Source organism: Fusarium tjaetaba (genome assembly GCF_013396195.1).
Source record: "Fusarium tjaetaba strain NRRL 66243 chromosome Unknown NRRL66243_c0000226, whole genome shotgun sequence".
Taxonomy (NCBI): Eukaryota; Fungi; Ascomycota; class Sordariomycetes; order Hypocreales; family Nectriaceae; genus Fusarium; species Fusarium tjaetaba.
In genome coordinates, this window is record NW_023501422.1 from 1 (window position 1) to 210,222 (window position 210,222).

The 210,222-nt window shown below is 48.8% G+C and overlaps 68 protein-coding genes across 68 annotated transcripts; 40 read left to right on the forward strand and 28 right to left on the reverse strand.

Moving 5' to 3' along the window:
• Window positions 1-246: 246 nt before the first annotated feature.
• On the forward strand, window positions 247-1,382 carry FTJAE_9791 (triacylglycerol lipase precursor; the record flags this gene model as incomplete). Its single annotated transcript, XM_037356747.1, has 3 exons — window positions 247-337; window positions 384-549; window positions 599-1,382. 3 exons carry the CDS (start codon window positions 247-249, stop codon window positions 1,380-1,382), a joined length of 1,041 nt encoding a protein of 346 aa, XP_037203035.1.
• Window positions 1,383-1,581: 199 nt separating this feature from the next.
• FTJAE_9792 (nucleotide exsicion repair RAD7) lies at window positions 1,582-3,574 on the reverse strand (the record flags this gene model as incomplete). Its single annotated transcript, XM_037356748.1, has 3 exons — window positions 1,582-3,315; window positions 3,372-3,399; window positions 3,450-3,574. 3 exons carry the CDS (start codon window positions 3,572-3,574, stop codon window positions 1,582-1,584), a joined length of 1,887 nt encoding a protein of 628 aa, XP_037203036.1.
• A 1,122-nt stretch (window positions 3,575-4,696) lies between these two features.
• FTJAE_9793 (nucleotide exsicion repair RAD16) lies at window positions 4,697-8,023 on the forward strand (the record flags this gene model as incomplete). The annotated part of the gene is made up of 3 exons (XM_037356749.1): window positions 4,697-4,748; window positions 4,798-7,741; window positions 7,795-8,023. 3 exons carry the CDS (start codon window positions 4,697-4,699, stop codon window positions 8,021-8,023), a joined length of 3,225 nt encoding a protein of 1,074 aa, XP_037203037.1.
• A 541-nt stretch (window positions 8,024-8,564) lies between these two features.
• On the reverse strand, window positions 8,565-9,961 carry FTJAE_9794 (ornithine decarboxylase; the record flags this gene model as incomplete). The annotated part of the gene is made up of 2 exons (XM_037356750.1): window positions 8,565-9,631; window positions 9,682-9,961. 2 exons carry the CDS (start codon window positions 9,959-9,961, stop codon window positions 8,565-8,567), a joined length of 1,347 nt encoding a protein of 448 aa, XP_037203038.1.
• A 2,341-nt stretch (window positions 9,962-12,302) lies between these two features.
• Window positions 12,303-15,370, reverse strand: FTJAE_9795 (mitochondrial presequence protease; the record flags this gene model as incomplete). The annotated part of the gene is made up of 2 exons (XM_037356751.1): window positions 12,303-15,030; window positions 15,084-15,370. 2 exons carry the CDS (start codon window positions 15,368-15,370, stop codon window positions 12,303-12,305), a joined length of 3,015 nt encoding a protein of 1,004 aa, XP_037203039.1.
• A 911-nt stretch (window positions 15,371-16,281) lies between these two features.
• On the forward strand, window positions 16,282-17,842 carry FTJAE_9796 (uncharacterized protein; the record flags this gene model as incomplete). The annotated part of the gene is made up of 5 exons (XM_037356752.1): window positions 16,282-16,465; window positions 16,542-16,813; window positions 16,865-17,013; window positions 17,065-17,308; window positions 17,360-17,842. The coding sequence occupies 5 exons, from the start codon at window positions 16,282-16,284 to the stop codon at window positions 17,840-17,842; spliced, it is 1,332 nt and encodes a 443-aa protein (XP_037203040.1).
• Window positions 17,843-18,480: 638 nt separating this feature from the next.
• On the forward strand, window positions 18,481-19,996 carry FTJAE_9797 (STE24 endopeptidase; the record flags this gene model as incomplete). Its single annotated transcript, XM_037356753.1, has 3 exons — window positions 18,481-18,495; window positions 18,569-19,498; window positions 19,550-19,996. The coding sequence occupies 3 exons, from the start codon at window positions 18,481-18,483 to the stop codon at window positions 19,994-19,996; spliced, it is 1,392 nt and encodes a 463-aa protein (XP_037203041.1).
• Window positions 19,997-20,267: 271 nt separating this feature from the next.
• Window positions 20,268-23,515, reverse strand: FTJAE_9798 (metalloprotease 1; the record flags this gene model as incomplete). Its single annotated transcript, XM_037356754.1, has 3 exons — window positions 20,268-20,447; window positions 20,495-22,709; window positions 22,758-23,515. The coding sequence occupies 3 exons, from the start codon at window positions 23,513-23,515 to the stop codon at window positions 20,268-20,270; spliced, it is 3,153 nt and encodes a 1,050-aa protein (XP_037203042.1).
• A 1,648-nt stretch (window positions 23,516-25,163) lies between these two features.
• On the forward strand, window positions 25,164-27,929 carry FTJAE_9799 (Centromere kinetochore zw10 like; the record flags this gene model as incomplete). The annotated part of the gene is made up of 5 exons (XM_037356755.1): window positions 25,164-25,328; window positions 25,387-25,705; window positions 25,754-25,933; window positions 25,979-27,149; window positions 27,197-27,929. The coding sequence occupies 5 exons, from the start codon at window positions 25,164-25,166 to the stop codon at window positions 27,927-27,929; spliced, it is 2,568 nt and encodes an 855-aa protein (XP_037203043.1).
• Window positions 27,930-44,227: 16,298 nt separating this feature from the next.
• Window positions 44,228-47,509, forward strand: FTJAE_9800 (phosphatidylinositol phospholipase C gamma-1; the record flags this gene model as incomplete). Its single annotated transcript, XM_037356758.1, has 1 exon — window positions 44,228-47,509. The coding sequence occupies one exon, from the start codon at window positions 44,228-44,230 to the stop codon at window positions 47,507-47,509; it is 3,282 nt and encodes a 1,093-aa protein (XP_037203044.1).
• A 1,581-nt stretch (window positions 47,510-49,090) lies between these two features.
• On the forward strand, window positions 49,091-49,762 carry FTJAE_9801 (metal dependent phosphohydrolase; the record flags this gene model as incomplete). Its single annotated transcript, XM_037356759.1, has 1 exon — window positions 49,091-49,762. One exon carries the CDS (start codon window positions 49,091-49,093, stop codon window positions 49,760-49,762), a length of 672 nt encoding a protein of 223 aa, XP_037203045.1.
• A 471-nt stretch (window positions 49,763-50,233) lies between these two features.
• On the reverse strand, window positions 50,234-51,682 carry FTJAE_9802 (Palmitoyltransferase PFA3; the record flags this gene model as incomplete). The annotated part of the gene is made up of 1 exon (XM_037356760.1): window positions 50,234-51,682. One exon carries the CDS (start codon window positions 51,680-51,682, stop codon window positions 50,234-50,236), a length of 1,449 nt encoding a protein of 482 aa, XP_037203046.1.
• A 913-nt stretch (window positions 51,683-52,595) lies between these two features.
• Window positions 52,596-53,668, reverse strand: FTJAE_9803 (Palmitoyltransferase PFA3; the record flags this gene model as incomplete). Its single annotated transcript, XM_037356761.1, has 2 exons — window positions 52,596-53,525; window positions 53,576-53,668. The coding sequence occupies 2 exons, from the start codon at window positions 53,666-53,668 to the stop codon at window positions 52,596-52,598; spliced, it is 1,023 nt and encodes a 340-aa protein (XP_037203047.1).
• An 898-nt stretch (window positions 53,669-54,566) lies between these two features.
• Window positions 54,567-56,474, reverse strand: FTJAE_9804 (transcription factor tau subunit sfc1; the record flags this gene model as incomplete). The annotated part of the gene is made up of 3 exons (XM_037356762.1): window positions 54,567-55,747; window positions 55,795-56,209; window positions 56,259-56,474. The coding sequence occupies 3 exons, from the start codon at window positions 56,472-56,474 to the stop codon at window positions 54,567-54,569; spliced, it is 1,812 nt and encodes a 603-aa protein (XP_037203048.1).
• A 2,211-nt stretch (window positions 56,475-58,685) lies between these two features.
• Window positions 58,686-60,876, forward strand: FTJAE_9805 (B56-delta regulatory subunit of phosphatase 2A; the record flags this gene model as incomplete). Its single annotated transcript, XM_037356763.1, has 5 exons — window positions 58,686-58,709; window positions 58,765-59,103; window positions 59,169-60,125; window positions 60,171-60,469; window positions 60,519-60,876. 5 exons carry the CDS (start codon window positions 58,686-58,688, stop codon window positions 60,874-60,876), a joined length of 1,977 nt encoding a protein of 658 aa, XP_037203049.1.
• Window positions 60,877-61,748: 872 nt separating this feature from the next.
• On the reverse strand, window positions 61,749-63,391 carry FTJAE_9806 (uncharacterized protein; the record flags this gene model as incomplete). The annotated part of the gene is made up of 2 exons (XM_037356764.1): window positions 61,749-63,158; window positions 63,242-63,391. The coding sequence occupies 2 exons, from the start codon at window positions 63,389-63,391 to the stop codon at window positions 61,749-61,751; spliced, it is 1,560 nt and encodes a 519-aa protein (XP_037203050.1).
• Window positions 63,392-63,999: 608 nt separating this feature from the next.
• Window positions 64,000-64,518, reverse strand: FTJAE_9807 (uncharacterized protein; the record flags this gene model as incomplete). Its single annotated transcript, XM_037356765.1, has 4 exons — window positions 64,000-64,286; window positions 64,341-64,366; window positions 64,440-64,453; window positions 64,510-64,518. The coding sequence occupies 4 exons, from the start codon at window positions 64,516-64,518 to the stop codon at window positions 64,000-64,002; spliced, it is 336 nt and encodes a 111-aa protein (XP_037203051.1).
• A 1,582-nt stretch (window positions 64,519-66,100) lies between these two features.
• FTJAE_9808 (inositol polyphosphate 5-phosphatase) lies at window positions 66,101-69,874 on the forward strand (the record flags this gene model as incomplete). Its single annotated transcript, XM_037356766.1, has 3 exons — window positions 66,101-66,142; window positions 66,192-69,718; window positions 69,769-69,874. The coding sequence occupies 3 exons, from the start codon at window positions 66,101-66,103 to the stop codon at window positions 69,872-69,874; spliced, it is 3,675 nt and encodes a 1,224-aa protein (XP_037203052.1).
• Window positions 69,875-71,151: 1,277 nt separating this feature from the next.
• FTJAE_9809 (CRAL-TRIO domain protein) lies at window positions 71,152-72,250 on the forward strand (the record flags this gene model as incomplete). The annotated part of the gene is made up of 2 exons (XM_037356767.1): window positions 71,152-71,815; window positions 71,865-72,250. 2 exons carry the CDS (start codon window positions 71,152-71,154, stop codon window positions 72,248-72,250), a joined length of 1,050 nt encoding a protein of 349 aa, XP_037203053.1.
• Window positions 72,251-74,139: 1,889 nt separating this feature from the next.
• On the forward strand, window positions 74,140-76,146 carry FTJAE_9810 (mitochondrial chaperone BCS1; the record flags this gene model as incomplete). Its single annotated transcript, XM_037356769.1, has 3 exons — window positions 74,140-74,667; window positions 74,714-74,873; window positions 74,924-76,146. 3 exons carry the CDS (start codon window positions 74,140-74,142, stop codon window positions 76,144-76,146), a joined length of 1,911 nt encoding a protein of 636 aa, XP_037203054.1.
• Window positions 76,147-76,590: 444 nt separating this feature from the next.
• On the forward strand, window positions 76,591-77,306 carry FTJAE_9811 (SPP30; the record flags this gene model as incomplete). Its single annotated transcript, XM_037356770.1, has 2 exons — window positions 76,591-76,814; window positions 76,865-77,306. The coding sequence occupies 2 exons, from the start codon at window positions 76,591-76,593 to the stop codon at window positions 77,304-77,306; spliced, it is 666 nt and encodes a 221-aa protein (XP_037203055.1).
• A 182-nt stretch (window positions 77,307-77,488) lies between these two features.
• FTJAE_9812 (Apc13 domain protein) lies at window positions 77,489-77,767 on the reverse strand (the record flags this gene model as incomplete). The annotated part of the gene is made up of 1 exon (XM_037356771.1): window positions 77,489-77,767. One exon carries the CDS (start codon window positions 77,765-77,767, stop codon window positions 77,489-77,491), a length of 279 nt encoding a protein of 92 aa, XP_037203056.1.
• A 609-nt stretch (window positions 77,768-78,376) lies between these two features.
• On the forward strand, window positions 78,377-79,939 carry FTJAE_9813 (uncharacterized protein; the record flags this gene model as incomplete). The annotated part of the gene is made up of 1 exon (XM_037356772.1): window positions 78,377-79,939. One exon carries the CDS (start codon window positions 78,377-78,379, stop codon window positions 79,937-79,939), a length of 1,563 nt encoding a protein of 520 aa, XP_037203057.1.
• Window positions 79,940-80,416: 477 nt separating this feature from the next.
• FTJAE_9814 (uncharacterized protein) lies at window positions 80,417-82,251 on the reverse strand (the record flags this gene model as incomplete). The annotated part of the gene is made up of 2 exons (XM_037356773.1): window positions 80,417-81,372; window positions 81,420-82,251. 2 exons carry the CDS (start codon window positions 82,249-82,251, stop codon window positions 80,417-80,419), a joined length of 1,788 nt encoding a protein of 595 aa, XP_037203058.1.
• Window positions 82,252-85,495: 3,244 nt separating this feature from the next.
• On the forward strand, window positions 85,496-89,705 carry FTJAE_9815 (Cullin-associated NEDD8-dissociated 1; the record flags this gene model as incomplete). The annotated part of the gene is made up of 4 exons (XM_037356774.1): window positions 85,496-85,731; window positions 85,779-88,806; window positions 88,855-89,193; window positions 89,241-89,705. 4 exons carry the CDS (start codon window positions 85,496-85,498, stop codon window positions 89,703-89,705), a joined length of 4,068 nt encoding a protein of 1,355 aa, XP_037203059.1.
• A 788-nt stretch (window positions 89,706-90,493) lies between these two features.
• Window positions 90,494-92,359, forward strand: FTJAE_9816 (beta-lactamase 2; the record flags this gene model as incomplete). The annotated part of the gene is made up of 4 exons (XM_037356775.1): window positions 90,494-91,016; window positions 91,062-91,172; window positions 91,216-91,471; window positions 91,525-92,359. The coding sequence occupies 4 exons, from the start codon at window positions 90,494-90,496 to the stop codon at window positions 92,357-92,359; spliced, it is 1,725 nt and encodes a 574-aa protein (XP_037203060.1).
• A 1,658-nt stretch (window positions 92,360-94,017) lies between these two features.
• On the forward strand, window positions 94,018-98,000 carry FTJAE_9817 (ankyrin protein; the record flags this gene model as incomplete). Its single annotated transcript, XM_037356776.1, has 4 exons — window positions 94,018-94,168; window positions 94,223-94,408; window positions 94,462-94,578; window positions 94,630-98,000. 4 exons carry the CDS (start codon window positions 94,018-94,020, stop codon window positions 97,998-98,000), a joined length of 3,825 nt encoding a protein of 1,274 aa, XP_037203061.1.
• Window positions 98,001-98,122: 122 nt separating this feature from the next.
• On the reverse strand, window positions 98,123-99,815 carry FTJAE_9818 (major facilitator superfamily transporter; the record flags this gene model as incomplete). The annotated part of the gene is made up of 3 exons (XM_037356777.1): window positions 98,123-98,976; window positions 99,029-99,159; window positions 99,250-99,815. The coding sequence occupies 3 exons, from the start codon at window positions 99,813-99,815 to the stop codon at window positions 98,123-98,125; spliced, it is 1,551 nt and encodes a 516-aa protein (XP_037203062.1).
• Window positions 99,816-104,615: 4,800 nt separating this feature from the next.
• FTJAE_9819 (uncharacterized protein) lies at window positions 104,616-105,989 on the forward strand (the record flags this gene model as incomplete). The annotated part of the gene is made up of 3 exons (XM_037356778.1): window positions 104,616-104,894; window positions 104,946-105,756; window positions 105,805-105,989. The coding sequence occupies 3 exons, from the start codon at window positions 104,616-104,618 to the stop codon at window positions 105,987-105,989; spliced, it is 1,275 nt and encodes a 424-aa protein (XP_037203063.1).
• Window positions 105,990-107,508: 1,519 nt separating this feature from the next.
• Window positions 107,509-108,839, forward strand: FTJAE_9820 (CYB2-lactate dehydrogenase cytochrome b2; the record flags this gene model as incomplete). The annotated part of the gene is made up of 4 exons (XM_037356780.1): window positions 107,509-108,185; window positions 108,232-108,558; window positions 108,610-108,736; window positions 108,789-108,839. The coding sequence occupies 4 exons, from the start codon at window positions 107,509-107,511 to the stop codon at window positions 108,837-108,839; spliced, it is 1,182 nt and encodes a 393-aa protein (XP_037203064.1).
• Window positions 108,840-109,308: 469 nt separating this feature from the next.
• On the forward strand, window positions 109,309-113,487 carry FTJAE_9821 (triacylglycerol lipase V precursor; the record flags this gene model as incomplete). The annotated part of the gene is made up of 5 exons (XM_037356781.1): window positions 109,309-109,500; window positions 109,552-110,947; window positions 111,481-111,619; window positions 111,801-112,403; window positions 112,455-113,487. The coding sequence occupies 5 exons, from the start codon at window positions 109,309-109,311 to the stop codon at window positions 113,485-113,487; spliced, it is 3,363 nt and encodes a 1,120-aa protein (XP_037203065.1).
• Window positions 113,488-113,710: 223 nt separating this feature from the next.
• FTJAE_9822 (n-terminal fungal transcription regulatory domain protein) lies at window positions 113,711-115,997 on the reverse strand (the record flags this gene model as incomplete). The annotated part of the gene is made up of 5 exons (XM_037356782.1): window positions 113,711-114,293; window positions 114,345-114,692; window positions 114,747-115,060; window positions 115,132-115,797; window positions 115,851-115,997. The coding sequence occupies 5 exons, from the start codon at window positions 115,995-115,997 to the stop codon at window positions 113,711-113,713; spliced, it is 2,058 nt and encodes a 685-aa protein (XP_037203066.1).
• Window positions 115,998-116,879: 882 nt separating this feature from the next.
• On the forward strand, window positions 116,880-117,417 carry FTJAE_9823 (uncharacterized protein; the record flags this gene model as incomplete). The annotated part of the gene is made up of 2 exons (XM_037356783.1): window positions 116,880-117,065; window positions 117,124-117,417. The coding sequence occupies 2 exons, from the start codon at window positions 116,880-116,882 to the stop codon at window positions 117,415-117,417; spliced, it is 480 nt and encodes a 159-aa protein (XP_037203067.1).
• Window positions 117,418-117,577: 160 nt separating this feature from the next.
• Window positions 117,578-119,294, reverse strand: FTJAE_9824 (phospholipase A2; the record flags this gene model as incomplete). The annotated part of the gene is made up of 2 exons (XM_037356784.1): window positions 117,578-118,955; window positions 119,008-119,294. 2 exons carry the CDS (start codon window positions 119,292-119,294, stop codon window positions 117,578-117,580), a joined length of 1,665 nt encoding a protein of 554 aa, XP_037203068.1.
• A 1,554-nt stretch (window positions 119,295-120,848) lies between these two features.
• Window positions 120,849-121,742, reverse strand: FTJAE_9825 (acetyltransferase; the record flags this gene model as incomplete). Its single annotated transcript, XM_037356785.1, has 2 exons — window positions 120,849-121,547; window positions 121,680-121,742. 2 exons carry the CDS (start codon window positions 121,740-121,742, stop codon window positions 120,849-120,851), a joined length of 762 nt encoding a protein of 253 aa, XP_037203069.1.
• A 288-nt stretch (window positions 121,743-122,030) lies between these two features.
• On the forward strand, window positions 122,031-122,840 carry FTJAE_9826 (carboxyphosphonoenolpyruvate phosphonomutase; the record flags this gene model as incomplete). Its single annotated transcript, XM_037356786.1, has 1 exon — window positions 122,031-122,840. One exon carries the CDS (start codon window positions 122,031-122,033, stop codon window positions 122,838-122,840), a length of 810 nt encoding a protein of 269 aa, XP_037203070.1.
• A 713-nt stretch (window positions 122,841-123,553) lies between these two features.
• Window positions 123,554-125,674, forward strand: FTJAE_9827 (TOB3 (member of AAA-ATPase family); the record flags this gene model as incomplete). The annotated part of the gene is made up of 1 exon (XM_037356787.1): window positions 123,554-125,674. The coding sequence occupies one exon, from the start codon at window positions 123,554-123,556 to the stop codon at window positions 125,672-125,674; it is 2,121 nt and encodes a 706-aa protein (XP_037203071.1).
• Window positions 125,675-125,891: 217 nt separating this feature from the next.
• On the reverse strand, window positions 125,892-126,527 carry FTJAE_9828 (uncharacterized protein; the record flags this gene model as incomplete). The annotated part of the gene is made up of 1 exon (XM_037356788.1): window positions 125,892-126,527. The coding sequence occupies one exon, from the start codon at window positions 126,525-126,527 to the stop codon at window positions 125,892-125,894; it is 636 nt and encodes a 211-aa protein (XP_037203072.1).
• A 1,174-nt stretch (window positions 126,528-127,701) lies between these two features.
• On the forward strand, window positions 127,702-128,711 carry FTJAE_9829 (phenylcoumaran benzylic ether reductase; the record flags this gene model as incomplete). The annotated part of the gene is made up of 2 exons (XM_037356789.1): window positions 127,702-128,300; window positions 128,360-128,711. The coding sequence occupies 2 exons, from the start codon at window positions 127,702-127,704 to the stop codon at window positions 128,709-128,711; spliced, it is 951 nt and encodes a 316-aa protein (XP_037203073.1).
• Window positions 128,712-128,983: 272 nt separating this feature from the next.
• FTJAE_9830 (uncharacterized protein) lies at window positions 128,984-131,219 on the reverse strand (the record flags this gene model as incomplete). The annotated part of the gene is made up of 6 exons (XM_037356791.1): window positions 128,984-129,258; window positions 129,308-129,358; window positions 129,711-129,777; window positions 130,599-130,898; window positions 130,948-131,027; window positions 131,195-131,219. 6 exons carry the CDS (start codon window positions 131,217-131,219, stop codon window positions 128,984-128,986), a joined length of 798 nt encoding a protein of 265 aa, XP_037203074.1.
• A 1,134-nt stretch (window positions 131,220-132,353) lies between these two features.
• On the forward strand, window positions 132,354-133,200 carry FTJAE_9831 (Lactam utilization lamB; the record flags this gene model as incomplete). The annotated part of the gene is made up of 2 exons (XM_037356792.1): window positions 132,354-132,422; window positions 132,478-133,200. 2 exons carry the CDS (start codon window positions 132,354-132,356, stop codon window positions 133,198-133,200), a joined length of 792 nt encoding a protein of 263 aa, XP_037203075.1.
• Window positions 133,201-133,817: 617 nt separating this feature from the next.
• Window positions 133,818-135,529, forward strand: FTJAE_9832 (HOL1 substrate-H+ antiporter; the record flags this gene model as incomplete). The annotated part of the gene is made up of 2 exons (XM_037356793.1): window positions 133,818-135,279; window positions 135,333-135,529. 2 exons carry the CDS (start codon window positions 133,818-133,820, stop codon window positions 135,527-135,529), a joined length of 1,659 nt encoding a protein of 552 aa, XP_037203076.1.
• Window positions 135,530-136,253: 724 nt separating this feature from the next.
• Window positions 136,254-143,070, forward strand: FTJAE_9833 (urea carboxylase; the record flags this gene model as incomplete). Its single annotated transcript, XM_037356794.1, has 4 exons — window positions 136,254-136,468; window positions 136,526-139,976; window positions 140,624-140,675; window positions 140,786-143,070. The coding sequence occupies 4 exons, from the start codon at window positions 136,254-136,256 to the stop codon at window positions 143,068-143,070; spliced, it is 6,003 nt and encodes a 2,000-aa protein (XP_037203077.1).
• A 2,035-nt stretch (window positions 143,071-145,105) lies between these two features.
• FTJAE_9834 (ankyrin repeat-containing protein) lies at window positions 145,106-145,761 on the reverse strand (the record flags this gene model as incomplete). The annotated part of the gene is made up of 2 exons (XM_037356795.1): window positions 145,106-145,470; window positions 145,563-145,761. The coding sequence occupies 2 exons, from the start codon at window positions 145,759-145,761 to the stop codon at window positions 145,106-145,108; spliced, it is 564 nt and encodes a 187-aa protein (XP_037203078.1).
• A 277-nt stretch (window positions 145,762-146,038) lies between these two features.
• On the reverse strand, window positions 146,039-147,560 carry FTJAE_9835 (meiotic recombination SPO11; the record flags this gene model as incomplete). The annotated part of the gene is made up of 7 exons (XM_037356796.1): window positions 146,039-146,491; window positions 146,597-146,668; window positions 146,716-146,796; window positions 146,842-146,928; window positions 146,974-147,082; window positions 147,135-147,201; window positions 147,251-147,560. The coding sequence occupies 7 exons, from the start codon at window positions 147,558-147,560 to the stop codon at window positions 146,039-146,041; spliced, it is 1,179 nt and encodes a 392-aa protein (XP_037203079.1).
• Window positions 147,561-147,942: 382 nt separating this feature from the next.
• FTJAE_9836 (lanosterol synthase) lies at window positions 147,943-150,423 on the forward strand (the record flags this gene model as incomplete). The annotated part of the gene is made up of 3 exons (XM_037356797.1): window positions 147,943-148,200; window positions 148,254-149,966; window positions 150,013-150,423. 3 exons carry the CDS (start codon window positions 147,943-147,945, stop codon window positions 150,421-150,423), a joined length of 2,382 nt encoding a protein of 793 aa, XP_037203080.1.
• A 1,827-nt stretch (window positions 150,424-152,250) lies between these two features.
• On the forward strand, window positions 152,251-153,709 carry FTJAE_9837 (SGT1; the record flags this gene model as incomplete). Its single annotated transcript, XM_037356798.1, has 2 exons — window positions 152,251-153,269; window positions 153,319-153,709. The coding sequence occupies 2 exons, from the start codon at window positions 152,251-152,253 to the stop codon at window positions 153,707-153,709; spliced, it is 1,410 nt and encodes a 469-aa protein (XP_037203081.1).
• A 182-nt stretch (window positions 153,710-153,891) lies between these two features.
• Window positions 153,892-155,418, reverse strand: FTJAE_9838 (gamma-butyrobetaine 2-oxoglutarate dioxygenase; the record flags this gene model as incomplete). Its single annotated transcript, XM_037356799.1, has 1 exon — window positions 153,892-155,418. The coding sequence occupies one exon, from the start codon at window positions 155,416-155,418 to the stop codon at window positions 153,892-153,894; it is 1,527 nt and encodes a 508-aa protein (XP_037203082.1).
• A 501-nt stretch (window positions 155,419-155,919) lies between these two features.
• FTJAE_9839 (tRNA-splicing endonuclease beta chain) lies at window positions 155,920-157,734 on the reverse strand (the record flags this gene model as incomplete). The annotated part of the gene is made up of 1 exon (XM_037356800.1): window positions 155,920-157,734. One exon carries the CDS (start codon window positions 157,732-157,734, stop codon window positions 155,920-155,922), a length of 1,815 nt encoding a protein of 604 aa, XP_037203083.1.
• Window positions 157,735-159,291: 1,557 nt separating this feature from the next.
• Window positions 159,292-159,887, forward strand: FTJAE_9840 (uncharacterized protein; the record flags this gene model as incomplete). Its single annotated transcript, XM_037356802.1, has 2 exons — window positions 159,292-159,405; window positions 159,471-159,887. 2 exons carry the CDS (start codon window positions 159,292-159,294, stop codon window positions 159,885-159,887), a joined length of 531 nt encoding a protein of 176 aa, XP_037203084.1.
• A 978-nt stretch (window positions 159,888-160,865) lies between these two features.
• Window positions 160,866-162,496, forward strand: FTJAE_9841 (ceramide glucosyltransferase; the record flags this gene model as incomplete). Its single annotated transcript, XM_037356803.1, has 2 exons — window positions 160,866-160,954; window positions 161,008-162,496. The coding sequence occupies 2 exons, from the start codon at window positions 160,866-160,868 to the stop codon at window positions 162,494-162,496; spliced, it is 1,578 nt and encodes a 525-aa protein (XP_037203085.1).
• Window positions 162,497-163,049: 553 nt separating this feature from the next.
• On the forward strand, window positions 163,050-163,684 carry FTJAE_9842 (guanylate kinase; the record flags this gene model as incomplete). The annotated part of the gene is made up of 2 exons (XM_037356804.1): window positions 163,050-163,276; window positions 163,330-163,684. 2 exons carry the CDS (start codon window positions 163,050-163,052, stop codon window positions 163,682-163,684), a joined length of 582 nt encoding a protein of 193 aa, XP_037203086.1.
• Window positions 163,685-165,059: 1,375 nt separating this feature from the next.
• FTJAE_9843 (ubiquinol-cytochrome-c reductase cytochrome c1) lies at window positions 165,060-165,968 on the forward strand (the record flags this gene model as incomplete). The annotated part of the gene is made up of 1 exon (XM_037356805.1): window positions 165,060-165,968. One exon carries the CDS (start codon window positions 165,060-165,062, stop codon window positions 165,966-165,968), a length of 909 nt encoding a protein of 302 aa, XP_037203087.1.
• A 250-nt stretch (window positions 165,969-166,218) lies between these two features.
• On the reverse strand, window positions 166,219-167,914 carry FTJAE_9844 (cytochrome P450 monooxygenase 7B1; the record flags this gene model as incomplete). Its single annotated transcript, XM_037356806.1, has 2 exons — window positions 166,219-167,644; window positions 167,694-167,914. 2 exons carry the CDS (start codon window positions 167,912-167,914, stop codon window positions 166,219-166,221), a joined length of 1,647 nt encoding a protein of 548 aa, XP_037203088.1.
• Window positions 167,915-168,579: 665 nt separating this feature from the next.
• FTJAE_9845 (uncharacterized protein) lies at window positions 168,580-169,053 on the forward strand (the record flags this gene model as incomplete). The annotated part of the gene is made up of 1 exon (XM_037356807.1): window positions 168,580-169,053. The coding sequence occupies one exon, from the start codon at window positions 168,580-168,582 to the stop codon at window positions 169,051-169,053; it is 474 nt and encodes a 157-aa protein (XP_037203089.1).
• A 323-nt stretch (window positions 169,054-169,376) lies between these two features.
• FTJAE_9846 (uncharacterized protein) lies at window positions 169,377-172,580 on the reverse strand (the record flags this gene model as incomplete). The annotated part of the gene is made up of 6 exons (XM_037356808.1): window positions 169,377-170,158; window positions 170,204-170,505; window positions 170,552-170,742; window positions 170,800-171,680; window positions 171,957-172,419; window positions 172,470-172,580. 6 exons carry the CDS (start codon window positions 172,578-172,580, stop codon window positions 169,377-169,379), a joined length of 2,730 nt encoding a protein of 909 aa, XP_037203090.1.
• A 2,669-nt stretch (window positions 172,581-175,249) lies between these two features.
• Window positions 175,250-176,476, forward strand: FTJAE_9847 (uncharacterized protein; the record flags this gene model as incomplete). Its single annotated transcript, XM_037356809.1, has 1 exon — window positions 175,250-176,476. The coding sequence occupies one exon, from the start codon at window positions 175,250-175,252 to the stop codon at window positions 176,474-176,476; it is 1,227 nt and encodes a 408-aa protein (XP_037203091.1).
• A 140-nt stretch (window positions 176,477-176,616) lies between these two features.
• On the reverse strand, window positions 176,617-178,605 carry FTJAE_9848 (nicotinamide mononucleotide permease; the record flags this gene model as incomplete). The annotated part of the gene is made up of 12 exons (XM_037356810.1): window positions 176,617-176,888; window positions 176,941-177,028; window positions 177,076-177,139; window positions 177,274-177,377; window positions 177,427-177,627; window positions 177,676-177,727; window positions 177,780-177,923; window positions 177,973-178,044; window positions 178,094-178,161; window positions 178,211-178,313; window positions 178,363-178,431; window positions 178,493-178,605. 12 exons carry the CDS (start codon window positions 178,603-178,605, stop codon window positions 176,617-176,619), a joined length of 1,350 nt encoding a protein of 449 aa, XP_037203092.1.
• Window positions 178,606-179,406: 801 nt separating this feature from the next.
• FTJAE_9849 (cysteinyl-tRNA synthetase) lies at window positions 179,407-181,960 on the reverse strand (the record flags this gene model as incomplete). Its single annotated transcript, XM_037356811.1, has 4 exons — window positions 179,407-180,432; window positions 180,479-180,836; window positions 180,891-181,678; window positions 181,730-181,960. 4 exons carry the CDS (start codon window positions 181,958-181,960, stop codon window positions 179,407-179,409), a joined length of 2,403 nt encoding a protein of 800 aa, XP_037203093.1.
• Window positions 181,961-182,543: 583 nt separating this feature from the next.
• Window positions 182,544-184,052, forward strand: FTJAE_9850 (tRNA (adenine57-N1 adenine58-N1)-methyltransferase; the record flags this gene model as incomplete). Its single annotated transcript, XM_037356813.1, has 1 exon — window positions 182,544-184,052. One exon carries the CDS (start codon window positions 182,544-182,546, stop codon window positions 184,050-184,052), a length of 1,509 nt encoding a protein of 502 aa, XP_037203094.1.
• A 691-nt stretch (window positions 184,053-184,743) lies between these two features.
• Window positions 184,744-185,346, forward strand: FTJAE_9851 (small nuclear ribonucleoprotein D3; the record flags this gene model as incomplete). Its single annotated transcript, XM_037356814.1, has 1 exon — window positions 184,744-185,346. The coding sequence occupies one exon, from the start codon at window positions 184,744-184,746 to the stop codon at window positions 185,344-185,346; it is 603 nt and encodes a 200-aa protein (XP_037203095.1).
• Window positions 185,347-185,683: 337 nt separating this feature from the next.
• Window positions 185,684-186,163, forward strand: FTJAE_9852 (Small nuclear ribonucleoprotein Sm D3; the record flags this gene model as incomplete). Its single annotated transcript, XM_037356815.1, has 3 exons — window positions 185,684-185,731; window positions 185,792-185,852; window positions 185,925-186,163. The coding sequence occupies 3 exons, from the start codon at window positions 185,684-185,686 to the stop codon at window positions 186,161-186,163; spliced, it is 348 nt and encodes a 115-aa protein (XP_037203096.1).
• Window positions 186,164-186,433: 270 nt separating this feature from the next.
• Window positions 186,434-188,344, reverse strand: FTJAE_9853 (uncharacterized protein; the record flags this gene model as incomplete). The annotated part of the gene is made up of 1 exon (XM_037356816.1): window positions 186,434-188,344. One exon carries the CDS (start codon window positions 188,342-188,344, stop codon window positions 186,434-186,436), a length of 1,911 nt encoding a protein of 636 aa, XP_037203097.1.
• Window positions 188,345-188,956: 612 nt separating this feature from the next.
• On the forward strand, window positions 188,957-189,985 carry FTJAE_9854 (DIM1-rRNA (adenine-N6 N6-)-dimethyltransferase; the record flags this gene model as incomplete). Its single annotated transcript, XM_037356817.1, has 1 exon — window positions 188,957-189,985. One exon carries the CDS (start codon window positions 188,957-188,959, stop codon window positions 189,983-189,985), a length of 1,029 nt encoding a protein of 342 aa, XP_037203098.1.
• Window positions 189,986-191,076: 1,091 nt separating this feature from the next.
• Window positions 191,077-192,153, forward strand: FTJAE_9855 (uncharacterized protein; the record flags this gene model as incomplete). The annotated part of the gene is made up of 1 exon (XM_037356818.1): window positions 191,077-192,153. The coding sequence occupies one exon, from the start codon at window positions 191,077-191,079 to the stop codon at window positions 192,151-192,153; it is 1,077 nt and encodes a 358-aa protein (XP_037203099.1).
• Window positions 192,154-193,029: 876 nt separating this feature from the next.
• FTJAE_9856 (chitinase) lies at window positions 193,030-195,265 on the forward strand (the record flags this gene model as incomplete). Its single annotated transcript, XM_037356819.1, has 3 exons — window positions 193,030-193,042; window positions 193,096-193,928; window positions 194,108-195,265. The coding sequence occupies 3 exons, from the start codon at window positions 193,030-193,032 to the stop codon at window positions 195,263-195,265; spliced, it is 2,004 nt and encodes a 667-aa protein (XP_037203100.1).
• Window positions 195,266-199,821: 4,556 nt separating this feature from the next.
• On the reverse strand, window positions 199,822-204,708 carry FTJAE_9857 (general RNA polymerase II transcription factor TAF12; the record flags this gene model as incomplete). Its single annotated transcript, XM_037356820.1, has 1 exon — window positions 199,822-204,708. The coding sequence occupies one exon, from the start codon at window positions 204,706-204,708 to the stop codon at window positions 199,822-199,824; it is 4,887 nt and encodes a 1,628-aa protein (XP_037203101.1).
• Window positions 204,709-205,781: 1,073 nt separating this feature from the next.
• On the reverse strand, window positions 205,782-208,364 carry FTJAE_9858 (Mechanosensitive ion channel family; the record flags this gene model as incomplete). Its single annotated transcript, XM_037356821.1, has 1 exon — window positions 205,782-208,364. The coding sequence occupies one exon, from the start codon at window positions 208,362-208,364 to the stop codon at window positions 205,782-205,784; it is 2,583 nt and encodes an 860-aa protein (XP_037203102.1).
• Window positions 208,365-210,222: the final 1,858 nt, after the last annotated feature.

The following is a 210,222-nucleotide window of genomic DNA, read 5'->3' on the forward strand; positions in this document are numbered from 1 at the left end:
TGTGAATGTGATGGGAACGGGAAAGAGATGGGATCAGCGACAGAGGATGGGCGGGTATTGTAATGGGAGCTAGCTGAAGGGGAGAAAAAAAAAAGATATATAAACGTCTGGTTCTTCTCACGATGTCGATCTCTCAGTAGATCTCAAGGACAGCTTCAGCTTCAGCTTCAAGAGCATCTCCAGGAGTTGCACCTCGCCAGTCTACCCTCACTTACACCCATACATTGGACTCTATCCCTTGTCACGATGCTTCTTCTACCTCTCCTCTCGGCCATCACCCTCGCGGTAGCCAGCCCTGTAGCTCTCGACGACTACGTCAACTCTCTCGAGGAGCGAGGTAAACACAATCCCACTCCAATTCCTTCATAAGCTCACATTCCCAGCTGTTGGTGTCACCACAACCAACTTTAACAACTTCAAGTTCTACATCCAACACGGCGCCGCAGCTTACTGCAACTCTGAGGCCGCAGCTGGTTCAAAGATCACCTGCTCCAACAATGGCTGTCCAACCGTCCAGGGCAACGGAGCTACCATCGTGACATCTTTCGTGTAAGTCCAATCCTGCACAAACACATCACACCCTTGCTTACACACCCAGTGGCTCCAAGACAGGTATCGGTGGCTACGTCGCGACAGACTCTGCCCGAAAGGAAATCGTCGTCTCGTTCCGCGGAAGCATCAACATTCGAAACTGGCTTACCAACCTCGACTTTGGCCAGGAAGACTGCAGTCTCGTCTCTGGATGTGGTGTACACTCTGGTTTCCAGCGAGCATGGAATGAGATCTCATCTCAGGCAACTGCTGCTGTTGCCTCCGCTCGCAAGGCGAACCCTTCTTTCAAGGTCATCTCTACAGGCCACTCCCTCGGAGGTGCTGTAGCCGTTCTTGCTGCCGCAAACTTGAGAGTCGGTGGAACACCCGTCGATATCTACACCTACGGTTCTCCCCGTGTCGGAAACGCCCAGCTCTCATCCTTCGTCTCGAACCAGGCTGGTGGAGAGTACCGTGTTACACACGCCGATGACCCAGTCCCTCGTCTCCCTCCTCTGATCTTCGGATACAGACACACAACTCCTGAGTTTTGGCTGTCCGGCGGCGGAGGCGACAAGGTTGACTACACTATCAACGATGTCAAGGTCTGTGAGGGTGCTGCCAACCTTGGATGCAACGGTGGAACTCTTGGTTTGGACATTGCTGCTCATCTGCACTACTTCCAGGCTACTGACGCCTGTAACGCTGGCGGATTCTCTTGGCGACGATACAGAAGCGCCGACAGTGTCGACAAGAGGGCCACCATGACTGATGCTGAGCTTGAGAAGAAGCTGAACTCTTATGTCCAGATGGATAAGGAGTATGTGAAGAATAACCAGGCCCGCTCTTAACCAGGGTATGAGGTTTAAAGGGAAATGACACGATTCATGAACGAAACCATAGTACATATGATGCAAATAGGATATAAAAACAGTTTTCATTCACTAGCTTTACACAATTCCGTGCGCCATGCAATGCCTTGCTACTGACTCAAAGGCCATGCTGAGATTCATAACTCCATACACCAGGCACCACGCGCTGTCTCAGGGTTTAATCATCAGATCCCTCAACCATCATGCCCTGAGCATTAGGAACACCAACAAGGATGACACCACGAGGTACGCGAACCTCTTTGACCTTCATGCATCCAAAAACATTGACCTCTCGGATCTTGGGACAAGATCGGAAGATTGACCCCAAAATGAAATCGGTCACCTCTTCACAGAAGCTGATTTCCAGCTCTTTCAGCTCTGGATACTGAGCATCCTTGTGGAAGACCTCTTCGAAAGCCTCGCGTGAGATATGCCGACAAGCATGAATGTTGAGATACTGGAGCTTCTCACCCGAGTGGGCCATCAACGCTTTGAAACCCTCACTGCAGAGTCCGACGCTATCTGGGTTCTCCCGAGGCTTACTTGCATCAATCTGTCGACATTTCTGGAGATCCACAAAGCGCAAGGGAGGATTGGCCCATTTGGTGAAAAGACCAACAAAACCCTGGTCGGTCATAAACTCGCTGTCCGTGATTCGGAACTTGGAAAGGGAGCGACAATGCTCGTGAATAGCCTGCAACAGTGTGTCGTCAACCTCAGGAACAATCTTCAGAGAAAAGGTCTTGAGGTTGGCACCGATCTTCGAGACGACTTCGATGTAAGCGTCAGATTCAGTCTTGTGCTGCAGCTGAAGCCCAAGATGCTCTAGAGCCGACAAACTTGCAATCGTTTTGACACCGTCGTTGGTCAGCTTTTGGTTGTTCTCGACCTTGAGTCGCTTGAGGTTGGGGCAATGATCCTTCAGCGTGGCTATAGTTTCGTCTCCAAAGTGATTGTCTGTATAGTAGACTTGGATGCCTTTCAGCTTCTCGCCCTTTTCCTGGATGAACTTATGCCACTTCTCATCGCTCAAAAGATTGGCTCCGTGAAGGTAGAAAGTTTCGAGATTGATGTCACGCGACAAGAGGTAATCCATGACTTCGTCCTTGAACTGGATGCCACATCGGATCTTGAGATTTTTGAGTTTCGAAGCCGTCTGAAAGATTGAAACGTAATCTTGCACACCCAGCTTTGCGCCATCATAGATATGAAGGTCTTCGGTGCCGGGCTGGACGAAAAGTGGCAAAGTCTCTGGCTTGAGGAGTCGACGCTTAGAGAACATGCGTGCAATTTTGTCGACCAAGTGATCAGGAAGGTCCCCAAGACTGTCAGCCAGATCGACATTCTTGGCCAGAGTTTGTACACACAGAGTGGCCAAGCTCTTGGTACCAACGTCACCGTCAAGTATCCGACTTTGAATTGCGCGACGTCTCCCAACAGGACCCGTATTGGCCGGCTTCTTCGGCTTCTTCTTTTGGCCGCTTTCTCGTTCTTTTGCTATCTCTCGACCGCAAGGGGGACAAAGAAGCCCCCCGTTGGGGCCAGCAAGCGAATAAGGCGATACGGTGAAGCGTTTCTCGCAAATTTCGCAGTGCTCTATCTGCCCCGGCATAGGGCCGGAGTTCGATTCCATCAACGCACGAGCAAGTTCGTCATCAGATAAGTCTGATCGTTGCTTGCGCTTCTTGAAAGCTTTGCTCTCCTTGATCTTTGCAAGCTTCTTCTCTTCTTCTCGCTTACGCTTTAGCGAAGCTTCGTCATTGTCGTTGCGACTAGAACGTCGCCCAGATCTGGCACCTGCTGCAGAAGACTCGCCATTGCCGTTCTCATCTTCAGCTGCATCATCACGTGCGGCTTGTCGGCGACGTGCGTCAGCATCTGAGCGAATCTGAGCAGCAGAGATGTTGTGGGACTGATCATGGTTAGTATGCCATAGCGACGTGCACTTCGTGACAGCCATAAACTTACAGCAAGGAAATCGGTCAGCGCTGATTGACTATTGACATGTTAGTACGAGTATGGGGCTGGAAGTAGTATTTTACTTACGGTCCATAGACAGCACGAGCTTGTCTATTAGGTTGATTTTGCTGACCATTCTGGCCATTCTGAGCATTTTGACCGTTTTGGCCTTGAGCATTCTGGTTGTTACTGCGTGCCCGCGCCCTGTACATGATAAGCTTATCGCCACTCTATGGGTATGAGAAAAACGTACATGATGGATGAATACTGAGTGGCCTAGAAAAGTGAGAAAATTTACACAAGAAAAGATTCCTCAATCTTCGGCGACCACTTCACCCACCAAGACAATAAAAGGGAGGGGAGATTCACGCTTGAAAAGGAGTTGGCGCAAAAAAAGTAAAGTCTGAAGCAGCTCGGGCAATTGCAGCGCCGTGCAGTGGCGTTCCCGCTTGCGCAGTCTTTCACGAGATTGACACCGTGTCACGTGATGCAATCGCCCCTTGGAGTGGCAAATCGAGGATCTAAGCGTCAGGGTCCAGAATTCATCGGCGGCCTGGGAAGGAAAGAAAACTCGGGGGCTTGATCCTGAATGACAAAAAGCCTTGGGTAACTCATATAACTTGTTATAGATTTAGCATAAGTTTGGGCTTCTAGCAATATAAGTCTTGTTATAGATGACTTATAAATGAACAATTATTGCAGCATGCAACTTATTGCCAACTGTTCTTGTAAGTGGGATTGACCAATGTTTTCTGTCCCCGATCCTGCCAGGAACGATGCACCCCAATCAGATCGACAATCAAACCCCCCTTGTCCCTGACACGTGCATGCGCGTAGCGGGGTGCTCTTTCTGACACTGTGAATCGTGAATTGGGGTATCAGACGGCGGGAAGCAACGCCCCGAAAAAAGGAGCTGGTGGCGATTTGCCTTTGACTTTATCTGACTTTTCCCCTTCATCCTCACGCTTTCATTGTTCATCCATTCGTGGTCTTTCTCGTCTCATTGAAAAGATTCTGTTAACATCGCTCGTTTCTTTGTGTGATTGTTCTTTTGCTGCTGCCCGCAGTCAATCAATTTGTATCTATTCACGGTCACTGCCCAACACTGCATTCACGGCTGCCAACAGACAGGGGTGCAACCACCACCCTTTGCCTTCCACCAGGCTCCCATCTTTTGATTTTAATTTCCTGAAAGAAAACACACCCGAAGTCTTTCAATCTTTGTCCTTCATCGTGCAGCTTCGCGCTCGAGAGTCCCATTTAGAGGGCGATACGCCGTCTCATCTCGTATCGATTCCAAATCAGCAGAACATTCCTTTGGACCAACTGACATCATGCCTCGAGGTCGCCCTTCCACTCGGGGTACGCCCATCACTCCAGCAGATGGTAAGTCTGATGCCATAGCTGGTCATTTTTTCTCACTGACAAATTCTAGCTTCTAGAGATACATCTACTGCTTCTAACCGAGTGACCCGCTCAGCCAGGACTAGAAGTCAGGCTGCTTCGTCTATACCAACTCCCACCTCAGCTGTAGATCTTCCCCAGGATGCTCCCTCTGGATCACGCCCACGAGGAAGGCCTAGGAAGAGCATCCCTGAAGTCGAGGCATCACCTCTGTCTCAATTTCCTACTTCTGACATCGCACTTCCCACTAAACGACGTGGCCGCCCAAGCAAAGCACCCGTCATTGAGAGCGAGTCCGTGTCATCAGTTCCCACACCACTAGACCCAGATACAGGGAGCGAGTATTCAACTCCTGCATCTAGCAAGGTGCCAACCCCAGCAGCAGTCGAGCATGACAAATCAGCTATCTTCGAAGTCCAACTTCCTGCTCCTTCTACCTCTCGCCCCATTGACCGTGAGAGAGGCCTGCGAAAGAGCGCATATGCCATGAACTCGAGAGCCAATAACGGCCGGATGGTCATTCAGGACTCGGACGACGAGGGTTTTGATAATTCTCGAGACGCTCAAGTAGCTCGTCGCCTGCAGGATGAAGAATTCAAGCAAGCGCCTAGTGTCGCATCATCATCATTTCCCCTACGAAGAAGTGCTAGACCTTCGCTTTCCATTGGTTTCAGCACTCCCGGTCAGACTTCTGTCAAACGTGAACGAGCATCGACTCTGACTGACTCTACCGTCAAGCGTGGTCGCCCAGCAAAAAAGCCTAAAGTTATCCCCTGCTCAGATGATGAGGACATCGACATGGATGCGGAGATAGCCCAAGGCCTTGGCCTGGACAGCGGCTCATCATTGAGCTCATTTGAGGATGAATCCTTTGCCGATGATGACGCCAGTGACGAGGGAGCAGCTCAAGAAATCTCTAGTGATGATGAAGACGTTCCAATGGCCATGTCGAGGAAAGCGGCAGGAAAGCGACCTGCACGTCCCATGGCACGCACTATACCCCGTGCCAAGGCACCTAGTGCGACTGGTTCCCGTTCCGCAGGGAAGGCTACGCAAGCTGATGGCCCATCTGGCGATGAACTCGATGCATTGGAAAACGCTTTGGGTGACGCCGAGTCTACAGACTTTGCAACTGATAACAATGGCGACTATATCGACTTGAGTAGTAGCGATGATGAGGCTGATGGCGCCGATAACACGGACCAAATCGCGAGTATCTCCAACAGTCGAAGGGCTTTCAGGAACACGGGTGAGAGCAGACGTACGCGTAGAGAGCGAGACCGTTTGGAGAAACACCATCCTGAGATCATAGACATGTGGGACAAGGTTGCAAAGCAGCCAGTGATTAAGCCTGAGAAGGCTGCACAACCGGAAAGAATTTCACGCCAACTCAAGCCATTCCAGCTTGAAGGCCTTGCTTGGATGATGGAGATGGAGAAGGGAAAGTACAAAGGTGGCTTACTCGGTGATGAGATGGGATTAGGCAAGACGATCCAGGCTGTGTCTCTGATCATGTCTGATTATCGTGTGGGAAAGCCGTCCCTGGTTCTCGTGCCCCCTGTTGCGCTCATGCAATGGCAGCAGGAGATCAAGTCTTACACAGATGGCGCCTTGAACACATTTGTTTTCCATGGAACAAACCAAAAGACCAAGGGGATCACCGTGAGGGAGCTCAAGAAATTCGACGTTATCATGATGTCGTACAACAGTCTCGAGTCAGTCTATCGCAAGCAGGAAAAGGGGTTCAAGCGAAAGGATGGCATATACAAGGAAAAGAGTGCCATTCATGCAATCGATTTCCATCGAGTTATTCTGGACGAAGCACACTGTATCAAGACACGCACCACCATGACAGCCAAAGCATGCTTTGCTCTGAAAACCACCTACCGATGGTGTCTGACGGGCACACCTTTGCAGAACCGCATCGGAGAGTTCTTCTCTCTAATTCGTTTCTTAGAAGTCGAAGATTTTGCATCGTATCTTTGCAAGCAGTGCCCATGCTCCACGCTTGAATGGTCAATGGACGAGAACAGTCGTTGTAAGGGCTGCAATCATCCGGGAGTGCAACATGTTTCTCTGTTCAATCAAGAGCTACTGAATCCTATTCAGAAATATGGGAATCTAGGCGCAGGCAAAACGGCTTTCGATAGACTGCGTTTGATGACAGATCGTATCATGCTGCGTCGTTTAAAGAAAGACCATACTAACTCTATGGAACTTCCCGTCAAGGAGGTTTATGTTGACCGACAGTTTTTCGGAGAAGAGGAAAACGACTTCGCGAACAGTATCATGACGAACGGCCAGCGTAAGTTTGATACGTATGTCGCCCAGGGTGTTCTCTTGAACAATTATGCCAACATTTTTGGCCTCATTATGCAGATGAGACAAGTTGCTGATCACCCTGATCTTATCACAAAGAAGAACGCTGAAGGAGGACAAAACGTGCTCGTTTGTTGCATCTGCGATGAGCCTGCCGAAGACGCAATTCGTAGTCAGTGCAAGCATGACTTTTGCAGAGCCTGTGTTGGTAGCTACGTTCGCTCTACTGATCAACCTGATTGCCCCCGTTGTCACATCCGCCTCCAGATCGACCTAGAACAGCCAGAGATGGAGCAAGATGAGACTCTCGTCAAGAAAAGCTCCATCATCAATCGAATCAAGATGGAGAACTGGACCTCCTCTTCCAAGATTGAACTTCTTGTTCATGAGCTCCACAAACTTCGCTCCGACAACGCCTCACACAAGTCGATCATTTTCTCTCAGTTTACTACCATGCTGCAGCTCATCGAGTGGCGTCTCCGCCGGGCTGGTATCACTACAGTCATGCTCGATGGTAGCATGACACCTGCCCAACGACAGGCGTCGATCGAACATTTCATGAACAACGTGGACGTTGAATGCTTCCTGGTTTCTCTCAAGGCTGGCGGCGTGGCACTGAACCTTACCGAAGCCTCTCGAGTGTTCATTGTTGATCCGTAAGTGTCTGAAACGAGCATTGTCATCTGAGTAACTGCTAACAATTACATAGATGGTGGAATCCGGCCGCCGAGTGGCAGTCCGCTGACCGATGCCATCGCATTGGCCAAAGTCGACCCTGCACTATCACGCGCTTGTGTATCGAGGATTCTGTGGAAAGCCGAATGGTGTTGATTCAGGAGAAGAAGACTAACATGATTCACTCCACTGTCAACTCCGACACCAAGGCTATGGAATCACTCACCCCCCAGGACATGCAATTCCTCTTCCGTGGTACATAGACGAACTGGGACAACGGCACAGAGCAAGGGGCGAAAACCCCGACAAAGACTTGATTATTTTCATGAAAACACGAAACATGGAGATATGATCATGTACAGTATTTGGCATTGGTCATCAGGCATGCTAGAAGTCCGCATGGAGTTTGGAGTTGGCATTAGTAACGATGCTCCGCCTAAAGATATCAAGGACAATATCTTTTTAGTCTCAGGGGTTAAACATGTGTAAATTTAGTCAAACAATAAAGACCCTAAGAAGATCTGTATCATCCAGTGAGTTGTATCAAATGCTGGTGCTGTCGTACGACATGTCTCGGAAGAGGGGCTGCAGAGGTGTCCGAGGTTGACAGTTCAGGAATTAATTAAAATCTAAAATCCGTCTATCTAGCTCTTTTCTCGTTTTCAAACATTGACTGTCAACTTTTGTGTTGCTATTGTCATCGGCCCATTATGAGATTCAAAACATACGAACAAAAAGGATTCTCCAAAGAGAACACGAAAGAAATGGTTTCGCTAGCCATTGAGGTGCAAGAAGTGATTGAGATCACAGGCCGAGAAGGGCCTTAGCACCGGGCTCGCTGCAGACGTAGATAACGTCGTGGGCGTTGGAGAAGCCGTTGAACTGAGTGGCAGAGCACTTTGTGTAGGCACCCATGTCCTCAAAGTACAGCCAGTCACCGACATCGAGAATGGAGTCGAAGCGAGTGCTCTCAGTGATGCGATCGATGCCATCGCAGGTAGGACCCCAGACGGAGTACTCGAAACCCTCGCCCTCGGGAGTGGGGTGGGCAGCGGTGGTCTCGAAGAGGGTCTTGCCGGAGGCGCGGAGAACCTTGGCGATCGGCTGCTGGTGGTCAAACATGATGTTTGAGAAGTTGCCGTAAACACCATCGTTGACGTAGAGCATGTAGCCCTTGCCATCGAGAGTGGGGTCCTCAACAGTTCGGCGAGCGATGATGTTGCAGGCGATGGTGAAGGCGGTGGCAACGTAGTATCGGCCAGGCTCAGCAATGATCTCGATGTTGCTGTGAGGCGGGAAGAACTCGTCGAGGGCGCCACCGAGGACGGCAGCCATGGTCTCGAAGGTATCGCCGCTGAAGCCACCACCAACGTCAAGGGTGCGCATGTTGAAGCCGAACTCGTGGGCCAGCTGGAAGACGGTGTGGGCGTCGCGAACGGCCTTGTAGAAGGCGAGGGGATCGGAAGCACCAGATCCAACGTGGAAGCTGACGCCAACAACGTTGAGACCAAGATCCTTGGCCAGAGCGAGAAGTCCCTCAGTGGTGTCCATTGCGGCACCAAACTTCATGCTGAAGCGGCACAGAGACTCGCTGTCATCGGTCATGATGCGAAGGAAGAGCTCAGCTCCTGGGTAGAGCTTTGCGATCTTGTAGAGCTCATCGGCATTGTCAAAAGTCATCTGTTTGACGCCCACAGACTTGACGTATCGGACATACGAGTTGGTCTTGCAGGGTTGGGCGTAGATGATGCGGTCGGGGCTAAGTCCTGCGGACAGGACCTGCTCAATCTCGGTCTTGGAGGCACAATCGAAGCCGGTTCCGAGCTCAGACAGAAGTTTGATGATCTGAGGATCGGGGTTGCACTTGACGGCTGGTGCTTGTTAGTATGTATCACAGCATATTGGCGAGATTCGTACTCACCATAGAAGGGCCGGACCCGAGGGAGATTCTTCTTCCAGCGAAGATGCTGGCGGTAGACCTCTCCGAGGTCAGCAACGAAGAAAGTATCTTCGTCGCCAGGCTCACACATCTCATGGTCAATGGCCTCCACGCGCTGGTGGAGAGCCTGGCCGATGAGTTGCTTTGGAGTAATCACGCCATATTGCTCAAGAGGTTCCTGAAGCAGGGGTTTCTTTAATGCGATATGAGGGTGATTGACATTATGATTGTAGGTGTCGAGGACAGCCGTTGCCATAACCATATCCCAAACAGTTGCGGGGGTTCGTTGGGAAGTTGAGAGAGGGATTTAAGTCCGTGGACTAGAGAAAGACGATACTTTGTAGAAAAGTATATATAGTAGAGTGAAGCTTGAACGTACGGGGGGTGTTTAGCTGGTGTTAGGGCGGTCGTGAGCGGTAGCAGACTGATCCCTCAGTGGACTGGCGAGGCCTCCTCGACTCTTCCTCGGCTAGAGGAAGAACCTCTGTAAACCTCCTATGCGGCAGCTGACGGGTGTCGAAGAACGACGGGGGAGTGTAGTCGGATCGAGGGTCGTGCAAGACGGAGAGATCGAGGAGCTTATCGTCGAGCAGCAATAGTAGCGGGAGGGGGGATCGCGTTGATGGTGTGAGAGGGCTTGCAGAGGCTGAAATCTTTGTCACTGACGAAGCTCACGGCCGGAGGAGCCGTGGTGAAGGCGGTGCCTTTAAGAGACCAAAGGCGGGTCGAGTCTGGTGAGGAGTTTGAGCAGATGTAAAGTGCTCAAAGTTGTAACGGGTTTCGTGTCAACGGGGAGGCGTTGGAGCAAGATTTAAAGAATATAGGAATTGTCGTGATGAAACGTGACAAGTTGTCGAAGAGGAGAGAAAGATGGGGGGGCCGCCTTTTTATCTGGTCGGCTCTAGTCTTGGCCCAAGATAGAAAAAAAGAGGTCGACGAGTTTAGTTTGGGCTCTGCTGATTCGAAGAAATTAGTGGAGTGTTTGCGTTTCCGTTGCAGGTTTGAATTGCATTTGCAGGTCCAGATCCAGGTCCAGGTCCAAGAAAAGAATGGAGAGAGAAATTTTTACGCTCCCTCCACTGTGACGTTGACGAGTGGAGGGGCAGTAAACTCTGTACGTACCGTGTACTTTACAGGGGGACATTCACAATTCGGTGGCGCAGTTGGAAGAGCTGGCGCCTAATTATAATTGTATTGAATACTTGTACTCTCTATATATTTCTATCTACAACCAAAGTTGACAATTCATCACAATTTCAGTCACAATTCCGTGGCCTGACCTCGTACATAATCTCCAACTGCAACTGGCGGTGGATGAACTGAAGCATCTCGATGCTGCAGAACTAAGGTAAAGAAACCCCGCGCTAAACCCAAAAAGCCCCAGCAGCGGTAGAATATCCCATTGGTCTCAGACACTTCCAGAGTCTCGGGAACAAGACACCACGCCTTGGAAAAAATGCAGAATCATGTACCGATACATGGATGCAATGCAGCCCGTGCATGTGCATTTCCCAGTATAGAAGCCCGTTCGTTCGTTCGTTACATTCCGGGTCTTTTCGAAAGCTTTTCTTGACCGACAGAGTCAGAGCCGGAGTCAAGAGTCACAGGCACGGGAAGAAGATATCAGGCCTCAATATATGGTGTTGAAATAAACTCAGTAAATAGTTTCCTAAACTTAGAGTAAATTACCTAAATGTTTTTATCACCTAGGATTGAGGCCTAGAGTCTTCTTGCTCTATGATGTCTGGCTTGTAAGCGTCATGTCCTTGGTATTTAGCATAATAAAGACCCAATAATTCCCTCAGTAAATAAACAACAGCACAAGACCACGGACCGCGTAAGGCTGGAGCTTATTCCGCGGTCAGGCACCATTGGCCAACCCCTGGCTATCACTGTCCATCGTCATATTCTCCATCAAAAGGACACCGTCAACAATGCCTTTTTAATGCCTCTCTATAGGTATCTCATCGTATACGAATAGACGAATCGGCATCTTCTTCCGTCCGAGAACCTGCAACAGTCACACAGCATGTCAACGTTGGTCACTCTGTAACACATCACATGCATGTACTCTGCTCTTTAGTCCAGTAAATCCATCGCTCAAGGACTCCGGCTCTGATAGAACGAGCTACCAGCTCTCCTTCATCCATCACACCGACTCCCTTCGTCCACAATCTCCCCAGTCTCCAATCATAGAATTCCTCGTACTTGGTGCTTTCGCTCCGCAGCCTCGAGGTTCCCGCAACAGATGCCAAGGTGAAAGTAGCTTCCAGAAATCAAGATAGACAGAAATGAAAAAGAGGGGCTGTATCTGCTCTTGCGTTGCTCTGTGGTCTCTGTACCATTGCAAAGGTAAAGAGATGTATCGTATCTGAACGCGTAACGAGGCACGAAATTCCTCGTGTTCACATAGGGTGGAAAGTTCCGCTGCGACGCAACGTGAGGAGGGTCATTTATGCTTTGTTCATCTGTGTAATTTACACTTCATCGTACACGCCATCATACAGCTGTAACTCCAGCTGCTCATTGCTCATCCAAGCCTCTAGCATGCTGATACTTCCAACTATAGGTCGTCATTAGCTTCATAATCATTTCTTTTAGCCTTACTCGGCGCCCTTGACATCCATCTCGCGGATCTTCCATTCGCCGTCGACCCAGGACTGCTTCTCTCCAAGGAAAGCGACTCTGCCTTCGCCCTTGGCCAGTCCGTCAACGAGGTAGCGCTGCGCCACCTCGCGCACTTGGTCCTTGGTTACGTCAAGAAGCTGCTCGCGCTTCTTCTGCTTCATCTCCTCAGTGATGCCTGAGAGGAACCGTCCCATGCCTTCCTGGTTCACAGACTTGGGGGCATCAACTCCCTGGAACACAGAGATCTTGGCCTCCTCAAGGTCACGGTCTGACCACTTCTTATCAACAGCCCATTGCCCAGCACCGCGCATAATGCTCAGTGTGTTTTGAGGGTTGGGGTCACGGTAAGAGTAGAAGCCAAAGAGACCATCGAGGGCGCGGGAGTAAGCGCCTCCGCCATATGCGCCACCCTTCTCACGGATCTCGTGATGCAGGTGATTATGTGTAAGGAGCTGTGACAGGATCTGGAGAGGTGCACCCTCCGCTGCAGTGTATGATGTGGTTGGTAATGACAATCCACCATAGTAAACTTGGTAAGGCAGAGGATAGAAGGTCTTGCTATCCTTGGGAAGTTGGCGAGGAGACGGGTTCTTCAGGTCGAGAGGGTCACGGGAGAGGTTGCCCACGAACTCTTGCAGAGAGGCACCGTTCTCTGCAACACTCTCTGGACCGCAGGTAATTGCTGTGCGTAGATTTCCTCCAGCTAGTGCAATGCTCTGAATCTGCTTCAACTTGGAGATAACATCCTCAAGCTTGTCTGTCTCGGGTCGGCTAGCCAAAGAAGTCACCAGCTGCACCTGAGAAAGGCCGGAAACTTGTTGTCGAAGCCACGAGGAGCGGGTGAGACCAGACTCAGCACTACCCATCGCGAACCGATGGCCAGTGGATGCGATATCGTTCACAACACCGTCAGCAGATGCCTGCAGCAGCTGTCGAATCCTGAGAGCTGCCTCTGGGCTGTCAAAATCAGTTCCCAAAACGAGCTTTTGGATGATATCGAACATGACGGGAACGTTGCGATCCAGGGCCATACCGGTGAAGATGAGACCTTCACTAGCAGCGTGGAAATCGGTGGGGGATGGAGTGCAGTGGTAACCAACTGAAACACCACCAGTCTTCAGCTTGATCAAGTCTTCAAGTTGCTCCATGTTCAAGTCCTTGGTACCAAGGCGCATGATGCTGTCGGTAAACAGAGGGACCAGCTCGCGAAGCTCATCAGGCAAGTTCTCCAACGTGTTTATGGCACGGAAGTATGTCAAGCCGTTTGTAGGAGCCTCGTGCCACTGGATCTTGGTGCCGTTGGCATTCTCGTCTCGCACAACCACAGGCTCCTTGCTTCGGGGGATATCCTTGACGTGGACAGTGGGCAGACAGCCGAGGTCCTCAGTGTTGGTCTTGTTTTGTTCAACCAGCAACTCCTGCTCTTGCTTCTCGAAATGCTTCCGGGCGTTCTCTTCGCTGCCAGCCTCCTTAATAGCTGCCTGGATTCTGGTAGAAAGTCGCTCCTGTTCCTCCTTGACAAGATCCTCCCCGTAGGTGGTTGAGGGGGCCATTGTGAATGTCAAAGTGTTATCGTTGAGTAGATACTTGTCAATAAGACCTTCTAGATAGTTGCCCTCAGCCATCTTAGCTTGGAAACCATTGATGGTATCGTTCCAAGCCAGGGAGTCAAAGGGGTCCACACCGTTGAACCACTTGGGCTTGAGACGGTTCAGCATGGAGAATCCAAAGTTGGCAGTCTTATGCTTGAGCGATAACTCGAGCTGATGGAGAGATCCATCAATTTTGGTCTTGTCGAAACCCTTTTCTCGGACTTCCCTCAAGATCTGTTGAACCTTCTCCTTGAGCTTAGGAACATCAGCCTCCTGAACACCAGTGAGACCGATAGAGAAAATTCCCTTCTTAGCAGAGCTATCATATCCAGCGTTGGGGCTCCAATCAGCACCCATGCCAGCCTCAACAAGACCTCGGTATAGAGGAGAACCATACCCGTCCATCAAGAGGGTTGATAAAAGTGCCAGAGAGAAAGACTCCAACACATCTGTGGTGTCACCCATGATCCATGACACAGAGGTCTTGTACTGGCGGTCAGGGTCGACAAGAGGATCAAGTGGTCCGTACAGAGTAACTTCCTTGGGGCCGCTCAGTGTTACGGGTTCGTGAATTTGCCTGTCACCCTGGATCTTCTCAAAAGCCTGGAGCTGAGCATCGACCTGCTGCAAGTGGTCAACCAAGGGCATATCACCATAAGTGAAGACCTTGGCATTGCTGGGGTGGTAGTGCTCGGCGTGGAACTTTCGCAGTTGCTCGTATGTCAAGTCTGTGATCTTCTGGGGGTCGCCACCCGAGTTATTGATATCGGGGAAGATATGGTCGTGGAAGCGAATGTAGTACAAATACCCAGCATCTGACATCTGGCCCTTCATCTCGTTGTAAACCACACCCTTGAATACCAACTTCTTGCTCGCCTCGTCCTCAGCAAGTGGGTTCTCAGGACCAATTCGCCAACCCTCCTGAGTAAAGTCGGACTTCTTGAGCAGCGGGTGCAATGTTGAGTCGAGGTACACAGACATGAGGTTCTTGAAGTCCTGCGCGTTGGTTGTCGCAAAGGGGTAGAAAGTATGGTCTGATGCCGTGAACGCGTTCATAAAGTTCGATAGTGTTCGCGGAAGCATCTTGAAGAAAGGGTCACGAATGGGATATCTATAGACAGTCAGCATTCTCTGCTGCCATGTCTATATCAAGAGGAGTCGTACTTTTCACTACCGCATAGTGTCGTATGCTCTAGAATGTGAGGAATACCAGTATCATCCGGAGGGTTCGTCTTGAAACCGATGGAAAAGACATTGTTGCTGTCGTCGCGGGCAATGTGCAGATAATCGGCTCCTGTCTTGTCATGCTGAAGGTGAAGAGCCGTCAATTCAAGCTCAGGAACATGCTTGGATCGAACAAGGGTGAAGCCGTGAAGCTTCTCGCCAGGCTTAGGAAATTGTGAAAGCTCCGTGACGGCCTTTCGAGCGCCGGCAGCGGCGTTACGAAGCATTGTGGCTGAGATTTATAAGGCACGATCCGAAAAATAATAATACAGAAAAATCAAGAAAATAATGTACAGTTGGATACGCGAAACTTATGAAAGAGTCGAGATTGTCGTTAAACAGTCACCGGAGATTTTGATGCTGTATGTAATGACGCCGGAACGATTCGCCCCGAAAAAGTGAAAGGGTCTGCTTTGTAACCCCAGCAGTTTCCTCATGGAATGGCCGGGTTCCAGCCCACGTCAGTGCCAAGGACATGCCGTAATTGTGGGTGGCCAGTGGACACTACTCAGTGAGAGGCCACTATGGGATAGCGCTAAATGCCTCTAAAACCGCATTAGTGTCCATTCAAGCACTAACTGAATGACCCGTGGTGCCAAGCGGATTCTGTTAGCGAAGTAGCAATTATCAACAGAGTCACCACAAAGGCCCATGGCAAAACCTATCCATCTCAAACCTCCATGAGCCCTCCATCTTGTCACACGTTAACGACTGTATTATTCGATGTCCAACGAGCCGTGACTCCAACGCTGTATCCTTCCAGAATTCATATAGGTCGTACTGTTGCCGTTACTCACCGTTGGTGTCGATTGCCATCATCATACCGACAAAACCAATCTTGGTGCGAAGATATTCCCTCCTCAACCACTCAACGTGCCTCTTCGCTGCGAGTGCTTGGCTTGACAATTCATGCGTGAAGACGACTAACAGCATCTTCTCGCATCTTAGCCGATACCGAATAGTGTTTTGAGCATCATTTTCTCGTTACCACAACTTCAACCCCTCATCTGGCGACCAACATCCCACTCACGATTAACGACGATTCATCCCGCTTCGATGCCCCCGGCGTTTCCTGACCTCGTGACCCCCGCCTGAACGATTGCCGTCGCTACCTTGGCCCATCGTAGCTTCGACGGCGATGCCAGCCAGCCAGGTGGATGCTCCTGTAGCCAACGGGCATGACGGACACGCCCATTCACCTACTAAGAAAGGCAAAGGAAAGAAAGGAATGGATAACAACGAGGCATCGCGTCTGCTCCATGCGCGGATATCCCAGCTGGAGCAGGATGCCGCGGGAGATAAGGAACAAGAGTTGGAGATTGGTGCGTCACGGTCTCGTCGTCTGCAAGCGGCAGCCTCCCATGGATTCGGAACGATACTGATACGTGGATGGTACAGAACGTGAAGTGAAAAGAGCGAATAGGGATCTTCTTCAGCAGGTATCCAAGATGGACAACATGCAGAAAATCGACCACCTCACCAAGCGGTCTAGTGAACTGTTGGCTGATATGCGACGATTGGAGCGTGAAAATCAGAAGAATAAGCGGCGCGGGGACACCCTGCAAAAGGAGAGAGATGCAAGCCGCACGGAGCTTAATAAGACTGTCGGTCTTAAGGAGAAATTGGAAAAGCTATGTCGCGAGCTCCAGCGGGATAATAACAAGATGAAGGTTTGTGCGAGAGGGCTTTGACGGAGAGGCGTTCGCTAACTTTATTTGCAGAATGAGAATAAGGAGCTTCAGACGACACAGAAACGGAACAACGCTCACTGGGACGAAAAGTATGCCACGCTCTTGACCAAACTCGACGGATATCAGGAAGAAAAAGATACTCCGAAGAAACAAGTCGTCGATATGGAGGTCGACGAGCTGTCAGTCTCAACCATTCTTTTACGTAGATATCTGCTTACCTTTGTTCACAGTTTCCGAATTCGCTTCAAATCGTTCATCGAACAATACGAGTTACGAGAATTACATTTCCACTCGTTGATGCGCACCAAGGAACTCGAAGTACAGTACCATATGGCGCGATACGAACGAGAGAAGAAAAACGCAGAAGGCGAATCGACAAAGGCCCGACATCTACAGGCGCAAGTCCAAGCGTTTACCAAAACAGAAACTGAGCTGAGGAATCAGCTCAATGTTTACGTTGATAAGTTCAAGCAGGTGGGTGGTTTCGGATAAGATAGTTCGGCATGTTGACTAATGGCACAGCAGGTGGAGGACACATTGAACAATAGCAATGACTTGTTCCTATCATTCCGCAAAGAGATGGAGGATATGTCGAAGAAGGGCAAGCGGTTAGAGAAGGAGAACGAAGCCCTGAAGCGACAGAAGGAAGCGACAGCTGCCAACATCATCCGCATGGCCGAAGAGCGCCAGGAATGGAAGAAGAAGACAGAAACCGCCGAGAAGAAGACAGAGAAGCTCATGAGCATTATCCAGCAAATGCAGCAACAAGGGCGCAGGGTGCCACCCGGAATGTCTAACACCGTCGAGAGCGGTTACTCCGACAGCCACGGCGGAAACGAAGGAGACGAAAGCGACTACTCCGACGAGGAGGGCGAGGAGGAAGAACTCAGCGAGTTCGACGACGATACAGAGGAGGAACCGCAAGTCAACGAGCAAGGAACGCCAGTGGCCTATGGCCCTGAACGTCCCCCTCAGCCGGTTCCTTCAGCGGCGACAAACGGGCACTAGGAGGCCGCTTAGAAGGAGGCTCTAGCTGTCAAGAAAATATTCCCCAAGTTTGACCCGATATTCTTTTTCCCGCTGTGAACTTGATGGTCCAGGCTATCTTGTGTCAGGCGGGGAACTGGGGAGTTGCAGCTTTTGGGAGCGTGATGATGGCTTCGCGCGTACCGAAAGATTAAGGATCTTGTGTAGTTGGCTACTGGTTGGGCTACTGGCTAGAGATGCTTTTTGTTGCTGATTGTTGTTGCGTGTAAGATGGATTGTCGTAGCTTGTGGATTATTCGAGCGTTCATTCATGCCTCGCTCTACTTGAAGTTTCTACCTTTCGGTGATACATGTGTGAGGTATGCAACAATTACCTAGAAATGATTCGCGCCACGACAATTGAATCACCTAATTCGTGACGTCCAAAAGTATCACATCCGCTGCTGTAATACTATAGTGCTCTGCTCTTGTGTCGTATTCTGCCGTATTACCACATCGGGATATCGGGGAATATCACCGCCGACGTGCGTTAGGCCAGATCTCTATCATCCATCCCACTTTGATAAGCCGCGCAACAGGGGCGCATGAAGCAGCCTAAGGTAGCTTCGCTCTTACAACTTACAACCCCAGGTTCTCGGTCCATCAACAGCACCGCAACCATGGATTTCCTTCAGGTACGTTGATATCTTCCATGCCCTGAACCTGCTCAGATTGTCCAAATGCTTCAATGGATGCTAACTCCAACAGCGCCTCGCGCGCTTCCTCGACCGCCCGCTCTTCCCATGGAAGAAGCTCATCATGGGCTTCTCCGTAGGCCAATACCTCTTCGAATCGTTCCTCACTCTCCGTCAATACCGTGTCCTCCAGAAAACCAGCCCCCCCGCTGTCCTCTCCAAGGAAGTCTCCCAGGAAGTCTTCGACAAGTCTCAAGCCTACGGTCGCGCCAAGGCAAAGTTTGAAATCATCAACGGTCTCTACTCTCAGGTTCAAAATATCGCTTTTATGCACTTCGATGTCCTTCCTAAACTGTGGTCCTGGACTGGCGATCTCCTTCTCAAGTGGGCTCCTGCACGCTTCACTGGAGAGATCAGCCATACCATCGTCTTCGTCTTGACTTTCGCCGTTATTAGCCAGCTTCTTCGTCTTCCGTCTTCGATCTATCAGACTTTCGTCCTTGAGGAGAAGTTTGGTTTCAACAAGCAGACGCCCAAGCTCTTTGTCACCGATCTCATCAAGACTCAGGCTCTCACCTTCGTTCTCGCGCCTCCTTTCCTCGCCGGTTTCCTCAAGATCATCCAAAAGACTGGTAACCAGTTCTTCTACTACCTGTGGCTCTTTGTCATTGCTCTCCAGGTCTTCATGATCACCATCTACCCCGTTGCTATTCTGCCTCTGTTCAACAAGCTGTCTCCTCTCGAGGATGGTGAGCTCAAGACCAAGGTTGAAGCTCTCGCCGCCAGCCTCAAGTTCCCTCTCCACGAGCTCTATGTCATTGATGGAAGCAAGCGAAGCGCCCACTCCAACGCCTATTTCTTCGGTCTCCCCTGGAAGAAGCACATTGTCATCTACGATACTCTCATTGAGAAGAGCGAGCCTGATGAGGTTGTTGCTGTTCTTGCTCACGAATTGGGTCACTGGAAGCTTGGTCACACGACCAGCCTCTTCGGTATCTCTCAGGTAAGTTTATGAATATACATCAAAAGGTTACTGAAGCTAACACAAATCCAGGCTCACACTTTCTACATCTTCCTCCTCTTCTCGGTCTTCATCAACAACCGCTCTCTGTACTCCTCATTTGGCTTCTTCAACCAGCACCCCATCATCATTGGTTTCATCCTCTTCTCTGATGCTCTTGCTCCTATGGATCTCGTCATCAATCTGCTTATGCACATCGTCAGCCGCAAGTTCGAGTTCCAGGCCGATGCTTTCGCTAAGAAGCTTGGTTACCCCGAGGAGCTTGCCCGCTCTCTCCTCAAGCTCCAGATCCAAAACCTTAGCACCATGGACGCCGATTGGATATACGCCAGCTACCACTTCTCTCACCCCCATCTGTCTGAGCGCCTCAAGGCCCTCGGCTGGAAGGGCTCTGAGGGTGTTACCGAGGGTGTCACTGACAAGTCCATTGACAACGAGAGGGAGGGTGTTGTCAAGGCCAGCGGACGTGATGAGCTGTAAATGCAGCAAAAGATTATCTAACTAGATTACATCTAAAAAAGGGATCCTGAGTCTCTTTGGGAATGTGTTTTAGACATAGGAAAATGGCCGGTATGAGCTGGTCTTCTAGAAAGGACTTGGCCACCCTTAGACACGTGTAGAACCAGGCTCAACTGTACAATACAAGTGCTTTTTTTTTAAATCTTATCTATTCATGGCATTGCTACCGATATGCTCTTGATGATCCCAGAGTCTACCTGTGCGCCATCTACATTTTACTCATTTTGTTCATCTAATCATCATAGGAGTCATCGGAATCGTAGGATCCCTCAGAACCTTCCAAACCTTCATCTTCTTCAGATGACTCTTCCTCTTCACCCTCCTCAGGCTTCAGACCGTAATCATCATGGAAGTAGCTAAGCTCATGAGTCTGGACCTTGTAGCCCATGCCCTTGAACGCTGTCTCCATACCCTGGAATTTGTTAGTAATGACCAGAAAAGACGGGGAGTGAAACAAACCTCTTGCATGATCTTGGCGGCGGTGACAACAATATTGCTCTTGCCAGGCTCAAAGCACGGTAGGACAGTCTCAAGAAGAGCAGTCTTGATCTCGTCCTCGGTAACGGCTCGCACGCGTCGCAGAACCTCCTTGCCCCAATCCTTAGGCAGACCACGAACAACACCCTGGACAAAGTTCTGCTGGGCGGCGCTAGGCATGGTAGATTGTTCATCGGCGAACATAACGACGATCTGGCTGATGGTGCCCTCGAGCAAGTGACGATCAATCTCAACTTCACCTTTGGCAATCTTGGTGATGGCCTCCTTGGAGGCCTTGATAGCCTTATAAGCATCTGGTGAGCGGTAGACATGGTATGAGATGATACCAGAGTTGATATCCCGAGAGAAGTAGACGCCGTAAGCGTATCCAGCACCACGAACAGCGTTCCAGAGAGGACCCTCAGCAGCTTCGAGATATCCAATGGCAACCATTATGGAGGCGAGACGGGGATCGTCGAAGGAGGCCAGGCCTTGGGCTGTTGAGACTGAGTAGGAGCTCTCCAGAGTAGTCATAGGCACAATGATAGCGCCGACTGATCCAGGATTGCGACCTTCATCGTTGAGCAGGCTCACGGGCTTAGGGATCTCAACCATGTTCTCAGCAACAGTCAGAGACTTAGAGAGCGTGTCCCAAGTAGTCAAGGGGTCCGGAAGAGTTTCGAGGTTGGCTGTGACAAGGAAACGGAGGTTCTGGAAAGTGAAGAGCGAGTCTCGAACAGTGCTAAACCAACCAACGACCTTCTCAGGTTCCTTCTCGAGAAGCTTCTTAAGTCTCTTCAGATACACTGCGCGAACAAGCACACGCTTAGCAACAGCCAGTGAGGACTTTTCCATATGAATAGCAGCGTTGACCTCGCTGGCCATAGATTTGCCATCACGCTTTGACTCCGGGATGTCAGCCAAGGCCTTGGTGACGCTGGCTTTGAGTCGCTGGGGATCAAAGATTGAGTCAAACATCATGGTGCGAATCCACTCAACAGCTGCAGCATACTTTTCAGGCTCAACCTGGAACTGGATCATTATACCGTCAGGATCGCTGATGTAGCGAGCAGAGTGGAGGGAGTAGCTGATAGTGTCTCGCTCAAGTTCCATGACAACCTGCTCAAAGCCAACCTGCTTTCCATCACGCATGATGTGTGTGTTGAAAAAGTTGTCGCTGAAAATTGGCATCAGGGGCTTGAGCTCATTGGGAACTTGGGAAGTGCCGATGTGGATAGTGATGTGAACAAAGTTGGTGGGAACATCCTCGAATTGGATGAAAAGAGGAAGTTTGCCTTGAGTTGTACCATCAATGAGTTTCTGTGCCGATCCACTACCCAGACCAACTGCACGGGCATGTCCTGAGCGAGCGGTATCAGACTCAATGAAATGGATAGAATCAGTGCTAGGGACACTCCAGCGATCGACAACAGAGGCGGGAATGGGCTCATCATTCTTTTTCTTGGCATCTTCGAGACGCTTGGCAAGCTTCTCCAGACCTTCAGCACCCAAATCTTCCTTACGCTTGGCAATCCGAGCTTCTTCATCCTTCTTCATCTTGGTGGCCAATTCATGGGAAGGCTTGCCAAGAATTGAGATGTGAGGAGCATCAGCCATCCATTTGCTGAGGAAGTCTCGCCACTGCTGGTCCTCCCACTTCTCCAAAACATCGTACTCTTCCAAATCCTTCAGATCCTTGAGGGTCGAGCCATCTCGCTTGCCAAAGAGGTAGTCGGTGATGATATTTGTAGCGTAGAAAGACTCGGACGTCTCAGCATGGTACTTGACTTGACGCTTCTCACGACGAATGCACTCTCTCATGTAATCCATGTCGATAGGCTTCGAAGCAACTTCTTTGAGAAGCTCAAACAGTCGCTTCTCGACAAACTCAAGCTTCTCAGTGGCAACACCTGTGGGCTGTAGCCAAATGACCATGTCAGGTCGAGGGTCGGTCCAGTAAGAGACTGAACTGGCGAGCTCCTCCTTTTCCACCATGACATTCTCAAGAATGGAGACAGAAGAACCACAGAGGTATGTCAGAAGCACATTGAGGGCAGATGATTGGATAAGATCGTTGCAATTGGGTCCAAAGAAACCAACAAGGACCTCTCCAACTGATTCATCTTCTTCTGGGAACTCAACGGTCACAATCTGTGTCTCGTTGATCTTTGGGGGTTGGGCGGAGTCAATCCAAGGCCTGTAACTAGTCAGCAAAGCACATTTCTCTGGTGATTATACAACGTACCTCTTGAAAGGGGTGTCAAGAGAAGGAATGTCATCCTTGATAGACTCTTCAAATTCTTCAAGAATCTGGATAAGCTCATCTTGGTTGACCTCGCCTACAAGAACCAAGCAAAGGTTTCGGGGTTGGTACATGTCCCGATGGAACTGGCGGATACGTTCAGGGGCAAGAACTCGAAGCGCATCAGTCATGCCACCAGTCTCATAGCGGAATCCAACATTTTCGGGATAGAGGAGACGACGGGCCTTGATATCCATGAGCTCAGAGCTGCGGAATTGCACAGCTTGCATTTCAGAATAGACAACACCAGCATCGTTGCCTTCGCCGTCAATGTGCCAGACCTCGGTGACAATACTCTCATCCGTAATGGTAGGTAAGATGACATGCTCGAGGTAGACGGGGAGAACTTGGGCGAACCCATCCCAACCGGCGGTTTCAAGTGTGTAAGCCGTATGGTCGGTGGCAGTCCAGGCGTTTGTGTGGGAGTATGCTCGGGAAGAGAGCTTGTCTAGAAGACCCTTGTACTGGTAGCTCTTGGAACCCATAAAGACGAGATGCTCAAGAGTGTGAGGTGCTCCAGAGTCGTCAAAGATCTCAGTGGCTAAAGTGAAGTAGCCATTGAGCTTAGGACCCTTGCGGTCAGCGACAACAACCTGCATTCCACTCCGGTCTGACACATATTGAGTGATTGTGCAAGGTGCATAGTCCGTTTTGAAGCTCTGTATCTTGCGGAAATGCGACTTTGAAGGTTCTGGTGACATCTTGAAGTGTTTGAGGCCTACGAGGCTCCAAATATAACTTGTTAAGTTAGCAAAGTACTTATATATAGGAATTTGAGAGAAGTCAAAAAGATAGGGGATGAGATTCGGGCTTATATAGTAAGAGCACGTGATAGTTTAGTGACGGGCAGGATATTATAAGACTGTGAGCGGTTGAGGAAACAAGAATCGGAAGTGGCGCTCATTCAGGCGGACGATGATTGGGTTCAACCAAGAGAAGCAACTGTGTCAATGAGAGAAGACATGACTAACTCAATGCTGGTAGCCGCAAGAGAAACGTTTGACATGATGGTATAGACGAAAACGCTGAGCAGGGCCACTGCCACTGCAACAACATATCGTGAACTGGAGTTTTTGGGTGACATCACGACAGTAAAACTGCTTTGTCGATGACAGTTATTCCCAATATGAGAAAAAGAAGCAGCTGACAGCTATTGAGAATTCAACTCGGACTGCAGCCAACTGAAAAGAAGAGGCGAGGGTTCCAACCAACTTCATACAGAGGGACAGGCAGAGTTATGCTGATATACGAATTCTCATGAATAGCTGTTACACAGCAGCACAGAAACACAAGACCCCGCCATCAAGAGAAGAACATTGACAAGAAAGAAAAAGGGTTGAAGGACAAGGCAGACAAGGCAGAAACGCACCAAAATATGTGACACGCAATGCAGACAGTACCTGATCACAAGGAAAATACTTTACTCGCCTTCAAAGATTTGTTGCCTAAGTACCGTAAGATAAGGCTGTAGGTTGCTGCGAGTAAGAATGACGAGGAGAGGAGGGGTCCAATCAGTTACTGGGAATGGGCCTGACGAAGAAAATTACCCCGCTATCGAGGTAGCACTTGGTATAAATTGGTAACAGGAATACGACAGAAGACGGGCTGAGGATGCGGAAGAAAGAGTCAAATAGGTATATGCTTTATATAGAGGGGATTAGATTGAAACAAGACATTTAGATGTGAGCAAACATTTTACTGAATGGTAGCAACCAACATTGTTTTAGCATCTTTTCCTCCCGCATCAACCACAAGCACGAATTAAACCTAGGCATCTATCCGGGTATAGCCTCCGCCATCCTCACAACTTTAGGTACAAGCACAAGCTAAATGGCTATCGGCATTCTCAATTCTGGTTGGCACGGTCCCTTGCCTTTCCATTCATGGCCTCAAGAACAATGCAAGCCAAAGATGGGCTTTCATGAACAATCCATCAAAGTGGCTTGTGCTCGTCATTGATTGGCTGTACTACCGCCAAGCGCACTGGCCAACGTTCAGCCACTTAGTGCTTGGCTTCAGTGGGAAAGTGGCAGGTGCGCCAGGGGGAGAAGCTGCAGTGCTGTCATGACGGCACTGGAAAGTTGCCAGCTTGTGGCTCATCCTCGACTGTATGTAACTTGCGACAGACACCAACAGCTCATGACAAGAGCCCACAGCAAGCCATGAGAATATTGATTTTCCACTTTAAACTTTGAGCTGTCCAATTACTCTTCGAGTCCCACAAGTGCCACATATCACTATTACGCTCCACGAACAACTTAGCAGCCGTTGTGCTAAACCGACGATACACAACTAGCTTCACCTAACATTGCCCGACCTTCTTGCGATAATACACTTCCCTCCATCACGATGGCTGCGACAACGGAGCAAGCTCCGCAGCAGCTGAGCGACGCTCTCGTCGCCTTCTCCCTCGAAGGTCGATTCCCCGACGATATCTCCGTTCTACCTCCTGTATCCGAAACCGACCTGCAACCTGCGATCCAAGCTCTGGCGAAAGCCAAGCGAGATCTGGAGGTAATATGACTCTAAACAAACGAACTCCAACCAGCTATGTTGCTCACGACGCCCACAGGCCGAGCTACACACCATCAATCAAGAAACAAAGCAAGATGTTGATTCCTGGGTACGGAATTCAAAGACTCTGCAAGAAGACATATTCCGCTCCAAGGCAATGGCCAATGAGATTGAACGGCAATCTGAAGCTCCTGATGTCTCTGGCGAGGCGATTCAAGATGCAGAGGAAAAGGCCGAGTTTTTAAATCGGGAGGTCCAGTACAGTCAACAGCTGCACGGCGCATTGCAAGGCATCAAACGTGTCAACCAGCTCCTAATTGAAGTCGAAGCTGCCAAGAATGAACGTCGCATATTAGACTCGTTGCGGCTACTCGAGAGTATGTCATAGAATTCCCCTTGCTGGCGTCATACTCACCACTTGACAGAGTCATGGGAAGCAATTGACCAAATTGGTGTAAGCAAAACTTGTCGAGTCATGAAACTTTTGAATCTTCGAAGTTTCGAACTCAAGTCTTCTATTCATGAGGTTTTCGACCATATATGGAAGACATTGATTCATGCGGATATTGAGACACGCCAATTCGCCGTCTACAACGCTGTTGAGGGTAAGGAACTGCCTCGCAAACACTACTACCGCTAACAAGTTGCAGATGAGCAAATGAACCTCTCCGATGCTGTAGTTGGCCTTCAAGCTTACAAGGAGGTCGATGAACGCATGGAGCAGTTATGGCGAAACGTAGATGCCGCAATCATATCTCCCCGTATGGATGTTAAAAGCGACACTCTGCCTACTATACAGGCAGATGGAGAGATCCTCAAGTTATCAGGGGAAGCTCCAAGATCAGTCGATGCTTTGCTCGACGACCTAGAAACGGCCTTCGCTTTTCTCGCCCAAAAACTCCCTTCTGATCTCTTGCCATCACTCGGTAACTTTATGATGGGAGACGTGATACCCAAGCTTATTGAGGAGTGGCTGGAGGTTGCGGTGCCTTCGTCGCTAAAAGAGATGGACAACTTCCAGGCCATGATCAAGAGAGCTCGCGAGTTCTGCCAGTCTCTGACTCAACATGGATATACGGGCTTCACAGATTTACAAAACTGGGTTGACAATGCGCCTTCAATATGGCTTGGAAAGTGTCGAGAAACAACGCTCGACTCTGTCCGATCCAAGTTACTTGACGGAATTGGCGAGTCAAAACAGGTTGAGAAGGTTGAGAAGCAAATGGTATCCCTGGCAGAAGGCAAAGAGATCACACAGACGCCAGGAGGAGCTGCAGCAAACACCGAAGCTGCTGACTGGGGGGCTGATTGGGGTGATGCATGGGAGGAAGATAATGAGCAACCCGAAGGCCAGAACAAATCTGCCGCCAAGGAACCGGGCTCTACGAAGGCTGACGAAGACGACGGAGCAGATGCATGGGGATGGGATGAGGAGGATACCACGACTGAGGCCAAAGACACCAAAGAAGCCCCAGAAAAGGATGATGAAGATGATAGTGCTGCTGCTTGGGGCTGGGGAGACGAGGACACGACTCAGGAGCCAGTACAGGCATCGAAACCAAAGGGCAAACCACCTCATTCCCAAGAGGAGACTCGGGAGCTCGTACTAAAGGAGACATATAGCGTGTCGTCCATGCCTGAGCCTGTCCTTGAACTAATTTATGCCATCTTGGAGGATGGTGCTGCACTCACGAGGGATGATGTGGAATATGCCCCTGTTGCAGCTACAGCACCCGGTCTATTTGGTCTACCAACATTTGCATTGGCCTTGTTCAGGGCCATCTCACCTCATTACTACTCTAGAAGTGAGGGTGGCAACATGTAAGGACATTCCAAGAACCGGCGGAGTATGCGCTAACCCGGAACAGGTTTCTATACAATGATGCTATGTATCTAGCAGAAAAGCTCTCCGAATTCGCTGATGGCTGGAAGAAGCGAGAAGACCTAACACCTAGGGCGCGAAACATGCTACGGCTTGACAACGACATCAAGAGCTTGCAAGCCTTCGCCAATCGCAGCTATGCCAACGAGATGAACATCCAAAAAACCATTCTTCGAGATTTTCTTGGTGGAGCGCAAAGTCTCATGCAGCAAGATGAGATGGAGGCTTGTGTCGAGCTGGCTACAGGCCGTATCCGTGCCATGGCTTCTGTTTGGAAACCTATCCTCGCTCGCTCAGTCTGGACACAAGCTTTGGGTTCGTTGGCTGATGCTCTCGCGACCAAGCTCATCACAGACGTCCTCGAGATGTCGTCCATCGGTCAAGAAGAGGCATACAATATTGCAAAAACAATCGCTACCGCTACTGAGCTCGATGACCTCTTCCTGCCCAGCACGCTCACAGGAACCGCCAAGTCGGAGGATGAGGTCCCTCAGACTGCTCAGTACGCCCCTAGCTGGCTACGTCTCAAGTATCTGAGCGAGGTTCTGCAGAGCAATCTTAACGAGGTGCGTTATTTATGGTGCGAAAGCGAATTGAGTCTGTACTTTTCGGTCTCTGAGGTTATAGACCTTATTGAGGCTAGCTTCGAGGCGAACTCGAGGACGAGGGATACCATTCGTGAGATTCAGTCGAAACCTACACCTTTGGATGGGCGATGAGGTATGCCTATGTAGAGATGAGGGCTGTTTTTGAGATATTTTGGAAATGCAGCATTTGTGGCGCTTTAGAAATAAAATATGTGATTATCTGGCCGTATAAAGCCTTGCTCTGTTTCTGTTTTGTCTTGTTCCTATTTTATCTAAGTCTATTGCTCATATTCCAAGTTCACGTCTCATCATCAACAACCACGCAGGTTCTCAACAATATTTGGCTTCACAAATAATAAAGCATCCATATATCAGAAGTATCTCGTCCTTGTAAAACTAGCACCATATAAAGCCTCTATCTCTGGAGTAGCTTCCATGTTCATCGACCTCACCTCAAACGCTAACTACCTACCCTATACTTGAACCACATTGAAAAGTGAGATCAAGAATTGCTTGTCCGACTACAAAGGACAATAAGACACATGATATTGATTCATTTCAGAGATCGATCAGATTTATTCTACCGTTACGACCCTTGGTCACTTCTTCATGGTGTTTGTGGTGTTTGAAATGACTTTGAGGAGAAACCATTATCACAACCACAGGTAACAACCTCACGCACGAGCAACGAAGTTCCGTCACTTCACAGCTTTCTGAAACTGACTAGAACTCACAGGCACCGAGAAGTAGACTCATCTGACAGTCCAGCTCACCTTGTCCTTGACAGATGACCTCGCGTAATGACCTCTCAACACGGCATATCACAATCCACAAACTCAGTCCGCCTTTCTCACCTTCGTAGCACAAACAATAGACATCGGTCGAGTTTCCCATCGTACCATAACCAAGTGAGCTGACTGAACGGAAGCACGCAGCAAGGCAACAAGCGGAGGAGGACAAAAGCAGAGAGCACAGCATGAGGCAGCTGCCGAGATATCGCAACGTCATGTCGGCCGGATGAGTTTCTGTAAGAGGGCGTTTTCCTGGCTTGTATGACGACCAAGCATGCCAAGACGGACGTGGATATCTCCAAGACAAGAGGACAGCCAGTGAAAGGGGCCTCGAGTGTGGCACAGCAGCTGTAGGATGCTTCATCGGAGAGAAGCGGACATGATGGCTCTGACCGTGGGTTACAGACGGGTAGTCGCAAGAAAGATTGCGCATTTCAACCCAGGTCCTCCCTGTGTAATGTCTTGTGCCAGCGCATTCACCGACGAGGCAAACTTTGTCCAACATTCGGGTGGAATCTCGGTGATGAGTCAATTCATGCCAAATCCTGATGTTGGTTGATGTTTGTTGGTCTCAACAACGAAGGCATGTGCGTAAATTTGATGACCGACGAGCAAGCATGCATGAAATGAAACATGCAGCATATGCGGAAGCCATATCCATGAATAGCATATTCGCTGAAGCCGCGAGCGATCCGCTGCCGAGTCCCGTAGACCGAAGCAGAGGTCAGAAGAAGGTCCACGTAGCATGGCATTGTTGAGCATAGCATAGCGGCAGTGACAGTTGGTTGAAACGGCGTCAGAGGATTGGACCACAAGCATCAAACAATGCTGCACAGATCCAAAAGGATTCAAGGCAGGATCTCAAGAGGCTGAACTTCATGCCTCTCGGTGCTGGTGTTGTGCCTGTGCTTGGCTGGGCAGACTCTCAGTTGAGTGTCAGAGTTAGACCCCCGGTGAGATGAGGCCCCTTCCATCTCCCTCAGAATCCTCTTAGGACATTTGGCCTTGTCTCAGCATATGAAGAGATGAGTTGGGGCCTGAGCTCTTACTCGTGGGTCTCTGCGGATGTTTTCCAGAAGCTCCGGGGAAACCATCCGGGCCATAGCTCTCAGAACAAGTTTTCTGAACTGCTCCGAGGCCCCCGTGGGAGTAGGGAATATCCATGAGATTCCCATCTTTGGCAACTTCTTGTTCGAGTAATTCGTTTGCGTCGTGGATACGTTTAGACATGGCACAACCGTCGCTGTCATCCAACGGACTTAGACTTATGTACCTACAAGGTCCACCCCCGCACTAGGACCAGCTACTCGGGACCAAATTCGCCGTTTCACATCTCGCGGTAGTAAGGGGGACCCTACCACTCTCTCTGTCTTTACTTCTTGCGCAGAACTTGCCATGTCCATGTCTTCAAAAACTCAGACAATGACTGGTCTTCGCCCCGTGAAACGTGACCAGATGGATATGCGAGTGATGGCGTGAGGCCCCGGTATTGTAAGCCTGTGGGAGATTAATCAATGCATCGACCCTGTTGTCTGACAAAGTAAATGCCGAATCCTCATGAATAGTAAACTCTACTGTACAACAAATAGATAGGGGCTGATCCTGCACTATACGACTCGTAGGATCAACTCCTACAGTACGGAGTACGCTGCTATGTCTATCATTGCGAAACAGAGCCCATTCTGCGTTAGTTCAGTTAGTGTCGGACCGTCGAATAATTGCCAAACTAGTCTCGAATAGACGGCGGCCTTCAACCGTTGCCTGTTGAGTGAGTTGACGTGGCATGCCAGCACAGTCAGAATGACTATCTGTGGTGGTGAGGCTGATTAACCATTCCAACGACATGTGCTCTATTGCATCACCAAGCATGACGCCTGACTGATGACTTGTGAATATTGCCGAGCCATGTCGGCGATAACTCACCTGCATCTCGTCAAAGGGAGACAAACAAAGGTAGACTCAGCTGACAGAGTGTTAAATGGATATCAGTTCTCCTCGCACGAGGTGTTCTCAATGCCACCATGAATTGTGATATCCAGTCAGCATCGTTGAGCTCGACGCCATGGTTCTGTGAATTGGTGCTTTATGCATCGTTGGTCTCATGATGAAAAGGCGGCCTATGCAGCACCGTACATTTATCCCTCAAAAAGCACATGCATAGAGGGTTGTTGCATCTATACGTGATGCTAGATATGAACCACACCATGGCCTCTCACGCGATGTTGATATCGAGTGCACCATATCATGGCCACGATGCCACGCCACGCCCTTCCGATCTTGTCTATGTTTGTCGTGCCGCAGCGTCTGCAACTCACCAGGAACGGCATGCGAGGTGCTGGCTTCGCAAACTCTCACACAGTCCAGGCCGAACTGATATTTCGAAGTAGGGTGACCACCTTTGCCAACAAAAATGACTGGTCACCTATGTAAGACGACCCATGGGGCCGGCCCGAGCCAGGGCTAGCGATTCCAGACACAACCTCTAACTAACAAAAGACCATACGAATGGCCGATCAGGGCTCACATATGGCAGCACCCATCAGTGGTGTTGCCAGCACAACCACCAACACAAACTTTACAGCAAATGAGATGATGCAGGAGAGCGGCTCGATGGGTACCCTAGGATTACTGTTCATCGTCTTAAGGGTTCCAAGGTTGCACTCGTCAGCCTACATACAGCACACAGCCAGCTGACCCGACAATTGGGCACGTACTGTACATCTCATATGCTGTGCCGTAGGTGCCTAGACGTTGGTGTGGTGAGATCGGCAAGGCTGAAGTGGAAAATATCCCCAATATGTTCGAGATGTGGAGTTGATAGTCTATTTGCCAGCACACGAGGGTTGTGCGATGGTCTTGACTATCAATAGAAAACACGACAATCTCGATGCTGGTGTCTTGAACTAGGCGAATTGCCATGGCATTGAATTCTGCCGCTCCGGTCACCAAGCATGCATGAACCAGCCAGTGATTTGTGCGCGGCACGATACTCCTCATTTTCAGATAACAGCCAAGCTGTCAGACAGTATGATTTGTGATAACTGTCAAAAATGGCAACCAGCCCGCTTGTCAATGACACCATGCAGTGTCGCGACCGACCCTCTGCCATTGGTTCCATGCTGAGGTATTCGGTGACCTTCATGCGATGCAACATGTTGACTGGTCATAGTTGATAAAGCTCTGTGGCTACACAACATATAGCCTGTGCTACAACAACCTCTGACGCATCTTAGTTGCTGTTCCGTATAGAGAATTCCACCGAGCTGCTGGGGCCTGTGTAATGAAGTCAATCAAACTATGCTGACCAAGAGATCACGCTCAGTATATTCCCAGTCACTGGTGTCAATAGTCTGTAGCACACGCCTCAAGACTAACAGTCAACACCGACGCCAAAAGACGTCAAAGCTATAGGTGTCAGGGATCTCGAGTCAGGGACCCATCAGAAGGATTCTAGAAGGCTGAGTATCTAAACGAACAGGCTAACAACGCGACAACCCTCTGGATGTGAGGTAGGGGTTCTTGGTCCCTGGATGTTCCAAGCAAGGTATGCCCACCAAGTGACCAAGAGTGGCATCCCAATCATCCGTGGTGATTTGCAACTGAGAATTGATGTGTGTTTCAATAACTTTCAAACTCGCCAAAGGATCGGGCGTCTGGAGCATGGTCTGTGGTGCTTCAATTATGCCCAACAACCAGCTTCAATATAAACGATGCAGTCGGCAGTTTGTACCGTTGTGTTGAAAATAATTAGTGGAAGAGTGTCGTTTCGAAACCAAATCGCCAAGATTCGCGATGCCTGGCTCGATTCTCCACTGATTGCCAGGCACAGATGATCCCCTGAGGCTATGGCGTTTGTTGGTCCAAGGGCGACAGATTAAACTTTGCACATCATGTACGTATTTCGCAATCAATCGCATTATCAGTACATCTTTTCGGTATGCAATACTGGCGACTACCACAGCATAAAATTGCGTAATGGTGCTTGTGTATCCTTCTATGAGTCAATGAGTCTTGGACTGCGAGATACCCATGGCCATAGAAGAAATACGCATGTAATCAAGTGCTGAATTTAGGCTCTGGGCCATCAATAATAAAGCCCGCCTGTGAACGCCGCGGACGCTAGCAAACAATGGCGCCTTGATACCTAGTGTAACGCTTTGATGGAACGGTGACAACTCCCGCGAAATTGTGTTGGCCATTGATATTGGTGGTCAGGCATGGGCAGTGAGTGTTGTCTTCTTGAAACCGCCGTTGATATTTTTCATCCATTCGACACAAATACGCCGTTGGTACAGAGTATCAAGCGGGATTAATGTAATGCTACCCCCCAACCTCAACTTCCCCAGAACCCCTTCTTGCGCGTCAATGATGTGCAGCAGCCACAGGCCCAAGCTTTGTGGTGTCAACGAATCTGCAGATGATGATCCTGTATGAAATTGTTTGCCATATGGCGCTCTGTAATTTGCTTCTCTGTCCACCACGTTTCCGGATGAGTTCGCCAGCGATTGATCCATGGAAAATGGTGGTGCCATGCCCTCCAGGTGGTCTGTTGCTCGTGAATACGATCCAAAATTGAACAGTTTTGCAAAGCCTCCTCGGGTGATGGTTCTTACCATCAGCTCGGGTCAATTGAAGGCGCAGGCTCAAGACTCCACTGTAAGAGGGAATTCGCCGAGGCCTCATCAAGATCAAAATGGCTGAGCATCGACTCCATTTTCCAGTGCATGGGTATGGTAGCTCAATTCGTCACGGAAAGTCAATGCTACCTATGCCCTGAGTGTTAACATGCCCGTTGTTTGTTGAGACCAACACTGAGAGGTTGTGACACAGCTGCAGATCGAGGAATCGAATGTTCGTTCCGAGGTTGGTGTGTTGTATAGATTAGTACAAAAAACTGTTTTAGATACCATCGATTGATCATCACAGACGTATCAAGTATGGATTGTCTGATGCATGTAACAACGGTCTGTACTGCAACCTTGAAGTTATCAATTTCAACAGTCGATGGTTCTTATCCGAATATCTACACCTCAATAGGAAGGCCGAGCTGATAGATCAAACGTAAATTGGCGGTTCGGATGCACGTTGTCACCCATTTGCCTAATCCATGCGGCATTGAATGCAGCGGCAGGCGCGCAATGAGCGGGCACTCCCGTGGTATCAATCCCACCGCGTGGTCTGTATCAGTCCAATCACCAAGGCAGGATGATCTGGCGCCCCCATCACGAGCTTCTCTGCGTACCCGATTGCGCGGGATGAGGTCGTCTTAGAGGTGCCAGCTGTGTCGAACTAAGGAAAGACTAATGCCGCTTCTACACTCTGCCACGAATGATTGACGAATTCAAAATATCCTCGTATGCGGTGCCGCAAACCTCGAGTTCAGGTTATCAATCTTGTGGTGATTGGATTGCTACTCAACCTGGCCCTGGTCATAGCTTTCGTATACGACTCTGTCCTCCTCGAATAGGCTGCTGTTTGCATAGGGTATGCTTAAACAACAGACACCACCCAACGGCTAGTTAGCATCTTGCAGCATGCTCTTCAATGGTGTCCATCCCAATGAAAACACCTGTAGCTCGCCTCACGCGAATAATTGGACCCCAAGATGCAATTTCGCATACTGTATCATTCACAGTGGTGGGCTTCATAATACAGCAGGTTGATGCGAGCCAATGCAGCAGGTCTGACGCTGTGCCACTTCTTGCTGGCATGGCATTGCATAGGTCGCCTGCAGACCATCAGGTGCCCAGAAGCAATGACGCGATAGAATGCATGGTGAGACTGAGCATTGCGTTGTGCCTTGCGCCGACAGGGCAAGGTGATTGTGACGCAGTCACTGTAATTACTGTAAACAGTCGAGTGTTCAAAGTCTCGAGACAGAGCTTGATGGCATACCGCAGATGCCTGGCCCGTGGTTGGCTGTCCTCCACAAAGGGTTTAAGACCTCTGACATACTGCTTGAGGAAGCGCACGTGGATGCAACCCGTAGAACAGTGGAAATTGAGGGCGTGCCCCAGAAGTCTTGGAACGGAATAATCGGCAACCTTTGCTATGCTCTGTAAGAATACGGCGCATCTTGGACTGGCCGTGCCAACGCCCAGAAGGGATTAATACGATGGACAACACGGCCGCTTAGCAGGCCACGGGCTTGGCATTTACCATGTTATGGCTAGGTAGGTAACTGTGGCCCTGTGGATAAGATAGCTCAAATGGAACGACGATAGAAAATCAACTTGGATACGAGATTCATATCGGGTGCAGCATGCCTGAGAGGCAGAGGTACATAGAAATACCTCAGACAAATCGAGTGCCTGAATATGGCGCGTGATAGTTTTGACGGAACATCGCATCCCTTGAGTATGCAAGGGCCCTGGCTGGGCCATTATCTCAATAATACCTTCCAGTCATGACCGACATGGCCGAGACGCTGCCCCTCATTCGAGTTGGAGAGAAACTGCAAGTCAAGGCGGCAGCTGTGTCGGTGGATTGAGTGATGAGCCTTTTTCACCCCTCTCAAAGGGCCAATGGATCATTTCTGAGAATGGGACTGTGGAACAAACCAATTCACAGTCAGACACTCGCTGAACGGGTGAGAACTGGGTCAAGCTTGAGAAGTTGAGCATCCCATCACCAAATGTGATAGCGAATGAGCTTGCTCCGGGATTCCTAACGTAGCTTTCAGGGTGCCAAACGTCTGTGGTTCGTTTATGAACCGGCTGTACCCCCGCGCTTGTCTTTCATTGTTGTATCCGTAATGAGATTCCCTACGTTACCCAGCAATCGCGTCATATCACCATTCTGGTCGCCCTTATTTTCCCGTGAACAAACTGGTTTGCCGGGTTCGCCCATTCCATAGCCTGATGGCGGGATTTGGAAGACTTGTATTGCTCTTGAATCTGCCATTTTAGCGATTCCTTACTCTGTTTGAGCCATGCTAAGTGAAGAAAAGGGCCCAAAACTTGACTGAACGATTTGCTTCTAAGGTCCAGTGTTGACACATACGCAAGGCTGACCGATACCGCAGGTCTTCTCCCGAGACACTTGAGATCAGTCCTTTCAGGGGCTCAAGGCAGACGGCGGCCCCATGTCTCACAACCATGCCCCTTAAGATCCCTTAGGGGCCGAGAGCCCACAATAGATCCTCCAACCGATTGGATGATGGATCAAGCAAGCGACGTCATTGTTCTTCCCCACGCAATTGAGCAAGCCCTTAACGAATCAAGGGCGAATCAGAATTCCGCTGGCGGTTATGGCTGGCCCAGCACACCGGTGCCGTTTGAACACCCAATTTGCTTCTCGAGAAACTCGAGATGCTGGAACCGCTCAAGAATATCCTATCACCGGCTCAGATTGGGAAAAGTACCGGCACACCGCATGTGATACGACACTGTTGACATGGCTTCCGTTGCTGGCTCTTTGTCGTTCGGGATCCAGAATGGATACCTCGTGACCATAAGAAATCTTGCCGGTCTGTCTAAAAATGTCGGTGTATGCAGCCTAAGATGAAATGCGGTCCATGGTTTGTCGTTTCCACGACCCCGCTATTGGATTCTACAGACTTCAAACAGGGCTTCTGATGATAGCAGGCCTCGATGTTTTGACGAACAAGCGTGGATGGAATTCTGGCATAGACCACTAAAATCTTGAGGACAAGGAGCCTCGCACGGAGTACTCCGTAACATCAATTCTATCCGACATTGTCGCCAAGTCAAATGCATGAATGAAGAAATTTTGAAAGTCCATGTCCGTTGGAGTCGAGATGGATATACGCCTGGCAAGGCTGCAGACTGTTTGTATTACCAAGTATTTGTGATAAGAAAGCGGGGGATGGCGTCCGTCAAAGATGATGGATGAGCGGACAGCCGTACGGGCAGTATGCAATCTCCGTAGCCCACGGCCGAGATATCTGGAAGATCCCCACAGCGACATGCTGCCCGCAGCAAACGATCTTTTTTACATGCACACCCCGATGCAGGTTCCAAGCCGGACCGGGGCCCTCGTCTTCCCCTGTCTGAAGCTTGGGGGCCCTGACCTAAAATTGGCGGGAGTCGGCGCCAAAGGATCGACGAGATGATGATCTCATTCCGTTGTTGGCTGTTCAGAGGTTTGTTTCAAGATGTCTCTTGCGCAGATGAGGATATTGTCAAATCAAATGGCGTGTTACTCAGATGTCCCACAGAAATTGGCGGAATGTGGGATAGACATTCGAGGTCCAGGAACTGGTATCTTGTAGCATTCAGCCTCCGAAGTCTCAGGCTCTTCTGCCACCACTTCCCATGACGCTCTTCAACCCATCCCTTGGGTCCAAGACGCGATTGGCTTCCCCAAGGAATTTCCTTGACCGGCGTATGATCCGTCTGACTTTCTCGCGTCTAGGCACGCTTACCTTGATATTTGTTTGTATTGTTTCGGACGGGAGGGGAAACTGCAAAGCCAATACGGGGAATCGATAGGTGAGCCGATAGGCAAGTTGGACGACAGAGAGATAGCAATACAGTGCTCCACTTGCGCTGGTGGTCAACAATGCGATGCTATTGTCAGCGAGCGACACTTGGCCGTGTTTCGCTATTAGCAAAGCGGCAAAAGGCGATAATGCCACGTCACCACAACCATAAGTCTGTGGACGACTGAATGATAGACATATCGCTGGGTTTATGTGACCTCAGGTTCCTTGGTCCGACCTTGTAAACGAGAGCAATGCGAAATCGTGTCTGGATTACCATCCTGCATGCCCTATCGAGTAAACCCTGCCCCCCCTTAACCGAGTATTTGGGTACAGTCAACCGTGGGTGCGTGGCAATCTGCACTGGCCGACTGGGACCAGCAAGGCATTGAAACCCAACATGCCATGCACTGACAGTGCAGCCTTGTGCACAGCTCAGCCGCACATAGGCGAGACCGCAAGCAATCTGTAATCCGGCGGTCACTTTCAAGATCAGGATGTGCCATCCTCTAGTGAGGGTAGGGCAGGGTTAACAGCGACGATTTACCGGGGAAGGTTGTGAAGAGCCTTCCGGCGCTCGTGACAGTGGATACGAGAAGGCCCTAGACTGGTAGCACGAGGAGCCACGCGGGCGTTGGCGTTGAAGTTGACATTTTGATAGTTGCTGTGGATGAGGCTAACGGTTTTCTCAAACAAGCTGCTTGGATTCCCTGTTGATACTGAGATTAGACGATACGGTGGCAGCTGAGGTAAGCGAATGCACCATTCTGCACTGTATAGAGAAAGCTCAGTCATCGCTTTCTCCAGTATAGTGGATACAGTCCCTTGGATAGCTGAGATTGCCTCGAGATGCTAAAGAGACACGATGTGATGCTGACAGAGAACACGAATGTGGAGGATTGGGATGCTGGAAGAGATTGATAGCGTCCTGGGGAAGGCAAGAAACCCTGGTGGTCAATCTTAAGAGACAAAAAGATTTGTGCAAGTTATCGGGAGCGGAGCCGGCTGTCTGATGTGTTTATTTTGGCAGCCTTGTTAAGGTTTGAAGTTTTTTTCTGGTTCGTTGCAGACGCTATTCGGCTGTGCCTGCGAGATCCAATTTTGGAAGCTGAGGCTGATAGTTTTAGTGGAAGGTACTCAGTAGAAACAGGAAATGACCGAAGGACTCTCCTTCTGCCAAGCAATATAGCAATATCAAACACTGTCCGCACCTCAGTTAAGGCAGGTGCATCTTCGATTTGGGATCCTGACTTTCAAGGCATGAGATTCAACACCAGACCATGCATCATCACGATATCAATATCGGCTGTTAGTCGATCTAAATCATCGTTGTTCCTCGTTTCAAATCTTTCGGCTCTGCGGCCCCGTTCAAGGGCCAATTTCCCTCCGGTCGGGTCGGGTTGTTTGGCTGGAGTCAAAAGCAACATTGGCGATCCACACATCGTGTCAGACTGAGGTCATTGCTGGAGGAGGCTCAAAAGCCCGGCCAGTCCAGTCCAGCTCAACGCAACCTAAAGCAGAGCAACGCTACGCTGCTGAGGCGCATCGCGGAGAAGGGCATTCAATCCGACGCTTAGAGGCTCACCAGCCCCCTTGCAACAGCATGAATCCTTGGGGCACAGGCACTTTTGCTTACTGCTGAGCACGCTCTCTGTGGCTCACTTATTAGCAGTCCTGCGCATGTGGCTCCGTGTGGCCTATAAAGTCAAATCTCTGGCATACAGATCGAGTCATCGCCTACGTATGCTGCATGAAAGAGGTACCACGTTTCGATACCAGAGTCCAAGTCAAGGTCCGTGGCGATTGATTGGCAGCCCTGCTCCTTGACCAACGCCGGACACATGGTAAGCCATGTGCCGAAGCGAGAGATTGAAGTACTGTTACACGCGAGTACACCCAATTCTAGGCGCGGAGACGGGTACTGTACGCGTATTGGCGGGCGTTGAACGGTTGAAGCTTCTACCATCCCCTGTCATGGAATTGTTCTTTTTCTCTGGCTATCGAAACTTGAATACGGTAGTGACGGGCAGCGGCTCCGACTGCTGTCAATGACTCCTCAGGCTCGAGTGACTTGCTCGTTAATCATCCCAAGATTGTTTAGTCTTGGCCGGATCGCTAGCCGAAGCTGTCCTCTTTTTTTCTGTCCGCTTACTGGTTCAAAGTAAGCCTGGGAACCACCAGTTTGTGTCAAAGCTCTTTGACATTTCTTTTTCTCCCTTTTTGATCCCCTCGTGATCATGATTTGAGAGGGTCTTACAACCGAGGACAAACGAGAATGCAAACATCTGCCAAGAGGACAGAAAGGAGTCGACAAAGACAAAACGATAAACAGCAGAATCGAGACAATCTTTGGTGGTTGCTCGGTTGAGCGTGGAAACCAAGCTTGTTTATTAGGCCAAAGTCAAAGTTTTTTCTTGGAAAAGTTGAAGCAGAAAAGGCCCAACCCCAACCCAGACTATAGACTTTTTCACCACTTTGCCCCTCTTCTCTTTTTTATTCAGGCAGTCTGACCGGATACGGTCTTGGTTTCCAAGTTCGTATCGTGATCATTGATTGCTCGATCGCCCTCGTCTTAGAGAGAACTTGGTCGAATTTGACAAAACTTTGCTTTTACCACAGTGCCATGGCATGGCTGGCTACCAAGGAGGGGTATGGCGTCTTATTGCATCGTCATTCTGAGATGGCTGCTCATCATCAAGCAATTGTGTTACGACCAACCAGACTGATAGCACATGTCTATCGGACCATTTCGTCCACGTAGATTCACATCGTTTTTATCTCGCTGCCAGACAGCTTTGTTAGTCAGGAACGGAGGGTTGCCTATCGTCCCTTTGGATTGCTCTGGCATGGCCGAGAAATTGGATTCGCGCCGGCGCGTCTCATTCTGATTGACCAGCTTGATAGTAAAGGTGTGTAGCTCAGACCTCTCGGATCCAGCGGCGCGCACCTCTATCTCTCTTGTTTTGCGCCGGCTCTCCCTTGAACAAAACCCTTGATCGCCATGAGTATTTCATGTATTGAAGCATCTAAGATCAGCTTGTGTTGCAAGCCCACTAGTTATTGAGTTACACAAGGATCGAGTGCCGAAGTCATCAATCATCATCAACGATAATGTCAAATGCGATCGCAAGCATGATGATTTATGATGATGATATTTATGGCGTCTTTCTCCACTCTCAATGGCTAGCCGGTTCGATTCGAGAGTGTTGTTGGCCACTGTTGTTGGCCCGTTGCGGCGCACTATCGCACTCCCGAATAGACGAGGAGGAGTCCCACAGAGCACTTTGAGGCAAGCGGTGTCGCGTTTATTCTGTCGACCTTGATGGACTGGGCGCTAGAAAAGCCAGAAAAGGGGTGCCAAAGAGGAAGTGAAAGAAAACGGTGTGAGCCACAATATCCATGATCCATGGCATCCATATGATGGCCGAGCCCCGAATCCCGCCTACAAGCACAAAGCCTCAATCCGACCCTTCAAAGGAACAGTCCAAGCCCACTACCGAGCGCTAAGTGTAAGCTGGGACGCTAAAGTTACAACACAACGGTTCCCGAATTCCACGTATTCAAGGCTTCAGAGTGTATCTTTTATAAGATTAAGCTTCTGATTTGAGGAAACTATGATGAGATAATGAAGCTTATCGCGTAATTGCCAACCCCATGTTGCTCTAGACGATACTTGGATTCCAGGGAGGTGCTCTACAAGTAATTCGCAAGGGAAAGAGGATGGAAGAGAGGAGAGCTTGGAGGAGGATCGAGCCAGGATCCACCGTCATCTTCCAACGTTCCGGTTCCCCATGTGGGAGATGGAATAACCTTCTCTCAAAGGCATGGATACTCTGACAATTTCCAAGAGTTTCGGTCGAGTCAAGCTCACACCGCTCTGAGCACGTCTTTCCAATGCAATGCAGTTCCCTTTGCATCTCGCCCTTTCTTTTTCTTTGCTGGCTAGTCCATAGGTGATGGAAGACAGGGTAAGCTAACCAAAGATAAGCCAGCATCCAGTCCAGCCTATCCGATATGCAACTCGACTTATCCCTGGCACGTTGACGATGACCCTATGGTAGGACTTGCTTGGCCTATGCTATGTTTCTGAGTCTAGCTTTTTGTCGCTGGGTTTCCCGTGTAACCGTCTTGTCCTTTAACTGGCATGACTATGACTCTACCCCCCCTTTCTTCTTGTGCTGTCATGTCTACCAATTGCTTGGGTGACTTGGCCCGTCCGCCCTGTTCTTAGCACCGAGGCATAGTGTGTACACGGAAAGTGAGCAATCAAGCAAGCAGGTGAGCAGACAAGTGAGGAGGGAGGTTCACCGTATTTGTCTGTGTGTACGGAGTGCTGTATGTATAATGATTATATTGGTCTGGAAGGCACAACGTGGTATGTCGGTCAATCTCAGTTCGAGACATTGTCCTTTAACGACATTAATTTTTGGTCATGTGCACAGGTGGTGTATCAGAACAAGTTAGACCTCGGAACATTTCATCAGAGTTGAGGTTGAGTTGAATGTGTTGCATTAGGCTGGTGTCTCCCTGCAAACTCAACTTTGTCTCCCTTGTATCGATCAAGTCTTGGGCCTTGGGTAACACCTCTCAACCACCTAAACTTGGACTCTGTGTCTGGCTGCATAAGGAGGACATGCTCACTCACTCACACTCTCTCACACACACACTCACACACCATCAGGGCCTAACCATTCGCCTCCCCCTTGACCATTGACCATGGAAAACCCCACTCTATCGAGTTGCAGTGGATGAAAATCATACACCCCCCCTGGTCCCCTCCCCAGTCTCTCCAGTATCCACCCCGGTCTGTCTGTCGTCCACAGTAAAAATTGAGAGGGAAAGGGAAAAAAATAATTAAAAAAAAGAGGGCTGTAGGGAGATGGAAGGGTACGTACCCCACAGTCCAAGGTTCCCAGCGCTGGGAAATCCCTGGTCTCTCTCTGTATGTACATACAATACCGGCCCCAGTATCGTTGGATGCTGGTCCCATCAAATCAATGGTTCAATCAATCACTTACTCACTCTGGTCATCCTCATCACCCTGCCTGTCTCTGCCCAGACTCCTCTCCTGAGTTACACATTAGAGATTGACAGCGGATCAATATGAGGAGAGGTGTAGATAGAGTGAGTACATAACGTACTGTATGTAATATCTGTCTGTTACAGGGACAAGCACGGGGCACACAGGCACAGGTATAGGTCGTGACTGAGACCTTAGTGGGCTGTTAGGACTAGGCTTAGTGAAGCTCACACAGACGCTTTCGACTCGGTCAACACAACACAGTGGAGGCCAGCAGGCAGCGCCGTACAGCGCAGCAGAAGAGGCCCTAACTTAGGTCAGTAGGTACCTACAGGCATTAACCTCAGCACAGGCTACAACGCAGCACAGACTTTAGTACTGACACTGACACTGCCAGAAGATCAGCTCGTGTCAAGTGTCAAGTAGAGACGCTCCAAATAAAGAAAAAACCAAAGGTACAGTCTTGGCTGGTCACCCCTCCGCCATAATTTCCCGGCCCCAGGGCAGCCCAAGAAGACACCCCCAAGTCGCAGACAGAGAGAGCCCAACGGAACCGTAACAGCAACCGCCCAGGCTCTGGTCTGGCTCTGGCTCAGCGCACCGCTGCCGCATACAACTTAAGACTCTTCCGCTGCCCGCGTCCAAGCACCAGCAGCTTCCATTCAGTCTCTTCTATTCTGCGATCTAGCTTTCTTGACGTTAGCTCTCTTTTTTCTACAAAGTCTCAAGTCTCGCCCGCTCCAACGCGCGCCAAAAGAGGACGCCATCATACTTTGAAGCTTCTGCCCTCCCTTGCCCAGTTCGCTCTACCAACTGGACTGCACCAGGAGGAGATTGCCCTATTTTTTTTTCTCTATCTTTTTTAACCTTCTGGTTCCCGGGCTATCATACAGCCACCGCCCCAAGCTGCCACCTACTACCTACTACCTCCCAGTACTCAGTTACCTTTTTCCACCACAGGCTACTTATTACTACTTGGACTCCCCCCCTTTTCCATCTCAACTATCTTTTCTACCCCTCCCGCTCCACCACCAACTTTCCCATTGACAACCTAACTCACCTCTTTGCCTTTCTCACTTCTTGTCTGTCATAACAATCTACTTTCTTCAAAGAAACCCTTTGACACTCTACTCGAGAGAGACGAATCTTCCACTCCGCCAGCGTTACCCAGACTGCTCCCATCACACATTCGACAACCAAGCGCTGCTCAATTGCAATTCGCCGATCAATTTGCGACAGAGCTGAAATTCCGAACTTTGTCGCGTTCCCTTGACGTTGGGTGACTCAGCCAGTTCGACCTCGATCTTCGAACTCCCTTCTTGGAACCTGTTACTAAAAGAGCCTGCGGCTTGCCGGAATTGTTATCGTTTTCCATTCGAAATTGCGCCTGATCGAGATCTCCTCTGGAAAAGACCCATTGAACTTTCGGCAGTTTCGGGTTTTATCACATCGACGCAAGGAAACCCACCAAGCGCAGGACGTTGTTGGTGTTGACACGCTATCGAAGGAGGTGTTTGTAGCTTAAGCTACCCCAACCTGACCGACCTGTGGTTCTCGACGGACTGCTTCATTCTCTTCAATCACCTGGACCAGTGGTTCCGCGCTGTGCTGCAGCTCTGTGCCTGTCAAAGACGAACGCCCTGTTTTGCTTGATCCAGCGACCCCAAGGCGGCCCCAAAGGAGCCACCTGCATATCCCGCCCTCTGCCAGCTCACCACGCTGCTGCGAACTTGGCACATCATCACGCCTCGGATCGGCCTTGTCAGGACCTACCCCGTCACCCGCGTGCTGCTCAGCATCACTACCCTCGTGTGGTCCACTCAGCAACACCACAGGCTTCTTGCGTCCCTGCATCTGCATTCATTACGTGCGGTCGACACTGCCCTGGCTCTTCTGGCATCCTACCTGACACTGGCTGCACCCCAGAGTGACAGCTGCTCCACGAGGGATCGGCTTCCGCAGCCTCTTCCCCGCAATTCGCGTCTCTTATCGTTACCCCCAGGCCAGACGTCCCACCATGGCTCCCCATTCTGACTGAGCTTTTATATACGTCGAAGCAACCTTCGAATGCGACCTTTCTCGCCCTTATAGTGTAATCGCAACTCTCAGCACGACCATGTCTTTCAGCTTTGATTCAGACTCAAACTCCACATTAACAGCTCACAACCTATCCGAAATGTCCTCATTAACACGCACTCAACTAGGTCAGGTCCAGACAGCCTTTCCTTCACAAACACAACCAGTCCCCATTCCCATGTCAGCTATCAGTGCTTCATCAGGAGCTTCAAACTCACAAGAGGGCTCACCACTCATGTCTCCCGACGCTGCTGTTCTAACTACATACTCCTCCGTCCAGCCCTCGCCTGAGCCCATGCGAGGTAGGGAGGAGGAGGCATTCCCTTCAAGCTTTCAGTTGCCCGAATCCGTGCTCTCCCGGAAGACGAGTACAAACTCTCTTGGATACAATGCCATGTCTGAAGTCGCCAACAACAGCAAAGGAGGTCTCATTCGCCGATTCTCAAACCGAGCCCACCGATTTACTGGTAGAAGACGACCGTCCTCTGGTGCCCCTACCAGCCGTGACGGAAGTGTTGGCCCCAGCATTCTCAGACGCCGTAGTGACAGCAACGCCACAGCCCCCCAGGAGAACAGCGCCCTGACGGATACTGATGAGGAGCCTGAGGTCATCCCCGACGATTGCATCTCTATGGTTGGACTCGATGGTGCTACCAACACCTCATCCGCCAACAGCACTCATGGATCCATCAGCGCAAGCGCTGGTGCTATGGCTGGCCCAGTGCTTCCGGCCGAGCTTCGCAATGGATGCCCAGTGAGAAAGGTTTCGAAGAAGAGTCGACCCAAGAGAATCAACCTTGTATACGAGACCGAATCCAACAAGCTTTCCTGGGATGCCACTCGACCTCAAAAGTCTCTCCATGTCGATGAGATTAGAGAAATCCGAACAGGTTCAGATATCCAACAGTACATCATCGACTACGGCCTGGGCGAGGAGGCAGCCAAGTACAGCGACAAGTGGTTTACTATCATTTACACAGTTCCCGAGAACTCGAAAACAAGATTTCTGCACATTGTCACAGACAACACTAAGAGCTTGTCACTTTGGACAGAATTCTTGGACGCCATGTTGAGATACCGTCAAGAACTCATGACATCGTTGATGGCATTCAACGACCGTGCTGTTGCCCAGTACTGGCAAACAGAGATGGCCAAGGAGTTTGGTGACCAGGTTCGCAGCCCCGAGCAAGAGGAGATGAACATTGCCGGAGTGAAGCGTGTGTGCCAAAACCTTCACATTTACAGTTCACAAGCGACCCTGGAAGTCAACTTCCACTTGTCTGATTCGCGACGACGACAAAAACTAAACTTTAGGGAGTTCAAGGACTTTGTTCGGCGCATGAAGCAAAGGACCGATGTTCAACGAATTATCCGTGGCTTTGCCGCCAACCCCGAGTTCGGTCTTACCTCGACAGAGTTCCTCACCTTTCTCCGTGACATCCAAGGCGAGGATGTTGATTCCAATCGCGTTGCCTGGGAGAAGCTGTTCTCTCGGTTCTGCCGTAAGTACCGCAATGATGAGGTCGACCTTCAAGAAAACGCCGAGATTATGTCCGAAGCCGCCTTTGTTGGTTTCTTGACGTCAGAGCATAACGATGTGATCCAACCCGAGCCTCAAAACATTGTCCTGGACCGCCCGATGAACGAGTATTTCATTTCAAGCTCCCACAACACCTACCTCCTCGGTCGCCAAGTTGCTGGTCAGTCTAGCGTTGAGGGCTACATCTCAGCTCTTGTCCGGGGATGCCGATGTGTTGAGGTCGACTGCTGGGACGGCTACAACGGCCAGCCCGAAGTTAATCATGGCCGCACCATGACGACTTCAATCAGCTTCAAGGAGGTTATGACCACCATCAACAAGTACGCTTTCGTCAAGTCCAAGTACCCCCTTTGGATTTCACTCGAGGTCCATTGCAGTCCGGCCCAACAGGCGACAATGACGGAGATCATCAAGGAATGCTTCGGTGCACGATTGGTCACGGAGACTTTGGAGGCGTTCCCCGATAAGCTCCCTACCCCTTCCGAGCTGATGGAACGTGTCCTCATCAAGGTCAAGAAGCCTCAGATTAAGGAAGAGCCTGTTTCCGTCGGCAATGACTTCCGTGGTCGACGAAGGGGTAACAGCCTCAACTCACCTATGATGCGACCCTCGGCTCCCGATGGCACTCCTTTGATGCCCTCTCAGTCCCTTCCCCAGAGCCCTATGTTGACACCCAGCCACTCCTCGCGAAGATTGGTCAGCAAGACCCGTGTCAACACTATCACCGAGGGCCGTGTTCAGGATATGATGAGCAGCAGCACTAGCGACAACGAGAGCGCAGGTGAACAGCCAGCCAAGAAGGCCCCCAACAAGACTGTCAAGGTCCTTGGTGAACTGGGTGTCTACTGCGCTGGTGTCAAGTTCTCTGGCTTTGACACAGTGGACGCGAAGCAGTACAACCACATCTTCTCCTTCATGGAGTCTAGCTTTGCCAAGCACTCCCGTGCTAAGGACCAAAAGATGGCACTTGATATCCACAACATGCGTTACATGATGCGCGTCTACCCCGACCGAACCCGCATCACCTCCAACAACTTCGACCCCCTTATCTACTGGCGACGCGGTGTCCAGATGGCCGCTCTCAACTGGCAGACATTCGACCTCGGAATGCAGCTCAACCGTGCCATGTTCGATGGCAAGGATGCTTCTGGCTACGTCTTGAAGCCCGCTGAGCTCCGAGACATTCAAGTTCTCCCCTACAACTCCGACATTGCCGAGGGCAAGAAGGAGCGCAGCGTTGTCTCGTTCAGCATTGATGTCATCTCTGCCCAACAGCTTATGCGACCTGCCAACCTTCCCGCCAACAAGTCCATGGACCCCTACGTGGAGATCGAGATCTTCCACGCCAACGACAAGCGCGATAAGAAGGAGGCTGATTCTAACTTGGTCATGGAGCACGACTCGCCCCTCAAAGTCCAGACTGAGGTGATCCGCGAGAACGGCTTCAACCCCATGTTCGACAAGCAGTTCAAGTTCAAAGTTACCACCAAGCACCCTGACCTGATCTTCGTTCGCTGGTCGGTCAAGCTCTCCAACGATGGCGAGAGCTACAATGAGCGCCCTGCCGTCGCTACATACACCGCCAAACTCACAAACCTCAAGCAGGGCTACCGCACCCTGCCTCTCCTCAACCATGCTGGGGACCAGTACCTTTTCTCTAAGCTCTTCTGCAAGATTAAGGTCGACTCGGTCCAGAAGATGTTGATCGATGCTCCTCGCCGCACCCAAGACGGAAACAAGCTCAACCGTCTTGGTGGCAAGGTCTTCAGCCGAATCAACACCAGCCCTAAAAGTACCATTGAAAAGTCTAGCTCCGAGAAGACGAGCTTTGACAGCTATTGATTACCAACTGAGTCACATCTATCTCATCTGTACGAACACTATTTTCAACCTTCTTGGATATAATTCTTTTTTACCATTCACTTCTCGATCGATCGATACTGAGCCTGACGAAGCTGGATCTGGACGCTGCTTAAGTCTGATATCGACAAGGATCTTGGGCAAAGGGTATCCGAAGCCATCCTATGATGTTAGTCACAAACATCTTTCTTCCATGATCCCAGGAGGATCCTGGCGCGACACGCGATGGGACTGAAGGGATCTGTGACTTGATGGATGGAGCCTGCGCCATTACTGTTTACTTTGTTTCTTTTCCATTTTCTTCTTTTCATTTATTCAAGGCAGGGTTGAAGCGTTTGAATAACCCTTTTTAACAGTACCCTCTGGTACACGACGATTTCCTTAAAAATACGGCGCATGAAAAAAACAGTTAAAGATGGACAAATACCCCCTTTAGCGTGGACGGTGTTGGTCATTATTGGGATTCTATGTTTATATTATTTTATTATCGGGGCATTGAAGCTGCCTCGATGGATCAAAGGAACAGGACGGGAATGAAAAGGAGTCTGCATACACCACGCTTGGCCGTGATTTGGGAGCGTCAGGGAAACTTGCATTGCACAGGGGAATACCGGAATTCACGTATTATAGATCGGCACAAGGCAGGGGAGCCAAACACTTGGGAAATATCTCTTTTCTGCTGAAAGCACTCTCACTTTACTTGGCCCACAATATCTCTCTCTCATCTCTTGACTCTCTTGTTGATTCTGCTACAATCTGATGTCATCAATGTCACCTGGCACGGAAGACGAGATGATAGGAAGAAAGGTTATTGCACGGGCATAAGGGAGGTTGGAATGGCAGGTGGAGAAGACGGAGATATCCCTCACTTTTTTGAGGCCTCTGAGATGGGACAATGGATCGACATAGGGAAATCATGATATACACATACCGGTGGCTCACGCTACAACAAACAAAACAAACAAACTACTGGGCCACCCCCTCAATCTGGGGATAGGCCATAGTTCCCTTCACCCTTTAGTGGAAGAGTTCTTCTTGGCCTTGACTCAAGGGCGAAGAGGGGAATAATGAGAAATGAACTATTTTACAAACACATGAATCTCTGATAAAGCCTATGACTCGTATTTTCGTATTATTACCCCTGCTCCTTAACAGAATAGTTATAAACTAATCTCCACAAGTTCAACCTCCTAATCCCAGCGACGAAACCGCCTCATTCTTATTTTACGGTTCTCACTAAAAGGCGCTCGTTCCATATTCGTCTCGTCTTCCCCGCAGGGTCCCCCCCTCTCCAATGCTGATCTTGTAAGATCGTCGCTGGGGGGTGTGCGCCCGTTGAGAAGAGCATGTCGTGTGGAATGAGAATGAGGCTATTCTGAGTTTCTGGATGAGGGGGGTTGGGTAGTGGAGTTGAAGATGTCATTTCAGCTCGAACGTTGCAAGCTTTGTAAGCGTTCACGTCAACCCCGCTTGGATATGGACAGGAAGAGACCTGGGATGTTAGCTTCATCTCAAAGCGTAGCATTTGTAACGTTCCTTTATGAATATCGTCTGAGAGTCATGATGAGCGGCATAAACCCCCTTGTACTGGAAAAGATACCTCAGACTGATACTTGTCTGTCAGCTCTTCAACTCGCCAGGGATGCTTTGCCTATCCCCATCCTGAATCATTCTCTTCGAGTCTATCTTCTAGCTCGGTATATTGCCGAGAAAGAAGACTCTCCCTTCAATTCTGAAGATCAGATTCCACTTCTCTTCGTAGCAGCTATTCATCATGATATTGGAGCAAGCCATCTCTACAATGGAGAGCAACGCTTTGAGATCTGCTCTGCCGACTGCGCAAAGGCCCATCTCGTCAAAAGCGGCTATTCTGAGGCTGCGTCACATCAAGTCTGGACTGCCATCGCAGTACATACGTCACCAGGCATAGCAGAGCGAATAGATCCCTTGTCCCGTCTCATACGCCTCGGCGTGCTGTCTGACTTTGGATCGAAAGATTACAGGACAAGTCTAGGCGTTGACGAATACTACACCGAGATCGAAAAGCTTCTGCTGAGATTAGATGCAGAGAAGTGCCTTGGTGACGCAGTTGTCAGCCAAGCGAAGGAGATACCACATGTGGATAGTCTCACTTGGCCAGATGACGCCAAGTTCCCTGCTGCGAGCTGGCCTGGGATACTCCTGCGGGCACATGCCGAGAACCCAGGGCATGACGGCGTCAATCCAGCGTTCTGAAACACGCCAAAGTTCTCGGTTGACAGGCAATATCATTGTCGTAGGGAGTGAGATTGGGCGGTGTAACCCTTTTCTCCCCCTCGAAAGTGACATGGCGATGATCAAGGGGTGTTGGTGTTGTAGATCTCATAAACGTGGACGATCTCAACTCGGCAGTTTTAGACTAATCACACGAGTCACGCTTGGCAAAAGAGCAGATCTATAGTAGATATACACCCGTGGATCCGTAGGAAAGGGTACTGTAGAAGTCGAAATAATATTGGATATCAGATCATACACCATAGACTAAAACTCCGCCAAAAACGTTGTGGATAAAAGTAATCTGTACCGAGAATGATAATAATAATATGATGATCGAACATGAAAATAAAAGAATAGAACACAAAACTCCTCATCTCGTGACAAGAAACGTTAAACGTCGAGGAACCTCATTCATTTCATTCGCTTTCGAAAACACAACCCTCCAATGTTCTAATCCACTCCTTCGTCTTGGAACTTTGGTGTCCCTGAACGGCTGATATTGCTCGGTGTTCTGCTGAGGGGGCTGCTCTGTGAGCTTCCCTTTCGAAGCATGCCGCTCGCTCCGCCGCGCCCCCAGTTACCATTAGTAATGACTTCAAGGGCGCGAGCCTCAGCGTCGTCACGACGTTGAGCTTCTGATGTGAAGCTTGGACTTAGCTTGCCGTTTTCTGGCTCTGGATTATTTGTGTCGATGAAGCCATCGTCGTTATCACTGTCCAAGTCTGCAAGCTCGTCGTCTACTGTTCGACCCCGAGGGCTGAGTCGACTCATGGGTACGTTTTGTGTTGCGTCGGCGTAAAGGTTAGGATCACGGCCCAGAACTCGATCAGCCTTACTCATCGTCTTAGGTCCTGCGAGCTTTGGCCCTGGAGTGAAATGCCGTCCTGCACCTGTAGGTCGTTCGGGAACATCAGGAATATCATCTGGGGATCCCCAGCCGGCGTTAACCTCGCGAGCTCGTTGTTGTTCTCGCTCAGCTTTAAGTCGGTCCCGCGCCTCAAGCCATTTGCTGCTAGCTTCCCATGTCCAGCCATCTCCTGTTGTGTTGGACACGGGGAAGAACCAAAGCACAGGTGTAGGTCCAAATAGATGTAACAAGTTGCGTTTCCAGCCAAGATCGAAGACATTGGGGAGCTTCTCAGAATCCTGTTCGTCGAGATACTCCTCGTATCGTCTTTGTCGTTGTTCTCGTTCTCGCTGAGCGTACGAAAGCTGAACAGGGTGAGAACCATCAGGGGGATACGACCGCCGCTCCTCGCCCTCTTCAGGTCGAGTGATACCGGGCAGAGCATTTGTGTGAAAGTCGACGAAATGGCGGGCAGCTTCGGGTACATTGTTGGCGGGGTTGTGAGCAGAGTTATAGGTTTTGCGCAACGGCGAAAGGTATCGTGTCTTTTCGAGACACTCAATCGTAGTCTGTCCACAGCGAGCCAGATGAATATGCCATCCTGTAAAAGCACCCACAACGAGACCAATAATTCCGCTGATGACACTCAGCATGATAAAGTTGACGGGCAGGAAAGTATCGATGTATTCCTGATCATCCAGCGCCTCGTACCAAACCCACGATCCACTGACCGCGAATGACCAGAAACAGAAAACAGTCGTATAAATGAGGAACAGGAGGAATGCCTTGTGGTTGCGCAGGCCGATACACGTTGCTAACCAGGGGCAGTGGTGATCCATCTTTAGAACACATCGTCGACATGTCGAGCAGTGGTGCGCACGATCAGGCTTGCGAGCCTGACACTTCTTGCAGAATCGAAACTCGCCGTTACTCTTGACTGTAAAGGAGGTGCCCTGCGGAGCATTTTGTGTAGGAAGGAGTCCGTAACCCATATCGTTCGTCGTCGAGCCGGGAGGTGTAAAGACAGCGGTAGTGTAGCACCAGTTGAGCATGATGTAAAGTAGAACGCCTATTATCGAAGAACCAGTGCCTGCAAAGTTGTTAGATGGAAACATCAGCAACACCGCAGCCCAGACTTACCTATCCAACTGCTCTTCCTGCTGGCATTACCGATACACACAACCACCCAAACCGCCCATGATGTTAGACCGTACACGAAAGCCAGTGGAAAGTATGTCGCAAAAGTACAACAGCAACGCTCGACCTTGCGCGCCCATCTCCGAGCTGTCGCCATTGCGCCCGCTTATGTCTCGTCCCTGTAACCTGAAGCCAGTCCAAACACTATCTCGCAGATCGCTCGTACAATGAATATTCAGGATTCTATTCGAACCGTCTCGTCATAGCGTTGTTCCAGCGTAGCGAACACAGGGGTATCGTTTAGTCGATCTTGAAGAAGCCGTTATTCGATCGCGGAATCCGGGGAAAGGTCAGAGGAGAAGACAGCAGCAGGCTTTACTGCAAACGCTCAATATTGCAGGTGTCTTTTGACGCAAAATACACAAAATAACTAGATGATGAAAGCAAAGTTGAACAGGTGAAATACCCTGAAATTAATTACGGGAGTGTTGTCTACTACTCTCACTGTATTGTATTGTGAAGCTTAGGTCATCAGGGGTCAATGGGTTCCACATTTAGCTCCGCTCCGGTTCTAAATTTACAACTCCGCCTCTTGAACGCGTAAACGCAACGTGCATCCGCTACTCGGCTGCTGTAAGTTGAATCAATGCAATGCTACATAATCTCACAGTGGACGAAGTATTCAAGACTTCACAGCAAAGAATGTGTACGTGGGCATCGTCAATCGTTCAGCTATCTAAGCTCAGGTACATTGCCCAGTAGTCTCCCAAGCTAACATCTCAAACTTGCCAATCTCAAATTCGTTCTCCGCATGAGTCCCTCCGCAATCTACCAGTGAATCTTCTGTCCGGCGTAAGGGTCTCCTCCGTTGACCTTGGGATTCTCCTTCTGCTGAACGAGCTCTGAGCCAGGGCTAGGGCCTTTGCCAAAGGTCTTTGACGTCTCATAGCGAACGGTGCCATCTGGGTGTCTCTCCTTGACATCAACCATGCTGGCGAGAAGCTGGTCCATGTAGGCATTGAACTGCTCCGACTCTCGGATCTGGCACTTGTTGCTGTTGGACTCGACATGCTGGGTGATCGAAGCAAGAGACCCAAACGTGTCGAGACAGTAGGGGCAGCGGTACTTGCTCGTAGAGTGAGCCTCAGAGTTGAGGTGGGCAATGAGCGCATTCGCTGTCTTAAACGCCTTGCCACATCTCCCTAAGCGACAGTTGAACTTTTTGGTGTACTCGCAGTAGAAGCGGCCCACGTTGAAGTTGGGATGTTTGGGGTCGAACTCGCTCATATGCTCAAAGACAGTTCTTGCGCTGGGGGCAGTGACTTGCTTGAGCTGCTCCTGAGTAGGGCGCTGAGCTGTAGGAGCATCTGGGAACAGATTCTTGCCCTTGTTCCAGCTGCTTTCATCCTTGTCCTTGACGGGCTGGAGTGCGGTAGAACTAGATTCGCCAAGGCTGGGGAACTGACTCTGCTCAATAGTAAAGGGAGGAGGAATGCTTCCGGTTGACTCCCAGGTAGCATCAGGAAGACCCTTGTCCGCACCCTCGGGCATGTAACGTCCGTAGTTGTTCTTGAGAGGCTCTTGGGTCAGAGCAGTGAGAGCCTTGGAGAATCCCATCTTCTCCTCACGCATGGTCTCAATAGTTTTGATACTGAGCATTTGACACTCTTTCTCGACGTGAGATACGAGTCCGCCAACTCGAACGAAAGGGCCTTTTCCACATCCTGTACAATAGAGGTTTTGTTCCTGGGGGTGATCCTGCAGAAGAGTTAGCAGGGCAATACAGGAGAAGAAGAGACGAAACCAACCTGCTGGATGTGGGTGATTTTGGCGGCTTCGGTGTGAAAGTCACGACTGCAGAACTGGCAGTGAATATGCTTAGGCTTGCCTTGGGCGCTCATCTTTTCTTTGTGCTCGTGGAGTTCCCGCCAAGTTATGAAGATTTTCTTGCACGGCTCACACCAGAACCTGTTGCAGGTGAGGGTGCCAGACCCCGTTTTATATTCGGAGACTTCGATGGCTAACGCGCCATGGGACTTGTGTTTGACGGCTGCCATCTTCTGTTTGGTGAAGAGAGAAGCGGAAAGATTGGTGTTTGTCTGCGTTAATGCGGATGGATGCAGATGTGGAAACGGAGAGATGCAGGAAGGAGGGTGAAAACGGGAATTTATATGCAGATGAAAACGAAGGCAACAGGTAAACAAGAGCGCAGTGATTCACTGTCATTGCGAAGCCCTGTAAATGTGCGGAATAAGGATGTTAATGTGCTTGCAAAGACGTGTGAGGGGACAATGAGTTTGAGGGACAACAGGGGATTAACAGAAGGTAAATAAGAATGGATCAAACCAACGAAAAGATGGAAGGCGCAATAGCCTCAGAATCAAATGGCAGGGACTCTTTTACCTAGGTAGGTAGGTATCCCGATTGGCAACTCACTTCACTTTCAGCATGATTCCGGTACTGACTTTACTTGTATAATGATGTAGCTGATGGTTACTAATGCAACTTTTGACTTCATATCGTTTCTCACAAAGAGTTTGAAAGCCAAGCACTGCTCAAACAGGGAGTTTGTTGGCAACATTTGCCCATGGGAGCCGGAGAGAAGACAATAGAATGGAATACCATGGGGGCAAAAGAGCAACAAGCTGTAATGAAGGTTTGGAAACATGCCCAATGCAAGCACAATCGTGACCGGGAATTGTTTGATGAGTACGTTTCCCCTTTGCTTCTTTACAGATGACTGCATACTGCAACATTACTTGCTCGATACTACCTATGTCTGGTTACCGTATTGGCCCCTCATCCATACATCATCTCTCTGTCTATGTCCTCGTCCCGTACAGCTGTCATGTCACCATCTTCGTCATCCCCTGAATCCTCATCATCCGAATCATCATTTCCGGATCCCATCTCCTCCAATATCCTAGCCTCTTCTTCTCCCCGCTCAGCCGCACGGGTTTCCTCAGCTGGAGCACGCTTTGGTCCTGCGTTGGGATCTCTAACACGCACGCTGTAGCCTTTATGCTTGTTCTTCTTTGTTGGTTGCCGCCCGCGAAGTTGCGTAAGCTCTTCGTCTGTGAGACGTAGATTAGGCAGAGGGAGATGAAATGTTGCTTGATTGGATCGCATGGGAGTTTCGTCTCCTGCTTGTAGCGTCATTGCGAAATCTTCTCGCGTGAGGTGTCGATCGAATTGAATGGCAACAAGTTTTGTCTTCATGATGGCTTTGACCTTTGCCCACAGACCTCCGTGATACCATCCGCTGCTTGGGTCCCATTCGGGACGGACAGCAGCATTTTCAAGAAGATCTTTGAGTAGTGGGTCGGTAATATCGCATACTTGCCACACTTTACCGTCAGTGTGAAAGGTGTCGCCGTCAAAAACGTGGCTTTCCGAGAGCTCCTCCAAAAATTCTTTCAATGGGCCCATTTGGACCTTGCGTAGCGATTTCCACGTTTGACCGCGCTGGGCACGCTTCTGCTTAGGAAGCTTAAACATGAGAGTTTGATATGTTCGATACTTGGGATCGGTTCGTGGATCGACACCATAAGGAACCACACCATCTCTCCATGGCCCTCCCTTGAACTGATAAGCTGCGTAGTTGAGATACTTTTTGAGTTCGTTCCAGTTCTTGAGTTTGCCTCCAAGGTGATTGAGTAGAGACCGCCGTGTCCACACTGGCCGCTCGTCGAAGGCCGCTTCGAGTTCAGCCATAATTTCCACCATTCTGGGATCGGTCATATCGGGTTCAAGTTGAGGCCCAGCTGGTGCAGGGTCTTCTGCGCCAATGAAGTAACCGACTTGCTTCACGGCTGTAGTGTTGACTGTACCGCCATCTTCAGTGGCACGAACGTAAGGGTTCTGTGAGTATTGGTAGTTGAAAGGGAGGCTCATGTGTGTAAACATGGGTGGTGGTAGAATATCGACATTTGGTCCTTTGTCAGTTCCGGGCTGGAACTTGAACTCTTTTATCTTTTCTACTGCAAGCTGTTAGTATCTTGGACAGATTTTGGATCGAAAAGCATACCATCTCCAGGTAGAACCTTGTCCACATATTGTTGCGCAAATGACGATTTAGACATATCCCAGTAAAAGTCTGCAAGTCCACGAAATCGATGTGTGTTCCGGATAACACCAACTGCTTCGACCTGATAGTTGTCGACATTGTCTGCCATTGTTCGGCGCAATACTTTGGGGTCATCTAATCTGGCGTAAGACGAGACTCCGTCATTTTCTTGCGGCTGATCCTCAGCGTCGTTGATTTCAACATCTCCTTCCCATGGTCCATCAGTACCACGCTTACGCTTGCGCCCAGTTCGTTTTGGAACAGTGATCTTCAACACGACATTATGACTGCGGGCATTATGTGACATGATGGGCTTGCAGAACGGTATCTCTGGTGTCAAATAGAGAGGAATCGAGTTTCTCCCTGCATCAATGACCTGAATTCCCTTTAGTGGAAGTAGAAGACTGAACTGTTTGAGTTCTTACATGTTGGAGGTTCGGTACTCGACCGAACGCCTTGATAGTACGGTCGATGTTTTCAACCACAGCAGGTATTTCTACAGCACCAATGGCACGAGAAGGAACTGTATATCTGGGAGCTGAATCTGGATGAACTGAATCATTGGCTCTTTCACCATTGTAATTCTCTAGTTGAGTATCATCCAGGCTTTCATAGCCGTTTTCATCTGACGAAATCTCCATCTTTGCTTAGCAACTGTTATTGTGGTCGTAACATCAAAAGAAAAGGCCCGATTTATGATAAAAAAGAAGATCGTTGTATCTTCATGTAAGTTCTGTTGTCGCCCTGTAAACTCTAGGTTGAAAAAACAACACTGAAAAGCTCCAGTTTCACACCGGAGCTAACTTTTATGGGAGGACGATGGTGACACAACAGCCCCAAGAATAGTGACCAATTGGAACTCGCTGATGAGTCGAACTCTGTGCTGATGCTGCCCAAATTAACGGAGGGGAAGAGTCGATGCCGCTGTTGCATTGGATACGCGATGATGATGATTTGACGTGATTCTCACTGGGTGCCCTTGACATTGATTTCGCTGTGGCTGGGCATGCGACTTCAGGCACTGTGCTCTTGCCCGGAAGCACTTGTACAGGACAGTGTGATTTTCAACAAATTCTGTGGCTGTTTCTGGTCTGTGCTTACGGCCCAGCTTATCGACTCCTACGAAATATTGAGTTTGAAAGGGTATTGGTATCACGAAGAGAAACAACGAGACGAGAGAAGACCTCAGATCGAAGAATCGGCTTAACTCACGGCTGAGATGGCATGAAACCACACTTTGGCATTCCCATCCAAGCTACGGAATGTTCTAAGCTGTACCTTTCCTCTCACCTGAATTTGCACTTGCATGCCTCCAACATCATAACAAAATAAGCTTACAATCAGTCAATTACTAGAAATAGAGTATCAATCACTGATATGCTCGAGTCCAAAGCACATGCTAACCTTCGTCTGATATCCTTCCTTCTAGAACGGACTTTCGAGATTCTGTTTATCTGCGGCTGAACATTCCCATGTTAAATGCCCGGCCTCTTACACAGCCTACCTGTAATTTCGGCCGCGTGACTGGTTCAACTCACACCTAGTGGCACTCCAACTGACTCCCTTGACGCCCACTTCTTGGCAGATCGGTATTCGATGTTCTTTCAGTTGAACTTGGAAATAACTATAAACAACATTAAGTGATACAAATAATGGCTAATAAATGGCCAACACCAAGCGCATCAAAGTCGATGTAACTTAAAATTATAGCAAGCATTAATCCAACACTCTCCCTAATTACCAGCTCCTACCAAGCATTGGGGTCCATTCAGGAGGGGCACATCCCCCTAATGTGCCTCTGCAGCGCCTCTAGTGGTTTCACCGCCCGTTCCTAGTCATCCCAACCAGGGTCGATCCAATTGAGCTCACCAGTGCATGCCTAGGGGATCTGTTAGCGACACCACAGCATCTACACACTACCACTAACAGCTGGTGATTTACTCGAACACCATGACCCGAACCTGACCTCCCTCTCCAATAATCAAGGCGCGTTCCCTCCAACTGGAGCTTCCACCCCCCCGCAAAGCACAATACCTACTCTTCGCCGGCGCCCAACGACAATCACGTCCCGTCCGCTACCTACGACAAGTTTCCGATTTCCTCATCGACGACAACGAGGCTCGAGTCTGAAGCCGCCGTGAGCATCTCGACCACGCCGCGTCCTTGACATTTCTTCTTCTTCGTTCCACTTCCAGTTCTACATTGCTCCTCTCGACCTTTGATCTTCTTACGTTTTCTCCTCCCTAAGACAAGACAGGAGCAGCACCAGGAAGCATCAGCAGAGTCCATCCCGGCCGAGCCCCGTTACAGTTTCCCACCCTCCTGTGCAAGTACCAGCCAGCGCCTCAGTCAGTACCAGCGCCCAGCACACGCACTGCACAGCACCGCACTTGATTGCACCTCATCTCGACGCACTGTCGCCCAACACCTACCTACCAAAGATCTTCAGCTCTGGCTGGTTCAGTGCTTCATCGTTCTTCTCCTGCATGGGATCAATCGTCGCTTTTCGCTTCCCGAGTAGTCTTTTTACACCAGCTGTCCCAGCCTCATCAGCTTAGAAGCTCTCGCTCTCGCGGTCTTTCGTCCGGCTCTCGACAGGACCTCAACGCTCTCGCCAGGCTGGCCCCTCTCCTCTTGCCTTGAAATCGACCCCTAACAACGATTATCGACATCGCTCATCGCTCATCGCTACGACGCCTCGAATCATCGATATTGTTGCTTGCGCAGCTGTTATCACACCCTCGACGTCCCTTTGCCCCTGACGTCGTTGCCCCGGTGCCCCACTGCCTCATACAGTTGAGCAGCGGGCGTCTTAAACCGCCCCTCCACACGACACGCTGTTGTCCGACAAGATGAAGCGCTTCAGTCAGAGAGTTGTATGTCGCTGTTACTTTGTTATCTACCAGTTCTGCTCGTGCTAATGTCATCCAGCTTTCGCGTGGGAAAGATCCAAATAAGTCTTCTAAGAAGAACAAGGATTCCAAGGATGGTACCGCGTCTCCCTCATCACGGGACTCCAATCAGTCACCCGTACTTACGCCGTCATCCTCCACGTCGACTTTGAATGATCCTAGAAACAAACCACTGCCACAGAACAATGCTGGACACGGAGGCGAACACGGTAGTGGCTCACAGCCCTCCAATCTGTCCAATGTAACTCAGGCCGGTAGCACCCCTGATCGCTTTGCAACTGGAGGTGCTTCGAGCCCCAACGGCGGAAGTGCCAACTCGAGACTTCCGCCAACTGTTGTCATCAGCCCAACACCAGGTGTAAGTTATACTTCTTACTATCTATCATTCAATCTCAAAGTTTCGACTAATCACTGCTACCACAGCATGTCCCTCCCCCGGGAGCCGCCGAGACGATGCCACACGATTTGGCCCCTCCTAAGGCAGGACAAAAGTCGCTCTTGATCCATCGGGGAATAGATAACCGCGATGCGATTCCCGAGGGACTCAGAACCCCAAAGAGACAGCATTCCTCACGATTCGATATCTCCGCTCACCGCGAGCTAGAGAAGTTGCCTGGATTCCACGAGGTCCCCCCTAACCGACGACAAGAACTCTTCATGCAAAAAATTGATCAGTGCAACGTCATTTTCGACTTTAACGATGCGAGTGGTGACATGAAGTCCAAGGAGATCAAGAGGCTAGCTTTGCACGAGCTACTGGATTATGTCGCCAACAACCGACAAGTCATCACAGAACCCATGTACCCCAAGGTTGTTGACATGTTTTCCAAGAACTTGTTCCGTCCGATCCCTCCTCCAATGAACCCTCAAGGCGAGGCTTTCGATCCCGAAGAGGATGAGCCCGTTCTCGAGGTTGCTTGGCCGCATATCCAGGTCGTTTATGAGTTCTTCCTGCGCTTCATTGAGAGTCAGGATTTCAACACCAACATCGCCAAGGCCTACATTGACCATAGCTTTGTCCTCCAGCTTCTCGAGCTCTTTGATTCAGAGGACCCCCGTGAGCGAGACTTCTTGAAGACAACCCTCCATCGCATTTACGGAAAATTCCTTAATCTACGATCCTTTATTCGACGATCCATCAACAACGTCTTCTTCCAGTTCACCTACGAAACCGAGCGATTCAACGGCATTGCCGAGTTGCTCGAGATTCTTGGCTCTATTATCAACGGATTTGCTCTCCCTCTGAAGGAGGAGCACAAGATCTTCTTGACCCGAGTGCTATTGCCGCTGCACAAGCCCAAGAGTCTGAGCATGTACCACCCTCAGCTTGCCTACTGTATTGTGCAATTCTTGGAGAAGGATGCTTCTCTTACAGAAGATGTAAGTTAAACTTGTGGTTTCTTGATGTCATACTAATCATCTCAGGTGGTTCTGGGATTACTCCGTTACTGGCCGAAGGTCAACAGCACAAAGGAGGTCATGTTCCTCAACGAAGTCGAAGACATCTTTGAGGTCATGGACCCTGCAGAGTTTGCAAAGGTTCAAGAACCTCTGTTCCACCAGCTTGCCAAGTCTGTTGCCAGCCCTCACTTCCAGGTTGCTGAGCGAGCCCTGTACTTCTGGAACAACGAGTACTTTTGCAATCTTGTCAGCGACAACGTCGAGATCATTCTACCCATTATGTTTGCTCCTCTCTACGAGAATTCAAAGGGCCACTGGAACAGGTATGTTACGTTGAACACTCTCAGCCAAGACCAAGCCTAACTGTTACAGAACGATCCACGGTATGGTTTACAATGCTATGAAGCTGTTTATGGAGATTAACCCACAGCTATTTGATGACTGCTCGCACGACTACACAGAACAGCAGAACGGCGCAGCAGCACGTGAAGCTCTTCGAGAGCGTAAATGGGCTGCTCTGAGCGAAAAGGCCAACCAACAGAGGGAAAGTAACGGCAATGGAACCGCTGATGCCCCAGCACAAAACCATGTCAACCCCATGCCTCGCGTAGACGAAGTCGACCCACAAACCGAGGATAATTCGAAGCGCCTCGATTCGCTTAAGTTGCAAGACGGCCGACCCAATCTTCACGAGCGACAGGAATCTGTAGGATCTACTCGAAGCCGGTAATCCAAGTTAGCAGCTATCCAACAATCGTCAAAGCATCGAACTTGGATAAGAAAGGGACGAGTCCCCTTTCCAACGTCGAATACAGAGGGACACTGGTGGATTCGGATAACGATCATTGCTGCATAGTCGTGTTTGGCGGTGGTATTATGATTATGAGAAGGGATTAGTTTTTCGCGGTTCAATAATGGACTGAAGAACACGCGTACTCGACATACAGTCGCTTTTACTGTGATTGGGACTGGCCAGTGTGAGAACCATCGCTATATTTCGCCTTTTGACCCTTTAACCTTCTTTCTTGGTTTGCTCCTCAGCTAGACCACAATCAGGGGAGATTGTTCTGGGGAGGACAAAAGCGTGCATATGCTACAATGCTACTGAGTTCCCGCTCTGGCTCTCAAGATGACAAGTAAAGAACGCGTGCTTTCATACTATATTGCCTGTCGTGGCATGATGGGAACCGAGCATTAAAAAAACATGGATGTCTATGCTTCTCGTGTAACTCTTTGGGGCGAATACTTAACTTTGTTCTGTTTCTTCTTCGTGTTTTTCTTCTTCTTTTGGCTGTCTCACTTTTTCACCCTTCACGCGACATGGAACCGGGCGCATGGAGGAGCTGTAGGTTCTTCGCTGGTCCCGGGTTTGAGTTGTGCTTTTTGTGCTTTTGCTGTGTGTAAAGAGGGAAGAGGGAATGAGGGTCTGCTTGGTTTTACGTAGACGATGAATGAGCAAGACTAAAATAAAAGTCATTACTATTACGGCATTGCTAAATCATGGATCCCATTGTGTGCAAGATGTGAATCAAATTCACAGATCTATTATTAACATGTAGTTGTATATCAGTGTATCTTGTTACAAATGTCTCGTCGGATATCTTACCACCCTCGACCTCGATCATATCCACCCCTCCCTCTCCCACGATACCCGTTTCCTCGGGCCCTTCCTTGATATCCGTTGTGCGGCGGAGGTGGAGGGGGCGGAACATTCCAGCCACCCATCATCTGGCCCATCTGGCCCATCATGGCTGGGTTAGGGGGGAACCAGCCTTGAGCCATATGAGGAGGAGGCGGCGGCGGTGGCCAAGGACCTTGGTAGCCAGTTGGGGGAGGCGGAGGAGCAGGGAAGTCTCCTGGTGGTGGGATAGGAGGGAAAGGTGCTGGAGGCGTCTGTTGAGGGAAAGGGGGCGGACGATGTGGACGGTCTTGGAGTCCCTTGTCCTGAAAGCGTGGAGGTGAACGCGATGGTGATCTGCTGTACCCTGGGCGCTCAAATCGTGCTTTACGGCTTCGACTCCGACTTCGGCTCCGGCTGTAGCTGGGACTACGTGGTCGTTTTGCGCCGCGATCGTTATCAGGACTATATGATCGGCTTCGGCTGCGGGAAAGATTTCGACCCCTGGCGGGCCGTGAAGAACTTCGGGATCGACTGCGAGAATAGCTGCGAGATCTGGAGCGCGAACGCCCCATGTCTGATCCCTTCCTGTCCTTCTTCTTTCTCTCTTTCATTTTCTCGCAAAACTGACGGGACCAGCCGTAGTATGTGTCTCCTCCAATAACCTCACCCGTTATTTCATCCAGAACGACTCGTTCTCCCAACTCATTTAGATCGTTACCGGGTTCGTCATTCCACTTCTGCTCCTTCGAGAACATGCGCTCAACCTCTCCTAGGAGGTCTTGTACAGCGTTGACAAGCACCTTGTCTGCAGGGCCAGCTGCGAGTTGAATAGGTCGAATCTGGTCGGGAAACATTGGTTTCGTCGAGTTTGGGGTAAGGTGAGGTAGCCATGTTGCTGCGGGTAGATCGTACCAGGGTACCGTGCTATCTCCATGGAAAGAAGGAAGCGTATAGGGCGCGTCCTTGGCAAGTTTAAGAGTAACATTGGATGCTTGCGCTTCTTGGGCCGTTTGAGGAGCGACACCACTAGCGAGGGCATCTTCGAGCTTTTTGGCGAAACTAGAATTGACGTACTGCTGGTCCTCCCACAGGCGAATAAGATCCGCGATCTTTTGCTTATGTTTCGGGCAATTGTCGAACGCGGCGGCGCTTGCGATCATCCCAGGCAAAACGGGTTCCCAAGCTGTCGCAAACTTGAAGTCATCGTTTCTCGTGACGGCGTGATACAGCACGTCATTTAAAACATACAAAAGATGCAGTCTCCGTCGCTTAAGGCTCGGCCGTGAGCCTTCGTCCTGTAGACTCTTGGATAGGGCGTTGAAGTATTTTGCCAGGGCAGTCGTGCGCGCGGCAGAGGGCGCAATTTTATCGATGATCCAAACCTTGCATTTCTGTTTAACCAAAAAAAGCACGCAAAATTTAGTGACTTCTGCTTGGGTACAGAGGGAAGAGCTTTTCAAGCGATGGAGCAGACCTGGACGTTGGGGCGCGAGCACTTGGCGAGGGCGTCTGTAAGGATTGGGAAGAAGGCATCGACTTCTGGACGGCTAAGAGATGATGGATCGGCGCGAAAGAGAGTGGCAGAGAGGGTAGCCTTTGCGATGGCCAGCTCTGGCGTAGCCATTGTTCTGAGTGATCACTAGAGACTCTAATACGAAGACAATAAAATGTTGAATGGACGAAGTTGATTATTGAAGCTATGGTGGAGCTGAGGCTAAGTTAGAGCCTCCTTCACTGAATGCGGCTAATTGCCGGGTCTCTCAGCACGTGGCTTGGCTGCACAAGCGGTAATTCGAGCATGACGCTCATGACGAGCCGCGAATAACGTCACTTTACTCGGACCATCTCAGGAAAATACCCAATTCAGTTTCTCGTAATACTGATTCAGTGAGAGTGTGCTAACGTTGCAGCAACACAGAAAAGAGCGATTCTTTCCGTAGAAGCTCCAAGCGAGGTCGGAACCATGTTCAAGGCTCCACTCCAACCGGTCTTGTCCGTAAAGATGTGTTGCAACCAGCTTATCACCGAATATGACAGCGTTTGGTGAGCAAATTTGTGTACAATTGCAAATAAAATAAATTCAGTGATAATCTCTCAATTCCAAACATCCAAGCAATCTGAAATCCTTTGCCTTTTTCTAGTAATTCATAATGACGATGCGTTAAGGTAATTGTTATACAAAGCTCCAATACCGAGCCTTCTCCCCAATAGACACTTTTCAGGGTTGTTGGCTTAAGAGAACCGATCTCCCTTTGGACTTCGATATACATTTGCACTTTCGTATTTGCTCTTCTCTCCAATTCGCTGGCTCTCGGTCTCGGGCGCATGTCTCGTAGGGGCAGGGTCACTGCTTGCTTCTTGGCTTGGGGAACCGGTGCTATCGGTGCGGGCAGGACTTCCGTTGCCCTCTGTGGTTTCCAAATCCTCAATCATCTGTCTCTTCTTGCGGTGGGCTTCCATCTTGGCCTGTCGGTCGGCGTTGATCTGCTGCTTAGCGAAGTAGTAGGCACCGCCACCAGCTGTGATATGGTCAATTGATGTACTAGGTTAGAAGGAATTGTAAGGTTATTTACCGACGCAAAGAGAGCCCCAGCCCAGCCTATGGTTAACATTGTCAGTTTCGAATTGCTAAAGATCGGGGGAGCGGAAACCGGAGGCGCAAAAGTACGAACCAGAAAGATTTAACCTAGAGCAGTCAGTATCAACGGCGCAATAATCGGATTTGTTTCGTTGTAAACTTACAGTGTTCATTTTGGCGAGAATCGATAGTTCAGATTGATGTGAAATTTTTGAGAGCGAAAATCGGGACGCAGGATTGAAAGATTGTAAGAGGCAGGGTTTTGTCAAGGTGTAAGTGGAATGGCCTGACATGATGAACCGAGAGGTTCCTTTCGAGGTCCAGGCCTTGCCGCTCCCATTGGCGCCGGGCCAGATTTGGGTACGTACCGTTAAAGAGTTCCGATGGCTTTCAGTGCTTGACTTGGCCATGCTAGGGGAGGAAATAAAACTTGGGACCTTAAACCTAACTAATAAAAAGACTTAGGTAACTTAGTATAAATTTAGGGTGAGTTTAGGATACCTTTTGTAGAGTTTATTTTATCACCCTAAAGCTAGGTCTCGTGTTTTCTTGCTCCTAGAGGCCATGCTAGGCCATCTCCCGCCGCTAGAACAGTTTCACCTTGGGGTGTTGCGGCAACCACAAACTGCCGTTAAAAAGGTCACAGGCGAAGCTTTTGCAGGGATCAATCTATTTGTGCTTTGATCCATGGCACGCGGCGAGTTGAATCTGAACCTTATGATATGTGAGCTCTAGGCTTGATCGGCACTTGATTCCTTGGGCCAGTTGACAATCACGAGTGCAGGCTTATGATGAGTTTTGACTACTAGTTATCTTACATAGACCATCTATAACAAATATCTTTATTAGAGCTTTCTCTGTTGCAGGTAAATATGTGCAACTGTTTCATGACAGTCGATCAACAGGCACAACGACTAAATCGGACAACTTTCGAGGTACTTTTTAGCATGATATCAATTTCAACCAAATTTTGGGTAATATAATCTATCTCACGCCTCAGAATAACCTTAAACTATTTACAGAACTGTTCTTCCTTAGCGATTATCCTTACATCATGACGCCCATGATTTCATTTACTGACCGCGTGGACATCTTGAACTTCAATGGTTTCCCCGCTGATACACCCCTGGAACCTTAGCGGAAATCACTGACCCTGGTAGCTCTACAGTGCATCATTCATGAAACGAACCTATATGCACAGTATCGACCTGTCGCAAAACACATATCTCTACAGTGCCAAGAACTACGCCAGACGCACCCACTTATGACATAAGGGTGGCTCAGCCAGCTCGAAATTGTGAGAGACCACGCAAGACAACTCGCAGCAAGATCGACATCGAAGCCACGAGGAGAATAGGGGACTTTGAATGAGAAAAAAACAAGACACTTCTCCAAAACATCCCTCGCTAGTTTTCCACGCACTTCCACCACGATATCGACGATACGAGACTCTTTGGGTTCTCGGCAAAGGCCCCTGTTATTAACATTAACTTCACCCACCCGCTCTTTCGTCGACCCCCAACGTTCCTTGTCACTGCCCAGTGCCGACTTTTGGAGCTTTAACTTACCGTCTCGAATTCTGGCTCTTTATTACACTCTCTTTGCTCGACTCTGGCTTACTACGACCTGTCGCGCCGGATTCAGCTTCAACCTTCGACTGTTGATGCCTTCATGAGTGAGACGACTGGGCGTGGGTGTAGCGGGTAGAGTCACCCTCGACCCTCGCTGTCGAGAGGAAGCATTTGTCTTATTATCATGGAGCCAAGCAATGGAGAGGGGCCTGACGGCTCTTCACTTGTATGGATTCCCATTGTCTCCTGTATCTACAAAGCTGACAGACTTACAGAAGCCGGTGTCCTCATTACGAGCCCGATTCGAGAACATGGGCAACTCGACCAACTCCAACGTCAGCAAACCTGTCGATGTTCCACCTGCTACAGCTCCAGCTGCCACCGGACCTCCTTCACGACCTATCTCCCCAGCTCCCAAACCGAACCGCCTACGTGATTTCAAGCCTGGACAAGAAGTACCGCCGGCCAGTCCTTCAACCCCAGTAATCCCTGCGAGACCAAAGCCTAAACCAGCGGCACTGTCTGTGAATCACGATGCCCCTCCCCCGCCGACGTCCGCACGACCAGCTCCGACCCCGAAACCACAACCAGTTCAGCTGCAACAACCACCTGCGTCGGCTACGCTTCCAGCTGTGACGGTTCTTCCACCTCAATCGCCACCGAAGGGTCGAATCTCGGCACTAGCAGTTGGAGACCAACCTTCGTTCGTAAACCCAGATGCTGTCGCGACACCTCCAACACCAACCGGTGGTAGCCGATCATTCAAGATTCCAAGTCGATCACTTAATACTTCACCATCTCTCAATACTCCGAAGTCTCCTCGCCCTAGCGGCTCGAGACCACCGTCACCGCCTCCACCTAGACGTTCTGGGGAGCTGATCAGGACTCGAGAAGCCAAGGTTCCTCCACCACCGCCAGCCCCTCGCAATGAAAAGTCACTTATACCTGCGCCTCCCAAAATCGCATCTATTTCTGGGCCAACAGTCATTGGGAAGGGTGGCATCTCCCAGGAAAACTCACCGTTTAACAGTCCGCCAAGTAGCTTGGGATCTGGGGAGGAGACACCTCCAAAACTACCAACACGACCAAGGCCACAATCACACATTGAACCAAGCAGGCCAAAGTCTGTGGTTGTGGGTTTTGATCCTCCGCCTGTTCATCATTCGATCACAACTATGAGAAAGGATCGTGAAGAGGCCAATGGGTTCTCAAGAGGTCATATAACTCCTCAAGTAACTGGCGAGCCTCGGCCAGCACTACCTGCAAGACCTGCAAACTTTGACATCCCGCCTCGACCTCCTCCAGTAAACAATAATAGTAATAGCATGCCTCCTCCCCCACGTCCACAGCGTCCAGCTGCAACGACAGCAGTGCAAGCCGTTGATCCGGCGCCTACTTCTTCACCACCCAAACGAGTTGTTTCGACACCTACGACACAGCAACCTCAGCAACAGCTTGCAGCTCCTTCACGAGGTCATGGCAGGTCTATGACGATAGATAGAGCATCTGACCGAACACCAGCCGAGTTCCGTATCGCCCCGACGACCATTTCCGCCCCAATTGCTGCTGCCGCACCTCCAAAGTCTGTGCAATCCACTCCAGTTGTTGCCGCAAAAATTGCTCCAAAGGCTGAGCCTATCCATCACGTTACGACATACCCCGAGGCTTCGAACACCAATCGACGGCCACCCTTCAGCAAGCATGGAACTTATGAGATTCCAACAAAGTATGATGCGAGAAGTTTCGACGTTTGCGGTGAATTTATTTGCGCCAGTGGTTACATGACAAGGGTGTGGAGTCTCATAGACGGCGAGCAGATTATGAGCTTACAGCATACTGAGGGAGTCAAGGCGACAGCGGTAAGCTTCAAACCTGCTGCTGACCCGCGAGAAGAAGGCAAGAGAATATGGATTGGTACCAATACAGGAGACCTCATGGAAGTTGAGGTGGCGACGCATACCATAACACCGAGCAAGCCAAACGTCCATGGTCGAAACGAAATTGTACGAATATTCCGACATTGGAACGAAATCTGGACGATGGATGAATCAGGAACACTACTCGTGTGGGGGCCTGACGAGAAAGCTGTTGCAAACATTACAGGACATCCCACTCAGAGTTATAAGCTTCCAAAAGGGCACACACATTCCATGGTTATCGGGGATTATCTTTGGCATGCGACAGGCAAGGAGATTCGAGTATTCGCGCCTACAGCTGATGGGCGAACCCAATTCCAAGTGCTCGTTCGTCCCCTGATAGCGGATAGTGCCGGCGAGGTTACTTCGGGCACTCTTGTCAAGTCACATCCGGATAAGGTCTTCTTTGGTCATGTGGATGGCAAAGTGACTGTCTACAATACCAATGACTATTCATGCGTGATGATGATGAACATCAGCACATGGAAGATCAACGCATTGGCGAGTGCAGGCAACTACATCTGGGCGGCGTACAACACCGGCAAAATATGTGTATATGACGTGGAGGAGGCACCTTGGGTCATTCTCAAAGAGTGGCAGGGGCATGAGAATCCCATTGTCAAGATGGCCGCCGACCCCTCTTGCTCATATTTCCTGGACCGACAGCAAATTATTTCATTGGGGGCTGACAACAAGATTAAGGCTTGGGATGGCTTGCTTGAGGATGACTTCCTCGAAGATTCAATGAAGTCGAAAGATACCCAATACTGCGACTTTGACGAAATACGAGCACTATTCTTTACTTGGAACGCCGGAGCGTCGACACCTTCGAGTCTACGACATTCCGGTGGCGATTCGACATTCTTTCAGGATCTTGTTCAGTCGAGTGGCTCGCCAGATATCCTTGTGTTTGGCTTCCAGGAACTTGTGGACTTGGAGGACAAGAAGTTGACGGCTAAGCGATTCTTGAAGCCCAAGAAGAAAGAAGCCGGAACAGACCAGGAACGAATGAGCCACCAATATCGGGACTGGCGTGACTTTTTGATGAAGACCCTCGACGACTACATGCCGGCGGACGATTTATACCACCTCCTTCATACAGCACCTATGGTTGGATTGTTCACCTGTGTCTTTGTGAAAGCAACCCTACGTGACAGGATAAGGGGGCTCCAAGGCGCCGAAGTCAAGCGAGGTATGGGTGGTTTGCACGGTAACAAGGGCTGTGTTGCTGTGCGCTTCCGAGTTGATGATACTTCCATCTGCCTTGTCAATTGCCATCTGGCTGCAGGGCAGTCACAAGCGAACGCCCGACACAATGACATTGCTGCCATTTTGGAAGCTAATCTGTTCGCTGTTGAACGAGATTCTGCTGCTCGCATTGACAGCTTCGTTGGTGGTGGTGATGGCAGTCTGATCATGGATCATGAGTTGTGTATTCTCAATGGCGACTTGAACTACCGAATCGATACCATGTCTCGCGATACAGTGGTCACCGCAGTCAAGCAGAACAATCTGGGCAAACTTCTTGAACGTGATCAGCTTTTGGTGGCACGAAGACGAAATCCAGCATTCAAGCTTCGAGCCTTCGAAGAAATGCCCATCACATTTGCGCCAACTTACAAGTACGACGTTGGTACTGACAACTACGACACCAGCGAGAAGAGACGAAGCCCTGCATGGTGTGATCGACTACTATACAGAGGACGAGGCCGTGTTGAGCAATTTGATTATAGGCGGCATGAGGTCCGAGTGAGTGACCACCGTCCTGTAACTGGAACTTTCAACCTTTGGGTCAAGAAGGTCGATCCAAGAGGTCGAGCAACAGCTTGGATGGAAAGCCAACAGAGCTTCGAAGATATGCGGGAGAAAGAAACGTCCGAAGACAAGTGAGTTTGAACATGCTTCATCAAAAGGCACTAAACTAATATGAAAACAGACTTTTGTTCTTAAGGGATATTTGCGGCTTTGACGAAGAGACGAGCAAGAGGCTCATTAGAGAGAAGTCAGCGAGACGTGACAACCGCAGTCCCGTTCGCGCCTAGTTATCTACTCAATACCCAGGCGGCAAAGTCGTCTAGATTCCTAAAACACAGCACAGAAAAGAAAAAGACATGAGAGGCGTATGAATGAGTTGGATTGATGATTTATCGGAGTAAAAAGTAGGTTGGGGATTACTAAAGGAATGCGGATGATAGTGAGTATCACGGATAAGGGCTTACGCAGGCGATAGACTACCTAGTTGTTTTTACTACATTTCTTGTCTTTGTTGATAGCTGGAAGTATTTTAGACATTGACATGGACACATGAGAGGATTGTGGACATTTGTGATAGACGTTTGGTCACCCAAGGAGGAGGAGATACTGGGAATAGCTGATGATGGAGGATGAGATAAAGGAAAATATAAGACATTGAAGTGTCGAGCAATCTCAGGTAGTATGTGATATCGACTGCTGACTTATAGCTCTCAACATAGAGTACTTGGATTTGACAGATTTGATCAGCGCGAGCGGTGAGTCGCCCATACTCGGTTATCTCCAATCTGTATTTCGGAAGCTCTACCAAGATTATAACGTCAATTCGTCTTAAAGCGAGATGGATCATGTCATAATGCATCATTGTCGACTTATTGCATCCCGTTTTCTATAAGAATAGGGTAACTCGCTTGTAAGCGGTCTCCATGAGATTATCACTTTGGGGCGGTTACAAAGTTTGTTAGATATGAGATACGAAATATCCAACCAATGGAACATTAAGTAGTCTAAGTTAACGATAAGTGTTGGTATAAAGAATACGATTACGAGCTCTTGAACGGCTGCATACATCAAAATGCATGTCAGCCTGCATTTGTCTCAAGCTGGAGGCCAACTGCGCACGATGGATGGAGGATAGACGCCCCGCATCATCCCAAGTCCCCTGAAAATTACTGAGAGTCCCCTGTAATTGCAGCCAGCGGAAGCCGGTCCCGGAGGTTAATTCGTTGTGGGATTGCAAGGTAATTGGCTGGCTCGTGTGCGGCTCCTTGTTGAGCCCGTTGCCAAGTCACCTAATTCGTGAATGGATAAAGCCATCAATTTATCTTCTCCTGACTTGAGATGAGAGATTGATTTTGAATTCTCTCTCGAATTCCGTTTCTTTTGGTCTTATTAGTGAAAAGAGACTGTCGAGAGCCTTGAATCGGAGTCTCTACAGACATTCTTTGGTGGATTTGCTCATCATAGACTCGTCAGCCTTGACCAATTACTCAGGTTGAATCGAGCGGTGAGACTCAACTTATCTCCTTCACCTTTTCACAGCTCGACCTCAAGAAAAGTCTTGAAAATGGCGAGCTCAACAGAAAACACAGCTGGTCCTCGAAAGACACCAATTGCCAGCCCAGGACCCAACAGCAAACCTCTCCCAAGACCGGAATTGACAGATGAGCAAAAGACAAAGTATGAGGCTCTGCTAGAGCAGGTCAAGGGCATCACCGAGATCCAATGCGAGAAGAAGGCCGATGAGGAGGACAAATCAGGCCCCATTACTGATCACGAGCGCTCATGGCTCACCCGCGAGTGTCTCCTCCGTTATCTCCGGGCTACAAAGTGGTCAGTCGACGACTCTGCCAAGCGGCTCAAGGCAACTCTCGCATGGCGTCGGGAGTACGGTCTCGAGGGTTTCACGCCTGAGTACATCTCTCCTGAGCAGGAGACTGGAAAGCAGATGATCATCGGATATGATCGCCAGGGTCGGCCCTGTCAGTATCTTAACCCGGCGAGACAAAACACGGATACTAGTCCCCGACAGCTGCATCACTTGTTCTACATGGTCGAGCGGGTGACGGATCTTATGCCGCCTGGAGTGGAGATGCTGAGCCTCATGATCAATTTCAAGCCCAGCAAGGAGCGCAAGAACACGAGTGTGCCCGTGTCTGTCGCGCGAGAGGTGCTGCATATTCTGCAGAACCACTATCCCGAGAGACTAGGCAAGGCTCTTATCATCAACGGTGAGTACTGTGTATCTCTTGTAACGAGGAACAGAGCTGACACCATCAGTACCGTGGATCGTATGGGGTTTCTTCAAAATCATCACGCCCTTCATTGACCCCGTGACGCGCGAGAAGCTCAAGTTCAACGAAGACATGAAGCAGTATGTTCCTCCTGAGCAGCTGTGGAGCCTCGACTGGGGCGGTGATATGGACTTTGAGTATGACCACGAGACATACTGGCCGGCGCTGAACGAGCTGTGCCGCCAGAAGCGTGACGAGAAGTACCGACGGTGGGAGGCAGCTGGCAAGGAGATTGGTGAGAGCGAGGATTACCTCGCGGGTGGAACGGATACCAGTGTCAAGGGTTTCAAGTTTGGTGAAGATGCTGGTGTCAAGGATGTGCAGGAGAAGCTGGCGGAGACTAAGCTTGAGGAGCAGCCTGTTGCGGCGTAGGTGTACGGTGATATCACGCGTGTTTTTGGGTGAGGTGATAGATGGTTGAGCGTGTGTCTATGTGCTAGGGCGGAGTGGCGTTGAGCCTCATCTGAGCTAGAGTAGGCTATCGTGGGGGATCGACCGGTTTATACAGTTCTGAGGACGCCTGCTCGCATAGTCGGCATGTTATAGACATTTTTCGTATTTGCTTCAGATTGTTTAGCAGGGGCCTGAATCAGACGGAAGAGGGCAATGCTCTGATGGTGCCCGTGAATCAGCTCACTGAGGTTCGGCATGGTGTTGAGAGTGAATATCCTACTGCATAAGGGCGATTGGTCTCGATCACTCATGTTCACTTCTCCACTACTTCATGTCTCGCATCACTGCGTAATACTTCACTTTGTACTCGGCGTATCAGCGCACCAGTATCAATATTCATAAGTGTTCATGTCCACCATGGCTGAATGTCAGTCTCACGCGCCAATTAATTCGAAAAGAAATCTCCGAACATGTTCACCAGTCTTATTCATATGCAACCGACATAAGGCCAAATGTAACCAAGTTCTGATGATGTGATAGTTCACAAAGTGCAACAGAGCCTCACCCCCAAGCTTATTCGGGCGCAACGGTTCGCGATATGTATTCCAGCTTGAACAAGCTCAGCAGTACGCAAAGACACAATAGGAAAAGCCAAGGTCATTTGATCACTTCAGCTTATGCTCATTGATTTCAAACCCCTCTTTTCGTCTGCAGGTCCAGGGAAGATGCACAACACAAGGCTGAATGAGCATGTAAGTCGTCGTATTCGGAGTGAAGTCTCCCCAATTTGACAAAGGCTGACAAGTTTTTTTCTCTTGTTTACAGCAAACAGAAGATCTAAACAAAAAACAAGACAAATCTGACCCGCAAAGCAGGCCACAACAACAACCATCTTTAGTAGCGTTTAATGCTGCCTGTTGGTTTTGCCTCTTGTTGCATGCGGTGCCTCAAAATAAGAAATCCAACCACTCACACCAATTGCCACACACACTCTCTCCAGAGATAGGCAATGAGCGCGACCTACGCAATTCATGCACACAACAAACTCGTCGGATCAACCCCACATCAAGACTGAAAACACTTTCATTTGCTTATCCCCATAGCCAAGAATTGTTTTGAGTCACACTTGGTTATGGTTTGGTCCGGGAGAGTACTCGATCGTTACACAAAGTGGCATAGTCTATTTTAGGGTGAATCAAACCCCCCGTGCACGTATTCACGAAAACAGGAATATAAACAGTCTTGATTTGAGCCTAGATTCTAGGCAGATTGTGTGTTTACGTCCGGGAAGTGCGTAGGCTACCTAATTGTCATATACGTAGGGCAAAAAAGGGAAAACAAGTGTGCTTTTTTGCTTGGTAACATGACCCAACATGACCTAACCACTTCCTAAAGGATTCGGACCAGGAGGAGACCAACCTACATAATCACTGATATAAATACAGGGTTTCCTCTCATGGATTCGAGCTGCATACTACGCGCCCAAAGTGCATAACAAGGCATTCTCGAGCCTCTCTTAATCACAGCCTGATCTTCACTTCACCCGTAGCAACAGCAACAGCATCAGCGTCTTCAACCAACACCGACTCAGAGCTGGGCCGAACCCGAGGGTCAGGTCATATGCTCTCCTCCTTTCCCTCTCCTCAGGTATAAAAGGAGGCCCCGAGGAGAAGTTGTGTGACCCTGCCAGCGCAGTCTTGCATCTAACTCGTCCGAGCAAGAAAGGACCTCTATCTATTGGATCAGTTACTTGAACACTTGCATCCGCATAAACGTCTTCGCCAACAGGAGGAACTAGACTTCTGCAACCTGAAACCAACCTACACCTGCCTTATCACGGCCTGAACAGCTTCGCTCTCTCAAACACCATGGACATCACCAAGATGAGCAAGATGGGCTGGTCTCCTTTTCTCCAAGCCATGAACAGCACCGCCCAACCACTAAACTCCTCCTCCTCCTCATTCCCTGGAATAATGGACACTTTTCTTGTATCCGCAGGCCAAGCTTCGCCTCTGCTCCAGCTCTTCCTATTCGTCTACCGCTTCGTGGGTGCTCAGTTGGGCCTTGACCCATCCATGCTCCTCACCCTCCTCGGTTGTATCTGGGGCCTGTCTAAACTCTTTGATCAAGTATATGCAGCGCTCGATAACTTCTTTCACACTTACTTCAGGTGTACCATATACGTTAGCGAGAATGACCAGATCTATTCTACGCTCATGCAGTTCCTGTCGGAGCAGCAGGACATTGCGTCTAATCGCCATCTCACAGCCCAGACTGTATTTAAGAGTGCTTGGGACGAGGAAGAAGACCAAGCCGATGTATTAGCCACTAATACTGTCGAAGACGGTGAAGATTCGCCCAAGTATCTCAACTTTGCCAGCGACGCCGCTAGATGTGTAAGTTTTCGTACTCGTGCTTTCAGCAGCCACTGACACCCCCTAGAATCCACGATATGTCCCAGCCATGGGCACCACAGGATTTTGGCATGACAGGACTTACTTTCGGGTCAACCGGAAGAGAGAGTCTCTGCAAAGTACCAACGGCTGGGGAGGGACCAAGGATGTTGAGGAGCTCAAGATATCTTGCTTCGGCAGGTCTATTGGTAAGTTGATATCACGGATCTTGAATCGATACCTGACTGACAATTCGTAGACCCTATCAAGCAACTTCTTGCAGATGCCAAAGCAGCCTATTTCCTCGATACTCGCCACAAGACCACCATCTACCGCCCCAGAATAAAAGAAAGTCGCCGTGATGCTTGGAGTATGTGGCAGCAAGTCGCGAGGCGACCTATCAGACCAATGAGAACTGTGATTCTCGAGCATGAAGAGAAGCACGATGTTTTGCGAGACATCAATGAGTATTTGCACCCCGGAACTCCTAAGTGGTATGCTTCTCGAGGTATTCCTCTCCGCCGTGGTTATCTCTTTCACGGACCACCCGGCACTGGCAAGACAAGTTTCTCGTTTGCATTGGCTGGCGTTTTCGGCATCGATATCTATGTCATCAGTCTTCAGGATCCTACCGTCAGCGAAGAGGATCTGGCTGTCTTGTTCACTAGACTTCCCCGCCGGTGTGTTGTCCTTTTGGAAGACATCGACACTGCTGGTCTTCGTCGCCCCAACGGTGAAGAAGACGAGGAGGAGGAGAATGAAGACGCTACCGGAGAAAAGAGCAGCGATGCCAAAGGTAAAAAGCTAGAAAAGTCGGAGAAGAAAGAAAAGAAGAAAACCAAAAAGTCCAAAGACTCTTCCGACAGCGATACCGACAGCTCCGAGGATGACAGAAAGAGACGCAGAAAGCGAAGACGCAACAGAAGAGACAGAGAGAATACTAGCAACAGGGGTACTAATAACATCTTGACTGTGGAAAGTATTTCACTTTCTGGACTTCTCAACGCCATTGATGGTGTTGCTTCGCACGAAGGTCGCATTCTTATCATGACCACCAACAAGCCCGAGTCCCTCGACGAGGCTCTCATTCGGCCGGGCCGAGTCGATGTGCAAGTTGGGTTCAAGAACGCAACCAGCGCACAGGCATCGGAACTCTTCTACCGGATGTACGAGATGTCGCGTAACAAGCCAGTCCCCATGTCCAAGACCAAACCTGCCGCCCCCAAGGCACAGAATGGCAGTATCCACAGTCTCGTGGATAACAAGAGCAAAGAGACTACTCTTTCGATCGAAGAACTCAAGGAGATCTCGCAGGAGTTTGGACAACTTATCCCAGAAGGTATGTTCTCACCTGCAGAGATTCAGGGGTTCTTGCTCAAGCGCAAGAAGAGTCCTCGAAAGGCGCTTGAGGATGCCTCTGGCTGGATTGAGGCTACTGTTAAGCAGAAAGAGCTCAAGTCCAAGGTTGCGACCGTCCAGTAGTCTAAGGACTTCAAACAGATGCATCGCCGAAGGGGTGATGCTTGGGTTTGCATGAGGATGATAATTGCTGGACTTTGCTTCTTGCTATAATTTGATGACAGAACACGTAGTCTTAGAGCATAATTAGTAATTCATGAGTCCATGCCTCACTTTCTTTAATTGAAATTCTTGCTGTTGTTGATGTTGATGAATGTTTCAGTGTAGTTGTGATTGACTTCCATATCAAGGTGAACTCTCGGTGTAGCTCGGTCAGCACCTCATGTCTCCACATATGTCACCTCCCTCTACCTCACCCTCCAGATAAACCCACGTTCGTTTACACGTGCGACAACGAGCCTCAAAGCACGGCAACCACGTTAGATTTCTACCGCCCACGAGCTCTACGAACACCCGAAATAATATCAGAAGCTGCGAAATGCTCCAGCGACAGCCTCACAGCCCATCATGAGCAACCTCCAACCCCCCAACACCGTGACGCCAACGCCTACACCAAGCGGCAGCAAAGACCCTGGTCTGCGATACCCCAGCAATGGAAAGAATATCTACAGTCGCCCGTTGAATAGGACCAAGACGGCTGAGCTGAGCCAGGCGAGCTTTGCGTATCTGTTTGGCGAGATGGTGACGTATGCGCAGAGAAGGGTCAAGGGCATTCAGGAGCTCGAGCAGCGGTACGTTCAATCGCCTCTTTTTATGAAGCGCGGAAGCTAATTATGTGCAGACTCAATCTTCAAGGCCATTCCATCGGTCTAAAACTCCTCGATCTTCTCCTCTTCCGCGAGCCAGCGCGTACGCAGACTCGACCACTAAGCATTATTGCCCTCCTTCACTTCATAAAGCAAAACATCTGGCAGCACCTCTTCGGCCGTCAAGCAGACAGACTCGAGAAATCCGCCAACCCCGAGACACCAGACGAATACATGATCATCGATAACGAACCTCTCGTGAACCAATACATCAGCGTACCCAAAGAAATGAGCCAGCTGAACTGCGCTGCCTACGTAGCCGGTATTGTGGAAGGTGTCTGCGACGGAGCTGATTTCCCAGCAAGAGTCACAGCGCATACGGTTGCAGAGGGTGATATGTGGCCTGGCAAGACGGTTTTCCTCGTCAAGTTCAGACCGGAGGTCTTGGAGAGGGAGGGATTCTTGGGGAAGAATTAAGTGGTGGGGATGGAGTTTTGGAGTTTTATGATGGGTTGGGTTTGATAGAGACGAATTGTGTCTTTGGTGACGTGATATCATGCCTGATTTAATATTGAACCATTCTGCCATGCTGCTTCTCTATAGTCATGCTACGCCCAACGCCTTACTTAAAACAGCAACAACAACAATGTGTATCCCATTCATCGCGGCAGAGCACTTCCAGTGCCCTTCGGCTTTCCACCAGTTCCAATACTAGGACCCTTGTTCATGAGCTCCGAAAGACCCAGGTCCTTCCAAGCAGGTTCCTTTGACTTTTGCGTAGCGCGCTGAATTCCAAAAGCGGCATGTTGATCAGGCACAACATCGTCTTCGTCTTCCGGGTTGATGGGCTGGTGGACGGGCGGAACGTAGATCTCGTCATCGGGGAGCTTGTCCTTGCAGAAGTCCTCGAAGAGGTCTGCGTCGCGGGAGCGGTGCATGTGAACGAACGTGAAGGATGAGTCTTTGTTCTGGGGGTGTTAGCTAGGGGAGAAGTGCTTCGAGCAAGGGAGAGCTACCATTCTGAAGGATGTGAAGGTAGTTATTTTGAATGGTTTGTTTGTTGATGTTGAGGATCGGTTCGTTTCCACAGCGGGACGGATGGCGGGGTGTGGGGCCGTAGTGAGAGCTCTGGCAGTTGGACTCAGTGCGGTACGGTAGCTAGAGGTAGTTGATCATTCTTCAGGGCTTAATGAGGTTTCAGAAACTGGGGTTTCGATTAACTAGGTCAGATGCGTTAAGTTTCAATAATACCTTATTTCAAGTGATCTGTGTTTTCCGCACCATTGGCTTTTGAACGAGGTTCTCCTGTCCTTAGGTTTAGCTGAGGTGTAGGCGGTTTCGGCGGCGGCCTTTGTATCAAGCCACTAAGGTGTTACAGCCCACCTACCGTGGGCGACTGGCCGAAATATCTTTGCTTCTGCATCATCTTCAAGACGTGTCGGCTTGACGTTCACGGTCCGCTCTCTAAGCTTCATCTTACAATTTCCGCTATCTGCTAGACTAATTTATCTACTGGCCCCGACGGCCACTATTTCAAACCGCTCACCATGGCGACTTCAGGCGAGCCACAGCCTCGAAATGCGGCACAGTCACAGTCTGTAACAGTGCCACAACCTGTACTAACACCAAGACTGCCCCTCGACATCCTCTATCACATCGGATCTCTTCTGGCTGCCGAGATCGTCACTGAGCATGAGCACCAAATAGACAGCAACAGTTCCTGCGATTGCTGCATGGACAAGGCGTCAGCCACTCTCTCCAGACTGACATATACCTCCAAAGCCACCAGGGATGTCTTGGAACCCTTGCTCTATCGGAATCTCATCTTGACAAATCCCCAGGATGTCACAAACATTTTCATCAATCTCATTCAAAGGCCTGAACTTCGCCAACATGTTCAGTACATTCTTTGCTATGCTGATTTGGTGGGACTTCGGGTCAGGAAACTCGAAATGCCCGAATGCAAGAAGATTTGGTCAAAGCGATGTCCTTCCGACAAACCTGCTCTGATGCGTCTTCTCGATGGCGCTGGTCTTCACAAACTCGCTTGGTCGGCTTGTATGCTTGAGCGAACAAAACAGCGATTCATGTTTTCTCCCGACTTCAAGCATGATGGCATTCTGGAACTGCTGTTTGCCTCTATTCTCTTCTTGTCGCCAAACGTCACCAGCTTTACCTGGCGGGATTGCAACAACAATCCAAAGGCCTTCATACTGGATCACATTATGTGCAAGGCGGTGCATGATGGCCTCCCTCTCATGCCAAAGCTGCAGAAACTCAGCACCGAAAAGGCGGAGTTTGAGGAGAGCAAGCAAGCACAATTCTTCACCCCGCACATCAACCTGTGGGAGAATCTGTACAGCCTACAACTCAACGACATCGACTTGGACATGGAGTTCGTTCTGATGCTTTTTAATGGAAGTTTCAAGGAGAACCGGCCCGTGAGAGAACTTATCGTTCGCTGTGTGGCTGGTTCAGAGCGACCAGAGAGCTTGACTTCGTTCCCACCAGGTTTCGAACTGGCATCGACAATGCTTCTGGGGGACAAGAATCTCGATACGTACAAGGACCAGTTCAAAGCCTTCCCTAACCTCAACCTCCTCGATGTCACTTTTGTCTTTCACAGAGGACGCATGGAAGAAGGTTCACTCACTTTGAAGGCTTTCCTACACGCCGTTGGATCACCCAAGCGCCTATGCTTGAACGGCCATCCTCTACCGACTTCGACTCTAGATACTGGCGTCACACACTCGAGACTCAAGTACCTCAAGGTCCGGGAATTCCAGCTAAACGCCCTTGCAAAGACAACATCTAAGGATAACCTCATCGCGGGGCTCAATCAATTCTGGAACAAAAAGTCCATGATCGTACCTAACCTTGAGGAGATTGACTGGGATCACTACAAATTCAAGAGACAAGACATGGAGGGCGAAGATAAAGCCGTTTGGGAACTTATTGGAGAAGAGGAGTGGGAAGATGATTCGGGGTCTGATGAGGACGACGATGAAGACGATGAAGCACTTTGGTACTCTATGGGAAGGGGTGATATAGATGCATTTGTAGAGAATGCAATGGATGTAGAAGACATGTGGGATGCCTGGGGACCTTAGAGTGGGATCCGGTACTTCTGAAGATTTCGTAATCTACATCTACACGCTCACGGAGGGACGCACGGTTAGCAAACTAGACAGATTATCATCGATCATCTAGAAGACACAATTCATTAAGCACTGACGCTATCTGTGAGATCTTGGTAACTCCCCAGTCTCAAATGCCTTTCGTAGCGACCTTGTGATACATGGCTGAGCTAGTCTCATATGTCCGAGACAGTCTCAAATAGCATTGTTTCGTTACCATAGACGCAATACTTGAAAGGAAAAGCCAAACTGAATTTCTGATGCATTACAAAAGACTTAAGAGTCTGATGTAGTGAAAAGCCTAACTGAAGTTTTGTCAAACTACACAGTCAGTAGATCACGCAAAGGCGCTTGGAGGCACTGCGAGGAGCACAAGGTGGCGTTTCGCTGCTTGAAGATGGCTTGTCTTCCAGGCTTCAAACGCCACGCAAATCTGGCAACTTTGAGTTCTCAGTTCGCATCACCCTCACTCTCATCGTCATCACTGTCATCGTCATCGTCATCACCTGCAGGAACTGGAGATCCAGCCGAAGTGCCTGCGAACAAAGCAGTCACGGCTCCAGCTGCCGCCAAATCAATGGCCATTTGAACAATATCCGGGTGCGAAGCCTCCATCTCTGTGAGAAACTGCTGCAATAGTTCAGGCGTTGAGATGTTGCGAAGCAGATCCCGCACTTCTTCCCCGGACATGTCGTCCAACTGCTGAAACGTATTCACTTCAGCGGACATAGACCAAGAGTCAAAGTTGAAGTATCCCGTTTCACCACGGTTCTTGAGGTAGACCTTCTGCTGGCAGGACATGAGCAATAGGTCAGTAGCCGTACGTGAATCCCATTTAGCCAGGGGCTGCCAGGTGGCGTGAATTGGGTGGCTTGCGTCGAGGGTGAAGCCGGATTCATTGTGGTGCTCAATTCTGATGTTGGTGAATTCAGCCTTGTCGAACATGTCAATGTCCCAGAAGACGTACCCCCAGGGAAGTGGCTGGTAAGGGGTAACATCTCCATCGAATTCGTTCATGAAAATTGCAAAGCGGCTTAGAATATGCCACGCGTTCTCTGGTCCGGGGTCGGGATCTTTGATGAAAGGAGTACGCATCATGAAGTCTGGAGTGTCCATCCGAGCCCACTTTCCCGGGGCCCCCTCGTAGTCATGCACAACACAGGTGAGCTGCTCGTCGTTACCGGGGAAGGGGGGTCTAGTTGGGAGATGGGGGTTCCAGTCAATGGGTGGATTGATACTTCGCATGATTCTTGCTCTCTCGATTCGCGACCCGGCAGTGAGAAAGTCTTTCAGAAAAGGAAGGCCTTGAGCAATGAGACTCATTGAGCCAGGGCAAAGGGCATGGCTGATGTAGTATGGCAGCTGGGTACCCAATTCGATATCTCGTTCGAGAAAAGTATTGAAAGCTGGAAATATTAGCATCATGTGTAATCATTATTGGTGAGATACCTACAAGGTGCGATTTCGGTAACCAAGATGCCGCAGATGCTCGTCAGCTGTTCAATCTCCACAGCAGAATACTGGTTGTGAAAAGCTTTGAGAATGCGATGTTCTTCCAGGTCCTTCAAACAATGAACCCAGTGAGCCTCTTTATGCTCCTCCTCGGTTGGGGGTCTGTTCCTCCCATGATTATCATGTAGGTGCGATGCAATCATGAGCTTCGTGATCTTCAAACACGCGTCCAAACGATACAGCGTACGCTGAAAGCGAACACGAACATTAGTGTTGATAGAAAATGCATTTTTGTACTTGACGACTGGATGCTTTTCAATGAGAGACGAAGGAAGGCGCTGTGCGAAGTATTCGACAGCTTTATGAAGACGCCACATCTCTTCGACTCGATCGAACTTGAGGAACTGGCTGTAGATACGCTGCTGTTCGCTCGAATAGACGCGATTGATAGCCTTGATGCCAGCTTTGAGGCCCCTCCATTCTGCCATTTTCATGTTGAAAGTCACGACGGCTTCCCGGTAAACGGGTTCCTCCATGGAGTTGAAGAGGACGCATGATGCGATGTAGGCTGGACGTAGCTTGAAAGCGTTGTAAAGCTTCGGGCCGGAGAGCATGGCAGAACGGATGGAGGCTCTGTCGGGGATAAAGGACAGGGCGTAGGAGAGAACTTCGGGAGGAATTTTCTCAATGAGAGACGTCTCGTTGTCGCCCGTATCCCAAACCATGTTGATGTCACTCGTATCTGAGGCCATATTGATGCCGCTCGTATGCGAGGTCATGTCGATGTCGTTGGAGGACTCCATTGAGGAGCCTGGCTTGGAAGGATCCGACATCGTGAAAAATCAACGAGAAGATGAAGAAGATTTCAAGAGCAGGACTTTACCAGGAGAGAAGGGACAAGGAGGAGTCTTCGGAGTTTGTTTACTGTTAGGCGTTTGTCCGTGAATCATCCCGCAGGTGACTGGGCAGTTGCCAGCAGTGTTTGCAGCTGCCTTGATAAGCAGCTCGCTTTAGGCAAACTTCGTCTACTTTGAGTCGCGAACAATCTTATGATAATTTCCTCATGGATTTGCAGAAATGTTGTTGGGCTGTAGAAGCTTGACGATTGACGTCAAGCCGTATCTTTGGCGTTTTGTGTAACCTTCTTGCCAACGACCTGATCGATTTAGCTGCGAAACCACAATAAAACTTGGGCTTCTGGATAATAAAAATGAAAAGCGCTTTCACTGAATCTGCAGAATTGATGCCTTCGAAGTTTTTAATATCTTGGTTTGATATCTACTGGTCTTGATGTTGTTCCCAAAGTCCAGAAATGGATAAAGGTCTCCTCACTTGGTCTTCAAGCCAGGTTTGTGCATCAGTACCTCCTTTGGTACTGTGGCTCAAAGTTCTCCTCCTCTCACCCCGTTTCTTCTAATCATCTGTGTAACCGAGTGTCCAATCAGCCTATGAACTGCCAAGACGGTCCCGAAACAAATTCCTTCGTGACCAAGCACCAATGCATGCGTTTTCTCAAAAGCTGTCACCAAGCTTCCACGCCGTGTCTGTAATATATGCATACCATGTGTGATTTTGGGGACTGAACCAGGTGCGTTGCCTTCCCGGATCACATAATGATCCGAATCCCCAGTTCGCGACATCTCGAAACTCATCCATTTGAATAGGGCTGTTTATAGGGTCGTACTTTTCTTGGACGGCCACGGTTACTCTGCAGGAAAAGAACCAAAGCGTCAAGGATCTACTCTGCCCGGGTTTCCCGAGTTCGGTGAGTAAATGACTGTGAGTCGCTCGATCAAGAACCTGTTCACAATCTGATCGAGCGGCTGTGGTTTTCGACCCGCATCCCCAGTAGTATGTGCTCGAATTGTATGATGGATCCCAGGCCTCCATGTTGTGACGCAAAAAGTTGGCGCTCGCAAGAGATAGAAGCGAAATGAATAGCAATATAAACTGCATTGTGGCAGATGGAGCTGGTCTGTGTTCTTGAGATCGAATGTGACGTGGTGGCTTTATAAGTAAGTCAGGTTATAAGCAGGTAAGGAAAATTGCCTCTTTGCTAAGATAAGCGCGAACAGAGCCTCCTTATGTGCGTCTTATTTTCATTCATTCACCTCATATCTCTCTCATGGACATACTTGATCACTGTATAAGCTTATAGTTAGCTTAGCTAGTCCTGTGAATCGCAGTTTGAGTAGATGCACATCAAGGCTCTGCTTCACTAGGGGCTGGAGCTCAAAGTGAATTATGCTACTCCCTGAGCTATTCGCATGTGCTATTGAACGTCTTCAACACTAGATCGTTGCATGCTTTGTGAATGGCAGCTAGATGTGGTTTAACTCAATCACAGTGTTCTTTCTATGCAACAGAGACGACTGAACGATGAATCTCCACCTAAGGGAGGAAAGAAACTCAGGATCTTAACCCTAAGTAATAAAGATATTTAGATAAGTCTAGTCTAAATGTAGGGGAATTTTTACTAGGTTTATTTTAACACCTTATATTAAGGTTTAGTATCTTCCTGCTTCCTGGGGAGATTATGGTATTGGGTGAAACTCCTGCAGCACGAAGGGCACTCAGCAAAAGGCAAGCCACATGTATATTCTAAGCATCGCCCTAGAACCTAACATAAAGACTGATGGACAAGGTCAAACTCACATTACTGTACTATCAACCAACCCCTGAACCCTTAAGCGTTTGACGTGGAAAAGCTCTTGAGATAATGAGTAGTTGATTGAATGACTAGCTCAAGTTAACCGCAATAGGAATGTTCCCTTTCTCTTAAAATCCATGGTTAGGCTCCCAGCCCTTCTCCGTTAGAAAGGCTGTCCAAGTGTTGTTGTGTGGTCTAACCATTACCCGGACCCAATCATCCTGGCACTTGCGCGTCATTCCCCGATTTATAACATCAACGAATTCGTCCTGCTGTATTTCGAGGGCGAAATGCCCGAGAGGCCCGGTCATTATATAGATCTGGCAAGAATCCCAGTACTGGGTTAAGTGATCGGCTTTTCCAATACCGAACCAGCCTGTTTTGGAAGTATCTTTCATCCAATGAAGGAGTTTGCTGCAATCCAATGAATTGTATGGAGCTGTCTGTGATATATTATTAGAGAGGAAGCATTCAATATTGCTGAGAAGTATCCCACCTTGCCACATTGCCAGGTATATTCGCCCTCCTGACTTGAGGGGTTGCGAGACACAGGATTTGCGGTCGCGAGCGAGAGGAGGGAGACCAAACTTAGGGGAAGGCGCATGTTTTTAACAGGGTAGGTCAACTTTATAGTGCTTTGAAGTGATAATCGTGGGCCTGCTGTATAGTCAGAAGATCTTGAGGGCATGAGAGAATCGACATGTTCCAAGAGCGTGCTTCTTATAGGCAATCCGTCGTCCTCATTCAGTCGTCAAACGCTGCGATTGAAAGCTCCATCACTGCTCAAAGTTTAGTGAATAGCTGTTGAAACTGCTGTGAATTGTAGCTAGACACTCGAGCACAAAACTGGTCTGATACTCAAGCACTTGAATTACTGGGTTAAGCCCTTGTTCTTCGTGCATACAGTGAACGATGTTTGACCAGCCATTGATGACTGTGGGTCAACTCCTGCTAAGCTCATTTAGTGCAGCAAGATGAGTGCATTAGACGAATCATTGGAGTAACATTGGCTGGCCTGGAGTTATACCATTGTGCATTCTGTTACATGTAGGTAGTACACCGAACCTGTGATAATCCAATCGAGATACCCTATAGACGTGGTACAGTCGCCTACGGATCAATAGAAATGCCGAACCACCACCAACGACCGTCCCGCGACTGGGGTGACAGCTCGGATGTCATAGCGGGGCACCACCTCGACAGCTCCGACCTTCTTCCCCTTGCCTAGAAGCTCAAACTCTCAATCTTTGTACCAATCAATCCGAATAGCATTTCTGTTACTTCGAGTTCATTATCTTTGACTTGTAACGCACCAAGACCGCATCTTCTACTTCTATATTATCAGCTTCCTCGATACCCCTCCATCGGTTACCCCGCGCTTATGATCTGAAACCATCAAGCTCACACCATCGTGAAGCTCGCTCAGTATGGCTTCTGGTACAATCAGTGCCACGCCGCAGGCGGTGATGGGCCACGTTACGAAGCTCAGTGATAATGACCCCGACTTCCGTTTCATGGCCCTAAACGATTTACTTCAACTTCTGAATATCGCTAAACCGGACTTTCTGCACCACGACTATAACATCGCCGCTCGTACTGTTGATAGTCTCATCAAGGTGTTGGACGATCAAAATGGTGAGGTGCAGAACCTCGCAGTGAAGTGGTATGTTGAGCAGACAGACCAATCTATGAAGTGCTAACGACAATCAGCCTGGGCCCATTTGTGGGCAAGATCCCGACACCCGTTATCGCTCCCATGATCGAGAAGCTCTCGTCGCTGAAGCTTAAGAACTCCGTGGACAATGCTGTTCCTTCACTTGCACTGCGAAATGTAATCATCGCTCTCCCTCGACCAGTTCCAGGCATCCCACCAACAAACGATGTGGGGGAAGCATATAGCGCCATCAGCCGCGTGTTGATCCCCCGGCTTATTGGACCCGGCCCCAAAACCCAGGTTCCAAAGAACCCCAAGGTCCCTCTTCCTCCTGTCCCCGAGGGACTCCTACAAAATGAAGGCGACCTCAACGCAGAAGCTGTCGATGTATTGATTGAGGTTGTCCGATGCTTTGGACCTATGCTCGTCCAGGTTGAAGTAGAGGCTATGCAAGAGGTTGTTATTCAGCTACTTGAAAGCGAGAAAGGGACATCAGTTGTAAAGAAGAGGGCTGTCGTGGCTATATCTATGCTCGCTGTCTATTTGTCTGACGAGCACCTGGAAGAAGTAGTCAGGCGAATCACCCTTGGTCTAACGAAGCAAATCAGCCCTGTTACCAGGAGGTTATACATCTCGATCCTCGGTAGTATGGCCCGGTCGATTCCCGCACGATTTGGACCCCATCTTGCAAGTGCTGCACCCTTGATCATCAAGGCACTTAGTGAGGAAGAGCTTCAAGAACATCTCGATGCTCTTAGCGACGGAGACGATCTTGGGCAAGATTTCAACGAGGTCCGAGAAGCTGCTTTGGTAGCCCTAGATGCCTTCTTGGCATCATGCCCCCAAGAGATGCGCCCGTTCACAGATGAAACCATAGAAGCCTGCCTGCGATATCTCAAATATGACCCCAACTACAACGTGGATGACGAGGACGAGGATATGGAGGATGAAGAGGAAGACGAAGAAATGGATGAGGACGGCGAATTCGATGCCGATGATGGCTTTGAGGACGACGATGATGACGCTAGCTGGAAGGTTCGACGATGCGCTGCAAAGACCATCTACACAGTTATCTCAACACGTGGTAGCGGTGACTTGCTTGAGAACGGTGTTCTATACAACCAGACGGCACCTCATCTCGTCAAACGTATCTCTGAACGAGAGGAGAACGTTCGTCTTGAGATCATTTCGGCACTTTCGCTCTTGGTTCGCAAGACTGGTGAAGGACTTCCCACAACAGACCTCTCCCTAGACGATCTTGAGCCAGAATCCGAGACCCGCATCCCCATCAGCCGGAAACGAAGACGCCAGAGTAGTGGTGGAGGTGCTTCTGCGTCCCAATTCATGTCAGGATCTGGATTGGTTTCACCAGTCCTGGAGAAAATTCCTCCTAGCGGTCCACGAGCTGACTTGGCTCGCCTTACACCGTCTATTGTTAAGGCAATCACCAAGCAACTCAAGGGCAAGACTATTCCTACCAAGCAGGCAGTCATAAAGCTTCTGGATGACATAGTTTCAGTTCAACACGGCGGATTGGCTGAGTACTTTGACCAAGTCATTGGGCCTATAATTGAGGCTATCCAGCCTACTGGTGCTGTAACTGCCTCGACTCAAGTGGCGTCCCATTCCGGCTCCTCTTCAGCGACCCCAAGCACGTTGCGAATCACTGCTCTTAGCGTGATCAGTGACATTGCCAAGACTCACTCGTCAACTATTCTACAGCCCTATCTTACGAAGATTGTCGATGGTGTTGCATCTGCTGCCAACAACCGTTTCTACAAGATCTCAAGTGAGGCTATCCGCACTGTTGAGGAGTTGATCAAGACGATTACTCCACGGTCACGTAATGCTGCTTCCAAGTACAAGGCTGAGCTGGAAAAGCTTTATACCGTCATTATAGAAAGGTCTTCCGCCCAGGATGCCGATGCCGAGGTTCGCCAACGCGCCATTCATGCATTGGGAGTCCTTGTTTCGCGAACTTCAACCTCCGAGGGATCTTCCCTTCTCTCTGAGGATAAGGTAAAGACTGCTCTGGGAGTCCTCCAAGAGAGACTGAAGAATGAGACTACTCGCCTTGCTGCTGTCCGCGCTGTGGAGAACGTTGCCCGTTATGCCCGGACCCCTGAACAACTGGACAAGGTATGGGTTCAGGATGTTAGTTTGGAACTGGCAGCACAGCTACGAAAAGCAAATCGGTCGCTCCGTGGCTCCAGTATTATTGCTCTTCGTAACCTTGTCTTGTCGCCCGCCACGAAGGGTCAGCTCGAACCTGACACTATTCAAGGAATTGTCACCGAATTGATGCCTATCATCGTTAACAGCGATGCGCATCTCCTTGGACCGACATTAATTATCCTTGCAAGCTTGGTGCCCGAGCACCCTGAGCTGGTGGTCACTGATGGGATGATCGATGCCCTCTCGCAGCTTCTCAAGGAACATCACGCAGGGATCGTTCTTGACCAACTTCTTGTGCTAGTCAGCAATATTGGCGAGAGCGGAGTCGGCCAGGGGCTCATGCAGGGACTTCTGAAAAACGTCAGCGTTGCAGGTGATCCTCCTGTCGTTGGTAAAGTCATTGGAACTCTGCTCGTTACCGGTGGAGATTCAGTTGGTGTCAAGCTTGATAGCTTTGTCACGGAGCTCTATACAAGTGCGAAAACGAACGACGAAGCCCGAGTCAGTCTTGCACTGGCTGTTCTAGGTGAAGCCGGAAAGAGACTCGGAACAAGCTCGACCATGAAGCCTGATCTTTTCTTGGACCAGTTCCACGAGGAACCAGACAAGGTTTCTCTCTCGGCAGCCGTGGCTCTTGGCCAGGCAGGTTCCGGTAATGTTCCGGAATTCCTTCCCGTCATCTTGAAGACCATGCAGAAAGGCGGACACACTCAGTATCTCCTTATTCAGTCCATCAAAGAAATCCTGCAATCGATCTCTGCACAGTCTACTGACCTGCGAAACTACGCCCCAGCTATCTGGGACGAGCTTCTCAAGGCTTCCGACAATGCTGACAACAGAGTCGTTTGTGCTGAATGTGTTGGACGACTTGTTACACTCGACCCTGCCGTTTTTATTCCACGCCTTCAGGTACGCATCCTCAAACCCTTCCGTTCTGAATGTTCTAACTCTCCATAGGCTCTCCTAAAGGACCAGTCTTTGGGTATTCGAGGAATGGCCGTTCAAGCTGTTCGCTATACCCTTCCCGAAAGTGACGAGGTTTTGGACGTGATGCTACGGGAGGTTCTAATTCAGATGCTCCTGACAATGCTACAAGACTCCGATATGGATATTCGCCGACTGGCAATGATCACGCTCACTACAGCTGCTCGATCGAAGCCAGATCTAATCCACCCGCACTTGGGAGAACTAATGCCATTTGTTCTGCAAGAATCGGTCATTAAGAAGGAACTTGTGAAGGAAGTGATGATGGGTCCTTTCAAGCATACCGTCGACGATGGCCTTGAGGTCCGAAAGGTGCGTTTACAATCAACTCGTTGTGAACAGGAACTGACTTGCAGCAGAGCGCGTATGAGACACTGTACGCCTTGATGGAGACTGCATTCAGTCGCATCAATAACATCGACTTTTACGATCGTGTCGTCGCTGGTCTCAAGGATGATAATGATATTAGGCAGCTCTGCAATCTCATGGTGACCAAGCTGATCGTGATCGACCCCGATGAGACAACTCGACGTTTGAACTCGATCGCTGAGGCGTACAGAACTGTCCTCTCGGTGAAGCTCAAGGATAATGCTGTAAAGCAGGACGTGGAGAAACAAGAGGAAGCCAACAAGAGCATTCTTAGAGTGACTTCGCTCCTAGGAGAGAAGATGAAGGCCATGACTGGTAACGCCGGGGCAGCTACCAGTAACGCTGGTGCCGCCAGTACCTGGACAGGATACTGGGATTGGGTTAACAAGGAGTTTGAGAAGCAGTTGAAAACACTGAGGGAGGAGAACAACCAATTGCAGACCCGGATGGTCTAGGACCTAGACGCCAATGGCGATGACAATACTGCAAGACACAGTTCAGAAAACCCACCCGACTCATCCTCTAATAAAACGATCCGTGCCCCGAGGACTACCATATGGCGCGTGAGGAAGAGGTACTATTTTTTTTAAAGCGATTACAATATTTATATAGCCTTGGACCATGGATGGTTGTTAGTGGTGGTGGCGGACGGATCCTATAAAGTGAGAAGATAAGTTGCACTACTACACGAAACACGAGTTCTATTAGTTAAAAGTCTTGGGAATCACTTGGTTTCTCGTTTATTGGTTTCATTGCTTTCTGACCTCTTCATCGTTGCTGCTAGCGACTAAATCACTTAATCACCGAATCACTTTGGAGGCTAAGATTAAGTGGGCATGTTAGTAACCAGGAAGCCATTCTCGTTTCTTGATAGACCTCCCGAGATTATTCTAAAACTTTGAGATTAAAAAGTGGTTGTCGTTGAGGATTAGGCTCATGTTCCATGACTCCTCTCGCCTGTGTATGTTTGCCTATAAACACCTACTTGTCTTGTAGCTGAGATACTGTCAACATTATTTGGCGCAGGATGATGCCTAAATGGGTAAGTGGGATAAAGAGCTTGATCGCCAGGCCAAGGAATTGTGAGTCGAGGACTGCATAGTGGCCAGGATGTTATGCGGGGGATTATGTACCTTGCGGGAGGATAACGCGCCGTCTTATTTATATAAAGCTCAATCACCGCATTCACTTTCAGCGGATCGAGTCCTGCATTCATCGCTTCAGTAGTTGAGTGACTTACATGATGAAGATCCAAGTGCAGCCACTCTGTTTTTGGCTTTTACTCACTAGCGATGTACTCGCTGCAAAGAACTACCATTGCCCTCCAATTGGCCCTGTCCTTCCTGCACCAACAGACCCAAGCTCACATCAAAATGTGAAACTTGCCATTGAAGCTATCACAGAGACTATAAAGGCTTATTCGAGCCTCCTGCACAGCACGGCTGTCTCGGTCGGTGTCACGTCAATTTACGAAGACAAACCATTGCTGGATTTTCATCACACGCCAGAGAATCTCGATCCTCGAGGCGTGAGCAAGATCGATGCCGACTCGGTTTATCGCATTGGTAGTATCTCTAAGACGTATACTACCCTCGCTGCGCTTAAACTCAAGGGAGTGGGCATGCATGACCCGGTGACGAAATATGTCCCTGAATTGAGAAAGTTGAATAAGCAGCAGAGTGAGAATAATGCGATTACGACTGTTGATTGGGATAAGGTATCGCTGCAGGCTCTTGCTTCGCACATGGGAGGCCTGCCTGCTGATTGTAAGTTTTGCGTTCAATGAGAAGTGAGATGCTGATGTGTGGTAGTGGTGACGGATTTGACAAGCTTTAGGAATTGGACTGACCTCGGTCTTCCTGTTCCGCACGATGTCTTGGGATGTGCTGGTCTTGTTGGAATTCCTCCTTGTGAATCCCAAGGTGAGTAATAACCAACAAATATTGACTTGGCTTACGTGGGTAGATTTCTGGTATAATTTTGGCAAACGACCTCCGACTTTTGCACCTTGGAGCAATCCCGTGTACTCGAACATCGCCTTTTTCGTTATCAGCCTAGTCATAGAGAGAGTTTCGGGAGAGTCGTTCGAAGACTTTGTGCAGAAGAATGTTCTTGATGTCGCGGGGATGAACAGCACGACTTATGCGAAGCCCGATGACTCCGTGGGGGCCATTGGACCTGATGATATCTTCTGGAATAGTTCTATCGGTATCCTTGGCCCGTAAGTCGGATCATGTCCGTGAGTACTAACTAGCATCTGGCTGACTTGTACAGAGGTGGATCGTTCTACTCATCAACAAAAGACCTCCTTGCTTTCGGATCTTCTATCCTCAAGCATGAGTTCTTGGACCTGGCAGAAACCAACGAGTGGCTCAAACCTGTGACTTTTACGGGTGGCAGGGGACAGTTTATCGGCGCGCCATGGGAGATTGTGCGATCTAATAAGCTGACCTCTGACGAACGGGTGGTCACAGCCTACACCAAAGGAGGCGACATAGGAACTTATCATTCCATTTTTGCAATGATTCCGGACTACGGTATAGTTATAAGTGTATTGGTCGGAGGACCTGAGAATGCTGGAGGTCTTCCCTATGTATTCTTCTCGATGATCGCAAAGGCTCTCGTGCCTGCACTCGAAGCAGCGGGTAAAGACCAAGCGAAGAAGGCATTTGCAGGGACATACACCAATGAGGACACAAACTCGACTCTCGTTCTCGACGTTGACGACGAAGGTCCAGGGTTGAGTATCACAAAGTGGACAGTCCGCGGAACAGAGGTTTCAACACATTGGCTTCACTACCTCTCCGTGCTCAACCCCAACGTACCCAAGATCTCACTGTCAGGACGACTATATCCTACAGATCTCAAAGCGGGGGGTAAGACAGCGTGGAGAGCAATGTTCAGAATTGGTACGGCGAGTCAGATTGGGATGCAGGAGGGGTTGCTGTTCTGGGAGGATGCGAGTTGTATGAGTTGGGCGATGGTGGATAGAGCAGCGCATGAGTTTCGGGGATTAGATGAGATGGTGTTTGAGAGTGAGGATGGAAAGGCTGGGGAGGTTGAGTTGTTGGGATTTAAGACTACTTTGAAGAGGAGTGACAAGGAGTGATGAATAGGTGTATTGTGTCTATATATGAAGTGCCAAAGCTCGCCAAATTGCTTTCGTTGTCTGCGACCGTTGCGTAGAGAATAGCCATTGGATATATGCCGTAGTCTGATTGAGGACATCAAGTGTAGTGTTGTGTCAAAGACGGGGACTTGAGACGTTGATGAGAGGTATCGTGCATGGAAAGGCTACAGCGTATTGAGTGTCGAATGTTAAACGTCGAGGCTGCACAGTAGGAGACTGAAGAAGAAGGGCCTCTTCTGTAAAGCCTTGTCAGTTAATTTACAGAAAATAAGGATGAAAAGAAAGTTTACCCTGGCTTCGACCAGAATTAGACGGTGTTCTTCTGCGGAAGCAGTGCCAGAAGACGAGGATGAAGGTGGGGACGTTGACTAACACGCCAACGATGGCGACTATGATCTCTGGAGGCATAGGAAGGGTAAGAGGATTGGTAATTGAAAGACAGTGATTTCAACTTGAGAGAAGGATAGAAAGCTTTAACAGTTGGTGGGAGGTTTGTAACATGGGAAATAAACATGTCAAATGTGAAGAATGCGGAAGCCAGAGAATTTATGAGAAAGAACTGTCTGGTAGACAGGCAAAAGTGATGGTTGTTCACAGATCATAAAGCGTGGCTCCGAGGCGTTGATGGGCAGATGGCAATGTGATTGGTGATGTCCAGGGTTCTCTCCAGCCAATGGATTGCATATATACGTCTCAGCTTCGCGAATTTTGGCAAACTATCCCCTTCCCACACGGAAAGGGAAAAAAAAAGAAAGCTATGGCTAGACTAGACTAAGTGATATGCATGTTTACGTCGTTCCTCAAGGCTGAGCTTGGCTGATTCTTCCGTGGCTAGCGTGGCTACCATGGCTCCGATACTCGAGTTCCGTCAGTCCTGGCGGCGGTGGTGCATGGTATTGTGATTTGGGTAAGACATGAAAACGCGAATTCTGGCCAACCTATCATGGCTCTTCCACGCTTGTAAGGAGTTTAGGTTGTTTCTCTCGCCCGAGAGCATCGTGAGTACACGACTCACGTTCACCGTGGTACATTACGAAGTCACTGACCAGGTTATAGACTGGTACGCGGAGGTCTCTGGTTAAATATTTGAGCTGCCTTGATAATCGAGGTCATCTCATGGAGTTAAACTGCATATAAATTACAACTGAACAAGCAGAGACGAACCAACATTGCCATCTGGGATCACTTTTATGGGGTTGGGCTCGTCCAAAGTCTACAAATCGGCATTGCTAAGCCTGCCCGTTAACTACAGCAACCCCAATCAAAGGGTTCTCTTCATATTGGTCAACTATTGGCTCTACAGGCCCTGGCAAGCGTTGCTGCATAGCGGATGTGATCATGAAACGCGAATTTTGGCTGCCAATCAGGGACCTGAGGAATCAGCCTCACTGGAGCGCTGCTGCATGATGACCATGCCCTCCAAATCAGGCTCTGAAAGAGTACGTATCAAACGCGAATTTTGGACAGAGGCCAGACAGCTTTGACCAGGTGAGCAAGAAAGCCTGCTGGTGAATTTCTTTCCTGGGTTGGTACTTAAGGTCCGACCTTCCACCCATTTCCTCAACTTCCAGCGCAGCACAATACCTTCATCACTTACCATCTCTAAAAGGTCTTTTTTCCTACTGGATATATCCAACATGCCGCAAGCACCAAGAATTTCGCCCACTGTATGGGAAGCACACAGACCTCGCATAACTGAGCTGTACGTCAATCAAGACAAGACTCTCGATGAGGTTATCCAGATCATGGCCGAATCTGGCTTCCATGCTACGCAAGTCCACAATGCAAGTTTGTTATCAAATATCTGACTATAGGATAGAAAGCCTCAATACATTCGCAAAGTGAATGTCAACTGGAAACTGCAAAAGAATTACACCAAAGAGCAGTGGCAGTATGCAAGACTTTTAGTTGAGAAGCGTCAGGCAGAGGGAAAATTGACGAAACTCAGCATTGATGGCAAAGTCATCTCGGAGAAGAGGCAAAAGAAAGAGGCGAGAAGATATCATGTTTCACCAGCCGAAGAAGAACGTAAGTACATTGTACTTGAATATAAACACCTGCTAACTAGTTATGTTCATAAGTCGCTGCTACTATTACATCTGGCGTGGTTGCTTGTACACCGCCATCGCTCAACTCAAGGGTCGTTCTCCTCGATGGTCTCCCTTGGCTGAAGTTCCGAGAAAGCTTTAATAAACCAAGTGAGTTTAGTCTTGACCCAGCGGTCCTATGTCGATATTGATACAAAGCAGTCAAGAGTCAGCCACCACTATTCGTCCCACACCAACGAAACGAGTCACTTGGCTTTTGGGAATTGGCAAATAAACTACTATCCGGCGTCTCGAAACACTCTAGCATGGAAGCACAGAGATTGCTTCAACTGGTGCCAATGTTGGATGATTCTATCAAAACACCTCAAAAACAAGAGCCAGCATGGCTGAAAATTTTCAACTCGCTGGTGTTTCTTTGCTCCAATAATCTGATGGAACCCAGAAGCTCTGCCAACGAGCTTCTCCAAGTCGCCATCTCGAGTGGCTTTCTCATCAGAATGAAACATCTACTTACTACGAGGGGACCTACTGTCGAAATATTTGCGGTGCATCTTCTGTTTGCGGCGCTCGGAGTCAAAGGAAGCAAAGGAAGGGATTTCATGCGTTTCTTACTCGAGTCTGGAGTCAGCCCCAACAGCGTTGATCCGAATGATCGCAGATACTCGGCGCTCCACAAAGCTGTGAGACTGGATGACCGTGAAGCCGTTCAGCTCCTTCTTCATTTTGGAGCGGATCCAGATGCAACGACACAGGACAGTAACAGGGAAACACTAGGAAGTCCTCTCAGTTACGCCGCGAGTATATATTACGATGGAACAATCGCAGGCATGCTAATCGATGCTGGGGCGGATCTCAACTATGGATCTGGTAAGCCCTTGCTTCAGGCTGCCAGAAAATCCCACTCGAGACTCGTGAAACGACTGCTGGAGGGTGGAGCAAATCCAAGGTTGTTACCAGCAGACGGCCTTTCGATGATATACTTTGCAATCCGTCAGCACGATTTAAACCTGGTCAACATGTTGATTGAAGCAGGGGCCAGTTCAAGCTTATGCATTGACCAACTTGAGGATACGGATGTTGCGTTCCTGAGAAATGAGCTCCTGTTTCTCATAGGCAAGATTCTTACTCCCATCCAGTTCGCAGTATGCGAAGGCGCTGCCGATATTGTCAAACGTCTCATCAATAACGGGGCTATCCTGGATGAATACATCGAGCCCGAAATGCTCAAGAGGATGGGCCAATCTCGACATTCAGGGTCGTTGTCTCCGCTGCAGTTATCGGTCCAGCGTAGCACGGACGATATCACCAAAATCTTGCTAGATGCAGGCGCCGGCATCGACTTTCGACATCCAGCCAAGGCAACGGCATTACAAATGGCATGTGAACTAAGAAATAGCGATTTTCGAAATCCAACCAAGGTAGCGGCATTACAAATGGCATGCGGACTGAGAAATAGATTTAAGAACACAGAACTGATCGAATACTTGTTGAACCGAGGAGCAGATATAGATGCTCCACCTGGGAAAGTTGGAGGGAGAACACCAATCCAAATTGCAACCGAATGCGAAGATTATCAACTTCTCAAGCTTTTGTTGAGAAAAGGCGCTGGCCCTTTTGCCTCTACCTCAGAAACGGATGGAATTGCCCTTTTCCGAGCGGCTCTAAAGTCTGGCTCTGTTCAGTTTGTGGATTATGTACTCTCGGAACTCGTGAGTCAACGAGGGAATGTCAACTGCGTCGATGGGACGAACTACTTGGCAGAAGCGATGTCCACGGGCAACCTGGAACTTCTGGACACAGTCATGATGTCCTGGAAATGCCTTGGGTTACAGTGGCCCAGGGAATTTATCCTGTCAGCAGTCAAAGTCGCCATCTGCAAGGGCTTGACAGACGACATTAAGGTTCTCGATCCTGCCTTATCTTGCATAAAACAAGAAGATATATGCTCCATGATTTGCGAATGTATATGGAGTGGAGATCAGAAAACATTCGACTTGTTGATACAACGTTCTGTCAAGTCCAAGCTCGACTGTGCTCAGCCTGGATACCCCACACCTCTCTGGCTAGCATTGCACCAAGGCAATCATTACATGGCACAACGTTTAGTCAATGCTGGCGCCAACCCCAACCAGCAATCACCGGCCATATGTCGCCGTGGTTGCTGTTGTCATACCAGACTCGAGATACCGCTGAAGCGGGCAATATATCAATCCGATGGCAGATTTATAGAAATGCTTGCCGACAAGGGAGCAGACATACATTCCTTGATTGATGGCAGCCAAGCACCGCTTCTCGTTTCTCTTGAGAGAAGCAACGAAAGCGCAGCTTTGTATTTTCTTTCAAAAGGTGCATATCCGAACGCGGCGGATCCTTTGAGTGGACGAACTGCGCTTGGGCTTGCTCTTAAACAAGTCGCCTCGCTCTCTACAGTCCAGTCACTTATCAACTATGGTGCAGATGTCAATAAGCCTTCCATGTGGGGGACGCCACTTGTACAAGTCGCACGAGGACACATTCGACAACATGATGCTATAGAGAAATGCCAGTTGCTCTTGAAAGCTGACGCCGATGTCAATGCATCAACTGGAGAGACTGCCCTTCAGCTAGCTGTTGCTAATAATGATGTGGAGCTTGCCATGCTTTTAATCAAAGCAGGAGCTGATATCAATGCTTCAGGGCTCGGGGTGACTGCAATCGAGGTGGCCGTTGCTAACAAAAACAAAAAACTGGCACAGCTACTTGTCGAAGCCGGCGCCAATTTGAACATTTTCTCAGTTGGAACAACTGTACTTCAGTTGACTATTTCTGACAAAAACGCGGAGCTGGCCAAGTTCTTTATTGAGCAGGGGATGATGAATGTGAATGGCTCGGCAATTGGGCAAATTGCACTCCAAAGGGCGGCCGATATTGGGGACTTGGAATTGGTAAAGTACCTTCTAGACCGAGGTGCCAATACCAACCCGAAATCTTCTGGTCAGACAGCTCTGCAGTACGCCGCGATGCGTGGCAAAATTGAGATAGTAAAGTGTCTCGTCGAACATGGAGCCTCGGTTAACGAAGAAGCTAGCCCTTACTATAATGCGACAGCTCTAGGACTTGCAGTTGCGAATAATCGTACTCAGGCGGCCGTGTTTCTCGTTGAGAATGGGGCTTGCGTCGATACAAATCCAGCCCATCACGAAGGGTTCACATGTCTGCAGCTCGCCGCAAGATTTGATAATCATCAAATTGTCACTTGCCTCGTCGAAAATGGAGCGACAGTCAATGCAGCGCCCGCGACTAAAAGAGGAGCAACTGCTCTCCAATTTGCAGCGATCAATGGCAACATTGATATGGCCGTTTTCCTTCTCGAGAATGGGGCTCGTGTCTGCGCCAATAGAGCAGAGATTGATGGAAGAACGGCACTTGAAGGGGCAGCAGAACACGGCCGACTTGACATGGTCCATCTTTTGTTAGACAATGACGAAGAACCTGACACGATTGAGGAAAGGTGTCGCCATGCAGCAGAGTTTGCAGAGGCTGAACACCATGACGTGATTGCTAGGGTATTGAGAAACTACAAAAGGCCATAATGATTAGGCGGGATGGGAAGCAAATATTTCATTGATGATTGTATTCATAGGTTATCGAGATTGTGTTGCTGCAAACTCGAGATGTCATGTCTAAACTAGCTGCTTCAAAGTGATCACGCTATTCAAGCCTCCTCCTTGTTCTTGTTTCTCTCATCCATCTCGACCTGCTCAACACTAGCAGTCTCGATATCCTTCTTTTGGTGCTGAGGAAGGTTTTCGTCGTGAACACCAGCAACAGCATGCTCAAAGGCACGGCCACGCTTCTCAGGACCAAACATAGTGGTGAACATGATACCGAGGGCAATGATAGCAGTGGCAATACCCATGACAGGGCCGTAAGCCTCAACCTTGTCACCGTTCTTGAGAGTGACGAATGTCTTTTCGGCGATGGCGTTGACAATCTGGGCGGAGGGAGATGAGATCATGTTGCCGATCTGGTAGGTGACACCAGGGAATGAAGATCGGAAGGCAGGAGGCGACAGCTCATTGAGATGGATGGGAATAACACCCCAGGCACCCTGAACGAAGAACTGGATGAAGAAACCAGAAGCACTGAGTCCTCTCTCGGTTGTGGGGAGAATCCAGGCTGGGATCATGAGGGCGGACATGAAAGCCGAGAAGATGATGGCACGGCGACGACCAACGAACTGGCTGAGGTATCCAATGATTGTACCACCAACACAAGCGCCAGTCTTCATGAGAATAGAGGCACGAGAAGCAGCAGAGTTGTTGAGTTCTTTCTGCGTCAGCATGAAGGTAGTGTAAGAGTCTTGAGAAGTGTGCGAGTAGTAGTTGAACCAAGTCATGAGGAAACAACAGTAAACGCACATCTTCCACTCAGCGATAAGCATCTTCTTGCAGTCTGCCCAGAAAGCACCGGGAGTGGAAGACTGCTTGCCCTTGGCGCGGGCTTCGAGGAATTGTTGGGACTCGGGGAAGAAGATACGAACGATACCGACGGCAATTGAGATACCAGCTAATTGTTGTTAGTAGAAATTAAATGATAGGCTTTGGCGATGAAAACTTACCGGCAATCCAGAAAACCGTCTTCCAACTCTCAGTGCTACCTCCAACGCCAAGGTTGGCGCATGCAGCCAAGACGTAGCCGAAAGAGTAGCCCTGTTGCAAAATACCAGACATCAAGCCTCGAGCGTTGGAGCTAGAGCGATATTAGCACGGAAATAAAAACATTCTCCAAAACTTGGCAAACTTGGCATAATGAAGTTCAATTGGGGTAGGTTTGACTTACGGGCACGACTCGAGAGCCATGGCGATAGCATTGCCGTAGACTCCGCCCATGAAGAGACCAAAGAGACTTCGCACGGCGAGGAACTGCTGGAAGGTTGTGCTGTAGATGGTGGCGATCTGAAGAACACCGAGGATGATCATGTTGAAGACCATGGGCCACTTGCGACCCCATTTGTCACCAGCGAGACCAAACATGGCGGCGCCGACAGATCGGAGGAGAAGAGTGAGGGTGATGGCAGTGGTGATGGAGGTCTTGCTGGTGTCATAGTAGGCCGCCAGCTTCTTGGTCTGGATTGACAGAGCGTGGAAGTCGAATGCATCAGCAGTCCAGGCGCAGAATCCCACGAGGAAGAAGATCCAATCCTTGCCAGAAAGCTGAGCCATGAGACTGATGGGGTTCTTGATGGGATCTGGGTCCCGCCACTCAGTGGTCTCTTCACCATTCTCGTTGGTGATCACAACACGCTGCTTCCAGATGAAGAGATCACTGAGAGCCTGCTTAGCTGTGGGAATGACACCCTTGACCACAGGGCCGGCGGGCTCGCCTGCAGATGGTTGCTGGACCATTGTAAAGATGCTTATACAGGTCTTGTAGGGAGAAGAGAGTTGGGAGGGGATGATGGTTGGGGAGAATTGAGTTTACGGGGAGAAGAGGGGGGATTTATATCCTTTTTTTGCGCAACGCCAGCCACGGCCGCAGATCGCAGCAACAAGCTTAATGTGTTATCTCCGATTACAGCATCACTAGCCAGTCCCCATATCATGCAGTGTAATGGTAACATGTCGCACCAACACAAAACCCTAGAGTTACAGTAGACGTGGGGATGGGTCTCGAAGTTGGGGTACTCGTCTAGCGGATCATGCCCGTGAACAGAGAGTGAGGTGACCACCCTAGCCTTGTTCTGTTCCCCGCAGAGCGAAGGAAGTATGGGGATGGAGAAGGGGTTGTCATTTGTTGAGCCGGGTGAGAACGGAGGGAAGAAGGATTTTGGTCTGTTGACTGGGATCAAGGTTGAGAGTTTGTTGTCTGTGTGTGTATGCGGGGGAGAACAGGATGACAACGGATCCGCAAGTTTATACGAATGTACGGGTTTAGACATACAATGTGATAATAATACTACGTAGTCAATCATTTTTGCAGTGTTGTCTTGTTTTTGGTATCTCGTTATATGACATATCCCCCTCTCGCCATATCCTATGACGCTGTATCACTCCATCACCCACCAAAAGAGGGTTGGAAGCCATGAAACACAATTGGTCACATGGGATTAATCACCAAGATGACAACCCCGTTCGCACACATAACAAAAGGTGGACACCTCCAAAACATGCGGAGAGGCCGAGCCAGACTTATTCGGCAATACGGCACCGCTGTGCTTCTCAGTGTAACTGCCGATCACCCCGGAATTTACGCTTATACCACTTTAACGTTAGGGTTTGGCATAACATTTTAAGGCTCCCTGTTAAGCTTACCTTGCACTGTGAAATATGGGGCCTAACACACCCACTGGCTCTGCGGGGAGAGACAACTAACACCTAAAACTAGCAAGGGCAGAACGTAGGCAGAACTTTTTCTTCACAGTCCCCGCTTACGCTGTAACTCACTACAGAGAAAACAGAAGCAAGTGGAGGCAGAATTGGGGGAGACACATGCCGAGTCTCCATCTCGATAAGTGACCTTGGCGTTGGAGGTGAAAGGGTATTGGCGTTTTTCTTGGTCACATCTAGGGTCGAGGTCAGTGAACTTGGAGGTGTAACGATGACCCATGACGGGTGGTTGTTGGTTTAATCCCTCGTTGGTCCATGCTTACATGCATCGTCTGTGTGAGTGAGTTAGGATTGTTCTGGAAGTTGATCGCCGTGGCACTTCTGTAACATCGTCCCTCTTTCGCCAGTCACTTTTGCAGTCCGACTGTTTTTCTTGGTTGGCGATCATTTCGACGGGATGACCTCACTAAGTGCGTCTTGGCTGACTCGGGAAATAATCGCCTTGGCGCCGAGACGGTTTCTAAATGAGGAAATCCGTCGCATTGAAGCCGACTTCATCTATCACCAACAGCAACAACTTTCTGGCACGTTTGTCGCTCAAGACCAGCCAAGTCATCGTGAATACTCACCAAAGACTCATAGAGATAAGAGACAACACAGAATGTCAAAGCTTTACGAGTCGAGTCCACCGAGTCAATCTTCCCTCCGTCTTTTCCCCAAAGTGAACAAGGATTCCCTCCTCGGTTGGAGATTGAATCGCGGGGCTAGGCTGCATCTGCCTCTTTAGTCACAACCTCCGATCAGCATTAACCCAACAAAGTAATTGGCTAGAAAAGTCGACGCACTCTTCATCGCACTGATTGGTTCTTGACCCCAAAGTCTCGACGTTCTAGTGGCGGCTCGTACGATATCTCCAACCTCCACCTGAGGGGAACAATACGATATACCTCTAGTCTAGCTGGGGGGTTTCGTATGCCCGAGGTCAAAGCAAATATTGACTTTCCATTGATATCTGGGGTATCTGGGGGCTTGTTGCACTTGTTCGACAGTGAGAGACTAGGGTATGTGTCAGAGACAGCGTATGGGAAATGACGGGAGCGCAAATGTGACAGAGTTACCAAGTGCTACGGTTCCAGACTCCGACGATGCATCGAGACTGGGGACACGAACGAAAGTCTCCTATCATACCAAGCGCCCGCACCTCTAGCGTTTTCGAGAACATTTCCCAATTATAACTCATACATACATAGCTCTTCTCCACGCTTTGGCAACCCTTCTTTCTCCAAATTGTGGCAAACCTTTACCCCTGCCAATACGTGGAATGCTTCCGCTTATACCTTGATAAGCATGTATGCTTTTTACTCGGATCATTTCGGGATGTGGGATGATGGTATCATGATAGTGAAAAATTGTTATCATGAAAAAAAGGCAATGAGCTGTTTTGATGCTCTGTTTTTGAGTAATCTTCCCCATAAAGAAGCTCAGATGTTCCCATAGGTCCGAGATCTGAAATCTCAACCCCATAATCTGAATCTTTCTCCAGGTGTTAACCTTGTCTGTCATACCACAGTTGCAGTGTCCCCAGAGTACGGGGCCTCAGATCACCTGATTTGAGATGTACAGCTGAGATGAATCCTTCGTTAATCTTGTGTTATGGGGCTGTGATCAGATGTTAGCTGTGCATTGGGGACGCTTTGACTCCAACTTTGTAAACGCGCGGAACTACGCTTCCGTGGCGAAGGTAATCTGTTACTGGGGTCATAGAGTTGTGATTCGACGGTGATGTGATTTGGGGTAAATGGTTCCAGACTACAGACTATCGTTGAGGCATTATGGAGTAGTTTCTCAATTCTGAGCTAGGGATGTCATCGTCGTGGCTCAAAGTTTATGCTCGAGCCTTCTGTTAGTAGCGGAGACTAGTCATCCCTTGTGATGTTTTCTTGGCCAAACAGCATGAGTTAAACGCGTAGCAAGGTCGGTTGCGCAAGATCAAAAACATCCCAGCTATCTCCACTGGCATTCAGACGACAAGTCTAGAAGACCATGTCCCGAGACATCCGAAGCTTCTAGACTGAGCTATCTTGAGTGCACTACACGTGGTGTTATTGGAAGTGTTTCACTGGGTTCAAGCCACTGAGCTATGTATGGTTGAGTCGCCGCTTTGGTTCGTGATACCTGCTTGATAAACAGATGGTGCGGGCGCCGAATTACAAGCATTGGCGCCTCCGCTGTCCCACCTGAGCAAGGCGAAAATGGACGGTAAAGAAACGGCTTGTTGTTATCTCTTTGACTGTTTTCCGTGAGTCTGTCCGAGGAGAAGTCGCTGTCAAGTATTCAAGGTCTCTATAAGATAACTTCAGCGGCGGGTTGAATTAGAAAGGAGCTTCTCCAAGTTAATAACCCTTGCATAAAGAGTCAATAGTGAAGTATGATAGCCCATGTGGGCATCATGACATGAGAAATTACTAGATACGAAGATGTCAGATCAGTATATGTATATCAAAGCCCCGATGCTGAGGGAGGACAGTCCAGCTCCGTTTATCTCAAGAAACATGGCAGTATGTGACAGTTTATAGCTCGAGAGATAGACCCATGTGGTAGACATTATTTACCTCTCTCTAAAGTCCTCTTTTCTGTCTCCCTCTGGTACCTACTTGGATTTCTCAGGTCGTCTCCTTGTGTTGAAGCCGAGAGTCTAGGTTAAGCTGTCTGATGAGGATACTGCTAAAAACGACTGAATTCGCGAATAGGAAGCTAACTATCACATAGATCAGTGTTATTGAGCTACTGGAAGTGGAATGAATAATTATTAAATGATCAAAAGGCGTCTTTACCAGAATGCTGCCTTGTTGATTCACCATCTAAGGTCATCATCTTTATTTATTCCTAGGTGACGTTTCCTCAATGGCGTGACACTTTAGCATTCGACAAGACAAGACAAGTTACAGCTTACGGAGTACCATGAAGCCACAGATGCTAAGAGACAAGTTATTTCCTTGTCTGCTTTTGAGCTATAACGGAAGCTCACTGCGTTTCTTGTCAGACTTCTCTGTCAGGTAAGAACATGACTGACAGAACCAACAATGAACCTCGTGATTTTTCACGTGAGTCCCTCTAGGCGTGAACAAAGCTTAAAATAATATGGGTCTTTATCAATACACACACTGTATCTCTTGCAGGTGAAAACTGTGCCAACGAGATGTCATAGTAAATTATCCTAACCTACAGCCCTCTGCGAGCAAGAAAACTTCTGAGGTAAAACCAAAGGGCCCGAAATTCCTAATCTTAAGCCTATTGAATCTATACTGAGTTTATCCAATTATTATTGTCGCCTAGGACAAGGATCTAATGCTTTCTCTCCTCCCCTTGAGTCCTAATTCCTTAGCTGCGTGGCTTAGCCAGCCTTACGATACCCTCCGAGCCACAGTTGAATATAACATGAAAGATTCTACTGGATACTTCGGTCTTGATACTTCGGTCTTGAATCGGAAATTTATAAAGTGCCGTCCTAATAAAAGACCATCGTCATTAGTTGTGATCTTCACCGACGCGCGTCTGACTGGCTGCTTCGTTTCCTTGAACGCTAGCAATATTCTGATTGGTTAGAATTTGAAACTAAACATCCTTCGAAACAAGTGTAGATCCTTCGCGTGGTAGGATTATACGAAAATCGGCAGTTTCCAAATTTGTCATTGGCCGCGGCGTTCGAAACGTTAAGTAATTGCTCAGTATTAAACTTTGATCAGCTTGAGCAGGCACGCTGTTCATGTAATTACTACCGAGAAGGAGCGAAACTTATGGGGCTCATAAATATGATACAAGTCGCGATCATCCCGGGAATGTTCTATCGTGACTTGTAGAGTAATCAGTATCTTCAATATGCTCAGTCTACTCGTGAAAGCAACGACATGCATCGCTCTGCTATTATGTCTGACTTGGTATGGCCAGACTCATTTCTATCGTGACCCCGGGAGTGTTTTCTTCGATAAAGCACGAGCATACGAGACGCGTTACTCCGAACATCGCAAAGCCGAAGTTGAGAAGCTAATAGACTCGTACCCGGACCTGAAAAGGCCGGCTCTGGGCAAAGCACGAGATGGTAACAAACTTCTCTGTGTAGCACTGAGCTCTGTGAAGCGTGAGACACAATACCTCCCTGTAAGTGCTATCCTAGATGGATGATCATGCTCAAGCTCATTGGGATAACAGATGACAATAGGGAGTATGGTGCAAGGCCTTTCGAAGGAAGAACGAGATGACCTTCATATATCTATCCTAATAGCGGAAACCGATCCAAGGCGACATCCTGGCTGGAACCACCAGTGGCTAAACCATGCGGCCGACGACATTTTTACCTACGACGTCAACGATACACAAACGAAGCACCTGAACGACCTCGAACAAAACGGAAGATATCAAGAAAAAGGTGTCTTTGATTACACCTACGCCCTCGAACGATGTTACGCCACCGGCGCATTATACGTTGGCATGTTTGAAGATGACATCATTCTTGCTGAGGGATGGTTTACGAAGATTTTACAGGGACTATCAGAGATATCCGACTCTGGCAACTGGCTCTTCATGCGTCTTTTCAACCAAGAGAGATCAACAGGGTGGTCGAGTCGGGAGATTGGCGGAAACAACGAATTCTTGATCATCCTAGGCATTGATATAGGAATCGCAGCCTCGGTGTGGTTCGTACGTCGGCAATGGCGAGCTTCACGCAAGTATCTCGACATGGAGACACTCGCAGTAACAGCCTTCATACTGGTACCAGGACTGATAGTCCTGATGTATCAGTCAGGAAAAGCATCATTATTTCCCCCGTCCCCTGGAGTTTTCAAAGAGCCTTTCGGATGTTGCTCACAAGCAATGATTTTCCCGCGGGCTCAAGTCCCTTTGGTGATTGATAGCCTGAAGGAGAGGAAAGAAGGGCAGATAGAATTGATGCTCGATGAGATTGCTTCGAGTAATGGTCTTGATAGATATGCTTTATATCCAGTTCTGGCACAACATATTGGTGAGTTTCCATGACAGTGTTAGAAATCACGAGCTGACAAATTTCAAGGAATTGATTCAGCAAGGAAGACGGCGAAAGACGAAGCTCAAGCCATTTGGAGCATGGCCTTTGAAAATAACAATCCCAAAACTCTCAAGAAAGAGCACAACAAACTCCTAAGGAATTACGAATTGTGGCGTGAGAAGGTTGAGCAAGATAGTATCGACTCTATGTATCTCCATGAGTTAGCATAATCTTTGGCATATAATAAACTTAATCCTCAGAACTAGGTAGTTATAATTTGACTTTTAGTATCGACTTTCACTTGTCCACTGGCAGTAGCTCTTGGCTGATGCCAACCGTGATACATATTTGTGCTATATCGCATAAAGACTCAGGGCATTTGACAGTAAAATGGCAGTCGTTAAGTTTTCAATATCTCGAAATAGGCCATAACATGTTCACTGGCGTCGTTCACGCGACGCATGAAAAATTCGAGAACATCTTGATAGAGCAAGTGACTGTCACTAGAGAATTTCTGCGGTAGAACACTTTCTCGGCTAGCCGCCAGATCGGCGGGTTGCAATAGCTTGATCCTCAGAGCATTTATAGACTCGGCGAGTATATCGGCTAAGAACAAGCTTACTGTTATGCCTATGCTGAATTACCCGCCGGCTATTTTCAATCACGCCAATAGGGCGATGAAACATTCAGCATCAATAACAGGCAGATTCCGGTGTTTCATGATTCAGAAGAAGCAAAGACTTATCTTAGAACAGTGAGTTTCATAAAAACAAACGCAAAGGTTCCGGCTGGTCGGCTCATGCGCCAAAAATGTCACCTCGATCAACGACTCCCAAAGAAGTAACTCCTTCATGCTGCTTCGTCTATGAGTGGGCAGTCTGTGCCTGGTTAATCTTTTAAAGTTTCGCCTTGCGGGACGGAAAAATTACCATGTTGCAAGCTAGTCTGTCAAAACGAGATACGACGATCATTCCCTCTATCAAAGTAGTACAAGTCTTTGTTCAAGATGGCGGAATCCACTTTGTCTTGGAGAGGCTTCTGCTTTCCTATTAGAGACCCTTGGCCGTTGTCAAAGTGGATGAACTCCACAACTGTTGGATCGTGGAGTTGAGGCTAAAATGAGGGTTATTCAGCATCCCACTTCATCGCGGTCAAGATGGGATGAATAGTGGAGTTTGGGATGTTGGCGATATGAGAGAGTGAATTGCATCATTCATGCAGTCAATGAGGCTCTTCAAAGTTTGGATCGGCTATTATGGCAAGCCAGGGGTCGAGTATTGATTGTTGAAATGAACATAAAGGATCGTAAACCCGGAGAAAAGGGCTCGAAGAGACATAACTAGCGCAGTTTTGATAATAATGATGCCCATAGTTGCCAAGTCTGGACCAACAATGAATCCTCGGCGAATATTTACTCTTACTCTCCTTGATTTGATGGATCTTATCAATCTGATCAAGACACCAACCCCCACGAGTGTCACAGGCTAGATCCGAGAAGGCATAGCAGTGCCCACTCTTCATTAACCTCAGGGCATGAAGCTCCACCAACAAACTTAAGGACATGCCATAACCGAAGTCTTGTCCGCGGGTGTCTTGGGCCAGGTATTTCCATTTATCCAGACGTGGTTCCTCTTGCTGTTGGTTCTGATGTGTTGGCTCTTTTCCCACTCATTACCTCACTCTTTATTCTCTTAGCCTAGGTGCTACAGTCATTCTTTACAAAACCTCCGGCAGGTAAATCCATTCATTATGCGTACTTCAACTATCATTACCTCTCTGGCGGCTGCTGTCTCTGCCTATGAGCCATGGCTCAACGAGCCTGACACTGGGCTCAACACTTATCTTGCCAGCACTAACTGGACCGAGGGCAGCCGTCCTCTCCTCAAAGATATCCGTGGCGTTCCAGACTTTGACTTTGCCGCCCGTCAAGTCTTGACTGATCAGCAGTATGCTTTCTATCGTACTGCTGCTGCGGGAGAATGGGCTTACCGCAACAACCTCAAGGTCTGGGAGAAGGCTAGACTCCGACCTCACCAGCTTGCCAGCGTGAAGGGCCTCAACGAGACTCTTGGTGTTACTATCCTAGGTCACAACTTCAGTGCTCCAATCTTCATCTCACCTGCCGCTCGTGCTGGCTATGGTGACTCTGACCGCGGTGAACTCAACTTTGTTGACGCAGCTGCTGATGAAGATATTCTCTATGTTGCTGCTCTCTATGCCACTAAGAGCATTGAGGAGATTGGTGCTCAGCGTAAGAAGCGTGGCAACACCATCTTCCAGCAGATCTACTCCAACGCTAACCTCTCTGTTACTTGGGATGCCATGAAGCGTGCTGAGGACCAGGGCGTCAAGGCATTTGTCTGGACTATTGATGCCCCTGCTACATCTACTCGTCACCGAGCTGCCCGCTATGACACCACCAACGCGTATGTTCACTTTCCTTCAACACCAACATCAACTAACAAACTTCAGTAATGGAGCTACTTCAGTATTGAGCTGGGATCTTTTCAAAGAGATCAAGTCTCATACTAAGCTTCCCATCATTCTTAAGGGCATCACGACCACTGAAGACGCTCTCCGTGCTGTCGAGGCTGGTGCCGATGGTATCTGGCTTTCTAACCACGGTGGTCGTCAAGTTGACTACTCCCCCTCTCCTCTCGAGATTGCATATGAACTTCGACGCAATGCCCCCGAGATCTTTAAGAAGACCGAGGTTATCGCCGACAGTGGTGTCCGTTATGGAACTGATGTTATCAAGCTGTTGGCTCTCGGAGTTAAGGCTGTTGGCCTTGGTCGTCCGTAAGTTTTCATTTCCTTAATCACTCAAGATTTATGCTGATATTCTTCAAGTTTCATGTACTCCAATGTCTATGGTGTTGAAGGCCCCAAGAAGCTTATCCAGATTCTCAAGACCGAGATTCTTGCGGATGCTGCTCAGATCGGTATCACTGATCTTCACAACATTCCTTCCAAGGTGGTATGTTTAGTCAATTTTTTATGAAGGAGATCATCAGGCTAACAAGTGCAAGCTCAACACTCGTGCCCTCGAGCGCGATGTTTATCTCATGGACGAGAACTAAGATGTCCTGCCGCCGCAAGAGGCGCATTTATGAAATCTATGTGTATATACCTTTTCAGTAGATAAATATCCCGAATTGCAAATTACACTTATTGAGGTAGTCGTAGTTCTCCGTTATTAGTCGAAAGTCGCTAGCCCAGTTGATTGGTCAGGATACCGAGCTGCATGGTGGCTTGCTGACTATCATGTGCTACAACTCTAGACTTTCACTATCTAAATCAACGACTCCATGTCTCAAGTCTCCCCTAAGCACAAAAGAAATCGCTCAAGTGGCGCTAGCCATGGAGCATATGACATCCGTCGAATGGAGATGCCATGCTTGCCGCCACATACCATGGAACCTCGAAGAATGGCAGACGTCGGCTGCTATTCAACATCACGACTCTTTCGAGGCCCTTGAGACCTCAGCAGCCAGAGGTTGCTGTCTCTGTCGCAGTTTTCGTGCCACGGTATACTATAATTTCGCAACCATGGGCTTAAAGTCTCCTCCGACAGGTCCCTGTCTCCTATGGTTGCCCACGAAAAGTTACATCGGCCTATCGGGAGGAGGGGATAATTCCGATGCAGGTAACTGGCCTGTGGTCTGCAGATTCTACGTTGGGGATGTTCTTTTTCTCCTTCCGATATCCGTCAATGTCATTGGAAATGATGCGGAATTCGTGGTAAGTGTTATTATCGTCACCCATGGCACTCGGAGGTTAACGGAACAACAGAAGGCTGCTCCAATATCATTCAGAATGGCCTTGGAGCCTGATCTGAAAGAAGAGCTTTGCGATCAGATTCACGATTGTGTTAACAAACGTGGCGTGCACCAAGATTGCGACGTCGGGTGGTTTCGTCAAGATCTCAAACCAAAACCACCAACGCGCCTCATAGATGTTGATACCAATGATTCCAGTATCGTCCGACTCATCGTAACCGCCGAGGATTTGCACAAAGACTTCATCCCCAGGTATCTCACGCTCAGCTATTGTTGGGGCTCTACCAATGAACACGCCAAAACTACACGAGCAACAATAGCTGCGCGGCGCGAAGGGATCGCAGTACATGACCTCCCGAAGACTATACAAGATGCTATCCAACTGACGCGACTATTGAAGTTTCGGTATTTATGGATTGATGCTATATGTATCATCCAGTCAGATATTGACGATGTGTACCTTGACGATTGGAATACAGAAGCACCGCGCATTGGAGCATACTACCTACATTCTAAATGCCTCATCTCGGCATCCGCTGCTTCTGATAGTAGCCAGGGGCTCTATGTGGAGCAGAGTGCTCGAAGATATCCTCTAAGCACTTGTGCACTAGCTTTCAGCAATGACAAGCAAGAGTATATCTCTCTCTTAGTACCAAGACCATCGCCTTCAGAAGATTGGTCCGCTGAGCCACTAAGATCAAGAGGATGGTGTCTCCAAGAGGCCGTTCTGTCGCCTCGAATCCTTCATTGGTCCAAGCATGCCCTTATATGGCAATGCAACGGCACAACTAAGAGTCTTGCATATGGAAGTGACTTGGACACCGCTCGAGACATTAGAGCCAGTCAGTCGCATTTAAGCCTTGCCCAAGAACCTGACAGTGCAATGGGGGAAGCATGGACAGAGCTTATATCCAGATACTCCAAGATGCATTTCACCTTCGAGACTGATCGACTTATCGCAATTCAAGGCTTGGCTAACCGACTTGTCGACCTTCACGGTGGCGAGTACTTTGCTGGAGTGTTTCATTCACACCTTGCTGATGGGTTGCTATGGAAGAACTCGTATGACAAAGCTCACAATGCACTCAATGGAGTACCAACCTGGTCTTGGGCTACGAGGTGCCTTAATATTTGGTTTCTCCCAGTCTCATATTATTTCATACGGTTCACGAAACCAAATGTCTTCCCAGACAACCGCAGCCCCATAAACCTTGACACTCCCGAGAAACGTGCTCTCCGATTTGAAGCTCCACTGCTGAGCATTAACCTCGGAAGACCGTTCACGGAAGCTGATATTGTTTCAACAGTGAGAAGACCTGTATTTTCATGTCACGTCAGGTTCACGGAAGACAGTGAAGACGAATACGCCGTGAACTTTGAATACGATGCCGAAAGCCTGATGCCTGAAAGTTTTGAAATACTAGAGGTGCTTTTTCTCGGTCTGCATGTACTTCATAAACTGCGAGGATTTATTGCTTCGAGTGACTTTGAAGAATCAACTGTTGTTGATCCTGATACTATAGTATCATGTGAAGGGATTCTCTTGCGAAAGGTAGGTCGATACTATGAGCGTATTGGAAGGCTTGATTTCGACATGCCCAAGAATTATCAACGCCGTGCAAGGCTGAACGAGCTTATGGAGGTTACCAGAACCAATGTTTGTCTTATATAGATATCTTAAGATAATGTTAGATTTGATGGAAATACCTGATGTTTTGATAAGATAGCTCAACGTCGTTCTTTTCTTAGGCCGGAACCTGCCGTCTCCTCTAGCAAAAAGTACAGAGCGGAAATACTGACATCATAGTAATGGATCAATTTCTTTACAGCCTCGGCTTTTCATTTCGTCAGAGGCTGTGCCAACTTACAGCCCCATATCGAGGTAAAGCTGAGGCTCTGCTCTAAACTCATTTGGGCCTCATGTTGCGATACCCTTGTAAAGCCAAGAACTACATCTCAGCATCTGACCAATCAGACGGAGCGCAGCATGCTACCAAGTTCAGTAAGGTCAATATCGCCTCGACAAAGTCAGAGGTTCGGTATAAGTCTGGACTTGCCATTGGCTATCTTCTGGTGTTTCGGTATCTGGGCCACTGAGAAAGGCGTAGCTTGAGTATTTAAAGCTTGCTGATCTTGACAGCGGAATTAAGCTTGCCCACTATGTCTTGGCTTCTTAGCATGGATGATGGTGATGGCATGGTCAAATATGAGGTGGCTACTGCATAAATAGCTCTGACTCTCCCTGTACCTAAATTGTATCAGAATATCATCAGTCATCGTCATGGTTTCTTACAAACTTCTTACAGTCGCTTTCTGTACGGGAGCGACACTCGCGCTTCCACAATCCAAAACCGCCAGTGCCCCAACCGCTACCATCGACAACGGCATCATTATCGGAACTTCAACATCTATTCCTGACTCCAAGGTCGAGGTCAACCAGTTCCTAGGTATCCCATTCGCCGAAAAACCTATTCGCTTCAGTGCCCCAAAGCCAGCCAAACCATGGGATACTCCCTACAATGCCACCGTTTACAAGCCCGCTTGTTTTATGAAGTTCAACTACCCAGAAGAACGACGGAATCAAACGATTAAAATATTTGCTACCCCTGGGGCACCAGCAGGGACTAGTGAAGACTGCTTGAACTTGAACATTTATACCCCTGCAGGTGCAAAAGCTGGTTCAAAACCTGTTGCGTTCTGGATTCATGGAGGAAGTTTCAGTCATGGGTCTGGATCTTTGCCTTATTATGAAGGATCCAAGATGGCGGGCTATGAAGACCTGGTTGTCGTTACTGTCAATTACAGGACCAACATCTTTGGATTTCCTGAAACCTACGATCTGCCAAAGGGACAGTGGAATCTTGGGTGAGTAATATTCAGACATTTTAACTGTACTTTTATACTGATGTATAACAGCTTCCTTGACCAACGGCTAGCCCTGTCTTGGGTCCAAGACAACATCGCTACCTTTGGAGGAGACCCCAAGAAAGTCACCATCTTTGGTGAAAGTGCCGGCGCAGGAAGTGTTGATGATCTTCTCACAGCTCCACCAGATCCCCTCCCTTTCCGTGCAGCTATTCTACAGTCGGGCTCTGCTTCAACAAACGTCACACCTACCGGCTCTTGGAACACTGCAACCAAGCTAGCTGGCTGTGAAAACGGCGACTTTGATCAGGTCCTTGAATGTATGCGCGAGATTCCAGCCGCTAAGCTCAAAGATATCATTGAAAGGGGTATGCTCGATTTTGCACCTCTCAGCGATGACGGAGTCACACTATCAAACTATCCCCGCGACATCCGCATCCAGTCAAAGAGCAAGCCAAAAATCATGGCCCGAGTTCCTGTTATGTTGGGCACAACAGCAGATGAAGCAAGAATTCCTCAGTTCATGGACATCACCGTAAAAGATGCCCTGAAAACCTTGGCCCCTGGGATAAGTGATTTTCAAGTCTCGCTACTCAAGTTCCTCTACCCCATCGGATCTCCCGGAATCAACAACGAATTCGATCAAGTCACTAGAATTGCCACTGAAATCGGCATGCAGTGTCCCATTCGCTACGTCGCAGAAGACTTCGCTGAGGCAGATATCAAGACTTGGCGATATATCTACAATGCCAGCTTTGCCAATACTGAGATCTTCAAGGGCAGTGGAGCATACCACTCCGCGGAGATTCCAACTCTCTTTGGGACCTTTCCCGAGAAAGGTGCTACTGAGTTTCAGGATAAGCTGAGCAGGGAGATGCAGAAGGCTTGGGGGGAGTTCATCAGAGGTCCCGAGAATGGTCCAGGGTGGGGACAAATTCCTAAGGTCGGTGTCTTTGGAGGGGGTGCGAGACCTGACATTGCCAAGGAACCAGTCAAGACATTGGATGTTAGGAACGCGAACATCATTGAGCCAAGATGCTTGATATTCAAGAGCATATGGGAGAAGGGCCAGACAAAGGACTAGCCGCAAGGTTGCCAGTGACTTACTCGTGGTTCAGACTTTCTAATCTGATAATCCATTTGTTTCGACCCAAGGTCCCCCCAGCCCTGCCTGGTCATTTATCTTCCTTTATGTGTAATAATCTCATATTGACATGCTACATGGAAAAAGTCTGATATTCTCAGCGTCGTACATGGCTTCCCACTCGGCACTCTAGTTATATGATCAAGATGCCCTTCATTCCCAACTATCCTTTAAATGGAATAGTATCATCCAATTCCAGCTCTTTGTAGGCAGCAATAAGAGCACCCACCCGCCTCTGCTCCGGGTCCTCACTCATGCTCACGACATTGATAGGATACTGCGACTTTACATGACTGGCAATCAAAGTCTTTACCGATTCCTTGTCCTGTTCCACGTCTGCAACACTCTGCAAGAGACGCGGATCTCCTTGTTTGAGCGTGCCTTTCAGCAGGCTAAATGTAGTCACTGCCAAGTAGCACGAGTTGGCCTGGTCCCTTAGGCCTTTCAAAGCGAGAACAAGAGTAGATTGGAGGGCCTTAACAGCTTCCGGGGCTTTTTTCTTACCCGAGGATAGTGTGTTTAGCGTCATGAAACCCAGGAGGATATGAAACTGGATGAGAAGAGGATCGTAAGTTTCAAAGCCATGCCTAAGATAGTACAGTCTCGAGACAGTCTCGAAGCGCATCTTAGCATCTGCAACAACATAATTTGCTGTGTCATTTTCTGTACTCTCTGGATCGCGGCCTTGAGTCTCTGCCGTGGCAAAAGGCTCAAGTAGGATTATGACAATATTGAAGTAGCGTAGACTAAGAAACGTCAGTAATAGGCTGCTATATCAAAACGGAAACATGACATACTGGACCAATAACTGAAAGGGGAGAACCGCATTGCGAGGCGACAATGAGCTAGGCAACTCGTCGTACCATTTCTTCAGCATTAAGTAAAACCCCCAGGCCTCGTCGAGAGTCAACTTTTTCTGGCTCTGCAATGTAGGGAAGGCGCAGGCGCCAATTTTATTGACCAAAGCACGAGACTCTGAAACTGCCTTGAAATGATGACCCAGATCGATTGGTATAGGGCTTTGAGCCAGAGGGTACATGATCCATAGCTCAGGATACCATGATGCGTTGTCCTTGGGATCCAGTAAAGGAAATCTGGGTGGGGATTTTATCAGAGGTGGTCGGAAGAAGTGGAATGAAAAGAGCCTATGCCACTCATCAGTATCTGGGAGCCTCGCTCTTGTATTCCGTCCAACTTACGCCTGGAAATTGAATGTTGTCCAAGCTGTCAACGTCCGAGAAGCTTTGATCTTGTCTTCCATCTTGGGAGGGAACTCGTCAAATAATTTGATCCGGTCGGCCATGGCAATGGCCTGTATAGTGTATGAGAATCCTATCTCATCCATGCTGTTCATGTTATACGTGAGAGCCAGAACAAGTGTAGCCTGGACAGCTGTCAGAGAATCCTTCTGATCTTCGAATTCACGAATCCGTCTGGTCTCGGCGAGGAACTGATACTGCAGTGAGTGTGGATTCCAGAACTCTGTGCGCTGAGGATCTTTAATGTAGGCGTGCTATGACTGTCAGCCAAAGTGCGTATGAAGCTACTTCAACTTAGGCATGCTTCAGCAAGAATCGCATTGACGAGATACGAGGAGCAAAACTTCTCGCGATCGGCTGCCATGTCGTCCAAGAAGTAGTCATTGTGGAAAAAGGCAGAAGTGGGATATACGCGCATGAAGTACATCTTGAGAAGTTGGCATAGCAAATTATCATTCACCGGGACCTGCGTCCATTGAGACGGCCTCAAGGCATCGATACGCGGCTCTATCAATGTAGCAGCATGGTATGGCGCCCTGTATTGGGCTTCAAAGCCCACTCTCATCGCATTCAACCCAGCATTCGAATTACCCGCCGCCGCATCCTCATTGACCATCTCATAGATACGATATTCTAAGTAAGGATTATTTTCGCCGCGCAAGAAATGGGGCATTTCAGGGCTGAATGGGAAGCTATATTGATGCCATGTCTGGGGAACATGGGCAATTTGAAGCAGCAAATCACCATCCTGGAGGTGTCGGAGAACAGTCCGAACGTCCTGGACACTTTTGATTCGACGAATGATCGATAGACACTCCTCTTCAGACTTGCTTTGCATGATGCTGTAGAGCTCTTCATGAGCCTGGAGACGCTCTTCTATGTCTGTTAATTTGCGCTTGATGACTTTGCTACTCTGGTTCTCGGTGGGGGAGTATTCGCATAGAAGGCCGCGTTTGACACAGACGGCGCATCGTGGCTCTTGGCCATCGCACTGTTGGTGAATCAGACCGATTGGTTCACCCGCTCGACATTGTATATGCTTACCCTCACTTTGCGTTTCTTGCAGGCAAGACAAGCGGCGTCGACGTTCTTCCTCTTGGGAGCCAAGGGTGCTCTGGGGCCGGGCGCGCCTCCGCCTTGACCAGAACTCCCAGCGGACGTAGCGGGGAGTAGAGGGCGCAAGTGGGACATAGCGGGAGGCTTGAGACTCAATGATCGATAGGCCAGTTGGGAGGTAATTATTTGGTAGTCAGAGGTACTGATTGAGCTGGCTTTTCTCTCCTTCAGCAACATTATCGGCCCGGCGGATGTGCAGGTGCTTGGTTACAGAGACCCCTCTGTCTCACTTCTATGACATCAATTGGTGCAAGTACGAAAAAAGAAGCGACTGGGCACCAAAGAAGCGGCAGTGACTAAATGGAAGTTTATGACCTTAAGGTAGTTACCTAGGTTTCTAGAATATAAGAAGCGCTTCTAGTGGTGAGCTAGCAGTCTTCGTTCTACTATCTACTCCGTACATATGTGCGACTTAACCAGGCATCAGCTTTACATTCCTTCAAGCACCAGGAAGCTCTAGTATACTACCATGCGGTTATGAGAAGGCTCGCTTGGAACCAGTAATTGATCCCTCCAGATCCATTTGTATCCTTGTGTCTCAAGTAGTCTGCCCGTCACCGGATCGAGAACACAAGAATCACGGCCCGTCAGTCTCACCTCCGCATCCGGAACCACGCACATCACGACCTCATGTGCGAGGTCTGCCATGCTTCATTTGGCGAAAGATAAGCGAAGAGGCAGTGTTTCTATAGTTACCGAGATCTAGCCAAGTAAATGACATAAGAATTGCATTTGCGTGGAAGTATAAGAAGTAGGAGTCGCCATCAAAGTGATCACTTGGCTTGAAGCTTTCTAGAAGCTGCAATTGCGACCCTTCAAACAGTCTATCAAGTAAACTGATATTCGAAAACTTCCTAATCAATCAGTAAGGAACGCTTGAAAAAATCTCGTTGCTTGTTCCATCGCTGATGTTAGCCTGAGACATAGCATTACCACCCGCAAGCGGCATTGCTCACAATGTTCACCAAGACGGTTATTATCTTGCTAGCATCTTTATCGCAGGGAAAAGAAATTTTGAAGAGACGTCATGATGAACCAACATCCTTCATAGATAAATTCCCATGGTCTTCCTTCCTCAACAAAACCGGCCTCGATCCGCTCCAGTATCTCAAACCTCCATCTGACGACACACCCGAGACACTTGTCTGCACTACGGCAAGGTCTCCAATCTCAGACACTCGACGTCACTAACCATGACCAGGAACCCGGTCCCGATCGACTCGCTTGCCCAGTCGCCATAGCCGCTTGGTCGAACTTCACCGATGCAGAACAGCGCATAAGCATCCCAGCTGGTCAATGCCTATCCGCGACTGAAGGAACATGCCGAACCGTTGCGTGTGCGCCGAGAGGGGATGTCACCGTTGCAAGTGGTGAGATAACAGGACGAATGTGGAATCCCGTGTCGACAAAGTGTGTGTTTGGTGGCGTCGGAGGAATATGGCAGAATGATGGGTCAACTCTAGTCATTGAGATGGGATACGCAGGTCAAGAGTGAATCACGATGTATTCGTACTTTACAAAAGAGTCTAGCTGGTATTCGCATCCAATATCCTTACAAACCCAATATGCCTTTCCCGACCTTGCGCCAAAAGAGGTATCTCCAAGTAATCCCATCCAAAGGTCAAATCGCTTTCATAATCATTTTTGTTATCCTTTTACGCTGCAGCAGCGCTGACAGCTCCGGTCATAGAAGGTGGTGCTCCAGGCAACTCCTCACTAGGGTCAAGTTCGCCCTTCATCTCCTCCTCACCCTCCTCGACCTTCTTCTCAGTCGTCTTTTTGCCGCCAGCGTCGCCAAGACCAATGATGTCGATCCATCGCCAGAACTCGACAGGGTTGTTGCCGCTCTTGTCAAAGATGGCTTGGTCACTGTTGATGCCGTCTTTGCAGGGATCGCCGTTGGCTTCGTTAAACTTGTCGAGCTTATCGAACGAAGTGCCGTCAACGAGGTCGCCTGCGAATGTGCGACCAACAGGTACGTTGTTCTCGCGAAGCATCTGGAGCTGAGCGCGGAGGTTAAGACGGAGCGCTCGCTCAGGCTGCTCGGCCTTGAAGATCTTCTGCGTCAACCACGGAAACAGGATTCCAAAGTCGGACTGGTTAAGATGCGCAGAGTTGACAACGTAGAAGAAGTTTGGCTCTGACATCTTGTAGCCACTAGGCCGCTCGAATAGTTGAGGTGTGACGACCTTGACAGTAGGATCGGGGCTCAAAACACGAGCCTTCATGTGAAGATGGTCAGTCCACTTGAAAAAGTGCTCCGATTCAACTGCCAGAATAGCCTTTCCACCAGGAGCGCTGGCCTTGTCGGCGTATGCAGGTAGCGGCAGGTTGAACAGAGGCGCCGAGTTGGGGGCCATCAAGGGCATGCACCACATGTCGAGCAGCATGACGAGGGTCTTCTCAGATACCTGCTTTCGAATATCGCTGCCCTCAGTAGGGACAAAGATGGGCTTTTCCATAGCAGCCACCTCTGGAACATCAGCGTAATATGTGCTCTTGAGGAATTGTGTCATAGTAGCAGCACCGAAGCTGTGGCCAGCGAAGATGATGCTGCCAGGCTCGTGGATATTGCATCGACCGATGAATTGATCGAGGCTTGGGGTCGAACGGTTCAAGTTGGTCAATCGTGTGCCATTGTCAACAGCGAGCATGGCTTGATGGATCATACCGAGCTCCCAGCATCGAATTCGGAGTTGGGCTTCGCGGGCTTGGTAGACTTCGGGGCTGACATCGTGGGAAATCTTCTCGTAGGGAACGTGGATTCGGCCGTTAGAGGTGATGGTTCCGTTTTGCTTCTCGGGAACTCGAATGAAGCTTGCGACAGCGCTGCCATCGCGATGCTCAGGGCAGATGACGACGATACCGTGAGAGGCAAGGGAGCCGGCGATGTAAGAGTAGGAGTTTCGGCATCCTCCCAGACCGTGGGAAAAGATCATGGTCGGCCATCGCTTGTTCTCGGTTGACGATTCAAGGAGTTTCGCATTCTTGTGGGCTGGGATCGTAGTATAGTGAAGATGTCGGGGCAGGAATCTTCAGGTTGTCAGCGCAAATTATAGGAACGATTCAGATTCGGCGCACTTACGAAAGGAATTCTGCCAGCATAGGTCCAATACCAAGGAACTTTGTGTATGCGACTAGATGCTGTCGCTGAGGATTGGGCAACCAGCTGATGTGCTTCTCGTGCGATTCGGGAACAGCTGGGTAGAACATGCGATACTGGACGGTGTGGATGTTATCGACGCCCTCGGGGGCAGCGCTGGGCGCTTCAAGTTCGGAGATAGGAATCTCGACATCGACGGTGCCGACCTTGTAGGGCCCTGTGTATTCAGGAAATGCGGGAATCGGGCTTAGGCGTGAGAGGTAGGACATTTTGGAGACGCTCATGATGAGGTTGATGCGACGTCGCGCAGAAAGGAATGAAGTGTCGCGTGTTGTGAATCAATCAAGGATGAAGAGAATCAAGAAATAATAATCGTTAAGTAAATTCAACAGGAATAGAAAGTTTGTTCTTAGAAAGAGAAAAGGCTGCGAAAGTCCGTCGGCGATTGGATTGCTCGTACAACGCAAATAAATCGAATTGTGGCTGTACACTGCAGTATCTCTTTGGTGACGTTTACACGGACGGGACGCTATGACAAGGGTACAGCACTTCTTTCACATGCAAGAAAATGACCAAGCTATTCGCTGAAAGAGCCAGCAATTTCGACAATGGAAAAAAAAGGGGGGAAGCAAACAACATAAATAAATAAAAAGTAGTAAAAAGAGGTTTCATAGCATCATCCTCGGCATCATCAAACAAGGGGCAAGTCACGCGACAAAAAACCTGCAAATGCCTGAGAAGCATTGATCTATTCCCATTTGGTGACCGAATTGGCTGCAAGTGTCTTGTGCACAGTTACCAAGATCTTCTAGATTTTTTTTTTGGTAACTAAAAAAAGAGAGAGACCAGCGAAGGATCGACGTCATGATAAGATGTCATAGCCACGTAGACGCCACGATCCCACAAGGCCGAGGCAGAAAAAGTCCGGAGATTCCGTGTTTCTTGGCATTTCTGTTGGAGAATTTTCGTGGGTTTTCTTGCAGCCATTAACGGGGATGATCGTCAGGTCCATCGGTCTCTCGGCCGAGTTTAAACATCCGTGATAGCTTCGATGGCCTCAGGGAGCAAGAAAACACCGAACCTTAATACAGGGCGTCAAATAAACTTGGTAAAAATTCCCCTAAATTTAGACTAGACTTATCTAAATATTTTTATCACTTAGGGTCAAGATCCTGAGTTTTCTTTCCTCCCTTTGGATGGTATCATTTGCAAACTCAATATGCAGATTCTGCTCTAGAGCTTTCCCTCAGGCCATTCTCCGTAGACGTCGTAATATCGTCAAACTCTCTCTGTCCTTCCAGTGATAACATGCAGTCCCTTTCGAATCATCTCCTTCGATCCTCTTCTCGAATGACCCCCATGATGTCCATTTTGTCGTTCTCCCCTCCATGGTCTGCAGTCCTTACAGAAATCATGCCCACACTCAAAGTAATCCCATCGCCACGGCTTGACATCCTGCTTGCGAACATGACCCTCATTAGGTCCCTTTCCACATCTGCAACAAATCCATCCTCTCATCATGCATTCTTTATATGCACATCCGGCCTTTCCGCAGGGCCGTAGCGATCGAATAACGGTAAAGTCAACACTCCCGCATGAGCATTCTGAGCTGTTGGCGATTTCTTTTCTCGTCGTGCAGTCGATATATCGGGCTTTTTCTTCGTGCCCGCAGGCATAATGTATCCATTCGCAGGTGCACATTGTGTATCATTTCGCAGTTGGAGTTAAAGATGCAAGGAGCCCATCCACCAGCGCGGGAGACAGAAAAGCAGCCCAGTCAGTGTTCGTAACCCGCGCAAATCTCCATTCAGTGACACAAAGATCTACGCGAATTCCTTGGATTTCGGCCGCGTCATTGTCCGTTTCTCGATCTTTGCATCACGCTCCATGTAAGTCTCCACAAACGTTCCGAACGACCACTTAAACTCCTCCTCAGCTTTTATCCTGAATCCGAGCTTCTCGTACACGAGTTTTCCTTTGGGTGTAGCCTCAAGAAAGCATGGGAGAGCATCTGTGTCAGCACGCTCAATGCCCCAGCGGAGAAGTAGAGTGCCCGCGCCTTTGCCTTGCCAAGTCTCGTGCGTGCAGATGAGCTCAAGGTAATAATGAGGTCTATCGCCTATTAACTTGCGATGGCCTCTTGTCATAGCGCCAAAGAACTCGACTGCGAGATCACCATTTGCTGGCCATGCTTCGGCTGGTGGAGGATCTTGAATTGAGGCACCGGGGAGGGCCCATTTTGCTAGCGAGACTACTTTTTCGTCTTTTGAGCCTGGGGAGGATTTGTGCGTAACAACGAGTAATTCACACAAAGGATCTGCAATATCATCCATAAAGGCCTTCTGAAAGAAGCGATTTGAGGCATCGATGTCGGACGTGAAGACACGGCTTCCGATATAGGTGTCACCAAAAGCTGAGTAGTAGACCTGGCACATCTCGGGGATGTCCTCTGGGACAGCAGGGCGCAGCTGGAGAGGCATCTTCACGATGTTGAGTGATGCAGTATTGAGTGAGAGAGAGCACTGAAGATGATTCAGTCACAAAGTGGTGACACGATTCAGAAATATTGTGACACTGCTGAGCCGTCCTCTAGCATTGAATCGCTATGGGACATCCCCACAAGCGATTCCCAAGCGGAAGGTCTAGCGAGGTACCCTTGTCCATATTGACGGGAGAGCTTGAAGATCAACTGCGCTGTGTGAAGTGAAAGTGGCCATGTTGGGGTCTATGAAGATTCTTGAATCTGGTGAGGATCATAGAACGAGGCCACAAAATGCAACTATTGATGTTGGAAAGCCTCGTTGACGTGGTCGGTATAACTCACCTAACCCGTCTTATGCCGAATTACGCCGTCCCCCGCGCCCTTCACATCAAAAGCAACACTAAAGTATTGACATGTAAGTATGACTCCTCCGTCTTGGCATATAAAGATCGTGAGAAATATTGTAAGTGAGGCATAAACAAAGAACTACCAACATCGTATACATCATCAACATTGACCGACCATGTCCAACGACCTCGCCAAACAGCTCAAGGCTCTCCACAAGCCTTCATCGCCAGTTGTCTTCCCGAATATCTGGGACGTCGCTTCGTTCCAAACTGTCACATCCCTCAACCATGGGACTTCCAAGCCAGTCAAGGCTCTAGCGACAGCGTCTTGGGCAGTTGCAGCTACATACGGTATCCAGGATGAGGAGCTCACCCTAGAGCAGAACATGGAAGCGATTGGCAAGGTTGCACCGCTCGCCAAAGCGGCTGGTATTCCGTTGTCTGCCGATTTACAAGACGGATATGGGTCTCAGATTGAGTCTACTGTCAAGCGAGCCGTTGAGCTTGGTGTTGTCGGCGCCAACATCGAGGACGTGAGCTCTGAAACATTCGAATTCTACCCCATCGACGAACAAGTTCAGCGTCTTAAGACGGCTCTCAAAGCTGCCTCTGACGCAGGCTGTCCCGATTTCGTCGTCAATGCACGATGCGACACCTTCCATGTCGACACAGGCCTCTCAGAAGCTGAAGCGATGGAAGAAGCTATCAAACGCGGAAAGGCGTACCTTGAAGCTGGTGCTACAACAGTGTTTTACTGGGGTGGATCAGGACGGGGACTACGAGAAGCATGGGTTGAGACCTTGGTGAAAGAGCTTGATGGAAGGGTTGCGGTCAAGCTGGCGCATAGGACCAAGGATGCGCTGTCAACTAAGGCATTGGGTGAGATTGGTGTTGCGAGGATTAGTGTTGGACCAAGTCTGTTTATCTTGGCACAGGCTGCTATCAAAGAAGCTGCTGCGAGCATCCTCGATGGTGGAAATTTGTAATTCCTCTTTCACGGCAGTACAGAAAAGTCTTTTTTGACGATATCTCTGATTATTCGTTGGTGTAGCTTTGCTGCCTGTGATGATGTGAGGTTCATGTCGCTCAACATTCGTGTCTCTGCAGATCCTGGGCCATCCTCAAACAACAAATCTGATGACTCTTTTGGCCATCCAATCCCAGGCTCAGCTTCCTTCAGATGGAACTTTGGTTCGACAAAAACTAGCTATACCAGTTACAATTGTTTTTCCAGTTCTGGGGCAGTGTTGGATGCCTACAAGCAGCCTAAGCCTTATGGGCCGGTGCCTGGATCTAGATCCATTGATGGGCTGTGCTGCGATCAGCACGGTCAGCAATTGCTGCAAATAGTCGCCGATGAAATCATCCAGCCTATCAGACAACCACGAAGGGATGATACCCTGCATTCACTATCGATTTTAGCTGGGGTAGTTATTCACAGCTCGACTTGGCATTCCTTTTTGCGGGTCTGGGCAATGCCGTGTGAGTAATATGCCGTCATGCCTACAGATGGAGGCCTTATCTGAGGCTGCATCGGTGTTGTATAAAGAGAAAGATATAAGCTGAAGTAAAAGTTATCATCTCAAACTAATTCACACTTCTTCATTCTAATTCTTCAATCTCTATTGCAACCGCCATCCCTCCCTCCCTCATAACCTTCCCCCCTCACATAATACCCCATAACACCAATACATCCATCATGACTACCGACACCATGGACTCAACCAAGAGCAGTGGTGACGAGTCCACCGTCATCCTGACACCTGCAGATACAGAACCCAAAGAGGAGACTACACAAACCAAGACAGAACAAAAGACAGAAGACTCCAAAACAGAAGATGCCAAGACAGAAGAAACACCAAAAGAGGATGAAGAGAAGAAGGAAAAGGTCATGGTCGGTCTCCTCACAGAAAGCAAAGATCTATACGCAAAGTTCGATAAGAACGGAGACCGATCATGGACAGACAAGTACCCTGATGATCTTGAGGAAGCAGCAGAAAATGAGGAGACCCAAAAATACGCCGTCATCATCCGCAAGCGAAAGCCCAAAGAGGCTGACTCTAACAAGCCTCTCGACATTGACTCCCTTGTTATTCAATCTCCTTACCTCAAGCGTGTTCTCGGAAAGGTCTTTGAGGACTATCCCGGTATCGTCACTGATGTTTCACGCCTCAAGTTCCATGCTCCTTTCGAGTGTTTTGTTCATCGATGGGGTCAATTCACTGCTGCGAAGGATGATCACAAGTATGATCAAATCACCCGCGAGCATGTATCGCTATTGCATAAGATCATGAGAGATGAGCTGGGCGAGATTATCCAGCTACGAGAGGATTACTTCAAGAACCGCGCTGTTGCCTTTGAGCATGTTTGGACTCTTTTCCCTCCTGGCTGTACAGTTTGGGGTTCCGTTAAGGGAAGACCCGTTGCTGTTCGCTTCGACTCGGGATACCTCGCAAAGACACAATGTGGTGGCCTTGCCTACATGATGAACTGCAAGGGTATTGATTGGGATGGAAGAAGCATGGGATGGTGCGACATCACCATGCAGATCAATGACTTCCCCGGCACTGCTCCCTTCTCCAGCCTCTCATGCTATCCTCTAGAGTACCACCCCAATCACGATGCGGCACGCAAGATGCTTCTCGAGCGTGGGCGCAAGTTTGAGAGCCTTGCGGGCTATCACTACAAGGCATACAGTGGTACTGCCATCTGGTGGGTCAATGCTACCAAGTCTCGTAAAGAGACTGTCAACTCGCGCATTGTCATCGATGGAGCGAACTGGGAGAAGCAGAACCCTGACCATACCGTTTGGCTTAACTACCTGACCGGTGAAGGCCCTGTCGCCAACAGTGATCGGGATAGTGATGCTGGCAATGATGACAATGACGATTGTTACAGTGACTGTTACAGCGACTCGGGCGCCAAGAAGCCTGACTTTGATGATGACCAGCGCGCTCCTCTCAGTGAAGAGCAGCTCATCATGACGGGTCCTATGGTCCGCGGTTACTCCCTCAAGAACAAGCGATGGATGGAGTTCTTCATTGATGATGTTACAGAGGTCAAGTTCAACGAAAAGGCCTTTGACTCGCTTGTTCTTCCTGCCGATCAAAAGGAACTGATTCTCGCTTTCGCCCAGAGCCAGGTCAAGTTCAAGAACGTCTTTGATGATATCATCTCTGGAAAGGGTAAGGGTATCATCATGCTCTTGTCAGGTGGTCCTGGTATTGGTAAGACACTGACTGCGGAGTCGGTGGCTGAGGAGATGAAGGTTCCACTGTACATCATGAGCGCTGGTGATCTCGGCAGCGATGCCTATGACATTGAGGAGAACCTTCAACGCATTCTCGAAATGGTGGCCAACTGGAACGCTGTCCTCCTTCTCGACGAGTGCGATGTCTTCCTCGAGGCTCGCTCAGCACATGACATCGAACGCAATCGCATTGTTTCAATCTTCCTTCGCATGCTCGAATACTACGAAGGTATCCTCTTCCTCACCACCAATCGCGTCAAGGACATGGATCAGGCCTTCCAAAGCCGAATTCACATGTCGCTCGAGTATCCTCCCCTCGACAACACCGCCCGAGAGTCTGTTTGGCGAGGTTTCTTGAGCCGCGCCGTCAGTCTGGATGCGAAGATGGAGGGAGACTCTGCGCATGAGATTAAGGAGGAAGAGATCAAAGCTCTGGCTGGTCTAGAACTAAATGGTAGACAGATCAAGAACGTTCTCAAGACGGCGAATCTTCTGGCTTGTCATAAGGGAGAGAAGTTGGCGTTCGCTCATTTGAGGACAGTTTTGAGGGTCGAGGGTCATTCATTGTAAGGTGTTGGGTATTATTGAAGAATTTTAAACAGATATAACTCTTATTGCGCCATTGAAGCAGCCGTTGCCTGTCTGTGAGCCACCTGCTATGACTGACAGTGCAAGTGAAAATGACAAAGAACCTCATATCCCAGACCATTCCCGGGTCCAAAACATAGTGTTTCCCAGGAAGGCGAAGATACATTACTAAGAAGTGGTAAAATATCTCCACCCGCTCCTATAAGAACTCCTGCATATCTCTCTTCCACTTAACCCCATGGATCTCGAACATGAAGTCGTTAACGCACTTCTCAACAGGCCGATGCTTCCAATCTAAGACTCCGTGAACCTCAGGATCCCAAGTCTGGTCATCCGCGTAACAGAGATCAGAGAATATCTCAAGCACTATTCTCGAGAAGGTCTTAATGTCCTTTGAGGGGATGTGGCTGTCGTACTTCTTCACCAGACTGTAAGCCATGGGTCTCAGCCTATGGAGAGACTGACTTTGTCTTGGGCCATTTGCCATGAAACCCATCATATACTTCCTCGCGCTGGCGTTGGGAATAAAACAAACCCTATCTGCACACGCCTCACCGTCGGGATGGTCGCGTTGGCAGATCTTGAACGTCATGTTTCTGCCGAGGATAGGACACTGTGGTTTGCAGCTGTACTCTTCATACGCATATTGATCGCTATCGTCGTCCCAGCTACAGTTGGGCGGCCGACTGAAGGCAGCGTAGTAGTGTTGAGCGGGCGATAAGTGAGGCAGAGAGGCGGCATCCCTCTTCTTCACGAGGAGGTTGTGAAGGGCGAGTTCGATATCCTTGTAAAGCTGGGCTCGAGAGAATCTGGCTCTTTCTTCTGTAGCTACCATCTTGAATGTGAAACTATTCGGGGTTTCTTTTAGAAATTAGTGTTTTCGTAGGACTTCGTGTAAAGACTACTTGGAGAGTGTGGGAATATTGTGAGTGTTTAAGGGCGAGAGTGTCTCGAGAATAAATGAGTTGGTGAGAATGGATGATTTTAGAAAGAAATAATCAGAAGGAAGATTTCTTTTATAGATACTTTAATTTTTTTTTGGTTCAGGTAGACTTCACATTATTGAATGGTAACTTTAATATGGGAAGCTTGTTCTTTGAGAACCACGAGGCATCGCTGTATAGCAATCTGCAGAGTTACCTAAGACATAAAGCTTACTGGAAATAGGCTTACCTTAGAAAAGCTATTTTGAGATATTCTTGGCAATAGGAGAAGTTAATCACAGGCACTTAACGGTTCTCTTTGACACTTTTACTCTGTCAAGTGAAACTGTTTGTCTATACTTGGTGAAACTGGAATCTCTTTGACTTATCATGTTCATTTCGGAAACATACTATTCACTGTGCGTGATTGAACCAGGATAAACTCTACTCATATTTTACACTGATTCGAGGAAGACATCTTGCTAAATGGTACGACTATTAAGATGAGACTTTCTCACGATAAATTAGAACTTCATCTGAGTCTTTCCATAACCTTTAAACTTCAATCATAAATTCACGCAAATGGTGTAAATTAGACCAAACAGCCAATAGCGTAGCCAGTCATTTGACTCCCCTAACATCAGAGGTCACCCAATAACAAAGGTTTAGGTGAAGTTCAAAGAATTCATCCATGACATGTATATAGGGGGTATTGCAATTCTCACGATAGTTGGTTCAATTGAAGTGACTCAACTATCGAGGCTGACAAACTTGGTCTACCAACCACATTAGGCAATTTATAGCAATATATCGTGCTCAACCCCGCCTCGGCCCGCTATGAGCTGAGATGCCTGAGCATTATCAACTTCTTCATGTAGGGCGTGATAACAAAGGGCGCACTTTGACATTAGTTCCCCTTCCGATGATCATACACTTTCCAATCTAGACAAAGTCAAGAACCCTAATAGCCTACAGCTTATAAATTCCATACCGGATCATAGCTTACAAATCCAACTTCAACCTATCTATAAACGCAGCCTCGACCAGCGAGTATTGAAAGCCATTACCTTCACCAAAATCATCAAAATGGCGGACTTTCAACCCAAGAGCATTCTCATCTTCGGTGCTACCGGCAACATCGGGCGATATATCACGAATGCTATCGCCAATGCGCAACCAGCATTCGATCATGTGGCCATCTTCACCTCGGAAGACACAGTTACCAGAAAACCAGAATTGATCAAAGAGCTCAAGTCAAAGGACGTCAAGATCATCACGGGAGATGTGAATAATCCTGAAGACGTACAGAAGGCTTACCAGGGCGTCGATACTGTCATAAGTGCAGTGGGACGCAATGTCATCGAGACACAGATTGAGCTCTTCAAACTCGCAGCTGAGTCTGGTTCAGTGAAGTGGTTTTTCCCTTCAGAATACGGCACGGATATCGAATACGGCCCTCAGAGCGCCAACGAGAAGCCTCATCAGCTGAAGCTCAAGGTTCGAAAGTACATCCGCGAGAACTCCAATGGTCTAAAGTATACTTTTGTCGTCACTGGGCCGTATATCGATATGTACTTTACCCTGTCGCCCGATGTTATTGAGGCTGGAGGATTTGATCATAAGAATAAGAAGGCAGTTTTGATTGATAATGGGGAGGGCAAGATTGGCTTCACAACTATGCCTGAGTAAGTTTGATTGTTATCAGTCTTCCAGTCTTTCTAGAGATGTGACTAATATTCGATAGTGTTGGAAAGGCTGTAGTCGCTGCTCTTCATCATCCCGCAGAGTCTTTCAACCGCGCTCTAATCGTCCAATCTTTTGTCGTTAACTCTAAGCAGATTCTCAAGGAGCTTGAGAAGCAGACTGGAGGTGAACCTTGGGAGGTTTCAAGCTACACTCTGGACGAGTTGAGGGAGGCAGAGAAGAAGGGGTGGGCAGCTGGAAATCCCAAGGCGGTTTCTTACACTCTTCGACGAATTTGGTCTGAGGGGGGCACACTTTATGAAAAGACGGATAACGAGAGGATTGGACTCAAGGATGAAGACCTGGAGACTCTGGAGGATGCTGTTAAAAGGGAACTTACGACTGGATACTAATCAAAGCCTTGCAGGAATCTCAAACATTTAGATGTTGATTTCAAACACTGAGCTTGCGGAGCTCTTTTGTGTCTGTAGTCTATAATACAAATAGTTCAGTCTCATCTAGGAGTCAGGTCCTGGGAAATACAAAGAAGAAAAGCCTCGTCACGATACAAAACCCCTTTGATTGAGATGTGCACAAGTAATATTCACTGAGATTGGCGCTTCTACTCATAATCAAATTCTTATCTCTCAGATACCTATTCAATGTCACTTTATTACATCCCAATCTAAGGCCACCAAAGCCAATTGATCTCCATATCAGCAAAAGGGTTGCGAGGAAACCAGTCAGGAAGATATTCGCCCCATCCCCAGTAGTTTCCAGCTCCCATAGGATGATCGGCGCACATTCGAATGTTCATGACATTAAAATCGGGAGGAAGATCATTGGGATCCCATTCCATGGGTCCAAGACGACCGCATTTCTCCTTGGCCATCGGCCATTGGTCGGCTATGGCTACTGCAGCGAGACCAGCCGTGAGAAGAACTTTGGGCTTCATGTTGACTAGAATGATATGTTAGCAAGAATCATGAAATAGTCCCAAAATGCTTACGTCTTGTGATCTGAGCGGTTGTGTTGATATGATGGTTGGATTTATGTGGTACTGAAGAAAATAAGGTTAAAATAGAGGGTGAGACTGAACACGAGAAATGAAAAAAGCTCGGGTATATAGCCTGTCTAGCCTGTCACCTTACCTATTCCGAAACGTGGCGCTTGTCTAAATGGTTTGGATGCCTAAACGAAATGGCTGTGCTGACGCAAGCTAAGGAGAGGCACAGCTTCGGGTCTGGGGATGAGATGACACGAAGGATCATAATGCTGAATACAATGAGCCCAAAGACTCGCTTGTAGAAGTCAGATAAGCTAATTCTAGTGACAAAAAAGCTTCTTAATGGCCTATCATTCTTGGTCTAGCGTATGCAGGCCGCTACTTTAGTCTTGATGCTCCACCTGACAGCTCCAGAGCATGTGGCCTGGAGCAAGATGCAGGAGAACTCTGCTCTTCTGAAGTGGATATGTGTTCTTTGAGAATCAGTATCACATTTCATGTAATTGGCCAGATTGTTGAGTTCATTGTCCATCAAGCTTGAAAAGAGATAAGTCCAGCAGGATACGAGTCATCGTGTGACTGACGACAAGGGTCATCTGCTGCGCCTCGAATCCTTCAGTCTATCAATCGTCCCCAGGACTGGCCGAATTACTTGATCAAATACCTGCAAACCGTCATGTTACAGATCGATCTATTGGTCAAAGTGGATGTCTCCGTCGCAGCAGCCAGTCATGGCTCTACATGCTGATATTGCACCAACAGCCAAGGGTTTAACAACAACCTCTTGGATGTCACGTAGGGCTGAAGAGCACGACAGGGGTAATACTTCAAGGCCATCTGGCTTTTTGATAAAGTCGTGAGTTTCCTTTTTCTTTCAAGCCGGTACGAATAGATGACCCGACGCATGAAGCTTATAGCAACGTGTCTAGACTACCTCTCCAGAGACTCCTTGGGAAACTTGGCAATATCACCTTTATGGCATGAAATTCATGTTGTCATGGGGAGATGACAACTACTGATTCTATATCTAGTAATCAGCAAAATCAAATCAGGTTTATAGTATACCTATGCTGAGTTGCTAACTAAGCGGCTTCCTCCCCCGAGCAAGAAACAATTGCTGCTCACCACCAATCTCTCTTGGTACTTGAGACGGCGCCGAGGTCAATTTCCACGCCCAATCTTCAAGTCCAGCGTTATCATACGAGCTTTTTACTTCATTCTCATGAAACCCCATCCTACCAATCGCTCCTAACGTTCGATTTTCGGTCTGAACACTACTGCCCGCCGAGCTTACAACCCAGTCAATGATAAGTAAGATTCCTCCTGGCCTCAGGCGTTTTGAGAGCTGCAATATCATGTTATCCGGCTCTTCGATATGATGAAGGGCCATACACATGACTACCACGTCAAAATCAAAGAATCCTGGCGTGTCAATCTCCGGAGACGGCGTCAACTCGGGATCGATAAGATCGGCCTGAACAGCTCGCATTTTTGTCGAGGTATAGCCTGCTTTCAGTGCCAGTTTGTTATACTGCTCTACCATTCCTGACGCTATGTCCATGCCTCTCACTGTAGACATGAATGGTGCAAGTGCCTGTTAATAGTCAGTATAAAGTCCAAGAGTAAACGGCGTAGTATGTTACCCGAGACGCTACGCCATCACCACAGGCGTAATCTAACAGTTTTGTCGGTCTTGAAGATGGTGGCTTGATACCGATCCAGTCTATGTTCGCGCGTAGCTCTTTTGATATTTGATTGCACAGCTCAATAATCCAGGGCCATCGAAAGAGCGCCGGGGCAGTATTGCTGGCATGAGTTAGTTCTTGCCAGAGGCGTAGTATATTGAAAGAGCCATACTTGTAATGAGCCTTGTTCTGTTCCCCCATTGACCTCGGGACATCGTGAGCTGGACCATGGTGATGATGATGATGATGAGTATGGTACTGCAGATGGTGGTGATGGTGGTGACAATGGGGGATATCCTCCACGGGTTCGTGCTCCATTCTGATAAGAGGCTTAATAATGGATATGCTGAGATATATATTATATTCAATTCAAGCTTCACGATGCTCAAAAAAGTCGAAGATGAGGTTTTGCGAGCAAAAGGCTCGGTGTCTTGGTTTAGCGACGCCAAAAGGGTTGGTAGGTGAGAACCCTGATGGGCTCTTACATCAGTCTGTCAGAACACGCGACAGACGAGTCCATATCACAAGAAGCCAGCTTGAGGATAACTCACATCTACTCAGCATTAGTTTAATTTTTCAACACGTCACATTTCCATGACCATTCTGTTTATTGCCACATGTCTAAGAAGCACGCCAGAGCCAACTTCATCACTCGAAAGGAACCCAATGTTAAATAGTAAAAACGATTATTGCTTCAACTCAACTTTGCATGACGTGGCTTTGATATAACTGAAATGTTATCTCAAACAGCCCTCGGCTTTAGCCACGCCGTCATCTGTCGGCAGCTTGGTCATTTCCTGCATGCTTCGGCCTTTTGATCAACAAAAGTACGGTCCGTAGAAGAAGACCAGGATGCAACTTGATGGGCGAAAAATGGGAACCGGAAAGAGAAAAGAGTCACGGTTCTGAAGTTGAATGGAGTTCGTTTTTCTCTTCAAAGAAGGTCACCAAGGCTTGCAGAACTCCCAACGAAATCACAACAATCGATCCATCCTTCGAGTTACTGTAATATCAAATATGGAGTGCTTCAGGGTATCCAATCAAGATATGAGTAAATGCGGCGGTTGTATACAGACAGGGCTATGATAAGGTCCAACCGCTTATCAGACTTACTACCCCAATCTTCCCAAAACGATCATTTTCTACCCCAACTGTCATCCCTCAATCATGATTAACTTCTCCAATGTTACATGGGGTTCAGCGATCAGTAACGTCATATTGTAACAAGACAAACTGAACGGGGGAGGCATCACGTGTGTTGGAGAGATAATGAACACAAATTCCTCATCGAATCATGACTTGAGCACGAGTGTTGACCTATCTCGAAGTCGAATCATTTTTCATTCTATCAGAAATCTTGCATCATGACTGGTTTAGCGCAAAGATATGAGATCAACGCTGATATGGGAGAAGGCTTCGGCCGATGGAAAATGGTAAGATCTCTGAAAGACATTGTTTGTTACCAGTTACTAAAATATTTTTTAATAGGGCCCAGATGAGGATCTCATGCCTCTCATAGATGCAGCAAATATTGCATGTGGCTTTCACGCTGGTGATCCATCCATCATGCTAAAGACAATTCGTCTCTGCAAGCAACATGGCGTCAAAGCTGGTGCCCATCCTGGCTTACAAGACCTCTTTGGCTTTGGACGCCGAAAAATGGAAATCGACCCCAAGGACATGTATGCAATGGTCTTGTATCAAGTTGGAGCCCTAAAAGCAATGCTGGATGCCGAAGGTGTTGAGCTGTCTCACATAAAACCTCACGGGGAACTCTTCTTCTACATGCAAAGAGACAAGGGCATAATGAGAGCTGTACTAGAAGCTTGTGCAACTTTCAAAGTTCCTGTATACGCCTGCCAGAACCCGGAACAGGAGGCCATGTGTAATGAGATGGGCGTTCCGTTTCAGGGAGAGGTCTACGTTGATATCGACTACTCACCAGAGGGAAAACTTGTTCCCTTTGCGCAATCTCATCCTGTGACACCGGAGATATGTCATGAGAGGGCTTTTGGTGCGGCCATGAAGGATACAGGGAAGGATATCAACGGGGATCCATTCAACTTTGGATTCAAGGGGAAGCCGTTCAGTATATGCCTACATTCTGATTCGCCGACTGTGCTGGAGAATGCGAAGCTGGTTCGACAGGCAGTGGATGAAGCGAATCGAAAGAAGTTTTCTTCGCAGAATACCAATGGTCATAGATTGTAGACGTTATCCTAACAGGATGAATGTAGAAAGAAACGCAGTTTCTATAGAAATTGAAAGCTATGTGACAAAGTAAATTCACATAATTTTGGAAACCTGATGACTTTCGGTATTTACTCAAAATACTTTACCATTCGACTATCCTGACTTGAACACTTACTGTGCTTCAACATCAGATCGGGAGACGTACCGACAACGTGGCAGTCTGACACACCTCCAAGCGAGAACTTGACTCGTTCCTCGCTAAGAAGGTTAATAAGATGTCCAGAAGTCCAGACCACTCAATCTGCCCTCAAACAATGCCGGTCCTGGTCACACATGACGAGCTATCAATGCGGGGATAGTAGCTTAGCTCCTAGCTCCCCCTGTCCCTCATATCAAGGGTCGCGCGATAAGAGTCGAAAGGTTGGGGTAGAAATAGGTTGTCTAGATTACCTATCGCAAGCCACTTCGTCGAGTAAGTGATAATAAGGTAGTATAAATCATATAGATGTCTCGATGATCTGCATTGAAGTGATGATTTAAGACAAGGTGTAGTCTTTAGTACTTTTCTTTTCGAAATCCACACAATTCTGATTATTGTCTTGTTGATATTTATTTCGTGATCAAATACCGGTGCAATGACTTCTGGAGTCGCCATTCCTGGAACTGTCCAGCTCGTCGATGTCCAAGGCATCTTCAACGTGAAGCATGGCCAACAGTCACGCGACATCGTTCTCGTTCCGCAGCCCACTGACGACCCCGACGATCCTCTTCGCTGGAGTATCCCTCGAAAGACAAGGAATATCATCTGCGCCATGGTATGGTGCTTCTTCGTGGCTGCTATGATTTCTGGTCTGTCCCCAGCATACATCTTGATCGAGGAAGACACTGGTATTTCGATCGCTGATCTGAGTACTGGCAATGGAATTCTGTTTCTCTTCCTTGGTTGGGGAACGATGATCACGCAATGCGTTGCTCTTGCATATGGTCGACGCCTCACTCTTATTGTTTCTGTCATTCTCACCACTGGGGTCACTCTCTGGACCGCCTTTGTCAAGTCAAGAGGAGAGTTCTTCACAAACCGAGTCCTGCTTGGTATCTGTGCTTCACCCCAAGAGACTCTTATCGAAGTCATCATTGGAGACATCTTCTTCGCGCATGACAGAGGCTTTTACATGGGTGCCTATAGCTGGACTCTATGGTGCGGCGCGTTCCTTGCACCTGTCGCATCTGGCTATGTTGCCCAGGAGCTCGGCTGGCGATGGATCCAGTATATTCTCGCCATCATCGGAGGAAGTGTCGCTATCATCACCTTCTTCTTCTTTGAAGAGACAATGTTCTACCGCCATCACGACGTCGGAAACCTGTCTGATACAGCTGCACTCGACCCAGCTACCATCAAAGCCTCTGCTACAGTCGGAAAAGATATCGAAACTCCGTCTGAGAAGCAAAACCCTTCAGTCCAGGACGAGAAGTCCACATCAAGATCTATGGAAGCCACGGCGTATACATCAGGTGGAAGCGAAAAGACCTATTTGGGGAAGCTCAAGGTCTGGGGTTATCACGACTCGCGGCAGCCTAGCACCTTCAAGCTCTTCTTCCTCCCAATCCGCCTGCTGTTTTCGTTTCCCGGTATCGGCTTTGGTGGTCTTCTCGTCGGTGGAATTCTTGCCTGGTACAACGTCGTTGGAGGCTCTCTAGCTCTGATCCTGGGAAATCCTCCTTACAACTTTAGCGCCAACAACATTGGACTCACGTACCTTGCTTCTGTCGTCGGTGTCACTATCGGATGCTTCCTTTCAGGCTGGATGTCAGATTTCTTGGCCTTGTTCCTGGCCCGTCGAAATGGAGGTGTCATGGAACCCGAGCAGCGTCTCTGGACTTGTCTTATCGCGCTTGTAATGCATCCTGCAGGCTGTCTCTTGTATGGTGTCGGCGCTTCATATCATATCCACTGGTTTGGAGTTGTCTTTGGTCTCGGGTTGATCTGCGTGACTCTTCCCATGGGCTCCAATCTCGCTTTCACTTACATCCTTGACACTTACAAGGAGGTCGCCGGCGAAGGTCTTGTATCGACCATCCTGATTCGCAACATGATGGGTATGTACACACTTCATTCACTAGGTCTTTTCTTCATTAATAACACTATCCAGGCTTCGCGTTTGGGTATGCCGTGGTTCCAATGATCGAGAACCTTGGACTTCGCAATGCCTTTATTCTCATCGCCGTGTTGGGAGAGGCTGTCTGGTGCACTGCGATCATGATGATCTATGTTGGCAAGCCTCTGAGAAGATGGACTGCGCACTCTTATTGGAATCTCATTGAGCATTACGGCGCGACTGCTCATTGATCTTGCGTCCCGCAAGTACTAAGCTTCAATGGCGGAAGATAGATATTTAGTGTCGTTCGGCCAAGCAGTCTCTTACTTCTAAGTTAGATAGTCTGAATCAAGTCATTACACTTTTAATTGAGCGCCGTACACCACGATCGCAATTGTTAACCTTGAAGCCTGATGTGGACTAGCGATTACTGAAAGTACCATGTAAATACTGGCATGATTCTCCCCATTTGGCCTTCAATAGTTACTTGACCGTGTCTGTGACTGTACGTTATTTTAGCATCGTTCAGCTCCAAAACTTGAGCCTTCTACCAAATGTTTCCGTAACAGCCTCTAGGTACGGATCATCGCAACATTGTACATCCGTATCCCTTGTGGCCTCGATGAGCTCACTGACATGGGCATCCTGTTACACGTCCCAATTTCTACCCCAATGGCTTGCCATAATAGGAACACAAATCCCGTGTGCCCGAATTCTTACCTCTTTCGATCACCCCGCGTTGGGGTAGATAAGCTATCCAGATAGCGCATCTTGGCCTGGAGGTGGAGAGGCTATCCCCAGTTTTGATAACACCTCCAAGCTGCTGCTCATCGACTCATACGTTCATTTCATGTTTTGATCAGTTCATAATAAGTCCAATCGTTCAGAAATTTACCCAAAAGTTATCTTTCTTCTCACATCTGTCTTATCATACCTTGTTCTTTTGTTGAACGCCCATTGGCGACGGTTGCAGTCATGGGTTCACTCGACTTACACCCACTACAGCACATTCGCAAGGTGCTAATAGCGAATCGCGGCGAGATTGCTGTTCGCTGTATAAATGCCTGCCGAAAACTCGGACTTCATGTTGTCTCAGTGTTTACCAACGCAGATGCAACTTCTCTGCATGTGAAGTTGGCAGACGAAGCAATCCTTTTACCGGGCGAGGATAGCTCGGCTTATACAGATGGGTAAGTACAGAGGATACATCTCTCCAATCACAGCATCTAATCATTAATGGCTTATAGGGATGCCATATTGGACATTTGCAAGCGCACAGGTGCAAATGTCGTGTTTCCCGGATATGGCTTTCTCAGTGAAAACGCAGAGTTCGCTGACACAATTTCCTCTGCTGGTATCGTCTTCGCTGGCCCCTCCACGGCTTCAATAAGAGCCATGGGCCTAAAGCACGAAGCCAGAGGTATCGCACAATCTGCCAATGTCCCAGTCATCCCTGGCACTCAACTCTTAGCGTCTGCTGAAGAAGCTACAAAAGCGGCGACAGAGTTGGGTTTCCCGGTGATGCTGAAAGCCACTGGAGGCGGCGGTGGCATGGGTCTTCAGATCTGCAATTCAGCAGATGAGATTGCGAAAGCTTTTGCTATGGTCGAGAGTCGCGCTGGTACTCTCTTCAAGAACAAAGGAGTATTCTTGGAGAAGTACTACCCTCGTTCTCGTCATATCGAAGTCCAGGTTGCAGGCAACGGTGAGATTGTTGTCGCTTTCGGAGAACGCGAGTGCTCGCTACAAAGACGCCATCAGAAAGTGGTCGAGGAGTCTCCAAGTCCATTCTTGGAACGTCATGCCGGATTACGTGAAAGAATGCTCGACTCAGCCATCAACTACGCACTGCAGCTGAAGTACAAGAGCGTTGGCACAGTTGAGTTTCTTGTTGACGACGACACTGCACAGTTCTTCTTTCTCGAGATGAACACTCGATTACAAGTGGAGCACGGTATCTCTGAGCTGTGCTACGGAGTTGACTTAGTCGAGTTGATGTTAAGACAAGCAGATTACGAACTTCAAGGCCAACTTGGCATCCCCTCTGAGACTCTTAAGGGACTCGGCAGACCGCAGCCTCTTGGCTCAGCGATCGAAGTTCGTGTTTATGCCGAGATACCACTCTGCAACTTCGCACCCAGTCCTGGTGTTCTCCAACACGTCCATTGGCCGCAAGGCGATGGTGTGCGAGTCGACACTTGGGTCCAAAGCGGCCAGCGCATCACTCCCCTCTACGACCCGTTAATTGGTAAAGTTATGGTCCACAGCCCCGATGGTCGAGAAGCTGCGCGACGCAAGATGCTCTCAGTTCTGGCGGATACGAAACTCCAGGGGACTCAGTCTAACCTGGAGTACCTCTCTGCAATTCTCGACTCGGAGTTATTCGAAAGTGGAAACACTCTGACCAATTCGCTATCAACTTTTCACTTCAAGAGTTGCTCTGTGCAAGTGCTTGAGCCTGGTGTATCCACCACGATCCAAGATTATCCCGGTCGCGTCTCTGTTGGACACGGCGTACCCCCAGGAGGGCCCATGGATGATCTTAGTGCTCGGATAGCAAACATTCTGGTCGGCAACGATGAAGGGGTTGAGTTATTGGAGGTTACCCTATCTGGTCCCAAGTTGCTGTTTCATGAGGCTGCGATTGTCAGTGTTTGTGGTGCCGAGCTTCCCATTGCGGTTGATGGCAGCCCACAGCCGCTGTGGTCCAGACTTGTGATCAAACAAGGTCAGACTTTGAGTCTAGGCAAAGTCACTGGAAGTGGTGCGCGAGCATACCTCGCTGTTAGAGGTGGCTTCCCAGACGTCCCAGCGTTCCTCGGCTCCAAGTCAACCGCCCCAGAGCTTGGCTTCGGGGGCTACCAAGGTCGAAAACTTCAGACACACGATATCCTCGCCCTAAGCCCTGATTCCAAAGCTCAAGCAGCTAAAGCGACAACGGTCACCCTTTCGTCCCATCATGTACCCAAATTCGGAAGCACCACTATCTGTTGTATCGACGGGCCGTACGGTTCTGATGATATTCTGACAGAGGAGGGATCGAAGACACTGTATGAAGGGGAATGGAGTGTCAGTCATAACAGTGGCCGAAGTGGTATACGCTTGGAAGGACCGCGATTGAAGTGGGCTCGAACATCTGGAGGAGGTGGGGGATCACATCCATCAAATGTGTTCGAGTACGGGTATCCCAACGGCGGTGTCAACTTTACTGGAGAGTCTCCCATCATATTTGCTAATGACCGGCCTGATCTTGGTGGTTTTGTCTGCCCAACGACAATATGCTCTGGAGAGATGTGGAAGCTTGGTCAACTCAAACCCGGCGACACCGTTCGGCTGCAATCTGTATCATACGAGGATGCTCTGAAGATCACTCATGAGAAAAACTCCTATCTTGCAGCTCTGGCAGCCTTCGCTGATGGAAAGTCTGGGTATGTAAGTGCTCTCCAAACGGCCATTGCCGCTAAGGCCCCATCCTCCATTCTGCATCAGTCACACGCAAGGGGCGTCCATCCCCAGGTGATATATCGTCAAGGGGGTGATACCAGTATAATCGTTCAGTATGGCAACCAGACTTCGGACTTGCGAAACACAGTCTGTGTCCAACTGCTCACTCAGCAGCTGGCGGCTGCGAAACTGCCCAGTGTGCGAGGCGATCCTAACATTTCCACCCTCACTGTACGCTTTGATCCAGTCCATATCGATCGCACTGAGCTTCTCCAACAGCTTCTGACTTTTGATTCGAACATTGGCGATACTAGCGGGGTGAAAATTCCTGCTCGACAAATAAGGCTGCCTGTCTGCCTCGACCATTCTTCACTCGAGGAGTCAGCGCAACGGTATATGGAGAACATAAGACCGACAGCTGCATATCTCCCGGATAATGTCGAATATCTCCGTAAGAACAATGCTCTGGCGACGCGCCGAGATGTATTGGACTCTCTTCTCAAAACACCGTGGTTGACTGTTGCCGTTGGCTTCTTCGTCGGAACGCCCATCCTGTTCCCTCTCGACCCATGGCGGGTGTTGACAGGTCAGAAGTATAACCCCAGCAGAGGATATACGCCCAGTGGTTCGGTGGGATTGGGAGGGTCTACAGTCGCCATATATCCCGTGGCTGCACCAGGAGGATACCAACTCATGGGCCGAACCCTTGGTGGCTGGGATTCGACAGGTAACAGGCCTGGCTTCTCTCCCCAGAAGCCTTGGCTCTTCAACCACTTGGATCTGGTCAGCTTCTATGAGGTGACTGAGCAAGAATACAACAAGATGGAGCGAGATTTCGAGGCTGGTCAGTATACCTTTGACATTAGCGAAACAGCTATCGATATGGATCAGTACATCGCCAAGTTTGATGCAGCAGAGAAGGATCCAGAGTATGAAGCATGGCGAGAGCGCCAATCAAAGGCAGCCGATGAGCTGGCTGCACTTGAGCAGAGGCTGTTCGACGAATGGACCATCTCAAAACAGTCTAGTGGTGGTGTAGATGAGGATGGCGACATTGACTCGGACGAGATTGCTGTGATTGAGTCACCTGTAAATGCGAATGTCTGGAAAGTTCTCGTCAAGCCGGGTGATATCCTGGAGGCAGGACAGACCGTAGCGGTTCTTGAAGCCATGAAGATGGAGATCAATTTGGTTGTTGGTGAAGATCAGGTCGGCGCTGAAGTAGTCAAGGTTGCTCAGCCGCCGGGAAGTGTTGTAAGCCCGGGAACAGTCGTTATAAAGGCCCGGAGAAGACAAGAGTAGATCATAGTGTACACTAAATTGAGACAACAATTGGAAAGGGAACGAATGTCGGACTATCGCTTCATGTAAGGAGGTTGAGTAATCTTGAGATTAAACTTTGACTAAGGTGCCTCTATCTGGACGATCGGGGAGTCACTGAAGGTCGCTAGCTGGGCTGGACCTTAGCGGTCATGGTTCCCGGTTCAGCGGTGATACCGTCACGTGGTTCCACTCGACCGGGCCGGTCTTGGAGGGTCCTGGGACGAACCCCAGTTCTTCTGTCAGTTATCGACTACGCTCCACGAACACTCCCTGTCTGTCCTGGTTGGTATGAAGATGCAGAGATGTTCAAATTGACCAATGTTCATTTTCCTTCCCACCAGACTTAGCTCAAGTCGCCACTTCTGCATTCAATAATGCAGTTCAGTCTACAGCACCGATGATATCACGGACTAAACGTCCCACTTTACACCATGAAAGGCAGACCTCGGCTGCCTATACCTCTTTGCAGGTTCTGCAACAAGGAGTTCAAGAGACAGGAACACCTTGAAAGGCATATACGTACACGTGGGTCACTCTACTGGATACCGCTGTTGAAATGAGGCTGATCATTCCACAAGATACACGTGAAAGGCCATATGGGTGCCCTTGCGGCCGAACATTTACAAGACAGTGAGTTGACATATTAACATCTACCTTACGCTAGCGACAAAGCTAAACAAGTCATAGAGATCTACTGAATCGTCATCGAAGACTTTCTCAATGCTCTACCAATGGCTCAGGGAAACAAGCGGAATCAAACCTGGCAATATCGCCTGACGGGGCTGTGACAACTTCACCCTCAATCTCACAAGCTAGCGATGAGAACAATCATCACAACAACCAGCTACAGTCTCAAGGAAGTTCCTCTAATTTAATGTCTATGGCAGTCTCTCCCCAAGCCATGTCTTCGCAGCAAGATATGATGAGCCGATTTTCAATTCATGATCGGCCACTCGGTTATCAAGAGCAGACACCAAGTCATATCTTTGAGCCACCAAAAGATCCCATCCACAACAGCAATTTAACCCCAGCGGGAGCTTTGGATAGTCTTGACTTCACGCAATTCGAGTCGTTCAACGCAGATATGTTCCCTGATGAGATGGACATGATCAACAGTTATCTCGGGGAGGTCCTCCCCCCTGAAGACTCACATCAAGAATTCACACCAGATACAGCAAACTTCTTTACTCAATCGTTTATTCCAGAACCAGCTCTTGCCCCTGCTCCCTCAAGCCATTTACATCTTGAGGCACCTGGGCATATAGAATCGAGCAGCGCCCCAACGTCGATTCTACCTTTCTGCCAGAAACGACAAGCTCAAGCAGCTCCAGCTCGAAACAAGATTGATCGGTTGCTGGATACTACAGAAGATATTGTAGCAACAAACCCCTGGGCTGTATCGGTTGCTGCTCATGAAAGGCTTTCCGTAGAGTTCTTGAAGCACAGGTCAGACATACCCCAGTCATTCACACTTCCCAGCAGACATGCGTTATCTCGATATATCGCAAGCTGGATACGAGGCTTTCATCCGCATTTACCATTCGTCCACCTTCCGACTACCAACCTAGAATCCATGTCACCTGTACTTCTCTTGACGCTGGCAGCCACAGGATCGTTCTATGGATTTGAGCACCCGCAGGGGTACGCCATGTACTTCGTGGCCAAAACTATGATTAACCATGAGCTAGAGGAGAGACGCCGTGCGTCAAATCGCCATATTCTCAACGGCTTTCCTCGTTTTGCAGCTCTCCCTACAAGCTCCACAGAAGTTTACGATCCGCCAACAAATCACGCTGCGGTTCTAACCAAATTCGACATTGAGCTATTACAATCCTTGCTAATTGCCGTGATGACTATGTCATGGCTGGACGGACCACTTGCAGAGGAAGCACTCGCTATGAGTAGCCAGTTAACTACGCTCACACGCGACATCTTGAAACGTCTACCCGAGAAACATCACAATGATACATGGGAGAATTGGGGCCGCGATGAAGAAAGGCGACGCACCCTTCTCTCGGCATATTTCACATTAAATATTCAAACCATCTGCTTCAATGTACCGCCTCAGATGACAGCTACAGAGTTTAGCTTCGAACTTCCTTGCTCCGAAGCTGAGTTCAACGCACCGGACTCGGAAACATGGAATCGTGTACGACGAAAGGTCGACCCACGCAAGCTCAACTTCCAGTCATGCTTTAAGCAATTACTGTCCGGAGAACCACTCGCCCAGGAGGTCTCTGCAACAGAGTTTGGCAATTATATGCTTATCCAGAGTTTGCTGATACAGATCTACTTTGAGCGTCAAGTGTCGTCTGCACTGTTGTCTTCATCGCCAAGTCTGTCGGAGAGTACCATTGCGACTTATGCTGCTGCACTCGGTGCCTGGCAATCTTGCTGGGACTCTGCTATCGAATCTGCGCCCGATCCCTCCTCTAGAAACTCGCCACTACCTTTCAACTCGACTGCTATGCTCCGACTAGCTCATATTCATCTTGGGTTTGGCCTGTACAGTCAATGCGAGTTGCTATCTCGAGATCCTATCGTCAAAGCTCAAGTGTTCGAACCGTATCGGAATCCATTACCTCTGCGTGCTCCGCACCTTGATCAAGCTGTTCTTCATGCTATCTACGCTTTAAGAATCCCTGTGAGAGTCGGCATTGCGTTCGTGGCACGTGGCCGTACAGGTCATTGGAGTGTCCAGCATGCTATCAGTCACTTTGGATGCGCCCTTCTACTTACCCACTGGCTTGAAAATATTTATCAGCTAGTTCTGTCGGATGGGGCATCAGCTCTCAGAGAGGAGGAAAAGCGCCTGCTTTCTATGGTCGACCGTCTAGTCGAGGAAACTCACCTAGAGGCTTCGCTGGGGCCCAAATCTGATTTTCCTGGCAGGATAAGACGTTTGGCTATCGCAGCAGTGAAGCTTTGGGCTGAAACTTGCAAAGGCATACAGGTCTATGAGATCGTGCATGTCGTTGGAGAAACACTTTCCCTAGTGGCAGAGTCACTAGAAAAGCAGATCTAGGTCTTGAAGCAGAAGAGCTTGGGCTTGGTTAACTGTACATGCATGTGTAATTCTAATAACTTAGAAAATGCTGGGGTTTCAAGGGTGTGTTTTCTAATAGGAGTGTTCTAGACGGACTTTGAGTCAACAGTCCCCAGAGTTACATCATAGACTACCGCGGAGAACTTTGAATGTGTTACAAGATTATTGGGTACTGGGGAGCCTTTTCGATGTTCAAATCTTTTCAAAGTTGTTAGCACTGAGTTCATGGGCTGAACTGGTAGAATAGTCTATACTGAACAAACAAGTTACAGTCGAGCTCCCTAATTGTTTGGCCTATTATGTCTTTGTTCGGAGGATCCGGTGTTAGTGTATTTCTTCCTGGAAGAACACTTACATCAACTTGATATTGGACAACTCATTCGTTCTGTTAGTACAGCAAGTACTTTCGAAACTCATATATAATGCACCCCCCAGCCCATGGATTATCATTCAGTCCCAGTAATAAACCCATTTAGTATTCTTGATCTCCATTAACCTACACTTCCTGCTTCACCAATTGCAGCGGCCAAAATCACAGAGACAAACCCCAAAACAAGGAAAACGGAACGTCTCGCTAAGTACCCCGTGTTGACTTAAGCTCTCAGCCACAAATCCCAACAGCAAACATCCATCGTCAAAGACTCGCTCGAAAACATTTCAGCATGTGTCGTCTTCTTAAGCTTCAGTATGATTGCTCTACCGATGGCGAACCCCATTACCTGGAGAATGCACAGGGTGCATCCATCCCTTGCCATGACAGACACGCCTGTTTGATAGAAGATACATTAGCTTTGAAGCCAGGATCCGATACGAGTCCACCGGGTTCCCCTATCGAAAGGGAGTACATCATTGTGAAGATTGGAGGTGACTGCGAGACATGTACCAATAAAAAGGCCAAGAAACTTGAGGAGGAGGATAAGGTGTTCGTTGAAACGACTTCTGTAGTTGGCAGAACCGAAAGGGATCTTGACGGCATGCTCAGGCGTTGTGGCGAGATTGCTGTCAGTAACAGGAGGCGAAGGTTGAATTATGTTAGAAGCGAATATCGACCGAACGATACTTGTTCTTCAGGATCCTGCCGGAAAGAGGTTCATGTTTCTCATGCTGGCGTTAAAGGAATGTTCTGTAGGAAACATACTTGCTCTGCCCATGAGTTCGATTGCCTCATGGATGTTTCTACTAAAAGGAATAGTCCCCAGCACTCCATATACTGCCCTCGACATACTTGCAGTAGAACTGGATGTGGGCTTCAGGTCATGGATGAAGTTACTCCGCTCTGCAAGAGGCATCATAAAGAGCTTGACTTGTCTATTTCTGCTCTTCGCTGATTTGTTTGAGAAGCCCATGATATCTCAGCAACGCATGCCTGACTTCGAAACAACCCACCAAAACATACTATACGCCGCCTGGAAAGAATGACACTCCAGCATGCCGCAAACGAAATGTCCTATCAGCGGAAAAGAATGATGGTTTGGTATATAGGACACGGGCGAGTCGACCAAGGGCTTAGTGCTCAGAGTTTCATATTACTATATATAAAGGTTGGAGGCAAGTAACGAGAGGATGGTGGTTTTCTTATTATATATACATATATCTTTCACATAGCACATGTCTTCAATATACAACACACTTGAACACCTTCCTTTCCGTTACTGATACGTTAGACATCATCTTACCATCATTCGATTGTTGCAAAGCATCTATAGAGTAATCCTTAAGATCTAATAGAGATAATGAAGTATATAGTTGTCCTCTACAAAAGCCTCCAGGAACATATATTATCCAAGAAAGTCTGTCACGGCTTGTGTAACTGAATCTTTGCTGTCACATTTTTCAGACTCGCGAATCCAACTCAAATCAAATTTACCAAGGATTGCAGTTTTCGTTCAAAATGTATTTTCGTTATTCTCATATAGTCCCAAACTCCCTATCCGTTTCCGAAGCTTCCAGCATCACAAGAATCCTCTATCAAGATCCATTCCTCCCAATCCAATTTTCATTTTGGCTGACCTCCCTATGAAGTCTCCTTCTTCTCCTCAGCCTTCTCATCTCCCTCCTCGATCTCAACTGACCCAACAGCAGCGCTCAGACCACCCTCTTCTTGGTTCTTCTCCTCAAGCTTCTTAGCGGTTGACAGGAAGTACTCGGCAACATCGTTCTTGTGGTTGAAGTACGCCAGATCGAGAGGAACGTAGTTCTGCTCGTTTGCCAGCGCGGGGGAAGCACCTTGCTCCAGGAGCAGCTTGATGACATCGAGGTGACCACCTAGTGCTGCCCAGTGAAGACCTGTGTTTCCGGCCTCGTTTGCCTCGTCTAGAAATGCCTGCTTCTGCTCCTTTGGTTGGGTATCGAAATATTGGATGAGTTGCTTGACAATTTCTATAAGATGTCAGCCTCATATTGTTTTACAGTTGGATTCCGAAATGGGGCTTAGGCCTCCCAAAACATCATTGATTCAGGATTAGACATACCTAGGTGACCATTTCCTGTAGCCATGTGTAAACATGTTGACTTGTTGGAAGCATCTTGAGCAGCCGCTACAATCTCAGCAGGGCTGACATTTTCTCGCTCCGCCAGGCTCTTAATAGTCTCAGTCAGATCCTCTTGTTCTCCTGCGCGCGCAAAGTAGATAAGATCATCGATCTCTTCTTCCGTAAGTTTGGGTGCCATGATGATGCGCTTGGTGATGTTTTCATGTCAAGAATATAAAATTTTATGAAGATGAGGGGACTGTGTGGTTAGATACCCCGCTATTTTCGCACCGTGTGGGGTGTAGATCAGTGCAGGGTAGTCAAGTCCAATTTTCATTCTTGATTTCATGGAAAAGATGAGGAAAACACGAGCTAGCTCAGGCGCTTCGTTACATGAATCATTTTCCTTTTTACCCTTCATCATATACTCTCTCATCAGAGATTATAGCATATTCCCTTCCAAATAGCCCTGTAAGTCAGATTGTTTCGCTAATCAGTGCTTCTCCAATTTCACCGTCAAGCCATGAACACAAGTCCCCAGATTCATCGAGCCACTCAATTTCTGCTTTGACACCAAGCATCATCATCAATTGCAACTCGAGTCGTAGTTCTGAGCCTTCGAGCTCATTTGGTGAGTGCAGGCTGGTCTTCTTGAGTGCTGAAACAGCTGCAGCCCGCTCTCTGCCATTCAGATAGGTGACAGGATCGCGGCACTGAATTGATGTCATAGACACATGGCTTGGCTGCCCGTAGTAGGCGCTAGCATGACCTCGGAAGAGATGCACTGATCTGATACCTAGCCACCGCAATCCCTCTACACCGAGATCAGCTTCGTGGCTCAGTCTTTCGGATCCGTGTCGGTAGCATCGCAAGATCTTGACGCCATCGGGATCGTAGTCAAACAGACCCAGGAGCGGCAGTTGGGGGTACTGTGTATGAACATAGTTCAGAAACGAGCGCGTAGTCAAGTCAGGATAGCCTTTGGCCTACTCAAGTTAACTTCGGGTTCCGCGTTTCACATTGTCCAAACATACTGTGACAAGCACGCCAGGACCGAAGATGCAGGTTCTCCAAAATTGGGACGAGCAGAGAGATCGGAAAACGGCCTGAGGGAGTCAGCTTCGCTGGGGCGACGAAGACTTTGTCCTCTTACATCTTTCTCAACAACAAGAATCCATTTGACGTTTTGAACATCGATGCTTGAGACTGACTGCACAGTCGGGATAGCAACTCCCTACATCACTCAGAATCAAGCAGAGCCATACCTAAAAAGTCTTACCAGCTCTCCCGAACAAGGGTTCAGTGTACTCCCATCGCGGAAGCGGATTAGCAAAGGTCCAGCCAAGGCACCCTTTGACGCTGCGACCTGTTCTAGTTAGTTGAAGTACGGTGGGCGCTTAACAAGACGCACAATGTTCAAGTCCCCGCGACCGATACCAAGATTGAAAGCAATGCCATCAACGAGGTCATCCACTTGGCCTTGCTTCTCAAAGAGGTGCTGGTGTTGGTAAAATATGTGGCTGCATATGAGCCCATTAGTAAGCCTCTTACATCTGGGGCCAATGAACTAACCGCTTGGTTAGGAGAGTGCCAGAGACAAGGGCATCATGTGATAATTGAAGAATGAGAAGAATGCGCGCTGCGACTTGTTAGTCAAATTGCCAGAGACAATTCTGCCGAAATCTGACCAAACTTGACTGCTTCCTGCTGATTACGACCAGGGAAGCGAACCTGTTCGGACTGTGGATTTGCGGCACGACGTGTTGACCTTCGTGGAGAAAATGGAATTGATAGCACCTGTCCCGCAGCTAAAGCGCCGATGATTCGAGCAAGAATGTCCTCAATGCGAGTGACAACCGTTCCAACGTTGGGGTTGTTGATTATCGTATTCGTATCAGTATTCTCGTTCGCTGTCGCTGATGATGTGGGATTAGCTTGGGATCTCTGTGTTAGTTCTGGTGTAGCAATTGATTGAGGAGTTTCTGCCTCTTCGTCCATGGTTTCTTGGCGGTTGTTAAAACAAGCTTAGAACTTTGATGATATTCGTAAGTAAAGTTCAAGATCGTGTCCGAATACGCAGTAGAGTTGCAATGCGAGATGCTGTTCTGTGGAGGTTTTCAAGATTGTCCAATCCCGAGAGTTAATTGATTTTCAGGGGCTTGACCGCTAGACATGGGGGATATGATATGCTGCAGGTGCCACCAGAAGACGGCGGGCCCTCCCGTACATCGGGGCGTACAACGGGCTGGTAATTCAATCCGCCCCCGTGTTATAGTTTAGTTTTAAAGCATGTGCTGCTCATCAATCCACGATCACTCCACTGCTCTTCTCTGAATTGGCCCACGAATCCTGTCGTTGAGACCATCAAACTCACCCAAACATGGTCGCAAATTCTACTGGGCGTGAGGGTAGCGCGCTAAAGTCGCGTAAGCGCGCTGCTGACTCCGAATCGGAACCGCTGTTGAAACAGGGTCAGCCATTCCCCAAACAGCCTCGCATCAGCTCACAGTTGGACACGACAAGATGGAGGCTCAAGGACGACGATAGCCGTCACACGTGGCACTACCTTGAGAATGACGATGATGTGAAGGAGTGGCCACAGAGTTATGCTGAGAAATGGTACCTGAATCTGCCTCTGGTATGTTCTTTGCCCGATCCCCAATCAATCGCAAACTAACATATTGGACACAGGATCTTCCTGACCTTCCCACCCCTGACAACCCATTAGCAGCAGCGGAGAACGGTCTCGACTTTTTCGAAAAGCTACAACTTCCCAGCGGGCATTGGGGTTGCGAATATGGCGGTCCCATGTTCCTCCTCCCTGGTATCGTCATGACCTGGTATGTCACCAGGACGCCAGTTTCCTCCGCCAAAGCAACCGCGATCTACAAATACTTATCCGCACGAGCACATCCAGTGGACGGTGGCTGGGGTCTCCATATTGAAGGCGAGAGCAGCGTCTTCGGAACATTGATGAATTATGTGGCCCTCCGACTTCTCGGCGTCGACCCTGAGGACCCAGTTCTGGTCAAGGCCAGAGGAACCCTACACACGATGGGAGGAGCATTGTATGCGCCACACTGGGCCAAGTTCTGGATGGCTGTTTTGGGACTCATGAGCTGGGATATCGTCAACCCTGTGCCACCAGAGTTTTGGCTGCTTCCTGATTGGGTTCCTTTCGCGCCATGGAGATGGTGGATTCACATTCGAATGGTATTCTTGCCGATGGGCTGGCTATACTCGAAACGATGGAGCTGTGAAGAGACTGATGTGATTCGATCACTGAGGAAAGAAGTATTCCCTGAGGATTACGCCAAGATAAACTGGTCAGCCCATCGTAACAGCATTGGCGTTATTGACAACTATCACCCCAAATCATGGTTTCTCAACGCCGCCAATTGGGTGCTTGCCAATATCTGGATGCCCTATCTGCGACCCAACTTCCTCAAAGAGAAAGCCGAAGCATGGGCCAGCAAACAAGTCGATATGGAGGATGCCAACACAGGCTATGCCTGCTTGGCCCCTGTCAACGCTGCTATGAACACTGTTCTGTGCTATGCTCGCGATGGCCCTGATAATTATGGTGTCAAGAGGCATATCGAGCGACTTGAAGAGTATCTATGGGTCAAGGACGAAGGCATGTTGGCCAATGGCACCAATGGTGTACAATGTTGGGACACGGCTTTCTTGATTCAGGCTGTTTTCGAGGCTGGTCTTCATAAGAATGAAAAGTACCGACCCATGCTCATGAAGTCACTGCACTACTTGGAACGTCAGCAGATTCGAGAGGACTGTGCCGATCAGGAAGTGTGCTATCGTCAACCCCGAAAGGGTGGCTGGCCATTCAGCAACAGGGATCAGGGCTACGGTGTCAGTGATTGCATTTCGGAAGCGCTCAAGGCTATTATTCTTCTGCAGAAGGTGGGCGGCCTTCCTGAGGTTCTCGAAGATCGACGTCTTTTCGATGCCGTCGATACTCTGCTTCTGTACCAGAACGATAACGGCGGTATGTCTTCATACGAGAAGCGACGAGGAGGCGAATGGTTGGAGATGCTCAATGCCGCCGAGGTCTTTGGCCGTATCATGATCGAGTACGATTACCCTGAATGCACAACAGCTTGCGTCACAGCTTTATCCATGTTCAATAAGCACTGGCCGGACTACCGAACAGACGAGGTCAGGACACTTATCCGGACAGCCGCCGAATGGATCAAGTCCAACCAAGCACCCGATGGCAGCTGGTACGGAAGTTGGGGTATCTGCTTCACATACGCTGGCATGTTTGCGCTTGAAAGCATGAAGCACATCGGCCAGACATATGCAACAGGCGAGAACTCTAGACGTGGTTGCGATTTCTTCATCTCCAAGCAGAGAGCTGACGGCGGATGGTCAGAAAGCTACAAGGTATGATACACAGACTTTGCTTCACAGCTTTTACTAACAATCATAGGCCTGTGAAACGATGACATACGTCGAGCATCCCTCAGGCTCCCTCGTTGTCCAAACAGCCTGGGCTCTGATCGGACTGATGGAAGCTGAGTATCCTCACGTGGAACCCTTGAGACGAGGAATTCAGTTCATAATGGATCGTCAGAAGCCCAACGGAGAGTGGTTGCAGGAGGCAATCGAAGGTGTCTTCAATAAGTCGTGCATGATCTCTTATCCCAACTACAAGTTCACCTTTACCATCAAGGCCTTGGGCATGTTTGCAAAAAGGTTTCCCGAGGAGAAGCTGGTACCAAGCTGGGCGGTCGCGCAGAATGGGGTGAAGACAAATGGAGCCAAAACAGTAGAGATAAAGGTGAATGGTGCAAAGCCAAATGGAGTCAAGACCAACGGTGTAAAGGGCAAGGGCAACTAAAAGCTAGGCGGATGGATACACATGAGGCATGAATAACAAGGTAGGACTGTCGAAGTCAAGCCTTTGAAAATAATCTTAATCACGAATACATCAAGAATATACGTTTCAAACACCTCCATGACTACCTTACCCAAGATATTGTCTGGTCCTAGGATTCTTGCCTTCATATTGACTTGTGTACAAGTAGTCCCATGGTTTCTGGCCCTTCCTCTGCTTCTCACCTCTCCCACCCCCAGATCTCAAGCTATACCAAGTGTCGCCCCGACCTCATTTCCCGTATTGCCCATCTCCATTCGTTATCTCCTGCAACACCCGTCGTCTGATCAGCCTCCTTTCACCCTGCAACGATCCCACCTATGTCTGCAATACACACCTGACAAATCTACAGAGATACTAACAGCTTCTTCTTCACACCATCAGACCAGCCGATGGATGCAATGAAAAAGAGAGTTCGCACGCCAGAAGCATACTGAGAGTCAGAAAATTGTGCCCTTCCACTCCAATACCTTGAATATCAGAGTGGGTAATTGACTGTTGGTCGCCAGGGTCGCGAGCAACATACAGGATAGCCAATATCCAGCTGCGGGGCGAGAAGCGCAGCATGAAGAAGAAAAGAAGACAAGATCAAGTTCAGGATTGTGAGACTTCGTTTTGTATCCTAACAACTTACAGCAACTCCTTCCCATGGAGCGAACGAAGGCTGTTAACTGGGCTGGTGGCAGGAACGTAATGAAGTCAGAATGGCCGCCGAAAACTGTTGGGAGTACCTTCCTAGGTATGGCCCGATTCCGGGTTTGTTTAATAGCATGGCAGGAACACATATTGTCATACTCCCATCATGGGAAGGCACCTCCAGTTGTTAGGCTCCGGTCAAGTGAGGCGCGACTACAACCAGATAGCAGACAACGCAACTACCTGAGTAGACCGTAGATATTGGTCATAACCGGGTTATCTAAGATCAAGTATTGCCAATTACTGCCAGGTAGCAATTTGAAGTGGATTTCGCCTGAGAGAGAACGGTATTGTATTGCATACGAAGGACAAGCAACACCTCGGTGGCGGAAATCGAGGGGTTAGGTAGTGGCGAAAATAGCCCCAAGACAGCAGTCCTAGGTCTCAAGCGCCAAATACCTAATGTTATAATACATATAGGGGGACATAGTTAGAATAAGTCCCCAAAAACTCTTTCAAACACAATAATAGGGAAACCCTTAATGCTACTAGGATCTATCTACATGATCTCCCAGTGACTTATGCGCAACTTGACAAAGTCGTGGTAGACATCCCTTCAACCACCAAGGACAAAACGACTAGAAATTTCGACTATGATTAACGTTGGGTGATGGTTTGTTTCCTGTAACTAACAAAACAGACTACTTGAGAGTTGTGTTGGTTCAAAGTATGGGAAATACTTTATAGCACCTTGTTAGGGCCCGGCTTTGCAGTAACTTCATCGTGACATTGCGACGCTCGCATCAATGATTCACTCAAGGAACCACAAGAGGATTATCTCTGAAGGCAAATAAAGCCGTCATCAATAGATCCTGAAGTTTAATGCTCAGGGTCAAGGTAACTTGGCTCTTAGGCACCAGAGCTTCCGCTTCCACTTACACGGCGCGGGGGCTAACATGAGCTGCCTGCATCATGCGGCATGCCCCACCAAAGCTTCCAGAACCAACCATTAATCAATCACACCTAACTTCAACTTTAAACCTTCCACTACCGCCTTCCCACCAACTCTTAACAATACCAACTCACCCCATTGTGGCTCTGCAAAGCTTCTTTACCCTTCAAGATTCTTTCTCAACCCACAAATTGCAGTCTACCATGTCGCACATCACATTGGCCCAGCAAGGCCTTGCCGCCGTCGAAGCACGCAACTGGGATGAAGCTATCGAGAAGCTCTCAACCGCCTTGAAGGCCTCGCAGAACCCTGCATGGCTTGTCGCCCGATCGAAAGCCCTAATCAACAAGAAGCGCTTCCAAGAGGCCCTTGACGACGCCAACTTTGCTTGGCATACCGCATACCAACGAAACAAACGACCTCTCCTCGTCGATGCCCACTACCGTCGTGCTGTCGCCTACTTTCGGCTTGGTCAATATGCCAACGCCGACGCATGCTGTGTTTATGCTATGCGCTTAGTCAAAGGCTTCCCTGCGGTAGAGAAGGAAGATCCAGCGAAGAAAAACACAGACGAGAATGGATTCTATAAAGTGACATTGAAGGATGCTCAGGAAGAGTCAAAGACAGACGATATCAACAAGTCACAGGGAGGGGCGGCAGGTGCGCTAGGAGCACAGGGCAATGATGTTGCTAATGCTAAAGAGTGGCGCATTGCGAGCACTTTGCGAATGCAGATCCTGTTCGCTATGGACAAGCTTCCAGAGGATGACCCTGCACGCAAGCTCACCACGACCAACAAGCCCGAGTTGAAGGAGCTTTCGGATTTGGGAAGCAAGAAAGTCGAGGCCAAGGAATCAGCTGCTGCCACACGACCCGCCCCCAAACCTACTGTGCCCGTTGATACCCCAGTGCGAGTCCAGGAATTCCAGAACGACACCACTATGACAGTATCCATCTTCTCCAAGGGCGTCAATAAGGAGAAGCTTCAGGTCCAATTCAAACCCAAATCAGCTCACCTTGACTCTATCATTTGGCCCAGCGGCGACGAGAAGCCATTCACACTCGATCTTTGGGGTGAGATTGACACAGATGCATCGACATACAGGGTGACGCCCAACAAGGTTGAGTTAGCACTCAAGAAAAAGACACCTGGAAAGTGGGCGCAGCTCAAGGGAGAGACAGGAGATTCTGCTCCAGATACTGCAGCTGCTGAGGAGGCGGAGTAAGTTTCGCGAGTTCCCAATCGCTTCATGTTACTAACTTCACTCAAGAAAACTCAAGGTTCTCAAAGACGCCCGAAAGAAGGCCATGGATGATGCCGCGGCAGAGGCTTCTGCCCAAAAGAAGGCTGAAGAGTCTACCGAAGCAAAAGACAAGGCCCCCGCTACGCAAGAGTCTTCGAAGCCAGCATACCCCTCATCGTCTCGTACTGGTCCCAAGAACTGGGACACCATTGGCGACGACGTTGACTCTGATGAGGAAAAAGACGTCAACGTGTTCTTCAAGAAACTTTTCAAGGGTGCCACTCCTGAGCAGCAACGAGCCATGATGAAGAGCTTCACTGAGAGCAATGGTACAAGTCTCAGCACTGACTGGGATGATGTCAAGAATAGAACTGTTGAGACGGTACCCCCCGAGGGTGTCGAGGCCAAGAAGTGGTAGATTGATATTTTTAGGAGCCAAGGACGGGAGATATTGAGTTATGACTACTGAGAAATGATTCACGATCAATGGTGTTTGGTGGGCAATTTCGGCGTATCGGAAAGGTAATAGAAAAGCAGCTCAATCTGAGCCATCAATTTAACCAATTCGTAATTTTCGCTATGCCGTACGTGTTCTATATGCTATCCCAGGTTCAACACCTCATAATCTCTTTCGCCCAACTCCGCAGCTCCTTTTCTCTTTAATCCATCAACAACGCTTTCAACCTGTGCCCCGACCTTGCCAAACCACTTCGACGCCTTCAACTCCTCATCCTCCAGCGAACCACTCCATTCTTTGCCATTGCGATACTCCGCTGCCAACGCTTCAGGCACATGGAGAACACGACTCACGAGGTCCTCTCGTGCAATGTACGCGCCTCTCAGCCATCTCGATCCCCCACCAACGTCAAACTGATTCCTCCCATGCATGACCCTCATGTTATCGAAAAGCACACACTCTCCTGGCTTCATCTTCATCTCGAACATGGCCTCAGGATCATTGATCAACCCATCGAATAACTGCGCTGGTTCGAGCCACGCTCTTGCATCGACAGCTGGAACCTGGAATTGGTTCTGGAACGGCGGACTCCAGTATACAGCTGCGAGGTTTCCATCTGGTCCAACATCAAATAGTGATCGCTGCTGACGATAGAAGTATCCGTGTTTCTCATAGTGATATGGGATCTTTACACGAGCGAGATTCTTGACTGTCGGGGAGTTTTGTAGCCACAACAGCTTTCCGGCGAATAAGCCATCGCTAAATAGTGACTCTCCGCCATTGCACGAGTTTTCCATACAGTGAAGAAGTTGGATCGCGGGTGGACTCTCAAGGTATAGTAAATCCTGATGAAGACCAAGATATCCGCTCGTGTACGCTACATTCTCTGCGTCTGGCTTAGCGCGAACGTCGAAAGTGCGGCCGTAGAAAGTCTCTTTAATATTTGCGATTCGTGTTGTAATGTCGACGATGGAGTTCTCATCGTGCGGCACGTTCTTAAGAAAGACAAGACCGAGGTTCGATAAATCAAGGAGAGTATGCCAGAATGCATCATCGCCCTTCATGAACTCATGATAGTCAATCTTTCGTACACGTTGCTGAATAGTCGCTTTGTCCCAGAACGTACGCCCTGTTTTGGGATACACTGCGTCTTGTCTCGGGTATGGCATTCTCTCAACTGGCGCATGGCCAAGGGCTTTGTCGACAGAACTCCAAGGAAGAACCATTTTGTGATCTTTGTACATGTCATTCTTGAACGAGATGCCCACACCGGTTGAAGTGGTGTGGATGCTGTCAATTGCGATGTCCGAGGGAACTGCTGTTGTCGCAAAGCTCTTTTGGCCAGAGGCTGGGTCGACGCATGTTGTGCATGTACAGCTATCGCGAAGAATGCTCGCATCAAGGCGTGTCCAGCCGCCATGCTTCTCATCTTGAATCTGGATAAAGCGATCTCCACTGGAGATGGTGAGATTGTTGTCTTTGGCTGAAAGGGTTGCTGTTGGCTCAAACAGCGGGGGTATCCCAAAGTTCTTTGTTGTGAGAGTCCGTCGATGTGTAAGACATTGTGAGTTTGTTGATTTGAGGCTGACCATCTGAGCACTTGCTCGAGTCGATGAGAGTCCGCGAGGGAGAGCTTTACAGCCATAAGCTGTCAGCCTTCGAGGGAACATGGTAGCGTAGAGCGACCTTCTATTAACACAAACAAAACGTACAATCAAGAAACGAAAGAACTCTATGTGGCAAGTCAAGATCGAAGCTCAGCAAGGATCTATTTCTATATAACAACAACAGCGGCGATCCTCGTACCTCGGCCAAAAGGGAGACATTGCTTCATGTGGGGTTTCTCGGCTCTAAACCCCGCGTTGTTTGGAGCTGGACCCAGCGATGGCTTCAGTCAGAAGCAAAAATGGCCTCATGTGGTGATGTAGTGCGACACCAACGAGGCTGACAGTTTCACATATTACGTGATACGAATAGATAAAAAAGTCTCAGGTATTGTATGTTTATGAGGCCTCGAAAAGGGCATTGATATTGATTTGATGGCATAATACATATTGTGTACAGTAGATCGCAAACGCCTGATGGCCTGTTCCTACGCCAAAGAGGAATAATCCAGCAGTATACCATTGCAATTCCGTTGTATCATCATTTCGTCGTGAAGCGTCCAGCGGTTAACCTCTGTTACGGTTGGCAGACCATCGCTTCACCATCACTTCTCTGACTTTGTATAGCTTTAACGCTTCAGCGACACCCTGCTCCAAAGCCTTCTCAAATTTCGAAGGTGGCGGTACGTCAACGTAAACCAGAACGAGACTCTTGGTGACGTGTGACAGAACACGCACCGTGCCATGGAGCCACTGCCATGTCTTCTGAGGGTCCTGGTTTCCAGCCTCTTTCCAAAGGGCATCAGAATAAGATGGTACAACAATTAGACCGAATTCGGCGTGGTCAAAGACCGGGCCCTTAGCATATAGTAGCCAGTCCACGCCAAACTTGATGCCTGCGCGAGGTACCCAACCAAGAGATCTGAAGTAATGATACACTGCATAGTGGATGAGGAAGTTATCGTCGGGTTGAAGCGCGGGATCCGCAGGTTCAACACGAGGTGGGAAGTATGAATGTTGTCTGAAGCGTCTCAACAGGTCCAAAGACGAGAGCTGAGCACCCGAGGCAGGATCAGTGACCGTCAGAACACCCAAACCAAAGTTCAGAAAGAAAGCCTCCTCCGGCGTTAGCTGGAGATGCTCCATATTCTTCAGCACTGTCCTGCTAGTACGCTCCAAAGAGTTCTCATTGTGTCCGTTTATAGCCACGGGTGATGCGGCGCGAATATCGGCAAGCCCATTAGCCGTGCCATTCGACGTCGAACGCTTGGGGCTAGGGGGATCTCCGAAGTGAAAGGTAGTGGATTCCACTGTTGGCGAGAATCGTACACTCTTGCGTCGCTTCTTAGGCTTAGTGTTGTCTTCCTCGTCTGACGAAGACGCAACTACAGAAGTGCCATTCACCTCATGGTGAAGAATTCCGTTCGCAACTGGTTCCATGACATGACCATTGAGGAAAGTATCCACAGACAGACCCATCGCCGTTGGATGGACTCCGGTTATTCCAAGACCGTCAATCTCTTCAGCTGCCTCGATGGCAGACTCTTCGGCAATTTCAGCGGCAGAGTTCGGCATGCCTAGGATAGTTGCAGGGCACACTGGCGAAGCACGCGTGGGAGTGGACACGGGTAGATTCACAGGCTTGATAGGCGTTGGCTTCACAATGTCCACTAGTGAATTTGGCAGAGCCAAAAGCGCAGCAGGGCTGACAGGTGACTCGTAAGTTGGAAGGGCAGCCGACAGCGAGATAGGTTTGATGGATCTGGGCTCTGCGATGTCTTTCGACTCTCTGGCACGTAGCTCTCGTTCCTTGGCTTCAAAGGCTTTGGCTTCTCGTGCCTTGGTCTCTCTCGCTTTTGCTTCTTCCGCTTCCTTGCGGCGGGTCTCTCGGACCGCCTCTTGCTCGAGACGTGCTCGTTCCCACTTGGCACGCATACGCTCTTCTCTTCTCTGCACAGTCATAATCTCGCTGACGTGTGCATCAGCCAGTCCTTGACGAACCTGTTCACGCTTTAACCAAGCTGGTTCACTACGACTAAGACTACCCTTTCCGTAGAAGCCTTGCTCCCACAAAGCTCGGGTAGAAACATCATCCGTGATGTGGACGGATGATGTAGCAGCGGACCATACACCATTATGTACAACCGAGGGTTCCGCTTTGGGCGGAGACCACAGTTGGCCTAACCACGCATACGCGACATGGAAGAAGGATATGGGGTTGTTCGGATAAAAGGCCGGTAAAGGGAATGTGCGGATCGGTGCCGGGAGGGCGTAGATCTGATGCAATGGAGGCCCTCGCTGCTGGGATTGCCGTTTTTCGGCGGAATCCGTGGCAGGCAGGGTACCAACGGAGACTGTGTTTGATGATTGAATCTCAGCCATTTCTCGTCGGGGTCATCTTGGTCTTGACAGATGTCAGTTGAATTTCCAGAATGATGATGAAATTAAAGAATCAAGTTTTGTGTTGCTCAGATACCGTTGTAGTCTATAATATCAGAGCTTCATGGGAGACCAAATGAATGGATTCTCTAAGCATTTTGATATGGTGTCATCACCGCAACATGAAGCTCCACTGCTCCGGAGGATGAAGTGCGCAGGAGCTGCAACTCAATTGCATCTCGAGTATGACGCAAAAGAGAGAAATGAGAAAGAAACCTACCTATCTAGGACGTGACCCAGGCACGATGCTGGCTGGGTATTTAACCTCGTGGCCATCCACAGCAACACACTGCTCAACCTCGACGAGTTGAACAATGTCAATTGCTCAAGTGTGAAGCCCGACCGAGGTCCTTAAGCTTCCACGAGCTTTGAGAGATTTTGTTGTTGTGGTTTTGTGAGGATGATGACGGGAAAAAGTTGACGGGGGCAGAAAAGTCGAGCTTTTTCTTGGAATTGGAGCTCCCCACTTTGATGCCTTGTGCGCAAGGCCATTTCGCTCACTGGCTCCGCTCCGGAGATTTGACAAACAGCTCCACGGCAATTGGATGTTCGCGTACGAGGTTTTGAAGTAAACCACAACATGGGAGATGACAAAATGCTGTTTTATATTGCCATTTCTTTGTGGTATCTCACCGCTTGGAAGCCTTTCGGTTCAACTCCCTATACTAATCAATAATTGCCATGTCTTCCCTCGATCCAAACCCACTGCGGGCGAGATGTTCCCTTGGTACCAGAACTGCCAATTCTCCGTTTCCTGGATACTTGACCTCTAGACCGGGGAACTACAACTTCCTGGCTGGTATTCAGTACGAGGGTTGGCCGATGATTTTAAGAAAGCTCAGGTAGTCTGTAAGAAGAAGGGCAGCGAGTTAGACGGCGAACCAAAGTACTATAACCCAGTCTTGCCGAGAACAACTCGAGAACTTCTGACTTAGAAGAGAGATGAACTTTCCTTTGGAAGAACTCCGAGTATGTTCGTGTTCGGGCCGTTTACCTGTGAATAAGTGGTTCATCCTACAGACCTTCTACCGTCTTCGCTGCATATTATAAATGCTTCGCTGATGAGCAAGCAACTCTATTGGATTCAGATTTGGAGTGCTAATTATTCGGAATGCAAACGTAAATAGGCCGGTGATGACGACAAGGCGTGATCCAATGGCTATCCCGTATTGTTCATCAGCTTGATTGAGATGTCAGCATCCCCCAACGCCAAACAAATAGCGTCATAACGTTACCTCTAGAATCCTACACATGATAAGAAATGCATCACTTCTATAATACCATGCAGTTGCACCAGGGAGATTTATCAAGATGCTATAAAGAGGCTCGTAGTTCCTGTAGCATTGAAACATAGCAAATTCAAGATTACAACGACTTTACTCTAAGCCACTAACACCACCTCCAACATCACAGCACATCGGCTGTTTTATACAAGCACCAATCTCTCATTTACCCCAAAAATCTCCCCGACTTCAAGTTCATTTACGGGCTGTCTTCAGGATGAATTCTTTCGATGACCAAGGCTTTCCCGTTGTTCACCTTTCGAGTGATGGCTGGTCAACTGAGGATGAAGCAACAGCGACTTGTTTCTGCGGAGCTGTGCAGCTCGTACTTGTAAGTCTCCCTGAGTGGTATAAAGGGAAGCGAAGACTTCAAGGCCCTAACATGATAATTCATAGCCACTGAAAAAGCCCGGTTTGCTCAATCGTCATGTCTGCCATTGCATCGACTGTCGCAAGATCGGCTCAGCCTTCTACCAATCCAACATCACTGTCGACGACACATATCTCAAGCACGTCCGTGGTGAAGACAATCTTTCAACCTTTAGTGAGGAGAAGACCATTCGTGCCAACGCAACCATGACCAACTACTTCTGCAAGACTTGCGGCACACTCATGTATCGTCGTGGCGCACGTTTTCCAGGCTTGACGATTCTGAGGACTGGTACTGTTGATGATCTTAGTCTTGCAGATACGAAATTGAGACCGCAAGTCGAGCAATTTATCGAGAGACGAGCTGCTTGGTCCAAACCCATAGATGGTGCGGCACAGGTTGTTGGGATGCACCAGCCTTCGGATATCGAGAGTATCCCTTAGTCTACTCGCTAGAATCAAATGATATGAAGATAGCTGGATCAAATCGCAATTCAGTTCCTCCTGCGAACAACTTGTGACTGACACCACCTGATTTTTATTTTCCTGTCAATTAGGCGCTTGAATCCTGTCTCCGATCGTACTCCCTCATTCAAGTTTGATTCATCATGGTGCTCATGCTGGATTCTCATAGTTCAGCTATTTCTTGGTCGTATTCAAAGCAGGTCTGCCAATGGTTCATCGACCGTCTTGAAACTGGTAAGCATGGCATGTGCTTCGGAGATACGCGTGCCATGAACTTCTGTCGTGAAGGAGTCCTGCGTTTCAACGAGGAAGTATGTACTGCTCTCAAAAGACAGCCAATCATATGACTACCGTGAATTGATGCTCGCGGACTCGCCGGGAAGGGGTCGTCACTTCAAGACCCAAGTTAGGGGATTGCATTATCGAATGGGAAAGCAGTAGTGTTTTTCACTTCCGATTGTCCATCTTAGAGAAAGAGAATGTGTCTATTGACTTGCGCTATCGTCTGTTCCCCCTAGGAATCCGATCTCGAGGGGGAGATGACGAAGTTACCATGGAAGGCAAACAGTGCACCACCAGCGGTGGGTCTGTGTGTAAGAGAGTGGAAAGTTACTCACGTTGCGCCCGCTTACAAGTCTAGGTATGAAGGGAGAAACACCCAGGACTAATGAGGTACACTCAATCTCCCCCATCTACACTGGTTTATGTGCCTCGTCCTTGGGAAGCAAGGAACATCGGACTTTGATATAAGGTGTCAAATGCTCGCAAAGATTTCCTCAGCTTCACGCTAATTTACCTAAATTTTTTGTCACTCATTATCACTTACTGCCTCTTCTAAAGGTTCAATTTGGCAGGCGGTGTCTAGACTGGGAAGGCGGTGAGAGTCGTCTTCTATCTTACCGGCTACCTTGCTTCTTGCATCTGAGCTAGCTCAGTTTCCATTCACCACCGATCAGAATGTGGTCGTCGAAAGAGGCCATTGCTGGCGTCTTCTTGTTTTTAGCTGTTGTTGTTTGCACCGTCATTGCTATTGGTGTCCGGGCCATGTAAGTCTCACTGAACCATTCACTACCAAGCTACGAGCTCTAACGCCCATAAGCTTTCGCAACTTTGCTAGCCGACCAGCTCCTTCACCCAACCTGGGTGACGATGCTCCTCATGTCACCATAATTCGACCCGTTAAGGGCGTCGAGCCTCGACTCTACGATTGTATCGCCGCATCATTTCGCCAGAACTACCCCCGAGACAAGATTTCGATTCGTCTCTGTCTCGAAAATGACACCGATCCGGCGTACCCGATTCTACAGAGGGTCCTCGAGGACTTTCCCGATCTTGATGCGCAAATCCTGTTTGAGGTTGAGGACCTTTCGTTAAACACGATGCCGAATATGGGGCCGAATCCAAAAATTCGCAATATCAGCCGAGCATACCGAGAAGCCAGAGGGGATATTGTGTGGATTGTGGATTGCAACGTCTGGATGGCCAAGGGAGTCTTGGGGCGCATGGTTGCGAAGCTCAAGGGCCACCATGTTGGTAGCGGGAACAAACCCTACAAATTTGTTCATCAACTTCCCATTGTTGTTGACTTGATCGACTATTCCGCACCGGTTGCAGCGGATGGTCAGCCGCTGTTAGCTGCTTCCTCTGTTGAAGACGATGACTTAGATCTGGGCGAAGGGGGTTCTCATGGTAACCCCAAGCTTTGGGCACAGGGCGGTGGAAGACTTGATGAGATGTTCATGGCAACATCGCATGCCAAATTCTACAGCGCTATCAACACTTCTGGTCTAGCCCCTTGCGCTGTGGGCAAGAGCACCATGTTCTGCAAATCTCAGCTCGATCATGCGACCAACCCTTTACTGAATCCTAAGATACCAAGGGGCAAAGGCCTCCCAACGGGCGTGGATTACTTTTCGCACAATATCTGCGAAGATCATATGATCGGCGATGTCCTTTGGAATGCTAAATTTGACGGTTACAAGAACCATGGGTTAGTCTGGGGTGACATTGCCGTTCAGCCGATGTCAGATATGTCTGGCAAAGCATATACAGCACGCCGCTCTCGGTGGCTCAGAGCGAGAAAGTTCACGGTTCTCCCAGCTACAATGATTGAGCCATTCACGGAATCTTTCGTGTTTGCCACGTATTTTACGTTTGCAATCACCACACTGCAGATATGTGGCATACATCCGACCTGGACTGCCAGAGTGATCATTTGGCTCACAACGATCACTGCCTGGATGATAATCGACTTTTTAGGTTACCGACATTTGCATTCTGGCGTCACTGTGGAGGCTGATGAAGACACACCTCGTTTCGCCAGAGGTTCCATCAATCGAGGGGGAGTCAAAAGTCGCAAATTCTCGGAGTTTTTGGCTGCCTGGATTGTGCGTGAAGCTCTAGCTCTACCGATCTGGGCATACGCGGTCGTCTTCGGGAATACTGTGAACTGGCGAGGAAGGAGATTCCGTATCCGTAGGGATACAACTGTTGAAGCACTTGACCCCGAAGAAGAAGAACGGAGTCGTCAGATGCCGACTCCTGAGCTCGAAAGGGGATCTTCCCAGAATAAGCAACGGGTTGATTGAAAGGACCACGATTGAGCTGATGACATGACTTGCATGAGGTGGATGGGTAGCATTGGCATGGTATAGACGTGGATGAAGTAATGTGTAACGATAGGGCTTAAAGGTAATAGTCGTAATGATAGACCATAGCGAAAGCATAAATAGATCACAGCGTTTTTCACTCGGTTTAAAGCAGCGGCTGAGGCTCGGGCAATACATGATCTTCCGATTGGGAACGAGTCATCTCAAATGTCGGTGCCTGCATATTCTGTACATAGCTACTTATTTTTATACTCAAAGTTCTGGGATGAGTCTCACGGTGAAGATGTAAACCACCTACCGCCACGTGATTGGATGAGTTCCCCCACAGTGCCTGGTGGCTCTCCAGCATAAGCACCCCATTTGTTAGCATTTTCCCAGGGCACGATGCGGTGGTTTCTAGGTTATGCGAAGCGCAACTCAAACTTGTTAATATCCAGTACAAAATCCTTCTCGCAGGTTCCAAAGTAAGCACCTCCAACTCGCCTCTTCACATTACGTTTGTTTAACGATTTGCTCTAGACGCTCCTTCGCAATGGCTTCTCCTTCGGACCGTCGACCCCTCGTCATCTCTGGACCTAGCGGTGTCGGAAAGGGCACGCTGATCAAGATGCTCTTCAGCCGCCACCCCGATACCTTTACTCTTTCTGTGTCGCATACCACTCGTAACCCTCGCGAGGGTGAGACCGATGCCGTTGAGTACCACTTTGTCACCAAGGATGCGTTTCGGGATTTGATCGCCAAGGACGGCTTCGTCGAGCAGTAAGTCAAGCGCATCAACGACCGGCACATGTACTAATACTGGTTACCTATAGTGCTCAATTTGGAAGCAACCTCTACGGAACGAGCAAGGCGACCATCGAGGAGCAGACAGCCAAGGGCAAGGTTGTTGTTCTGGACATCGAGATGGAGGGCGTCAAGCAAGTCAAGGCCTCTTCCATCGACGCACGCTACGTATTCGTCTCGCCCCCTGATACCGAAGAGCTCGAGAAGCGATTGCGCGGCCGTGGCACCGAGACCGAGGAGAGCATCCAGCAGCGCTTGACACGCGCGCAGGATGAGCTTGCGTGGGCCAAGAATGCCGAGTTTGACAAGATTCTCGTCAACGATGATTTGGAGAAGACGTACCAGGAGCTCGATGCTTTTGTCTACAGTGAGAAGACCAACTAGACTGGAGTAGATGGGAGGTTATTTGAAGTTTGACACGCAGTATGCGACGTCTCTGGGACCCGGTGTATAGGGTAGCGCAAAAGTATAAACGAGAAGCATGATAGACCTACAATGATCAATGATTATACCCAAGAAAGATTGAGCTTACTGAGACTGGTGTATTATGGTATGGATAAGATTAAGATTTATAGCTACCTTGCGATTTATAGGTCTCTCGGAACAGATGAGAAAGTCAACTAAGGATCGCATGAGTCGATTTTACCAGGCTCAATAGTCTTGTAAATTTCGTGAATGACTCATATGCCAGTTAAAAATTTGGATTGGCTGGCATGAAAGTTTGGCGTCTCACCTGACTGAAGGATAAGAAACCATATGTGCTAGGTGAGGCTGGAAAAAACTTACATTGAACCTTGATAGATGTGACTCAACGACTTGCTTTCGTCCACAACTTCACAACTGTGTTCCACAAAGAAGCAGTAAAGATGAGAGACCATTATGATCTATTCATAGATCAAGCGGAGTTTCAATTCCTTGGACCCTATGAAAAAGAATGCATTAACCTGGCATCATTGTGAAAAAAGGGGGTTGACCGGATAGGAGAAAAAGTATCCTTCCCTTCAGCCATGCGTCGATGGGGAACACTGAGAAGTCTGCAGGGGCATGATCATTCTAGAGATTTCTTCACGGTGTGCTCTCAGAGATTCAGAAATACACTTCAGTATAAGCGTACAAACCTTCCACTGTGTTGGCTTGATATGTCTCGTTCAGATGTCATAAGCTTTAACTATCAATCTTGAAGCTTTAGACTAGAGAGTTAATACATGTAGGGCAAACGAAAGTATAACGAGATTCGCGATAGTGAGGGCGACGAGTGTTTTGCCCGTATGTGTTTATTGGTGTCCTTTGTGGCCTGGAGGCTTAAGCCTCTTTTACAACCCTAACATTACCGCAGTATAACGAGATTCTGTATAAAAGTAGAGTCATCTTCCCTCTTTCTCTCAAGTCAGCTTTCTTCCTTAATATTCTCGTTATACTTCTTCTACAGGATTCGTCAAGTTTCACTCACATCTTCACCAAGTCACGACAAGTCACTCACACAAACTTCAATTTATACGACATTATCATATACCAGTCTCTCACCACCCCTTTTCTTCAGCACATTTTATACGGTATTGCCATATAAGAGTCCACCACTACTTTTCTCTTGAGACGCTTTATACGATATTGTTACATACAGTCTATCACTACTCTCCTTCTTCACTACACTTTACGGTATTGCCATATACCAGTCTACCACTGCTAGTCTTTGAGACCAAGCATTATATTAAACATCCTATTCCATTTGATCTACGGCTTGTATCCTCGATCAGTCAAGATGATGCAGACCAAGAACCCCTTCAACACCACCCGCACTGGAAAGCATGGGCTTTGGAGATCCCGGGGTCTCAAGAATAGACTATCATTGGAAGATTTTATTGCGTTGTACAACCGCGTAAACAAATCTCCAGCTTCTGGGTCATCCAGTTGCGCAAACTCCGAGAGTGATGATGGCTCCAATGTCTCGTCGTCTGCAGACATGTCGGGGTCAGACAAATCAGTCGCGAACGTTCTGCCAGTCAAAGCTCCTGGACTGCACGTCTATGTTCCAATCCGCACACAGACACTGATGCTCGCACGAGTCCAGGCTATCTTGGAACATGCCTGCTTTAGTTTCGCCCAAGAGGCCATGCCAGGCATCCTCGAAGAGACGAAGTGGTCATGTCCAGAAGCAGGAGAGCTAAACGCTTGGGCATACCATTTTAAGAAGCACTGGGAAGCCCTCCAACAGCTCAGCCGTTGCCAAGGGTGTGGCCTTGTCCTCACCTCTTTTCTCTACTCAATCAAGCAAATTCGACATATTGCTGTTCACCGACAGCCCATCACAGTGGACCACCTGTTGATGTTGCTGAGTCATGCAATCAACTTTTGCATTTGTCTCGATGTCCCAAAAGCCTTGGATATGGTCCGGAAGATTCGAAATTCCGCAGAGACTCACATCCAAAAGCTTGAGGACTGCAAAAAGAACATCGAGCAAGGACTCAGCACGGCTGACCCAGAGACCTCCATGACACGCTTGGAACTCTGGGCACGTGAGCAGCAAGAAATGCAAGAAGCTTGCGAGAAGTTTGAGAAAAAGAGGAAGGCCATCTTTAGGAAGGCCGAAAAGTTGCTCCTTTCCAGGGAGGTGGCATGCTTTACCTTGGAAGACGAGGAGGATGAAGATGAGGACGATGACGAAGAGTAATGAAGTACGGCGTATAGAAGGGAGATTTTGAATTTGCCAGGATTTTTTTTATGACATTACGATAGCATGGTTATGATAATTAATGAATAATGAAATGAGTTCTTCGAACTCTCGGTCATACTACTACACATTTATTACATTTTTTGCCACTATATAACCAAACCTGTGACGAAAATGTACCATAAATTTCATATATAATATGAATCTCCGACTAAAAGCTTTCATCTTACATCGAAACACATCCGTTTTATTACTTGAAAGAGCTTCTGCGACTTATAACCACACGGATATCACTGACTGGTCTCTTAACTCCAGTTCCAGGGATCATAGCAGGCAACTTCCACTCTCCCTCCGCAGGGCTTATATCCCAAAGACTAACAATAGCTGACCCAAGAGAAATTATCTCTTTCTCTGCAAATGTTCGGCCTTTGCACATCGCAGCTCCAAGACCCCAAGGCTTCAGCTTTCCGTATCGTGCCGTGGCTTTTCTCGTTTCAGGGTCTGTCTCAAGGAATCGATCGGGGATAAAAGTGTCAGGATCGTCATATATCGAAGGGTTTCTGTTCTTCAGCGCGAGAGGGACACTGATATATGTTCCTTCTTGAAGCTCATGTTTGTGATCGCCATCGTTGAGGCTGACGGGTTGAGTGACATAGCGAATAGATGTTGGCTCGTTAACCAAGCGATACGTCTCAAAGATGCAAGCCTTGAAGAGTTGACACTTCCGGAACAGACTCGGAAAGTCCATTGACTTGATCTCGGGTTTGTCGCCATCTGATAAAATGATATAAGGGGAGATCTCGTCTCTGATTCGTTTAGGCAAGCCCGGGGTCGAGTAAGCGTATAGCAAGAACCAGAACAACACAGGCTGAGCGTTTGCGTTGAGACCCCAGAAAGTACCAAGATCCGCTGCAGCACGTTCAGGAAATGTCCATCCGTCTCTGTTGTAGATCTTGTTTCGTTCTCGTAGCATCATACTAACATCTGACATGTCGGCACCAAAATCAACTGGCTCTCCTTTCTCATATTGGTCAACTCGTCTGTACACTGCCTCCAGACTATCGATGATTCTGGCTCTGGCCTTGAGACCATCTTGCATCATTCTGAATGGAGCCCACTTAGGAACGCCGACCATGAGTAGTGGAAATAGATCATTATCAAAGGTCCAGAAGTCATCTAGCAGCCGAGGATTCCGATCCAGTATGTCTTGGCCGTAGATGAGAGGAACAGACATGCATGCTCCAAAATCTCGAGTCAAACTTTGTAGGTTTGCCTCCACTTTCCCTGGACTATCAGATGTCTCTGGCTGAAGCACTTTGATTCCTGCTGAAAGCTCCCATCGTGCCATATCCTTAGGATCAGATGAGAATGTGACAAGCGAAGCACCTCGCTCCGCTACACGAGACTTTTCAACATTGGCTGTCGAAGCGGCATCGTTCAGAAAAGTTCGCTCAAGAGGAGGAACAAGATCCTTCAGTGATGTGTCGAATTTGGCTCTTAGCTCTGGGGTATCAGTGCTGCCGAAGACAAGGGTACAGAGCGAGTACTGTGCCGGATCAGAGTTGAAAGTGTGATGAGATTGCGCCAAAAGCCGTTCTACGCCGGGCAAGTCGACAAAGATCTGATGTCCTGAAGTAAGACCGAACAGAGAGCCTCCATAGCGGCTTGCAGCTGAGCTATACTTCAATTAGCCAAGTTCCTAGCGTTGCAGAGAATGCTTATTACAAGATTCGTCGACCTATACCGTCCCCACTAAGGATATAACTCGCAATTGCAAGTTCAACGGGAGCATATTTCGGAAGATTCTTCTTATACCCCTTCCTCTCAGCCCCAGAAAATGCTTTGCTCAAAGCAAAAATCACCAGGACAGCACACAAGACCTTGTAGGCCAGAGGCAAAGAGGCAAACGTCGCCGAGGCGTTCTTGTAAATCGAAGACAACTCCATCGTCTCAACAGCAAGCTTGAGCAGTTTCACTGAGGGGAAGCTCTCTTTTAGAATGCTCAGGAGGCCGACACCATGTTCGCTTGACTGAAATTAGGGGAAATAGAGTTTACGTGATTGGTTGCATCAAGTGGAATCATCCCGACAAGTCGAAATCTTAGCGTCGCTGTATAAGCGCTAGACGGGATCAGCATCCTCATACTCGATCTCGGGTTTAGAGTTGTCTCATAGGTCAGTATGAGAAATCGAGGTCCTGGGTTTTTCTTAATCGGTGTAAGGCGATCCTGTTTGCTAGGCTCCGATCTCATCTTCATGCCTCTGTATATGTATTCGTTCATTAATCATGTTGCTCTTCAAATTCATGATAAACCGAATACGAAGAATTTAAGGTCTTATCATAATGATGGGGTTACATTGACAAACCTTTGTCAGTCTATGTCAAACGTTCCGACGAAGCCGGCTATCATATGATAGATGGCATTGTCACGGATATATTTGTAGTAGTTCTGAGGCAGTGTCTCCAAGTCTATGACGGATATTGCAGCAAGCCACATGCACCTAACTACGCCGGTCTTACATATCAGACTACCAAAGATACTTAATATCTCCTCACTTCAACTCGAGAGATAAGACTCACCTTCTAAAATAACTCATAATAAACTATCAAAATGGACTCTACAGTACGAACCTTTCAAGTCTTTGGCCTTACCTCGAGCCTTGTCCTCGCGGGCATAAACCTTGGCTCTTCACACCTCACAGTCCCTCTTCTCTACAACCAGCCTACCTCCATCAATACACCCTTCTTCAAGGACTTTTACACCCGCGGGGCGGTGACTCTTGTTCCACTCGCTCTATTCTCAGGTGCATCTTCTGGGATAGTTGCTTATCTTGTCCCGGCTCAGCGTACACTCTGGGCAGTTGCTGCTGTCGTTACAATGTCTCAATTGCCCTGGACAGTGCTAGGGATGATGTCCACGAACAATAGGCTCAACGATATCGCTGCTAGTAGTGTTGAGCAGGAGAAAGTTGGTCGTGATGAGGTTGTGGCTTTGTTGAAGAAGTGGAGATCGATGAATATCGTTCGGGGGCTTCTGGCCTTCACTGGAGGCTTGTCTGCTATCCTGGCTCTTCAGAATGAGTAGCAACTTAAAAGGAGGAACTGTGGGATAGCTTGATAGTCTTATGCGAGTCATATTGTCAAGAATCGATGACCTTTCTCATAAGTCAGGGTACATCGTAGTTAGTGGTATATCTGGAGAAATTCAATGCTCCTCACCATGCCTGTCATCCTTCCTTTCAGTAGCCCTCCCCCATCATTATCCATCTATGTAATGGTCCTGACCATCCCAATGCAATTTCATCTTCCAGCGCTGGTTACAGCGACATTGCGGCTAATAACGCCCCAAGGACTGGCATAAGCAAAAAGCCAACCCAATTAGATAAATACAAGAATGCAGTTGTGTATTCATGGTGCAAAATTGAAAGCCTCCGCCGAGTCGAGAGACAAAAACGCCTCCATATTCATAGTTCCAAAATCAATATCCCATCCAACATCAGCAGCTGTAAAATCTGCCATCTCTTCCGATGCAGTGCCTGCAGGAGAGCTCGAACAGCCATTCATCTGGCCAGTGACATCAAATCCGAATGGCATGGAAGGGAAGGTGAACGCAGGCTCGCTCCTCATACCACCTGCAACAGAGACAGGTGCTGGTGAACCAGGGAGCGTGGACTGTGGGGTCTGTTTCTGCTGGTTCGTGTCTACTGGGTCTTTCAGTTCGAACCCGGCAGATCGGACCATCTGCTCTATTGAGGCGATTGTTATTGGAAGCTGACCGGCGTTTACTCCTGCTGATCCCATCATGGAGCGAAGGCATCTAAGGCCAGAGTGAATCCAGGGCAGATTGCGGTGGGCTGTCTTCTTTTCTTGCAGCATATCGAAAGCCAAAGCATAGCATGCTCCCTCCATAAAGAAGCCATGATACTTTATATCCTGACGTTTGTTAGCTGATTCTGACTCCGAGTGGAAGGGAGATAAGCGTACACGACAAAGAATATTAGTGGCACACGAGCCTGTTAAGAAGCCAACAGAATTCCTTGCTGCTTCCAAGCAGTACTCGCAAGCGCTATCGAGCCAAGGCGGAGGCATCTGTAGATTCTCTGCTGAAGTAGCAGCAGCACGGTCGTGATTCAGTTTTGCTCGTAAAATGAGAAAGGGGCGGAATGTTAATAGGAGTGTATGATGATACACTACGTCGATTAGTATGCTTCAGAAGATGGATTTTGTTGGCTTACTTGTTGAAACCATAGCTTGGCACACGCCGAGCTCTCCTGTGCTGGGGTCTCCAACAAGACCAAACTTCATATCCTTGAGTTGTTGCTCTGCAAACTGATGTAGTTCGCGGCGGATCTCGATGGCTGCATTCCAGACTGGCAACAGAGAGTCATGCCGTGGACTATATATCTTCTTTACACATTTGTCCATGATACGTGATAGAGTGACCAAAGACTTTAGTAGTTTTTGGCCTTTCGGTAGTGGTATGATGGAACCGGGGTCCGGAAGCGAGCTAGGTCGGCCAAGAACAAAGCATTGCCATCTGTACTATGTCAGTAGTAGTCAAAGAGGATAGTTAATAAACAAACGTTTCCCAGAAGAATAAACTCCAGAAGGTTATTCTTCGCTGATTTGTATCATCTTCTGTGTATCCTGGACGTGAGCATCCATCCTTGTGTAGACCAGCCGCTACTGCTTTTCGGCATGCAGTTCCGACATGCAAGAAACCCGAGTTTGGTCTTGCTCTTTCAGATTGAAAGTGAGCGTGAGATTTTGTAAGCTTATATAAGAGCAAAGTTCAGGAGGTACGACTTATCATTAAGAGGTGTATCTGAACCATCTGCATGTTCACAACCTCGTCCAATTTGGCAACTCCTTGCTTGGTTTTCTGAAAAAGAAAATCTGCAATGGCTTCTTCGCCTGTCATTGAAGCTCCCAGACCTACAGCCAGCATGATTATGATGGTCTCTGGTGCATCATAATCAAAGATACCCGGGGGTTGATATAGGGCACTTAAGCGACGGCGGTAATGGTCTTTACTCATGATAGGAAGACCGTGCCAATAGGTCAGAAGATATCTCTCGAGTAGCCGATGAGCAGTATCTGGATCAATCAACATAGCTGAACAGTCGTCTGGTATTGAAGATGGCCGTTGGTTGTCAGCCAAATCTCCGAAAAATAGTCTCCGATGACTGAATAGGTCTAGACCCGGACCAACTTCTTCGACAGTTCCAGAGCGTGACGGAGGATCATTTGGGCATGTCCCTGCTATTTGGTGATAGATTGAGTTGAGTAGGGCGAAATTTGATGAGGGGCCATAGTAGAGCTGGAGGAAACAAGACGGTGATGCGCGATGTGTCGCAGCAACACTATTATGTGTCAAACTGCGTTCGCTGTCCATTACTGATCCTGTAGGACCGACAGATGCGGTGTCGTCGGCATTTGGCGTAGGCGGCACAGTCCCTTCATCGGAGGGTTCCAGAGACGTGCTCTCCATGGTATCGTGAGACATGATAGTCTCATAAGCTGCGGTTCGTGGTTTGACCTTGCGCGTCCGATTACGGGCCTTTTCGCGATAGACGCAACTGAGATTTCTCATGCTGCAGTTTTGACAGGGGATCTCCCCATTGCACTTGATCTTCTTGGCGCGACATTCTTGACAAGCCTTTGAGATCCTCCATTTCGCCGTGTTCATGGTCGCCGTCGAGATAGTTGTGTCTACTCTAGGTAGGCATTGACAAAGATGATAGACTATTGAATTCAATGCTCGGCATGCATGGAGTGGTTAACTTAGTTTGTCTCGACACACCAGTGTGGATTTCGGTTTCATTAGCTGCATAAACTTTATTTGTTTTGGTGCATATATAGCGGGAACGGGCACTCCGTAGTAGGAAATCCGGTCGGCCGCTGCGTCAGGGATATCCTGAGCATCCTTGACAGATTTGTGCCTGACCTGATGACTGCCCTATGAAATTATCTAACAGCTCCAATTACTCTTGATAACGTCGGCAATAACTCCATGGTCCTCGTCTTGCTTCAGCCCGCTCACCACGACAACAGCAACGATCCCTTCAACTCCCTGGACACGAATCGGGATAGCTCCACCATGGATTGCGTAGTCACCCTTGTTTGAATCTGCAATACCATATTTGGCAGCGAAAGCAACCTCGTCCCCCTTGAACTTGTTGTGCATGAACCATGTACTATTGCCGAATCGGAGAACAGTGTTCCTCTTGCGACGAACCCATTGCTCGTTGTCGGGAGCTGTGCCAGGTCCGGTAACGGTTTGGAAGACAACCTGGGAGGTGTTTGCAAGGGCAATTGAGATCACCGTCGGCTTGCCTTTGATAGCGTATGGGTAAAGACGGGCGTAGAGAAGGTTGCCCAGCACAAATGCATCCTCTGTGGTGAATGATGTGAAAGTAAATGAATCACAATCAGCCTTGAGTTCCTCGAGCTGTAATTCTATCAGTATAATGGCGTTCATTCTGTATATGATTCACTTACGTCAGAAGGCGGTTTGGGAATAACCTCTGTCGCTGGGCTCTGGATGGCTCCCTGGACCTTCTCCAGCGCAGCGCCAGTTGTCGTCTCTCGGGTCAAGGCTTTAGGTGTCATTTTAGTATTTGATGATGCGAAAGTTGATAAAGTCTATGGTTGTTGATTTGTGAATGATTAAGAAATTTGCTCGGTCGGCGATTGGATAGTGGAAGATATATGTCACCACGTCGGTTGGACCTTCATCTCTTGTGGAGACCATGATCAGAAGCACCCAGAACATCATTTTCTTTCACCACAGCATTTTGTATCAATTCCACAAGACAAGTTTATTATCTTTGTTATTTCTATTCCTGTGGGAACTTTCTTGAACTGCTTTACATTGTAAAATGCTTCAATGACAATCCGTGACTCTAGCTGAAAGCCTGCAAGCTCTAAAGTGGTCCAGTAATGATATCCACTTGTTGACGTCAGAAACTCGATTGAGCTGGCGATGTCTTTCAGAAGACGAAACGCCGTAAAACTTAAGCTTATTACTACTTCGATAAAGCTATGGTTGGAAACGGCCTGTATTTCTAGTTCAGTACATAGACTATCGCAAATGTATACAGGCAAGGAGTCTTCGGAAATAATTCTAACATGGAATTTCTAAAATTAGCTAGCCAACCAGGCTTCGACGTGGGACCTGAGTCAAGACACTTTATAGTCCTCGGGGTTCATACCGTAAAAGATACCCCAGCTCCGGGACCAAAAGGACTGCAGATGCCGGAATATAGCCAAGATCAACATATCAAAGAGTCCCCAGGTTTAGCTAACTTAAATAAATATTGTTATTGCTTAGGATGAACGTCCTAACTTCGTAAGTTTTGCTGCCCCTTTACCAGTCAAAGCTCTGTCTTGTGCCCAGAGTTTCTATGACCAACGCATAGAACTATAGTTAGTACAGCCATAGATATGAGGCTACTGATAAATATAGCATTCGAGCTTGACATCCTTTTACTATTTCCCCTCAACAATAAGGTCTGTTACGGCTGAACCAGATCTGAAGTACTACCGGGCATGCCTCGTACAAATTGCTCCCAAACAGTCACAAAATTCTTTAGTGCAAGATTTAAATATGACTCTGAGAGGATTCAGCAATGCAGCATGTATGGCTGGCATCCAGCCCGTAACGCAACTTAAACAGAAATAGAGAACTGAAGGGACATCTTTCGCATCAAGAAAGGCTATAGATCCAAGAAGCCAATACGGGTAGCCAAGCACGGCGGCCTTCTTGATCACAGCAGAATAGGTAAAGCATATAATCTTCCTTTGGGTTGTCTGTTTTCATGCCTTCTTTTTTTTCTTTCTGTCATTATAAATATCTTCCCCTATATATTCATTATCACAGACTCTTCATTCCATCTTTGTGGGAGGCCATGTTATCGTCAGTTCTTTTCAACAGATCGCAATATGGCCACATCTTCAGGCAAGGTAACAACAAGATCCAATCATCTAACGACCACCATAACCATAATCAGGTATCTGCTTCAAGATCGGTCAAACCCATATCTCCAAGCCTCCGTGTGGTCTCAAGCTCTCAAGTGACCTCATGTCTTACTGCAGCAGCCAACAGTGAACAGTTCCCAATCACCTATCTCAGCTTTTCATCACAGTCATCTTCCAACTTGTCCTAACTTAGTCCTTGATAAATTAAATTTCCCGCGTTACATCACGATACGTCTATGGGCTATGCTTCGATGTTCGGCGAGAGGCTTCACGATCTGCACAATGTAATTATATTATTCATGGAGAGTCAAAGACAAAACCCGGAAGTCGACATGTCCTTCGCCTCAGAAGGCCTACAATTCATTTACACAAGTTGTCTTCACTACTACCTCACCTTGATCTTTCAGATGCTGAAGGCAAGACGGCCAAAAGTGAGACGGATATTCAGTGTACAGAATGGTGGGTAAGTAGCTCTAGGGTAACCTGAAATGACAACGAAGTAAAATCATCTTCCCAAAGATCTTGCCTACCACGTAGGGTTCATCCGTCACGCGAGAAATCTTAAAGAGTCTCGAACCCATTAGTCCTGAATAAGCGGCTCTTTATCATGTAGCCGGTCTACCGATGTTAAGTTAACCTTGGTGAACCTTGGTAGCTGAGCTTGGTGAGCTTGGTTATTAGTCCCCAGAGAGCAAGAAAACTTCTGACGATGAATCAGGGTGTCAAAATAAACTACTCTATACGCTTGCTGAATTGTCCCACCTTCACCTAAGTATTTTTCTCATTCAGAAAAGAAGTCTCAAGTTTTCTTACACTCCCTGCTTAGTGCAGCTGTTGTCTTAGGTAGTCGTGACGTAACATCCGCGGCTCATCCCGGCCCCGTCCAAAGCAACACGCACCAAACGAAAGCGCCCCTGATCATCTTCAGCTCTAGACCCGAGGAACTGCACAAGGATCTCGATCTTGAGAGGGGATTGAGTTTGGAGACATGGAACGCAATTGGCCAATTGGACTGTCATGTCTCACATGGGGAACGCCAGACTCACCCCGCAATGTCCGCATACGAGCGTCATTGACGTCACGTTTCCGGAGCTTTGGCCCTGAAGCTCTAGCTTGTGGTTTGTTTGCGTCGTGATCGTATGAGTACGTCATTCCTTAGACATATTGCAAAAAAAGTCAAGGTATTTACTCACCCTCAAAATGCCATCTTCTACCTTTTCCTCCCCTCATTCTCACATCTTTCCCCTCTTCAACACAACCTGATTCTCCATTCTCCCTTTCATAACAACTAATCCGACACAATGCTTCCTGCTCGCCCTCTCATTCGATCAACTGTGCCTCGTGCCGCACGTGCTTCTCGTGCTTCTCGTCAAGTTCGATTCCAATCTACAGCCTCATCTTCATCGAGCAGCGCTCATCTCGCCTCCGGTATCGCTGGCGGTTTTGTCGGCTCAGCTATCTTCTACGGCATCTACTCTTACACACCCGCTGGCCGTGCTGCTTCAGGTATCAACAAGGCTGCCAAGGAGGCCCAGCAAAAATATGAGGCTGCCGCAAAGAAGCTCCAGAAGAACACCCCCGACGCCGATCAGGCTGTGAACTACATTAAGGAGTTTGCTTACTCCTACGTTGGTTGGATCCCAGGTGGTCGCGCCTACGTTGATGCTGCCTTCCAGGACTGGGAAAAGGTTCGGGAGAACAACAAGGATGAGGCCGACAAGCTCGTCAACGATACCTACAAGCAGTTCCAAGATCTTTCCAAGTCTGGGCTGAGCCTGGAGACTGCTTCAAAGGCCTACGACGTCCTCGCTGATCTCGCCAAGAAGGTCGCCAACCTCGCTGGTGATGCCATCGGCGACATCATTGACAACCACCCCCAGGTCAAGGAGAAGCTTGGCAGCAACGTTGATCAGCTCAAGGAGCTCGGTGACAAGTATGGCCCCGAGGCTAAGAAGCAGGTCGACGAGACTTGGAAGCAGGTCAAGGACATCTTTGCTGGAGGCTTCAGTGTCGCTAGCATAAACAAGGCCCGCAAGCTCATTGAGGAGAAGGTGGAACAGATCAAGAAGCTCGGCGACCAGGCCTGGAAGAAGGGTCTTGAGGAGGCCAAGCCCTACCTTGACAAGAACCCCAAGGTTAAGGAGCTCATCGAGAAGAACGCCGATGCTCTCAAGGAGGGTAACACCGCCGAGCTGTTCAAGCGTGCCAAATCCGCCGTCGACTCTGGCGACCTAGGCGACCTGGAGAAGTACGTCAAGGATGCGACTGAGAAGGTCAAATCCAAGGGTAATGAGCTTACTGGCGGTTGGGTCGATATTGAGAAGTACATCAAGGAGATCCCCAATGGTGGCGAGATTATGGAGAAGTTGCAGCAGCTGAGCGAGGTGGCGGACAAGCACAAGGAAGAGGGTGAGAAGTTGTTCAAGGAGACAGTTGAGGAACTGCGACAGGTACTGGAGAAGAAGTCCGAGAAAGCCCAAGAGATTGCTGGCGAGGCCAAGAAGGACGTTAAGAAGGAGGCCAAGTAAACACAGAATTGTTCTCCATTCGATGATTCCCTAATGATTCTCTCTAATAATTGATCAAAAGTTCACACAGTCATGTTCCTACATTTCCACTGCCAACCAACTCTGTGACCTAGCTATAAAGTGATTATTCTTTGATCCAATTAAGGGCTATACTTCAATCCCTTGCGACCTATCCGCCGGCCGTTGAGGAAAAAGTACTGCAAGTTCGCAATGACAGCCATAACAAGACCAACCGAAGCCAGAGCCATGATAGCAGTCCAACCTGTTTTGTAAAGAGGAGCATCATGCTCTTGGAAGAGTTGACTTCCAATGATGCCAGATGTGTTAGCTGACATGATGAGGATGGCCATGGTGATAGATCTCTCTCCAGCGGAACCAGCGTTGAGGGCCATCCAAGAACCATTCAGGGGATCTATGAGAATATTAGTCCAGTCCGAACCTATCACCCATGTAGTTCAACTTACGCCATTGCCATCCGAAAGCATGAGTTAATGTTAACAGAGCGAATCGTGTATGCCCATCGGGTGAAAACACCATGACACGATCAGCAATCTAACGAGTCAGCAATGCATGAGTAAATCTCGGGAAGAGATACGTACCGTGAATGCCCAGAACATGAAGATTCCAAATGCAACCAGAGGACCACGCATTTGAAGCTTATCACTGGAATGAGTTAGCACAAGGTCTCAAATGATGAATTGGTTTCCTTTTACCCCAGATAACCCCATAAGAGGTTGGTCACAACAAGGGCCCAGGATCCAATTGACACAAGGGCATTCGACTTAAGTCTCTCATACCCGAATGACTTCACAAGGCTTGGCGAGTAGGAGCTCATGGTTGTAGCGGGCGCGAGAGCACTGATAGTGAGTAAAACATGGGGGATGAGTCTCCAGTTTGTCATCTGTAATCGTCAGCACACCGTGATATGGTACGTCGAATACGATACATACCACATTACGAAACTCTTCTTGAGTAACGTTTGGCTTTGCGTGAATCTTGGAAGGATCATCCTTCAGTATTCTTTTCGTTAGGATCTCTTTCTCCCTCTCAGTGAAGACACCGAACTTGAAGAGTGAGACGGGGTTGAAGGGACTGTCTGGGAAGAACAGGATGAAGAGAATTCCAACAAGGATGGTGAAGATACCTTCGAGCTGGTTTTGTTAGTTTAGACACGGTCGATCAAGTATGTGTGGACTTACGATGAAAAGCCATTGCCAACCTCCAAGTCCGCCAATACCTCGCATGTGAAGACTGTCATCATCAGCATGAGAATTAAGAGTTAGATAGTTCAAGCCAGGCTTACATTCCATATGCAATGAGACCTGATGCTCCAGACGCAAGCATGTTACCCAGGAAGTAGATAGAGAATCGCTTGCTGGTTTCATCACGCTTGTACCATCGAGTAATTGTATATAGCCCAGCAGGGATGAAGCCCGCTTCACAAAGACTGTGCAAGTATTAGAAAGGTGTCGCAAAGTATCCGGAGACAGACATACCCAAGAAGAAGTCGAGTCGAAAGAAAAGCACCTAAACCTTTCTGGAAGGCCTGAAACGTGGCAACGAGACCCCTATAGGAAGTTAGACAATACCAGAAAGAAGGCATTGGGACGACTTTACCAAGCAATGATCTGAGATCCAATCCACTTGGCGGGCCCAACACGGTAGAGGATAAAGTTGCTGGGTATCTATCATCATTAGCAACACTGATTCAACACATTTACGCGAGAAGCATACCTCAAGCAAGACAATACCCGCAGATAAAAGCTGCTGTCCAACATTGAACTGGCTTTGAGTAATCCCAACATCAGCCATGAAAAAGTCTGTGAGAGCATTTCCACTAAAGTTATGTTAGTCGAGTATAGAGACGAGTATCGGTATAAGCGCACATATTTCCTCGATCGAGTTGAAGGGCAAAGAAGCCAAGGACCAAGAGTGGCATAATAGTGAAATCGACCCTAAGCGAAGATTAAAAGGTTAGTTTGGAGAGAACTCGTAGTTTCTGGATGGGCTACTTACTTGCGAATGAGTTTCGCTTCCTCTTCTTCAGTCCAGTCAACCTCGATGTGCTCCAGATCGCTGGAACTGCCATCTTGGCTACCACCAGCTATCTCATCAAAGTTCTTCTCCATTTTGAAGACCGAGTATAAGATGAACTTAGGTCTGGATTGTCAGAGGGTAATTGCTAGAGAAGTTGAGCCAACATCCGCGGGCGATCGCCCTCTTTATTTCTCCGACATCCCACGCGATAACCCGATCTTTCTCATTGCCATTGAACTCCACTGTTGTCTCTTCACCAGTAAGTGCCAGTAATTTCCAATTGCTAGCAAGTAAAGATGTCTAGAGTTCGCCGAACCTGGGAGTGTGATGTGGGATAGTGGAGTTTTATGCCATCTGTAGTGCCCATCACGCAATTGACCAACGAACTCATCCTTGCAACCTGTATTCCCGAAAGGCAATCTATTGATCGATATGCATAAATATTACAGTTTGCAAGATTCTGTAATATAAGAGTGCATGTCTTCGTCCTGTGCAATAGTCTAGATGCTCATCGACTCAGCTGTCTTTGTGCTGTTGCAGAAATGGCTTACAACTAGTCCAAATACACCAGGAGAAAAGAATATCCTGCTTCCTTGCCATCATATGAACTCCGCCCAACGACGAATATACCGCTGCCAAGTATCCCGGATATAAGTGCCGGATCTATTTACTCAGTGTCACCATGCTATCACGACATCTAACCCCCATCTCAAGTCAATCTATGTTGCATTCTCATCACAGTAGCGTGCGAAGACATGCAGCTAGGCATGGCCATTCATGTGAGAGATGTCAGTGCAATAATCAAGTCTCCAAACGCTTTTGCTTTCGCCCCCGAACTCCTCTTTCTAGATACTAACTAGATAGGTTACCCACTTCAAAACCACTTCCCATTTCTACAACAGTCCCTTAGCCTTGAGGTCATCGTGCGCCTTCTTCTGTCGGTCCCATTGCTTCTTCAAACCCTTCAATTGGCTCTTGGGCACATCACTGCCATCTTTCATCTTAGTAGGCAATCCTTGCTCGTCCCAAGCACTGTATCTCTCATCACCCTTGAAGAGATCTTCCGGTCTGACCTTGGCTTTTTCACGAGCTTCTTGATCAGCCTTCTCACGTGCAAGGCGAGCCTCCTCCTTCTTTCGCGCCTTCTCAGCAGCTTGAGCGGCCTTCTCCTCACGCGCAGCAATCAGTTCAGCAGCGGGGATGAACTTGATCAAGGAGGCTTGGCCATCAGGTCTGTCGTCCAAGTAAACGCCTAGGTTTGTGAGGTCGTCGTCTCGAATACAATCTGTCAAAGAAAGAATAGCCTTCTTCGTTTCGGGTGTTTGGTTAGAAACAATGCGACGCAGCTCATCCCGAAGCTTAGAAACAGCACGCAGATAAGGCAAAGCCAATTGCTCAGGGTCGCGAGAGCCACCAGAAGCGATTGACTCGAACTCAGCTGTAGGGTCTTGCTCAAGCAATGAAGAAATCTCAGCGCTCTCAAGAGACAAGCCAGAAACATCTGACTTGACCTTAGTGAAGACCTCGGCGTAGGGCTGAACGGCTGTCTTTGGCTCAACGTCTGAAGCGATGACTGTGGCCCAGCCAAGGCCTTCATATGGCGGCGAAGCATTCGAATCGAGACCAAAGATACCCACGATCTTGGTGATCCAGCGTGCAATAGACTCAAGAGCCACAAGATCAGCGTCCTTGTTGTCTCTCAAGTGCACGTTGGCGGTGTTGACCAACTTGAGGATAACAGACATAGCTTTTGGTGTGTCGATTGAGTTGACCAAAGCAGCCTCAAAGTCCTTCTTGGCTTGCTCGAGCTCGGCTAAGAGACCCTCACTGGCCTTGCTATCTGCGCTCAGAGACAGAGACTTGACATCATGTGAAATGCCAGCCTCCGCCAGCAATGCCTTGACATTGATGAAGAAGTTCTGCCATATGTTAGTCATGTTAGGTCAAGGTCTGAGTCATACTCACGCTGATGGTTGACTCCCAGTTGTCAGCTTGCAATCGCATATCCGGTGAAATTTCAACACCATCGTTCCATCGACCCATCAAAAACACAATTCGCATCCCTCTTGAAGAGTAGTTCGTAGCCAATGCATCCTGAATAGTTTGGAAGTTCTTGAGAGACTTGGACATCTTGGATCCAGAGATAGATAAGTGACCCATGTGGATGAAGTAGTTGACCCATGTGTGCTCGCCTTTACCATGCTCGCAGAAGTAAGCCTCGCTCTGTGCCAACTCATTGTCATGATGAGGGAATGCCAGGTCGATACCTCCAGAGTGGATGTCAATGGTTGCTCCTAGAACATCACTGCACATAACCGAGCACCTTGGCATCACTTGTTAGCTCATGACCCAGTTGCCTTGATCCATCTGAACTTACTCAATATGCCATCCAGGACGTCCATCACCCCAAGGGCTAGGCCAGAAGGGCTCGCCAGCCTTGGACTTCTTCCACAGAGCAAAATCGCCGGGATTCTTCTTTCCACCAAGGTTTTTCGAGAGCGAACCCTCGCCTTCTTCCTGGAGAGACTTGTCATTTCGGTTGTCGGGACGCAGTCGCGCATAAGCATTTCCGGCCTGCTCGAAGGCGGAGATATCAAAGTAGACAGATCCCTCGGATTCGTATGCGAATCCCTTGTCGACAATTCTCTTGACGAAATCGGCAATCTGAGGAACGTATTCGGTAACTCGGGTGATAACGTCAGGCCGAAGTACGTTGAGCGCATCCATGTCGTCCATAAATAGCTTCTCCATGCTCTGAGTCAGATCTGTGAACATGGTCTGATCCCTCGTGTCAATGGTTTCCTTGTAAAGCGAATCGAGGAAGGGCAATAGAATCTCGTCGGTGCCCGGAAAGATCTCGCCAGAAGCGATAGCTTCAGCGGCTGCAGTCATGTTGCTTAGGTGCATTTTGACCTTGGCTTCATCGTCGCCAGGCTTTCCCTCGCCAGAAATGGTGCCGCCCGCAAGCACGTGTCCATATCCTGCCTCTCTGCGCTGCGCATAGTTGGTCGCATCGATATCCTCTCCGTCCTTTAGCAGCAAAGGCAAGCTGCCCTTGGCGTATGCCCGGAAAGCGGCCAGGGCTAGATCTCGAAGTTCGTCCTTTGTGTAGTTCTTGTTCTTCTCGAGCTCGAGCAATCGTTGTCGTCGTGCCTTGATGATGATCTGTAGAGGTTTAGGCAAGTCGCATAATATCTAGCGAGCTCTTTTTCATACCTTGTCGTCGATGTCGGTAATATTCATGACAAATTTGACATCAAAGCCAAAGTAATGCATCAGAATGCGACGAATAATGTCCGTAGAGACATAGTTGCGAGCATGGCCCAAGTGACTCTTGTCGTATACAGTAGGGCCGCAAGCATACCAGGTAACTTTGCCCTTCTCAATAGGAACAAAGGGCACTGGAGCGCCAGGCTTGAGCGAGTTATAGAGCTTTAGCGACTCCATTGTGCTCGTGTTGGAGCTGTATAGAGATGATATCAATCGATGGAGGGGTCGCAGTCGGGGTGTTGAAAATGGAGTGGGGATTTTGGATCGAATAAGACGTTGTCGAAAGAGATTCATACAGACGCCAAAAGGTAGGAAGAAGGGGAAACAGGAGGAAAGGAGAGGGAGGGTATCGCAGGAGGATAAAAGGAGGTGTATATGCAAGGCAAGGCAATGTACCTTAGAACAAGACAAATGTCTACAACGAGAGGCCTGAGTCACAGTCGAGTCAAAGGGAGAGAAAGACGCCATAGATCACTTCGTTTTCGAGTCACCCGAGACCAGCCCTGAGCTACAGGGGAGCTACAGGCCACCAGCACCTGAGCGTCCCCGCGAGGTCTATCCAATAGCCTGGCCCATGATCGTTTTTAGTGTCACATTGAATGCCCCTCACTAACGTTTTCAGTGGAGACAACGCTAATTGTTCAGCCTCGCGCGTATCTTGGAAATATTTTTCTGCCTCGTCTTTGCAAATCCAGTTTTATCTTTACCCGTCATATCCCAACTTAATTCTTAAGACACGCTTGTGCGTGCAATCGCATCAATGGTCCATCCATCTCCTTTCCTAGAACCAGGAACTACCACTTCTACTGGCGACTTGGCAATTGTTCTTCTCTCCAGAGATAACCTTCAGCCGATTACACTGGAACAGTCGACTGGCGCAGTCGATGGATACCTCGAAGGTGCAACTTTAAACACGCGATTCGGATCATTTCCTCACTCGACACTTCTTGGTATTCCATGGGGCTCCCAAGTTCGTGCATCAAATGTCGATACTGGCTCAAGAGGGCGAAAGCGCCGCCGCGAAGCGACGGATGAAGACACACCGACAACGACTGGCCCAGACGATGATGTCGCAGATGTGACTTCTAAGCCTGCAAAAAAGGCTGTCGCAGCTGCGAGTGGTTTTATCCATATCCTTAGGCCGACTCCCGAGCTCTGGACAAGCAGTCTGCCTCATCGAACTCAAGTCGTGTATACTCCCGATTATAGCTATATTCTTCAAAGAATAAGAGCAGTTCCTGGTACTCGAATCATTGAAGCTGGAGCCGGCAGTGGAAGCTTTACACATGCCTCTGCGCGTGCTGTGTACAATGGCTACCCTAAGGACGAGAACGATAAGAAGGGAAAGGTTTTCAGTTTTGAATACCACGAGCCCCGGTATATCAAGATGCAAGAAGAAATCCACGAGCATAAACTGGAAGGGGTGGTGCAATTGACACATCGCGACGTGTATGGAGAAGGTTTCAATGTGGACGGGAAGTCTCCCCAAGCAACATCAGTCTTTCTTGATCTCCCTGCGCCTTGGGAAGCGCTTCATCACCTTTCAAGACAGAAGCCCGACAAGTTAAAGAAGGAAAGCGAGGGCGCTGACACCCCTGAATGGGTCTCACCTCTGGACCCCAAACGAAGTGTCCATATATGTACCTTCTCTCCTTGCATTGAGCAAGTCACAAGAACAATTGAGGAGCTCCGGCTTCTTGGCTGGAAGGACATTGACATGGTGGAAATCTCAGCTCGACGAATCAACACTATTCGTGAGCGAGTCGGAGCAAATCTTCCTGCGGAAAGAGGCAATGTCCAAACACCAGCCAATGTGAAGGAGGCCATGCAAAGGCTCAAGGAGATCAATCGAAAGACGAAAGAATTCCACAAGGTGCATTTCAAGTCAACGAACGGTGACGGCGACTCATCAGCAATGGATGTAGATACCCCTGCCTCAGATTCACCCAAGACCGACGCCAATGGAAAGGTTGCTGAGGATAGCAAACCATGGATGCATGGCAATCTGTACCATAGACCTGAGAACGATCTCAAGACTCACACGTCATATCTCACCTTCGCTGTACTCCCTCGAGAGTGGACCGAGGAAGACGAAGCAGCAGCTGAGGCGAAGTGGCCATGCGGAAAAGAGGGTGGAGTGATTGGGAGCCTCAACAGGCAGGCTCGCAAGCAACAAACAAGGGAGAAGCTGGCAGCAAAGAAAAAACAGAAGCAGGAGAATGATACCCAGAGAGAGGGAGTGGCCGAGGAGACTGCAGAGAAGCAATAATAAGAGAATCGCCGATAAGCGGTTATGAGTTCAACATATCAATTTCTCCAAACCAGTCTGCTGCAGTCCAATCGATGGCTGTGCCTTCAGTCAGCATTGTGATTGTTATCATTGTGATGTTCGTTACCTCAATTACAAAACTCCTATTCGCAAGGACGATATTCTTACTTCATGCGTCCATGCTGGTTCGAAATTCCGCTGCACGCGACAGGCAGCTGACAAGGCGGACTTGACTGAGGCCATCCATGCTCGACTTGCCAGATCAGGTACCTCGCAGGATTAGTCAAAGTGCAGCTGTTCAATTGGCAGATGCAGTGACACCTGTCCAACGCTCATAGCTTTCACAAAATACGCCTTTACGATTCTCAGCCAACTATATGGATAATCTGCTCATCTTTTACCCAATCAGGGACTCATTCACCATACCTCGACGACCCACGGGTTCCTGGAAACACGAGAGGTCGCCTTCTGTGTGTCTCCTGCATGCAGGCTTCCTTTCGGCACCCAGCGAGAAGAGTGAGGCTGTCGGGTGAGGAAATGCGTTAGGATTATCTGCGAACCTCGAGTTTGCGACCCGGCGCAGCTGCCCTTTGCTTGGAGGGATATCCCTGGATTATATCTCTTCGACGCACCCGTGTTCTCGTGCACTTATTTCCGTTCTGGAGTGCTAAGCGACTGCCGCATCACGAATATGGTGAACAAAAGACACACTGCGCATGAGCCCCAACCTTCAACTCCTGCATCGAAGGCCATTGAGCCATTGCACCCGCGATCTCGGTGGTCGGAATGGGCTCTCCACAACTCGGGACTGTACTACTACCGAGCTCGATATATCTCATTCGAGGACATCTCATCAATACCACCAACTGGGAGAAATTCGATTGTGCCGAATGTTCAAGGCGGATACATTCATTACCAATCCATGAGTGTCGATGAGGCGACCAGTCAAGGGTCCAGTCAAGCTCCGGAGCTATCAACTTGCTCTACCGTGACAACGCCAACAGCCAGTGATCCTCCGGTCTCTACACAAGAAGTGTATGGCCAGCAAAATGATCAGCTTGTCGTTTCAACAAAGACAACCGAGGATAGCATGCTGATGAGTGGAGCGCTGCAACCAGAAGCAGACACTACAGAAACTGTCGTAGTGATATCGAACTCCAATGCACTGAAGCGGAAATCAACGACATCGAAGAAACAGAAGGAGAAGAAGAAGCATGGAAAGAAGCTGGATGTGGATAAGAGAAAGCAAGTCAGCAATAAGGCGAAAGTGAACAAGTGGTTAGACACTCTATAATCCCGCGTGGCATTCTTATGTTATCTGGACGGCATTTTACGTTTATGGCGTTGATTGTTTGAAATAGTATATTTCATCAATGACAATATCGAATCGCAATTGTACGGGAAGCATATAAGACTCTCCGAGAATGTGAAATCCAGGCACTGTGCTTTCCCTGTCGTGTGCGCGTGCTGCACAGTGTCAACCCAAACTCTCGCGGCTCGGATCAACTCTTCTCCACCTCTCCAACGTCCCTCACCACCAAGCCTCGCCAATTTTCACGATATACCAAGCTCCAGCTCAGCCTCGGCCTTGTGTACACGCGACAACACGAAAATCAGACACAACCGCAACCATGACTTCTACAATCGGTATTCCCATTAAGCTGCTGAATGAGGCGCAGGTCCGTATCCCTTACATATGGCACTCCTGATTGAGCTATGAAGCTAACTGTACCTTGTAGGGCCATATTGTGACACTCGAAATCACTTCCGGCCAGACTTACCGTGGCAAGCTTCTCGACGGTACGCCTCCCCTCTCGCTATCCTTTCTTTTCGAGTGCCTTTAATGCTTGGATTTCTGCTAACACATCGCAGCTGAGGACAACATGAACGTTCAACTGAAGGACATCACCGTCACCGCTCGCGACGGCCGCGTTTCTCATCTCGACCAAGTTTACATCCGTGGCTCACACGTGCGCTTCTTCATCGTTCCCGACATGCTTCGCAACGCCCCTATGTTCCGCAGCCGTAACGTACGTGGCCGTGGTGTCGGTCTTGCCAGAGGTCGTGCAACTGTCAGCCGAGCGCGCGCAGGCGGACGAGGAGGACGATAAACAAGACATAATAGAGATATGCGAGTTTTTGGCGTTCGGGCTTGGATTTTTACAATGGGCATGCCTCGATTTTCGGAAAATGAGTGGAACAGGCTTAGGTTGATACCAGTCTAGAAGGGGGATATGGCTTGTGAGGCTTGCAAGACCTCACAGTAGAGGGTGGTTTTTTGAGATTGACTAGATTACAAAAATGAAGGCGTCTCTTACGCCTGGTATCTCATCACCTTCTAAGTCCAATGCTTTTCAGTCCATATTGTACAGGGGTCCCTTTTACTTCATTCGTCCAAGAGCTTCCTGGGCCTTGACCACCAGCTCGCGAACCTCGTTAATCTCATCACCTTTTTGGTCTACAACTGGCTTTTCCTGCTGCTTCTCGTGGCTGAGAACCTCTGCAACACTGTCTTCGACGCCTCGGAGAGCCTTGCGGCCTTCTTCTCGCACTTCGCCCTCCCAGAATGCTCGCGCTGCCTCCCACTTCTTCTGTAACCGGCTGCAACTCCAGACTATACCTAGTGCTGCTACAGCACCGGCTTCGTAGACTGTCGAGGAGAAGGAGGAAATATATAGAAGGGCGGCAAGGGATGTTGTAAGTCCAGAAGTCCCTAACGACTGTACAACCAAGCGTTGCGCGAGAGCTTGTAGCGCAGGGACAGTCTCGTTTTGGAGATACCTTCGGGTGAAGGCAATATGGCCAGGCCATTTTGGTAGTGCTGATCGATTGTTCACTGGTGCCAATGGTTCCAACTCTCCTGGGCCAAGTCGCCTCAGCTCACGATTTGTGTCGCTATCTTTCACAGAGTGTGGTTGAGGATAGTTTTGGTCCGCATTTGCAGCTTGCGCGATCTTTCCGGTTAGATAAACAAGCTCTCGCTCTGCTGTTGGTAGGAACCGCTGGTTGAGCATATCATTTGTGAGCATGGCAACATCATCGACCCTCCAGAATAGTTGCCACCATCCTAGCTTTCGCCATCTTCGGCCTGTGAACGCCAAGTCAAGCTCATCTTGTAGCTCTGCGTGAGCTTGCTGTGACCATGCACCAGCTGCTTGAACCAGTACAGGCGAGAAGTCTGGCTCCTGACCTTTGAGAGTGGGGGCAGCCTGGTAATTCTCCCTGATCTCACGACGGTTTTCCTCCTCGCATCGCGCCAAAATGTTATTTAACAAAGAAGTAATGAGCCCTCGCACTGCGGGTTTCGTGGTGCCATCGTGGGAACTGATTCCTGACTTAAGCCATGTTGTTAAGGCAGGGAAGTTACTGTTGAACCAAAGCCGCTCATACTCAATGGCATTGCTGGAACTTTGACGAAAGAGTGACACTCCTCTCTCGGCAAGTGACGTATCAACAAGCGCAAAGGGTGCATCAAGTTGCTTCGAGTCAACTCCTCTCAAATCAACCACTTTTAGCACAGACTCCTCTTCCTTGGCAACCGGTACCGATGTGACATTGACAGCCCCTTCAAACCCATCACCGACAAGAATCGCCCTGTGCACAGGTGTAGTGACTGGTGTTACTCGATCTTCAGCCGATGGAATGCCGACCTTGGGCACCAGCACAGCTTCCTCGACCTCGATAGCCCGTGCTTGCTCATCTCTGGCGAACTCGGGAAGATGCGTCTCCATGAACAGGAGCTCTAAGTTGAGGGTATTCCATTCCGCCGAGGATATGTTGACCTCACTCAAAAGACTCGTTCTGGTGACTGTTAGAGTACTCTGCTGCTCTGCAGTGGGCCGGATTCGAACAACGAGGGGGTTCTTTGGATCATGATCCTTCAATTGGCGCTCCCATTCTTGCTCATCCTGCAGCGGATCCGTTACTAAAACCCTCAGGACATTTTTCGCTGTCTGTCCCGCATTCGAACCAGGTGCCAGTCCCAATATCGCAACCCTCACAGTTTCCTGACCAGGTATTTGCCGCAGTCCCTGTAGTGCCAATTGCAGTCTTGAAAGATTCACTAAAGACGGTGCGAGTTTCTGAATATCGAGGAGATGTTGTTCAAGCTCGGCACGAGGGTTCGTCGACACAGTGTAGAAACGTTTTCCGAGGATAGCGCGACGAGGTCGTATTCGCGGCCGTGATGTAATGCTGCAAAATGGACATATCAAGACACCGTGAGGCTTCGATCTCGGTATCAAAACCCCGAGTTTGCCTGCACGAGGCAGTCGGGCTCTCGGTGAAGCCATTTCCTTTGAGAAATGATTGGCGACGCGAGGTTCTACCTCATACTACAAGTTGCACTATAGGTTTGAAGATGGAGCTACCAAAGCAGGGAAGCTCCGTTGGCGGCAAAGTGTCGGCAAATCACGGAAAAGTCATCACAAGCATCTTGACTCAAAGACCTACCAACGAGCAGCAGCCGTACAAGCTAGGAAGGTCACTGTCGATCACTTATTCTTTTGATTGTTTATAGCGGCTTGCCAGACATAGAAGGATGTGGATTGTCCTTAATTGCAGCGATAATACCTGTGCTCCGAGGTTCTTGTTCAACCGCGGGTGATTCCAGACAGGTGATTAGAGCCAGACTTGATGTTCTTGTCTATATACCTAGATTAAATTCAAGAGGTAAGTCAAATGCTTTCTACAATGCTTTGTCTCTTCAACATTAGTAGACAAGGCGCTATGTAGAGACTTATATGGTAACTCCATGTGCATAGAATACGGAGTAGCGGTTATTCCGCATATCATGACCCACTAAAAAATGATCGCGGGGTGCCCCACCCTACGAGATGCTTCAGTACACCACCAGAAAAAAAAAAGAGGAAAATCCTGTCCTCGTACTCACAGTCAAGAACACAATGCCGAAATCGTCAGATAGCAGGCGCGGTGGCGCCCGCAAGGGGCCATACGATAAGCCTGAACGCAAGAACATATTCAAATACAACACGAATATTGGCCAGCACATTCTGAAGAACCCTGGCATCGCCGATATGATTGTCGCAAAGGCAAACCTCAAGCCCACCGACACCGTCCTCGAGATCGGTCCTGGAACCGGCGTCCTCACCACACGCATTCTAGAACAAGCCAAAGCGGTCAAGGCCGTAGAGCTCGACATACGCATGGGAGCCGAATTAACAAAAAGAGTCCAAGGCAAGCCCGAGCAGCAAAAGTTGGAAATCATCATGGGCGATTTCGCCAAATTGGATCTCCCAGAAGCACTCCCACCGTTCGACGTTTGCATTAGCAATACCCCATACCAGATTTCGTCCATCATCATCTCCAAACTCATCTCTCTGCCTCGACCTCCTCGCGTCAGCATTCTCATGGTCCAGCGAGAATTTGGACTGCGGTTATGCGCTCGACCTGGCGATTCCTTATACTCTCGTCTTTCGGTCAACACACAATTCACCTCCAAAGTCGCCCTGATCGCCAAGGTCGGTAAGAACAACTTCTCGCCGCCACCCGAAGTCGAATCCGTTGTCGTGAGACTTGAACCACGACCAGAAGTGCCTGCTGCCAACATTCAGGAGCTGGACGGCATGCTCCGTATCTGTTTCTCGAGAAAGAACAAGACTCTACGAGCAAGCTTCATTGATTCGGAGGAGCTCTGCCAGCGAAACTGGATCACTTGGGCAGCTATGGGCCCTGAAAAAGTCAGCGAGCAAGATTTGCAGTTCTTCCGTGACAGCGAAGATACAATAGATGCTCACCAGTCTGTGTGTGGAATTCCAGTTAGCAAGGCCACTCTCAAAACCTTCATCCGGAACAAGATTGAGCATGTCCTTGAGAAGACTGAACTCTCTGAAGCACGATCAGCCAAGTGTGACGAAAACGACTTCTTACGACTTCTTTTGGCGTTCCGCGAAAACAACATTTATTTCACATAATGTCCAACATAACGATCGCAAAACATATTATATCTAACCGCATCTTCAACCCGGTCCGGCCAGTTTGAAACTTCTATCATCAACACCACTCTCAGCTCGTCTCCAACGCTAAGAGGAGCCGAGATCAGCGACATGGATTCACACGGTCATAAGATCCTCGCTTGAGTACAGTCGCTCTAGGGGGGTAAAGAAAACACAGGACCTTAATCCTAGATGACAAAAAGACTTAGGTAATATAGCCTAAGATTAGGAGAGCTTTTAATGACTTTATTTTGACACGGTATCTTAAGGTTCGCTGTTTTCTTGCCCCCGAGGGTCGCTCTATGGATGACAGAGAAGGAGAGTGAGGACGACAATGTCCCTGGCCCGACCAGCGCCAAGCCAACTCTCCAGTTTCATCCGAGAGCTGCTATCACCGCGCATTATACCCCGATAATGGAGATTATCATATCATGACTGCATTGAAAGAGGAACAAAATAGTAGTCTAGTACACCTTAGGAGATTCAGGGCTGTCGTTCGGGAGAACTCCCCAGAGCCGCGTAGCTTGGCATGAATGCAACACCCTGGTTCATCCTAAATCGCCCGATAATCGTACACTGATGTCATGCCGCACATGAAAGAGCTGCATGGAATAATCCCTGGCTTTGATCGCTGGCTTTCTTGCTGCTTAAGGCGACCCGAAAATTCTCTTGCGTGCCTTTTTTCTAGAAGATGCAATATGATTGGTTGCAGTAGCATTCTGAGGCGAACAGGCTTCACAGTTCTGCCTTTTTATTGCATATATTTTGGGTCGTGATAGTGAATCCTCCTGCAGCGTTCGACTCATGTCTTGCCTTATTCTGCGCGGTTTATGAAGGCTTATTTCCTCTGCTTGGAGCGGTTGTTGTAATTATCTCGTTCAAAGCAAAATATAAGTAACTTGGATCCAAGTAACCTTTTATACTTTCAACTTGTATCTCGAGTGCATCTCGTGCCCGCTCGCTATAAAAACCTCGTTGGTTCATTTAGGCATCATCTGATTCCATTATCATCTGATGAGTCTCAGCCTGCAAGTGCATTCACGTTTCAAGAAGCCTTCTCCAAATCCATCATGGCTACAGTCATGGAACCCAACCCACCACCTCCATTCAGCTCTCACAGCCAAATGCCGGACATCAAAGACGCAATAAAAGCAGCCTTTCCAAGGACAGCTGAGTTGCTAAACCTGCTAGAACAAACAAAACATATTCGTACTGATCTTGCTCTACAACAAAAGATCGTTTCAGACCTTGAGTCACAATTATCAGAATCCAACCGAGAACTCGATGGATTAGATCGCAAGCGTTTAGCCGACCTTGAGTCGCATAAGAAATATCGCGATGGCCATGTAATGAAGTTTCTTTACAAAGCCAGCGGTAAAGAGAATTCATTTACAGGTCAGGCTGAGAGGGAGGAGCAAAACTACCACAACACACTTCAACAGGCGCATCTGGCATCGGAGCACAATTCGAGTGTCAGGGCTAAACTGGATGAAGAACTTCAGAAAAAGAATGACCTCGACCAGAGCATGCAGGGTTACCTTGATCTTCAGAAGCAGCTCGACGATATCTACGATGATATCTTTTCAGGTCCAACGCCAGAATTCCCTGAAGAGGACGCAAAGGAACAGCAGAGTAATAATGCGCTATCTGCTTATGTCGCTACAAAGACAACCTTAGAGCTGCATCAAAAAGCACTAGATCTGCTCGAGCAAGCGACAGCGACAATGACAGCTGGACTGCAACAGGTCGACAAGGCTTTGCAATCGGGAGACATGAATCATCTCCGAGCTCTGAATAAGGGTAGAGAGCTTGTTCAGCAGAGCAAGATAACGGTTGATCAGCTAGTACAGCTTGGTGCGGATGTGATTGAGCTGCCACCCGAGGCCAATCCCCGCACTATGGAGGTCACATCGAACCTGGGCGATGTCTGGGGAAAGGTAGATATTACAGGTGGAAGACAGGAGGTAGCGCGATGCACAGCAGCTTTAAACAACTGCTTAAGTCGGGCCAAAGAAAGGAAGCATTACTTGAGTAAAGAGCTTAAGCGGAAGGGCGAAGAGATGGATAAAGCCCGGACGGAGTTACAGAAGATTAGAAAGGGTATTTTCGAGGAGGTCATGGGTGACGATTTGGTCAAAGGGTCATAGACTGGCGTTGCATTCGGGATAGACACAGGGAAGATTAGATTCAACTGGGTTCTCGGGTGATAGAGGGCCTTTAACCCACAGTTAGAAAGCATTGTTCAGCATCCACAAACTTGAAGTTGTCACTTAAAGGAATGCTTGTGATTCGTCTTTTCGGCAACGGTCGCTTAAGTAGCCCAGCCTTTGACAGGTACGGGTCTAATGTCAATGACACAACGCCAAGAATTGACAACGGTTGATTAATTTCTTAGTGTCTGTGCAGAAGGCTACTAGGCTTTTCATGTGAAGCTCCCTTGAGGTTCAACAAAATCTGGAGGACCCTTCAACATTGCAAGATACTTAATTTGTAAAAATTATTTCATCGAGTAGGCGACAGACTTTTTATCTCTCCCTCAACAAACCAAAAGTCTAAGCATTTCACTGTAACAGCTGCCAGTTTACTCATAGATTGTCATCTCGTTACTGTCAAGTGGCTTTCCCTCCGAATGTCACTGTCCAAGACATGCGTCTTTCATTCCCACAGCGTAGAGTCTTCTAGACATATCCCCTTTCTCAAAAAGGAAACCAAATCGTCAGGGACCGTTTTTCGCCAAATGTAAACGATTATTGAGACCCTTGGGGACTTTGACGGGTGCGTGGCCCAGGGTCACCATTTCCATTCTGGGGAATAGCTTCAGAATGATGATTCATGACTTTGCGCCAGGACCAGGGGTTTAGCGCTCGGCTCTCCATACACTAAAGAAGCTTATACCAAAGCTGAAAGTGAAGGGTCCTATCGTAGGATTTAAAGATCCAACGTCAACCGCCGAAGAATGTTGTGTTAATCTGAACATTTCGTGATTATCAAGTATTAGCTTTGACCTTTCACTCATCTTCATCATGAGCAGCTCTGGTATGTTCACAATTGTACTGGACATAGGGTACCTCAAGACTGACAAACCTCAGGAAAACGCCCAATTGATGGCTATGTCGACCCAAACTTTCCCAACCCTGACGGCAGATGGGATACGCCCGTGATTATTTACGGTTACACGCCCGCATTCTCTCTCGCCGTCTTCGCTGCAGCCTGGTTCGCCCTCTTCCTCGTCATCCACCAGGTACAGACAATCCGCTTTCGCAGCTGGTACTTTATCACATTCCCAATCGGTCTTCTCTTTGAGATCGTGGGCTATGTTGCTCGTTCACTCTCAGCCAAGAAGGATCCGTACCATCTGCTGTACTTCATTCTCAACTACTTCTTCATCGTTACGGCGCCTGTGTTTCTTGCCGCTGGCGTGTACACTATCCTTTCTGCGCTGATTCCTCGACTCGGAAGACGATATTCGTTCCTGCCACCAAAGTTTATTCTTTGGTTCTTCATTACTTCCGATGTTATTGCTACAGTTGTGCAGATCACTGGTGCTGCTCTGATTGGTGTAAGACAGTCGAACCGCGATGATCCAACGGACGCCAATAACATTCTTCTTGGAGGGTTGGCATACCAGGTTTTCTCCCTCGGTGTGTTCGTTATCCTCACGGCTTCATTCCTTTTCCGTGCTCGAAGGGAGGTTACTTCACGCGGCAAGAAGCTCAGTTTGTTCTGTGTTGCTTTCGGGGTGGCTACCCTTATGATTTATCTTCGAACCTGCTTCCGTCTGGCAGAAACAGCCGAAGGCCTTGGGGGACATTTATATTCGAACGAGATCTTCTTTGCTTGTCTGGAGTTCGCTCCGGTGGCATTGGCTGTCTTACTCTTTGCTATTTGGCATCCCGGGAGATGTGTCGGCAAGAAGGTCAGGGTGCAGGATTTGGAAAAGGAACAGGCTCGAGTTCAGAATTTTTAATTTGAGAATAGAGATACCCAATGTTAGTTAATTCATAGCAGTAATCTTACATCAAGTTTGTTGGATAGACATATGATCTTCAGCTAGGTAGACAAGACTAGACCCTGTAGCTACCACACCTAGTGGCTGTCTAGCCGCTGGAGCCGAGACCTTCAGCGGCAGAGCTCCACCTAAGCTCCGGGGCTGCTTACAACTTCAACAAGCTCCAAGAATGCCAGCTCATCCTCATCATCAGCAACCTCACAAGCAAATGCACGATGCCCCCTCTTCCCCCTTCCGCCAACTCTTTACCGCGGCTGATCACATATTACCAAACTCATCATGACTCCTCGGGGAATCTCATCTCTCCCCTCTCTCTCATCACACAACCCGGTATCGCCATAACCCACGTCATTGTTGCCGCCATTCATATCAACGATGATCCTCAAAAGATTACGCTCAATGACTACCACCCGTCTCACCCCATTTTCCAGACTATGTGGGCTGAGCTGCGCGTGCTACAAGCCTCGGGTGTTAGGGTGATGGGCATGCTAGGCGGTGCTTGTAAGGGCAGCTATGCACGACTGGATGCCGACCAAGAGACGTTTGATCGGTACTACGGCCCCGTCAAAGACATGATTCGAGAGCGCGGCCTGGACGGCCTGGATCTGGACGTTGAAGAGGAAATGACTCTGGGAGGAATTGTGCGGCTGATAGACCGTCTACGCAGCGATTTTGGGCCTACTTTCATCATCACCCTAGCACCAGTCGCCATGTCTCTTCTTGACTTCACCAAGAATCTCAGCGGTTTTGACTACGAGGCTCTCGAGGTGATGCGCGGCCGTGATATCGCATGGTACAACACACAATTCTACTGCGGCTGGGGAGATTGTAGTAACCCCCTTATGTACGATCTCATGGTCCGCAAGGGCTGGCCACCCGAGAAGATCGTCATCGGACTTGTCACCAATCCTGAGAATGGAAGCGGCTATGTGCCGATGAACCCTCTCAATATGGTGCTCACCACGCTGCGGGGCCGATATGGAGCGTTTGGAGGAATCATGGGCTGGGAGTACTTCAACAGTTTGCCTGGAGGAAAAGAACGACCATGGGAGTGGGCCAGGGAGATGACCAAATTGTTGAGAGGGCATTTATTGTCGGCACCTGCACAGGCTACACAACCAGTACAGCCGGTGGCGGTAGAAAGTGGTCCAAAAGCAAAGAACGAAGACGTTGACCCAGATGGACCTGGTGGACAAGATGCACCAGTGCCAAAACAGTTTGACTACTACTCGGATGGGCTTGATGATTAGACATAGAAAGGAATCTTGCCGAGTGACAGATGGCTTTCAGATTGCGGGCTACAGCGACTATATAGCCCTTTGCGCCTCATACGATGAAACGAATAGACCTATGTTATAGAGGCAGTCTGCTTGTGAACAAGGTCTTAAGATCGCTTGTACAAAGGATGGTACTGTTCCGTCAATGTCAGCACTATTTGTTTCGTACGATTTATGGCAAGATATATATATTTATGCCAACTGTATAGATGTTATGATCGCTTGCCCAATCCCTGTTCTGGTACTTGATCTTTTCGGCTTTAAGCTGGCCCAAATGCCTGTCACCAATGCGACTAAGCACGTTCAATAGCTCACATCTTTACACTTACAACAAAGCCGTGAGTCTCTGGGACATGAGTCGTCAGCTTTGCAACTTCCTGCCAAAATGAGAGTCGGATTGAGATCCAGTGCTCAGATGATAGCTCAGGTCCAGCCATTTCGTTTCCCTTCATCAAATGTGCTATCAAAAACCTCAATGTGATTCAGCTATGTGGCAGCCTCACATCTCGCGCGTTCGATGTTGTCAAATCGGGATGTCCCCAGCTGAAAAGACTCCGGTTCTTTCTCAATGATCCCCTTGAGGACTATCCTCGTCTTGTCGAAGAGGATGCTAGCAGATGTATCGGCAACACTTTCCCCCAACTTGAATGGCTAATTATAGCCGAGACTCTGTCGTCCTCAGAGGGTTCATCCTTTTTCTATGATGTGCCCATTGCTTGGGATGATGCAGTAAGTCACCATCAACCCCAGGACCCCTAACCCTGTAACACAACCCCCACAACTTCATGCCTTGATATAATCGACTCCGTTTCCCAAGTTCAAAAGAAAGCCAAACCAAATTAATTCAGAGTCCTTTTCTGATAACCGACATTGATGTCAAAATGCTCCGGGGGGGCTGGCAGATCTTCATTTATCGCCGCAGAAATGGCTACTCCCGGCCGGTTAAGCCTCCCGTCATTTCTGATGCCATCGGCAATGAAGTCAAGTACAACTTGAGACATAGTGATCTGCAGCAAAGGGGGGTGGTGGTTGGAATCAAGGCATACATTCAAGATGCCTTCAGCTTTGACCTCACTCCTTGTTGGGCTATGCCATATTAGAGATGTGCCGGATGCTGCTCAATTCATGCCTTGTCCCATATCGAAGTTGATGAATTTTTCGTGTTCACAGATTGGTGTACGGCTCTGACCTGCCACATATGCCCCTTGCTGCAGCGAATTTTCGGTAGGAATGGATTGTTGCTGCGGAGGGTGTGCCTGCTCGGGGAGGATCATGGGCTGTTGTACTCTAGGGTCTGCATTCACTGGGGCACGCCCTCCCATGGAATTGGTGATAGAATAGCACACGAATGTACCATTCATGTATCTACATGTCCGCCCCTGAACACGAAAGACCTTGAAATTTGATCCCGTTGATCAGTGTGCCCTGGCGAAGAGCGATAGCTAAGTGTGTTAGGCGTTCGAAGTCCTTCTTTAGCACGACGACCATAGCCTCGAGGTACACGTCCTAGAAACAACAATGGTCAGCCATGAATCAAATTCTTCCCTCATCAATCAGAAACTTACAGTACCAAGGTCTGCAAGCGAGACTGGATGTAGCATCAAAGACTCATCTGGTGCAGATGTCTTCATATAGAGTGTGTTTGTGGCCTGGACCAGCCATTCAAGCCCCCGGCATTTGCGGGCGATAAGCTCATTCATGGGTCTGGCTGGTATTTTCATCCAGTCTGAGCTGTCTTCTTTGAGAACGGTAAAAAGACCCTTGAGATTCCGAAGTCTTACGGTTCGGATGTGACTCATGAAGATTGGCCCGATATCTTCATAGGTGTGCAGTGACTCCAGTGATTCTGGGGCGCATATGTCGCGAATTATGGGTTAAAAGTTCTCTTCGTCACTATCGCGTGATGAGATGTCCCAGGCCACACGTAGACTCTCCTACGTTGGCTTTCTGCTTATTTAGATGGCTCCTTCGGCTGTCAAACAGCGAAGGCCTCGCGACAGTCTTCCGGGCAAGGTGACGGATGCCAGTTCGACATAGGCAGAGATGATACAAGTGGCTTCTCCTGAAGTGCTTGACGGAAGAGTGTCGGCAGCTCATCGCTAGGGAACAAGAAGAATAATCTTATGCTTGCCGATAGCTATGTTGATCGGACTATAGTGGTCGTCCTCCCAAAAAGAAGAATGCAGCTTGACTTTACACGTCAGAATCCCATTATGACCCCTTTGCAGCGATATGGACATACCGGACTTGTCATAGAGGTCGTGACAAAATATGAACCGACGGTCGAAAGAGTGTCTTGAGGCCTTGTGCTACGGCTTTGTCAGAGCCTCTGAATGCAATGTGGCAAAATAATCGAGGGCCAAAAAGTTGTCTGCATTGTTTGGACCTTCTCGTCAGCGCATCAAGACTGCTTGCGTCTAGCAGCTCGACAACCATTTCACGCAGCTCTGGTGGAAAGTTTGTCGATAAAGCTGCCATATTTTTGGAACCACTTTGGCGACGGAAATTGGTTATGTAGTTGTCTAGCAAACATATGAATGCTTCGCTAATATCCTTCTCCAGAGCCTAGGCGTTTGCCGGGAATTTATGAGATTTTCAGCGCATGGCAAGATGAACAATGATTCGGTGCTGAATTGTTCTCTGGTTAGTGTCTCTGCCCGTAAGAGAACCCTTTCGCAGACCAGCTGCAAATCTCCGAAAGAAAGAAAAAAGGGGCGAAGCTTGAGCTGCGTTCGGGGTGTGACAGTTTCCAGTGCTCCTAGCATTCTGTCTGTAGTTTCACATGCATTCTGCGGAGGCGCGCTGACAGTCATGGAGGGCGAACGCGTTTGGGTGGTCAAAGAGCTTGTGAATGATCCTCTTTAACTGCTCAGAAGAAGGTTTAGGCAACTGGTAGTCGAAGGGACTGTCTTGGTCTACCTTGACGAGTAGCATTACCCCAGCCAGTGGGGTGAAGGGCAATATCCTGACGTTGAGCAGATGATAAGAAGAAGAGGGTCGCTGTGGTTCTCAAAGACATGAAGGTTGATGGAAATTTTGAATCAACAGTGTGAATGGGATGTGTGACGAAGGGAGAAGGGGGTGACTAGCGCTTGAAGGTCTTTGCAGCTGGAAGATCTTGCACTTCTAAGAGTGATAGGCAGGATCCTTTCTAAGACTCGACTCCAGATGTAGGCAGTTGTTCTCTAATTCTTGCATGTTGTCAGCACATGTGACATCGGGGGCAACGGAGATGTCCGAGTTGAGAGACGGGCATGAATAAGAAAGACGTACGGATTCGTTTTTTGGCATCGAGGAAGAGAGGCGCCCAATATATCGGAGTCAGCAGCTAAAATCCGGCTTGATATCGTGCCCTGAGAACTCCACACACACACACACACATATATATATATATATATAATGCTCTGGATAAGCGGCCCGTGTTCTCTTGTGAGAAATTCAAGAACCAATGACTCAAGAGAGAGAGAGAGAGAGAGAGAAATAGAGGGCAGTGGGCGCGGGGCGCGAAAGGTATAAGAAAGGAGGCATGTTTGTTCTCACGAAGATTTGTGAGGTGTCATTGAAAATTTGCGGAGTAACAGAAGCAAAGGTAGGAAACAAAAAAAGTTTAAATGGCAGTTAGCCTCATCAGATGCTAGCAAATTGGTTTGGTGTTATGGTCTCAGGCGCTGAAGAACTGTTGGTTTCGGTGTTTGATAGCATTGTCACAGACCAGCTTAAACAAAATACTGATGACTGAGTATCATCCCCTGACTTGTGCGAGAGGCGAGAAGGAAATGTTTCGTAATAAAGAAAACTTTCTGAGGCAGGAATGTAACAGCGCAGTAGTGAAAACAATAATAAGGAGTTAGCTATAATCCTAAGCTCGAAGTGCCATGCAGTGCCAGATCACTGCTGGCCTCATACCAAACTCTGCTGCTCCAAACTTCTCCGGTGCACCTCATTATGCCTCCCTTGACGCCCTAAATTCGATACTGTCCATACCTAGATGTGTGAGGTTGCCCCGAACGAAGATATCTTAGATCCAGTACAGAGTCTTGCTCGAATTCTGGAGTGATGCCACACTGACACTTTTTGTCCTAAAGCTATACTTATATACCTAGAAACAGTCAAGAAACTTAACGTTGCCTTCAGGTGTTGTTTGTGTTCATCGTTAAATTACATATGGGGGGATCTTTCGACTGCTGGGTTGGTGACTCATCTCTCTCAGAACAAACAAACCTTTCGTTGTGTCGTTCAAAACACTTCTCAGAGCGAGGTGGAGAATATTGCGCTGACTGTTTCGAGCGTGCTACTGTAAGGACAGAAGCAGTCATGGAATGGAAGTCAAACAACAGCAAACAATTTCGAGTATGACCGTCAGAGAGGACAGCCAACTACCGACTCTTGATTGTTGATTGCCAAGTTTTCTATCGAGATTTCCCCGATTCAATTCCCTGCTCTTATACAATCTCAAACTCTTGCCAATAGATAGTGAACTCCGCCATATGATCGCTAAGAAATGTGAAGCCATGTATACAATTGAGATATCAGTAGTCCCAGTCATCGTCATCTCCCCAATCTCCACCAGAATAGTCTACTACTGGTTTCTTTGCCCATTTGTCTTCTGCGGCTGGGGTAGCTGGCTTGGCAGGTGCCGGTTGAGGTATATGCGAAATTGGTTTGGTATTATTGTTGCTGTGTTGATTTTGAATACTCGAGTTTGCATAAACCGCAGAGCGATTATCAGCCTTGTGTAGTGCTGGTTCTTTGTTCATATGTTGGTCCCGTGAATGAGGTTGAACGAACTTTGGCTCGTCGGGTTTGGAGGGCAAATGTGCTGTAGTGATATCGTGCTTGGAAGTGTTGACCTGAGGTATGGGCTCAGGTCTAGAAGCAGCCTGTTGATATTGTAGGTTTGAGGGAGGTGGAGCAGCCTCTGTTCCCACACGAGCAGTCTCTGCGGATATTCTCGGAGTCACATCCGAGCTTGACTGAGAGTCGTTGTTCAGATGGATTTGAGATTTGTTCATCATGTCAGTTGATCTCCTGTGAACTTGAACGATGGAAGGTTTCAAAACAGGCTGTGGCTGGGCCTGAGCCACCTCGATGGTTGTGATTGATCCAGCGTCCGAGAAGCTGTCTCTTCTGTAAGAGGACATGCGACTTATCGAGGAAGCCGCCGCGTCAGACAAGCCGGGGCTTACTGCAGGTGGGGGTGGAGATATAGCCCTCTGGCTGTTTGGCTGAGGCTGAAGGGTGTTTGATGCAGCAATCTGTGGAAGTTGAGGCGGTTTGGGAGCTTGAGACTGAGGCGAAGGTGCTTGTTCCAAAGTCTGTCGTTGGGCTGAGGATGGTTGCCTTTGAGGTGGCGCCTGTCGCTGAGAAATGTTACTCGGTTCAACTCTGACAGGAGGAGCCCTGGAAGTTTCTGGCACTTTGGGAGGTAGAGCCATAGGCTGGGTAGCCGAGACTCCTACAGATGGCCCTCCCATTGAGTAGACTCTAGGCTCGGGCTGTCGATCTCTCGGTGCTGGACCTGGGAGAGGAAGTTGGCCAGGTCTAGACGTCATTTTATCAGACTGCGGTTGCGCTTGAACCTGTTGGGCGGGCATTCGTTCCTGTCGGGGAGGTGGCTGTCGGTTCTGGGGCGGAAACTGCATTGCTTGAGGAGGAATTTGGCTTGATGGAGTCGGTACTGGTCCTGTCTGGATATTTGTCTGTCCCTGCTGTGGTGGCGCCTGTCTGTACTGAGGTGTTTGGCGTTGTTGGAGGGGAAATTGCATGGTTTGAGTGAGAGTCTGGCCTGGCTGGGTTGGAGGCCCTCCTTGATGAAGCATCTTTCCAGGATGGGGAGGCATTTTGCTTGGCTGCTGTGACAATTGATCGGTCTGGGGAAACTGAGCGGCTTGATGCGGTAGTGGTTCAGTCCGAGGAAGTGGTTGACCAGGTCTGGAACCCATCTGGCCATGCTGAGGAGGTGCCTGGGCGGGATGAGCTAGTGGCTGAGGTGGTTGATGCATCTGCCCAGGCTGAGATTGAGGAGGAACCGGGCTTCCCTGGAAGCCTGGTTGGGCAGAAGACATAGGCTGTCCGGGCTGCCATACAGCTTGCTGAGCATACTCTCCACCACCCCAACTGGGACGTCCAACAGCAGGTGATATAGGTGAAGAAATTACTGGCGTGGTTGGACTATGTGAAACAGATTTGGAGCCCCCCTTCAACCACTTGAGCCACTTCTTTCCCTCCTTGCCTTCCTTTGCCCCAGCACCTTGTGAAGCCTGAGGTAGCATCTGCATAGAGACTGGGCGAGAGCCCTGAGGAGTCATAGGCTGCATGCCAGGCTGCCATTGTTGTTGATTTGGAGGAATCTGAACTTGCGGTTGCACTCTCCCGTTGGAACCTTGGCCATGGTAAGCCATTTGTTGCTGTCCTTGTGGAGGCATTGGGCCTGTTATTGGACTTTGTTGTATTTGCCCAGGAGGAACAGATCCCTGCGGGAACTGGGGCTGAGGAGGTAGTTGCCCTGCTGGACTGGCTGGATAAGACGAGCGTTTTTGCAACCTCGTTGGTGTAGGCTTAGGGGCTAGCGCTGGAGGCGTTGGGGCAGGTGCGGGAGGAGGTTTATGGAGAACATTCTGCACTGGCGTAGATATCTGCCCAGGACGAGAAACTTTGCCTTGAACCTGGGTTGGCATCACCTGGCCTTGCATAGGCTGCCCTTGCGATCCAGGGCCTTGCTGTGGAGGAACTCCCTGAGGTGCTCCCGAATCTCGGGCAGACATTTGTTGGTTTTGAGGTTGGGGTGCATGCCCTTGTGAGGGTTTTCGCTGCAACTGCTTCGGATTCTGAGCTGCCATAGGAGCACCTGGAGGAGCTTGCACTTGATGCATAGGCTGTCCTGCCTGGCCCTGTGGTATTGGGCCCTGCTGTCCTTGGAAATGGATAGGTGAAACATTTTTCGGGCTTTCAGCTTGCCAACTTGTTCTTCGACTACCCATCGGACTTGGTTGCACAGACGAACCTACTGATGCCTTCCTCATGTCTGTTGATACACTCACAGTCGAAGACCGGCTCATTGTTGCGTTCGGGGCTTCTTCGTACTCTTCGATGCGTCCTAGGCCTTGCTGTCCCTGTGGTGGTGGCGTGGGCGCAGTGGGGGGTTGTTTTTGTGCTGCAACATTTCCTTGAGGCAATTGTCGAAGGGACTGCGAACGTGATACTCCCTGAGGGGCATTATTATAACCCTGCCCAGTTTGTTGCGCCAAAGGTGATCCACGTTGGGCAGCAACAGGGTCTGCCCCGACCGAGCTACGTCTAGCATCCGTGCTTCGACTTAGAGATTTCTTGCGCAGCACGTCTCGGGCAGCAATGTTATGGCCTTGACCTTCAACATCTTGCATGGTAAAGTACGATCCTTGCTGATACTGATTGGTTGGGACCGACGGAGGCGTTGGTGAGAAACTCTGCATTGAAGAGGAGGTTTGAGAAACAGGAGAAGGCGTATAGTTCGGATTGATGCTTGAATTGGTTGATGCGCGACGACTTTGTTCCATGGGAGATGGCGTTTGAGTGGGAAACGACATGCTGCCGTGTCTCGAATCTGGCGAGACCACTGCAGAGCTAAATGATGAGTGTCGCCTGTTGCTGGCTATGGGAGGAGATGGATCGCCAGGGCCTTGACCTGGCATTTGCTTCTGTACAAAAGGTTCTTCTGGATATGGCAGGTTATCTCTGCGATATACGGGCCTATCGTCAGGATAAGGTGGATTATCAACTGGATAGGGCGGAAATGGAGTTGAAGGCCCTGCAGTTGCCGATCGTGGAAGACCTTTCGGTGGCACATTCTCAACTGGACCCCGGTAAGGTATATTTCCACCTTGTTGCGGCCCAGGATTGTAACGACCTTGAATTTGTTCTTGGGATTGTCCAGCCATCATATCAGGCATCACACTAGCCGGTCGTTTTGGCACCTGTTGTTGACCCATTGTACCAGGTGGTAACACCTGATGTCCAGTTTGGATGGTGGACTGTGGTCTTTGAGAAGGCAATAGGTCAGGCACAGTGTTGACTCTTTGAATCCCCATTCGCGGTTCCTCAAGACGCTGTTGCTGAACAAGAGGTGCTGGAGTCATAGATGGAGGATGCTTCCCTGGTGTAGGTGGCACGTAACCATGTCCTTGTGGTGGTCTTGCAGGACCAGGCACCGTTTGCTGACCCGGAGCTTTTCCACGGGCTGGCTTCAGTACAGAAGGCATATGTGATAACTCTGGTTGCTGATCCGGGACCAAAGATCCATTGTTGCCGATGCTCGGGGGAGGAGGCTGTTCAGGATGCTTTGGCGGTATTTGAGGACGTGAAGGCTCATCGAGAGGACGCTTTGGTGGTACTTGAGGCGGCGATAGGACATTGGGCGTACCAGAATGGCCTCTATCAGGTGGCCGAACAGGACTTGCGTCCATCATTGACCCCTCAGGTTGGAAAGTCGCTCGTCGAAGAGGCGCTGGGTTTGGGGGTATGTCGACAGAAATATCTGCTGGCTTATATGGTTGAAAGCCAGGCCGTGTCTCCTCAGCAGGCTTTTTAGATATCCGTAACGGCTGCATTTGGGCGCCATAGTCCCGCAGCGACCCAGGCGCAAGCTGTGGTTCCTCCTTTTTCTTGGTCTTCGGGCTGGTACGCTCTGGTAGTTCAGCCATCATAGAAACTGCAGTCTCAATAGGTGCCAGGACCATGTTATCCGCCATCTCGATCGGTGGAGGGTGTTTCTCAATATGGGCCTGAGCTGTGTCATCTGTCGGCATCTCGGCAATAATGCCCACAGGGTCATGCCGCGGAGGAGGCTCAACAACTGGCATCTCGTGAATCTCTTCAATAACTGTAGGCGGCACCAAGACGGGTTCTCCTGCGACTGGGCCCGCGATTGTTATCCCTTGAGCAGGCGTCGTCCTCTCGCTATTAAGAGGACTTACACCTTTGGAGGAGCTTTTCTCAACTCTTCCTTCAATTCCGCCCGCAACAACCCGCCTCGCAGCCTCCTCCTCCTCCTCTGCCAGTGGGCTCACATCATTATAAGTGCCAGGCCCCAGATACATAAAGTTTTCTGGCTGGAACACTCCATTTTCCTCATCTTCAAACCCACCATCCCATGTCATGCTTACGGGTCGCGCCGTAGCCGACATACCATAACCTCCATCTTCCTTTTTCGGGCTCAACCTCGCAGGTGTAGTCGTGCTCGCATATCTTCGGACCTGCTGTTGCGATTCGAGACGTTCTTCGGGCGCAAGGACTGGCGCTGGCGAAAACGTATCTATGAAGTCGGGAAACTCATCGCCTTCTTTTGGGAAGTGGTACTGAATATGCCCAGTTGGCTGGTACTTGTAGAACCAGCGTCGGCCATCGTAGTCGGATTCCCAGCCTTCTGGTAGGCCCGACATGGTGCTGTCGCTTCGTTTGCGCTAGGGAGAGGTCGATATTATTGCGCCGCTGCGATGGGCATGGCTGATGCTTGAAAGAGTGTAAGTTCCGTCCTCGGAGGTGTAGAGAAAACGAGGCTTTGGTGATGTGGCCGGGCGGTTAAGGGCGAGCTTCAGCTGAACTACGCAGCGACCAACCATTGGATACAAATGACCTCAGGCAGCGAGCGACAGCTCCGGAAGGACAAAGCACAAAGGAATTACAACAGTGATTCGGCGTTTAACATGCAGAAAGGATACGTGTATTAGTGGAGATGAAATGAATACTGCTAATATACAAACCCTCAGGTACACATTCCTTCAATTGTCAAACAAGCGCCCAAGGTTTCAATTGTCCAGCCTGATGATCCTACGCGGGAGCTGAGGGCACTCTCCACTTTGACCGTCGAGCTATGGGATCAGCTGTTTTGCTATTGGATATGGGCCTTGTAAGGCGGATTTAGAGGACCCTTTAATTACGCTAATAGCTCTAATTACCACCATGGTTTGGGTTCCCTTAGACTAGGGTGTCAGCCTTGATTGAGGGGTTCATTGGACCTGGAGTTGGAGTTCTCCTGAGAAACAGTGCGATCCTCCAGGACGAGAGCTTTATAGTGATCCAGAGTCTCACAGACCATGCATCCAAGGATACAATCACAACTGTCGGACTGCGATACCCGATGCTCATGGCTCGCCAACTAAGGTAGGTAGGTATTCTTTCTACATCAAACATTACATCACTTCCATCAGTCCAGGATCATCCCTGTATGTCCTCGCTTCCGTGGGTTCCATCATAGATTCCAATCAATGGCACCTCGTCTATGATACGGTCAGATACATCGTCAACTATTCATCACTTCAGCGTGGAACATTTACAGTCAAGTCAATCTTGTCGAATATTCGCTGTCTATATTCTATAGCTTATCTGACCAAAATATCAAAGCACACTCAATGTGCGTGATTAAAACGCAAAGAAAAGAAAATCATGCACCTCTCCAGATATACCGATCTGGATCTCTATAATGCTAGCTTTGTTCATAATCTCATAACAGTCCTCAGACAATATCGCCCGGACGTCGGCTCTTAGACCCAGTCCTGACGCGACCAAACACCCGGGATCGACTATCCGTTGAAGTACGGCGATCCACTCCCGAAGAACTGGCAAGCGATCGACGTTCCTTCTCATCTTCCATTCGGGAGCCCCGTTCCTTTTCTCGGATGGAAGCAAGTCGCTGTGCGTGGATGTTGTCTCGTCTGTTTTCGAAAACATCTTGGAAATCGTTCACATTGTTGTCAATGGAACCCATGCGATCCACGCCTCGGCGGCTGTAGGTTGAGGAAACATGGCTCAGAGGTGGCCCTTCAGAATGGAGAGGTCGTTCAGGGGCGGGCTTGTCGTGAAGCTCAACGCCACCATGATCGGGCTCCTTTCCATACGCGGGAGGAGGCTGAAGACCAGACCAGAACATGGGATGCTCGCGACTGCCACCAGGCTCGATGCGGAACGGTGACTGGATACCAACGTTGACCATCTGAGTCATCAACTCAGTGACAAACTTGTTATGACGGTTGAGACGGAGCAGCTCGTTCTGGAAGTTGGTCTTGTGGAAGAAGATCATGTTCATACTGCACGATCGCACTTCGTCAACCTTGGTCATCTCAGTAATGATGCGAGGCGCATAGTCACGCTTGTTCGCCAGACAAAAGTCGGTCATACGGGCCTTGAGTTCATCAATCATGTGCTGAGGGGTACCGAAGCGCATCACCAGAGGAAGAACATCGGCCAAACCGTTTGATCGTCGCTGATTCAGAATGAAGAGGTTGTTGAGAAGTGAGTTGGGAGCCTGGACGATGTGACCCTGCATCTTCTTGAACTCGGTGTAGAGGAGAGAAATCTCTGTCACGTAGTAATCATCACCCATCATGGTGTCACCGGTAGATCCGTAAACAGTCACACGATCACCAACATCAAAGGGGTGCTTGACAAAGACGAAGATGATGGACTGGAGGAACTCCTGGGCTGTGGCCTGAAGAACCCACGCTAGACCGAGTACCACAGTACCTGCAGAACCGAGGGCGGCGGCAGCTGAACCGGAGAGAATCGAGATAAAGACGATGATGGTGATGACGATGATGATGAACACAAAGACCTTGTCGAGCTTCTTAATCACCGAATCAAGGTCCTTGAGCGATGCGGCAATGGCCTTCTTTTCAAGGTGGATCTCATTACACACAGCTTCGAATTCGTCGAGTGAGATGTCGCCGTTCATGTCCTTGTCGAACATCATAAAAGCAGCTTCAGCCTCTTCTTCAGTCTCGAAGATCTTCTCCATATCTTCGAGATAGACAAGGTCTTCGCCCTCCTTGACAGCACAGCGATAGATCAGGCGGGCCAGGGTGTGAGCTGTAGACATGGTCTTGAGTAGTTCATTAACAACTCTGCGAGGGTGGTTGCTGTCAACCTTGCGGCCGATCAAATCATTTCCAACTCGGCCAGCAACATAACCGACTTTGTTCCATGCGTTTCGGGCGTTGTCCTGGAGTGTCTGTAGGGGAGTTTGCGCACCACTGGCAGAGTTGCTACCACGCTGGAAGAAGTAGTCGGTCTTTTCATTGTGGGCTTTGGCGTGCTCATAGAGATGGACAAGCTGACCAATATCTGCCTTGTTGTTGTCGATTCGAGTCGCGTAGGTTCGCTGATGGAAGGTGAAAGCAATCCATTGAATAAGGATCTTCTCGACAAAGTTGAGTGTCGCCAGAGTGAACAGGGCAATAATGACCTTGTTCATGATATTGACCCAGTTTGGCTTGCGATCCCGGAAGTTGTGGTTCAGCATGGTCGGTTCAAATGAGATGAGAATTGCAAGGAACCAAAGGAAGACAGCTGTGTGAAGGTCAAGCTGATATCCAATATCTTTCCACTTCTTGGCGTTGGTAGATCCAAAGAGCTTTGCAACAAGTTTGAAAGTTGGGGGCAGGAGACTTGTGATCATACGAGAGACCCAGAGAACTCCCCAGACGATCTCGAGCCAAATACCGAACCACATGAGATCGACACCGTTGACATCTCGTCGCTTGCCATCGGACTTGAGTGCGAACGCACCGAGCAAGACAGGAATGAGAAGGATAGCAGCACCTGGGATCAAATACACAACATATCGAATGAATCGAGGAAACTTTCTCAGAAACATCCAGAGTTTTAATAAAGAAGCATCGGGATCCACCTTCTTCTCATTATGATAGGTCTCGGCGGGAATGGGTGCATTGAAAGCATCCTCGGGCTCAATATTATGAGCACGCTTCCTCATCTGACTCGCATCATCAGCAGAAACAGCACGCTCGATTCGCAGAAGTTCGATATTATCGTCAAGTCGGCTGGCATCGGCGCGCTGTCCAATTGGTGATCTGATTGAGGTTGAGTCGTTTGTTTCATGCGGTGCTTGAAGAGTAGGGAATGTATCGAGTGACGGAGCAGATTGCTTTTGTTCGGGTGCTGGGTTTGGTGAATCTGTCCGTACTGGCCCTTGTTGCTGCGAGGCGCTAAATTGGGATGGGTTTCGTGTTGGAGGTGGTTGTTTGAGATTGAATTCTTTCAACTCCTTCTCCTCGAAGCCATGAGGAGGAGGATCGGAACTCATGATGGCCACTTTTGGTAGTATTCACAACTCGAGACTCTATGAAGGACAATACCCCAGGAAGCGAGATGAGAAATATCGCCACAGGCAAAGTCTAAGAAAGACCAGCCGAATGATGGTTAAGTGAGTGATGAAGTAGATATCCTAAAGAGCTCCGTCGTGAGGAAGTGGGATAAAAAACGAGAGACAAAGATAAATAAGAAAAATTTAAGTGAAGCGAGGTGGACTGATCAACCGATGATCTCTCACGACATCGATCGAACAGATTGATTCTCGCCTGGTGAGGCGACCAGTGCGCGTTTGTATACGCGCAAAGATATATTGCTTGGTGTTGAGGTGTTATGATGTCGTCACCCCAAGCAAATTGATCGACTTTTCGTCTCCCGCTTAGTTTGTATGAAAGAGAGATATGTTTTTCGACAAAGGGAAAAGAAAACAAAGTAGTAGGGAATCTGGGGGAATTGTTGGAAACCCTGCGGGCGACGGGGATGCTGTTGAGCTTTAAGAGATCGACCTGCGACCGTGGAGCACTGGAGACAATCTACTGTAGCCAAGATGGAGGAAGAATGGGTCACCTCAGATAGGCTTGCTTGCTTGGTCAGGGAGTGAAGAATGATTTTATGGAGGTGGAATTTCTTTCATGGATATTTTCATCCGATTCCACTGCAGCATCTATATATGTTACCCGTCTTTTGCGTCGCAATTTTCCTTCCGCTTTTCTCTTTCACATCCCATCATGCATACTTTTTTTTTCCTTCCCACCATCATCATCCAGATAGGAAAACATGCCCACACCTCCATGACCAAATCCAGCCAACACAGAAATCTTGCTCTAGTCTAGTGGTGATAAGGTCGGTCGGCCATAACCCGTAGCCCGTCAAAAGTGGAACCACGGGTCTCAGGGTCAAGGCAAGCCACCGGCCTTCATCATCGAGTAATGTTCAGTATCCACGCCGTCTCGCCGGGAGTCAAGACATGGGGCCAAGACGGTGTGGATGGTGTCACCCGTGGAACTCCCTAAATGGAAACCCCGAGGATGCCGCCGGGCCATGACACCCCCCAATTCAGGGCTTGGTAAGTTCTTTTGCTGAAATAGCCTGAACTTGTTTGGCCAAAATCGGTGCAGATCATGACTGAGTTGTCACTGACGAAAACCGGCCGAAGATCAGGGACGAAAAGCGTGAATGAATTCTTGCATCTGCAGTACAGACAAAAGATAGGTCGAGCTGACGCAGTCGCACTCGCTAACCCGAGACAAACGACGGGCGCAAATCCACTGGAGATGCACTGGCGACTGGATCAGGGGCTTAAGCAAGTCACCTCAGAAAATCATTGGACTTTTGGACCAAATCGCAGGGTTTGGAGAGCTGACGTCACAGCCAAGTAAACGACCGAGATGCGCTCATGATGGATCCTTGCTGTTATGCAAATGAGGCAATCTGAGGTCAAAACTCTTATTTTGACTTTGCTCGATCTCTGAGATATTGACGCATTTCGCCATCTCGTATTCTTGGTGCATTAGCTGAAAATAGTCGGCAGCCATGATGGTGACGATCATTTATGATGATGTTTATGGTGGATGGCTGGTGGCGGATTTAAAATCTTTTTCTCCCCGTTGATTCCCGTTCCCGTTGAGAAAATCAATCTTGAAATGGTTGTCCCCTGCATTCCTAGGTACCACACACTCACACGCACAGTGGCTTGTCGCCAGGCACTCCCGTCTTCAACTCACAGTGCTACCATCCGCGTCAGCGTGGGGGCTCACCAAAAACAAATTCTGTAGGGGCAGTTTCAAGTGCGCCAAAAGAGCCTCAGATTGTGAAACCACAGAAACTGAGGACCCTTAGACTACCACTCAAAT